The sequence below is a fragment of the Erpetoichthys calabaricus genome, chromosome 12, assembly GCF_900747795.2.
Source record: "Erpetoichthys calabaricus chromosome 12, fErpCal1.3, whole genome shotgun sequence".
NCBI classification, from domain to species: Eukaryota; Metazoa; Chordata; class Cladistia; order Polypteriformes; family Polypteridae; genus Erpetoichthys; species Erpetoichthys calabaricus.
In genome coordinates this window covers 145,373,141-145,659,270 of record NC_041405.2, presented here as the reverse complement: position 1 = coordinate 145,659,270, position 286,130 = coordinate 145,373,141, and the positions used below count along the sequence as shown (strand labels likewise).

At 42.3% G+C, this 286,130-nt stretch overlaps 5 protein-coding genes and 1 long non-coding RNA gene across 10 annotated transcripts; 1 reads left to right on the top strand and 5 right to left on the bottom strand.

Moving 5' to 3' along the window:
• Positions 1–232: 232 nt before the first annotated feature.
• Positions 233–25,728, bottom strand: mpnd (MPN domain containing). Its single transcript, XM_028816494.2, has 13 exons — positions 25,302–25,728; positions 20,954–21,159; positions 20,637–20,858; positions 20,427–20,553; positions 18,775–18,859; positions 17,903–17,999; positions 13,913–13,985; positions 13,751–13,827; positions 13,453–13,621; positions 8,968–9,038; positions 8,693–8,782; positions 518–610; positions 233–438 (listed from the first exon to the last, which is right to left on the bottom strand). The coding sequence occupies exons 1-13, from the start codon at positions 25,303–25,305 to the stop codon at positions 340–342; spliced, it is 1,413 nt and encodes a 470-aa protein (XP_028672327.1). The 5' UTR covers positions 25,306–25,728; the 3' UTR covers positions 233–339.
• Positions 25,729–51,938: 26,210 nt separating this feature from the next.
• Positions 51,939–90,872, top strand: LOC114662812 (signal-transducing adaptor protein 2-like). Of its 3 annotated transcripts, XM_051935305.1 has the most exons (14): positions 51,939–52,064; positions 75,482–75,553; positions 75,677–75,796; positions 75,884–75,940; positions 82,180–82,343; positions 83,140–83,271; positions 83,436–83,505; positions 83,597–83,699; positions 83,841–83,912; positions 84,006–84,077; positions 89,548–89,604; positions 89,897–90,006; positions 90,104–90,702; positions 90,781–90,872. In XM_051935305.1, the coding sequence occupies exons 1-13, from the start codon at positions 52,005–52,007 to the stop codon at positions 90,137–90,139; spliced, it is 1,125 nt and encodes a 374-aa protein (XP_051791265.1). In that variant the 5' UTR covers positions 51,939–52,004; the 3' UTR covers positions 90,140–90,702; positions 90,781–90,872. The 3 variants fall into 3 exon arrangements, with proteins under 3 accessions (XP_051791265.1, XP_051791267.1, XP_051791266.1); XM_051935307.1 differs by lacking the exon at positions 84,006–84,077 and having other exon boundaries at positions 89,897–89,995; XM_051935306.1 differs by lacking the exon at positions 83,841–83,912 and having other exon boundaries at positions 51,942–52,064; positions 89,897–89,995.
• Positions 90,873–91,145: 273 nt separating this feature from the next.
• fsd1 (fibronectin type III and SPRY domain containing 1) lies at positions 91,146–157,994 on the bottom strand. Its single transcript, XM_028816487.2, has 13 exons — positions 157,863–157,994; positions 157,480–157,575; positions 128,394–128,525; positions 128,204–128,305; positions 128,034–128,056; positions 127,704–127,825; positions 98,132–98,341; positions 97,933–98,031; positions 97,706–97,856; positions 97,509–97,591; positions 97,139–97,390; positions 96,403–96,491; positions 91,146–91,649 (listed from the first exon to the last, which is right to left on the bottom strand). The coding sequence occupies exons 1-13, from the start codon at positions 157,875–157,877 to the stop codon at positions 91,539–91,541; spliced, it is 1,485 nt and encodes a 494-aa protein (XP_028672320.1). The 5' UTR covers positions 157,878–157,994; the 3' UTR covers positions 91,146–91,538.
• Positions 157,995–176,749: 18,755 nt separating this feature from the next.
• Positions 176,750–186,416, bottom strand: LOC114662810 (uncharacterized). Its single transcript, XR_003718030.2, has 3 exons — positions 186,267–186,416; positions 182,462–182,630; positions 176,750–180,913 (listed from the first exon to the last, which is right to left on the bottom strand). It is a non-coding gene; the product is annotated as an uncharacterized LOC114662810 (long non-coding RNA).
• Positions 186,417–200,402: 13,986 nt separating this feature from the next.
• Positions 200,403–235,491, bottom strand: LOC114662809 (SH2 domain-containing adapter protein F-like). Of its 3 annotated transcripts, none has more exons than XM_051935301.1 (7): positions 234,616–235,483; positions 220,065–220,674; positions 212,805–212,967; positions 207,631–207,858; positions 206,672–206,843; positions 203,937–204,056; positions 200,403–200,919 (listed from the first exon to the last, which is right to left on the bottom strand). In XM_051935301.1, the coding sequence occupies exons 2-7, from the start codon at positions 220,398–220,400 to the stop codon at positions 200,733–200,735; spliced, it is 1,206 nt and encodes a 401-aa protein (XP_051791261.1). In that variant the 5' UTR covers positions 220,401–220,674; positions 234,616–235,483; the 3' UTR covers positions 200,403–200,732. The 3 variants fall into 3 exon arrangements, with proteins under 3 accessions (XP_051791261.1, XP_051791262.1, XP_051791263.1); XM_051935302.1 differs by having other exon boundaries at positions 220,065–220,669; XM_051935303.1 differs by lacking the exon at positions 203,937–204,056 and having other exon boundaries at positions 234,616–235,491.
• A 7,733-nt stretch (positions 235,492–243,224) lies between these two features.
• yju2 (YJU2 splicing factor homolog) lies at positions 243,225–284,948 on the bottom strand. Its single transcript, XM_028816485.2, has 8 exons — positions 284,823–284,948; positions 284,603–284,703; positions 270,077–270,221; positions 264,665–264,799; positions 264,377–264,558; positions 264,074–264,194; positions 263,858–263,990; positions 243,225–244,081 (listed from the first exon to the last, which is right to left on the bottom strand). Exons 1-8 carry the CDS (start codon positions 284,844–284,846, stop codon positions 243,945–243,947), a joined length of 978 nt encoding a protein of 325 aa, XP_028672318.1. The 5' UTR covers positions 284,847–284,948; the 3' UTR covers positions 243,225–243,944.
• Between the last annotated feature and the right edge of the window lie 1,182 nt (positions 284,949–286,130).

Genomic DNA, 286,130 nt, shown 5'->3' with positions numbered 1-286,130 from the left:
TCCCTGTGGGTTGCCCCCCCGCCGTCCAAAGACATGCAGGTTAGGTGAATTGCTGACGCTAACTTGGCACTGGTGCATGTTTGGGGTGTTAGTGTTTGCCATCTGATGGACCTGCACCCTGTCCACGGTTTATTGCGCCCTGTGCCATCTGGGTTAGGCTCCAGCAGATCCCGCAACCCTGGTCTGAATTAAGCGGGCTAGAAAATGACATGAAAAATCTGGAATTTGACAGTTTTTATTTTTTTGTGATGTGCCCTGAAACCAACATGTGCCAGGGGTTGTCAGTGTCATTTAACGTTATGGGAAAAGTTCCAGAGTCCATTCTAAAATCAGTAGTCCTCACTGGCTGCCCGCATCTTGACCAAGCAGCTGATTGAAGATGTGCTGCAGGATCTGGCTGTAGGCCTGGTCCTTTGGGGCATGACTGGACAGAGAGGTCTAAAGAAGAAAAAAACAGGCCTCCCATCAGACAAGGAAGAGAGATAAAGAACAGCCGGCAATGCCACAACCAGCCTACCTTCAGCTTGTCCAGGTACGTCTTCTCTGCCTTCCAGACATCTACAAATTTGATGAGATCAGGGGCTGTTTTGTAATAATCCAGCAGCAGCTTCTAAAACATAAGCGGCAAAGTGAAGCTTTAGCCTGAAGCCATACACGTCATTTATACAGACAGGTCTGTAAGAGCCAATCGTAGGAAGTTAATGTTAAAATTCACACAAGTGTGTGCTTACTTAGAATAGAACATTAGAAACGGGCCATTCAGTCCAACAAAGCTCACCCGTCCTATCCTCTTAATTTGAGTTTTGAAAGTCCCTAAAGTCCTCCTGTCCACCACACTACTTGGTCACTTACTCCATGTGTTGGTGGTCCTCTGCGTAAAGAAAAACTTCACAATGTTTGTGCTAAGTGTACCCTTAAACCAGTTTCCAACTGTGTCCCCGTGTTCTTCTTGAACTCATTTTAAAGTCACTGTCTCGATCCACTGCACTAATTCCCTTCATGATTTAAAACACGTCAGTCAGGTCTCCACTTATAAACTGTAAAGGTTCAGCTCTTTTAATCTTTCCTCATAACTCACCCCCTGTAGCCCTCGACTCAGCCGAGTTGCTCTCCTCTGGACTTCTTCTAGCACTGCTGTGTCTTTATGGAGACCAAAACTGCACACAGAACTCCAGATGAGGCCTCACCAGAGTGTTATAAAGCTTGAGCAGAACAGAAGTGTCACACTGTTATTTAGATAATGGGGTAATCTTGGTATAATCATTTACCCCCGTAAGCTAACGTGTAAGAGACACGGCGCAGCTATTTCAATAATAAATGAAGGTTAAATGGCCAGTTAGGAAAAGAGTCTGCGTGCTACAAACATGGATTGTTAAATCAGCCTACAAGTACAACAATGGAATACAACAACAGTCAAGAAACTGTAAGAGCGTATGAAGGTAAGCCCTGACCTACTGTCTGTCCTTTAAATGTGGGATAGGAGCTTAAAGAAATGTGGCAAGAAAACTAAGCCTTTAAACAGACCTTTCTTTAGACAGGACCTTTACCTTTTTGTGTAATCCCAACTGTTCTCTTTACTTTTGTGTGAACTGTTTTTGCTTTGAGTTTTACTGAAACTTTTAAAATGGAGATACTTGGACTGCGGAATCATCTGAAGACTCATCACACTCCTCGCCTGAATTGTTCTATGAAGAAAGCAGAAGTTGGACCAACGCAGCTATACAGGTACTTCACTGACGGCCCGCCTTTATAATCGTAATGTACAAGTTTGATACAGAACTGAAAGCAACACCCCTGACAAAACCCACCCCACCAATACGTTCTGTATGCCCTGCAAACTTTGAAAGTTACTGTGTAGTTCCTGCAGAAAGTTATGCAAGTTAACAGGATCGATATTACACTGGACAGTTTATAGAATATAAACGCTGGTGTTCAAAAGTGACTGAACTGGAACACTAATACTGTATGGTGATTAAAATATCTCCCCCTCTCTCTATATATATTTATATCTCTATATCTCTCTTTGTCTACCTATATATCTATCTCTATCTCTGTCTCTATTATCTCTCTATATCTATCTATATTGTCTGTCTATCTATACAGTATAAATATTTATTATCTATTTACCTTTATCATCTCTATATCTCTCTTTGTCTACCTATATATCTATCTCTGTCTCTGTCTCTATTATCTCTCTATATCTATCTATATTGTCTATCTATACAGTATATATATTTATTATCTATCTATCTTTATCATCTCTACCTCTAAATCTCTATTATCTCTCTCTCTCTATTATATATATATATATACAGTGGTGTGAAAAACTATTTGCCCCCTTCCTGATTTCTTATTCTTTTGCATGTTTGTCACACAAAATGTTTCTGATCATCAAACACATTTAACCATTAGTCAAATATAACACAAGTAAACACAAAATGCAGTTTGTAAATGGTGGTTTTTATTATTTAGGGAGAAAAAAAAATCCAAACCTACATGGCCCTGTGTGAAAAAGTAATTGCCCCCTGAACCTAATAACTGGTTGGGCCACCCTTAGCAGCAATAACTGCAATCAAGCGTTTGCGATAACTTGCAATGAGTCTTTTACAGCGCTCTGGAGGAATTTTGGCCCACTCATCTTTGCAAAATTGTTGTAATTCAGCTTTATTTGAGGGTTTTCTAGCATGAACCGCCTTTTTAAGGTCATGCCATAGCATCTCAATTGGATTCAGGTCAGGACTTTGACTAGGCCACTCCAAAGTCTTCATTTTGTTTTTCTTCAGCCATTCAGAGGTGGATTTGCTGGTGTGTTTTGGGTCATTGTCCTGTTGCAGCACCCAAGATCGCTTCAGCTTGAGTTGACGAACAGATGGCCGGACATTCTCCTTCAGGATTTTTTGGTAGACAGTAGAATTCATGGTTCCATCTATCACAGCAAGCCTTCCAGGTCCTGAAGCAGCAAAACAACCCCAGACCATCACACTACCACCACCATATTTTACTGTTGGTATGATGTTCTTTTTCTGAAATGCTGTGTTCCTTTTACGCCAGATGTAACGGGACATTTGCCTTCCAAAAAGTTCAACTTTTGACTCATCAGTCCACAAGGTATTTTCCCAAAAGTCTTGGCAATCATTGAGGTGTTTCTTAGCAAAACTGAGACGAGCCCTAATGTTCTTTTTGCTTAACAGTGGTTTGCGTCTTGGAAATCTGCCATGCAGGCCGTTTTTGCCCAGTCTCTTTCTTATGGTGGAGTCGTGAACACTGACCTTAATTGAGGTAAGTAAGGCCTGCAGTTCTTTAGACGTTGTCCAGGGGTCTTTTGTGACCTCTCGGATGAGTCGTCTCTGCGCTCTTGGGGTAATTTTGGTCGGCCGGCCACTCCTGGGAAGGTTCACCACTGTTCCATGTTTTTGCCATTTGTGGAAAATGGCTCTCACTGTGGTTCGCTGGAGTCCCAAAGCTTTAGAAATGGCTTTATAACCTTTACCAGACTGATAGATCTCAATTACTTCTGTTCTCATTTGTTCCTGAATTTCTTTGGATCTTGGCATGATGTCTAGCTTTTGAGGTGCTTTTGGTCTACTTCTCTGTGTCAGGCAGCTCCTATTTAAGTGATTTCTTGATTGAAACAGGTGTGGCAGTAATCAGGCCTAGGGGTGGCTACGGAAATTGAACTCAGGTGTGATACACCACAGTTAGGTTATTTTTTAACAAAGGGGCAATTACTTTTTCACACAGGGCCATGTAGGTTTGGATTTTTTTTCTCCCTAAATAATAAACACCATCATTTAAAAACTGCATTTTGTGTTTACTTGTGTTATATTTGACTAATGGTTAAATGTGTTTGATGATCAGAAACATTTTGTGTGACAAACATGCAAAAGAATAAGAAATCAGGAAGGGGGCAAATAGTTTTTCACACCACTGTATATATATATATATATATATATAATAATCTCCATCTCTCTATATACAGTGCATCCGGAAAGTATTCACACATTTTGTTATGTTACAGCCTTATTTCAAAATGGATTAAATTCATTTTTTTCCTCAGAATTCTACACACAACACCCCATAATGACAACGTGAAAAAAAGTTTACTTGAGGTTTTTGCAAATTTATCAAAAATAAAAAAACTGAGAAATCCCATGTACATAAGTATTCACAGCCTTTGCTCAATACTTTGTCGATGCACCTTTGGCAGCAATTCCAGCCTCAAGTCTTTTTGAATATGATGCCACAAGCTTGGCACACCTATCCTTGGCCAGTTTCTCCCATTCCTCTTTACAGCACCTCTCAAGCTCCATCAGGTTGGATGGGAAGCGTCGGTGCACAGCCATTTTAAGATCTCTCCAGAGATGTTCAATCGGATTCAAGTCTGGGCTCTGGCTGGGCCACTCAAGGACATTCACAGAGTTGTCCTGAAGCCACTCCTTTGATATCTTGGCTGTGTGCTTAGGGTCGTTGTCCTGCTGAAAGATGAACCGTCGCCCCAGTCTGAGGTCAAGAGCGCTCTGGAGCAGGTTTTCATCCAGGATGTCTCTGTACATTGCTGCAGTCATCTTTCCCTTTATCCTGACTAGTCTCCCAGTCCCTGCCGCTGAAAAACATCCCCACTGCATGATGCTGCCACCACCATGCTTCACTGTAGGGATGGTATTGGCCTGGTGGTGATAAGCGGTGCCTGGCTTCCTCCAAATGTGACGCCTGGCATTCACACCAAAGAGTTCAATCTTTGTCTCATCAGACCAGAGAATTTTCTTTCTCATGGTCTGAGAGTCCTTCAGGTGCCTTTGGGAAACTCCGGGTGGGCTACAATGTGCCTTTTACTAAGGAGTGGCTTCCGTCTGGCCACTCTACCATACAGGCCTGATTGGTGGATTGCTGCAGAGATGGTTGTCCTTCTGGAAGGTTCTTCTCTCTACACAGAGGACCTCTGGAGCTCTGACAGAGTGACCATCGGGTTCTTGGTCACCTCCCTGACTAAGGCCCTTCTCCCCCGATCACTCAGTTTAGATGGCCAGCCAGCTCTAGGAAGAGTCCTGGTGGTTTCAAACTTCTTCCACTTATGGATGATGAAGGCCACTGTGCTCATTGGGACCTTCAAAGCAGCACAATTTTTTCTGTAACCTTCCCCAGATTTGTGCCTTGAGACAATCCTGTCTCAGAGGTCTACAGACAATTCCTTTGACTTCATGCTTGGTTTGTGCTCTGACATGAACTGTCAACTGTGGGACCTTATATAGACAGGTGTGTGCCTTTCCAAATCATGTCCAGTCAACTGAATTTACCACAGGTGGACTCCAATTAAGCCGCAGAAACATCTCAAGGATGATCAGGGGAAACAGGAGGCACCTGAGCTCAATTTTGAGCTTCATGGCAAAGGCTGTGAATACTTATGTACATGTGCTTTCTCAATTTTTTTATTTTTAATAAATTTGCAAAAATCTCAAGTAAACTTTTTTCACGTTGTCATTATGGTGTGTTGTGTGTAGAATTCTGAGGAAAAAAATGAATTTAATCCATTTTGGAATAAGGCTGTAACATAACAAAATGTGGAAAAAGTGATGTGCTGTGAATACTTTCCAGATGTACTGTATATACACACCAGTAATGATAACGTGCAGTGAATACACTTGACTTCTAGTTCTCCTCCTCTTTCTCTGTACGTTTATCATTCATTTGCTCAGAGGTTGATGCGCTTGCTGCTTCCTGAGCAGCTCTACTTTTCTCCACCCTAGCAGCCCACTTCTTCTCGTTTCATTGGCATCTTTTCGCATTAAAACTGATTAAGTCCGTTTTTGTGTTGCAATTACTTAGTACATTTTTCTTAATTTTTCACTTAAGCTGGCACTTAAATGTTTAATCTGCCTCAAGAATGATTTAAAATATGAAGTAGAGGAAGTGATGGCGAAGGAGGTAGGGATGAGAATGGCACCCGTATGCATACACTGAACTGCAGAGAGTTGATTCTACAATAAAATAAAAAGAGGAATAACCTTGGAGGTCAATCTCCACCCTGAAAGCAGACAGTAGACGTCACGTAGTATATGTGTACCAAATTTCAGGTCAATAGTTCAAATGGTTTGTGAGCTAAAGGTGATTTAAAATCCTGGACAGACAAACGGACAGCCACGGTAGAGTATAAGATATTATCTGTCTCTATCTGTATGGCTATATCCCTGTATCTGTCTATCTATATTCATGTATGTCTCTATTTAATCTATCACTATCTGTATGTCTATCTATCTCTATATATATATATATATATATATATATATCTTATCTATCTCTATTATCTCTGTAACTATATCACTATACAGTGTCTATATCTCTATCGCTCTTATCTCTATATCTGTTATCTCTCTCTCTAATATATACAGTCGTGTGAAAAAGTTTGGGAACCCCTCTCAGCCTGCATAATAATTTACTGTACTTTCAACAAAAAAGATAACAGTGGTCTGTCTTTCATTTCCTAGGAACATCTGAGTACTGCGGTGTTTTCCGAACAAAGATTTTTAGTGACGCAGTATTTAGTTGTGTGAAATTAAATCAAATGTGAAAAACTGGCTGTGCACAAATGTGGGTCCCCTTGTCATTGTGCTGATTTGAATGCCTGTCACTGCTCAATGCTGATTACTTGCAACACCAATTTGGTTGGATGAGCTCATTAAGCCTTGAACTTCATAGACAGGTGTGTCCCATCATGAGATATAAAGGTATTTAAGGAGGTCAATTACAAGTTATGCTTCCCTTTGACTCTCCTCTGAAGAGTGACAGCATGGGATCCTCAAAGCAACTCTCAAAAGATCTGAAAACAAAGATTGTTGAGTCTCATGGTTTAGGTGAAGGCTACAAAAAGCCATCTCAGAGGTTTAAACTGTCAGTTTCAACTGTACGGAATGGAATCAAGAAATGTGTATATATATATACACACAGTGGGTACAGAAAAGAATCACGCCCTTTGAAAATACTCATTTTAGGCTGTAAAGCAACAAGACATGAAAATGCACACAACAATATTTTTTTGGCTTCATTTACTCGATGCAACCTCTACCATCCATATCAAAGATATATAAGTAACAGTAATGATTTTCCCTGCCTGTTTCAGGACTCTGGCATAGTACAGGTCCTGTTAGTTGGGCAGACTGGCACCAATGATATTTTCGTCAGGCCTGATTCTCCGCTGTAGCCCCCGTTTTTGTCATGTGTAGTCACTGATGCGAGCCCGATGGTTATGGCTGAGCTGAGGACACACTCAATGACTGCTCTGTAAAACTGAATCAGCAGCTCCTGTGGAAGGTTGAGTTTCCTCAGCTGTCGCAGGAAGTCCACTCGCTGCTGTGCCCTTTTTTATGATGGATCCATCCTACATTGGTGTCCCATTTCAAGTCCCAGGAGATTATACATCCCAGAAAAGTGAAGGTTACCCCAACTTTCACAGCAGTATTAAATATGGAGAGAGGGGGCTAATATTGTGAGACGTCTTCTAAAATCCACAGTCATCTCAATAGTTTTGAGAGACTCCAGGCTGGCATGGCTGCCAAAGGAGCTTCATCTAAGTACTCCGTAAAGGGTCTGACTACTGCTGTTAAATGGGATATTTCAGGGCTTTTTTTTAATTATTATTTTTAACGCATTTGAAAAAAACACCTAAAATGCAATTTTCACTTTGGCATTCTGGGTCATTGATGATGAAAGAGAAAATGAATTTAAATAATTTTAGCACCAGGCTGCAACAGAGCAAAATGTGAACCATGACTACAGTCAGCAAGCTCTGCATACATCACACGACAGTCCCTGTAACGGTTAGAGGACTTAGGGACACGTTGGTCAGATTGGTGTCCCCAAGTTGCTCTACACTTTGTTGGGTGGTTTGTCACTCCACCCACTGCTGGCTGCCATTTTGCTTACAGATTCCAGTTCCCTGCATTGTATAAGTAAGGAAGACGGGTGATGGGAAGGAACAACAAAACCTGAAAGCAGCTCAAGGTCGTGAGGAGCCCTGGAGAGAGAGTGTGAGTGAGTGAGTGAGTGTGTGTGTGTGTGTGTGTGTGTGTGTGTGTATGTCAGCAGCATCAAGCACAAGGCCCAGAATCCAATGGTAGTCCATCACAGTTGCCAATTTAGGATTAGCAGCTACTCTAATATGGAGCTTCACAGACAGACAGAACTTTCTCTGTCCCCATGGAGAAATTTGGCTTCTAATGGCAGCTCTTTAAATTAATAAATACAAAAATAAAATAATATACAGACAAACACACTTTGATTTGAACACCCACCAGGAGGACTATAAAGCAAGAAAATTAAAAAAGAAAGAAAATGTCTGACTTTGCTGTAAAGGCGTATTGCCGTTGGTATGAAGGGACCCCAAGTCGTGTTTTGTGACAGACTTCTGCTGAATGATTTGTTGGCTGAAAGTCCTCAGTGTTTTTGTCTCAGGACCGAGGATGTGCAGCGTTATTCATAATGGCACTCAGTTTTGTTTTAATTCTCTCACATGGAGAGAAAACAACATGGGCATGGGGGGAAAATGTGAGTGTGGGGTCACTGAGGCAGCAGAACTAACACAATGGAGATATGACACAAACAACTGCCGCATGCACACAACTTCATAAACTGGGTCAGTCCCCCGGCCCACCGCAACGCTGATGGTTTAAATAGCAAAATGGAGTCGACTCTGCCTCACCATCTCGTGCAGGACATCGCTGGTGAGGAAGGCGTCCTGAACGTAGGTCATCTCCACCTCCATGGGGATTCCGTAGTCATTGGGCCGTTGCTTAAAAGAGAAGAAGATTTATTAAGTCAGTGGATCAATTAGGGCCACACAGGCGGTGCCTCACACCTCCATCACACTTTTGGGCATGGTGGTGGGCACTGCCACATGCCCTACAATGCTAATTACTGTGTGAAGTAAGCCTTCATTTGCACACGCCCTTTACTGGATATAAAAGTAGCACTTACTTCTGGAGGGGGCATCACCCAGAATGGGGAAATCCGGGACTCCACACTGGGGTTCCCGTGGAAATAAGGACCTGCATTGAGAAAAAGTAGAGCTGATGTAAGAGAGTCGGACGGCAACCTCCAAAGCCCAAGGCATAGCACACATGAAACTGAACTCCAAATGTGAACAGGTGGACAGCTACTGTGCTTGATGGCCTCAGTAAAGACCCACCAAACAAAACCGTAGCGTGAAAGTCAAAGCAGCTCTGTAGCAGTGTCTCGTTACCAAAGTGGCGTTGTATTAAAAAGAAAAAAAGTATTACCTGTTATAGATCATTAGACTGGCAGTCTAACAGTTTTACAAGTTTCTTAATGCATTTACTATTAAACTTGTGAACTCCTTAATCTGCATGTGGGTGTGCGCCGCTTAACGTCCATGATGCGCTCTGTGAAGTGGGGCGTTGTGCGAACCCCATATTATATACAGAGCTTAGCAAAGCTCTATGGGATACTGCAGCGTAGCTGTTCTGATTAAATTCTGAGAGATTCTGCTGCAACACTCCAGACGTGTGATAAGTGAGAGAAGTCGAGGCATATGCTGCTATACGGTAAACCCGTTCTTTGAAAGTGAGGAAATTTCACATTAAAATAATAGAAAGTAGCATGCAGTGCTGGCAGCACAATCGCTTTGTACACAAGAGGCATGAAATGCACGTGTGGTGTGCGGAAATCTGTGGAGCAGAGTGGCGGCTCTGGGGCTTGAGGATCTGCACGGGTATCTGGAAGGTTGCCGGTTTGAATCCCCAATACTGCTGAAAGAGATCCCAACTCTGCTGGGCCCTTGAGCCTGTAACCTGTACTCTGACCCCAAGGGGTATGCATAACCTAACAAATTCCTAACACAAGAAACTGTATAAAGAGAAATTAAGAACAAACGAACAATCAAACCATTCCGTCTCATTCTCAGATTGTGATTTCTGAATTCTATTACAAGGGACCACAAGAGTACAGCACATGCAGTCAGTCGTTACTCGACTGGATGTTATGAAGCACATAGCTGTGTATCAAATGCTAAAATCTGTCCCGTCTGTCACAAGATTACTCTGAAACTACTGGGGCTAGAACAGGGATCTCAAACTCTGGTCCTGGAGGGCCACAGTGAGTGCAGGTTTCCTTTCTAACCCTTTTTTTAATTAGAGACCTGCTTGGCTGCATCATGAACACTGAAATACTTGAGACATCCAACCACATGCAAGCATTGCTTTTACATCCATCCATTGATATGTCTTCAAAGAACAGAACTTCGGAAATGTTTTAACATCAAATGTTTGAAGCTTCCTAAGTTCTGAGCATATGCAGGCATTGCCTTACATCGTTAGATGAAGAGCACAATAGTTACATCACCGATGTCATCACCACGAAGCTCGATTTTTTGGGGTTTTTTAACCTTCTTAGCGTTTGTCTCGAACGTCACGCAGACAAAGATGTGTCTCGTGTAAGCGTTAGGGTTCGTTTATACTTCACCCTCAGAACGCGTAGTGGTAGTGCTGCTGCTTTGCAGTAAAGGACATTGTGGGTTCACTTCCCGGGTCCTCCCTGTGTGGAGAGCGCTTTGAGTAGTGAGAATAGCGCTATATAAATGTCCATCCATCCATTTTTCCAACCCGCTGAATCCGAACACAGGGTCACGGGGGTCTGCTGGAGCCAATCCCAGCCAACACAGGGCACAAGGCAGGAACCAATCCTGGGCAGGGTGCCAACCCACCGCAGGCTATATAAATGTAAAGAATTATTATTAACACATACGCTCCTGCATCATGGCTGCCGTGCGTTCCCAGTGTTCATTTGACATGTCCTCCGAGCAGGTCCTCAGAAATTAACGCGACGCGTGCGCGAGTTGCAGTACCAGCAAAAAGTTGGTGGGCGCAGTGTGCTAGAAGTCGGAATGTGACGTCAGAGTCTCTGGTTACTATCTACATGTGACAGAAAGCCGCTTTGCGGGTCCTATGAGATCGGTGTGTGTGCTTCGATGTTTGATGAATGGTTCAATGTGGTGAAGCAAAATGCAGACATACAGATGTATTCGTGGTGCTTTTATATTCAAGTGTCGCATATTCCCGATGGTAATGACACGATATGTTTTAAAATTCTCACATACCGTCTTCTGTGCCATCTTTTTTTCTAGGGCTTCCTCCGGACCTGACAGCAGCGAATCGCCACACTGAGCACATTAAATGTATGATATTCCAACCTCTCTGCACATTTAGAATCCTTAGATTTATACTTGATATCACTTTCATGATGAAATGCATTAAAGTATGTATGTTACATTTTACAGATAAATATGTAATTTCATTTAAATAATGAATACTGTTAATAATTACACACATGGGGTGACACGGTGGCAGAGTGGTAGCACTGCTGTCTCACAGGGAGTCACGTTGCTGGTATTCCCTGCCTGGAGTTTATGTTTTCCTGCTGAGTTTCCACCGTGGGCTCCAGTTTCCTTCCAAAGATATGCAGAGCTGGTGACACTAAAATGATGCCAGTGTATGTGTGTGCTTGTATTCACCTTGCAGTGAGCTGATGCCCGTCCAGGGATTGTTTCAGCCTCGTACCCAATGCTAGCTGGAATGGACACATCCTTGGATTGATGGATTTAATCATTAAACATCCTTTTCAGAGATATTGTGGTAAGGTGTCATTGGAGTTTAATGGCTGTTCCAGGCAATTCACAACACAGTGAAGCCGAACCTGTTCTCACCGTGATGATATCTCACACTGCCACCTGGTGGATTCTTCCAAATTTCACGCGGAAGTATAAACACTAAAACACTTGAGTAGCAGGAGTGTCCGCTGCAGCATGTGGTGCGTCGCGTGAAGTATAAACCCGGCCTTAGCCCCAAGGTTTACTCGAACTGTAAATGTGCAGACAGCGCTAGTGCTGAGCGTTCCTTGGGAAACGACGTGAGCGTAAGCGACAGGCCCAAGTGTTGTCCGGGCAGCGGTGTCTTCTCTTAGCCTCATAGCAGTGTCTCATAAGAAATGTTTTTCAGCCGTCATGACGAAGTGAATGTGTCTTGAGGCAGTGGAACTGAAACGGACAGCGAAATCAAAAGTGATTTTGGTGAATCGAAACATGAGGCTCGTGTCAATCGCACTCGTGCAGTGTGCTGTTCAAAAGCTGATCAGTCGGGAAAGAAAATCTGCAAGGAATTAGGCTGCTGTTGTCCTGTTGGATTGCGTATTTCACCAAGCTTCAAGATACGCCACACAAACGGCACCATCTGTTGGAATGACAAATGCAATGCATTACAACAAATGCTGTACAGGGTGGCCTATATTTATGTATGTGACGTTTCACAGGCTGCAGCATTTAAACTCCTGCGTGAAAGTATCGAAAATGGCATCACTGTGTAGCCTGAGGATGGGAGTAGCGAACTGCTGGACCAGGCCACCCCTGCTGTGTTCAAATACAGAATGGCGGCGAATCGATTGTCGCTAGAGCAGCATGTATGTTGTGTGCGTCTATACTCGGCAACAAACAGCTATGCGCTGGTGAAACAGAGGATGGCAGTCGAGTTTCGAGGCAGTGGTCCGAGTGTGCTAACCTGTGCAAGAATACAACACAAAATTCGACATCAGCGGTACTGTATTGCAAGCAAAGGCAGAAGGCAGGCCCAGGAGTGTGTGTACCGATGCCAGCACAGCTCATGTGGCGAATGCCTTTCAAAGTTGGGCGTATCGATCTGGATGGCGCATTGGTGGACCACAGTGGATGAAAAAAACATTTAAGGTTCTTAATGTTCACGTTCCATTATGTTACTTGATAATAACATTGGTAGTTTCTCTTTCAGTCATATACATAAATATGGGCCACCCTGTATATACAGTATTAGCATGGTTTTAATTATTATTATCATTATTATACTTTCCACACCTTTGACTTTTTACTTTTAATGTTTTGCACGTTTTGCTGTAGAAAGATGAGATTTATTAAATATGTAATTTTTCAAGCTAAAAAATTTAACACTAAGGAGGCTACTGGTGAAAACAAAAGAATGTGTCGCTAACGTGGAAAAGCTCAGCTCGCTCGACATGAACCACCTTCAGTTTTAGGGCTGGGGGGTCCACGTGTTTCACTAGTTTAATGCAGAAAGTTCTTTTTCTATTAAATCTTAATCAGCGTTAAACTAAGATTATTTTGCAGATTTCATCTGACCACAGAACCAATAAGGAGGACAGCAGAGCAAAAAGGGCGTTAACATTTGACGTCAGAGCCCCACCCACCCATTCATTCAATTGACCAATCGCCATCCATCGCCGGTCTAATCTGACTTTGCTAATCTGAAATGTACACAGAGTGCCGGAGCGGACGTCTCGGTTTGTAGTTTTCTTATCGCGTCACCTCGAGTGAGGTCATTTCATTTCGTTTTGGTCACCTGCATGCCGAGTATGCCCAGGCCTTAAGGTGGCACCCATTGGTCAATGCCCGCTTTCACTCACTGCAGACCAGTCCCAAACAGGGCTGAAATCCGTTGCTGCTCCCCTGCAACTTCAGCTGGTAGTCCATCTGAGAGTCGATGTCTTGAAGGGACGGGTGTGCAGAGCCATAAGGGTGGCTGTGGTACCAGCCCACCAAGGCGAGGCCACGCATGAGCAGGTTCTGGCAGATCTGGGTTGAAGGAAGGCAAAGGGGAAGAGATTAGGAAAATGTGAAAAAGTGTGTCCAGTAGTGCAGATCTCACACACACACACACACACACACACACACACACACACACACACACACACTCGGCTTTACCTCCTCCTCCACAGCAGGGGCAGCGTCTCGGTCAGCCAGCCGCGTCCTACAAGGAAATGCCCGCAGCACTGTGAGCACTGCCAAAAAAAAAAGAGAGGGACCAACTGAATTGGAGGCTAACCAGCAACCCACCACACACTCCTGACTGTGCAAATTACTCACGTTGGGTGTTGGTGTCCCAACGGCCACCCAGGTAGCCCACAACCTCACTGCGTGTCAGGTGGCAGTGGAAATCCTGTAAAGGAAGCAACAATAAAACTTCACCGACATGAAACTCCTCCTGCTAGTGACGACCCCGTTTTATTACTGTGCCCCTTCGGCCGATGCCTGCCTATCTAGACCTGCAATGGCTCACCATCATAACCTGTAGTCCCCAAGACTGCTGTGTACTCGATTACGTTGACCTTTTTTGTAAGTCGCTTTGGATAAAATCATCTGCTAAGCCAATACACGTCAATGTCCCCATCACGGCCCACCTTGACTGTTCTGCTGCAATCAGACAGAATTTCTCTCTTGTACTTCTTTAACTTCTGTCTCTTCCACTTTAGCTGTGTCTCCCGGTCATTCTGTCCGATTCCTTCTCGTCCTAAACCCACCTTTACTGCTGTGCCCCTCAGAACATGCCACTCCTGCTCACTTAGCCAGTTACTTGGACTCAAACTCTTTCTGCCCCTCCACAGCTGGTCTGACACCCCTTCGACCCTACTGCTCTATGTTGGCTCCAGCACCTCAGACCCTCACCTATCCGTCGATCGTAGATAAATAAGGGGAGACACGGGCAAGATAGAGCTTGGCCCCCTGGCTGCCCCTTTTCCATTTTTGTTTCTCCCCCCTTTAGTTTTCTCTTCGTGGTTTCCCTGCCTTCATGTCAAGAACTGAAACTAAAGGTATGGACAGGTAGAGAGAGTGTGTGTGTTAATTTACTTACTAATCCACCTATTTATGTAATTATTTTTATGTATATTTATTTATTTATTTAATGAGCTTCTGTAAGAAGCCAACTTTTCAAATGGGGGACAAATAAAGTTCTTTCTATCAATCTGTCAATAAAATATCAAAGGTGCTATACAAGATAGACAGGTTGTTCAAGCAATCATTGTTTATTTGTTTCCTGTGGGGGGGGGGGGGGGTCTTGGATTACCTTTTTTTACAGAAGATTGATAAATGCTAGGGCGGCACGGTGGCGCAGTGGGTAGCGCTGCTGCCTCGCAGTTGGGAGATCTGGGGACCTGGGTTCGATTCCCGGGTCCTCCCTGCGTGGAGTTTGCATGTTCTCCCCGTGTCTATGTGGGTTTCCTCCAGGCGCTCCGGTTTCCTCCCACAGTCCAAAGACATGCTGGTTAGGTGGACTGGCGATTCTAAATTGGCCCTAGTGTGTGCTTGGTGTGTGGGTGTGTTTGTGTGTGTCCTGTGGTGGGTTGGCACCCTGCCCGGGATTGGTTCCTGCCTTGTGCCCTGTGTTGGCTGGGATTGGCTCCAGCAGACCCCTGTGACCCTGTGTTCGGATTCAGCGGGTTGGAAAATGGATGGATGGATGGATGGATGATAAATGCTATAAAAAAAGAAAGAAAGAAAGAAGAAAAAACAAGAAGCCCCCTCACACGGGGATCACACTTTGGAATTGAAGACAGGACTCTGAATGAGGGGGAGAGGAGGGTCTGCACTTTAAAAGTGCAATTCTGAGTGAAGGGGCTTCATGTTTGAGGATTACTTTATTTTTCCAAACTTCTTTAACAGGATTATTTGCATGTTGTCAGCATACAACTGGACACCTTGACGTGTGGATTATGTCACGCAAGTGAGATTTTTTTCCTGCGTGTTTTTGCTGTTGTTCAGCGTTGGTTCCCCACATTGAGTCCCATTCTATCATGAACTTTAAATCTGTTCTCTACACAAAACGAGACTAAAAATGTTTCATGGCCATCACTACGGACCACACAGGGCAAATAATATTTAAAAAAAAAAAATATTTGGGTGGAGTATTCCTTTATTATAATCTGTACATGTGACAATAAATGACATTACCAGTCCATATACTGTAAAATGACAAAAAACATTCAGTGTTCGTGTCGTCTGGCGTCCACAAGTGGGCCACAAAGTCCGATGAACAAAAAGAGGCACAAAGACAGAGGAGAAACAAACATTCAATGTGATCGAAACAAAGTGTGTGTGCCCTCCGGATTTAGTCCTCCACCGCTTCTACTCATCCAGCTGAGCTGAGTGAGGAGGAAACCTGCAGGAGAAGCCACTCAAGAAACTGAGCCACTGTGACGGCCTTACCATCGTGCCCGAGCGTTTCACCATGCTAGTGAAGCTATAAAATAATAAATATTCCCGGCCACCACCCTTCAAGTAATCAAATGAATACGACGGACCATCCCGCCCCCCCCCCCCCCGCCAACAGCAACCATATGCACTGTTCACTGGGGACCACATGTTCCCCAAATTTTTTCCTAGAAATTCTCTGTATGCCCCATTCTTCTTTACAAGACCACTAGTACTTTCACCTCTGTGTACTGTAAGGCTGCGACCCCATCTGCTTATGCATGCATCACAAACTAATCCCAGTCAGATCTGCACACGGCATGTATATTTATAAAAAAAAAAAAATTAAAAAAAAACCCTTGATCAATCATCACCGTACCCCCCATAACCCCCCCAAAGCTCTGACATACACACTCAATTCAGCACACAAATCACACTTACATGGGAAATGGTGGGTCACGACACCAATGACAATACTGAGAATGAGTACTGCCTCTGGATGGCGCATCGCCACATGGGTATTTGCATGCATAATTAGCCCTGTGCCATGCTGTGAGTCAGAAGTCCTGTATGTGATGCAAGTCATGGAATTCCCATTGATAGCACTTGTAGAATGCTGTTTATAACAGGAACACACAGTACCCTAATATAATGACGAGGCTTTAACCTTCAATACAATTAAATTCATAATCCACCTTAAAAAAACTACAAGCATCTTTTACAACTCCCATTCCAAATGAAATGAGACATATATGTTGCATTTTTCATTCCAACAGATGGCACATCACAAGCATTTGTTGTAATGCAATGCATTGCATTTGTCATTCCAACAGATGGTGCATCACAAACATTAACATTTCTTTTACAACTCTCATTCCAAATGACATATCAAGAGATATAGCCATCCATCCATCCATTATCCAACCTGCTACATTCTAACTACAGGGTCATGGGGGTCTGCTGGAGCCAATCCCAGCCAACACAGGGCACAAGGCAGGAAACAAACCCCGGGCAGGGTGCCAGCCCACTGCAGGGCACATACACACTCACACACTAGGGACAATTTAGGATTGCCAATGCACCTAACCTGCATGTCTTTGGACTGTGGGAGGAAACCGGAGCGCCCGGAGGAAACCCACGCAGACACGGGGAGAACATGCAAACTCCACGCAGGGAGGACCCGGGAAGCAAACCCGGGTCTCCTAACTGCGAGGCAGCAGCGTTACCCACTGTGCCGCCCTCAAGAGATATATGCTTTGCATTTTTCATTCCAACAGATGGTGCATCACAAACATTAACACTGCTTTTACAACTCCAATTCCAAGAGACGTGTGTGTTGCATTTTTCATTCCAACAAATGGTGCATCACAAACATTTGTTGTAATGTGCCATCTGTTGGAATGACTAATGCAATGCATGTTATTGCTACATGTGTTACAACATACATCCCAATAGATGATGCACTGCTAATGTTAACACGGAGGTCTCCATTGATTACTGAGATTTCACCCCATTGTAGACGGGTAGCTGATAGAAAGAACATTCTCGACTTGTAAATAAATCTAGAGGACAAGTACATAATTAACCTTAATAATGGAATGATCTCAGAAATATAATAGAATCAGTACAGTGTGGTATCGATTCCATTTTTTAATCACTTTTCTGCTTGACATAATGGCCAGGTATTTCTGTCTGCAGTTATTGTACGCTTACAAAACAGTCAGTGACTGCACACCCCTCAGCCTGGCCTTCCGCACTTCTCCTCCTCCTCGTTTTGTCTCAGCGCCCCTCATATTCCTTCCCTGCCACCCCCCACCCCCCATGTCCACCTTCTGGCCTTTCCAGTTCCACACCTTTAATGAGCGCCCGACCACCCCGACTCCTTACCACGAGCAGCAGCACGTTGCTGGACACGGCCACATTGAATGGCTGGAACTTGTTCATTGCAGAAAAGGCTGTCAGCTCTACCAGGGTGTGAGGGTCCCTGCAGGACAGAAGAGGACAAAAAAATCAACCAGCTGGACGTAAACATTAAGCAAACAAACACTTTATGATACGGTGGGCGACTGACACGTGGCTGGTAATGGTGTCACAGTGGCTCAGTTTCTTGAGTGGCTTCTCCTGCAGGTTTCCTCCTCACTCAGCTCAGCTGGATGAGTAGAAGCGGTGGAGGACCAAATCCGGAGGGCACACACACTTTGTGTTGTCCAAACGGAGCGCCATCTTTGTAAGGTATGCCAAGGCCAATAAGCAGCAGCACAGTCGATGTATGCCATGTTCAAATGCTATAAGGGGGCAAGAATGCAACTAGGGGGCGGACAGACAGATGCAGCTTGTCCAGTTGTGTATTGTGCCATCGTGGCTGGAAAACCATTTTAAAAAGAGGGTCAGGATGTCGACGTACGGTAAACTCCTTCCTGAACTGATACAATTTCAAGTTGCCTTTTTTACGCCCCCTGGGTTTTAAAAACTATACAGAAGTGGAGGGCTCACTTTTGCGGTCTAAAGCACGTGACCCGTGTGTCACTTTACCGCATCTCAGTCACTCATGTAAGAAGTGACCCAGTGTGTTGCCTAGCAGCAGAATCTACGCGCCCCCTGCTGGAGGTGAAGTGGAACGCCTTCTCGGCCCCCTGAAGACCGTCTTCTCTTTTGCTTAACTAGCTGTGCGTTTCCTGCATCCCCCCCCCTTGGACAAAACGGACCGAAGTGGACAAGGACCAAGGACCTGCCACCGTCACATCCCAGAAAGCACTCACCTGCCTGCATCTCGACTGCCCAGGGCCGAGTAGTGGAGCAGGACGCACTCCTTGGGGTCGGTCCTCCGGTCCAGCTGGCCTCCCTCTGAAAGGAATGCAGGCAGAAAGAACAAAAGCGTCACCCGACATTACGAGACCACCAGTCTGGACAGCCCAAACTACAATAATACTTTAATACAGGAGGCCATCCGACGCTCAAAGCACTTCACCAATCTTTAAAAGGGGTCCGATGCACAGAATAAATAACACTGGATACAAACCGGCAAGAGCATCAAATAAAACATAAATACATGGAGTGCAAACTTCAAAATGAGGATAAGAACTGGAATATAAATACAAAATGCCGTAAACACATAACTGTGCATCACTGGAGAGGAAACATGAACTGACGGACTGTGCAAGCGGCCCACCATCCCAAAGAGACGAGATGTCAGTTCCCTTTTAACAGGATGAATGAAGTCAGCCGATCAAATTACTTTGGGAAGTAAACTGCAACAACTGCTACGTCTGCTTGAAAGTAAGTGTGTGGTGCAAACTGGGTGGGGGGGGGGGGGACAGGGACCATCTACACAGGAGTGTCACGTACGGAGTGGTCTATTGGGGGGCGGCAGACGTGTCTCTCAAGCGAGACTACGTGTCTGAGGATGAAGCGTTAAAAAGTGTGGTGTGAATGGCGGAGGAATCTGGTCTTCCTGTAAAACACTTCCTCCAGTCCGTGCACCAAAGTAAATCATCGGGGTTCAGGGGGACCGAAAGCAAAAAAAGACTCGACACGGAGAGAAAAATCAAAAGCTAAAACTGCGGTCATCCATTTGGAAGCTCAAGTGTAGTGAAGTGTAGTCGTTCATTTGTGTATTTTAACGAAAGAGGAGACGGACGGACAGACAGGCAGTCAGACACGTAGACCACCGCAGCTGCTGGGCTCCAACACTATCTGAGAAGTCCCTCGGTCTGTCATTTTAATTATTGCATCACTATGTGACCGAACAGCAGCAAGCAGAGTTGAGATAAGCATGGTGGTCCCTGGATGTACGACATGTTTACACTCGGCGGCTATTCTGTCACGCCACGTTTACTTTTCCAATTTGATAAAATTGACTTTAGGAATCCCGTGCGTGTGATGAGAAGTCGAACAAAATGACACCTCTCATTGGCTGGCTGAACAGATCACAAAATATGCAGGCTTTCCAGGCCCCTTCTTCAGACAGGACTTCTCATTATTACACCAATAATAGCCAACACCCTATTACATTAAAAAAAAATTAGACAGGCATGTTCAATCTCTTGACATCTCTTTATCGCTTACATTTGCACCATTTTAGGTCATTCATTGCATTTCAACGGATTCCATTTGAAGAAAGCCCGAGGTGTTCTCATCCTCACATACTTGTGTGTCTTTTTGTCTCCGTTCTGATTTGACCTGCGAGTAAAGAGTTCACCACTCGAACCCGAGCCACGAGATCTCCGCTAAACATCCACTATTTACCACCCACACATCCAACTGCCATCTGCATAAAAATGATACCCCAGTCCAAAGGAAGAATAATTTGACCCTGGGTGAAGCCTGGAGATAGAGAAGGGCAGACCACCAAGGGCCCTGTGCACACACGAGCTACCGGTGGTCCTCAGCACGCCAGCAGCCCGTTTGTTACCTTGCTGAGTTGGGTCCAGGCCATTTTTGTTCATCCCTTTTCTGTTCTTCTCCTCAGCTGGCATCATCTTCCCTTCTTCCTCATCTTCTTCGCCCAGATCCTCGTCCTCTCCCTCACTTGCCAGGGTCTGGAGACAACAAAAGCGCATAAAGTGAAAGCCACGCTGGTTTCAAAGTGCCCGATGCCCACCCAGCACCCCTGCCGAGTTACCATTTCTGCAGCCGGCTGGTACTTGTGCAGCCAGGTCGTCTTGTACTGGACCAGCTTCTGACCGCGGTACTTGACGGACGCCCAGCCGCAGCCCGATTTCTTGGCGGGGTTCACCAACTTCTTGCAGTACGTAGCCCAGGCACTGGGGGAGTTGAAGAGTTGGCCCGTTTCCACCCAGCGGATCTTCCCGTCCGCCAGCAAGTCGCCGATGAACTTTTTTCCCTGAGGATAAAAAGTTGACCGAGTGAGAAGGCAGCTTGGAAATGAGAAATGCAAAAACAAATCAACGTATGAGGACAGGAAACCAAGCGGGCTACCAAGTAATGAATGGACAGGACGCCATCTCCCGGCTCAATCAGACCGTCCTTCAGCAAGACTCGCAAGGTGATCCCACGTCTGGTCATCAGGGAGCTGCGACTGCTCTGCGTCCGGCCGCCTTCCGGATCCTCCACCGGGCTCAGCTCCTCCTCGTCCAGCTCACCTCCCTCTTCCAAGAGATTCGGGGGGGATGGAGACTCGGAACCTGTGCCCCCCCCCACAAACACCCCCAAAAATAAAAGCAAAAATGAGGGTGGAAAGAAAAACAATAGAGGAGAATTGGAGGGGCATCTGAAGATGGGATGGAGCCCATAGGAAAAAAAAAGAGAGATGCTGTACAAAAGTGCGGGGGGGGGGGGGAGGAGGAAAAAAGGTGGGCACAGGGGGTCCGGCAGAGAGAGAGAGAGAGAGAGAAATGAAGAAATCCAGGGAGTGAAGCAGAGTGTGTGTGGTGCAATGGGGTGATGTCAAAGAGTGAAGAACGCTGGGGGGGGGGGTGCGGAAATGGAACAGGGGGCTTCACCCGCTTGAAAGTGGCAGCTCTTCACTGAGACCAAAAGACAAATGTATAAATGATGACTGGGGGGGGGGGGGAGAGAACATGGGGGGGGGTACCAAAATGAACCGAGGAGGGGGGGCAACAGAAATGGGGTAAAGCTGATTGCAGTTTGGAGCATATTATTGAAACAGAGGGGGCTTCTGCTAAAGGTACTGAGAAAGGGGGGGGGTAAAAAGAATGTAAGGGGGGGCAGATAAAAGTGGAGAGAAATGAGTGGGTGGGCAGTGGTGGTAGTCAGCTGGTAGAAAATCAAAGGGAAGGTTTGGGGTCTGACCTACAAGTTAATGAAGAAGTAAGAAAATAAGGGGGGCACACAGCTGTCGTGTGGCACTTTACACCCACGTCACGTTACACGACGACAACTTCAAGTCGTTGGGTATGTCAGACTTGCCGACTGTGTTGCCGATGTCGTTTGCTGGACCATTTCAGTTTACACGAGTGGAATCGGTGGGCAAGTCAACCTTCCAGCAGAGTCGGCCAGTCGCTCGCTCGCTCGCCGCTTTTCTGACAGCCGATGACATCCTGCGTCATGTGACGTGGCTTTTACTTGTAAGAATGAGAATTTAGGGGCAGAGTGGTGGCTCTGAGGCTAAGGATCTGCGCTGGTATCCCGAAGGTCCCCGTCACTGCCAAAAGATCCTACTCCGCTGGGCCCTTGAGCAAGACCCTTAACCTGTAATTGCTCCAGGGGTGCTGTACAATGGCTGACCCTGCGCTCTGACCCCAAGGGGTGTGCGAAAACTAACAAACTCCTAATACAAGAAATTGTATAAGGCGAAACAAAGAACAAACAAAAAGGGTGCTGCAGAAAATAAAAGGCGGTCTGTTTGGGACCCTAGTGCAGTAGGGGGATACAAAGGGACCCAACAGCTAGCAGGGTGGCGATAGATTAAAGTACAGTGCTCTGCCTAAATAGGGGGACCACCTCGCCTCCCCTCGAGTGCACTGAATTTAAGTAGTTTTTCAGTGAGGGATAATCAGAAGTACTAAATATTACTGTCCTGTACATATGTATATATATATATATATAAAATATATTCATAATGCATACCATCATTTAAAAAAAGCTTCCTATTCCCCTGTCCTGGTAGATAGGGTAAAGCTGAAATAACAGGATGGATGGATGGATGGATGGATAGATAGGGTACGGAAAGTATTCAGACCCCCTTCAATTTTTCACTCTTTGTCATATTGCAGCCATTTGCTAAAATCATTTAAATTAATTTTTTCCCTCATTAATGTACACACAGCACCCCATATTGACAGACAAAAAATAGAATTTTTGAAATTGTTAAAGATTTATTAAAAAAGAAAAACTGAAATATCACATACATGGTCCTAAGTATTCAGACCCTTTGCTCAGTATTTAGTAGAAGCTCCCTTTTGAGCTAATACAGCCAGGAGTCTTCTTGGGAAAGATGCAACAAGTTTTTCACACCTGGATTTGGGGATCCTCTGCCATTCCTCCTTGCAGATCCTCTCCAGTTCTGTCAGGTTGGATGGTAAACGTTGGTGGACAGCCATTTTTAGGTCTCTCCAGACAACCAGGCACTGCTCATCACTTGTCCAATACAGTCCCCACAGTGAAGCATGGCGGTGGCAGCATCATGCTGTGGGGGTGTTTTTCAGCTGCAGGGACAGGAGGACTGGTTGCAATCGAGGGAAAGATGAATGCGGCCAAGTACAGGGATATCCTGGACAAAAACCTTCTCCAGAGTGCTAAGGACCTCAGACTGGGTCGAAGGTTTACCTTCCAACAAGACAATGACCCTAAGCACACAGCTAAATTAACGAAGGAGTGGCTTCACAACAACTCTGTGACTGTTCTTGAATGGCCCAGCCAGAGCCCTGACTTAAACCCAATTGAGCATCTCTGGAGAGACCTAAAAATGGCTGTGCACCAACGTTTACCATCCAACCTGACAGAACTGGAGAGGATCTGCAAGGAGGAATGGCAGAGGATCCCCAAATCCAGGTGTGAAAAACTTGTTGCATCTTTCCCAAGAAGACTCATGGCTGTATTAGCTCAAAAGGGGGCTTCTAGTAAATACTGAGCAAAGGGTCTGAATACTTAGGACCATGGGATATTTCAGTTTTTCTTTTTTAATAAATCTGCAACAATTTCAAAAATTCTTTTTTTGTCTGTCAGTATGGGGTGCTGTGTGTACATTAATGAGGGAAAAAATTAATTTAAATGATTTTAGCAAATGGCAAAGAGTGAAAAATTGAAGGGGGTCTGAATACTTTCCGTACCCACCGTGTATATATAATATATTCATAATGCATACCATCATTTAAAAAAAGCTTGCTATTCCCCTGTCTTGGTAGATAGGGTAAAGCTGAAATAAGAGGATGGATAGATAGATAGATAGATAGATAGATAGATAGATAGATAGATAGATAGATAGATAGATAGATAGATAGATAGATAGATAGATACTTTATTAATCCCAAGGGGAAAATTCACATACTCCAACCAAAAGAATAAACTCCAACCCGGGCCTATGTGAGTGGCGTTGGAAACTGGGGGTCTTCAGAGGCTTGAGCCCTGCTATTCTGTGTCCCTCATCTTTTTGTCCATTTTTATAATTATATATTTTTATTTACTAACAACTCCCCTAGCTTTGTACAACTAAATATTACATATCTCAGTGGACTCCAAACCCCTAGCGGCAATCAGAGGAATCCCCCCACTGTTGCTCTACATAACAATGACACAAACCCCTAGAGGGACCCCTTCCTTCTTCCCTCACTCTTTGCAACATTATATGTACATCAGGAAATTTGAACTACTGTACTCCTGATCTGTGTTAGTGTGCGAGAGTGATATGAACCCCCCCAGACCCGCTAACTCAACCGGGGGTCTGTGTCCTGCCTTGCACCCCACTCCTCACAACCCTGAACTGGATTAAAACATGTCCGAGTATGTTATGGTTATCTAGTTTCAGGGCACAGGGTACTGAAAGAAAGACACTTAACAATATATTGTACATCTCTGCAAACTCAAATCCCTTAAGGAGACCCCCCCCCCCTCCCCTCCAGCTAGAAGAGTGGCAAAACCTCAAGCTGGACCCCCTCCGTCACTCTTTGTAACATTATATATATATTAGAAAAATTTGAAACCCCAGAACTCCTTGAAACACCCCTGCCCTGGGTGAGAATGAACTGCTCCCCCCAAAAGCCCTCCCTTCCACCCAGGTCTGTTTCCTGCCTTGCAGCCTGTGCTGCTGAGATGGGCTCCAGCTCCTCAAAACCTGAATTAGATTAAACGCGTCTGTGCATGTTATGGTCTAGTTTTGGGCATAGGGTCCTGAAACACAGATGTATACATCCCATAAGCGAACTCACCACACATCCATCCACCCTACCATCTAAACCCACAGGGTTTTGGAGAACCTGCGCCACGGGCGAAATAATCCATCAATCGATCGATCGGTTCCGGACTGGACGTCTGCCAATCAACCTGCGCAGTTTTGAGGAAACTCGTTAAGAAATAAAAGAAAACGAGCCGCGCCGATCGGCACCCACAAATGGCGGAGATCAGTCAGACAGGACGAGCTGCAAGTAACGGTGCCGGTCGAGGATCGCTACCGCCGGCTCATCCTCAACCTGATCGTCCGCGGCGCGCAGGTACCTGCGAGGGACAAGTAGAGTCGCGACGAGGCGGTGTGTACTCCGCTGTGGTGCGGCGGGCTGGCGGCCGCAGGCCTGCGGTTAACTTTTATTGGCCAGCCCCCTCCGGAAGAAGAAGAAGAAGAAAAAGAAGAAGAGATACGCAAATTTCTCACCCATTTCTGCGGCGTCCGGCAGGCAGCTCCCGCGGTGCCCTCGCTTTTAACCCGCCACCGGCCCCTCCACAGAGAGCGCCGCTCCGGTCGGCTCTCCTCCGCTCTTCGGCTCTCCCGTCCTGCGCCGTCCTCCTTTCGATTTCGCCGATCAAGTCGGGCCGCCTCAAAAACTTGGACCGAAAGGATGGAGTGGAAGTGGGGGGGCAGTGACGGGGGGGCGGGGATTGCAGCTTCACACCTGAGCGTGCACACCTGCGGGGGGTCAGAGCACTCCGGGCGCCCCTGACACTCGCGCACGCACACTCGTCCTGTCCTCTCTTCTCTTCCACACGTCACGCATCCTCCCGGCACCACGTGCTCGCGCATCCAGACTCCTCATTATCATGACAATACGCCGCCCGCCCGCAGCTGTTCTCGGACACGGCCGTCCAAAAGGAGCGGAGGGAGAAAGAGAAATTGCAACACGGGGGGGTTAAAATAAACTCACTGCAATCAATGAAGTCTTTACAAATACAAAAAAGAACATTAAAAATGAACAAACGATGACGTTTCTCGACCGGAAAACAAAAGCGCCCTGATGTCCCAGCGCCGCGCCACCCCCTAGCAGCACGTATTGATTTCAGGGTCTCTTGGGCCCCTCGCACAAGCTGGCGGCTTCAGCGACAAATCGCAAGAAACAATCATTCAGACACAGACGGATCCGAGACTTTCATAGTCCAATTCTCTGTAAGCCGGGCCACTTTATAGCGCCTTGCACTTCGATACGCCCTCGTACATTTACACGTAGTTATTTAACTGATGCCTTTACCCAAGGTGACTTACAACATTTAAGATTCGCATACAGCTGATTACATTCTTTTGGGTTTTTTTTCAATTGGTGTACAGACAGGTGAAGTGACTTACTCAGGGTCACACCATGTCAGTCCACCACCTTAACCACTATGCCACACTGCCATCTTATCTATCCTATAATTTAGTGACTTTCGTGTCTGTCTGGTTTTCATTGAAGTCTACCTATCTGTCAATCATTACTGATGCCTTTATCCAAAGTGACTTACAAAACCTGAGGTACAGTTCCTTTCCCCTTTCCAGGTGGAGCACAGGCAGGTGAAGTGACTTTATTGTGGTCACACAGTGTCAGTGGTGGGATCTGAACCCATAGCCTCAGGGTTTGAGACCCAAAGCCTTAACCACTACGCCACACTATCTGTCTGTCTTTGACATGACCTGACTTTCATATCTGTATCTTTTTTATTTTAGTCTCTCAATCAAATGCAATAACTTTCATATCAATGTCTCTCTTTGGTTTTAGTCTATCGCTATTACTTATTATTGGGCTGACTCCTTTATCCAAGGTGACATACAACAAGGTGGGGTACAATTGATTACAGCTCTTTTGTTTCTCCAATTGGCACACAGGTAGATGAAATGACTTACTCAGGGTCACACAGTGTCACTCCAAAGCCTTGATCACTATGTCACACTGTCCATTCCTTATCTATCTATTTATCAAATGTTGTGACTTTCATATCTCTCTTTTCCATTTTACTCTATGTGTCATTACCGACGTCTTTATTCAAGGTGACTTACAAAATCTGAGGTTCAGTTGGTTCCTTTTCACAAGTGGAGCCCAGGCAGGTGAAGTGACTTGCTCAGGGTTACAGTGTCAGTGATGGGATTTTATCCCACAACCTCAGGTTGTGTAGTCCAAATCCTTAACTACTACACCACATTGCCAGATATCTATCTATCTATCTGTTAATTATATAGTGCCTTTCACATCTATCTATTAATTATATAGTGCCTTTCATATCTATCTATCTATTAATTATATAGTACCTTTCACATCTATCTATTAATTATATAGTGCCTTTCATATCTATCTATCTATTAATTATATAGTGCCTTTCATATCTATCTATTATTTATATAGTGCCTTTCATATCTAATTATATAGTGCCTTTCATATCTATCTATTATTTATATAGTGCCTTTCATATCTAATTATATAGTGCCTTTCATATCGATCTATTATTTATATAGTGCCTTTCATATCTAATTATATAGTGCCTTTCATATCTATCTATTATTTATATAGTGCCTTTCATATCTAATTATATAGTGCCTTTCACATCTATCTATTAATTATATAGTGCCTTTCATATCGATCTATTATTTATATAGTGACTTTCATATCTAATTATATAGTGCCTTTCATATCTATCTATTATTTATATAGTGCCTTTCATATCTAATTATATAGTGCCTTTCACATCTATCTATTAATTATATAGTGCCTTTCATATCGATCTATTATTTATATAATGCCTTTCATATCTAATTATATAGTGCCTTTCATATCTATCTATCTATTATTTATATAGTGCCTTTCATATCTAATTATATAGTGCCTTTCACATCTATCTATTAATTATATAGTGCCTTTTATATTGATCTATTATTTATATAGTGCCTTTCATATCTAATTATATAGTGCCTTTCATATCTATCTATCTATTATTTATATAGTGTCTTTCATATCTAATTATATAGTGCCTTTCACATCTATCTATTAATTATATAGTGCCTTTCATATCGATCTATTATTTATATAGTGCCTTTCATATCTAATTATATAGTGCCTTTCATATCTATCTATTATTTATATAGTGCCTTTCATATCTAATTATATAGTGCCTTTCACATCTATCTATTAATTATATAGTGCCTTTCATATCGATCTATTATTTATATAGTGCCTTTCATATCTAATTATATAGTGCCTTTCATATCTATCTATCTATTATTTATATAGTGCCTTTCATATCTAATTATATAGTGCCTTTCACATCTATCTATTAATTATATAGTGCCTTTCATATCGATCTATTATTTATATAGTGCCTTTCATATCTAATTATATAGTGCCTTTCATATCTATCTATTATTTATATAGTGCCTTTCATATTTAATTATATAGTGCCTTTCACATGTATCTATTAATTATATAGTGCCTTTCATATCGATCTATTATTTATATAGTGCCTTTCATATCTAATTATATAGTGCCTTTCATATCTATCTATCTGTTATTTATATAGTGCCTTTCATATCTAATTATATAGTGCCTTTCATATCTATCTATCTATTATTTATATAGTGCCTTTCATATCTAATTATATAGTGCCTTTCACATCTATCTATTAATTATATAGTGCCTTTCACATCTATCTATTAATTATATAGTGCCTTTCATATCAATCTCTTTTTCATTTTTGTCTATCTGTATCCAAGGTGACTTATGAAATCTGAGGTACAATTGGCTCCTCCTCACAAGTGGCGCCCAGGCAGGTGAAGTGACTTCCTTGTAGTCACTTGGTGTCAGTAGTGGGATTTGAAATTCAACGCCTTGACCACCACACCACCCTGTAATCTGTTTTTCTGTCTGAGTGATGTCTGTGTGTCTGTCACCTCTCACTTTGGCAGCAGTGAGTGAGCCTCTCCACGTGCAACGCCCCCAAGTGGTCACAGGTGGTAATTGGGTGGCGAAAGGCTACAGGCTGAATCTGCAACAGCTGGGAGGGGGGAGGTTTGGACCCCCGCAGTGTTGATATGTCCTGGTGCCCACAATCCCAAACCCTCAGCTCTGAGTCAAACAGCCTGGGCAGATGAAGCTCTCAGTGTTGGTCAGATTGAGGTCCTGGGGGGGGCCGCCGTGGCTCTCCCAGCCACTTCCTGCACTGGTCACACTGCTGCTGCTGTTTGGACTGACTGGCTTTGGTTCTTCTGTTAAGACTCGGACCTCTCCGGTGTTTCTCTTTTTGGTTTTTTAATCAGCTGGCAGCTAAACGGGCTCATGTAGTTGTGGAGGATGATCTGATTTACTCGCTCCACAGAACCTTCTCCCACCTGGACAGAGCTGTCTCCACGGTCAGGGTCACGTGTTCTGATTTCTCCAAGGCCTGTAATGGCTGCACTCGGATCCCTGTCCACTGTGTGGTGGGTACAGCAATGCGCTATATCAGTGCAGGTCCCCAACCTCTCCTCCTCTTTAACGCCATCCTGCCCTACAAATTAGGGAACAAGCCAAGGGCTGTGAATCTTGAAGCCCCCAGAATCTCCCAGATCATGGACCACCTGACCAACAGACATGGGTTTGTGAGGCTCAAGGTCCGGGTGTCAGAGGTTGTAACACTGGAGCACCTCAGGGGACTGTCCCGTCTCCCACCTCGCTTACCCCCCAGTACAACAGCACCTCCTGTCATCTATTGAAGTTCTCAGATGACTCCTCCATCACAGGCTATGCTGATGATGCACAGCGGGCTTGGAGTGCAGAGAGAACCACCGGCAGCTCAACGTCGACAGGACAGAAGATTTGGGCCTGGAACTCCAGCGCGTTAAGGAGCCGAACTAAATCCAGCCGCCATACAGGGGGACGAAGTGGAGAAGGCAAACTAGACAGGCCTGACGAGATGACGGCACAGTGTAAGGGGGGGTCCGAGCAGACGCGGGTCATGTGAAGTGGGCAGCAAGCTGTGTTGTCAGTACGAGGGGCCTTTTCTACCTCAGTAGTGCTAGGGTGTAACGAGAAGTCGAGCAAAATGTCACCTTTCATTGGCTAACTAAAAAGATTACAATACGTCAGCTTTCGAGGGGACTCAGGCCCCTTCTTCAGGCAAGAGGTAATAGTAAGTAATAGTAATAAAATGTTTTGCATTTGTCACTCCAACAGATGGCGCGGCGCATCACTAATATTTCTAGTAATTACTAAGGTGTTGTAGCATGTTAGCCATTATGGATGCAGTGAGAAGTCAAGCAAAATGTCACCTTTCATTGGCTAAGTGAACAGATTACAATATTGTCAGCTTTCGAGGGGACTCAGGACCCTTCTGTCTACCTCAGTAGGAAAGAAAAAAACCTTAAATTATTATCACTGCGCTTCTTTTAACGTCTCATGTTTGTTGTCTGGTACAAATCCTGTAATCGATATTTAACCCACTTCCTATTGTCCAAATGACTTGAAATGTTGCACACTTACTCACTTCTGATGACAATGCAGGAATCAATAATCAGTCTCACTAATTAATCAATTAATCCACGTTAATAAAGAAATGAAATGTTCATATGAAGAACAGCTCAAGATTTCACCAATAGATGGCGCTAGTAATGGATAGCAATATTAAAGGAAGTGTTCAAATATGGATTACAAAATTACACTAAAACAAAGCCAAGACTAAAAACTTGAAAATAATATACAGTATATATATAAATACTTTTTAGTACACTTTTTAACTTACTTTTTAAAAACCACACTTATATTAAGTCTCTCATACATCACTCGTAAAATAAAAGTGTGGCGTTCTTCATCAGTCAACATTTAAAAAACACTTCTTAAAATCTCAGCAAAAGTATTTTCTGAGTGATGTAGGAGAGACTTATATTAAGTTAAAAAGTGTGGTATATAAGTGTGGTTTTTAAAAAGTATTTTTTTATACATACAGTACTGTGCAAAAGTTTTAGGCAGGTGTGAAAAAATGCTGTAAACAAAGAATGCTTTCAAAAATTGAAGTGTTAATCATTTATTTTCATCAATCAACAAAATGCAGTGAATGAACAAAAGAGAAATCTAAATCAAATCAATATTTGGTGTGACCACCCTTTGCCTTCAAAACAGCATCAGTTCTTCTAGGTACACCTGCACACAGTTTTTGAAGGAACTCGGCTGGTAGGTTGTTCCAAACATCTTGGAGAACTAACCCCAGATCTTCTGTGGATGTCGGCTTCCTCACATCCTTCTGTCTCTTCATGTAATCCCAGACACACTTGATGATGTTGAGATCAGGGCTCTGAGGGGGCCATACCATCACTTCCAGGACTTCTTGTTCTTCTTTACGCTGAAGATAGTTCTTAATGACTTTGGCTGTATGTTTGGGGTCGTTGTCCTGCTGCAGAATAAATTTGGGGCCAATCATACACCTCCCTGATGGTATTGCATGATGGATAAGTATCTGCCTGTATTTGTTAGCACTGAGAACACCATTAATCCTGACCAAATCTCCAACTCCATTTGCAGAAATGCAGCCCCAAACGTTGAAGGAACCTCCACCATGCTTCACTGTTGCCTGCAGACACTAATTATTGTGCCGCTCTCCAGCCCTTCAACGTACAAACTGCCTTCTGCTACAGCCAAATTTTGACTCATCAGTCCAGAGCACCTGCTGCCATTTTTCTGCACCCCAGTTCCTATGTTTTCGTGACTCATACTTGAGTCGCTTGGCCTTGTTTCCACGTCGGAGGTATGGCTTTTTGGCTGCAACTCTTCCATGAAGACCACTTCTGGCCAGACTTCTCCGGACAGTAGATGGGTGTACCTGGGTCCCACTGGTTTCTGCCAGTTCTGAGCTGATGGCACTGCTGGACATCTTCTGATTTCGAAGGGGATATAAGCTTGATGTGTCTTTTATCTGCTGCACTAAGTTTCCTTGGCCGACCACTGCGTCTACGATCCTCAATGTTGCCCGTTTCTTTGTGCTTCTTCAAAAGAGCTTGAACAGCACATCTTGAAACCCCAGACTGCTTTGAAATCTTTGTCTGGGAGAGACCTTGCTGACGCAGTAGAACTACCTTGTGTCTTGTTGCTGTGCTCAATCTCGCCATGACATGAAACTGTCTTCCACGACCTCACCTTGGTAGCAGAGTTTGGCAGTTCCTCACCCAGTTTGAAGCCTCCTACACAGCTGTTTCTGTTTCAGTTCATGACTGTGTTTCAACCTACGTGTGACATTGATGATCATTAGCACCTGTTTGGTACAATTGGTTGATCAGACACCTGACTAGAATCCTACAAAATCCATGACTTTGTGCAAGTGGACAGATAAGAATTGATGCTGGTTTGAAGGCAAAAGGTAGGAACACCAAATATTGATTGGATTTAGATTTCTCTTTTGTTCGCTCACTTTGCATTTTGTAAATTGATAACAATAAACAATCATTATTTATATTTCTGAAAGCATTCTTTGTTGACAGCATTTTTTCACACCTGCCTAAAACTTTTGCACAGTACTGTATATTATTCTTATTTCTCAATCAAGTCCCCTGATCGCTCCACACACTTCATCACCTCTACCTGTGGTGACTTTAAAACACAGGGGTCTTCAACTCCAGTCCTGGAGAGCTACTGTGGCTGCAGGTTTTCATTCGAACTCTTAGTGACCAGTTTTTGCTGCTAATTAACTCTTTGCCTTTAATTGATGCACAACTTAAGACTCCGGTCCCTTAATTTTGTTTTACTTAATTAGCAACCAAACATTATTAAGACACAAAATGTACCAACACATAAACAGCAGCCTGTGTCCATCACACAATAACTGAAAATAAAGAAAGTTGAAGGCCTCCTCAGTAATGTTGATCTGCTCAGGTCACAAAAAATTTTGACAGCCAGCGCTCTTAAAAAAGAAAATCAACAGATTTGGAAATGTCTGCCATGGCAGAATGAGAGCCATGGAATTAAATAATGGGTTTAATTAGCAACGTGAACAGGCTTCAAATTAAGAAACTGAATGAAGTGAAGTTGGTTGGAGTTTAAAGGCCCCAACTTAGTTGCTCATCTGTTGGCTCACTTCACATCAAATTTATGTTTAGGTGCCGTTTAAGGAAAAAAGAATCAATTCAGCGGTCAGAGTCTCAAGAAAAAAGACAATTAAAATAAAGGCAAAAAAGTTCATTGTTCGCTAATTAAGAAAAGAGTTCGAATGAAAACTTGTAGCCACTGCGGCCCACCAGGGGCCTCATGTATAACGCCATGCGTAGAACTCACACTATAACATGGCGTAAGCACAAAAGCGGGATTGTGCGTACGCACAGAAAAATCCAGATGCAGGAATCTGTGCGCACGCATACTTTCACGTTCTTCTACTACATAAATCCCGATTTGCATGAAAAGTAACGCACGTGAACGCGCCTTCTGTCCCGCCCCAACTCCTCCCAGAATTACGCCTCTTTGAATATGCAAATCAATATAAATAGCCTTCTGTGAAAAGACAATGGGAAAAGCACAGGGGAAAATATAAGAATTTCAGCGAATACCAAGTGGAGGCAAAGGAAAAACGTACTATTTGTTGGTTTAAACAGTGGTATACTCAACAAAAGAAAGATGATCGAGTGACAGAGTGTCGGAGATACTCGAAGGCTCAACTTCACAAAGTTGCACAGTGCCCGAAATAAAAAAGAAATCACATATCAAAGTCGCCGTGAAAAGGCGAGTCGTAGCCCACCGTCTGAGTGTCATATGGAAGCTTATTAGGGTACAGACAAAAAACATAGGCACACAGTGTGAAAAAAAACACGAAATGTCAACTTTAATCTCGAAATTTCCACTTTAATCACGTAGTTTATTTTGCCATTAAAGTAGAACATCATAAACTTCATCTTAAAATCGTTTAATTTACTAGTTTCTCAAATCCCATTGTAACTAAAGTAGAACGTTAAATGCTTTGTTCTGTATTTGATCTTCTTTGTGCTCTGTGTGTATGAATCACTACCTGCTTCTTAAACGGGCTTTCTCTTTCTCTGACAGGACACAGAATCCATTACATTCGTGATATTACAGCTCTCTGAATAATTAAAATACTGAGATGTATACGTGATATCTTTTTCATGATGATAGGAGTTAAAGCATGTTATTAAACATGGGAACACGGTGGCGCAGTGCTTGTTCATGTCTCACGCAAGAGGCTTGCTGCGCCATGCGTAATGACGTATTTTATCACAGCAGTACTGTCTCTTTCAAACGTACTAACCTCCAATTCCTGTCCTTACTTTTCTTTCTCCAAATACCCAATCACCACACAATCAGCTCTGTAATAGACGTTAAGCCATCTGTAAGCTTAGAACGCCGATTCTTCAAAACTTTTAAGGAACATTGAAATATCTCCGTAGTACGTGTTTAATTATTCTATCCGTCTATCCTTCCAGTGTCGCGACAGCACAAGAATACAACGCAATGCAGGAACAATCCCTGAACTAGCTAGCGCTGTGGCACCGTGTCCTCACATGTTTAATTATTAACAATACAGATTATTTAAATGAAGTTTAAAGTTTTATCTGTATAATAAACATATTTTGCTGCATTTCATCTTAAAAATGATATCGTCATCACATGTAAATACGCGCTTTATAAAGTAGCGCAGGTTGTGCAATATTATAACTGTAGTGCAAGTTTACAGTGAGGTGATTGTACTTATAAGTCCAAACATTTCTACAAGGAGCACTTGATGGACTGATTTAGTGTGTTTAGAGTTCTTGGGATGAAACTGTTTCTAAACCGCGAAGTCCGTACAGGGACTAAAGCGTTTGCTGTGGCTCAGGCAGCGTCTGCTTCATGCTGTGTACTGATAATTCTCTTTCCGATCAGCTGCTGCTGTGATTCCCCACTCAGATACAGTGATATAAATACTCCGAGTGGTGCAGTGAGAGTAATATGGAAAAAGATGATCTGCTGTGGCAACCCTTAACAGGAGCAGCTGAAAGAAGAAGAAGATGCAGCGAGAGTAACAACGCTAAAGCAGTTATGGTATTTGGAATACTATGGCTATTCCCTGGACCATTATATTGCTACAGGTTAATTACAATCAGATGCATTACACTAATAAACAATATGCAGTTAGTTTCAGTGTATTTATAAAGCAGCGCCAGGAATGTGGAGCTAAGAAAAAAAGGGTGACCACACAGGAACAGTAGCACTGCTTTGACGCTGGGTGCCGCCAGTCTGCAAAACCGAGCGGAGAAATTGCGTACGCCAAGGTATGAGTTACCGTGGAAATGTGTGTGGCTTTACGCCAAGTTTAGGTTTTATACATCGCGATTCGAGCGTGGAAACATTCATACGCAACATTTCTGTGCGTACGCACCGGTTATACATGAGGCCCCAGGATGGAGTTGGAGACTCTACAGTTTGGCCTTCAGATCAGGACGTCACAACTGCCTTGACGTCTTCATCACTTGGAAACTCGGAACAGGGAATCATCTGAGGGCGCCAGGGCGGGACTGTAAAGTGGAGGCTTCACCTTCTCGGACAGCAGCTCGGATTGACTGTGATGCTGCGGGTTCTGCTTCATGCTGCCATGCAGCTTCAGGGAGCTCTGAACCCGACACCGGCGGTAATGTCACCGATGAGCTCGGCAGTGAGGCACAACAAATGGAGCAAGGGGATGGTGTAAAAGTGATGGCTCTGAGGCTGGGGATCTGCACTGGTAATCGGAAGGTTGCCAGTTCAAATCCCGTAAAATGCCAATAGGGACTCTGCTCTGCTGTGCCCTTGAGCAAGGCCCTTAACCTGCAATTGCTGAGCGTTATATAAATGCAAAGAATTATTATTATTATTAAGTGCAATGTGCTTTTATTATAAACAACAAAACAAGAACAAAGTGTCCATCCAAATAAATCAATAGTGCAGCGTATCACAGTCCTTCAATAAATAAAGAATCCCATAAAAACAAGTGCTGAGTGGAGGTGAAAACACAACAGAAAAACCAACGACCGGGAGCAGTCCTTTAAAACAACACACAGCCCGGTGTCTTCATTTACCTGGCGGCTCTCCTGCTTCTCCCATCCGGGCCCCGTGACAGGACCGTGCAGCTGACCGTCTTCCTCGTACGACTGATCCCTGCCAGATCCCTGCCTTCGGTTGCGCTCTCCAAACCGAGACTTAGGTTCCCCAAAGGCCAGCATGCTCACAATGGGGAATCCCTCACCCAAGCCTCCCGACTCCCGCTGCCTTGTCGGCCTTCATCACCGGTCACTCCAGCTCCTTGTTCGCTCATCTGGAGCGGCCGCTTCCTTCTGCCCTACCAAGTGTTGGCCAAACACCCCTGCTAGGGCTCACTGTCCAGCTGCCTGCCTTCGCTCGCTCGTTCGCTTGCACCGGCTCTCCTTCTCCACGCTGCTTTCACAACCTCCAGCTCTTTTTCCTTCCTCTAGCCGCCTCGCGCTTCTATTTATGAAGAGGACGTGACAGCTGTGGCAATCAGCAGCCCCCGGGAACAATTACAGATGTGGACGGTTTCTCACCTGTGCACTTAGGTGAGAGACACCCACACCACGAATTCCCCTGGAACTGCTTCAGCCACACAACCACCACACCGCCTCGCTAAGCTGCAAGTGTGGCAGTTATTTATTTAAAACCGGCCCTATTGACAGGAGCTGTGGACCCGCTACACCATGTTGACGTGACACGTGAAGTGGCGCCTTGTCGTGAGAAAGTTTTCCTCAATTGACTTCCACAAAGCGATCATCATGTTGGCGTAACTCTGTCCAGGTTGTGGTCATCGGCTGTTGTTATTCTGAGGGCAACAGTAAAGCGGATGGACACTTCTCAGGCGGGTGCAAACCGAGTCAGGCTCGCTTGCTTTACACATCCTTATTGTTTGACTGGTTGTGTTACTCAACTTTGCTCAGGGAATTTCACACAATGACGGGCGTCCATTATAGTGCCGCCGGTTAATCAGAAGTGCTGTATGCCCGACTAAGAGCTTGTCTGTACGCAATGCTTACAAATGGGCGAATACTGGTGACGGGCAGTGTGGCATAGTGGTCAAGGCTCGGAGGCTGTGGGTTTAAATCCCACTACTGACACCACGTCACCCTGAGCAGGTCACTTCACCTGTCTGTGCACCGATTGGAAAAACAAAAGAAATGGAACCGATTGTGTCTCAAATATTGTAAGTCATCGTGGACAAAAGTGTCCACCTTGCCTGCTCCCGTTAGCGGTTGCCACAGTGGATCATCTTCTTCCATATCTTTCTGCCCTCTGCATCTTGTTCTGTCACCCCCATCACCTGCATGTCCTCTCTCACCACATCCATAAACCTTCTCTTCAGCCTTCCTCTCTTCCCCTTACCTGGCAGCTCTATCCTTAGCATCCTTCTCCCAGTATACCCAGCATCTCTCCTCTGCACATGTCCAAACCAACGCAATCTCGCCTCTCTGACTTTGTCTCCCAACCGTCCCACCTGAGCTGACCCTCTAATGTCCTCATTTCTAATCCTGTCCATCCTCGTCACACCCAATGCAAATCTTAGCATCTTTAACTCTGCCACCTCCAGCTCTGTCTCCTGCTTTCTGGTCAGTGTCACCGTCTCCAGCCCATCTAACATAGCTGGTCTCAATACCATCCTGTAGACCTTCCCTTTCACTCTTGCTAATACCCATCTGTCACAAATCACTCCTGACACTCTTCTCCACCCACTCCACCCTGCCTGCACTCTCTTTTTCACTTCTCTTCCACAATCCCCATTACTCTACTGCTGATCCCAAGTATTTAAACTCATCCACCTTCACCAACTCTACTCTCTTCATCCTCACCATTCCACTGACCTCCCTCTCATTCACACACATGTATTCTGTCTTGTTCCTACTGACCTTCATTCCTCTCCTCTCTAGAGCAGATATCCACCTCTCCAGGGTCTCCTCAACCTGCTCCCTACTATCGCTACAGATCACAATGTCATCAGCAAACATCATAGTCCACGTGGACTCCTGTCTAATCTCGTCTGTCAACCTGTCCATCACCATTGCAAATAAGAAAGGGCTCAGAGCCGATCCCTGATGTAATCCCACCTCCACCTTGAATGCATCCGTCACTCCTACCGTAGACCTCACCACAGTCACACTTCCCTCATACATATCCTGTACAACTCTTACATACTTCTCTGCCATTCCCGACTTCCTCATACAATACCACAGCTCCTCTCTGGTCACCCTGTCATATGCTTTCTGCAGGTCCACAAAGATGCAATGCAACTCCTTCTGGCCTTCTCTAAACTTCTCCATCAACATCCTCAGAGCAAACATCACATCTGTGGTGCTCTTTCTTGGCATGAAACCATCCTGCTGCTCATTAATCATCATCTCCCTTCTTAACCGAGCTTCCACTACTCTTTCCTATAAGTAATAATGATAGATTAACTAAAATAAAAAAGTGATAGACATGAAAGTCACTATATTTGATTGATAAACTAAAATGAAAATGAACTACAACATGTCGTCTTCTTGTGCACATGTGGGGTTTCCTTCTCACGTGTTACGTTAATTAGCCTTCAGATAGACTGCCATTAAAACTCCACTGCCACACACCACCTTCCCTTATGCACTTAAATAAAATAAAACCAGACAATCAAAAGGAACTGATGACAACGTGCCATCCACAAAAAACAAAAGTGTTGCCAGGATGGCACAGCACCCACCCCATGCCTATCAGCAGACATGGCAACTGCAATTCAGGTCAGGTCATTCACCTGCAGCTAAGACTGTAGCCAGAACTTGGATGAGAGACCATCAAAGAAAAGCTTGGGTTGCTGCTGGAAGAGGAGTTGGTGAGGACAGCAGGGGGCACTCAGCCTGTGGTCTGTGTGAGGATCCCAATGCTCCAGTGCAGTGATGGGGACACAGTGCTGTAAATATGGTGCCATCCTTGGGTAAGATATAAAACTGAGGTCCTGACTCTCTGTGCTCATTAAAGATCACTGGACAACTTTTCAAAAAGTGGACCCCAATGTCCTATTTGCAGTTCACCCCTCATCATCCTCGGTCTCTAACTGGCTAACATACATGACAGTGAAGTTGAACTTGAATTTGGTTTTATTGTCGGGCCCTGCCTGACGCCTGCCGAGTTAGGCTTCAGCTTTCCTGGGACCCTGACCTGGATAAGTGGGTAAAGAAAACGGACAGACGGATAGTTTGGCATGGCCATTCTGCCCACAGACTGTCTATGATGAGCAGACCAGATAGACAGATAAATATGAAAGGCACTATATAATAGATAGATAAGAAAGGCACTATATAATAGATAGACAGATAGATATGAAAGGCACTATATAATAGATAGGTAGATATGAAAGGCACTATACTGTATAATAGAGATAGATAAGAAAGGCACTATATAATAGATAGATAAAGAAAGGCACTATATAATAGATAGAGATAGATAAGAAAGGCACTATATAATAGATAGATAGACAGATAGCTATGAAAGGCACTATATAATAGATAGATAGATATGAAAGGCACTATATAATAGATAGAGATACATAAGAAAGGCACTATATAATAGATAAAGAAAGGCACTATATAATAGATACAGATAGATAAGAAAGGCACTATATAATAGATAAAGGCACTATATAATAGATACAGATAGATAAGAAAGGCACTATATAATAGATAGATAAATAGATAAGAGAGGCACTATATAATAGATAGATAGACAGATAGCTATGAAAGGCACTATATAATAGATAGATAGATAAAGAAAGGCACTATATAATAGATAGACAGATATGAAAGGCACTATATAATAGAGATAGATAATAAAGGCACTATATAATAGATAAAGAAAGGCACTATATAATAGATAGACAGATAGATATGAAAGGCACTATATAATAGATAGATATGAAAGGCACTATATAATAGAGATAGATAATAAAGGCACTATATAATAGATAGATAAAGAAAGGCACTATATAATAGATAGAGATAGATAAGAAAGGCACTATATAATAGATAGATATAGATAAGAAAGGCACTATATAATAGATAAAGAAAGGCACTATACAATAGATAGATAGATAAGAGAGGCACTATATAATAGATAGATAGATAGATAGATAGATAAGAGAGGCACTATATAATAGATAGATAGATAAAGAAAGGCACTATACAATAGATAGATAAATAGATAAGAAAGGCACTATACAATAGATAGATAAATAGATAAGAGAGGCACTATATAATAGATAGATAGATAGATGTGAAAGGCACTATATAATAGATAAGAGAGGCACTATATAATAGAAAGGCACTATACAATAGATAGATAAATAGATAAGAAAGGCACTATACAATAGATAGATAAATAGATAAGAGAGGCACTATATAATAGATAGATAGATAGATAGATAGATAGATAGATAGATAGATAGATAGATAGATAAGAAAGCCACCATATAATATATAGAATGGCAGTGGGACATGGAGGTAAAGGCTTTGGACTTTGTGACCCTGAGCAAGTCACTTCACCTGCCTGTGGTCCAATTGGAAAAACAACAAAAAATGTAACTAATTGTATTTCTTAAATGTTGGCAAATCACCTTAGATAAGGGCGTCCACTAAATAATAATGACAGACTAAAATGAAAAAGAGATATTAAGGCCACTATATTCAATAGATATACTAATATTAAAAGATACACAGATATGAAAGTCACTCCGTTATGCAGAAAGATATGAAAGGCGCTATATTAGACAGAGAGAAACATTTGCAAGAAGATTTAAGTTTGAAAGAAAGGAACAAAATCCTCCCCAGACAGTGAATTCAGAACACTGTGGGGGACCAACTCGACATTAGGCTGGAGGACCATATTAGGTCATCTCTGAAGTAGACGTTGAGAATTAAAGGGTGTTATTTAAAATAAATGTGTGATAGATAGATAGATGGACTATAGTGAAAACAACATATAAATGTCACTTTTTTGATAGACAGACAGACAGCGGGCAGCTAGTGACACTGTGTGACCCTGAGCAGGTCACGTCACCTGCCTGTGCTCTCTCAGATGTTGTATGTCACCTCCAGTAAAGGCTCTTGACCGGGTGTTGTGGTTCCTTGAAGACCCTTTGCTTGACAAGCAGCCATTTTATTCCATGAAGGGTCATTTGAGCTTTGAAAAGGTTCCTCTCGATGAAACAGAACCTTTAATGTCTAGCAGACTACCAAGTGGGATACAGAAGATGAAAACGACGCGAGTGTGTGTTACTGCTGTATGCAGCAAGAGTCCTTTTAAAATCAGGAACCCACTGGTTATCATTATCATCTATTTATGGTTATTTATGGGACCTTTGATCTAAACAAGTAAAGGCTCTTTCTGGAACTTTCCTGTGAAAGGTTCTTTTGGGACCCTAAAACAGGTCCCCTTTGGCATCTTTATTTTTAAGCAGCAGGAAAACGGAAACGCCATGAGGGAGACAGCCACCTCGTTAAGGCGCCACATACAACCACACGTTTGTTTCGTCCACTGCCACCTGCGCACAAGCGGACCTGCGGGTCATCCGTGGATGGACGGAAGGAGCGCCGGATGGAGGTGTTCTGTTTGGCTCGTGGCTTCAAAGGAGTTCGGTTGAAAATTCACAGAAAATGCCAGCATGGCAGTGCTTCGTGGCCCTTGTCCCTTTTTGGCAGCAGACCTCATCACTCATGTGACGTATAGCGAATTTTATGATGCGACAACGTGACTGCTTTAGATGATACTCCATACAACTAATGTTATATAAAAGTTGTTTTTTATACAACGAGTAATAGAATCGTAAATATCCGACAGCTTGTTTATCTGAATTCACTCGGTGACATTTCAACTTCCTTAGGAGAAAAATTGTTTCAAAACAGTGAAGCAAACGAACTGGTTATGTCAGAAATATATAAATATTTTTATTTTGGCTTAGTTTGACAAAAAAAACCCTTGCAGGTAAATTGCAACCTATAATCTGAAATGAGAAAATGCCGATATTTCATGTGACCTAAATGAACAATGGGGAAATTCCGAGAGACCTTCCCAGCAGTGACAAAGGCCGACCTACCATTTGCAAATTTTCCCCGGGAGAGAACACCCAGGGAGGAGGTACACGTGGGAGGAATTCCAGCGAGAGAGAGCGAGAGAGAGAGAGGGAGGGAGGCCGCCCGACTAGCTTGGCGATGCGCAGACAGCGCCACTCCAGGCGCGCAGGCGGGCAGCAGAACTACAAATAAGTCAAACTACAGTACAGTATACCTAAAGCCCAGCACAGTGAGCACGTACACTGTCTAACGTAAAGGAAATCGGAAATGGATACACTGAACATAATTTAAAAGAAGAAATTATACATTACCCGCATAATTAGTCAAGTCAAATTTTTATAAGTTGCATACTATTAAACGAACAGCACAATATGTAGTGAAATGCTTACTTGCAGAACTCCAAGACTGTGCATTTATGAAGAATATAAAGGACAATAACAATAACATATGACTTTATAAATATTGATAAAACCATTACGTTAATTGAATGTAATAGTATGCATTATAATAACATTATAGAACATGTGATGATGAATAATAAATAAATACTAATAATTTAATTACCAATGTAAAGATTTAAAGCAAGGGCATCATGTAGCCACAGGTAAAATATTGGCAAATACAGGCCATAGAGGCAAACAAGGCAGCTGCTTTTTAGGGGACGGCATTTAGTAAACTGTAGTCAGCAGTACATCTTCCATCTGTGTGACAAAGAGACCCAGTTGATGATATCACCAAGGAGGACCCACAAACACACACACACAACGAAACTAAGACAACCAACTTACACGAAACCACAAAGTGCATTACCACACTCCCTCGCCCTGTGATTTGCAATTATGTGTCGAACAATTGCTTTCAAGACTCCATAGTTTGGGCGCGACATTTTCATTGTTGCCTAAGGGCAGCAAAAAAGAGCTACAGCCAGGCTAGCATGTAACTCTATGCACCGTCGTGATTTAGGACGTGGATGGACTGTGGACATGAGTTCCTCCTCTAAAGTGGACTCCTGGCAGCGGTAGCATTTCCCTAAACACAGCATGGAGAAGAGGCCATTGTTGGGATGGCTGGTATCTCTGATAGTTTTCCATGTTCTGGTCTAACATATGTTGGTGTAGATGTCCTGGAAGTGGGAAAGTACGTACCCAGTGAGGACCACCCACTCTCAGTAATTAAGGTGATGGATCTACTGGAGCAATATGTGAACTGTAATGGGTCTAGTTCTTAGAGGCAGTGAAGAACATGTGGAATTTTTGTAATTATACATTACACCAAATTTATCTATTTGTCTATCGTATCCTGCCTACTATACTAAAATCTATTTATCTATCTATTAGACAGTGCCTTTCATATCTATCTGTGTGTCTGTCTTATCCTACCTACTATACTAAAATCTGTTTATCTATTATATAGTGACTTTAACATCTATCTGTCTATTTGGGTGTCTATCTGTCTTATTCTTCCTACTATACTGATATCTACCTATTGTCGCAGATTGAGGCCCTTGTCGTCCTCTTGAACCCTCTGACTCGACTCCAGACACCAGGTAAAAGTCCAAATATTACTTTTATTTGAACAATACAGTGCACAAAGCACCCTCCACTCCACAATACTCATAAATCAATAAACAAACCACAATCATCAATAATCAATCCTCCACACTCCCAGACACTTCGCCACCCTTCCTCCCAAATCAGCTCCGTGTACTGGTTTCCCAGAGTCCTTTATATAGTTCATGACCCGGAAGTGTTTCTCCCTTCTGACCATGTGATCATGAACACTTCCGGGTCGGATAAAAAGCTCCTTTCTTCAACCCGGAAGCACGTTGTTTCCTCTTGTCATGTGATTATGACGCACCTCCGGGTTATAGGGCAAGTAAGAGTCCGGCAGCCTCCCCACAGCAACTCCTGGTGGTCCCCATGGTATCCAGCAGGGCTGTGCATATAAACTACAAAGTCCATGAGGCCCTGCTGGAATTCGGGGAACGTCCACACTGTTGAGAGAGCTCCACCTGGCGGCCTGGGGGTGAGGGCCGGAATATTTAGCCGGCCACTCACCACACTATTTATTTATTTATCTATCTATCTTATCCTGCCTACTATACTAAAATCTATCTATTATATAGTGCCTTTCACATCTATCTGTCTTATACTTCCTACTATACTGCTATCTATCTAGCTATCTTATCCTGCCTACTATACTAAAATCTATTTATCTATCTATTATACAGTGCCTTTCACATCTATCTGTCTATCTGTATGTCTGTCTAATCCTTTCTATTATACTGATATCTATCTATTTATTTGTTTATCTATCTATCTTATTCTGCCTACTATACTAAAATCTATCTATCTATTATATAGTGCCTTTCACATCTATCTGTCTATCTGTGTGTCTGTCTTATCCTTCCTATTATACTGATATCTATCTATCTGTCTTATCCTACCTACTATACTAAAATCTGTTTATCTATTATATAGTGCCTTTCATATCTATCTGTCTATGTGTGTCTGTCTTATCCTTCCTACTATACTGCTATCTATCTATCTATCTTATCCTGCCTACTATACTAAAATCTATCTATTATATAGTGCCTTTCACATCTATCTGTCTTATACTTCCTACTATACTGCTATCTATCTAGCTATCTTATCCTGCCTACTATACTAAAATCTATTTATCTATCTATTATACAGTGCCTTTCACATCTATCTGTCTATCTGTATGTCTGTCTTATCCTTTCTATTATACTGATATCTATCTATTTATTTGTTTATCTATCTATCTTATTCTGCCTACTATACTAAAATCTATCTATCTATTATATAGTGCCTTTCACATCTATCTGTCTATCTGTGTGTCTGTCTTATCCTTCCTATTATACTGATATCTATGTATCTGTCTTATCCTACCTACTATGCTAAAATCTGTTTATCTATTATATAGTGACTTTAACATCTATCTGTCTATCTGTGTGTCTGTCTTATCCTTCCTACTATACTGCTATCTATCTATCTATCGTATCCTGCCTACTATACTAAAATCTATGTATTATATAGTGCCTTTCACATCTATCTATCTAGTGCAGATTTCTAAACTTGGCGCAGTCCCATTTACTGTACATGCTAACACCAGCAGCTTTTATTTCCTGCCGTTTCCGCGTACCTGAACGTGGAATGTTCTTCAGTCATTTCCCGTATGTGTTTGCTAAGATGTCGCCTGAAGCTAATTGTGTGTTGTTGCCAAAGCCAGATGCAGATAATGAGATCAGGACTTGACTATCCAAAGTGGTTTGCAGCTGCAAAGTCTGCGATGCCCTGGGCGACCACAGCCTTGGATGTCGATAGTCAAGTACCGAGACGGACGAGGACAATGAGGTCACAAACAGCCATTTTGGTGCTCAAAGTTCTCAGTGCATTTATTCACAAACAATCTAAAAGTCCACCAGGGTTCAAAAAGTCCAGTGCACTGCAATAAATAATCCTTACAAAAATAACAGGGTCTCTGTGGAGGTTAAAAAACCCATCAATAAATATGAAGTTTAAAGTCAAGAATAAAGACAAAGTCAGAATTGGCTTCCTCTTCCTCCGTTGCCTTTTGAGCTCCAGTAATGTCTGTTCAGCAGAGCCGAGACGCCAGCGCACACAGTCAGCCTCCTTCGGCTGCGGTCCCCACCACTGAGACAGCAATCGGCTGCTCCTGCTCCTCGGATGCTCAGTGGTCCCGTTGGGGTCATCTCACTCCTCATGGGGCCTCCTGACCACCTCGCCTCTTCTTCCTCCACACCGGCTCAAGCCCCCAATCCTGACCTTTTCTCTGCGTCTGACTTTGTTGCCTTGTTGGTTTCTTTCAGTTTCTCCCTTTCTCACTCTCGGACCCCTTTTACACCCAGTGAGTGCAGGTGGGATGAGGGATTTCTGTGCCCACCGCCTCTGAGCACGTCCTGCCCAATTAGCCAAGTGCCTCATCAAGTTGTCCGCGGCCACGTGACTTTCCTCCCACACAGTGAAACTCGTGGGGTCACTTTTTAAAAATCTGCACCACCACGGACCCCTGGCGCACTTCACCACACTGTCTGAAGACATGCAGGTCAGGCGGAATGGTGAGGGTGAAGAGACCCCGGGGTGTGTGTTTTTACTGATGGATTGGCTCCTAATGGCTGCCAGCTCCAGCTACCCACCAACTGTGCTCTGCTGCTGCCAAGCTGACCTTAGAAATAAAACACATTTTTATGAACGCTTCCTGATAACGGCTGAGAAGAAAGCAGTTGATAAGTAAAGCTCAACCGTGAAGATAAACTCATTAGACCTTTACAACCTGAACAACAAATCAGCCAACGCAAGAAGGGGAGGAAAGATAATTGCAAAGCTTCTGAAAGCAAAACTGCCATTCGATGATAAGAAGAGCCGGTCAGGGGGTCTGTGACGTAAAACACAGGACCACCGAGCTCTCCTGTGACGCACAGCGGCAGCAATGACTGACGATACCACAGAGAGAGAGAGGCCATGAAGCCCCCTGGCGAAGACTGCAACGATCTCCGCATCACAATCAGCACGACACGCACAGAAAGTCTTCGGACCCCTTCACTTTCTGCCCACTACTTCACTGTGTGATAGGTTTCATTTTAAACAGATACGCTTAACATTTTTGCCCATCAATCTACACTCAACTTTTTACCTGCATTGTTATTACTCTTTAATTTAATATTTTTATCAGTATGCTGCTGCTGGAGTATGTGAATTTCCCCTTGGGATTAATAAATAATAAAGTATCTATCTATCTATTATATAGTGCCTTACATATCTATCTATCTATTATATAGTGCCTTACATATCTATCTATCTATCTATCTATCTACAGTGGGTACGGAAAGTATTCAGACCCCCTTCAATTTTTCACTCTTTGTCATATTGCAGCCATTTGCTAAAATCATTTAAATTAATTTTTCCCCTCATTAATGTACACACAGCACCCCATATTGACAGGCAAAAAAAGAATTTTTGAAATTGTTGCAGATTTATTAAAAAAGAAAAACTGAAAAATCACATGGTCCTAAGTATTCAGACCCTTTGCTCAGTATTTACTAGAAGCCCCCTTTTGAGCTAATACAGCCATGAGTCTTCTTGGGAAAGATGCAACAAGTTTTTCACACCTGGATTTGGGGATCCTCTGCCATTCCTCCTTGCAGATCCTCTCCAGTTCTGTCAGGTTGGATGGTAAACGTTGGTGGACAGCCATTTTTAGGTCTCTCCAGAGATGCTCAATTGGGTTTAAGTCAGGGCTCTGGCTGGGCCAAAACATGAAGCGGAGTCGCAACACTTTAGTGACACCATCTTTATTCAGCTTGAAACAGCAACAGCGCGGTTATTTATTGTAGTGGGATCTACCGCTCTCCTATACACAGACACAGCAGTCAGGCAGGGTCCTGCGCATTTATAATGTTTCTTGTATCACCCATCAACAGCAGGCGCTTATAGCATGACCGCGATCTTTTTGGATTCGCTTTTACGGCGAACTGCTACAGCGCTGGGAGACTGCGATTGCTTTGGGACGCTCTTCACCGTGTCGTCCCGTTGGGTGCAATCTCACAAGAGTTTAGAAACTCACTCACACCAGCCATGATTCTTTTCAAAGGTAAAGTGAAGGTTAATTTGTTTTATGTATTTTTACTTTATATTTTGTATTAATTAATCATTTTTATATGAATAGTTTTGGGTTGTGGAACGAATCATCTGAGTTTCCATTATTTCTTATGGGGAAATTCACTTTGATATACGAGTGCTTTGGACTGCGAGCACGTTTACGGAACGAATTCTGCTCGCAAACCGAGGTTCCACTTGTGTTCTCTCTTTCCCTGTCCACTGCTTGTGAGGAGTTTGTGCCACTATGCCGCCATAGTTTGTGTGTGGTCATGTGACTGCATGGCTATGTCTGATTTGTGAAACGGAGTCATGTGATTATTGTTGCTATGTCTGATTGGTGAAACAGTCATGCAGTAGATCCACTGGTGGCTTCTCTCTGGCAAAAATATAGCGTATCTAATGGGAAAAAAAGTAACCATTCGAGTGTTGCCCAATATAGCGGAGTAAGAGTAGCATTTCTTCTTCACAAATGTACTCAAGTAAAAGTAAAAGGTATGGTGCAGTAAAACTACTCTTAGAAGTAAAATTTTTTTAAAAAGTTACTCAAGTAAATGAATTAAATTCATTTTTTTCCTCAGAATTCTGCACACAACACTCCATAATGACAACGCGAAAAAAGTTTACTTGAGGTTTTTGCAAATTTATTAAAAATAAAAAAATTGAGAAAGCACATGTACATAAGTATTCACAGCCTTTGCCATGAAGCTCGAAATTGAGCTCAGGTGAAGTGTTTGCTGGTTTTTGTTTTTTTTTTTGCTCCGCAGAGGCAGGCCAGTGGTCTGCAATGGAAGGTAATGCCACTGATCTGTGAAAACCTAACAGTACAGTACACGCCACGCTCTACCCAGTGTGCCACGGCATACTGGTGCGCCATGACAGCTATGGATATAATAGTGTAGCCCACCTGGGTCTGAACCTGAGGGGGTCAAACTCTGCAGGGGGTCGAGATGTGCCATGAGGAGGGCAGGAAAGCAGCTCTGTCATCGCTACTGTATGTTGCACACACAGCACTTCAGATGTGGTCTCCAGGCTGCCAGGGTCCATCTGCCTGGGTATGCAGTCGCCAGCGAGTCTCTCAGGACCAATGGGTAGGAGGCAGAGAGGGGTGGGTAAAGGGGTGAAGCAGCTTGGAGATGCCACCAAAGTGCTGACTAAGTCTGCGAAACGCTCATCTAAGAGCTCCTTTTCACTTTCTCATGTATGAAGTATAGGGAAAGTACTGGAATCGGCCGAAGATTCGACATCGAGATTTTGATGAGTCTCAACGTTTTAGACCTCCCTGACTTTTTCGTATGCGAAGTATAGGGTGTCACACACGTGCGCTTAGGAGGCAGTCAACAATCCATGAGGCGAGTGAAACCTCGCGAGATGAAGGGTTGATTTATGGTGCTAACGTCTCTCTCTCTCTCATCAGAACCAAAGAAGCGAAATAACGATCCCGTTTACTCACCTGCACCACTTCCGGGTTCACAAAATGGCCGCCCAACGTCACTTCTGCTTCCAGCTCCTGATGATGAGGTCACTTCTGCCCTCCCAAGAATGACGTCACTTCCGTCTCCCTCTGATGACATCACTTCCGGTCCCTACTCGATGACGTCATCCAACAGTCTGTGGTGTCATTTCCTGCCACATCACATCAAATCACCATTTTTCTGTATAAATAAAGCCATCTTTCAACTGCATATTGTCAGATGCTCTGGTTTTTGATCGTTTTTTCATTGCTGTTTCATAACATCCGCTGGACATTTTTGCTTTTTTTATTCTTGTTACAAGGGAAAGTATTGGACCCCTCCAAAAATTCAATTTTGAGATTTTGATGAATCTCAACGTTTTAGGCCTCCTTGAGTCTGAAAATACCATTATTGGAATTATGTCTGTCTGTGTGTGTAAACACGATAACTTGAGTTCGCTTGCACTTGGGTCAGCCACATTTTGCATACAAGTATTACTGTAGGTCCACAACAGATTTCTGTCAACTTTTGGGCCATTTCTGCTAACCGGCAGTGAAGTACTTTACCTTTTATTCATGCAGCTGCAGAGTCCAGTTTATTCAACTTTAATTTTATAATGATTGTTCAATATATCATTAATTTGATTTGTTGTTGATGGTTCTTTAATGTACATAATATAACAATATAATCATTGTCTTGTGGTTTACTCCTCAAATATCCATCCCCATATCTGAGTACACAAGAAAGTTGAGGGGAGACCACTCCCGATTTTTTTTTTTTTGTACAGGTTTGGAGGACTTTGCACATGTTTTCATTAGTGATGATCGCCCCCCCCCCCCTTCCAGTTAGCGGAAATAGCCCAAAAGTTGATAGAAATCTACGTTTTGTACCTAATACTTGTATGCAAAATGTGGCTGACCCAAGTACAAGCGAACTCAAGTTATCGTGTTCACACACAGACATTATTCCAGAAATGGCATTTTCGGACTCAGCAAGGTCTAAAACCTTGAGATTCATCAAAATTTCAAGGTCTAATTATTGGACAATTACAATACAGTACTTTCCCTACACATTGTATACGAGAAAGCAATAAAAAAAATCTGTCATTGGTTAAATTTCCAAATTAAATGGATTTTTCAGACTATGATTAGAAAAAAAAAAATCCAAGAGCCCAGCGGCCATATGGATCCAGCTTTATTAACTTTAAAGCGCCTTGCGTTTATGTGAGTGACTGTCCAGAACATGTCTGCCCGCTGCCATCCTTACTGCATTACCACAGTATAGACACATTGGCATGGGGTGTATAGGGAGGGGCTGCCTATACCTACAGTCTTGTTAATCAGTCCGCCGAGTGGCACCGTGCTAAGCTGTTCAAGTGTGCATTTCTGACTTTTATTCTATGACTGTGCGCCTGACTTTGGTGTTTTTTGTTTTTTTTTCTCCACACGTAGCAGGTCATATTGAACGTCACGGACCAAATGAGCGTGTCCTTTCGTTTAGGAAGGTGTCATTTATATGGTGGAGGGATCGGTGTTAATTATATCTCAGTACTGCAATGGCACTTAAACGGAACTTAACAACATACCCCTGGGATTTTCAGCCCTTAAAATGTAATAAAAAAAAAACATAATACTGGAAGGCAGTGAATGGAAGACTACTTAACCTCCATTGAATAAGCAAGACAGCAAGCGCCATGGAAAACAACTCCTCTGTGTCGCCAATGTTGGAATATGCTTATCTTCCAGGAAGGGTGACCAATCAGAAGTGAGACATTGTAGCGAGCAGGATCCAATCCGGGAAGAGTCACGTGATAAGCACAAACCAATCAGACTGCGAGTAGAGTCTGCACTGTCAAATCTCACCATTTTCACTCACCCACACTGCAACACGGAGCCAGCGCTTTAAGAAGAGTACACGGTTCTGGAGTCTGCGTCTTCTTCGGGTGTTAAAAACGTTGCCCCAGGGGTAGTGTGGACAAAAGGCGAACACATAGATGAAAATCTACCATTTTAAAACGAACCCACCCGTAGTTGGGTGAACGCAGCCTTAGCTTTTCATCTCCTTAATGGGGTCGATGCTGAGCTCGGCTCTCGCTTGCATCCCTCATCTCATGGGCTCCTCTGCTGTCTTCATTGCTGTTTTCAATTTAGAACATGGCACAGTTGGGTCGGGGTTATCTTAATGCTTGTTAAAACGCGTCATTTTTGTCTTTAAGATGTTGCCTCATGTATTTCAATGAAAAATCTTATCACATGCAAAAAAAAAAAATCAAAGATAATAGATTTATAGGATCAAACCTTTCAAAAAAGCCCTTCTTCAAAATGAAGCTCATGCCTGGTGACAAGAGATCATTTGCTTTAATCCAACATCTTGTGTTTAGGCAAATCTCAGTTTAGCAATGCCAGCATCTCAGGTCAAAGCTAAAGAACAGTCCACGAAAAAACATAACCGGCGAGGGGGGCATTACAAAATAAAGGGAGTTGGGACACTTAAAAATAAATTACTCGTCTGTTGGGCTTCTGGGATACCCTCAATAATGCCAGCAACGTCTAATAATTTAGGCATAAACAAAATAATCCTTCATAATGCAGGTTTACCCCGCATTTGTTGAAATATGCAACACAATGAAGTGGGCAACAAACTTCCCCAGAGCCCACAGTTAACACTCACGAAAAAGGATATCGGTCGGTATGAAGTCAGTGGGCCAGCAGTGAACCTCTCATAAAAGTCCTCTTGGATGGCTTAATCACGTCCATTCACTCTTTGTCCATTTATTAAACATAAATTTCTTCACGAAGTCAAGCCGCAGCGGCAAGATGCCTCCAGTTAAGTTACGCCCGCTCGCTCCGTTGATCGTCTGACAGGTGCCCCGGGGGCGTGTCCATCAGGGGGCGTGTCTAAAAAGTCACACCCCTTAGCGCTTTACTAACGCGCCTGACGTTTTCGGCTCAGAACCACCGGAATCAACGAATCGCGGCGTTACCGGACTGTGCAGAGAAACCGAAGCGATGTCACCCGCCAAGAAGTCGTCCTTGCCTCCCAGCTACTTTGAAGGCTTCATCGAAAAGGTTAGTCAAAGTGAAAACAAAATGAGTGACAGTCTGGCGACCTCGCGAACAAAGGCTGAACCGACCAAAATCAAACAAAAAAAAAGAGTGCCAGATATTTTAGAAGGGGACAGCGAATGTCGTATGGTAAACCGAAACAAGAAAAAGCAGTTGGGGGGTGGAGGGGACGATCCGGCTACTAAATTAAATCAATAAAAGGAAACATCAAGTGTATGACAAATACAAATAATAAGAATACACACCAGAGAGGTTAGATATGCTGACGTCAAACTTTAGAATGAGATCCTTATTAACATAGCAGTAGAGTGTTGTACCGTGTTAGCCATAGATTGATACAGGAAAAAGTAAGGTGAAATGACACCTTTTATTGGCTAACTAAATAGATTACAAATGCAAGTTTTCGAGGCAGCTAAGGCCCTTTCATCATGCATGAAAGCTTGCATTTGTAATCTATTTAGTTAGCCAATAAAAGGTGTCATGTTACCCTACTTTTTCCTGTATCCTTATTAACAGTGAAATCATAATCTGTACTACATAATAGGTGACAATAGGAGAACAACCTCGTCAAAGCTAAGCGGAGCTCAAATGTCAAAGATAAAGAAAACAATACACAGGAAATTTACTTTAGGTGGACTTTTGTTTAGTCTGGGGGAATTTTCAAAACTAGAAAATAAAAATGTACTACTGTAATATAATGCGATATGGTTACATTATATGTAGATGTAAACATGTGAATATACTGTGCATTGTATATATTCACTTAAGTCATGCTTTTATTATTAGGTAGACACCTTTATCCAAGGTGACTTACAACTTTTGGTTTAATTTCTTTTCTTTTTCCAAATGGCGCACTAGCATGTGAAGTGACTTGCTCAGGGTCACAGAGTGTCAGTTGCAGGATTTGAACCCACAACCTCAGGGTTTGAGCCTTTAGTCTTTAACCACTATGCCGCATTACCTGGCAATAATAATAACTAATAATAATAAGGGCTGCACGGTGGCGCAGTGGTAGCGCTGCTGCCTCACAGTAAGGAGGCCTGGGTTTGCTTCCCAGGTCCTCCCTGTGAGGAGTTTGCATGTTCTCCCCGTGTCTGCATGGGTTTCCTCCCACAGTCCAAAGACATGCAGGTTAGGTGCATTGGTGATCCTAAATTGTCTCTAGTGTGTGCTTGGTGTGTGTGTGTGTGTTTGTGTGTGTCCTGCGGTGGGCTGGCGCCCTGCCCGGGGTTTGTTCCTGCCTTGCACCCTGTGTTGGCTGGGATTGGCTCCAGCAGACCCCCCGTGACCCTGTGTTAGGATATAGCGGGTTGTAAAATGACTGACTAATAATAATAATAATAATAAAAATGCTTTTGTCCAAAGCCACTTACTAAATGTTTTCAGTTTGCTTCTACAGTGTGAGCTCTGAAGATTCAGGGATTGAACTGGCAAACTTGATGGATATATAGCGCCTTTCTCCTGATAATTTGTTCAGTGCACCACTACTTGATGGCAGCACAGTGGTAGCACTGCTGTCTCACACTAAGGAGACCCAGGTTTGTGTCCCGGGTCCTCCAGGAGCTTGCGAGTTCTCCCCGTGTCTGTGTGGGTTTCCTTCTACTACTCAAAGATATGCGGGTTAGGTGAAGTGGTGACGCTAAATTAGCCCTAATGGGTGTTTGGCATGTGTGTTTGTGTTTGCCCTGCGATTGACTGGCGCCTTGTCCAGGGTTTGTTCCTGCCTTGTACCCTATACTAGATGGGATAGGCTCCAGTACCCCCTGTGAGACTAGTCTGGATCAAGAGGGTTAGGAAGTGACATGACCACGATGTGACCAGGCAGGCCGCGTGATTTCTTGAGGGTGTTACAGGGTGTCAGTGATGGGAGACTGAACCCACATGCTTTTGTTTTACATTCCCAACACCCAAGCCATCAGGCCACACTGCCTCTGTCATCTTTATTTTAAATTACATTTTACTGGTTGATTCTTATACAATTATCTATCTATCTATTATATAGTGCCTTTTCTATCTATCTATCTATGTATTGTGTCTTTCATATCTATCCGTTATATTGATTTTTATAGTCAAATCAAATTTTATGTGTCATAAGTTATTCATACAGTACAGTATGTAGTGGAATGCTTAGTTTCTAAACTCCAAGGACAATATCAATATACATATACTTTATAAATAGCAATAAAAATCATTATGTTAAATGACTGCAATAGTATGTATTATGATAAAATGACTAAATATGTAATAAGTAATAAATACATAAATAACTTAAGAGAAACAACAACAGGGCTTCATGATTATTCTGTTTATTTGATCCTCTCGTAAACCTCTTTCATCTTTATTTTACATCTCATGTTAATGGCTTGTCCCAATATATCAGCCTATCTGCCGGTGGTGTTGATTTTACAGTAATGATCACTCTGCTTATTTGAGAGTTTCGTAAAGCACCTTGGGTCGGCCCGTGCTGTTAATAGTTCAATCTTGCTTGACTCAGGCGCCGCCGAGAGTGGCAGCCTTTTCAGCAGCTCCGTGTACGACTTTATTTTTCTACTTTTATTTTTCTCTTTTTTATTGTGAATTTCCCCTTGGGATTAATAAAAGTATCTATCTATCTATCTATCTAAAGATGGAGCTCCACAGCCGGAGTACTAACAGGTTAAGGGGCTTCCTCAGGGTCGACTGAGCCTTTTGTGTGTGTGTGTGTTATACCGTGGGGCAAAAAAGTATTTAGTCAGCCACCAATTGTGCAAGTTCTCCCACTTAAAAAGATGAGAGAGGCCTGTAATCTTCATCATAGATATACCTCAACTATGAGAGACAAAATGAGAAAAAAATCACATTGTCTGATTTTAAAGAATTTATTTGCAAATTATGGTGGAAAATAAGCATTTGGTCACCTACAAACAAGCAAGATTTCTGGCTCTCACAGACCTGTAACTTCTTCTGTAAGAGGCTCCTCTGTCCTCCACTCGTTACCTGTATTAATGGCACCTGTTTGAACTCGTTATCAATATAAAAGACACCTGTCCACAACCTCAAACAGTCACACTCCAAACTCCACTATGGCCAAGGCCAAAGAGCTGTCAAAGGACACCAGAAACAAAACTGTAGACCTGCACCAGGCTGGGAAGACTGAATCTGCAATAGGTAAGCAGCTTGGTGTGAAGAAATCAACTGTGGGAGCAATTATTAGAAAATGGAAGACATACAAGACCACTGATAATCTCCCTCGATCTGGGGCTCCACGCAAGATCTCACCCCGTGGGGTCAAAATGATCAGAAGAACGGTGAGCAAAAATCCCAGAACCACACGGGGGGACCTAGTGAATGACCTGCAGAGAGCTGGGACCAAAGTAACAAAGGCTACCATCAGTAACACACTACGCCGCCAGGTACTCAAATCCTGGAATGCCAGACGTGTCCCCCTGCTTAAGCCAGTACATGTGCAGGCCCGTCTGAAGTTTGCTAGAGAGCATTTGGATGATCCAGAAGAGGAATGAAACCAAAATTGAACTTTTTGGTAAAAACTCTACTTGTCGTGTTTGGAGGAGAAAGAATGCTGAGTTGCATCCAAAGAACACCATACCTACTGTAAAGCATGGGGGTGGAAACATCATGCTTTGGGGCTGTTTTTCTGCAAAGGGACCAGGACGACTGATCCGTGTAAAGGAAAGAATGAATGGGGCCATGTATCGTCAGATTTTGAGTGAAAACCTCCTTCCATCAGCAAGGGCATTGAAGATGAAACGTGGCTGGGTCTTTCAGCATGACAATGATCCCAAACACACCACCCGGGTAATGAAGGAGTGGCTTCGTAAGAAGCATTTCAAGGTCCTGGAGTGGCCTAGCCAGTCTCCAGATCTCAACCCCATAGAAAATCTTTGGAGGGAGTTGAAAGTCTGTGTTGCCCAGCGACAGCCCCAAAACATCACTGCTCTAGAGGAGATCTGCATGGAGGAATGGGCCAAAATACCAGCAACGGTGTGTGAAAACCTTGTGAAGACTTACAGAAAACGTTTGACCTCTGTCATTGCCAACAAAGGGTATATAACAAAGTATTGAGATGAACTTTTGTTATTGACCAAATACTTTTTTTCCACCATAATTTGCAAATAAATTCTTCAAAAATCAGACAATGTGATTTTCTGGATTTTTTTTTTCTCATTTTGTCTCTCATAGTTGAGGTATACCTATGATGAAAATTACAGGCCTCTCTCATCTTTTTAAGTGAGAGAACTTGCACAATTGGTGGCTGACTAAATACTTTTTGTCCCAAGGTATATTGCCTTTCATAGTGAAGACCAGCCCCCCTCTATGTGCTTTACAGATAGAATACAAAGCATGTCAGGTTAATACAACGTGGCGGAGCAAACCCGTGCAGCTGCTAACAGTCCAAAGCCTTAACCACTAAGCACTAAAATGGATCCTTTTTAAAAGTAGCATAATGTCGTGTTTGGAGGTCTTCTAGCATGTCAGGTTCTTTGTGGTCAGCTAAGACCAAATGGCCGTGGAGAAGAATAGATAGATAGATAGATGTGAAAGGCACTATATGATAGATAGATAGATAGATATGAAAGGCACTATATGATAGATAGATAGATAGATAGATATGAAAGGCACTATATGATAGATAGATAGATAGATAATTTATAATGAACTAAACGATAAGCCACTAGGAAACATGACATGCTTGTAATCAGTGTATTACGGTACACACATGACATTTGTTTTTTCATGCCTAACACTCGTGTATGCCGTATTCTCTAGTCCTGTGTGTAGATGCATGAAGTCACGTTTGGAGTTCTTACAGCGTTTCAGGTCCTTAAGGGCTTGGCTAAGATCATGTGGCTGTGGAAGTCTAAAGAGATGAAACCCAACAATAGTCAAGACAAAAGAAAAGAAAGAACAGAGCTCAAATAGGAGGACAGTGCCAAATTCCGAAGACTGAACGCCAAGAGCAAACAGGCGTCGCTCCTATTTACAGCAAGAAGGCCCCAGAGGTGAAGGCTCAACCTCCTCCAGGGACTGTGCTGTATGGTGTGACGTGAAGCATTAATATGTCCTCCAAGGTGAAAGCAGAGACTAAATCACAGAGCATTCTAACTACCTAAAGCGGGGTTGTAAAATCAGCTTTAACTTGAGTTGGTAGCCATTAAGCCTGGAGTTACACACTCTCACTTCGGACTTATGATTGCGACCTTTACTGCAGGTTTCTGAATTAAAGCACTGAGGTAGCTCCTCTTGGCATGAACATCTGAACCATCATTGTTATATTAAATGCAGCGAGAAGCCCCCTCATTTATAATGGAATCCATAAAGGAAGAATGCACGTAGTAAGGAGTGCAAAGGTAATGGAGTGTCACAGATAAAGTCTGAATTATATGTTGGTCCAAGCTCAGAAAAGATCAAGACAGATGAGCCAGCTTTCTAATTGAGAGCTCCGCATCAAAACGAGGGATAGAGCAAATAAACTAGGAATTAGGATGGAAATAAAAAGATAAAATAGGTATGTGTGGCAATATAGGACAGCTAGATAGATATGAAAGGCACTATATAATAGATAGATTGGAAGGCCATATTACAGAAGATAAATAACTAGATATATAAGGCACAATAGAAATATAGATAGACAAGTAAGTATGAAAGGCACTATATTAGAGAGAAAAAGATTGACTGATGGGAAAGCTGCAATATAACTGACAAATAATTAGACATGTAAGGCACAACAGACAGACAGACAGACAGACAGACAGACAGACAGACAGACAGACAGACAGACAGACAGACAGACAGACAGATAGATAGATAGATAGATAGATAGATAGATAGATAGATAGATAGATAAGCTTTAAAATAGAGACAGGAAAACCATTATAGAGTGGACATATGGAAAAGGTGCTACATAAAACAGATCAGAAAGGTACTATAGTTGAGAATGCTATCATATAGATAGATAGATAGATAGATCTTTATTGTCATTGTCATATAATAGATGGATAGGAAAACCACTATAAATTAGATAACTAAATAGACGCTACATTAGACAAATGAAATAGATACATAAGTAGTGTGAGCTCTAGGGGCGTCCCAAACACAGTCTCAAGTTAAAAGTTATTTTCTTTTATCACAATACCTTGACAGGCTTCTTCAGTTTGTCCACACTGTACAATTCTGTGACTTCCCATCTCCTTCCACTCCTCAGTCCTCTTCCTCCCGACTCAGGGAGACTCCCAGATGCAGTTGAGGTGGCCTCTGGATCCAGGAGTACTTCAGGGGCAGGTGGAAGACCCCCCAAAGTAGGGATTAACATTTGTCTGCAGTGTCACCCTTGCTGCCCACCCATGTACCCCAACAGGGCTGTCCATCAGGACTGCAGCTCCCAATATGCCCTGTGGGTGTAGAAATGGGAGTTCTGCCAGAGGGGTCCTGTCACCCTGTATATAGGGGGCATACAGGGCCTCAGGAAGCAGGCGCTCTCTGTCCTTTCGTTATGGCCTTCCGACTGGGAAAGGTGCCAGAAAACAACCCAACCTGTCCTTCCACCTCCTTCCATTTCAGCCGGCTTGACTCCATCCCAGTCGGGCTGCCAGGCCATCTATTATATCTACACTAGATATGAAAGGCACTATATTAAATAGAACAATACAATAAAGGCACTATATAATAGGAGTATATAAAAAGCACCGTTGTCATTTTTGGTACAAGAATTCAGGTGGGGCCAAGAAGAATGGTCTGGTCTGGTGATTGGCATCAGACCTGTGATATCCTCTGACAGGCCATCATCTGACAAAACAGAGCCCTGGAGATTTAAAAGCTATGTGAAGTGAGAGCATTGCAGCCACACACGCACTGTTCAGGAACATCTACTGGCTATGAGTTGCCAAAGTTGAAAAAGCAACAGTTTAGGTTTAGAATTGAATGGCTTTGAGGTGTAGAAGGCCAAGCCACAATAACACGGACAGAACACGCAGACGGTACACAGGGCACAATTCAGACTGCCCATCCGGGGGCAGGGCCAAGGGGTTTGCTGACAGACAACTTAAAAAAAAAAAAAAAATCCTTTGTCTACACCCAGATGTGTCCCGTCTGCAGCAGGACTCTGCAACCCTCTTTGAAACTGGGACACCAGACTGCTGGCTTCTTCCCCCAAGGTTTAAAAGGAGTGGTCTTCCTTGGTGGCTTTGTCATATTTAGCGCTGACGTGCGCCACTCACACCGGGTGCAAAAAATCCAAATGCCGTTCAGCGCTGTTCTGGTCAGCCTAATGACTGGTGCTCCATGCATTCCTGATATAGATATATAGATATAGACTACAAGCAGTTAGCGGTGTCTGCAATTCCTCAAATTGTTTGAAAACACAAGCGAGCACAGCCAATTAAACGAGTTTTGTTGCTGGCTGCCATTGTCCCTTAGGGTCACAAGTGCCGCTGCCAATGACAATGTGAAACAGCAAAAAAAAGAAGACATGCCCACTTGCCATGCCAACTGTCTACTCAGCGGGTATCTATAAGATATACAGTAATAGGTTTGTGCCCACTGAATGCACCCACAGAAATTAGCTGTAAGTGCAATGAATTAATACAGCTGTGCCCAGCCTCACAGGCTGGTAGTTGTTGACTGCCATGCAGAGGTCCCAATGGATGTATGCCCCATTTGCTTGGAGGGGGGGGGTGCCATTTTAATAGTCTGAAGGCAAGGAAGAGCTAATAAAGCTGTGCCAGTATGCCAGGTGATGCCACCAATTCATTCCTGTCATTCTCAGCCTACCAGCCAGTACTGGGCACGTGGAGGTGCAGACCGAGCAGTCAAGGAGGTGCCAAGCATCTTCTTAACAGGCATTCCTGTGGTGTGGTACTACAAGCTCCAGCCACTGGAAGAGCCATGCAATGGAGGTGCCAGGCGCAGAATAAGGACCTGGCATTTTGGACGACTGCAGCTTGTCTGACACAACCAGAGGGGCCACAAGGCTACCTGCTGTAGACGAGAAACAATAGGGGACAGCTGTTGGGTGTAATGGAGCAGTGGGGGTGGCTGCTGTCTGTGGGCGTGGTGGGGGGGGATTATGAAAGGATTGTATGCCCTCCCCACCATCTGTTTGTTCGTCTCAGGGACAAATCAGTGAAACAAAGGGCACAGTGACCTGGGTAATTCCCCCGTTTTTCTATTTATTTTCTTTCCTTCCCACTCAGCAGTTCTGTTTTGCCCCTACGCTGGCAGCGGCAGTGGCTGGCACAGACTGACACCTGCTGCGCTTTCTCGCAAGGAAGTTGTGATGAGTAGAAACCAAAGTGCACACAGTCAGGTCAGACTGGTTTTTCTTTTTCTTCCTTTCTTTCTGATAACAAAGCGGAGCTCAGCCTGCCAGCTCTCTTGACGTCACACATGGAGTCTTAACTGGTTGCTCCACATGCCGGAGAGGACAGCAGTCCTCCATCCTGGGCTCTGATGCCTCATGTGACCCCTTTGTTGATCCTAATCCCCAACTTTAATGGTGTTCTTAACCCCATTTTCTCCTGCAAATTAACCCAACTCTGATACTGTTAACCATCTGCTGTTCAGGCTCCATTTATTTTACTAGAGAGGAGAGACTGGGAGCATGGGCTAATTTTTTTTTTTAGGGTGTTGTCGCACCCACCACATGGACCCCCTTTCTTATTATTCTGTAGACCCTCATCCTCTCACATCGCCGATTCTGCCGGCTTTAATCTTTCCATATGCTGTGGTCTTTTGTCAGATCTCATCTATCCTATCTTGTTGGCTCCCCCTGCTCTTGATGTTTAGTTAGTGCAATGGCTACTCCGACCCCTTCTGTCACGAATCTCCTCCGCCTTTTGTCACGTTGTAGTCAAGTGACTCTGTTAACCCGTGACTCCCTGGCCTGTGTTGAATCGGATTCCAAAACCTCTTTGGACTTTCTTAACGTGTGACTACAGAGTAGTGTTTTGTGCTACCAAACCAGTTTTTGAAAATGGAACTATACCAGCTACATCTGAGGCTACTGACGCGGAGCTCCTTCACACCGCTTCTGGTTGAGAGTACGGTGTGTGCGTTTCGGCTGCCGCTTCTCACCGATGTCGTCGTTTTTGATTTGTTTTATTTTTTCCCTTTGGACTTTTTCACCTTCACCTTCTTCTGATTTGACTACTCTTTCCGAATTTAACTTTCTATATGAATGCCATTGGCGATTGCTTAGATCACCCCTGCTTCAGTCCTGCGGAAGCCCTCTTCCTTCTCTCCTGTTACTGCGTTCACGGTGGGTATGAATCTACGCTTTGCTTCGTTTGCAGTCGCCGGTCTGAACTGCGAATGTGCAGCCTGCCCGCTGTGCTTTTCCTTTTCTAGCTAGTTTTACATTGAGATTTGAGTTGGCTAACATGTGTAGCTGGAGTTAGTATGGCGTTGTGTGGCATTCTGCTCACTCTCGGCGATGTCTACCGGTGTCTGGATAATCATAGCCCGTTCTGTCTCTGGCTTGGAGTTGCTTCATGAGACAATTTTTTTATAGTAGCAAGCTAAAAAGAACTCCAAGCCTCCATGCTTGGCATCATAATATGCGTATTCCTGTGTTCTCGAACTTCGAGGGGGGCGCTCCTCCCTATAAGTCAAAGTCAAAGCGAACTCTATTGTCATCTCAACCATATAAAAGTATACAGACAGACAAAACTGCGAAGCTCAGGATCCACAGTGTAACAACATGAAGTGCAAATAATAAATTAAAATAAAAATGAATTAATTATTAATTAAAATAATAAGTGTATATCCGTCTTGTCAAAACTTAGAATGGGGTTCTCCTTATATTATGCGTATTTCCATGTTCCCTAAACTCTGGCGGGGGGACTTGAGGATGCAACTCCTTATAATATGCTGTCACACATGTGCGAATAGGAAGAAGCTGTGTGGACCAAGTCAAGGTAACTACCCGCCTGGCCAGGGGGTGGCAGGATGCACTAATCCCGCTTCTGTTATCTCTGCAGGCCAGATACGGGAAAACCTACCCGACACCCCACCAATGACGTCACTTCCGGTTCTGGCACCCAGACATAACGTCACGTCCGTCTTATAAAGCCGCCATCTTTTCCAATCAGGTCAGTTCGACTCAGTACTCAAAACGATGCACATGACTGCGTCATACAAAGCCACTGGCAGCCACAGACAATGTATGGGTGGCTGCCCCAAACCCTTTTCTGTGTGTCGAGGCTGTTCTTTTCACATATGCGTATATCAACGTTCTCAAAACAACAAGGGGGGATGCACCTCCTTATAATATCAATACATCCGCATTCTGAAAACTCCAAGGTGGTGGGGGGGACACTTCTCCTTATAACGTGTGTATGTTACCCTATACACTCTGACCCCCAAAGGTCATGTAAAAAGACAACTTCCACTTGGGAATTAACAAAGTATATCAAATCAAATTAAAAAAAATATCTGTGTTCTTGAAACTGTCAGGGGAGACGCTCCTCCTTGTAGTATGTGTATATCTGTGTCATCAAAACTCAGAGGGGGGACGCACCTCCTTCAAATATGCATATATCTGCTTTGCCGAAACTCCGATGGGGAGCGCACCTCATTATAATATGCTTATATCCACTTTCTCGAAACTGTGAAGGGGGACGCACCTCCTTACAATATACGTATATCCACATTGTTGAAACTCCGAGGGGGGACGCACCTCCTTACAATATACGTATATCCACATTGTTGAAACTCCGAGGGGGGACGCACCTCCTTACAATATACGTATATCCACATTGTTGAAACTCCGAGGGGGGACGCACCTCCTTACAATATACGTATATCCACATTGTTGAAACTCCGAGGGGGGACGCACCTCCTTACAATATACGTATATCCACATTGTTGAAACTCCGAGGGGGGACGCACCTCCTTACAATATACGTATATTTGCATTGTCGAAACTCCAAGGGGGGACGCACCTCCTTACAATATACGTATATCCACATTGTTGAAACTCCGAGGGGGGACGCACCTCCTTACAATATACGTATATTCGCATTGTCGAAACTCAGAGGGGGGACGCTCCTCCTTATATGTGTATATCAGCGCACTTGAAACTAGATTAAGAAATTATACACCTTTCACAGCCCCTGGTGGATCTGGTGGTTAGTGTGGCGGTCGGGTTGTCTCTGACCCCAGTCGAGTAAAGTGTGGCAGAGCGTGTGTATGCGTGCTGGGGTGACAAAGCAGCTAGTAACCAGGGGAGGGACGGGGGCTTGGGGTTATCTGTAATTAGTTTCGGTATCATTTTGGTACCGGCACTAAGGTGTGAAAGCTTTTCTCTGTACCAAAGTCACAAGTTTAGTATTGGTCCCATGATACTCTTGAGTCTCTACTGACTTTATTAGCTTAAGACTGCCCAGATTTTGTGACCTCTAACTCCAGAATTTCATTTGACTCCCCCTCCCCCCACCCCCAAATCCATTACTTTCCAAGTTCTTTCAACCCACAGCTGCCCTGCCTCGTTTGACTTTAAGCCTGGACTCTCCAATATGATGTCATTGTTGGCCTATAAATCCCCGGTCAGAGTTTGACTTTGTTAATGAATGGCTCCCAACATCCTATCTACCACATTAGCCGAGGGCTCTCCAAGTTCTTTCAAGTCATCTAAACCCGGTGGCACATTCCACGACTTCAAGTCAGACGGGATGTCAAACTTGACAACTGGAATTGCTGATCTCATCATCTGATTACACCACTGCAAAATTGCAGGGCAAGGCAATATTGTGCTGCCAACAGAGCTGGTGGCCAAGCAAAGGTTTTGCAGATCCATCTCTTCCTTCTTTTTTCATTCTGTTTAAGTACATGAAACACGCACAGTCCAAAACATCAGTGTTCATCACTCCTCATAATTGCATTTCTTGTATTGGACTTCTGGCTGATTGCTCACTGGTTCTCAACTGTGCCACATAGAGAGGAACCCCCCCGCACCACCAAATTATGACTTAAAACAAAGTTTGATCTTGTCAGGGCGGGTCACGCACCGGTTGGACTGAGTGGCTGAAGGTGTAAGACTACACTAATGGTGGACACCTCTAATTCGGTAAGACTATCAGAATGAAGTACGTGGCTTGATGTGACGGGGCCCTAACCCATGACTTTCTATACGCTTTCGTCTTTCTTACAATTCCTCAGCCTCAAATGACTCTGATTTCCACACCTACAAAAAAGACCATGTCACGTCCGAGGACTTTTCCTACGATTTTCAGTCCGAGTTTTCATTTATCTTTGTGAATAAGAGGTGTACTCCTGTGAATCGGTCATGTAATGTGAGATACCCAGCAACTCAGTCCCACTAGTCCATGACTCCATGACAAAATCAAACAGGTTGTGGTGGCCACAAGCAATGAGTGCTCATCCAGTAGTACAATGCAGATGAAGTAGTGATGAGGAATAAGAAATGCAGGACCTTTGGTCTTTACAAAGAGCAGCTCGTCTGTTTGAATGTGCTGTGTTTTATGTATCACAACAGAATGGAATAAAGGAAAAAACAAAGCGCAGAGATTGTAATATGCCTGTCAACCCTTTGTACAGAACCGGTTCTGTCAGGCAGTATGCTATTGGCTGTCGGAAAAAGGGGTGAGCTCCACTGTGTGCTGGAAAGTCGTCACGCGGTCTCGGAATTTAACATGCTCAGTGATTTCCCGTCGTGTAAAAATGAACGTGGTGTGAAAACAAGATCAGCAACCGCAGTCTGCAAGTCCGACTAGAAATCACATAATGCAACATTGGCTTTAGCTGACTGCATGATCAAAATTTTACATTTTGAAAGTATGCCAAGCTTGCCCCTTTTTCTGACAGCCAATAGCATGCTGCCCGACAGGGCCAGCACTGGGTAAAGTCTTTACGGATATGGTGAGTTTAGCCGCAAACTCTGCCCCTTTTTTTTTTAACCCCCCTTTTTGTTGTTGTATGTGAAACACGAATATGATATCAATACGATACATGAGCCTCTCTTCTGTTTGCAGTCCAGACCCCCCGCGTTCCACATTCCTCCTAGCTGCATTCTGTGCATTATATTTCGGGCCGAGTGCTGGTTGGTTTTTAACTCGCGCACACACACAAGCCTGCCCCTACGACTTAAGACAAGGTTTGATTTCGGTGGGATGAGATGGACCGAGTTGCTGGGGATGCCAGACTACATGAATGGTAGTCAGAGAAGTGCGCTGCTACTGCATCCAACTCACTAGGACTACTTATAATGTGAGGTTTTATAGCGCCTTGACGTGTGGAGTACAAGTCACAGGAGGTTGTGCTCAAGTCTTTATAACACATTGGTGAGGCCTCATCTGGAGTCCTGTGTGCAGTTTGGGTCTCCAGGCTACAAAAAGGACACAACAGCACAAGAAAAGGTCCAGAGAAAAGCAACAGGGCTGAGTCCAGGGCTACAGGGGATGAGTTATGAGGAAAGATTAAAAGAGCTGAGCCTTTACAGTTTAAGCAAAAGGAGATTAAGAGATGACATGAATGAAGTGTTTTAAAATTATGAAAGGAATTAGTCCAGTGGATTGAGACGGTGACTAAAATGAGTTCAAGAACACGGTGACACAGTTGGAAATTTGTTAAGGGTAAATTAGGAAGTTTTTCTTCACACAGAGAGCCACAGACACATGGAATAAGTGACCACGTAGTGTGGTAGACAATAGGACTTTAGGGGCCTTCAAAACTTGACTTGATGTTTTTTTTAGGAGAATTCAGTGGATAGGACTGGCAGGCTTTGTTGGGCTGAATGGCCTGTTCGCGTCCAGATTGTTCTAATGTTCTAATTGAAGTCTACGACTGAAAATCGCTGGAAAAAGTCATGTAATGTGCCCGCGTCTTAACCCATGACTTCCTAACCGCTTTTGACTGTCTTGTGGCTCCTGAGCCTCAAGTGACTTTGATTCCTATCTCCATTAATTTATGACTAATGGTTAAATGATGACTTCTCAACCTCTTTTGACTTTCTTTGGACCTTCAGACTCAGCTTGACTTTTCACTTCCAGTCTTCCACAAGCTTGACTAACTTAGGACTCAGCAGATTGTGTTGACCGTGCCTGCCATTTGTCCGTTTGTGGCCCTGATCTTCTCTAGCCTCTATAAACCTTGATGACTCCTGCCTCTTGAATGTCGTTATTGATTCAGAACTCTCTCGTGTCTTTCCATAGCCTATATGGACTTGGCCGCCTTTTGGTTTTGTACTCCTTTCTCTGGTGGCTTTGTCTTTTGTTCCATCTGAGCTGTCATAATTTGGGTAGCCCTTGACACCCCACTAATGCTATTTAGTTATTTTGTCGACACTCACTTTTGTGATTGACTCTTTTTTTTTTTTGTTTGGCCCTTGAGCTCTCTAGGCTTTGTTCACTTTGTCGTCCCAGATGTCAGAGCTCTGGTCCAACGCGTCTTGTACTTTTACAGTCTCCAAAGCACATGTCGGCTCAAGGCTCCGCAGACTGCTCCTTGCACACTTACATTTCTGACTTCATGTCTTATGTGTTTACACCTCAAAGTCCCCACCAGTTTTGGCTTTAATCTTGACAGACCCATCACTGAGCTGACTTGGTTGATTTGTGGCTCCTTAACAGATGAATGGCCTCCTTGTCAAGTCCACAGCTCAGTAAGTGCTTGGGTGCGGCTCAGGCTTTGACAGTCTCAACGTGATTGTCTGTGTTTTATGATTATCACTACTTCCCCATACCAAAGTCAAATTAATCAGGTTCCAGGCAGTAAATGCTGTTCTTTACTAAGATACTTATTTGTAATTTTTTTCCTTATAGCTTGATGGTATACCAATGTGACAGGTTATTGTTTCAGGTAAGGAATGCCATCTAAGCAGATTCTTGCCTTCTGGCTCTCCATCCAGGAGTCAACAACTTTTAAAAACTTTTATGGTTTGCTTTTGAATGTTCTTATCCTGTGAAGAACTTCCTTATGGCCCATAATCTCTTCTGTATCCACTTGTATCCATTATCTGTGTTATTATACAGCCAAGGTTAACTTCTACCATAGTCCTGGAATTCCCTGCCCTACTCTTTACGTGACCTAATATCCACTCTGAGAGATTTCCAATAATTACCTCAAAGACGTCCAGTGGAAGTCTCTCCCATTTTTTTGAGATTCTGCCTGTTAGTCACAAACCTGAACATCGCTGCCCTGCTCTAATATTCATTCTGGGTAGACAACTAATCGTTATCCCCTACAGGATTTAAAGGAGCATCTCTAAAAGCATTTTCACACTGAGTTTGTTTGGTGTGGTTTTCTTCGAACTCTGGTGCGATCTCCCTGAAAGTCCGGTTCGTTTAGGTAGATGTGCACATGCCAGTCACACTTTGGTGTGGACCAAAACAACTGGAAAGGAAGGTCGCAAATGACGCAAATGGGTACTACTGAGTAGAATTAGAACAAACTAAGGAAGGTGAGCTTATCTGAAGCATAGATGGGGCATCATGCGACTGTGGAGCTGAGAGACGGGACAATTCAGCACATATTACTGTAGACGCATGTCCAAATAGGAGATTTGACGACGGAGCAAATGTCCTACATCAACTTCCATCTACTGCAAAAGAATACCTGCCAAGTCTAAATAAAATATGTATTAGCCATGTTTAATACCTTATGGGTAGAATTGTGCTTGCTGTGGTAATCACGCTAAGCATCTGCTCTCAGTAAGTAGGGAATTTCATTCACAGCATAATGAGTCGAGGGTTAACATGGAGCATTAAAGAAAATTTAAAAATAAATACACACACAGGTACACATCTTCTTCTATAATACGCTACCGTGGCTGTTTGTTTGTCTGTCCAAGATTTTAAATCACTTGTAGCTCACAAACCGTTTCACCTATTGACTTGAAATTTGGTACACATATACTACGTGACGTCTACTATCCGCTTTCGGGGTGATGATTTTATTACTCTTTTTATTTTTGTTTTATTTTATTGTAGAATCAACTCTTGGCAGCGTGCAGCAGGGCGGCCGTGCGGCGAATGCGTATGGGCGCCGTTCTCATTCCCTATCACCTTCGCTAATTATTCTTGAGGCAGATTGAAGACTTAAGTACCAGATTAAGTGAAAAATTAAAGAAAATGTACTAATTGCAACACAAAAACTAACGTGAAAATATGCCGACGAAAGGAGAAGGAGCGGGCCGCTAGGGTGGAGAAAAGAAGAGCTGCTCAGGAAGCAGCAAGAGCATCAACCTCTGAGCAAACAAATGCTAAACGTACAGAGAAATAGGAGGAAAACTAGGAATGCTCAAGTCAAGTGTATTCACTGCATGTTATCGTGCAGTGCGCCGTTACTGGTCTTTATATATAATAGGCTACCGTAGCTGTTCGTTTGTCTGTCCAGGATTTTAAATCACCGGTAGCTTACAAACCGTTTGATGTATTGACCTGAAATTTGGTACACATCTACTACGTGACGTCTACTATCTGCTTTTGGAATGACTGACCTCCAAGGTTATTCCTCTTTTTATTTTATTTTATTGTAGAATCAATTCTTGGCAGCGGCCATGCGGCACATGTGTACGGGTGTCGTTCTCATTCCTATCACCTTCGCCGTCACTTCCCCTACTTCTTCATATCTTAAATCATTTTTGAGGCAGATTGAAGACTTAAGTGCCAGCTTAAGTGAAAAATTAAGGAAAACGTACTAAGTAATTGCAACACAAACACCGACTTAATCAGTTTTAATGCGAAAAGATGCCAACAGAAGAAGAGAAGAAGCGGGCCGCTAGGGTGGAGAATAGAAGAGCTGCTCAGGAAGCAGCAAGCGCATCAACCTCTGAGCAAACGAATGGTAAACGTACAGAGAAAGAGGAGGAAAAGTAGGAATACTCAAGTCAAGTGGATTCAGTGCACGTTATTGTGCAGTGTAGCGTTACTGGTGTGACATAATTTGCATTAAACAATTCGCACGACTACCAATCAATCTTAGCAACCTCAACACCTAATTTAAGCCACGCACGGCCGTTGAAAAGATATTGACTCCTGATGGGGTCGATCAAAACACATACAGAGGTGGCAAGAAATAAATAGCAGAGCCCCATAAGATGATCAATCCCCCTAATATTACACCACGAAAGTGATGTGCGCAGGGCGGATGTCCTCTCGATGTGATCGCTCTTTGAGTGCAATGTGGATATAAAGGCACACTACCCTTGACATATGTAATAAACGTTAATTAGACATTTCAAACAAATAATTATTAACAAATATTTATAAAGATTATGACAGTAGACATGTGATTTGAGATAATTTTAACTGAGGTTACATTCATATGGCACCTATGAAGAGAGTAAATTCACAGTATCATACAGCGACATGAAACTCACCTGACGCCTATCTTCATAAAACTCAAGCACATCATTGTGTGTCCTCATCTTCTGTTCTACAGTCCCCCGTCTCAAACGCATCCTTTTCATACCAGGCCAAGTAACGCAGAATTTTCAAGTAGTCTTCCAGTGGTTCAATAATAGGTGTTTTGCTCACACAGCTCTGTGTTGGGTAAATAAACCAAATAATTACAGAAAAATGCAGTGGTGTGCAAACCACCATTTTATTTTTTTTTTCCAACCAATGAAAGAAGGCCGTGACATGTCCAAGGGAAGTTTAGCTGACTTGAAAACACAGACAAACTATCTGGAAATTGAAGCAAAGTAACGAATCATCCCCTGATTTGGAACAAAACGAATGGACTAGGAATGTGAAAACGTCTTAAAACGAGACCCTGCTCTGGTCCAACAGACAAACCTCTTTTCCAAACACACAATGAATGACCAGCACTAGAGCAGGATGTCAGTATCCTCATTTTAATTTTTCGTAAATTTCCAATCATTGCCTGCAGAGCCATCTTCTACTTCGGCGCGCTCTCTCTCTCTCATTCGTTATTTATGTAAACGACCGATCCGGACTACTTGAATGTCATTTTCTGGTAGACAGCTAATCTTCATTCTCAACATCGTTTGGATTAAAACTCTTAAATGGAAGGTAACATGACCTACCTCCTGCTTGGGTCCAACACAGCATATACCTCATTTCCAGTCACAGCAGAATTCTCTGTTGCACATTTCCAATTGTCGTCCTCTGACGGAGCTGCAGTTCTGTTTCGTTTTTTGTTATTTTTGTAATTCATCCCCATTCCCTTGCTCGCTCAAGGTTTGTGTTCTATCCTGTGTCGTCTCTTTATCGTCTCTCCCTTATCCATACCTTGGTCATTCTGGGCCTTCAGGTGTTGCCTTCATTCAATCAGTAATAAACCTCACCTGCTAGTCTTGTTGAAGGCTACATCCACACTACCACATTTTAGTTTAAAAATGCAGACATTAGTCTCCATTTTAGCCTTTCACCCCCTCTACCAAGGCATTTGTAAGTACTAAAAATGGAGATTTCTGAAAATGGTCTCCAGAGCCATATATTTCTGAAAACACTGGCAAATCGGCACTGCAGTGTGGACGGGTGAAAACAAAGAGTTTTGACAACGCAGGCCGTTATCGCGCTCTGTCTGCTTTTTAAAAAGTCTCTGTACTAGCGCCGACATGACTCCTATTCTGTATACTCGTGCATTACTCTCAATAACAATTCCACTTCATCGTCACTGTTTTTGGATTCACCATCGCTGTTGTTTTGTGTGTAAACACAAGCTTCAAACGAATCTCCAGTGTGGAGGACACTTCCTCTTAAGGTTTGTGCTGATGCATGTGTGCCCAGTGTAGGCGAACAGCTACGTTATGTACGTTTTCAAGTTCTTTACTGTTAGCGGAGATACTTTAGTAATCAATGCGAAACACAGACACCATTTGTAAATGAAAACATAGAGGTGTGAACGTCATCTACAGTATGTCACCTGCTGCCACAGCTTCTTTAATGTGCTGTTAGCCCTTGTAGTGGTCCTCTTTTGTTACCTCTCCCTTTTTTTGTAATCGTTTGGTCATTTTGAATTTTGGTTTATTAAGGTACCGACTTGTACTTTTGGGATTTTGGATACTAAGTGTTTGGCTTTTTACTTAGCCTTAGTTGAGTGTGTTTTTGTTTGTCTTTGTTCAGTTCTTTAATTTATGAAGTTAAAGAGTCAAATACTAAAAGTCGTGTGTTGTAAGGTAAGCCATTTTTGGCAGTTGAGGCCCTCACTGTTTTCTCTCACCCATTCTTTATTCTGGTTGACTTCTGGCACGGCCTGAGCGTCTCCATTCCACCCCAATATTTCTGGTAGCCAGTTCATTTTAATTCCCATCATATTTTAAAAAGTCATATATTTTAAAATGGGAGGTGTTCCTTTACATTTTCTCTTCTGATCCAACAGTCCATGTCAATCTAATTCCCAGGCAGAGTCAGGAAGGCCATCTCCTTCTCAGGAGGACACTGGCCGGCTCTCCACCCTCCCCCGTTACTATCTGAGTCGTCTCTTATTAATGACTTCTTTTGGCAGGCATGTTAGTTTAACCTTTTTCTAAACTCTGAAGAATCTCCTTCTACTTGAAGTTTTTACATCCAGACAGACATCTGCTTTTTTCTTCTCATTTCCTTATTGAAATAAAGAGGCACTTCCCTTTTGATTTCTCTCATTTTCAGGTTCTCATATCCTTTAACCACATTATTTTTGGAGAAACCGTCTTGTAATAATGACTTTAATCCACAATATGTCCTGGTAGACAGCTCACCACAACCCCTACTATGGCTTAAAGGGCCCACCCACCATCAGACTTCTTAAATTATACTGAACAACTACCACAATATAAAATACTATTCCATACTCAAAGCACTCCTGACCATTTTATTAAGCTTGTCATAATTTAAATTTTTCCTATAAATTTTATGTGCCTTTTCAGAGAGGTTTCATGAAAGAAAAGACAAATAGCTAAGGATCTTTTGATTCAAGGATTTCCAATATGAATTTAGGTTGCTTCCATAAAATTTTACTTAAATGATAAATGACTATTTTTCTGTCTTTCCCGTGATGTCATTTTTTTTTTGTGGGCGCCGACATTTTCTTGTTGCTGCGTTACTAGGGTAAGGACCTGCTAGCAAGTGGCTGTGATATCACAGGGTTGAGGGGCTATAAAAGCCACAATGAACACTTCCTATTCATCTGAGCTTGTGCATAAAAACAAAAGATTAGCAAGTGTTTATTTTGTTGGTGTTCTATGACTGGTAAACTATTCCTGCTTAATGTATTTTCAACAATGGCCTTGGGTTTTGACTTTGACTTAACAACGGTGTTTAGTTGCTTGTCTTTTGGTTCGCATCCCTTCTTGTGGTCCTTTGTTTAAAAATTCTCTGTCACCTTCATGGTATCAGAATAAAGGGCAGAAAGCTCACCTTATCGGTCTTACTTTCATTTATGTGTGTTAAGATTTGTACTATTTCTCTGCCCTCTTTTCACGTTTCTGTTTTCCCCACACTACTGTGTTGTTGCCTCGTTTCTTCTTGTGTTTATATTTTTTCCCAAGTTGCATACTCTTGCTTTTGTGGCTTGGTAGTGGCAATTAAAACAAATCAGCAAATCTAACTCTCGGGTCCTCTTGTCAATTGGGAGTCCATATTCCTTATATATGCGCTGCCTTAGGCCTGTTGCAGTGGCATTAACCTTGTTGTGTCTTTCTACTCCCTGTCACTCATTATGGGTTATTTTTGCCATCTTTGATGATTACATTTTTTTTTTTGTCTTCTCTTTTACGACTTTGAATTTGGATTTTGGCTTTGCCTGTTTGATTAGATTTAGGATTCCTTGCTTCCTTTTTGACTTTGTATTTCATTCCTTTAGTAAAAACTGTCATACGTTATTTGACACCCCTACTGTCCCGATTGGATTCACCTTTAGCTTGTAACCTTATTCTATTTGTTTTTTAATGATATGTTCTTAGATTTTTTAGGTAAGGAAGTTTTTTTACATCAGGTAGTTCTTTCTGATAAGGAAGGCCGACCTTTTGAGATATTTAGAGTCACTAATTTTAGCGCTACAAAGTGGCGACGTGTTACATGTTTAATTGGCACATGTAAGTAAGGCTTTCACTGTACTCTGTGCACCTGACAACAAGGACACCATTAACCTGTTAGTTATGCTTTTTGGGGATTTGGACCTTTTTGTCTTTGACTTCTAATCACTTTACTTCTGTTTTGTGCTTTTCTTTAAGTTCTTTGTTGTTTTTCTTGATTTTTTATGTAATTTTGTTTATGGATTCCTGCTTTCTTCCATTTTACAATTTAATATTTTTGAAATCCATTTTATTTGTTCAAACCTATAGATAGATAGATAATGAAAGGCACTATATAATACATAGATAGATAGATAGATAGATAGATAGATAGATAGATATGAAATGCACTATATTATAGATCGATAGAGAGAGATATATAGATAAGGCACTATATAATAGGTAGATAGATAGGAAAGGAACTATATAATAATTAGATAGATAGATATGGCACTATATAATAGATAGGTAGATAGATAGGAAAGGAACTATATAATAGATAGATAGATAGATAGATAGATAGATAGATAGATACTTTATTAATCCCAATGGGAAATTCACATTCTTCAGCAGCAGCATACTGATACAATAAATAATAATAAATTAAAGAATGATAATAATGCAGGTGAAAAAATACTAGCCAGGTTTGATGTTTTTTTTCCCTCTGGGGTGCATTTTTGGATGTGCTTCTTTGGGACTTGCATGCTTTGGGACTCCTAAGTCAAGACAAGTCCATTGCAGGGCCAGTTTAGTGTTGCCAGTTACATGACAAAATCTGTCACAGTGTCAGATTTTCTTATAAAAAGAAACACCTTTTGAAACATCCCATTAGAAAGCATTGCTGAATTTGTAAACTTGTCCATCTTAAAACGAAGAAAAAACGTTCTGTAAGACGTCAAATTGGAATTGGTTTACCTTTTCAATTTCACCCTGAGAGCGGTTGCTAGAACTTGAATATTTTGTATTTTATCCTCTTTTACTCGCCTGACGACCATTCTGATGCCCAATGAAGTGAGTCGGACTCTGGGCAGAACGAGCGGGCAAACCGCTCACACAGAAGCACCCCCTGCTGCTGCTTTAGGTAAGTTAACTAAGTCAGTCAAGTTAGATAGATAGATAGATAGATAGATAGATAGATAGATAGATAGATAGATAGATAGATAGATAGATAGATAGATAGATAGATAGATAGATAGATAGATAGATAGATAGATAGATAGATAGATAGATAGATAGATAGATAGATAGATATGAAAGGCATTATATGGGGTATGGTGAAGAAGCATGTGTATAGCAGGCCAGTTTGTGATATCAATGACCTGAAGAACAGAATCCGGACTGTGGTATCATTTATTCCCTATGAAATGTGTGTCAGGGCTTTCAATGGTACTGTTGCTCGTTGGTTTTTGTGGGTCAAACATTCTTGTAAATCATCTTGCACATATGAAGTATGTTTTGTGAATAAATTGTTTCCACCATTCAAATGTTAACATCATTTTGACTCAACCTGTATTTAGACTTTAAACTTGTGTCAACTGTCTTGTGTACAGAACACAATGTGACTGCAACACATTCTTTTTTGACAGACAGGAAAGGCATGATAGATAGATAAACAAATAAAATAAATAAATACAAGGTGATGAACAAAAAAGTAGCCAGGTCTTAGTGTTAAGAGTTTCCGTTAGTAATAAGAGAATATAAAATGTTACACTACACTTGAAATGTTATGCTGTAAGCCATGTCAATGGGTGTACCGTAATATGTTCACACTGATATGACCTTACTGATTCCAAGCCCCCCCACCCACCTGTTATGATAATCATCGGGTTGACTTCTAAGGAATTCTTTCCATACGATCCACAATGTCTCAGTGATAACCTCAGGGGTACAGACAGCATGGTCTCTCACTTGTGCTTCACAGCTCAAAGAACCAGTAGTACACCACTTTTTCACCAACTACTGAACTGTGCATTTCACAGGAGCACTCACAATGGGACATTATTTTACAAATCCCTCGTGTGTCAGTAATAAGGAGCTTTTATGAACTTACAGAGCTATAATTGAAATGTGTGGTTTCTAATAATTACAGCCTGTCTTCTCTCCAGCACACACACACAGTGATAAGAACTAACAACTCCAAGAAAAACAAGAACTGGGACCTCCTGCCAGCTTCACATGACTGTTTGTTTTTGCTAAACTAGGGTGGGGCTCCTTAAACACATTGTATTGAAAGCTGTACATAACAGACTAACATACCGAAGCCCCCTAAATGACACTTTTGTGGACCACTCTTTGAAAGCCACTGAACTCTCTGACACACTGTCAGCCTTTCCTTTTGCTTTTGGCCCATTCCATTCACTTCTGAACTCCCAGGTTTCTTTTCACTCTTATCCTTTCTGTGCTATCCTGGCTTGTCACCACTCCTGAGTATCTGTCCTTCTCTCTGCAGGATGGCACGAAGTTGTGGACTTGTCTAAGAGGAAATACCCTGTACTTTTACAAGGACAGCAAGAACCCCACAGTAAGTTGAGTATTCAGCTGAATTTAGTGGCCAGTTAATGAGGATGGGACACTTCTGTATGAATCTTTTTGCAAATGGCACCCTTGTCTGATCACAGATATCTACGTATGTTTGCCTTCACAGTACACTGAGAAACTGGAACTTGGAAACTTTGTGTCGCTCACCGACAATCAAACCAATGGCAAGAACTATAGGGTGCCAACTATGATACTAAAACTGACGGACTGCAATGTGAAACTGAAGGTGACTTCCCAAATGGCCAGAGTTAATCACAACAGAGCCTGCTACGAACATTGGCTAAACTTCCATCATTCTTTCCTTCTCTTGTAGGCAACAAGTTTGGAGACCCATGAGCAGTGGAAGGGATTCATCCTCTCTGTGACGCAGGTAAACTTTATTGCTTATTCCCGACCCGACACCCCCAAATTGAGCAAACTTGGACTGACTGCTTTTTTAGGTTGTGGAAGCACCTATGGATGCCAACATGTCTGTCCGTGTGTGTATCATTCATGAAACAAATTGTCACTTGGTGGATTCATGTTGTAGAAATTTGGTACACTTTATTCCTCCAGGAAATTTTCATTGAGATATTAGAACATTAGAAAGATTTAGATGAAAACAGGCCGTTCAGCCCAACAGAGGCTGCCAGTCCAATCCACTTAATTACTCCAAAATAACATCAAGTCAAGTTCTGAAGATCCCTAAGGTCCTACTGTCTGCCACACTACTTGGTCACTCATTCCATGTGTCTGTGGTTTTCTGTGTGAAGAACAACTTCCTAATGTTTCTGCAAAATTTCCCCTTAACAAGTTTCCAACTGTGCCTCCGTGTTCTTGAACTCATTTTAAAGTCACCGTCTCGATCCACTGGACTAAGTCCTTTCATAACTTTAAACACTTCATTCATGTCTTCTCTTAATCTCCATTAGCTTCAACTGAAAATTGCTCAGCTCTTTTAATCTTTTCTCATAACTCATCCCCTGAATCAGCCCCGTTGCTCTTTTCCGGACCTTCTCTAGTGCTGTTATGTCCTTTTTGTAGCCTGGAGACCCAAACTGCACACAGGACTCCAGATGAGGCCTCACCAGTGTGTTATAAAGCTTGAGCAGAACCTCCTGTGACTTAAACACCACACATCAAGGCGCTATATAACCTGACAGTTTGTTAGCCTTCTTAAAGGCTTCTGAACACTGTGTGGCAGTTGACAGTGTGGAGTCCACCACAACTCCTAAATCGTTCTCATAAGGAGTACTCTCGATTTTCAGACCTCCCATTGTGTATTCACACCTCATATTTTTATTTCCTATGTATAATACTGTACATTTACTGACATTAAATGTCATCAATCACAAATCTGCCCAAGCCTGATGATTCAATGGATTCTCGATTATCTGTCAATCCACCTCTCTTGGTATCATCTGAAAACTTAACCAGCTTGTTATTTATTTTCCTATCCAAGTCGCTTATATTTATTTAAAACTAGTTGATTACCCAGTGGCTTCGCTCACTGAGTGCAAGGGAAAAAATAAAATGTAGTCTATAAGTTATTAAACAGTAAAACATTAACATTTAAGAAGTAAAGACATATTGAGCACAACTGGAGTGGTTTGGGGGTAAACTACATTTTAAAGGCGCTATAACACAACAGGTAAGTAGTACTAACAGCAGCTAAAATGTATTTGGATTATCTCTCGGTAGTAGATCCCTTGTGAAAGGCGCTACACGACCGCTGTGGTACAGAAATTACATTTTCTATGTGATCGTCTAAATTTCTGCCTGACAACATTGTACTACGTGCCTGTGATTTACTTCTTAGAATAATTCATCACAAAAGGAACCTTGAATGTTGCGCGGTTTTAGTGACCCGAACTCACCTTAAGGGACAGTAAGTAGCAGCGCAGGGCAATTTACAAACAGAGTCCTGCTTCGATGGTGCCGATTACACTCATTCGCAAAGATTTCCACTCTCCCAGGAGCCAACAGGGCACTTGAAGTGTCACAAACAGTGCGAGAAGAGAGGACACTGCCCGAAACTGCGAGGCTCTCGACCTGGCGGAGCAGCAAGACATTCCGCGCCTCCCAGCGTCCACTTTGTTCTGACGCACATTGTTTACAGCTCGCCGCAGTTAAAAAGTAGAAAGACGCAAAGCTGTTTTCCTCATCTCTTCCGCGTGGTCATACGTAATTTCCGTTTCAAACGCGGAAAAACATTTATATATATAGATAGCAATGGCCTCTATTGGTCACCACTCTTAACATCGGCCAGTTCTGATTTGGTTCCTCACACCATCACCCTCTGCTTCCTGCGTCTGAGCCAGTTCTGCACCCGTCTACAAACACCACCCTGAGCTCCCGCCTCTCTTTTAGTATGATGCCCAACTATCATATAGGACCTTATCAAATGCTTTCTAAAAGTCAAGATAAAAATATCATATGCTCTACTTTGATGGCACATCTCTAATAAAGTGTGCTGCACAAAATTGAGTAGCCTCAAACACTACCATTTGAAAAACATTTGCAATTTTCCAAGCCATCTATCTTCATACAGAAACACCTTCTATGCACCTTCAATTACAGATGAATTTATCCTTTTACCTTGAGAGAGTTGAATTCAACATGTAATTTCCTTTATAGGTCTGGGAGGTGTCGTTATACCAGCATGGACACTAACTGCTTGCTTTTTTACCAACCTCTTCAAATAGTCTGTTGACAAAATAAAGAGAAGCAAAAGCTAAGATGTAATTAGTAACAGACCAGGATATGCACACGTCTTTGGACAAAGAAACTAAAAACAAAACAGGTTTCTCAAGAGCCTGTGATTTGCTATGAAAACGAGAGGGATACACTGTTTTTGTAGCTGGACACAAATACACTGAACACTAAAGCACTCTTATTCAATCTAAACCAACACCTTAAAACAGAGAACAAATCTAAGATGAGAAAGCTATGAACCATCTTTATATATAATCTTCATTTGGATCTTGATCTTTGTTTGTCCGCGAATTCCACGCATGCGTAGACCACCTTCCAGTTTAGTACGTTGTTGTTACTCATGGATGTCAACAATGTGCCGGAATAATGAAAGGGGTGGTGGACAGTGTTACGCTGGTTAGCTCCTTAAGTCTGGTTAGAAAATGAGATTGCCGAAGGTAAAAGGTACGTGCCTACGTAACATATGAATGAAAGAAAGGCAGTGGGTAAAATGAATGACAACGTAACAGCATGTTCCGGAAATTATTATTGTTATGTTGTAGCAGGCGAGTGCTGCGCGTCTCACAGTTGTACCGTGGCTTGCTCACATGTCAGTGAAGTGATCCCTATTTATGCTTTAAAGAGCCTGGATACCTATGTGTCCCCCTTTTATAACCATTGCTCCGTGTATATTGCCTTACTCTTTGGATTGCCACAAAGCAACCTGCGAGATTGGAGAAAGGTTGAGAAGAGATCATGAGAGGAAACGACAGCGTCGTGAAAACGAGACGAACTGTGAACGGAGAGAAGCAGAAATGCTCCTACACCACCACATAATTACTATTCGGACAATGATTCCGAGTAGGCCGTTCCTATCGAATCAATGTCCAAGGGTTTTCTTTTGTAATTTTGTTTCCCTTATAAAAAATCATAATGCTGTGCGACGAAGGGCCCAGTTTACGACTGGCAGCCACGTTTAAACAGGGAGCCCTTCACAGACAACATTAACACGCGCAACGTAGTTGGGCGCACATGGCTAGTAATCTATCATGCCAGACCCAAAATGATAAAACTGCACTTGTTCACAGGTTAAATTCATAATCTCAGAACAAAGGGTTACTGGTGCGGCTCTGAAATTTATAAGCGAGGCTTCATGGTGTGAATTGTGATGTCCCTTGGGAGGTGGACCGCGGCAATCAGGCCAGATTTCTGAGCAACCTGCTCTGTGGGTCAGTCGTCTATTCCGACATACCCAGCGTCTCACTTCAGCTAGTGATGTGTAGTTGTCTTTAGTTGTAGGGGTGGGCTTCTGTGTAGATGACAGCTGACAACCAATGAATGCTCATCTGGAAGTGCAATGCATAAATGTAGCTCGTCTGTCTGATATCTCATGTTTTACGTACCATGACGGAATGGAAAAAAGGAAAGAAAAAACAAAACGAACCTGTTGACCCTTTATACAGCACCGGCTCTATCATGCAGGCACAAAATGTCCAAAGGATGAGAGTGGCAACTGCAGTTGGCAAGTTAGACATATTCTATGGGTAGAAATCGTGTAATGTAACATCAGCTTAAGACACTGAAATCACCTGAATGTTATGTCATGCATACATTTTCTAACTTGTCTTTTCTGATACTCACTCCCTTGTTGTTTACAGTAATGGTGAGAAAAAAAAATTATCTTACATTTTTATAGAGATAGCAAAGTTCCTGACACAGTGGGCTTCTATGGGGACAACTGTTGAACAAACAATAGCAGCACATCATATATAATTTGTTTTAGAATGTACTGTTTTACAAATCTGTTATTGAGGCAATAAACATGATATGTTGATTGAAACTGAGTTGTTCCTGCCGATTATTTCTGTTACAAGGATAAAAATAAACTATTCAACTAACGTCATGTTGCAGCCCAGTGCCTATTAATGTATCAATTACCCATTTACATACTTTTATAATGCATGAACAGTTGCAACTTTAGATTAGGTACTGCAAAAACCTCCACAACTAAAGAATAAATGGTTTATAAAGATGTGCCAACCTGTCTAATGCATGAAGTGTTTCAACTTTAGATTGGCCACTTCAAAAACATTTACAACTAATAAACAAAAATGATTTATAAAAATGCACAAATGATTACAATGGAGAAATTGTTTAAAACATCTACAATTCATGAATAACTGATTTGAAAACATGCAAAGTGTACAAGCAAGCCAGAACATTAAATAACCAGATTTACAGACTGTACAAGTCATGAGTCACACACTTGCATATGATAAATAAAGCAAGTGTAACTAATATTTATAGATCTTTGTCCCTAATCAGCTAGACATTAGTGAATGCAGTGTCAACATGAGTAATGTGCTAACAAACGGTAAAAAATGCCTTACTAACCATTTTGTTAAATCATTTTTAAATGTTTAAAAGTACATTACATAATTTAATAGCATTTATAACTATTTGAATGAACATGAACTCATGATCTGTTAAACATTACATAGTGCTTCTTAATGCTTTATTAATGAAAGTTATTATAAAATGCTACCAGGAATTCAGACCTTAATTTTCTCCTTTAAATTAAAACGGACACTGCTTGAGTTTGGACGGCGTGCTTGTTTGAGATGTAGCAGCTTACAACCTTTAACTGGAAAAATAAAAAATAAAAATTAATTTGAAACTGTTGCTTAGTAAACAATAGGCTTTTTTTTTTTTAAAGATTTTTACTGTGTTTATTATTATTTGTTGCTGTGTGTCATTTAGCAGAAGCTTTGGTAAGAAACAAGTACTACATAATTAAAATGGCAATCCATATTTCATAATTGCACCTCAAGAATTATATGACTGTTTAGTTGATACACAGCAGAAAAAAAACACACCTCTATAAATACAGTAAATGTATATTTTAACAGCAAAAAGCCACAGTGCAATTCATGATTTAAAATTATTAAAAACTACAAGTGCATGTATATTTATATTTAAGCTGTAATTAATTGCCAATATCAATTAATTTATTGTGTGAGAACATATATATTTTTTTTGTTAGACAAATGATGAAGACTACATCTTTTAATGAAGCCTTGTTTCAGATTGGTACATTACAGAAAAAACTAAACACTATGACAACTTGTAATTATGAGAAACATTTTATTGTATTATGGATAAATATTTTTGTACATATTTTATTAGTTAAAGTATATATTTTAAGGAATTTTTGTTTATTTTAGTATTTTATCGTCACTGAACAATATCCATCCATCCATCCATTATCCAACACAGGGTCACGGGGGTCTGCTGGAGCCAATCCCAGCCAACACAGGGCGCAAGGCAGGAACAAACCTCGGGCAGGGCGCCAGCCCACCGCAGGGCACACACACACACCAAGCACAATTTAGAATCGCCAATCCACCTAACCTGCATGTCTTTGGACTGTGGGAGGAAACGGAGTACTCGGAGGAAACCCACGCAGACACGGGGAGAACATGCAAACTCCACGCAGGGAGGACCCGGGAAGCGAACCCAGGTCTCTTTACTGCGAGGCAGCAGCGCTACCACTGTGCCACCGTGCCGCCCACCACTGAACAATAATGTTGTTGTTAAAAAAATGAACAGTTAACACCTGCGGTCTATAGTTTACTTATAAAAACACACTGTAACTTGGTTTCTATGCGTCTGGTTATGCAGAAGATTAGTGTAAGTTTTTTAAAGGGATAAAGAAAAAAATCGGTATTTGAATCGGCCGATCATGTAACATGAATAAACAATGAAAAATCTGATCGGTGCATCCCTACCAAAATGTGAAAATTTCTGCCTATGGTGAAATAAACAGACAAAAATTAAAAATGCTCCAACTTTCAAAACAGTTAAGTAAAACCTAATATGTTCCCAAGTGTTAAGTCATGCATACATTTTCCTTTTTTTTATTATTTTGTTTTTTAGCTGGAAGTACCCCGTTGCCTCACTCTTCTCCCAGGACAAATCCATGCCCTTCAAGATGTGGTGTTACAAGAGACAATGCGTCAGAACATGCTAAGACAGACACTCAAACCATCCGATAAAGAAACGGAGAACGACTATGAGGATGTGCTCAACGTTATGCCAAAGTGAGCTGACAACAGTGACAATTTAAAATAAGCATATTCAAAACCAACTTACATTTGATTAATATGCAAGCTTGTATAAAAGGATCAGCAGGTCAGGTCAGGGAGCATGCACCAGTACAGCGCGTTACTGTACCCACCACACAACAAAACAGCTCGGGATCCTGGCTGACAACCCCCCAGGCAGACACACGGTCCAGCCCCACCCTCCAGAAATGACCATCTGTCTGCTGCAGCCAGGTGTTACATGGGCATCCCCTTGGCCTAGTCAAGCCACTTGGGCCCTCAACAATCGCGCCACATGGCCGTAGTGCCGTAACTGACGCTCCCTCACAATGCAGGTAATGTATCGTATTCGGGACTCCATGAGCAACCACTCATTTGACACAAAGTCAAACCAGAGGTACCCAAGGTTTCTCCGAAGAGACACACAGTACCAAAGGAGTCCAGTCTTTGTCTCAGGCCACTGGATAGCATCCATGTCTCACAACCATATAGTAAGACAGAAAACACCAGGATTCTAAAGACTTGGACCTTCGTCCTTTTGCATAGATGTCGGGAGTGCCACACACCCCTGTCCAGCGACCTCATGAACCCCCATGCTCTCCCAATACATCTACTGACTTCACAGGAAGAGTCACCAGAGACATGAATGTAACTAATTAAGAAAGAAAGAAAGAAGCTGCCATAATCACATGACTACAGCAGGCACGTGATCACCCACAGGGACCCTCTAGACTATTAGTATACAGAGAGTTTTGGAAACACAACTCTATTAAAGTCACCTCTAATTTGACAGGTGCTTCTACCAAGTGTCCCGTACAGAGGCGGAGAATCTGCTGCGTAGACATCCTCAATGTGGTAATCTGCTCCTTCGACCAAGCAGAGATGGAATTTCTAATGCCATTACCACATGCCTAGAGCACCAAGGGTAAGGAATCATTTTAAAAAAACAACAACAAAAAACAGCCACTAGGGGGTGCTGTGAGCTAATGTGAAATTTCAATATGACTCTTACCAGACCTGTTCTGCTAGTAGACAAGTTCTTACCTTAGATATGCTGCAATGTGAACTTTTCTGTTCTCCCCATTTTAGGACCACAAAAATGATGCACTATCGGGTCAAACCATCAGACGATGGCTTCATCCTTGATGTGGTCCCACCGGTAAGATCACGTTCTTGCCATGTAAATCATCCACCTTTTCCAAGAATGCTTGTGACTCATTTGTAGTTTTGTATCCACCTGTTCCACACAGATTTTCCGCAAGTCCCTACAGGACATCATTGACGCCTTTGTTGAGAAGACAGACAAGACAACGTCACCACTGATCTTGGACCAAAGCTATGAGGACACAATCAGTATGTTGAATCTTTCACTATTCTCAAACGTAACATTTACAGAGAAGTTTACCCTCCCATCTGTAGCTGTCCCCTTGGAGAGGGACCTCAGCCCTAGCAGGACCCTTAATGCTTACAGTACTGTATATTCCTTCTTGACAGGTTTTGTCAAGGCAGAAAAAGAAAGCGGTGAGCAAGTTTTGCAGAAAGCTACAGGGAGTTCTGTGCCCTTGGGTAATTACTGCATTTCTTTTTACCCCTCTGGAATTGAGCTTCCAACTATTCTGACCCTTAATGCTTACTGTACCGTATATTCCTTCTTGACAGGTTTTGTCAAGGCAGAAAAAGAAAGTGGTGAACATGTTTTGCAGAAAGCTACAGGGAGTTCTGTGCCCTTGGGTAATTACTGCATTTCTTCTTTTTACTCTTCTGGAATTGAGCTTACAACTATTCTACAGAGATGTTGATTCCTATAGTTCGTATTTTATCCCAACACTGCTCGTCAGTCCTACATCAACTTAATTATTACAACTTTAAGCTGTTTTTTGAGGTGATAAGGAGGTACAACTTGATGTAACTAATTGGACGAAAGAAACTCCTCGATGTAGAGAGACAGAATGAGAGGTGGGTATGATAGAGAAAGAGGCCCCCATAAAAAACAGAGAAATGAAACACCCCATTCTGTTTGGTCCACATATCCCATACCAAGTAGGTTCTCCATTTTCCTTCTAAACAGCCTGAATTCTTTCAGTGTGTAGATTCAGAATGTTACTGGAAACATACAGTACCTTTGTAATTATAGTCCATGCGGACTCAAAAGCATCACACAGTTTCTGTAGATTTTTACGTACATATTTGAGCCGTGAGTTTCTCATTCCACCTCACCCCACAAGTGTTCTGCTGGGTTGAGATCAGGGGATTGTGTGGGCCTGTGGACTAAACTATGAGATGATGCCTGTTTTATGATATGGCACATTACTGATCTGAAAGGGGCAAGACTGTAGCCATAAAAGGATACAAATGGTCAACAACAATGCTTAGGCACACATTGGGATTCAGATGACGCTCAGGTGGTACTTAAGAGGCCTAATGTGTTCCAAGAAAACATTCTCCATAACGTTACACCACAAGCACAAGCCAGTATCAGTTATAAAAGTCATTAAGAGTTTCCATGAATTCATGTGGTTTAATAGTAGAAGTGGTACTAGTTAATGCCAAATCCTGGGCTACCATCTACATTGTTGACTCATCAGATGAGATTTCGGTTATGTGGTTTTGGTATCACGTACAAGCCTGACGTAGTGTGATTGACAGAGTACCACCTTGCATGGTTTTTATTAAAGGTCCAAAACATTGTGTGTTCAGAAATGTCCTTGTGAACATGCTTGTTATAAAATACTGTTACTGGAGTATGTGTGGTGGCTCGGAGGCTAAGGATCTGTGCTAGTATCCGTAAGGCTGCCGGTTCAAATCCTTTTACTGCCAGAAGGGACTCAAGGCCCTTAACCGGTAATTGCTCCAGGGGCAATGTACAATAGCTGACCCTGCGCACTGACCTCAAGGGGAATGAGATGACTACGTTTTGTTGTACCTGTATAATGACAATAAAGTTGAATCATTTCTACTAATTTGAATAAGTATGGTCATTCCTGTTTGACCTACAAAATTCACTCATTGAAGTGACGCAAATTGAATGTTTTATTTACTGATTGCACCATTTTATGTAAACTTGAGTGCAATGCAAAAAAAATCCAGGAGATCAGCTTAGCGCACCAGTCTTAGCCTTTCTGATGTTTGTCCAAATAACATTTAAACCTCCTGACCAGGTTCTAATGTTAAATACAGTGAGTGCAGCCACATGATTGGCTGTTTGTGTTGATCAATCCATATGTTGACTTAATAAAATGGCCTTTCAGTGTGTATAACTCCTGAGCCTATCTGTTCACGTATTGGGGTGGCCATGGCAATGAATGGTCACCATTAATGTCCTCCAGCTGTACTCTGACTAAGATTTGGTTCCCATCCTGTTTTTTGTATCCAGTATCTGTGCAATGTTAGGATATATTAGGATAACTGGTGGCTGTAATTTGTGTGCGAGCATGTCCTGCTTAGAGAGGGGTGCCAAATCCAAGGCTGGTTCCTACCTTGTACCCAAATACTACTAGGACAGACTTTGACTGTCCCCTTTAATGGAAATTTGGATTAGATAGATAGATAGATAGATAGATAGATAGATAGATAGATAGATAGATAGATAGATAGATAGATAGATAGATAGATAGATAGATAGATAGATAGATAGATAGATAGATAGATAGATACTTTATTAATTCCAAGGGGAAATTCATATACTCCAGCACCAGCATACTGATAAAAAACAATATTAAAGAGTGATAAAAATGCAGGTATAACAGACAATAACTTTGTATAATGTTAACGTTTTACCACCCCCCGTGTAGAATTGAAGAGTCGCATAGTGTGGAGGAGGAACGATCTCCTCAGTCTGTCAGTTGAGCAGGACGGTGACAGCAGTCTGTCGCTGAAGCTGCTCCTCTATCTGGAGATGATCCTGTTCAGTGGATTCTCCATGATTGACAGGAGCCTGCTCAGTGCCCGTCGCTTTGCTACGGATGTTTAGGTTTTTAGGTTATTTATTTATTTTTAGGTATATTTAGGTTCGCAAAACAAACCACTACTTTCTACCTAAAATGTAATGTATCTCTGGTTGGTACAGCCTGCTTTTAACGCACCTCACATTGATATAGGTAGGGAAATAGGGTTTACTATTCAAGAGCTTGTGAAGAAAGCTGCCTGAGCAGATGAGCAGAGCTGAGTATCAGTGACCCCAAACTTATTTCTTTGTTGTTAACCACTGCCCCTAATTCAGATTCCCGCTAACTATACTGGAGCTTCTCCTCAGGATTTTCTCCCACAAAGTTTCGTAAAGTGGGAGCATGAAAGAACTTTGGATGAGCTTATTTGTGTTTTCTGTTTGACAAAATGATGTTTATCACAACTTTGGAGATGGTAAATTCTGCCTGTTGGTTGAACATTCAAGTACACTCTGTACATACTACAGTATTCTAATACCACTTAACAGATACCAACCATGATTATATTATTTCCTTTATTAAGATACTTTCCCTAAAAATTGTGTGTAAAAAGGCAAACTATCTAAATCATTTTGATTTTTTATCAGCTATATTTTAGTATAATTGACAGGAAGCTTACTGTGCATAAGCAAACTATGTTGTAGATAATGCTGTTATTTCACTGCTAACCATCAGAGGGCATATACGTTCATATGTGGTTGAGGTTAGTGAGCTCAAGTAGAATGGATCAAACTGTCCTGTAGCTCCTATAAGTGTGAAATCACTCAAGTATTTGACAGCAGGCGTTACCACAAATGTCACAGTAAAAACAGCAGCTGCCAGTCACAGAACTGTGGCAAATGTGGACTGCTGATTATCTGTTGGACTTGCATCCTGACAGTGCAAACAGAACTGGGGGCAAAGTACGATATGTTCTGTGGAGAAAAGTTGACTGATTAGAATAGCTAATGGAATACACTTGAAGGTACCACACTGCTCACTGGCAGATGTTCTGCAGAAAGAGTACACAGTAAGCAGCACACACATTTTACCACATTACAGCATTCAGTCCGTGTACCGAGTCATGGTGGAGCCCAATGGACGGTCTACTGTACTGACCATGTCTTTCATGGAGCTGAAGTTTGCTAGACTGTAGAGCTTTAAAAGTGCAGCTCCACAATAGCTATGGAAGCAGTGAGGTGGATCACCATCAACCTCACATCCATCTCCAGTAAACCTCTCTAACTATGGCAAGGAGGTTAAGAGAATCTTCTTAAAGATACTTTCATGGACAAAAAAAATCCATGGCGCATGAAAGCCGTCATTAAATCAAATTATTCAAATATGTTGTATGATCGACTATAAACTGGTCCTGTTATATATCTATGCCAGTTTTTATTTTACTGTTTTATTTACTACTTTCAAGCACATTCACATTAAAAACATGTCTGTCTCAACAAACTGCTTACACTATGAATTGACTGAACACTTGACATTTTTTTGCCAATTGGATTCTCTCACTGATTTCTTGTTAATAATTAGTCAGAATATCACCATAACATTTCTTTTTAATGTATAAATCTTTTTTTAACGTAGAGCACTAATTCCACTGAAACAGATAGTATCGTATTATGAGAAATGCAAACTCTATTTGCAAGTTTCTGCAAAAAAAAAAAAAAAGATGGTCAGTATGCTTTGGGTGAAGTTGGCATGCCAACTTCATCAATCCATTTTCTAAAGCCAGTTTAGACATATGGTAGGGACATAAGGTAGCAACCCATTCTGTAGGGGGCACTAGTCTAATGCAGGATGGGCTCTCTTTTAGGTTTATAGGGTTTTACTATCACATGTACAGAGCACAGTGAAGCTCTAGCTCTCATGTGCTAATCAACAGGCAATACATCGCTGCCTTCTGGCACCATGATCAATGAATATAACAGTCTTACCTTGATACTTCTGTCTTCCTTCCTTACATAACTATCATACTTAAAAAAAAAAAAAAAAAAAAAAAAAAATCTTGTCTTCTTCTTGTCAAAACAATATCAGGATTAAAGGCTACAATTTGAAAGCGGTTTTAAGAATTAGAAGAATGAGAAGGGGAGACAAAATAGTTTTAGTGAAATCTAAGAATTCCATGTGCTGAATGAAATATGCGACAATATCATAGTAGCTTTAAAATTATATTTAAATGAGGCGCCAATAAAGTCAGGTCGTTTTTGTTTGTAATCAAACAAGGCCAAGAACAACCAGAAAACTCGTACTAGGTCAAGTACCCTGAAGAGTACTTCACTGGAGTGTAAGAGAAGACAAAGTTATGCAGTTGTATGCAAATGAATGGTGGGTAACAGTGCAGGCTGAGCTCATGTGGTGGATGGTGCAGGTGCTGTTGGATTTGGGAGTCAGAAGATTTTGCTCAACAGCGAGCGCAAGCAAACTCCACAAAAACAAGTCACATTAAATGAAATTGACTGTGCTGCAAGAGATTCAGGCTACGTTCACAATACATTTTAATTTAAAAATGGCATTTTTAAAGAAAAACTAACTCCGTTCACATTCAATGTTTATGAAAGTATCTCCAACCACACTAACACAAACAAAATGCATATAGTGCAATTTCGACAATCGCCTACAACTGGGCATGTGTCCATCAATTGAAATATCCTTGAAGGGATGGTAATACTGCCAGCCGTGAGATTTACTGTAATCTGAATATTGTACCAACTGATACATTTTTTGTCTTCTGCACATATATATAGCACTCAAACTACACAAAACACAATATATATGCATACAGGTTTAGCAAAACAACAAGCAACATGGAAAGCTCCTCCTCCGTGTGCTAGGTTGGAATATGGTTTTCTATCGTGAAGGGTAACCAATCAGAGAATGAGAGGTTGTAGTGAGCAGGATCCAATCAGTGAAGTTCTATGTAATAAGCACAAACATAGCAGAGCAGGATTACAGTCTCCATTTTTAATAGTTTTCATTCTCACCTGTCCACATTACAACACCAAGCCGACATTTCCAGAAGTATACAGCTCTGGAGAACCTTTTCAGAAATCTGATTTTTTCAGGGGTTAAATATTCTGGGGTATTGTGGACAAAAGGTAAAATTGCGGACTAATGCCTGCATTTTTAAATGAAAACACAGTACTGTGAACCTAGCCTCAGTCATACACTCTTCCATCCTATCCTTTTAACAAGTCTACTCGTAAACTTCAACTGAAACATATTTCCTTTGAGGTCTGCTCATCATCATTTTTGTCTTCCTTTTTCAGAAAATAAAGAACCTCTGAAAAACAAGAACAAGACTCCAGACAAGCCACCTCGCACAAGTAAGCAAATACCCAGGCCCCCTCAAACCTCATTTCCCCTCACATCTGCCTCCCTTCTTCCCTTTTGACGAGTGTAACAGCATGTCTCAGGAAGGGTGTCATGTTGCCAATGATTTTCCAAACTTCAGCCTACAGTTTGAGTGACTGACAATATTTACTATAGCCAAGACCTATTCCTGCTGACATGCAGACCCTATGTTGTTAATATTTGGTATTAGAAATAAAATGTCAAAACATGCTTCAACCATATTTGCATGTAAAAACTTTTTACTCATTTATGTTCCTTTTCTAGATCCCAAGGTTAAGCCACTTCCTGATCTACCTAAGAAAAACAATCAAAAGGCACAAACATTACCCCAAATACACCCAAAGTCAAATTTTGCTCAACATGGTGGGTTTCAGGTGTGTGTGTGTATGTGTGTGTGCGCGTGTGTTGTGCATGCTCACAGTGGGTGCATCCAGGGAGAAACTAAAATGTGTTCTCTGGAAATTTTTTCAGACATTACCGAAGAACTTCACCTCAAACTACAACTAAGACGGAAGCAACTTGACTAAGCAGAGAACCAAACACGTACGTCTTCCCTGGAATTAAACACAATGGTGATCTTGCCAGGAAATTAAATGCCTCAAGACTGACTAAATGAGGCTGGATGTGCAAGTATGGTGAGGATACAGGTGGCAGGACTACTACTGTGACGTTAAATTATATTAACACATCACACTTGATCCTGCATGCGAAGCATACGTTTCAGTATGACGGAAGCACCTTCTTTATGATGGCACCATTACACAAATGGGTCCCCCTTCTACACCCACAGGAAATATGGGACAACAGAAGCACACTGAAAAACAAGAAGGTTCAATTCATGTCTCAGACACAGGGTCAACGCTCCTCTGTCAGGATGGTTTAAATATAGGGGCTATGTTACCTTGCAAGGCATCAAAAGGTGGGAGAGGAAACCTGTGCTGTTAACTCTAAGATTTATATGAAGTGCAGTGTATGATCATCGCATATAAACATACTTAGTAATTGTCATGGCTGTGCTGGTCAAAGGATTCTGTTATCCAAAATGGTATTTAAAGATCGGTATATCATATGTCATGGCTGTGCTGGTCAAAGGGTTCTGTTATCCAAAATGGTAATTAAATATCTATCTAAATATCGGTATATCATAGAATCTCAGCCTCCTTTCTTTACTTCTGTTTAAACACACTCAGGCATCGGGACAATGTCAAAACATTTCTAAGTTGAACCAAATAAAGAAAAAGACTAAAAAGTTTGTGTAACATTCAGCATGTTTAGTATCAAAGTGACAACATTTTAAAAGAGGAGGAGCTCTCGGCACCCCCACAGCAAACACCCCTTTGAGCTCCTCATGACAGGCCACTTAGTGATCATATAAAAACAGGACAATCAGAGCAACTGTGTTTGGAACTGTGCTTATCTAAATCTATCTGGAATGGCAGCAGTGAAGTAAGGAGATGCAATGGGACACACCGGCTTGGGTGTCTGGAGGTTAACAATCTGCTCTGTTCTGATATTGTTTTTTTGTGAAATTAGAGCACTAGCCACATTTGAACAAAAGCTGGAGGAGCACTAGGCAAGTGCTGCCACTGTGTCAGATGCAGGTTACATAGAGGATTAAAAACAGCTACTGTTCTTTACAATTTACCAATTGTACATTAAGGTGGCACAATCCACCTAATAGAACCCATTATACAGAAACATACCCTCTCCCCACTTTACAGTTCTAACAGTGGAAGTATGCGGGTGGAGGCACTGCAGAGAGAGGGAATCTGTCGCCCAAATACAAGTCCCACCAAGTCAGTCCAAACTGAGTGCCCTCAACCCCTCTGCAATCCACTATCATGGAGTAAGCAGCGATGTTAGTTATGGGTATTGTGCCCATCAGGTTAGTACTTTGGTCAAGGGCCTAGGTGAGGCTGGTGGTGGAGCTACTTGTGCCACTATTACGTTTCTGAAGACACTTGACTGCGCTGGGCACTTGCAAGCCTGTCTGGACAGAGAAGCTGCCATTCCACACCTACAGGGAAGGAGAAAAATTGCAATAATGTAAATCAATTTTAAAACCATTTATTCAAGTTTTGTCTGTTCTTTTAATCTGCTTATCCAGTACATGGCTGCAGGGACGTGAATCATAACAGAGGAATCAAGCCCAGTCCACTGCAGAGCCTACTTAGTGACTCACATCTGGCAAGTCTAGACTTAACCGCTCAACACAGCTGAGGTCTTTGGATAGCAGAGGGGAGTCCCCCCTGTAAAACTGGAATGGACTTGGAGAGAACATACAGACACACAGAGACGGTTACTCAGATGGGAAATAAACTGAGAACCAAGGCGCTGCACCACCATATCACGTTTCATTTTTAAAAGAGTTCTAAAGTAATAAAAGATGAATTACAAAGTATTCAGACCCCTTACTGTCCAGACACTTTATTGAGTTGTAGATTTAATTTTAAATGGATACATTTGCCATTTTTGCCCATCAATTTACACTCAATAACCCATAATGACAAACAGAAAACATGTTTTCAAAAAAGTTTGCGGATTTATTAAAAACCACAAAGGCAGAAATCTCTTGTTCCTAGAAGTATTTAGACCTTTTGCTGTGGCACTACAATTTGTGGTCAGATCCATCTTGTTTGCTTTAATTCTCCTTCAGATATGTCGAGAACTTAACTGTAGTTCTCAGTGAAAACTGAACTGATAGGACATCGTTTAGACAGGATAACAGCTATATTTATGAAGTCCACAATTTACATTGCACGTTAGGACAAAAAATAAGCCATGAAGTCCAAGGAACTCTCTGTAAGATCTCTGTGATCAAACTGTGGTGAGGCATAAATCAGGTCAAGGGCATAAAACCATTTCCAAAGCTGTGAATGTTCATAGGAGCACAGTGGCCTCAGTAATTATGAAATGAAAGAATTTTTGGACCACTAGGACACTTCCTAGAGTTAAGCTGGCTGTGTAGACAGACTAAGTAACCGGGCAAAAATTGCCCTGGTCAGAGAGAATGAAGACAAAGAATCCAACAATCACTCAAAAAAAGTTTCAGAAGTCCTGAGCTGACATGGGAGAACCTTTTGAAAGGAAGAGCATCTCAGTAGCACCCCATCAATCAAGCGTTTATGGTAGAGTGTACAACTCCCACTTGGGGTTGGTCAAATGTCATTTAAAGGAGTCTTGAGAGTACGGAGAAAAGAAAATTCTCTTGTCTAATTAGACAAACATTTAACTCTTTGGGAAGAACTTCAAGCACTGTGTCTGGTAATAGCCAGGCACTTCTCATCACCTCCCTAATACCATCCCAATGGTGAAGGATGGTGATGGAGCATCGTGTTGTGGGGGTGCTTCTCAGGGAATTGAGGGAGGGATGAATGCAGCCAAATATATAGAGGTCCTTGAAGAAAACCTGCTCAAGAAAATACACAACCTCAGACGGGGGAAATGGTTCACCCTTCAGCATGACAATGACCTGAAGTGTACAGCCAAGACAAGGGTGGAGTGGCTTCAGGACAAATCTGACTGTCCTTGAGTAGCTCAGCCAAAGCCCAGACTTAAACCCCACAGAACATCTGTGGAGAGACCTCAAGATGGCAGTTTACAGAGGCTTCCCATCCAATCTAAAGGTGCGTGAGAGGATCTACCAGGAAGAATAGGATATACTGCTCAAATCCAGGTGTGCAAAGCTTGAAACCAAAGGGGCTTCTAGAAAGTACTGTATTAAGGGTATGAATGAGAGATTACAGTTTTTGATTTTTAATAAATTTATCAACCTTTCTGAAAACATGCTTTTACTTTGTCATTATGGTTTATGGAGTGTAGATAGTGCAAGGGTTGTGCAAGATAATAAAGTGTGCACAAATGAAGGGGTTTCAATACTTTTCCAATCCCATGAATATTTAAAGTACAACAAAATTTATACCAGAGAACCAAAATGGTTAAAAAATTTTTATTTTAGGAAATTTCCTAAATTAAACTTTGTGTATAACACATTCTAAAGTGATAATCATTTCACAAATTAAACTCAAAAAATATACTAGGTAATATTTTTGAAGAACGAAGGCCACATATTTGAGGACATGAAGATGGGACATAGAGGAAGCACAATGATGGAGTGATTAGCACTGCTGCCTCACAGATCCAGTGTCCTGATTTTGAATCCTGCACCCAGTAGTTGTGTGCGTGAGTGCAGTTTTCATATTCTCTCCTGTTTACTTGAGTTTTTCTCCCACATCCCTCCAAACACAACTGTTATGCTAGGGACAAACTGCTAGCAAAATTAATGTAAATGGACCAAAAGAAGAGACGTATGAGAACCAAGCCAGAGTAAAAAAAAAACAGATTGTCAAAGCCAAAACGTTAAAATAAAAATCAAGGCCAACATTCAGAGCGAAAAGATCAACATAACAAAACAAACAAAAAAAAAATCCGAAAGAATTTGATAGCAAAACATCACTTTATCAGCAATCTTGGGTAAGGAAAGGTGGTCACTACCAACCTTTTAACCCATTATGCCAATGATGCCCGATACCACAACCTTAGACTGGGAGCAGCATCCTAACAATGGAGCTCAAGAAATGAACACATCCAATATCAAAACAAAAAAGCAATGAAAATGTTATGGAAAATATTTTGCAACTTTAAATAAGCATTGAATCTCAAGGCTGACTTTAAATATGGATCCCTCTGGCTTGACAACACTAGATAGGTACTGAATTACCATAAAAAAAAAATCCTATAAATATTTAATAACAAGTACAGTACACTCCTTATAGCAAGTGTGTTAACTAATGATTCTAATTTGTCTCCAGTGTAAGTGAGTTAGTGAGCCCAGCAATAGATTAGGTGCTCTGATGGGGCTTATTACCTTCCTTGCGCCAAGTGCTTCCAAAGCAGGCCCTCGACTCCCATTGCCCAGAACTGGATTTAAAAGAATACTCCAGCCAAAAATGCTACTTTTGTGCCTGTTACTCAGCTTAACTAATCTTATTTGAGCATGTCTCACTGTTTTGCACCAGCGGATTTTCTGGAAATATTTTAACAACATTTTAGTAAAAAACACACGTTTGGCATATTATGAGCATATGACTGGACACCTAAAATTTGGATTATTCAACATGACTAATCTGAGAATTTGTAATGGGTTTTTTGATATGGTTTACTTTTGATCAGATTGATGAAACCCATTGTAACATGAATTTTGTTATCTCCAGTTTCAATGAATACACGAGCTTTAAAATCTTTCGTCACCATCATTGTAAGACAGAGTGAGTACTAGATGCAAAAATGATCATTTTTGTTGGAGTATTCCTTTAAGGGGATTTGAAAATTCAATTCAGTTCTATTATTGTATTGTGCTCTTCCCTGTGTGCAGAGTAGGTACAGTATGTATGTATGTATGTATGTATGAGCATGCAGCATAGAGTGCATTAAAAATAATGCACACTCACTGAGCAAATTATTAGAAACATTATACCAAAACTGGTTAGCTCTGCCTTTTGCTCTCAAAACAGCTTCAGTTATTCATGGCATGGATTCCACAACATGTAAGAAACATTCCTTTGACAGTCTGGTCCATGTTGACAAGATTGCATTGCACTATTTCTGCAGATTTGTCAGCTGCACATTAATGTTGTGAATCTCCCATTCTGTCACATTTCAAAGGTGTTCTGTTGGAGTCAAACCTGAGAAGTCACTGAAGAACAATGAATTCACTGTTATGTTCATGAAACCAGTTTGAGATGACTGTGAAATGGTGCGTTATCATGCTGGAAGTAGCCCTTAGAAGAAAGATGGTTATGAAGGGATGCACATGGCCAGTAACAACACTCCATGCTTCAGGGTTTAACTAGTTTACATTACCTCTCTCTCTCTCTCAACACTTCTCCCTTCTTATCACTTTGGTAAAGTTAATCTTGATCTCATCTTCCATAGTACTCTTCTGAGTCATAACCCTTTTGGCTTATATTTGTACTTTGTTATGAATTCCACGCTGGTCTTTTTGTTTTTGGTTTGGATGAGAAGTTTGCATCATGTACTGTAGCTTCTGTAATTCATCTGTAAATGGTGAATACCAACACTTTCACCCCTGCACACTGTACAATGTCTTTTATTTCTTAGGATGTTATTTTCAGGTTTCTCTTCGTAGCTTTACCAGTATTCATGTCATCAGCTGCTGTAGACTTTCTAGGAAGGCAGACTACTTGCATAGTCCAGTGGCTTCTTTCGTTTTCCAAATGTTGCATACTGTTGATTTTGGAATGCCCAGCTGTTGAATATGGTTCTGATGGGTATTTGCTTTAATTTTATTTTTCAAATAGCTTGCTTTTCCTATCACAATCAATTCACTAGCTTTTGTCTTTTTTTGTACCTTTAATGTCAACAGTAGACCTCAAATGCAAACTCCAATGACTACAACCAACCCTACAGAGTCAGAGCTCTTTTATGTGTTGATAATTAAGGGAACACCCCAGCCATCAGGATCAGCTGTCAGTCATTAGTCCCAGTACCTCTGGGGGACTTAAACATAACAAATGTCATTTTTGTCAACATTGTTTATGCTATATGTGAAACATTATACAGATATAAAATCTGTCACTTGTTTCTTTAGTCTCATATTCATCTTTTCACCTAGAATACACATTTTACAAATATATAACAGAACATGTATTACCTTTGTGCCCCAATATTTTTGATTCTCACTGTATTCTTAAAGAAGGGCATATTGCACTTTGAATGCATCAGTAAAGGCTACTGATCACTACACTTACCATGAAAGCTGGCAGTACAGGCTGAGAGAACTTGGTCTTGAAGGAGTGAATTAGTTGCTTGGTTCTCGCATTGTAGAATGAAAGGTACCCTGAAATCAATGGAGCAGAGTGAGTGATTAATAGAAAAATGGTAAAACCCCTAAATTCTGTATGTGTAATGACAGGAACAGAAATATCAAACGTAACAGAGGAATACCATAACTTTAATCAAGCCATCATGATATAGATAGATAGATAGATAGATAGATAGATAGATAGATAGATAGATAGATAGATAGATAGATAGATAGATAGATAGATAGATAGATAGATAGATAGATAGATAGATACTTTCTATCTATCTATCTATCTATCTATCTATCTATCTATCTATATCATGATGGCTTGATTAAAGTTATGGTATTCCTCTGTTACTTTTGATATTTCTGTTCCTGTCATTACACATACAGATATAGGACAATGAAAACGATGGATACAGTGCCTTGTGAAGTTCTATACCCCTTCCTACATTTTTGCTGCCTGTTATGGTTGGTTTAAAGTTATTTATATTTTTTGTATGTTTTGTTGTTGTTTTTGTTAATTTTGAGCTATTATATTTTTCATGTCTTTATGTTATTTCTATTGGATTCTTCTGTGATTGTATACTTATTATCTCTTTAAATGTTCTGCTGCTCCTCTTCGTTTGATAGTGGGGCCCCCTGATAACTGAAGGGGAAGATGAAAGCTGTCAGCTTACCCTCTTCAAAGTTGCAGTAGACCCCTATGCGATCTGGCAATGGCACCTCCAGAGTTTTTGCCTTATTGTTGTGCTTTGCAGTGAAACTGACTTGGAGCCAGTTGTTAAGGTGCAGACACCAAGAGGCATTGGTTTTGCCCAACTGGTCAAATTTCCCCAGATTGCGAAAAGCAACTCCCACAGCAAATGCCTTGCTTTCTTTGTCGAACCGAACTTCCCAGTAGTGCTGGCCACTGTCAATCAGTGCATCACCTGTCCTTAGGAAAGGGGTAAATTAGTAGTGAAAATAAGCTGTCATAACAATTCAAGAACAGTAAATCTGTTGTGCTTCATCACATTATACCAAGCTGAAGAGATTGCCTGGACGTACCCAGAACTGTGTATGACTCTGCAGTAAACCTGTCCCGTCCCCCTCGTGGTGTGGGCATTCTCTTTGGTGACATCACTACAGACCTATGAAAACAATGATTCTATCACACCACAGAAATGATCAAGAGTATCCGCTCTTTAAAGGAGACACCTGTGTCATAAAGTTAATGGAGTGCCAAATCCATCACCAAGTCCTACCTAGCAGGTGAATTCAGTGGTGAGGCAGTCCGGTTCTTTCCATCTTTGCGAATCTCCTGTACTTTTCCCCCTGTGGCATCCCATTCCACACTCATGTCATCCACCCGCAGATTCTGGTGGGAAGAGCTGGCATCCAGCTTGAATACAAAGGCTGAAAAAAAAAAAAAAATGCAGTTAATATCCTAGATCAGTGCACTCCACTGATCCAGCCCAACCAATATACCTACCACTGGTCTCGAGTGTGATAGGTTCACTGAACTCCCCAGCCACTGCTTTGTTGCATGCCTTAACACGAAAGATCATGTAGCGCGTGTCAAACCTTAGACCTGTATCACACAAGCAAAATGTGCAACCACATCAGTGGGAGTCTTCAGGAATTAAATATAACCCAGCAACTCTAGTGACATCAACAAACCTTTCACAGACCTGACAGCGTGTACTCGGTTTCACGTACCCCCTCCACCACCATCCAAGGGTAATCTTCCTTGGCCCGCAGAGGGCCCTCATGATTGGTACGCCGGTACTCCAGGTCGTAGTGGTCAATCTTAGAGTCCCCTTCTGAGATTCTCCATACCAATGTAATGCAGTTGTCTGCGACAAGGCACTCAGAAACATCAATCTCAGGGGTTCCTGGAACTGTGAAAAACCACAAAAGTATTAGGCTGTTTGACAAAAGACACATAACCAGTGAGTGCACCAAAGATAACAAAAAGCTTGCCTTACTCTCAGATGTTCTAAAGGGCATTTGCAGTATTGGAGACTAGTGTGCCAGTGCTATACATGTAACCACAAGAAGAGAAACATCAAAAGTAATGGCAGAGGAACACTATACCTTCTAACAAGCCATCGTGATACAGGACAATGAAAATGATGGAGACAGTTGCCATTTTAGCTGTCTGTGTTTATTGGTTCAAAGTTATTTGTATTTTATGTTTCATTGTTGTTTTTGTTAATAATGAGTTACTATTTTTTTATGTCTTTATGTTACTTCTACTTGTTTCTTTTGTGATTCTACAGTTATGCTTGTCTCTTTAAATGTTCTGCTGCTCCTTTTTCTTTGAGGGTGGAGCCCCATGAGGCGGAGCCCCCCAATGTCACTGTTTCTTAGTCCTTACTCTGGCTATATAAGTGAGTTGAGAAGGCTTGGGAGAAGATTGTCATTTGTTTGGTTCAATTTACTGTTTAATTTCTTGTTGCACAAACCAGAGGGTTATGGTTATCCTTCTCTTTGTTGAGGCTTTTTTTTTTTATAGATTTTGATTCATTCTGTGCTATTTATTTAGGGCCTGCTCCAGCTGAAGCCAGGAGGTAGCATTCGTGGTTTGGCTGAGTTCTGATGATCCTGTCCTGCTTTGACAAATTCTTCTCAAGGCCACACAACCATTTTGCCATTGTGAAAACTCCATATCATAACACTCTATAAAAATCCATCTGAAAATTCACTCAAGCAGGAGGAGTTTGCTTTACTTTTCTATACCACACACTGACTCAGCACTTGCAAATGTGAAAACAGATGCACAATAAAGTGTGGGTGAGAGAGAGAGAGAACTGCAGTTCAGCATCTGACATCCCACCGGACGCCTGTCAAGCACACCACTGTCACTGAAAATAATCCAACACCTCCGTGATATGCCTCACTCAGTTCTCTCTAAAGTCAGTAGCCATGGGTTACGAAATCTGCTAAGGGACTAACTACGACCCAAAAAAAACACTCTAGAAATATTACAGTGAAATACACAGAAATGCAGACTGTCCAGAAATGTCAATAACTTCATACATTTGATATATAAAGAAGGATGACATGAAGAAATCTATTATTATCTATGTGTTGCTAAGGACACATTTGTTTGGAAAACATTTAGGAGGCGCAGCATGTATAATAGAAGGTTCTACTATTTCATTAGCCCAAAGTGGAACGTTTGGTCTTGGTGAAGAGTGATATGTGGCATGAACCAAGCACAACACATCCCTAACACCCACAACCCCACAGCAAAATATTATACTAAACAGTGCAGCACTAAAAATACAATGCAAATCCTCCCTTGACTCTACACTGAACATAAAACAGACATAATGCACAAGAAACAAATATCACATGTAAAGTCCAGGAAATTGTCCAGAGAATGATTAATGGAAATGGTCTTGAACTGGTTAGAAACTGTCCAGCAGTAACTGCAATATGGAAGCACTCAATTGTTAGCTTCTTTCCCAAAATAAAAAGAAACGGTCTCACCATATGGTCCTCGGCATGTCGTGATAATACAGTACCCCGAGGTTTTTGTGAGAATGGCGAGATCGTTACAGGTCTGGCATTGAGAGCAGCAAGCTGTGGATAGGTATGTGACGACCCGGATCAGCGTTTCTCTGTCTCTTGTGATGCGTTTTAAGGTTGTGTTCTGGTTTGTTTCCTTCTCCTTCTCACCTCCTTTTTTCCCTATTTCCCTCCTCTCATTTAAATAGGAAAGAACCCGGATGGACTTAATGGGTGAACAGGAAACTACCTTGAGGGGTCACAGTCCTGCAGTGATGTCCTTTCCCCTTTGTTTCCAGGGGACAACATTTACACAGACACACCATAGATTACATAAATGGGACAACGCTACGAAAGACACAACTCAACACAAAACACATTAAGACTCCCCATTCATGTAACACTGCTACAAAGTCATGTTGTTGTGAAAGAGTTAAGGGCGTGATAGCTAGGGGGAAAAACTCTGTAGTGCCCTTTCCTTAGTACCCTCATTGCATGCTTATTTTGATTAATGATTAATCCAGGGCTGGCCTGGTTATAAGCCAGACCTGAATCAGGCACAAGTGGCTGTAACACTCAAAGACTGCAGTCCACAGTGGAGCTCCAGATAACCTGAAAGGGCTTCAGCTGTTCTGTCCAAATGGTACCATCCTAGTTGTCAAAATCACTTATCCTAAACTACTTCTGGATGTTGGTGTAAAACTTACTTACAGAATGGACTAACATATTAAGCATATTCTTTGGTGTTGTATAAATTAGTTTCTGAGTAATGTAATATTTTAATGAAAAGTTTCTAGGATGTATGGCTTATGGTGTTCGTTTCTTGTAAATGAACTAAGTTAACATGGGTAGCAAAAACTATAAAATTAAGTATTGTGGTGTCACTGAAATTCTAAATTTAGAGAACACTAAATGCACCTTCAGAGATGTCTTGTTATCTAGAAAATGTATACCAAGACCAGGTCCTTTCATATGCCACAGTTAAGAGAGAGGCAAGACACCTCTTGTCAATGACCCAAGGTCTGGCTATCCTATGACACAGATGACAAAAGAAATTGTTTCCCCTGTGAAGCATTAATGATGCAAAATTGGAGTGAGACAGTGTTTTAGATAGCAGACACTCTAAATATATTTATGGGTCAATAAAATCCATTCTTTATGAATGATTAAATAAAGATATCCTTGTAGGCCAGAGCATTAACTTACTATATCCAATGATCCAAGAAAAAATCTCCAGGTATTTAATTCAGAGTCTGTTTCATAACTGGGGATGAAGCCTTGGATAAACCACTATGACCCAGGGACCAAACAACAATGGAATAATGAGAATTATCCAAAATCAAAGAAATTATGGGTCCAAGCAGATTCCAACATCATGTGTATGATTTTCTATAATGTTAAAAGTGTAGACCATTTTGATGACACGCCACAATTACTGGCCAATGTTACACTGATTTGCTTGGCTACTACAAACAATAGCCTATAGAAAAGTTCAAAGTTTCATAGATTCTTTAAATGTAAAGTGTAATGTCATATTTAGACAAACATTTCACTGTAGGGAGTGGCGCGGTGGCACAGAGGTAGCGCTGCTGCCTTGCAGTTAGGAGACCTGGGTTCGCTTCCCAGGTCCTCCCTGCGTGGAGTTTGCATGTTTTCCCCATGTCTGCGTGGGTTTCCTCCGGGTGATCCGGTTTCCTCCCACAGTCCAAAGGTGCATTGGCGATCCTAAATTGTCCCTAGTGTGTGCTTGGGGTGTGGGTATGTGTGTGCCCTGCAGTGGGCTGGCGCCCTGCCTGGGGTTTGTTTCCTGCCTTGCGCCCTATGTTGGCTGGAATTGGCTCCAGCAGACCCCCGTGACCCTGTAGTTAGGATGGATGGATGGATGGATTTCACTGCAAATGGTACCCTATAAATAACGCATCTATATACTCCAATTAGCCACAGCACTAAAACCACAGACAGCTGAAGTGAACATTGATTATCTCATTAAAATTGTGACTTTGACGAGGGCCAAATTGGGCTAGATGACTGAGTGAGTGGTCAGGACCTACCAAAAGTGATACAAGGAAGCACAATCAGTGAACCAGTAACATGGTCATGGACATCCAAGGTTTATTGATGCATGTGGGGAGTGAAGGTTAGCCTGTCTGGTCTGATCCCACAGAAGAGCTGCAGTAGCACAAATTACTGAGAAACAATGCTGACCATGAGAGAAAGATGTCAGAACACACAGTGCATTGCTGTATATGGTGCGGCGTAGCTGCAGACCAGTCAGAGTGCCAATGATGACATATGTCACCACCAAAAGCATGTACAGTGGGCATGTGAACGTCAGAATTGGACCTTGGAGCAATTGAAGAAGGTGGCCTGGTCTGTGAATCATGTTTTCTTTTAGATCATGTGGACAGGTGGGTGGGTGTGTGTGTATGTGCCATTTACCTAAGAAAGACATGTCAGCAGAATGCATTATGGGAAGAAGGCAAGCCGGCAGAGGCAGCGTGATGCTCTGGGAAATGTTCTGCTGGGAAACCTTGGGTCCTGGAATTCCGGTGGATGTTACTTTGATACATACCAACTACTAAACAATGCTGCAGACCACATACAATCCTTCATGGCAGTGGCTTTCTCAGCAAGATAATATGCCTTACCAAACTGCAAAAATTATTCAGGAATTTGAGGAACATGACAAAGTATTCAAGGTGTTAACTTGGCCTCTAAATTCCGCAGATCTCAATCCGATTAAGCATTTGTTGGATGTGCTTGAAAAACAAGTCCGTTCATTGGATGCAACATACAGAAATTCAAAGATCTACTGCTAATGTGTTGGTGGCAGATACCAGATGACAACCACAGAGGTCTTGTAGAGTTCATGCCTCAATGGGTCAGAGCTGTTTTTGTGGCATGAGGCAGATCTAAACAATATTAGGTAGGGGGTTTTAATATTGTAGCTGATTGCTGTATATAAAATGCTAAGATCTGTCTGTCTGTCTGTCACATGGTTACTCACAAACTAACAGGGTTAGAAACCTTGACTTTAAGTAAAAGCTTTTGACACGATTTATTCTGGAAATTCAAAAAGTTGTAGGCAGTAGGAACCTGGTTGGCAAAGCTGTGCACATGTTTACATCAAAGTATTAAAAAACCATGCAATAGCCACCATAATGGCTGAAAGAAAAAGAAGAGCACCAACACCTTTTAAGCATCAAGTGAACGGATGTAGACAATTAAGTGACTAAGAATGAGAAAGGATAAGAAGACAAGACACTGAAACATATACACTACCAAGAAGTAATCTTAAATATAACCTGATATATCTTGGAAATTCAAAAGATTTTAGGTAGCGGCAATATGGTGGCCTGAAAATGTTATTGTAAATCAACAATATTTTCTTCAAGCCTATCTACTGATAATCACCCTGGAACTGATACATGTGTTCAGAATTCTTAATCAAGTGCAAGTATTGTGTTTACTGATCACTAAATATCAAAGTTTATTAAATGTAAATAAAGGATGGCAAAGTGACCTGTAGTCATGTTTTATAGCAAAGTGATCTAAAAGTCAAGTGATAACCACCATTATGGCAGAAAGAAAAAAAGACGAGCAGTGACATCTACTGAGCATCACCAATCAAATCACAGAAGGCAAATAAGTGATGATGAATTTGAAAGAATAAGAAATGATGCTGAAGCATATCGACAAGCAAGAAGTGATACTGAATACAGAGCAATTGAGTAGCAAGGAAACATGATCGGTCACAGCCATGAAAGACAAAGTCCAGTATACAGAATGCAAGAATGAGAAAGAGATGGAAGAGCATGCCGACAATCGAGATCATCGTTTCTTTGACGATCACCACTTGACAAGGCTTCATGACAAATGTGACCGATATCTTATTTTTTGATGATGAAAACAAAACGAATGTGTTGCCAAAATACAAAAGTTCTCCTTGTTCTACACGCCCCAGGAAAAGAAGAAAAAGGCATTACAACTTCTAGAGGAACTGAAATAAATATCTGCTTAGGAAACATAATACGTATCAACAGCTCTTTATCTTTAACTTGGTTTTTTATTTGCAAATTTACTTTAGGACTGTAAGTGCGCATGTTTCACAAGTAAGAAATAAAAGGATCCCAGCTGTAAAAAGTAAACCATAAGCATTGTGGCTTTGATTGTGAAGATGACAGAGAAGAGGAGGGCATCAACTAAGCAAAAGCACTGAGTGGGTTGTGTTTTAAGTCTATCCACACACTGCTCCTATTTGAAAATTTAATGACTACCTTTTTGAACCAATGCCGACAAATGGCCTCTTTCAACTTCTCTGGCTCTCCTTTATAGGTTGGATTCAAACTAAAATGAGTTCAAACTGAAGAAGTTACATTTCGCTTTGAAATAATATCCATCTTCAATGTCATTCCTTTTTATTGTTGTTACCTAAGGTCACTAACAGGGCAGCACCTTGTTCAAAGGCAGCTGTACTTGTAATTGTAACTAATGGCAGAAACTGTAGTCTTTACTTGCAAGAAATGTTACCCAATGAAATAAATTGTTTAAACTTTGGAAAGCTTGCAAATCATAAGTGCAACTTTGTTGGCCCCGATTGATTCATTCAGATAACTTTGGTGACACCTAGGGGTTGTTTAGTGATGCGGTTATCACTAAATATTATTTATACAGTATTCCTGATTATTTTTCAAATTACGTTTAACTGTATTTTTATATTTTTAAAATTTCCCCAAAATGTACTGGAAACTTATATTTTACACAAATAAATAGCCTGTCCCTGAAGGAAGCCAGTTTAACTGTCTATTGACACAGGCCTGCCTCGATGAAATGATTTACAGTAGCTGTCAAATCAGCTACAGAACAGTGCTTACTCAAGTAAGTCAAAATATTTTATGTGAGAGGCATGGAAAAGCTCTGTGAACATTTTACAAAGTGTATTAGTGTTCATGGGGATTAAACTAAAAAATAAAATTCATCTGGCATTGCCGCTGTTTCTCTTAACAGGTCAGGTCAAGTCAGTCTTAAAACATTTTGATCACCCCTTGTAAAGAAGAGATTTAGGCTGTCTAATCACACACTTACTAAACTCACTTAAATCACATTTTTGGGTCAGAGCAATGATTTGTGCCATTAAGTATTTTTTCTCTTACTATTTACTTTTGAAGATTTTAACACTTGATTTTTCAAAGCTATGTTAATTTAAGCACCAGATTCTGAAAAACTGTCTCTGGGGTAAGGACTTTCACAAATCCCTATACAAACTAGAGGAAAAAAAATATCTGAATACTGAGCTGATTACGAATAAAACACGTTCGCCCTGAATTTAAAAATACACAATAATTTTGTTTAAAACTATCTCTGGGAATAACAAATCACTCGTATTGTTATTATTATTTATTTATTTTTTTGCATTAGTCACAAAGTCACTGTAATTAAATTTAATGCTCCAAAGTTGGACAATGGTTATAGGACAGCAACAGCATCATTCAGCATTTTCAAATTCAATATTAAGCAATGGGCGGCATGGTGGCACAGTGGGTAGTGCAGCTGCCTCACAGGAGACCCGAGTTTGCTTCCCGGGTTCTCCCTGCATGGCATTTGCATGTTCTCCCTGTGTCTGCGTGGGTTTCATCCGGGGACTCGGTTTCCTCCAAAGACATGCAGGTTAGGTGCATTGGTGATTCTAAATTGTCCCCAGTGCGTGCTTGGTGTGTGTGGGTGTGTGTGCGGTCTGCGGTGGGCTGGCACCCTGCCCGGGGTTTGTTTCCTGCCTTGCGCCCTGTGTTGGCTGAGATTGTCTCCAGCGGACCTCCGTGACCCTGTAGTTAGGATATAGCGGGTTGGAATATTAATGGATGTATGTGTAATGGGCTATAAACCAGTGTTTTAAAGAAAAGGCAGAATTTCTGGAAAATTCTGCTACAGGTTATTGCTGATGGCTATCTACAGGACACAAATATTTACCTGTCTTGCTAAAGAGTCACCTGCTTTGAATAGTCAGACTGCTTTGATGTAGTATCTTATCTACACACAATGTGTAGATACAGAACTGTCTGCTTCTTTGGAAAATTAACAAGTTCTGGGGACATTGGTTTCTAATCAAGTACTCAAAGTAAATGTGTTTACACTATTTGTTATACAGAGTAAATTGGTTTGCACCATTGTTTTCACTGATTACCATGTTCATCTATGCAGAAATTGAAGCATATATATATTTCTGGGAAAAGGAGAATAAAGGTAGAAGAGAACAGAGAAGTATGGTCTGAGACTTGGGACTGCTGTCTGTTTCTTTTATGTTTTACACCATATTGCTGTGGCTACACCCTGTAGCAACAGTGGCTTGTACCTGGCCCAGGTTCCCCTAGGCCTGAGGTCGGTAACATATGCAATGCAAATACTGTAAAATACACGCAACCAAAATGGCAATGCATTGTTAAATTTCCATAGTCTTTTGAGTCTATTTATGATGCAATAACAAACTTGGGATGGCCTAAACACAACCAGTCTCTTAATTTTTTGCCCAGAATACAGGAAGCATACATTTCCTGTGCTCAAATGTAAACAAACTAGTAACTGATTATAAGAAGGTTGAGATTGCTTATTTTTTGTCATTGTGAATGCAAATTCAACAGCAACTTCATATCAACTCATAACTCAATAAACATATGCTCGAAAGTTGCTATATGCAGCTTAAGACAATGTTACATTAGACAACTTCTCCAGCAGTTTTCAGTCAAAGCATCAATTACATACTCTGAGCGAGTCAGAGGCATCCGGGAGCATGCTCCAGTAAAGTCAGTTGCGTAATGTGACATCCTCAGCAACTCAGTCCAACTAGTCCAAACAAACTGGTTTGATTTGGTCTTTAGCCACACGAGTGCCTCTGTGTGCATGAGAGATGACAAACAACAAATGCGCAGCCGGAAGTACGATGCGGAACAACGATGAGGAATGAGGAACGCAGGTGTTTTGGACCGGAAAAACAGAAGAGAGGCTCATCTGCTTAATGTTTTGAGATTGTGAGCGAGCTCATCGTACCTGTTAACCCTTTGAACAGCACCTGCACCATCAGGCAGCATGCCACTGGGTGAGAATGACTGTGCTGCAAAGTTATCAGGCAGTTAATTAATCTGACATTCCCAACCAATTCTCAATTATAATCTGACATACCCAGCAATGTACATTGACATGGTCCAGCGATGAGATTAACAGTTGCAGTCAGCAAGTCTAACAGACCCTACGGCAAGAAGTGACTTTAAAGCCCTGTCATTGCTATTATTTTCCTTAAGACAGACAATGAGGCACTATTTAATAAACTACAGAGATGTGACTTCTATAGCTGCACAAATGTTAAACATGGGTGTGGTAATGAGCTAAAATGTTCTTAATTCAAAAATTGAGCATTCATAAAAATCTGCATCTGTAATCAAAAATGGTTTATGAAATGCTATTCGTGAAGTAGCAAATAAAATAAAAGCACAGTCTCCGTCAGTCTTTACTAGCTCGTAATCAACATCCATGTACTGAGTGTCAGTTTACAGTCCCAGGCAACAACAGCATTAATCTTATCTTCTCATATGATCTGTTAATGCCTGACTAATGCACTAAGTTAACAGGGATGTTTCAGGGTTTTTATAAATGATGCTTGTGTCTACAGTTTCATGATTCACATCCATCTGATTGATTTTCTTTAAAGCAACTAAAACTATACTGTAATTTTAAATGCTGACATTTGCATAGCTTAGGCAACAACAGAAAACACTGAAGCAATTATAAAAGTTTAAAACATCAAATATGGGTGTATCAGCAAATAACACTGGTCTGCACCAAAATCCTCCCATGGCAAATAAGTTGTACTGTAATTGCGTACCGAATCCATTTCTGAAATTGGAGTTTCTCTACCACAAACCGTTTCCATGAGATACTTGATTCAGTAAGAAATGCACTTTTGAAAGAAATTGATTTTTTTTTAAACAAGCTTGCTTTATGGAATATCTATTTTTCATGGTCAGGATAGTATCTGAAATATATGCCGAACTGAAAAATGGAAGTTAATATTAGTTGAGATGGGAACAACCCAAAATCAAGAATTTGCTACACTTTTTTACTCTCAATTACTGATTTTTTCTCTCTCTTATTTCTGCAAAATAGCCAGAAATGCATATTTAGAAGGTTAGAAAGATGCATTTTTATTATTAAGAGAGAAAGTTGTTGCTTGAAAAGTTTTTACAAACATTTGCAAGAAGCACACAGTAGAAGAATACAGTGTTCTTTTATTAAAAAAAAAAAAAAAGTGTGTGCCACAGCTTTCTTGGTCACTCATAGTGGAAAGTTACAAGGAATTCGTTGAGGTGCTTCTCTCTGCCTGCCTAGCACTTGGGTGCCACATGTCTTTAACAATCCATCTCCCACACTCTCATTTGGATTTTTCCCCCCCAAGACCATGAGAGTGGTGTTTGAAGAACAGGGGGAGAGTGAGTTTATGTTAGCAGACATCCACCGTGAGGATAATAAGAGGGAAAAAAAAAGTGATTACTTTTTATACATAATAACTACATTTAAAACAATTACGTGTAATTTATATTTTTCATGTCTAAGTAATTACAGTACAGCCCCAAAATTCGCGGGGGTTACGTTCTTAGAGCACCCGCGAATTGTGAAAAACCGCAAATTATGGATGTGGTTAAAAAAATGCTTATTTTTATAGTTTAAACCCTAAATATGCCCCCAAAACACTTTAATTTCATTTCAACCTCAGCTTAATACATTATCTAAACCCGTATACTGTAAAGTACTGTACTGATGTCACCTGCAGTGCTAGAATGTAAAATACCGATGTTACCGCTATATGTACTGTAATTCATGCATGCGCATGTTCATTGCCAGAAGCCTTAGAAGGTGCAGGGCATTTCAACGGCATCTTGGGGCTTTAACCCTTAAACTGCCACATACTTGGGGGTTAATGCATCCCTGGATGCCAAATACTTTTTTGCTGCACTTTTTAAGTAAATGTCACAATTCACAAAGAAAAGGTGAAATTTTAATGGAACACATTTTTTTTCATGCAAATATAATCACAATTACTGCAACACTGATCATTTTATACACTGCTAATGAACTGTAAAAACTATTTGAAAAACTACTGGAACAATATGTACAAGGTGCAACAGACACCATTGATGAAATTCAGTAAATCACCGAGCCAACTGCACTTGAACTGGCTGCACGCAAGCACACAGAGGTAAGCGCTGAGGCTGGCAGGCTAGTCTAATGCAGCAGCTCAATCCCAGAGACAGTGAGGCTGCAGAGGCCGGCAGTGGTCATGAGCTGGCTGCTCAACAAATGTACGGCACTGACTGATCAGCTCTGGCGCGCTGGTAAATTGCACTGGGAACCGACGATAGCCGGTTGCATGTTCAATGCATGTATGTCGCCAAATATACGTGGCTCCTACATGCTGGCAAATGGCACTCGGAAACAACTATAGCCAGTTGTGGCGGTTTAAGGATTAAGAAGAACAACGGAAAACACGAGAACACTCAGCTGGAGATGCATCACAGGGCAGCAGTCAATCAGCAGCAAGGATAAATGAATAATGCTGTAGCAGTCCGGTATTGCTAAGATTCACACTTTCGAGAAGACTGTGATTTATTTATTTTTATGGTGGAAATTCCAGGGATGCACCCAGCCTTGACCCGACCCACACGCAATCACAAACAGAGACAAAAACAAAACAAATCAGTAATCAAACAGCAAATAAACAATGTAATTAAAACAACAATACCACCCCTGCTCCCCTTACAGCGATTATACATTAAATACAACAAAGCATCAACAAAAACACACACAGTCAAGTCCATGAAAAACAGCAACGGATGAAATGTAATGATGAAAACAGATAGTCCAGAGATCCACATGTTGAATGGGAATGTAAAGATAGTCCTATTGGTAGTTCCTGAAATGGTAAAGATGAGTGGACGGGTTCAGGAGTGATCCTTCCTTCACAGGACGGCAATGAATCCACTTACCATTCTCATGTACACAGGCAGAAGGCAGACAATCCAGACCCCAACCACGAAACGATCCAGGACAAAACGAATAAGTACAGGTAACCCAACAGAAGGCAGCCAGAGAGACAGGAACTTGAAACACAAATTACAAAAACTTTTTTTTTTTCTTTTGGTCACTGGCCCCCTTTTTAAAAGCCGCACTGACATCCTTTACCCCAACAGCCCCTGCACCCTCAGCAGAAGACCAATCACAGCCACTGCAGGGAATGCTGGGAGTTGCAGCTTCAAATTCTAGTAGAGTACAACGCTCTCGGATTGGCTACTTTCACCATCCCAAGCTGCGTTTTCCTCTATGGCTGCTTCCTGTTTTCTCTACAGTGCAGTATTGCCATGAAAAAAAGCCATACAAAATTGCGGAGGATATTTGCGGTTTCCGCTAACAATTATTAGTTAGGTTCTAAGGAAAAATCAGTGAACGACTGAGGCCGTGAACCCTGAACCACGTCCTCGCGGGGGTCTACTGTAATTTTAAAAGTACTAGTCTTTTCGCTCGCCAACCCCCCAGCCTGTGCTACACGGCAGCCACTGCGCGTCTTTGCCGCTCGCGTATGTGGATTTCACTTTCACCAAACAAAAAATCTTTTAATTCTCACGGATATGCCTCTTCATTTGGAAGAAACATTACTTTTCCCTGATGGCAGCATGAATTAGACAATCTACAAGTCTCCAAACAATATATTCAACCTCTTTTCGCTGTTCCGTTATTTCACCAAGTAATAATTTCCATTTGTTTGCGCTAATGTGATCTTTACTATCATGTTTTTGAGACTTTCGAATTTTAGTATTTCCATTTTCTCCAACCTGCTCTGCATGTGTATCACGCAAATGTTTTTGAATTCTTTATGAAGTTCTACTTTGTCATCTACTCTTTGTCTTTTATTTCTGAGCCCGGGCGTGGTTAAATCTCTTGGCACAAAGTCTCGTCTCGCGGGACATGAAAGTATCTCTCTGAAAAAGTCTCGTCTCGTCCCAGGATTTTTTTATATAATAGAGAGATATTAGGTTCTTTTCTGAGTGGCAAGAAATTAAGAAAAATGTTACCTTTTATTGGCTAACTAGAAAGATTACAATATGCAAACTTTCCAAACTGCGTGATGTTAAAAGTGAGGTGTCACAAGTGTCAGTACTGGGATCATTCATGCAAATCATCAAGATAGGAATGTAACAAACACACTGGCAGAGTCTACTGATGAGTTAAATTAAGTGAAATGGCAGATATCCTAGAATTAGCAGAATCATTACAGTTAGACCTGGACAGGATCCAGTTGTTGGCAGATATAAAATTTTACACATATGAAGTAAAAAAAAAAAAAAAAAAAAAAAAAAAAAAAAAAAAAAAAAAAAAAAGATATGTTTACACGGGGTTTGGTTGTGTCTAAAATACGCCATATTATAAAGACTTGAGAGTCCTGATGAACTCATCACTGCTCACACTCAGGTACTTTTCAGAAGCGATTTGAAAGGCTAAACAGATATTGGATTACATAACACACTGTGCCAAATACAAATCAAGGCCGGTTAAACTTAAGACATACACCACACTTGTGAGGCCTCATTGGAATTATTGGGTACAATATTCATCTCCATATTATAAGAAAAGAGCAACTAGACTTACAGCAAGACTGAGAAACGTGATCTACTGTATTAGTAATGAATGTTAAAGAAAAAGATTATTAAGAGATACATGTGTTAAGAATTATAAGGGAAATTAGTATAGTATATGCCAACTACAAGTACAAAAATGACTTTCAACTTCCTTCCACCATTTGTACCTCCATGTTGGTGTTTAAGTATAATTTTTATAACAATGTTAGAAATAAAAAAAAAGTGCCCATAGATTTTGAAAGGCTACTTTAAATTGAACACCCTTTTGTCACTGATAGATTTGTCATCTTTCTAACCGTGTCATACACGTGCGATTGGAAGACACCTTAAAGGCCTTAAGAAGAGTACTACAACGCCAGACCAGGGGTTGGTGAACTGAACTAACTCTCTTTCTCAATCTTCTGCAGACCATCCATGGATGATGTCACTTTCCGTTTCCAGTGCCAGCGGTGTCATCACTTCCGGTCCAGGTGCCAAGGATGATGTCACTTCCGGCACAAAAACACATCACGTCTGGTTTCTGGGCCCAATGATAATGTCACTTTTGGTCCCAGGCTTTAAAGCAACCATCATTTCCTATTATATTCAGTTCTGTTTTGGACTCGAACCTGTGATCATCTCAATCAATTTAAACCCATTTGCAGTCAAGGCACAATATACGGGTGGCTGCCCCAAACCTTTATAAGTCTGTGGTCTGCTTTTGTGACAACTGATATATTCTAATGTTATAGCACTGTAGCTACAATGTGCATTAACAATCATACAAAATCTCAAAACACGTAGTGTGGTAAAACAATTTCCCCCATTTCACTAATTTTAAAGGAACATTCCACCCATAAAATTGTTTATATGTTACTTATCCCATGTAATTTGTAGTGAATGTTTCGTCTCATGTTATCATGCAGAGTGAGAGAAAGACAGGAGTCTTGACCAGTGAATGAGGGGGAGGGGCAGATCTTCAATTCAAAAGTAGAGTATTATGGGAATGTCTTTCCTGTTTATGTTGTATACAGATTTTTTCAGGGAGTAATAAATAATATACTTACTAATAATATTTTAGCAAACAATGCATGCATTTTGCCTGTTTTGATTATACAACAGGAAAAAAGAAATGTGAATTCCATCAAATTTTTTCACATCATTTTTAGTTTAGCACTGGTTGCCATTAGGGTCTTTATCAAACATTTTTTCTCTCGGTCTGCATGAAAACAAAGGATTTTTTTTGTTCATCACTACAAACTATATTGGGTAACATACAGAAAAATGTACTTTTTAGGTGGAGTATTTCTTTAAGAAATCAAGTAAAATTACACCTTTTATTGACTAACTAAAAAGATTACAATATGCAAGCTTTCAAGGCAAGATGAAGAAGGTGCCTGAGTTGCCTTGAAAGCTTGCATTTTGTAATCATTTAGTTAGCCAATAAAAGGTGATATTTTGCTTGACTTCTCACTACATCCATAATGCCTAACATAGTACAAGAAATCAATAAACTTTCAACATATTTAAGATCTTTGTTTTTGTCTATTTTCTTAACCCATTTTATCCAGTACAATACCAGATTAAGAGATCTTTAAAAGATAAAAGTGGAGCTTCCTATTTGAAAAAGTAACCAGTCTTGCAAATCACATTTACATATCAGGAACAATTTCTCTTATCTTTAACAGGAATGATTTATTGGCTGATAAAAAACAAGGCAGTGTAAGCATACAGATGCCAGATGCGATATCTAATCTACAGTAACTGAACAACGTGCAAGTTTTTGCACTTACTATCTCATAAAATGCAGACAGAACATTTTCTGGACTTGCTATTAAGAGGATAAGGTCACATGAAGCCTTAGCCTACCTATTCTAGCTTTATAAATTTGAAAAAATTACCCAATTACAGACAGAATGTCTGGCCATTACAGAGAATGCATTGTCTAGATCCATTCACACATACACAGGGCCAGTTTAGGGTAGCCAAATGAATGGATTATGTGAGAACAGTAGAACACCTTGCAGAAACCTGGGAAGTAAATAGAAATTAAAAATATATAAATAAAAAACATTTGCAGAACTGCTTCAATGCCAATTAGATTACAGATTCAAAACTTAGTGCGAGCAGGAAATCTTCTTCTTCTTTCAGCTGCTCCCGTTAGGGGTCACCACAGCAGATCATCTTCTTCCATATCTTTCTGTCCTCTACATCTTGTTCTGTTACACCCATCACCTGCATGTCCTCTCTCACCACATCCATAAACCTTCTCTTAGGCCTTCCTCTTTTCCTTTTTCCTGGCAGCTCTATCTTTAACATCCTTTCCCCAATATACCCAGCATCTCTCCTCTGTACATGTCCAAACCAATGCAATCTTGCCTCTCTGGCTTTGTCTCCAAACTGTCCAACCTGATCTGACCCTCTAATGTACTCATTTCTAATCCTGTCCATCCTAGTCACACCCAATGAAAATCTTAGTAAATAACAATGTATATTTATACGGCTTAAACTGCATCAGTGGACGTGCTTAGGGTGGGGATGTTCAAACGTAAGCTGGCGTTAAAGGTGAAATGTGGAGATTTTGTCATTCTATCCTTCAAGTCAAATTATGGACGACTGACTTTAGCTCAATATGTGTCAAGCATTCAATAATCCAACTTAAAATTGTTTCTTATATCACATTTATCTTGCTTACAATTGTCCAAAATATATCCAGGGCAAGATCCAACCAGTGAAATTGCAATGCAGTTCCAGCCTCACCAAACCACATGTTTAAGGAGTGCACCAAATTAACATTGTTTTGGACACAAAAATCTTTGAATACTTGGTGTCGCAATCACTTGTAAGCCATTAACAACAGTGTTTGGTGGACTCCCAGAAGGGATTAAAGTGGATAAAGACAAACTGATTGTGACAGCCAATACCACACTACTAGCATGTAGACTTGTCTTGCTTAACTGGAAGAATCACAACCCACCTTTTATAAATATGTGGGTAATTGGCGTTCTGTATTATTTGAAATTGTCTTGTTAGGGTTTTGTATTTTTTTGGTTCCTGCTTTCTTTTTTTAACATTCCGGTGTTTTTTTTTCTAGCTTGACTATAGCCAGGTTTCCATCCAAGGAGTTTTTGCGAAAAAATATTTAGCGCTTCAAATTTTTTTACCGATATAGCTGATGGAAATGCTAATTATCGATAAAATTTTGTACATGTCGACATAATATTTTTCCGTTTAACTTTAGCACATAAATTCCATATCGATACTTCAGATGTCGCAAAAACTACATTGGAAACACTTTTTGTCGGAAAAAAGGGCTTTAACGCAAATAAATGTGTCACATTTTCATCACGTGCAATCAAAACGAGAATGGCGGAGCAGTTCGCATGGTCTGATGAAGAGAGTTTTTTTTTTGATTAAACGTCGTTATTTTGTATTAATTCAAATTTCAGTTTTAATTAAAAACCTTAAGGGAAGCAGGTTACAGTACTAATTCAGTTGTTATCGCACTGAGAAGGGATGTTGAAAGGTAGGCTCACCTGTACAGATTCGATGCTGCAAACACAGCTGCATCATGGGCACTTCCAGGAGTGCCAACGCAAATGTCTCGTATCATGCACCTGTCATCAACAAGGGCCTGGAGAACAATAGATGGCCACCCTTTGCGATTAATGTAATCGCGGTAGCCTTCCGTCGGGGGAAGAATAGGCACATGCGTGCCATCCAGCGCACCGTAAATCTGTAGCACAAGATGCACCAAGGAATTGCGGTATGCAATTTCATTGGCCTCCGCTACAGTCGGAAGTCTGATATAACGGCGCATTAATTTTTCTTTAATAGCGGTGCACACAGCATATACACAACGATGGACGGTAGTTTTCCAAGTTTCTCCAACTACTCTATACTCGGCGCAGGTTGCCAGCTTGTAAAGGGCGATGGCAATCCGCTTTTGGGTTGGAACCGGTGGTCGGTGGCAACCTGTGATGGGCGCAACATCAGGACTGATGAATCCACACATCTCCTCAAACGTCGGCCGTGTCATTATAAAATGTTGCAGCCAGAGATTTTCTGTGAAGTGTCTCTCCACCACCTCCTCTCAGAAGGTCTTATTCCGTCGTCTCTCCCATACCCGTGGGTTTCGTCGCACTGGGGTACTTTCTTCGAGCTCTAGGGCTATCAGACAAGCAACTGCTTCATTCTGCTGTCGTCTTCGGATATTATGTACAATTCCAATTATTTGTGAAACTGAAATAACAGTAAGCTGGCAAATTTCAAAAAACTGTCTGAATAATCTCTCCATTTCTTTGTTTCTTTGTTTAGTGGAGGGGGTGTAACGTGGAAAACAAAAGGTAGATAATTTGCGACATACACAAAATTATGTATGGAAACGGCTCAAGGGCAGATTTTTTTCGCGATACAACAAAACTTATGCGACAGTTCGTTTTGGGGGGGATGACGTCATCACGCACACCATTTTATCCATAAAAAGCCAGTTTGATGGAAACAGGCTGGAGACAGCAAATTTCGCACATTTTTTTTACGTATATTCTGTTTGTCGATAACAAAACGTCGCAAAAAACTGGATGGAAACTTAGCTTATGAAGTCATTTGTTGTATAAGTTTAACCTGATTATATGGAATGTTATTTTCTTTAACACTAGAATTACCAGAGCCTACGAAAAAACTTGTAAATCCAGCCCACCTTAAATCCCTTCGCACCTCTCCGTCAGCGTCTTTTGTCCTGTAAATGTGCAGATAAAGACAAGCAGCCTGCTATTCCATCCCCCCACCTCCGCAGAACGTGCACAAAGTTCTCCCAGCTCATGCCTTGATTATCTGGGAGTGAAGTGCTGGAGTTTTAGAGTAGAAATAATAGATCGTTATTTGGAACACCTGCATTTCATGTGTGTTACGTTTCTACAATAATCTGTGTAAACACATTGTTAAAACAGAAACATTTTTCATATTTTAGTAATAAATGACAAAATGTAGGCATGAACTACATAATGTGTGAAGCCTGAAGTCCAAAGATCAAATAAACACTTTCACATAAGGGTCAAGGACAATACAACAGCTTCCGTGGCCTTACGGTAAGATTTGCTGACTTGTAATCAAGAGTCCCCGGTTCGATCCTGACTGCCTCCTATATTTACCGTTTTCAGTAGTAAGCTGCTCTTATTGTTAATATTATACAGTAAACACATACACTGAGTACAAGTCAGCAAATCTTACTGCTTAAATAAAATTAACTAAAAAAAATACATGAACCACTGGTTTCCATTCTAAAGACCTTGAGAATCATGTATAAAATAATGAAAACGGAACTGGCCCAGGAATTGTGCATTCCTCTTTGTTCAAAGACATTTTTCAAGATAAAAAAGTAAAACCCCTTTAATGATCAAATATTACCTTCATAAGTGTTACTTTATTCTAATCAAATATTATATTTATTATTTCTGCAATTGTGACTTTACTTTGTTTAACAAAACAAACTCCTTTCATTATATTTACGCCTCTTTATTGTCTCCTTTATTATCTCAGACTCCATTACTATCTGCTTGAGGTGGGAAATACCAAATCATTTACAATAATACCAATATAAGTTCAGAGTTAACAAGATTTTGTAATACTAAGATACTGTGAAATGAGCACAATGAACATCAGATATATGTGTGTGTGTGTGTGTGTGTGTGTCTGTGTATGTACAGTTATATGAAAAAGTTTGGGAACCCCTCTCAGACTGCATAATTTACTCTACTTTCAACAAAAAAGATAACTATGGTATGTCTTTCATTTCCTGGGAACATCTGAGTACTGGGATATTTCCCGAACAAAGATTTTTAGTGAAGCAGGATTTAGTTGTATGAAATTAAATCAAATGTGAAAAACTGGTTGTGCAAAAATTTGGGTACCCTTGTAATTTTGCTGCTTTTGACCTGCTACCTACTGTCAAATTTGGTGGAGGTTCCATCATACTGAGGGACTGTGTGGCTGGTTCAGGGACTGGGGCCCTTGTTAAAGTCGAGGGTCAGATTAGTTCAACCCAGTATCAACAAATTCTTCAGGATAATGTTCAAGCAACAGTCACAAAGTTGAAGTCATGCAGGGGTTGGATATTCCAACAAGTCAATGACCCAAAACACAGTTTGAAATCTACAAAGGCATTCATGCAGAAGGAGAAGTACAATGTTCTGAAATGGCCGTCACAGTCCCGACTTGAATATCATCGAAAATCTATGGGATGATTTGAAGCAGGCTGTCCATGCTCGGCAACCATCAAATTGAACTGAACTGGAGAGATTTTGTATGAAGAATGGTCAGAAATACCTCCATCCAGAATCCAGACACTCATCAAAGGCTATAGGAGGACAGCGTCTAGAGGCTGTTATATAAGCAAAAGGAGGCTCAACTAAGTATTGATGTCATATCTCTGTTGGGGTGCCCAAATTTATGCACCTGTCAAATTTTGTTATGATGCATATTACATATTTTCTGTTAATCCAATAAACTTAATGTCACTGCTGAAATACTACTGTTTCCATATGGCATGTCATATATTAAAAGGAAGTCGCTACTTTGAAAGCTCAGCCAATGATAAACAAAAATCCAAAGAATTAAGAGGGGCTCTCAAACTTTTTCATATGACTATATGTGTGTGTGTGTATATATATATATATATATATATATATATATATATATATACTGTATATATATATATGTGTGTGTGTGTGTGTGTGTGTGTGTGTTTGTGTGCGTATATCTCACTATTATAATAAAAAAATTTTGGGAAGAGAGACGAGATGCGACTTTCTCAGAGAGACACTTTCACGTCCCACAAGACGAGACTTTGTGCCGAGAGATTTAACCACACCCAGGGCTAGAAATAAAAGACAAAGAGTAGATGACAAAGTAGAACTTCATCAAGAATTCAAAAATGTTAGTGCGATACACATGCAAAGCAGGTTAGAGATAATGGAAAGAAAATTCAAAAGTCTCAAAAAAATGATACTAAAGATCGCATTAGCGCAAACAAACGGGAAATTATTACTCGGTGAAATAACAGAACAGCGAAAAGAGATTACATATATTGTTCAGATTTGAAACTAAGTTGAAGACTTGTGCATCATCTAATTTGTGTTGCCATCTGGGAAAAGTAGTGTTTCTTCCCAATGAAGAGGCGTATCCATGAGAATTAAAAGATTTGTTGTTTGGTGAAAGTGAAATCCCACGAGAGAAAATTTCAAGCCCCACAAGACAAGATTTTAAGCAAAGAGATTTGGAAAAGTCCTGCCCACATCTAAAACATTTACAACCACGCATACGGTTCAATCATTTCTCATTCGTGTGAATGCTATTGTCAGACACAGTTTATGTAGAGAGAAAGAAATGATATTCACTCACGGGCAGTTATACGTTGCGTTGTCATGATTTAATTCCAAACATGGAATCAAAATTCAATGTAATATTGATGAACAGGTAAAAGCGAAAAGAGATCAAACATATGGACATAGGTGATATGACAGAAGTATATAGATATTGTTTGGCATTAAACTTTAAGTTGGAGACTTGTAGATCGTCTAATTCGTGTTGCCATCAGGGAAAAGTAGTGTTTCTTCCCAATGAACAAGCCTATCCGTTAAAATTAATATATTTATATTATTTATAATTTATATACTGTATATGTTTGTAATATATAAATATATTTGGCTGGAAGGAAAAGAAAAATGGATAGAGAAAGAGCAGTGCTCCTCTGGTTTGGAACCAGCCTAGACACCTCTAGAGTTGCCAGAAACTTGTATTTTTGAAGGGCATCCCTGTTGGGGTCCATGGATGCCACCAGGGTATGCTGTTGGAAATACCCCTCAATAGTTTGGGAGGTTTCCGCATAACCCGGAAGTGCTTCTGTTACGCAAGGACATGACATCAGAAGTACTAACAGGTCTATCACAAAAGGAAGCCATCTCACTTCAAGGTGGGGAGTCAGAGTCAGTAGGCAGTGGGTGACACTCATCAGATGGGCAGAATGAGCAGAAGAATATTGTGATTGTGTATTTATGGGCTGTGTTCACTTGGGAGGGTTGGTGAAAAATAAAAATCTTTCATTTCAACCCGGGACTGTGTTTGGTGCTATTGTGTCTGTGTACATATACAGTGCATCCGGAAAGTATTCATAGCGCATCACTTTTTCCACATTTTGTTATGTTACAGCCTTATTCCAAAATGGATTAAATTCATTGTTAATGAATGAATTAAATTGTGTGTAGAATTTCCTCCGAATTCTACACAGAACACCCCATAATGACAACATGAAAAAAGTTTACTTGAGGTTTTTGTAAATTTATTAAAAAATAAAAAAACTGAGAAAATCACAAGTATTCACAGCCTTTGCTCAATACTTTGTCGATGCACCTTTGGCAGCAATTACAGCCTCAAGTCTTTTTGAATATGATGCCACAAGCTTGGCACACCAATCCTTGGCCAGTTTCACCCATTCCTCTTTGCAGCACCTCTCAAGCTCCATCAGGTTGGATGGGAAGCGTCGGTGCACAGCCATTTTAAGATCTCTGCAGAGATGTTCAATCGGATTCAAGTCTGCTCTTGAAAATTATAGACCCATCTCTAACCTGCCTTTCTTAAGTAAAATTCTAGAGAAGGCAGTCATTATGCAGTTAAATGAGCACCTCAATAAACATGCTATTCTTGATAAATTTCAGTCAGGTTTTAGAACAAATCACAGCACAGAAACTGCACTCGTTAAAGTAGTAAATGACTTGCGGGTAAATGCAGACAGAGGCCATTTATCTGTTCTCATCCTCTTAGATTTGAGTGCCGCATTTGACACTATTGATCATAATATTCTTAAGAATCGCCTTAGTCAATGGGTGGGCCTCTCTGGCAGTGTCTTAAACTGGTTTGAATCCTACCTGGCAGGGAGAAAATTCTTTGTTAGTTGTGGTAATTATAACTCAAAGACACATGATATTCTATATGGTGTTCCACAAGGCTCTATCCTGGGTCCGCTGCTCTTCTCAATCTACATGCTTCCATTAGGTCAGATTATCTCGGGACATAACGTGAGCTACCACAGCTATGCTGATGACACACAGCTGTATTTATCAATAGCACCTGATGACCCCAAATCTCTTGATTCGCTAACACAATGTCTAACCTGTATCTCAGAATGGATGAATAGTAACTTTCTCAAATTAAATAAAGAAAAAACCGAAATCTTAGTGATTGGCAATAATGGATACAATGAGGCTATTAGAAATAAACTAGATGCATTAGGATTAAAAGTCAAATCGGAGGTAAAAAGCTTAGGGGTAACCGTTGATTGTAATCTGAATTTTAAATCGCATATTAATAAAATCACTAGGACAGCATTTTTTCACCTAAGGAACATAGCAAAAGTTAGACCTCTTATATCATCGAAAGATGCAGAGAAATTAGTTCATGCGTTTGTCTTTAGTCGGCTAGATTACTGTAATGCACTCCTCTCAGGACTACCCAAAAAAGACATCAATCGTTTGCAGTTAGTGCAGAATGCAGCTGCTAGAATCCTTACCAGGAAAAGAAAATCCGAACACATTTCTCCAGTTTTGATGTCACTACACTGGTTACCTGTGTCATTCAGAATTGACTTTAAAATTCTGCTTATGGTTTATAAAGCTTTAAATAATCTCGCTCCGTCTTATATATCGGAATGTCTGACACCTTATATTCCAAATCGCAACCTCAGATCCTCAACTGAGTGTCTCCTTAGAATTCCAAGAGCAAAACTTAAAAGAAGTGGTGAGGCGGCCTTCTGCTGTTATGCACCTAAAATCTGGAATAGCCTGCCAGTAGGAATTCGCCAGGCTAATACAGTGGAGCACTTTAAAAAACTACTGAAAACACATTACTTTAACATGGCCTTCTCATAACTTCACTGTAATTTAATCCTGACACTCTGTATATCCAATTCATTATAATAACTATTCATTCAAAATTTGTACTAACCCCTACTCTCTCTTCTGTTTCCTTTTCCGGTGTCCTATTGGTGGTGGCTTGTGCCACCACCATCTACCCAAAGCACCATGATGTTCCAACAATGATGGATGGATTAAAAGCCAGAAGTCTGTATAACCATCAGCATCAAGTGACTCCGTGAGAACCCTAACTACAAAGAGGACTATTTCATTTATGTTAGGTAGAATGCCCAAAGGGGACTGGGCGGTCTCGTGGCCTGGAACCCCTACAGATTTTATTTTTTTCTCCAGCCTTCTGGAGTTTTTTTTTGTTTTTTCTGTCCACCCTGGCCATCGGACCTTACTCCTTTTTATGTTAACTAAGGTTGTCTTATTTTAATTTCTTATTTGTCTTTTATTCTTCTTTTCTTCATTATGTAAAGCACTTTGAGCTACTTTTTGTATGAAAATGTGCTATATAAATAAATGTTGTTGTTGTTGTTGTTGTTGTTGTTGGCTGGGCCACTCAAGGACATTCACAGAGTTGTCCTGAAGCCACTCCTTTGATATCTTGGCTGTGTGCTTAGGGTCGTTGTCCTGCTGAAAGATGAACCGTCGCCCCAGTCTGAGGTCAAGAGCGCTCTGGAGCAGGTTTTCATCCAGGATGTCTCTGTACATTGCTGCAGTCATCTTTCCCTTTATCCTGACTAGTCTCTCAGTTCCTGCCACTGAAAAACATCCCCACACCATGATGCTGCCACCACCATGCTTCACTGTAGGGATGGTATTGGCCTGGGGATGAGCGGTGCCTGGTTTCCTCCAAACGTGACGCCTGGCATTCACACCAAAGAGTTCAATCTTGGTCTCATCAGACCACAGAATTTTGTTTCTCATGGTCTGAGAGTCCTTCAGGTGCCTTTTAGCAAACTCCAGGCGGGCTGCCATGCGCCTTTTACTAAGGAGTGGCTTCCGTCTGGCCACTCTACCATACAGGCCTGATTGGTGGATTGTTGCAGAGATGGTTGTCCTTCTGGAAGGTTCTCCTCTCTCCACAGAGGACCTCTGGAGCTCTGACAGAGTGACCATCGGGTTCATGGTTACCTCCCTGACTAAGGCCCTTCTCCCTCGATCGCTCAGTTTAGATGGCCGGCCAACTCTAGGAAGAGTCCTGGTGGTTTCGAACATCTTCCACTTACGGATGATGGAGGCCGCTGTGCTCATTGGGACCTTCAAAGCAGCAGAAATTTTTCTGTAACTTTCCCCAGATTTGTGCCTCGAGACAATCATGTCTTGGAGGTCTACAGACAATTCCTTTGACTTCATGCTTGGTTTGTGCTCTGACATGAACTGTCAACTGTGGGACCTTATATAGACAGGTGTGTGCCTTTCCAAATCAGGTCCTGTCAACTGAATTTACCACAGGTGGACTTCAATGAAGCTGCAGAAACATCTCAAGGATGATCAGGGGAAACAGGATGCACCTGAGCTCAATTTTGAGCTTCATGGCAAAGGCTGTGAATACTTATGTACATGTGCTTTCTCAATTTTTTTATTTTTAATAAATTTGCAAAAACCTCAAGTAAACATTTTTCATGTTGTCATTATGGGGTGTTGTGTGTAGAATTCTGAGGAAAAAAATGAATTTAATCCATTTTGGAATAAGGCTGTAACATAAGAAAATGTGGAAAAAGTGATGTGCTGTGAATACTTTCCGGATGCACTGTATACTGTATATTTATATATAGGTATAAATGCTTCCTTGTGAAAAGAATAAAAACATTAAAATAAAATATCTCACATACAGTATTCTTTATATGCTACACTGAAAAAGTATTCTGAAGAATAAATAAAGTTAGTACTTGAGTTAAGCAAGGCACTATATTATATTTTAAACACACAGGATAAATATGACTTTCTCCAGACCTGACCTAACCTCTAGTCTTGTAAGTAAAGGAGGACAGTAAACACACTGGGTATTTGTTCATCCTTTCTTATTTTAATGCAGTAGACTGCAGGCTTAGTCATCAGTACAGGCATGATGATGTGTCCGTGTGTGTTGAGGGGAGGGCTGTGGTTTTGTAGTTATACTATACTGAGCGATGCATCAGATATTTGTGAAAAAGAAACATAGGCATGTTCGGATTGTTCTGTCTGCTTGATCAAATACAAGTATACAATTCACACATACAATTAAATCCAGCATCCACATTTTTAGTTTATACTTGCTGTTGACCTAGATTGTCCTTAAATGAAAAGCTGACAATAAGGAATAATAGAAATCATCATGCTGATTTCAGCTAATGATAAACAAATATTGTTTCAAGGAAAGAATAAGTGATGACCATAACATGCATATTATCAAAAACGAAATGCAAATACACAGTTAAGAGTTCAGTGTAAAAACAATTTCTCTCAAAAGTTTAAAAAAATATCAGGAGTATGCAAGTTCAGTTGATGAACTGGTGCAATGAGTTAAAGTATAGATAATCAAAAGTGGATTTGTTTTTTGAGTATGTTCATTTTATTCTAGTGATCCAGTTTTTTCAGCATTAATTTGCCTACCATGATGTCATGTTGTAAAACCCACTCTGTATATTATAAAGATCACCTCCATGACAGTACCATGTTTGAAAGTACCACAAGAAATAAGTTCACGCTTTTGTTTTCATTCAGCTAGATTACTGTAACGCACTTTTCTCAGGACCACCCAAAAAAACCCAGAATGCAGCTGCTAGAATCCTAACTAGGTAAAGAAAACCCAAACACATCTCTCCAGTTTTGATGTCACAACATTGGTAACCTGTGCCATTTAGAATTGACTTTAAAATACTGTTTATGGTTTACAAAGCCTTAAACAATCTCGCTCCATCCTATATTTAGGAATGTCTTTCACCTTACACTCCAAATTGTAACCTTAGATCTTCAAATGAGGGTCTGCTTAGAATTTCAAGAGCTAAACTTAAAAGAAGTGGTGAGGTGGCCTCCTGCTGTTATGAACCTAAAATCTGGAATAGCTGACCGATAGAAATTCGGCAGGCTAATACGGTGGATCATTTTAAAAAAGTGCTAAAACTGATTGTTTCAACATGGCTTTCTCACAGCTTCATTTTAGTGTAACCCTGATATTCAGTATATATATTTAATTATCATTTTTTTTGTGGCTCCGAAATCCATACTAACCCCTACTTTCTCTGCTGTTCTTTTTCCGGTTTTCTGTGGTGGCGACCTGTGCCACCACCTCCTGATCAAAGCACTATGCAGTCCACACATTGATGGATTGAAGGCCAGAGGACCACATGGACCATCAGCATCTAATTCTTCGATGTGAAGCCTGAAAACCATGAGGACTGATTGAGGTCATTTATGTTAGGCAGAATGCCTAGAGGGGGCTGGGTGGTCTCATGGCCTCGGAACCCCTGCAGATTTTGTTTTTTGATTTTTTTTTATTTTTCTATCCTCCCTGGCCATCAGACCTTACTTTTATTCTATGTTAATTAGTATTGCCTAATTTTATTTTTATATTTGTCTTTTTGTTCTTTCTTTATCCTGTAAAGCACTTTGAGCTACATCATTTGTATGAAAATGTGGTATATAAATAAATATTATTGTTGTTGTTGTTTGAAGTCACTGAGCTCTTCATTATGACTCATTCTACTGCCAATGCTTGTCAATGGAGATTGCATGGCTATGTGTTTGGGTTTATGCACTTGTTAACAACTGGTGGGTCTTAATCTGGATTTTTGGAATAAACTCTTAAACTCATCAAGTGTTTAATTAACAATATCTAAAAGTGTTTTTAGATTAGACAAATCAGTAAGTGAAATACTGAATTTCTAGTTTACTTTTATATAATCCACTACCTAGTTAGCAACCTCAGAAAGCAGTACATATTTATGAATTTAATGTAATCAAAACATAAAATGACATTTAATAAAACAAAAACTCAATGCATGCAAACAATTATGTTAATCTATTGAAATTTTTAAAACATTTTAATGTAATAGTTACAGTGCATCCGTAAAGTATTCACAGCGCATCACTTTTTCCACATTTTGTTATGTTACAGCCTTATTCCAAAATGGATTAAATTCATTTTTTTTCCTCAGAATTCCACACACAACACCCCATAATGACATTAAAAAAGTTTACTTGAGATTTTTGCAAATTTATTAAAAATAAAAAAATTGAGAAAGCACATGCACATACGTATTCACAGCCTTTGCCATGAAGCTCAAAATTGAGCTTTGGTGCATCCTGTTTCCCCTGATCATCCTTGAGATGTTTCTGCAGCTTAATTGGAGTCCACCTGTGGTAAATTCAGTTGATTGGACATGATTGGAAATGCACACACCTGTCTATATAAGGTCCCACAGTTGACAGTTCATGTCAGAGCACAAACCAAGCATGAAGTCAAAGGAATTGTCTGTAGACCTCCGAGACAGGATTGTCTCGAGGCACAAATCTGGGGAAGGTTACAGAAAAATTTCTGCTGCTTTGAAGGTCCCAATGAGCACAGTGGCCTCCATCATCCGTAAGTGGAAGAAGTTCGAAACCACCAGGACTCTTCCTAGAACTGGCCGGCCATCTAAACTGAGCGATCGGGGGAGAAGGGCCTTAGTCAGGGAGGTGATCAAGAACCCGATGGTCACTCTGTCAGAGCTCCAGAGGTCCTCTGTGGAGAGAGGAGAACCTTCTAGAAGGACAACCATCTCTGCAGCAATCCACCAATCAGGCCTGTATGGTAGAGTGGCCAGACGGAAGCCATTCCTTAGTAAAAGGCACATGGCAGCCCGCCTGGAGTTTGCCAAAAGGCACCTGAAGGACTCTCAGACCATGAGAAAGAAAATTCTCTGATCTGATGAGACAAAGATTGAACTCTTTGATGTGAATGCCAGGTGTCACGTTTGGAGGAAACCAGGCACCGATCATCACCAGGCCAATACCATCCCTACAGTGAAGCATGGTGGTGGCAGCATCATGCTGTGGGGATGTTTTTCAGCAGCAGGAACTGGGAGACTAGTTAGGATAAAGGGAAAGATGATTGCAGCAATGTACAGAGACATCCTGGATGAAAACCTGCTCCAGAGCGCTCTTGACCTCAGACTGGGGCGACGGTTCATCATTCAGCAGGACAACGACCCTAAGCACACAGCCAAGATATCAAAGAAGTGGCTTCAGGACAACTCTGTGAATGTCCTTGAGTGGCCCAGCCAGAGCCCAGACTTGAATCCGATTGAACATCTCTGGAGAGATCTTAAAATGGCTGTGCACCGACACTTCCCATCCAACCTGATGGCGCTTGAGTGGTGCTGCAAAGAGGAATGGGTGAAACTGGCCAAGGATAGGTGTGCCAAGCTTGTGGCATCATATTCAAAAAGACTTGAGGCTGCAATTGCTGCCAAAGGTGCATCGACAAAGTATTGAGCAAAGGCTGTGAATACTTATGTACATGGGATTTCTCAGTTTTTTTATTTTTAATAAATTTGCAAAAACCTCAAGTAAACTTTTTTCACGTTGTCATTATAGGGTGTTGTGTGTAGAATTCTGAGGAAAAAAATGAATTTAATCCATTTTGGAATAAGGCTGTAACATAACAAAATGTGGAAAAAGTGATGCGCTGTGAATACTTTCCGGATGCACTGTATAATAGCTACAGATGCATGTACAATAAACAAAGAAAGAGATTTGTGAACCATCATGGAGTTTTTCTAGGGTTTATTTCCCTACAAGGTTTCAGGTAATGGAAGCACAGAAACAGGAGTAAGGAGTACATCAGATTAGATGGTTTGTGTTTTCTACTAATTAAAATTAATTAAATTATGCAGATTACCATGGCACTAGAGAGTACCTATGTACCACATGTTGCTCAGATATGGCAATAAGAATTTCACTATAATCTGCATAACACTACCGCAATTAACATAGACTTGACAATGCCCATGTCCCCTTACTCCATCCTGGACATATTGTACACATCATATTTACACTGTCCTATCAACTGGCAGAATCACAACCCACCTGAAGCTCTTAACTAACCCATATATAGCATGGTAACAACGTAAGATAACACATGCACGTCACAAACAGACAAACACGTGCATACATATAGCCCATCTCCCTGTTTAAACAACCTAAAACTGTCATACCTGGAAGGAAGGTGAGTGCTTGTAGCATCTGCTTCTCCTGAGTAAAGTCAACCATTAAGTGACTCATGTTGTCGCTCACCTTGGCCTTCAGGGACAGACGGAAAGCTGGTGCCATTGTCACACTGAGATAAAGGAGTGGGTGGAGAACAAGAATAAACAAACAGCAGTCACTCTATAATAAGCAAACTGAATGGTGGTCAGCAAGATACATTTGGCATTATGGAAAAAGAGGAATGGCACAAAAGGCAACTAATTATGAGCTAAGCTAAAACACACACCAAAAACAAAAGTGATGGGGAGGGTGAGGGGATGAGGAAGAGGATACGGTACCTATCTTTAATCTGTTTGGCAGCCTTGTAGAAGCAGACAAAGAAAAGAAGAGAAAATAGGTCAGTATCCATTGAAGCAGGCCAAGTGTCAAGAGATTAAGCCAACTACCTTTCAGGCTCTTACAGAGAACCACATGCACATTCTGGAACCAGCAAGAGGAAGGAGCCTACCTCTCGGAAGCCTTCACTTTCGGCTGAACACAGAGTCTGATTGGCTTGTTCTAGCAGCTCCTCCGAGCTCTCCAGAGCTTTGGTGCAGGCACTGAGTTGACTCTAAGATAGCAAGACAGTATAAGTACAGCAGCCAAAGAAAACACTTATTATCTCCCAATCTTAAGATTGCCCCGAAACATGGGATTACCTGGAGGTCGTAGGTCTTGCTTGCCCGCTCTTGTTTAATACGAGTCAGCATGGCATCTTTAAGTTCATCCAGAATAGTGTAGAGTGAGGTGAACTCCTGTTCCAGATCTTGGTGGACTCTTGCAGAGTTCTCCTGCAGAGAAATATGGACAGATGAACCCATTTTTAGGCACAAAGAATGACACAGTGGACAAAGACAATGGCTGAAAAATTAAAATACCATCACTGGCACAGTGAGTGACTTTTGACCTGCCTGTGTTTAAATTTATTACATAGAGCAGACAGAGTGATTTATCCTTTTTTCAAAAGTAGAAAGCTGTCTTTAGGGAGCCCTTCCAAACTACTGATAAGAATGACAAACACCTGATTGTAGTTCTACTTTGTAGGAAATATTTAAAATGTTATGGCTGTTATTAAAACTGGCTTTTAAAATTCCATATAAATTTGATAACTTTGGGTAATTTTGGGAGCATATATTAATGTTACCAGTTGGTGTTGTTGTACTAAATTTTCAGTGTCCCGGTTTTGAAACCTGGTTTAGTCAATGCCTATGTGGATTTCTCAATATGGCAGACAGACAGACACAGAGAGAGAGAGAGAGAGAGAGAGAGAGATGTGAAAGGCACTATATAATTGATAGACAGATAGAACTTTATTTGCCCCCTGGGAGAAATATGGCTTTTTATAGCTCTTTAAATTTAAACACACACTATAGTCTCAACACACATACAATGATTAAAAAGCAAGAAAGCAAGAAAATAAAAGTGTGGCACTATGCAGGCATATTGCTTCTGGTAAAAAGCAGCCCCGATCATATTTCTTGACACACTTCTGCTGCATAATTCGTTGGCTGAAAGTCGTCATTGTGAGTATTTCAGAGAGGGGATGTGCAGTATTGTTCATAATGGCACTCATTTTTGTTTTTAATTTTCTCCTTTGCTACTACCTCCAGGGGGTAGACAGTGCATCATATAACTGAGCCTACCTTTTTAATTAGTTTGCTGATTCAGTTGGCCTCTCCTGAAGTGATATTACCAGCCCAACACACCACAGTGTAGGAAACTGAACTGGCCATCAAGGAACATAATCTCATAAGGAAAAAGAGGGTAGAGCAGGCTTTCTTGTATAGTTTCTATGTGTTCTGAGATCAGTCCAACCTGTCATTAACATGGACCCCCAAGTACTTCTAGTAGTGAACCACCTCTACATCCATTCCCTAAATAGACCAGACACAGAGGCTCTTTGGTATGGTGCATGTCAATGACCAGTTTGTGGGTTTTGCTGATATTGAGATGCAATAAGAACAGCAGGCCCAGCTCAGCACCAGACACACAAGGAGTCCCTCAGAGCTCTGTCTTTGGTCCTATGCTCTTCTCTATCTACAGTTAGTTCCATAAATATTTGGACAGAGACAACTTTTTTCTAATTTTGGTTCTGTACATTACCACAATGAATTTTAAATGAAACAACTCAGATGCAGTTGAAGTGCAGACTTTCAGCTTTAATTCAGTGGGGTGAACAAAACGATTGCATAAAAATGTGAGGCAACTAAAGCATTTTTTGAACACAATCCCTTCATTTCAGGGGCTCAAAAGTAATTGGACAAATTAATAACTGGAAATAAAATGTTCATTTCTAATACTTGGTTGAAAACCCTTTGCTGGCAATGACAGCCTGAAGTCTTGAACTCATGGACATCACCAGATGCTGGGTTTCCTCCTTTTTAATGCTCTGCCAGGCCTTTACTGCTGCGGCTTTCAGTTACTGTTTGTTTGTGGGCCTTTCTGTCCAAAGTTTAGTCTTCAACAAGTGAAATGCCTGCTCAATTGGGTTAAGATTAGGTGACTGACTTGGCCATTCAAGAATTTTCCACTTCTTTGCTTTAATAAACTCCTGGATTGCTTTGGCTGAATGTTTTGGGTCATTGTCCATCTGTATCATGAATCGCCACCCAATCAATTTGACTGCATTTAGCTGGATTTGAGCAGATAGCATGTCTCTGAACACCTCAGAATTCATTCATTCAGCTGCTTCTGTCCTGTGTCACATCATCAATAAACACTAGTGTCCCAGTGCCACTGGCAGCCATGCACGCCCAAGCCATCACACTGCCTCCACCGTGCTTTACAGATGATGTGGTATGCTTTGGATAATGAGCTGTTCCATGCCTTCTCCATACTTTTTTCTTGCCATTATTCTGGTAGAGGTTGACCTTCGTTTCATCTGTCCAAAGAATGTTTTTCCAGAACTGTGCTGGCTTTTTTAGATGTTCTTTAACAAAGTCCAATCTAGCCTTTCTATTATTGTGGCTTATGAGTGGCTTGTGGCTTGCACCTTGCAGTGCACCCTCTGCATTTACTTTCATGCAGTCTTCTCTTTATGGTAGACTTGGATATCGATACGCCTACCCCCTGGAGAGTGTTCACTTGGTTGGCTGTTGTGAAGGGGTTTCTCTTCACCATGGAAATGATTCTGCTATCATCCACCACTGTTGTCTTCCGAAGACGTCCAGGTCTTTTTGCATGGCTGAGTTCACCAGTGTTTGCTTTCTTTCTCAGGATGTACGAAACTGTACATTTTGCCACTCGTAATATTGTAGCAATTTCTCGGATGGGTTTTTTCTGTTTTTGCAGCATAAGGATGGCTTCTTTCACCTGCATGGAGAGCTCCTTTGACTGCATGTTGTCTGTTCACAGCAAAATCTTCCACATGCAATCACCACACCTCAAATCAACTCCAGGCCTTTTATCTGCTTAATTGATAATGGCATAACGACGGACTTGCCCACACCTGCCCACTTTGTCCAATTACTTTTGAGCCCCTGAAATGAAGGGATTGTGTTAAAAAATGCTTTAGTTGCCTCACATTTTTATGCAATCGTTTTGTTCACCCCACTGAATTAAAGCTGAAAGTCTGCACTTCAACTGCATCTGAGTTGTTTCATTTAAAATTCATTGTGGTAATGTACAGAACCAAAATTAGAAAAAAGTTGTCTCTGTCCAAATATTTATGGACCTAACTGTATATGCTTCCCCTTGACCATATTATTCCTAACTTTGGGCTGGGTTATCATTTTTATGCAGATGATACTCAACTCTATTTCAATGTTAAAAGTGGAACTTCATCAGAGCTTTCTCAGCTAACAACTTACCTCAGTGAAATTAAAACCTGGATGAAGCAGAAGTCCTTAAAATTAAATTGAAACAAAAATAAACTCCTGCTATTGGGCACTAAGGCGCAACTTAAGAACAAGAGCTCCTTCTCAGTAAGTCTTGATGGTGATCTCATTAGACCTTCTTGTAAAGCAAGGAATCTTTGTGTCACTTTTGATTTCTCTCTTTCTTACTCCACCTCCACTTTCTTACTTCCACCTCTGTCACATATCCCATGTTTGCTCATTCCTGTCCTTTTCTAATACTGAGAAACCTATCCATGCTTTTTTCACATCCTGCATCAAATGTAACTCCCTGCTGGCAGGTGCAGCTTCTAATCTTATATCACATCTCCAGTTAATTCAAAATCTTGTGTCTTACAGGATTGAGTATAGAATTCTATTAATAACCTGTAAAGCTTTAAATAGCCTTGCACCAGACTACATCAGTGACCTTCTCCATCGTTATGGTCCTGTGCACCCACCAAGGCCCTCTGATTCTGGCCGTTTTGTTGTGCCCTACACTAAGCTGCACTCTAATGGTGACAGGGTCTTCAGCTGTATAGCACCCAGACTTTGGCATGACCTTCCTAAATGAATTAAGACTCCATTCATTCTTTTAAAAAACAACTTCAAACTCATCTGCCCAGGAAGGCTTTTACCTTAACCTAACTCTCTGCCCCTTCTTTCAGTTTACATTTCTGTGCAGACACTCAGGATAATTTGTGTGGGTGTGTCATACCAGAAATTATCTGATTTGTTCAGGCATTTCTTTTAGTACTGAAATTAGAATTATACTCTGGTTTATTGTCTTTTATTCCATTTAATGCTTTTGTGTATTCTGTGTTCATTTGTTTATTGTTCTATGCAGAAACTATTTGTATAATTTTGTTTTAAGCACCTTGAGCATGGGAAAGGCGCTATATAAATAAAATGCATTATTATTAAGACACAGACAATTCTCTTTGCACCAAGAAACAAAGTTATCCATCTGACTCCTACCTTTTGTCTTATCCCCTTTAAAAACAGACCCTATGTGCGTGTGTGGTCTTCTGTCACTCCAGCTTTCCACCCAGATCAAACAGACATTAGCCTAACTGGACACTCTAATGTGGCCTGAAATGAGGGAGTACGGCTGAGCATGTAAGTGTGGCCTGTGATGGTCTTGAGCTCTAGTCAAGGTTATCCCCCATCTTGTGTTCAGTACTGTGGCTCCTATCACACTGAACTGGACAAGAGGAATAGAAAATGGAAAGAAGGATAGATGGAGAGATTATTATTAGTATCAGAGCTTAAAAAGATAGTTACATAGCAATGAGATGACAAGCTTTACAATTAGTAAATAAATAAATCTGTTCTTATAAATTAGTGCTCACTACAATTAGTAAATAAAAAAAGTGTCCGATGGTGTAATGGGGAATTAATTTTTTTTTTTTTTTTTTAATTTATTAAAAAACACTCATAATATTTAACTTTTGTGTTTTTATTTTAGGATAATGTTGATAGGATGTAGCTTTTAAGTGAATAAACCGTGTGACCAAGACTATAATTAAACTATTGAGCGCATAAGACAAACAACTAGCATTACTTTTAATTGTGCGTATTTAAATGGGAGTTTAACAGAAGGTTACGAGAAGCAACACACAAGCACATGAGACGGTCACTGACAGGCAAGCAATTACTAATGACATCATGCTGTCAAAGGGCGAGGGGAGAAGCTGCCCAGGCCTAACTGTGAATGAAGGTAAGTATTTCAAGGACTGGACAGATAGAGAGGCTGACAGATAGATAAATGGATAGAACCATCAGCTAAACAAGTTCTACATGCTGTTCAAAGCAAGCTCTACATATACAGTCATATGAAAAAGTTTGGGAACCCCTCTCAGCCTGAATAATAATTTACTTTCAACAAAAAAGATAACAGTGGTATGTCTTTAATGTCCTAGGAACATCTGAGTACTGGGGTGTTTTACGAACAAAGATTTTTAGTGAAGCAGTATTTAGTTGTATGAAATTAAATCAAATGTGAAAAACTGGCTGTGCACAAATGTGTGTCCCCTTGTAATTTTGCTGATTTGAATGCCTGTCACTCCTCAATGCTGATTACTTGAAACACCAAATTGGTTGGATGATCTCGTTAAGCCTTGACCTTCATAGACAGGTGTGTCCAATCATGAGATATAAAGGTATTTAAGGTGGTCAATTGCAAGTTATGCTTCCCTTTGACTCTGCTCTGAAGAGTGACAGCATGGGAAACTCAAAGCAACTCTCAAAAGATCTGAAAACAAAGATTGTTCAGTCTCCTGGTTTAGGGGAAGGCTACAAAAAGCTATCTCAGAGGGTTCAACTGTCAGTTTCTGTAACTGGAAGGAATGGAATCAGGAAATGGAAGGCCACAGGCACAGTTGCTGTTAAAGCCAGTAGGTCTGGCAGGCCAAGAAAAATACAGGAGCACCATACGCGCAGGATTGTGAGAATGGTTACAGACAACCCACAGATCACCTCCAAAGACCTGTAAGAACATCTTGCTGCAGATGGTGTATCTTTACATCATTCTACAATTCAGCGCAATTTGCACAAAGAACATCTGTATGGCTGGGTGATGAGAAAGAAGCCCTTTCTGCACTCACGCCACAAACAGAGTCGCTTGTTGTATGCAAATGCTCATTTAGACAAGCCAGATTCATTTTGGAACAAAGTGCTTTGGACTGATGGCACAAAAATGGAGTTATTTGGTCATAACAAAAAGCACTTTGCATGGCGGAAGAAGAACACTGCATTCCAAGAAAAGCACCTGCTACCTACTGTCAGAATTGGTGCAGGTTCCATCATGCTGTGGAGCTGTGTAGCTAGTTCAGGGACTGGGGCCCTTGTTAAAGTCGAGGGTCGGATGAATTCAACCCAATATCAATAAATTCTTCAGGATAATGTTCAAGCATCAGTCACAGTTGAAGTTACGCAGGGGTTGGATATTCCAACAAGACAATGACCCAAAACACAGTTCGAAATCTACAAAGACATTCATGCAAAGGGAGAAGTATAATGTTCTGGAATGGCCGTCACAGTCACCTGACTTGAATATCATCGAAAATCTATGGGATGATTTGAAGCAGGCTGTCCTTGCTCGGCAGCCATCAAATTTAACTGAACTGGAGACACTTTGTATGGAAGAAGGTCAAAAATACCTCCATCCTGAATCCAGACACTCATCAAAGGCTATAGGAGAACAGCGTCTAGAGGCTGTTATATTGGCAAAAGGAGGCTCACCTAAGTTTTGATGTAATATCTCTGTTTGGGTGCCCAAATTTATGCACCTGTCTAATTTTGTTATGATGCATATTGCATATTTTCTGTTAATCCAATAAACTTAATGTCACTGCTGAAATACTACTGTCTCCATAAGGCATGTCATATATTAAAAGGAAGTTGCTACTTTGAAAGCTCAGCCAATGATAAACAACAATCTAAAGAATTAAGAGGGGATCCCAAACTTTTTCATATCACTGTATCTAGAATAACAAAAAAAAAAATCTTTTGACATCTGCTTGAAGAGTCCCTATGTGCGCTGGTGACTATTTCAAAACAGATCACACAAAGTAGATAGATAGATGAGATAGATAGATACTTTATTAATCCCAGGGGGAAATTCACAATATAAAGTGGTAGGAGTGATCAATAAATAAATAGAAAAATAAAAGTAGAAAAATACACATACACATATAGTCCTACACGGAGCTGCTGAAAAGGCTGCCACTCTCGGCAGCACCGGATGTAACCAAGTACGTAACCTTTATCTGCATTAGCACAGAAGTGGACACTAGACATTCCTTTCCTACTGTGAGTATGCTGGTGTTTTGGAATTTACATGTTTCTTTTGCATTGTAATTGTATTTTTTGTTGAAAAAAAATGTAATGCTTTTGCCTTGTTTTTCTGGGGGTAAAGATAACACTAAGGAGACTACAATACCTTCAGACTGACAAAAGAGCATGACCAAGGGTAAATTCTTAGTCGTCCAGTTTTGACTGATATAACTGTAACTAAAAATAGCCAAAAAGCGACAGTATAAAAGAAAACACCCTTATTGGCATGATGCAGATGTTGTGCAGCTTTTGAGAGAGAAACAGATAATCTATGGCTTTTAAAATGGAGGAATGACATGCAACTTTTAATATGAGAAATGAGAATGCAGCATTGGCATGAGAGAGAGAGGAGGGTGGTGTAGGCAGTTCTGAAACCACACCAAAACATCATGCTATCCAAGGGCGAAACTGCAGCTCAATCTAAAATAAACCCTGATGAAGAGGAGGAGGAGGAGAAAGGCTGGGCAGTGGTGCATCATTTTAAAGAAAGCCTTGGTTGGATTAAGAAGAATGGACTCTATCTCTCTCAGTTATACTGAAGTACTAGGGTGTTGTAGCGTGTTAGTCATTATGAATGTAGTGAGAAGTCAAGTAAAATGACACCTTTTATTGGCTAACTAAAAAGACTACAATATGCAAGCTTTCGAGGCAAGATGAAGAAGGGGCCTGAGTTGCCTTCGAAAGCTTGCATATTGTAATCCTTCTAGTTAGCCAATAAAAAGTGTCATTTTACTTGACTTCTCACTGCAGTTATACTGAAGTAAAGCTTACTTTTATAGATACAGATTTTAAGTGTTCTTCTGTTAACTTCTAGTATTTAAAGACTGGTTTATCTACAAAGAAATATAAGTAATGATTAAAGTTTAATTTTACCTCCATGCAGCTTGCCTTGTTTATTGACATCATCTGCCCCTGTGTGCTTGTTCAAGTGATTCATTAGTTGTTTAGCCCTTTCAAAAGTAGCACCCAGGAAAACTGAAGGATAACCTGGCAGGAGAGCCTCCTGGCCTTACTGGAGTATGTCTTAGGGCTCATTTATACTTCACACTCAGAACGTGTACACGCGCGCATCATGGCTGCCACGCGTTCCCAGCATTCAATGGACGCATCCACTGAGCAGGTCCTCAGAAATAAACGCGACGCATGCGCGAGTTGCAGTACCAGCAAAAAATTCGGGGGGCGCAGTGTGCTAAAAGTTGGACTGCGATGTCAAGAGTCTCTGGTTACTATCTACATGTGACAGAAAGCCGCTTTGAGGATACTACGGGACCGATGTGTGCGCTTCGATGTTTGATGAATGGTTCAATGTGGTGAAGCAAAATGCCAACATACACATGCATTCGTGGTGCTTTTATATTCAAGCGTTACATATTCCCGATCATAATGACACGATACATTTTAAAAGTCTCACATACCGTCTTATGTGCCGTCTTTTTTTTCTAGGGCTTCCTCTGGACCAGACAGCAGTGGCAAACAGCAATAGATCGCCACACAGAACACATTAAATGTATGATATTCCAACTCTCTGCACATTTAGAATCCTAAGATTTATACTTGATACAACTTTCATGATGAAATGCATTAAAGTATGTATGTTACATTTTACAGATAAATCATTAATTTCGTTTAAATAATGAATACTGTTAAGAATTACACACATGGGGGTGACACGGTGGCAGAGTGGTAGCACTGCTGTCTCGCAGGGAGTCACGTTGCTGGTATTCCCTGCCTGGAGTTTGCATGTTTTCCTGCTGGGTTTCCACCGTGTGCTCCAGTTTCCTTCCAAAGATATGCAGAGTTGCTGACACTAAAATGATGCCAGTGTGTCTGAGTGCTTGCATTCACCTTGCGATGAGCTGATGCCTCGTGCAGGGATTGTTTCAGCCTCGTGCCCAATGCTTGCTGGAATGGACAAATCCCTGGATTGATGGATTCAATCATTACACATGCTTTTCAGAGATATTGCGGTAAAGTGTCATCGGAATTTAATGGGTGTTCCAGGCAATTCACAACACAGCAAAGCCAAACCTGTTCTCCCCGTGATGATATCTCGCACTGCCACCTGGTGGATTCCTCCAGATTTCTGTAAAGTACGCGCACAAGTATAAACAGTAAAACGCTTGCATAGCAGTCCGCTGCAGCATGCATTACGTGAAGTATAAACCTGGCCTTACATGCTTGTTCAGGTGCGAGATGTGCTTGTTCTGTTAGAATTGTGCAGCCCTTTCAAGGGTAACAATGAGGTAGCTAGCCTCTGGCCCTTAGAAGATATTGAAGCTGAGGTCGCCAGTCTTGGCCAAATTGCTAATGTTAGGCTCGGTTAGGTCAAAATAGGTGGTCTTTATTACAGATTTAATTTTAAGATTGTCATTATGGTTTTGTCCACAATAAAACAGCTGAGTTCTGTAAGAAAGAAATCTGTGTCTGCCCCTTCTGACAAATATGTTCTGTGTCAAGAGCAAAGTTGAATTTGTTATCAATGATTATCCTCAGATATTTGTAGTGCTCAGCCATCCCTCCTTTAATTAAAGTTGAGGTAGAGGAAGGAGGAGGATATCCAAGATCTGCAACCAAATATTTTGTCTCAGAAATATTTAGCTCTAAAAAGGAAAGATCACACCATTGAACAAACACATCGACAACAGGTTCATGGCTGTCTTCTTTATCTTCAAAAAGAGTTACAATGACAGAGTCATCTGCAAATTTCAGGATATGTCTATCCTTGTGGGAACTCCTGCAGTTATTTGTAAACAAAATGAACAAAAGAGGAGACAAAACAGCAACCTTGGGGGTGGCACCAATATACTAGATACCGTATTTTTCGCTCAATAAGACGCACTTTTATTTCCCCAAAAGAAGGGTGGAAATGTCTGTGCGTCTTATGTAGCGAATATTGCGTCACAGACCGTGATGTGTATTACCTGACAGAAGTCGACATCCAGGGGTAGAGGGCGACAATTCAGCTGTTAATGGCAACAAAACGGTAAGTTACGTTACAGGCATTCCCTCTCTGCTTGGAGGAATGTTAAACCCATTGACTCGCCATCTAATCCTTGCGTGTGCATGAGTTACAAAATGTAAACAAATGTAAACAAAGGCAAGATAGCATCGACATCTCACAAGGGAGCGAAGCGAGTGCAGAAAACAAAATACTCAGCAGACGATGTTTTGCGCATTATTGTTGAGTCGGAGTGATTTTTCAGAATCTGGTTTTGTTGAGAGTGATCAGGAGATCGAGCAAGCGAGTGAGGAACTGGAATCAGCTGATCGGACACCAGCCTATGCCGCTCCAGCTGTGCGCATTCGTGCAGCCGATGCACCTACGGCAAGGTTCGTGTGGGAGGAATACCAAGACATTGATCCTTGGGAGCCAAACTGGTTACCGGACTTCACAAGACAGCATGGCTTGCTGTTGGACACGACAGATTACCAGCCGCTGGACTACTTCAGGCTGTTCTTTCCTGAGGCTGCCTTTCAGCTACTGTCAGACGAGACAAACAGGTATGCAGAGCAATTTTTTTGAATTGCGGTCTGCACTTGCATCGCATTCTCATTTTGTCAAAGTGGGAACCCACAACAAAAGTCGACATGAAGAGCTTTGTGGCATTACAAATATAGATGGGACTAGACTGGCGATATAACTTCAGGGAGCATTGGTCCAAACGAGTTTTGTCCCCTGGTGGCTTTGGACAGGTAATGCCGTGTGATGATAGATACGTGCTCCTGCAAAGTGATTGTGAGCAGCTGAGCTTCATAAATTCTGACACTAGTGATGAGGAGTTCTTGGGGTTTCCAGAAAACTAGAAGAGTGCTTGAAGTCTCTCCTCATTTATTAATGGCAGTGACGATGGTTCTTAATACCACTGTTGACTTTACATGGTTGAAATATTCTGCTATATTTTATTAAATATATTAGTACACCATTTGTTTCAGAATATTTTTTTCTTGTTTTCCTCCTCTAAATCTAGATGTGTCTAATGGTCAGGTGCGTCTTAAGCAGCGAAAAATACGGTATATAGTCCGAATGTATATTGCATGTATTTAGAATATCAGAAAAACAGCCATTGCTTAAAAGTCCAAAATCCACAACCACCATGTTAGTATCCAAAAAGAATTGATCGATCAAGAAGTTTATCAATTAAAATTTGAAGCTAGATTGTATTAAACATGTTTGATCTGAACTGATTTTTCAAAAGTAGCTTATTTGGGAGGTCACGGAAGAGGAACAGCTCTTGGCCAATGCTAAGGTACTATGGAAAATGTAGATTTTTCAGGAGTAGTGATTTGTGTGTTCCAACAAGTATGCAGCTCTTGAGTGGAGCAGCTCCTGGCCCTTGCAAAGGTGTTGATGCTGAGGTAGTCAGCCTCAGCTGTCACGGAGACATTGAAGCTGAGGTAGCCAGCCTCGGCCCTTCCGCCTGTGTTGAGAATGAGTGAATGCTACACATGTAAGCATCACAGGGTGTACATATAAACAAAACCGAATGAAGACATTTCCAGTATTAACTTGTCTACCAATTTAAAAAGATGTTTTAGAGGTTAAAATACTTTTTGGGAATGTTTTCAAATGATAAGACAGTATGGAAGACACTAGAGTACTTAGACTGAGGTGCACAAACGCACAGGCATGGAAATATATGAAACTAGACAGAAAAGGACCGTCCATTCATGAGATATTGGGTTGAGGCCGGCTCTACTTCTACACACAAGTATTCATTTTCCAGTTCTTTTGGTGTGTGTTCCATCACTGCAATTTGAATTCTGGTCATATCTGAGGCTTTCATAATCTACTGCTCTGACACTCTGGACAAATATAGATACTGATAATCATGTGTGTATCCTTTAAAAACTATCAGGCTATATAGAGCTGCTTGCCTTCATCAGTTATGATCTATAACAGCTATCCATCCATCCATCCATTTTCCAACCCGCTGAATCCGAACACAGGGTCGCGGGGGTCTGCTGGAGCCAATCCCAGCCAACACAGGGCACAAGGCAGGGAACCAATCCCAGGCAGGGTGCCAACCCACCGCAGGACACACACACACACACACACTCACCAAGCACACATTAGGGCCTATTTTTTTCATTTTCCAACCCGCTGAATCCCCAATCGCCAATCGACCTAACCAGCATGTCTTTGGACTGTGGGAGGAAACCGGAGCACCCGGGGGAAACCCACGCAGACACGGGGAGAACATGCAAACTCCACGCAGGGAGGACCCGGGAAGCGAACCCGGGTCTCCTTACTGCGAGGCAGCAGCGCTACCACTGCGCCACCGTGCTGCCTCTATAACAGCTATTGGGCACATTTTTCTTCACAATCAGGAAGACATCACACAGGTCAGTGCACAGAACATGATACAAATTTGGTAAAGAAAAAACTAAGCACAAAGACAAAAGAATCAAAAACAAGATTTGCTGATAAGGAATAAGGATCATGGTTGGTTATACATGTAGGACTGTGCAAAGAGACTCCGATGATTATCCAGACAAACACTGCATGCCACCTGTCTGACTTAAGACGTCACTTGTACGTTAACTGTATATTGCAGATAAGCAGATAGCAGCCTGGCTAAGGGAGCTCTAAAAAGCCCGCATGATGGCAATATGAGAGATCTACAAATGACATCAAGCCTAGATATTTAAAAAATGGTGCCACGTTTCATTCACCAGCACAGTAAACCCTGAAGCCAGAAATACTGCTGATATGGTAATCAGAGACTATAAAAGCAAGGCTGATCTTAACCAGGCTTATTTAAAAAATAATAATAAATCATATACATTTTTGACAATCACAATGCTCTGCTGGCAAATATAATATTCTGCTCTCAAAGGAGGATGATCACATTGCAGCCTGGGTTTACTCAGATTAAATTGTTTGCTTTGACAGGCTTCTGCATATAAAAATCTGTAGTCCTTGACAGGACAAAAAATATCAATATTTCACCAAGGAGAAACACATACCAAATGTAATCTGTCCGCTAAACCATTCAAATGTCCTAGCCACTTTTAAGGCTACAATAAAGCTGCAATAGTTAAATCATGCAGTCATTTCTAAACTTACTGGCACCCTGGGAAAAAGAGCAAAAATCCATTAACAGCCAGACACATAAATATATTCAGGGTGACTAATTGTTGTGTATATTGAAGGACAATCCCAATAAAATGATTTAAGTAATCCAAAAAAACATTTGTCCCATATTTTTCACACAACTAATTTCTCAATGCTGTAACTAAGGTTTCAAATAAAAATGCCTTGTTGGGTGTACCATCAATGCACTACATTTAATCTCAAATCGCGTCAGTTCTACTCAACATAGATAAAACTCTGACCACTAGGACATTAGAACATGTTAGACGAGAACAGGCCATTCAGCCCAATGAAGCTCGCCAGTCCTATCCACTTATTTCTTCCAAAAAACATCAAGTCGAGTTTTGAAAGTCCCTAAAGTTTTACTGTCTACCACACTACTTGGGCGCTTATTCCAAGTGTCTATCGTTCTTTGTGTAAAGAAAAACTTCCTCATTTTGTGCGAAATTTACCCTTAACAAGTTTCCAACTGTGTCCACGTGTTCTTGATGAACTCATTTTAAAATAACAGTCTCGATCCACTGTACTAATTCCCTTCATAATTCTAAACACTTCAATCATTGTCATCTCTTAATCTTCTTTTGCTTAAACTGTAAAGGCTCAGCTCTTTTAATCTTTCCTCATAACTCATCCCCTGTAGCCCTGGACTCAGTCCTGTTGCACTTCTCTGGACCTTTTCTAGTGCTGCTATGCCCTTTTTGTAGCCTGGAGACCAAAACTGCACACAGGACTCCAGATGAGGCCTCACCAGTGTGTTATTAAGGTTGAGGAGAACCTCCTGTGACTTGTACTCCACACGTCAAGGCGCTATATTACCTGACATTCTGTTAGCCTTCTTAATGGCTTCTGAACACTGTCTGTAAGTAGATACCTTAGAGTCCACTATGACTCCTAAATCCTTCTAAGGTGTGCTCTCGATTTTCAGACCCCCCCATTGCGTATTCAAACCTAACATTTTTACTTCCTATCTGTAATACTTTACATTGACTGACATTAAATTTCATCTGCCTCAAATCTGCCCAAGCCTGTATGCTATCCAAGTCCTTCTGTAATGATATAACGGATTCCAAATTATCTGCTAATCCACCTATCTTGGTATCATCTGCAAACTTAACCAGCTTGTTACTTATATTCCTATCTAAATAATTTCTATTTATTAAAAATAGCAGCGGCCCCAGCACTGACCCCTGCTGGTCACCACTCTTAACACTGGCCAATTCTGATGAGGTTCCTTATACCGTCACCCTCTGCTTCCTGTGTCTGAGCCAATTTGGCATCCATCTAAAAATATCACCCTGAACTCCCACTTCTTTTAGTCTAACCAATCAGATGTTTAAATCCCCAGACAGACAAGACAGTCAACCTGGTTCAAGTCACTCATGTACCCTGTGTAATACCACTTTAACTCTTTTAGGGCTGATGTCGACTTTTGTCGACAGCAGGGGTTAAGGTTGGATGTTGACTATAGTTGATATCCAGGGGCAGAGGGTAATAATCAGCTGTAGACGTCGACAAAACTCACCATCACGTTACAGGTAGACCCTCTTTGCTAGGAGGACTGTTAGACTCATTGACTTGACATTGAATCCCTGTGTGTGTGAGGAACGTAGAGTAAACAACATCTACAATGACATTGACATCGGGCGAAATAGCAAAGCAAATGTGCAAAGCAAAATCCTCTGTGGGCATTATTAATTTTTTTTGCTTTTTGCATATTATTGCTGACTCATCAAACTCCAATTTTGATGCAAGTGATCTGGAAATCAAAAACCAAAGGCAGGTAGCTGTTTCTTTTCCAGAAAGTTCCCTTCAGAATATGAATGGTTAGACAAACAGGTATGTAGTAAGTATGTAAGCAGTGTGACAGCCGATCTTAGAAAGCTAATGTTTAATGTTAAAGGCATATAGTGTTTGCTTTGTATGCTTTTTAGAAAACTGAGTTTTTGGGAAAAATATTCAGACCTGGGAGAAAATGAAAAAAATAACTAGCCCTGAAAGAGTTAAAGGAAAAATGCAACTTATAGATCAGGGCTTCAAATTCAGTGTGGGATTGTCTCACAAATGTATTAATTCCCAAAAATTCTGACTTTTAATGTGTGAATTTCTCACATATATTTATTTAATAAGCAATCTCTTTACTGTAGTTGGTTGCAAGGATATTCAATGTCTTTTTCAAATTACTAACATAATTTTTTCTTAGTAATTTCTTAAGAATTAATATTTTTGTATTGTTTATGTTTGTTAAGCTCACATGCACTGGATGTTACTTGCCTGTTACAATTGCTCTTGACTAGAGTGTGTAGCTGGAGAAGTGTCCAGCTGCAGTCAGGACAGTTTTAGGCCTCGGACGGACGGACAGACAGACACTTTATTAATCTCAATGGGAAATTCACATTATCCAGCAGCAGCATACTGATATAATAAATAATATTAAATTAAAGATTGATAATAATGCAGATCTGGGCACTTCAGACATTACGAGGTCCATAAATTGATGCCCCCCTCCCCTGTTTCGCTGGTGAACTGACGGCTGTGTTACATGCCCCTCATGATGATTTCAATTCCCTTTAGTTCCTGCAACTCAAATGTGGATTCAGTATTTACTAAACTTCTAAACTATTGAGGTCTCTCAGTTCTGCATCCGAAGCAGTTGTTTTGGTGTCATATATTAGAAACAAATTGAACAAAAAATCTTAACATTTTGTATTTTATAGTACACGTTTTATATCTGCGTTTGCCCTGTCTAATTCATGAGACTGCACTTTTTAATAAGTTAGTTATATGCTGCACTCAACGGAGTAGTGGCTCTGTGGCTAAGGATCTGCACTGGTAATCAGAAGGCTGACCCCATACAAAAATGGGAAATGCTAAGGAAGAAGATGAAGAAGAATAAATGATATGCTGCACTCAGCTGTGATTAACACTACATATTCTTACAGACTCGAATAAATCATATAATTTGTGTAAGTCAGCGCCGGATGTTTAGGAGTTCTTTACAGTAGGGTCTTTGTGGTCCTCTCTGTGTTATATCATTAGTACTGTATTATTACAGGTGTACAAAATTTTAATATCTATATTAATGTTGAATTAATTGTGGCAGAGTTTATACTCCAGAGGAATAATGCACTCGCCCTCAGAAGCACGAAGAGGCATAAAGTAGTCACTTGAGTCCCCCCAACTCTGTTAGCCGAGTGGCTTAGTGTACCCATTGCGGATGATGGCTCGCGACCTTGCAGCAAGTACGAAGAGACGTTTATTACATTAGCATGACAGTTTATCCTGGTGAAGCTTTTTATTTATAATAAATTTTTTTTGCACACACGTTCAGTTTGCCACCATTACTATAACTGAACATTTAGCACAAAAGTGTACCGCTAACACGGGGGTGGGGGCTTCGAAAGTGGGTGGAGTCCAAAGAGACGCCGCTAAACAGCGGCATCACCTTATGGGCCTCAGAATGTCTCAGGTCGCTGCATCTGTCCGACGCCTAATACGGTCCTGACTGGAGTTCCTCAACCTGATCGGCCGATCAGTGGAGCGCAGGAGATAAAGACATGAGGAGTGTGTGATGCCCTGTGTTTAAACTCTACTTTAGAAGAAACTTGACTAAACTTTGTTAAATTGAAGGCTAAAAACAGGCCGCAGTATATTCTTGTGTATAAATTGATACCAAAATTCAGTAAATTTACCTGGATTGTTTAATGAATTTGTTTCGGGTTCACCCCTTTTTTTTTGGCAAATTGACCGCTGCCTATTCATGGCTGCTTCATAACTAAACTTCAAGAGAGCTGTAATCTTTAAAGTGTCTGTGGTGGACTGACTGCTTGCCTGTAAAACCTGATCTGAAAAGTAAGGTACCATTAGTAACACACAAAATGATAAACAATGCTCAAGGATAACTTTCAAGAGGTTCAGCTGTAGATACTGTATACCTGTGGCTAAGGTTGCACTTCTCAGACTTCTCAGACAAGAAGGGCATTTCAACAAAAAAATGAGGACTTCATAAGATGTGTTTCCCTATGACAGGGCCGCTCTTAGGCATGGGCGAGCAGGGCAGTCGCCTGGGGCCCCGAGACAAAAGGGGCCCCATCATTCGAGGTTTTTTTTTGTTTTTTTTTTAAGATTGACGCAAGCTACGTATCTGTACTAAGAAGTTTAATGCTAAGCTTACTGCCCTTTCCCGGGGCAGGGCCGCTGCAACAGGGAACTGGGGCTTGGGGCATTCGCTATGGCCAAGAAGAAGAGTGTGCAGACAATTTGAGTCAAATTTTAAATACGAAGCGCAAGATCAACCAATACTTGATCCAAAGGATAAACATCGCATTGAATTTTTCAATGTATTGCTTGGCCAAGCGATATCGTCAATGACTGAGCGCTTTGACCAAATGAAAAGGCATTATGATTGCTTTGGTTTTCTTTATAATTAATTATGAGAGCATAAAATGTCTAAGTGATGCGGATCTGATTAAATCCTGTCAGAATCTCAATGCGATATTAACAGATGAAACGACTGGTTCCGATATTGATGCTCAGGACTTGTTCTCTGAATTGCGTATTTTGGCAAATCTGGTGCCTCCTAATGCTTCTGCTCTTGAAACATTGCAGTTTATATACCAGAACAGCTTGCAAGATTCTGTTCCAAACGTCGCAATAGCGCTATGTATCGCCTTGACCACAGCAGTTACTGTCGCTGCTGGGGAACGCAGCTTTTCTAAGCTAAAGATAATCAAGAATTACCTCAGGACAACCATGTTACAAGAACGATTGAATCCTTTAGCATTAATGTCCTTTGAGCAAGACGTTGTCCAATCGCTTGATTACTCTGAATTAATTAAAGATTTCGCAAGTGTTACAGCGTGAAAAGTTGATTTCATTTCTTGAGCTTTATTCTGGAATGATCTTTAGCCCAAGTTTTACTTTGGTAGAAAAAAATGGAACACGGTTCAAAAAACACACTTTTAATTGTGACGAAAACATAAATAAAATGCTCTAAAATTTATAAAAATATGCACCACTGCACTGCACATTTTGTACACGCTGGGCTTAGCTACATATCTCCACACAGTGCCCAGTGGAAACAGGTCAAATCTGGCTGAACTGTAGCTAATACTACACGCATTAGGGCTCCCACAGTCTAATTATGCCCAGGGCCCCAAATGTCCTAAGAACGGCCCTGCCTAGGATACCACAATTCACCTTTATATTTTCTTGCGGTATTTAGTAATGTTCTCTGGTTTTGGCAACATTTCATGGTAAAAATCTCAAAGAAAATATGTTCATGGGCAAACAGATAATAGTCATAGTCCTTCTCAAGCCTGCTTACTCCCATTCAGAAGAGCCTAAACTGATACAACAGGGCACAGTGCAGGCAAAAGGCCTGGCTGGGGTACCAATCTATCGTAGGGTCCACTCACACAGACGTACTCGCACTGGGACCATTTACCACGTGAAAAGAAACTGGAACACCTAGAAAAAAAAAACAACACAAGACACAGGGAGAACAGACAAGCTCATTGCAGGCAATCAGGTACTGGATTTGAATAAGTGGCAGTGCTAATCAGTCTCCACTACTCTGCCACCTCAGCTAAGTCTATATTAAATATATGTTAAACAAATATACTCAAAATTCTTAAATCGTATGCATTCACGCAACCTTATGTTAACATGGAATACAGTACGGTATGGATGAAAAAATTAAAAAGAAAAATATTAATTTTTCTCAGCATATTTTATTTTACATCCTATAGATTTTTATGAGTCAACTGAAGCAATTGTTCTTTGGAAAGTCTGGAGTTTTGGCTAAATGTGAATGGAAATCTCTACACAAAAAATTTAAGAATTCCATGGAGAAACTGGCTGATAATTATCTACTCAAAATTTTATAAAACTACTGTAAACATTAGCAAGAATAAGTTGTGAAATAAAAAATACCTGAAATGTTAATATCAAAGTGCTTTATAAATTGTGGGCTTTTGACACCTGCTCTCTGCACATACACACATACACTTTCCCACCCGATTTTAAAACGGAATTTCAAGCCCTGTAAAAATGAAGAATAACCAACCAGGCAAACCAACGACGGTGTCCCACCGGACAGATATAGTTAATGGATCTCAATGCCCTAAAAATGTCAGATTACATGACTAAGAATCACAGGTAATGACTGGGTACATGATTCCCACGTGATTTCTTATCACAGTTTACAATTTCCAACATATCACGAGCTCACTGCAATTTGACAGCCAATTAATGTGCTGCCAGACGGTGCAGGTGGCTGTACTATTGTTTTCCAGGTATGGGGAGTTCAGCCGCAGTCTCAACCTGTCTTTTTCTTTTTTTCATTCTGTCATGGTATGACAAATACAAAAAACAGACAGACAAGCCTCCCTTTTGTTCACATGGTCCTAAGCACCTGCTTAGTCTTAGGCGTGGCCCACACTAACACGGGTATATGTGGAAACACTCTTAAAGTTTTCAAAATTTGTCATCCAAGCTAGTGTTTTCAGATCATTTATTTACTTTTTCATTCACTCTGAAATGCATGAAACTTTCTTATTGGGCCTGCACGATTTACCAAGATTAAGATGTAAGATTCCTTTATTGTTATTGAGAACACATATCACAAACAATGCTCAAAAACTATACTTTTGAAAACCACACATCTGATATATTCTCACATATACAGTTCACACATTACACAATTGTCAGCATATGCAATTTTTTTTTAAATATTGCACAAGTTGAGAAAATAAATAAATAACAATGATGAATAAGATATTTCACAATGATGTCTATAAGGTATGTGATTTCAGTACAGAATTTAGTATAGTAATCACTTTGGGATAGAAACTGTTCATCAGTCTTGTGGTCTGCACTCTAATGGCCGTATATACAGTACAGGTCTGTTACGATGCTTGATTTATCAGCCAAAAGTAAAAAGGTAAAAAGCATTAGGAAAAAACAAAAACTTCTTTGTGTGGACAGACTCTTTTTTTAAACCATAAGTTGTATCTAACGTGTAAGTTACTTTTCTCCTGCTTTTGATTTGGATTCAATTGTGACTGTACTGTATACATTTTGTAAATGTAAAGAATCGAAAGGCCTTTATAATCCCTTATCAAATCATACTACTGTTTTTACATTAAAAATAATTACTGTATATACTCGCGAATAAGTTGGGACTTGATTTCATTGTATAATTTCTGGTCTTTATATATAATATGCTACCGTGGCTGTCCGTATGTCTGTCCAGGATTTTAAGTCACCTGTAGCTCGCAAACCGTTTGAACTATTGACCTGAAATTTGGTACACATAAACTACGTGACATCTACTATCTGCTTTCGGGATGATGATTGACCTCCAAGGTTATTCCTCTTTTTATTTTACTTTATTGTAGAATCAACTCTTGGCAGCGGCCAGCAGGGCGGCCATGCAGTGCATGCTTATGGGCACCGTTCTTATCCCTACCACCTTCACCGTCACTTCCTCTACCTCTTCATATCTTAAGTCATTCTTGAGGCAGATTGAAGACTTAAGTGCCAGCTTAAGTGAAAAATTAAGGAAAACATACTAAGTAATTGGAACACAAACACTAACTTAATCAGTTTTAACGTGAAAATATGCCAACGAAAGAAGAGAAGAAGCGGGCCTCTAGGGTGGAGAAAAGAAGAGCTGCTCAGGAATCAGCAAGTGCATCAACCTCTGAGCAAACGAATAGTAAACGTACAGAGATAGAGAATGACAACTACGAATGTTCAAGTCAAGTGTATTCACTGCAGTGCTCCGTTACTGGTGTTTTATAAGGTCACTCGTAAAAGTCGAATGCCCACGTGACCACACAGTGATACCCGAACAATTCCGAAGTGACGTTTGCACTGATCTGTGTTTTTTGTGTCTCACACCCTCATACACCTTTATCGTAAGAGCATCCCTTATCTACGATGGAGCGATCGATCAGAAGAAAATATGAAGCTGGTTTTAAATTAAATGTCGCTGAAGTACTGAAAGAAGTTGGTAACTGCGATGCTGCAACAAAATTCCATGTGTTTGAGAAACTGATGCGAGATTGGAGGAGGCAAGAAAATGTAAAAAAAAAAAAAAAAAAAAATTTAAATGTTGCATTTTTGAACGGGCGTATAAGTTGGGGTCTGATTTTATAATCGAATTTTTGGGTTTCAAGACCCAACTTATACACAAGTATATACAGTAATCAAAAAGCATTTGGCGTCTACATGGAAAATTACAAAATACAAACCCACACAAAAAATTAAATATAATCCCTTGTTAAAATCAATGTGGAGGTGGGTTGAAGAAATATCATTGCTTAACAATATAAGATAAAAAAAATGGTGGAGATGGTAAACCACAAAAAAAAGTTTGAGAACCCCAGGCTAAAGATACCATGAGATATTTGATACCATATTCCTTAATAGCTTGCTATAGTTATGCATTTGCTTTTAATAATAGCTCTGCTATTGTCCAAAATCGTGCTGTGGGACTGCAGAAATCAAAATCCAGGATCATGCCCAGCTTTGCAGCATTGGGTTTTTATTACAGGGGGGTTCTGACCAGATAGTAGAATATTTTGAAGGGCCTTATCTTTAAAAAAAAAGATTGAACACACTAAAACAAATATTTTTTTGATAATAAGCAATTAAACTTTCCAACATTAAATAAGGTCAATGTAGCTCAGGCCAGATTTACACTTGACCTGAATGTTAACTGTAGTTACTCAAAGTATGGGCAACAAAGGCACCTTCTGAATTTGTGTGAGCACTATAGCTCTCGGAAGATTATCATCAATTTGTTGGGTTTATTTTATGTAAAATACTCGGAGCTACTTCCTGGTGCAAAATGAGAGCTTCTCTACTGTCTGCTTGATTATATCAATTTAAACCAGTGGAGAATCTGAAACTCACCTATGCATTAATTATAAACCATCTTGAGATGGCTCTTGTCAGCTACAAGAAATAAAGTCACACCACCCAGGTCCTTCATTATAAAAACAGAAAACAGAATCAAATCATTATGGTTTTTTCCCTGCAGTTTGAAAATAAAAAGGCTGTTCTTGCTCATCAGACTGATGGTTGTTTATTTTTAATGAATGGCAACAAAAGTTATCCAATCAAAAACTGAATTACCTGTACTTAGAAGTGAGAAGTAATGTGGAGTGAAAATTTCCATAATATGGCTTGCTGGGTTGGGAGTAACATGACACTACCTATAAAAACATTTAATACTGCCAGTTCCATTTTGCATATTCAAACTGCAAAACACATTTACATATGCAAAAAATTCAAATATGAACGCAACCGCTCTATTTTTTTCTTTGTGTGGGAACACTTTATTTTCACATGACAATGCCTGCTAATTGCACTTTGCAAGTCGAGCACTTACGTCTGCGTAAAACTGTGCAAACAAAAATTAACCCAAATGCTCAAAGAGTATTTTATATCAGAAGCTCTGCAGTCACACTAACTTAACAGGTTGCCATCGCTTATCTTACACAAATACAGAAAATGATTCAAGAGCTGTTTTCTTCTCACAGGCAAGAACAACTTGTTTAATGTATAAGAAGGGCGCAAAATACAAATAGAAGTCCTCCTGTAAAATATGGTGGTGAATCTTTGATGTTATGTTGTTTTGCTTCTGCAGACCCTGGGGCCTTTGTTAAGGTCAAATGCATCATGAAGTACTAAGATATTTTAAACAGTAAACTGATGACAACTGCCAGGAGGCTGAAACTTCCCCCCATAACTGGATATTCCAGAAAGACAGTAAAATGAAACATGTATCCAATTCCATTTTGCAACTTCTATCTCAGTCTCCAGATAGGAACCCAATAAGAACACATGATTGGCACTGAACAGTGTTGGCAGGCACAAAAAACACATAAAAAGGTTCCCTTGGTACATTACTTCATAAATCAATTTAAAATTTCATATGTGTAGTATTCATTCCACTTAATAGTAAATAAATGTAAAATATTTAACATGTTAGAAAGCCAAATAAAGTGCTAGAATAGTAATGTGTGTACTGTACAAAGTAACACGGATTTAAAAATGACTAAATATCTTCTTATATAATACGCTACCGTGGCTGTTCGTTTGTCTGTCCAGGATTTTAAATCACCTGTTTCACCTATTGACTTAAAATTTGGTACACATATACTACATGACGTCTACTATCCGCTTTTTATTTTTATTTTATTTTATTATAGAATCAACTCTCGGCAGCGTGCAGCAGGGCGGCTGTGCAGTGCATGCGTATGGGCGCCGTTCTCATTCCCTACCACCTTCACTAATCACTCTTGAGGCAGATTGAAGACTTAAGTGCCATCTTAAGTGAAAAATTAAAGAAAATGTACTAAGTAATTGCAACACAAAAACTAACAATCAGTTTTAACGAGAAAAGATGCAGACGAAAGAAGAGAAGCAGCGGGCTGCTAGGGTGGAGAAAAGAAGAGCTGCTCAGAAAGTAGCAAGCGCATCAACCTCTGAGCAGACGAATGATAAACGTACAGAGAAAGAGCTCAAGTCAAGTGTATTCACTGCACGTTATCGTGCAGTACGCCGTTACTGGTAACTCATAATATTTCATTTGTGTGTTTTATTTTAGTGTTTTTATTTAGGATTATTTGTCCAGACGCAGGATGTAAGTGAATAAAGTGTGTGCCCAGAGCCCGTACAGGAAAGCTGTCATTAGCTTATAGATAGGGATCTAAAGAACTAAGGACTCGTAGGATGTTTTTCAGAAGTTAGGATAAGAGTTTGAAATACATGCAAACAGATTCAAGAATTCTGGGATGATAAATGTAAAAGTAAATATTAAGAGTGTTATTATTGTATCCATTTATACATTTAAGCTCAGAAAAACTAACCAGTTATGTACATGCTTGTAAGAAGATATGAAATAGTGGCTTGGGACTTTGTAAATCAACATGTTACTCAAAGTTAGCTAAAAGTAACCTCACTCACAACTAACCAGATCTATGGAATTTATCAATTGTTTGTTTCTGCTGATGTAAGATCTTATATAAAATAGCAATCAAAGTCACTCTATAGAGGAAAGGATTTAGACATCACAGTTCCCAGGGAGAGAGAAGACAAAGCAGTCAGATTTGCCATCTACCATCCCTCTACTCCCAAGCGTCCCATCTGGCTTAAAGGAATACTCCACCTAAAAATGATATTTTATTTATATGCTACTTACCCCAAGTGCTATGTGGTGTAAATGTAATCTATTTTTACAAGGAATGGAGGGAAGTAACTATCACATAACAGAACTCAACAGCCACCAGTTCTGTACAACGGCAAACAATGTGAAGAACTTCAACTGGGTTTGGGAACTCGGGTTACTTGTGACACATAATCCATGTGTCTTTTATCCAGTCATTAGCTCAAAACATGCAAAACAAATGCTTTTTTGCTAAAATATTGCTAATTAGTTACTTGCTGTATTATCAGCAGGTCTGTAAGCAGGAATCCCAAAGACTCCTGAGAGAGAATTTTTGAATTGAAGACAGGACTTTTGACCAACAAACTATGAAAGAGGTGGATCTTCAAGTCAAAAACAGCAAAACTTCAAATTGTGCAATAAGCATATTACTAAGACTGCATTTTTCCACTTAAATATTGCATGATCGCTGCAGGAAGCTGAGAAATTAATACATGCTTTTGTCTTTAGCCATCTAGACTATTGTAATGCTCCCATAAAAGGAATACCAAAAAAAAAAAAAAAGATAAAAGTCGGCTGCAGCTAGTCCAAAAGGCAGCACAGGAGATTTTTAACTAAAAACAGAAAACCTGAGCCTATCTCACCAGGCTTAGCATCATTACACTGGCTGCCTGTTTCATTTAGGATTGAATTGAAAATATTATTAATTACTGTATACACGGTGGCCCATAATTATGTATATGATTGAAAAGGCGTTATTGTCAGGAAACTACCAATGTTATTATCAAGTAACATAATGGAAAATGAACATTAAGAACCTTAAATGTTTTTTCATCCCCCTGTTCTCCATGACATGGTTCACCAGTGCGCCATCCAGCTCGATACACGCCTCAAGATGACGAGCAACGTTGTCACAGGCGGCTTGGCACATCTGTACTTGTATCCTCTGAAATTCTTCTATGATAGCTGCACATTTCTCAGCTACATTGAGGCTGTGACGTTGATACACCTTTGTCTTCTAGGTAACCCCACAGGAAAACGTCTGCTGGGGTCAAATCGGGAGACCGAGCTGGCCATTCTACAGATTTGTGTCGGCTGATCCAGTGTTGCGGATCAATTTGCCGCCATTCTGTATTTGAACCCAGCAGGGGCTGCCTGGTCCAGCACATCACTACTCCCATTCTCAGGCAACACAGTGATGCCATTTTCAATACTTTTTTCACGTAGTAGTTTAAATGCTGCAGCCTGTGAAACGTCATATATATAATTATGGGCCACCCTGTAAATAAATCTCTAAATAGTCTATCACCATCTTACATTTTGGACTGCTTGTCCCCCTACATCCCTAATTGTAGTCATAGATCCTCTAGCATCAGTTTGCTCAGTATTCTGAGAGTGTGGTGAGGCAGCATTATGTTTTTATTAGGCCTGGGAAATTTAACACATTAATATTTGAAATTAATGTGGCCTGTGTAACGCGTAAAAATAAAAAATTGTTGCAACCAAGGCAGACAACGAGACAATAGTGTCAGGCAGTGTTTTGGCCAGGGTGGTATTTTCATGTATTTTTTTTTACATTACGAAACAATAATACAAAAAAGTTAAGTGTGAACCTGAAGAACTGCTTACACATCCAGTACCGTATTTATATACTACCTTTAAAAATTTTGAGAATTAAAATTTTATATATAAGTTTCAAATTACATGTTTCACAACACCTTGCCACATGTCAGTACGTGGTACTGGTATTCATTTCCTTGATTTATACATATTGACATAGCAGCCACGGTGTGGGAGGAAGGGGGGTTTATGGTAGTCCGGCAACAATACTAAATAAAAGTAGCGAAGGTAAAGATTACGCTCTCTCTCTTTCCTTTTTCCATGTCATGTTTCTGTAAGAAGATCGAATCAATGTCATATTACATATGTGCAAAATAAGTTTTCTTAGAGGGGCACTAAAACCAAAATGAGTCTCTAGTATCTCTGTATTTAACTTGCCAGTCTGACAGGTAGCTCACACTGCTTACTGCCCTAATATAATGACAAAATTCTATCAAATGGAAATGTAATGATTATCCCTACCTATTATTCCAGTTTGCAGTACCTTTGCTAATTTATGCAATGAACTCAACATAACCACCAAGTAAAACACGGTGTCCGTTTTAAAGATAGATAGCGGATACAGGGAATTTTTTTAGCATGCCAGGAGCAAAGGTGTAGGTAGAGCCGTGTTTTCTGTGGTGGCACACTTTTTACAAACCAATAAACCCCAAGGCACACCACGATACTATCAACCACAAAATCATTACATCTATATTCTTGTTGAACTGTCCAAAGTCACTGGACTATCAGAGATGCTGGTCAAAAAAAGGAGCAGCTAGGAAGTTGGCAGTCAAAAACACTTTGTGGGCACTTTAGACACATTTTTCCTGCTTCTTTGTCCCTTTGTCCACTAATACAGGTGGTCCTATATGGCACACCTGGGTACTTCTCATTGCGCACCAGGTGAAAAACACTTGTTTAGAATACAAGTATAGAGTCATTGATGGTGATGAACAGTTGATGATGGAATTTGTGGAGCTTTACACAAGCTTTCAATGTACAGTATGTCCATTTAAGAGATGCTTATTTCAATTAAGTCAGTTTTCAGCAGTGCATTCAAACTCTACCGTCGTTTCAATCGTTTAATTTTACTTTGACACGTCTGTGTCTCATATGCCATACCAATTTGAGAATTAATACACTGCTGTCGTTTTCTTACTGCCTGCTTTTCAGCTTGCCTTTTAGGAAGGCATTGAAATTCTGGTTATACTTACCTCAAGTAGTACATTGTAAAAGGTCAGGTTTCAGGATATTGTTTAAGTTTAAACTATGCCATTTAACTTTTAAAAATTCCTTTGTGTTGATTCTACATTAATTTTGTGATTCAGTGCTGGTTTACTTCATGATTTATGTATTTATTTTACGATTGCATGTGTTAATGTTAGATGTGATTGTGATTAATCCCATACAATTATGCAATTAATCAGTTAATTTTCTTTAAATCGATTCCTAGCCCTAGTTTTTATGCACCAAAAATCTGTAATATTTTACCATTAGAGATCAACTGTGCTAAATTTCCACCTCTTTACTCTGGCTTTCATGAGCACTTAAAAAATTACTAATATTACTAGCATTCCTTTCATACTGATGGGAGTAAAACATTCATTCTTTTTGTCAAATGCAATTCTTACTGCTGTTTTATAGGCTGGTCACTAATCACTACCAATGTGTGTGCATTTTTTTTTTCTTCCAGTACTCTGTGGTGGTGCATTGGTTTGGACATGTGCAGAGGAGAGATGCTGGGTATATTGGGAAAAGGATGCTAAGGATAGAGCTTCCGGGCAAGAAGAAAGAGGAAGGCCTAAGAGAAGGTTTATGGATGTGGTGAGAGAGGACATGCAGGTGATGGGGGTGACCGAGCAAGACGGAGGGGACAGGAAGATATGGAACAAGAAGTAGATGTGGTGACCCCTAATGGGAGCAGCTGAAAGAAGACGACGACTCTGTGGTGGCATTATGTGCTGCTGCTTCCCACTGGCCCAAGTGTGCTGTAGGCACCTAAGAGGCTGGGAAGACAAAGAGGGCTCCATTACAGTATCCTGTTAATAGCGATACACTCATGGAATGTAAAATGTCCAGGGAGGTCTTGATGGTATTCTGGCCTTGGAACACCACAGGTTTATTTTCTCCAACATCCCACCAACTGAAGTTTTTATTTTCCACCTGGCCACTGTTTGTAATTAAGCTGAACATTAACATTCTGCTATATGGTTATAAATAACTATTATTTAGCTTCTACTTTCATTTTGCAATGGTTTTTAGTGCTATTAATATTGTGAAGCACTTTGAGCTACTTTCAAGTATGAAAATGTTCTATATACGGTGAATAAATGTTCTTGTTGATGACACTTAACTTTAACACTTTTAGCATGCATAAAAATTTTCAACATGCTGTAATCTATTGAGCACTTTGCCTGAAGCACCAAATAGTAGAATGTCACAATAATCAAGCCGAGAGGTGACAAAAGCATGAATAAGTCTTTGAGCAGGATGATCAGTGAGAGAAGGTGTTCTTTAGCTCAAATGACAGACTGGAATGCAAAAATGACCCCTAAGTTCCCCACTTACGAGGAAGGAAAGATGGTACAATCAATATCAATGCTGAAGTTGCCTACCGATTTAAGAAGAGTTTTAGTACCTATCAGCATAACCTCTGTCTTGTCTCCATTAAGTTTTAAACAGTTAAGGCACAACCAAGAATCAATGTGACCAATGCACTCAACCTGCAAGTGTGTTGGGAAATCAGATAAGCTTAATGTGCACATAAATCTTGAGTGTCAAATGCACAAAAATGAAATTCCAGACCACATTATTTGATCATCTCAACCAAACAGAGAAGATAAATAATAAAAAAGCAATGTAGCGAGGTACACCTTGTGTAAATGGGACAATGGACTACTGACAATGTTTCTAGTTCTTTACTGTCATGTCCAAATTAGACACTGGCAATTTTGCAAAAAATTAAAGAAAAAGACACATACACGGGGCACAGTCAAGGTGGCACTTACAGCTCTGGGTAGATGTGGACACTTAAGCACCCACTGAGATGAAGGAAACTGCCGTATGAAGGTGAGGCTAACAAATTTGGGGGGCATAAAGGAAAATTCATATACACCTGGGCAAAAATAGGTACCCACTGGACACCAAAGCAAATCTGACTGTGACATATAACCACATGAATACTGGCATTTTTTTACTCTCACCTCAACGTTAATCAACATTTGTTTGAGTGCGCTGATGAAGTTCTGGATCTCGTCATTCTTCAAGGCCAGAGTTGTTATAATTTTCTTGAGCTCCTCCTGTAGATTAAATATGACACTAATAAACAAGGCTGACTCAAATGAGCCTACGTACCCACTGAACCAACAGTATGCTGCTTTCAAATGCCCACCAAACCTTTCAGCAGCATACGTTCGCCAAGGACGTTCCTGCCCAGCCTTTACCAGCCCAGTTCGAATAAAGGATGCTACAATCTTTCCGGTTGGGAATCAGGACGCGCCCTTGCCTTTCGCCTCATGTGCTAACACATAAGTACGTCTCTCTTTCTCCCACAGCACCAAATAATCGCTAAGGTAAAGGAGCTCACCTTTTGGTCCCCCATGGTCACAAATAAAAAGTCGGTTTAGATGCGAAGCCCACTAAAGAAACAAAGCTGCAGCAGTAACACATCGAGAAGCGCCTCAACATCCGGGCGCATGCGCAAACGAAGAGGATTCTGGGATACCGAGTCCAGCAGGCAGAAACGGGCCGCAAGGTGTGCGTGTGGAGAATTATGGGAAGCAGAGTTTTTTTTTTTTTTTTTTAAAGTGGAAGTTTTGATAAAGATGTAAAAATACAGTCCTCGTAATGAACTAAAGGAGTCACGTTTACATGGAATAATAATCATCGAAACAAATGCCCTTCAGACGTTGCATAGCTGCTGGAGAGTTATTTTTGATTGGTAAAGCTGGCTAGTAAGTTAGTTATTCTATCAACATGCATAATTAAAAATTCTGAAATCCGTTGAATCCAGTTTTGGTGCAAGAGCACATCCCGACAGCAGTGGTGTAACGGCGAAATAGCCCCCAACATGGTGCCAGTCCATCATAGGGCACAATTTAGATTCATCAGTTAACTTGGCTTGCACATTAGGGACATGAGGAGAATAGTGGAGTACTCAGAGGTAAGATCATAGTCTTCTTCTACTTTCGGCTACTTCTGTTACGGGTCACCACAGCAGATCATCTTGTTCCATATCATCCTGTCCTCATCATCTTGCTCTGTCACACCCATCACCTGCATGTCTTCTTCTCTGACCACATCCATAAACCTTCTCTTAGGCCTTAGCATCCTTCTCCCAATATACCCAGCATCTCTCCTCTACACATGTCCAAACCAATGCAATCTCATCTCTCTAACTTTGTCTCCCAACCGTCCAACCTGAGCTGACCCTCTAATGTCCTCATTTCTAATCCTGTCCATCCTCGTCACACCCAATGCAAATCTTAGCATCTTTAACTCTGCCACCTCCAGCTCTGTCTCCTGCTTTCTGGTCAGTGCCACCGTCTCCAACCCATATAACATAGCTGGTCTCACTACCGTCCTGTAGACCTTCCCTTTCACTCTTGCTGATATCTGTCGGTCACAAATCACTCCTGACACTCTTCTCCACCCACTCCACCCTGCCTGCACTCTCTTTTCCACCTCTCTTCTATAATCCCTGTTAGATAGATAGATAGATAGATAGATAGATAGATAGATAGATAGATAGATAGATAGATAGATAGATAGATAGATAGATAGATAGATAGATAGATAGATATTTTATTAATCCCAAATGGAAATTCACATACTCCAGCAGCAGCATACTGATACAAAAAACAATATTGAATTAAAGATTGATAACAATGCAGGAAAAAAAAAACAGACAATAACTTATATAATGTTAACGTTTACCCCCCCGGGTGGAATTGAAAAGTCGTATAGTGTGGGGGAGGAATGATCTTCTCAGTCTGTCAGTGGAGCAGGACAGTGACAGCAGTCTGTCGCTGAAACTGCTCCTCTGTCTGGAGATGACACTGTTTAGTGGATGCAGTGGATTCTCAATAATTGATAGGAGCCTTTTGAGCGCCCGTCGCTCTGCCACGGATGTCAGACTGTCCAGCTCCATGCCAACAATAGAGCCTGCTTTCCTCACCAGTTTGTCAAGGCGTGAGGCATCCTTCTTCTTAATGCTGCCTCCCCAGCACACCACCGCGTAGAAGAGGGTGCTCGCCACAACCGTCTGATAGAACATCTGCAGCATCTTATTGCAGATGTTGAAGGACGCCAGCCTTCTAAGGAAGTATAGCCGGCTCTGTCCTTTCTTAAACAGAGCATCAGTATTGGCAGTCCAGTCTAATTTATCATCCAGTTGTTAGCTGTTACTCTGTACTCTTAATCCGAAGTATTTAAACTTGTCCACCTTCGCCAACTCCACTAAGATCACAGTGATTCAGAGAAAATTACAAACTCCGTGCAGAGAACAATTGTGGCTGGTGAAACCAGAAGCCGAGACCCAAGAGTGCTCCACACACGGTAAAGTACTATCCATCCATCCATTATCCAACCCGCTATATCCTAACTACAGGGTCACATGGGTCTGCTGGAGCCAATCCCAGCCAACACAGGGCGCAAGGCAGGAAACAAACCCTGGGCAGGACGCCAGCCCACCGCAGGGCACACACACACACACCAAGCACACACTAGGGCCAATTTAGAATCGCCAATGCACCTAACCTGCATGTCTTTGAACTGTGGGAGGAAACCGGAGTACCCGAAGGAAACCCACGGAGACACAGGGAGAACATGCAAACTCCACACAGGGAGGACCCGGGAGGTGAACCCGGGTCTCTCAACTGCGAGGAAGCAGCGCTACCCTACTACTTGGGGAAAAATGGTGAGGAGCCCAATGTATTAGCTGCATTGTTTTTATTTCCCATTATTACAAAGTGTTAGGCTTCCATTGAATCTAGTCCTTTTTCTTTGTAAATAATTTCTGTTCTCACTAATATTGTAGCAGATGGCAAACCAAAGCACTTGGAGAATGGGGGCGTTAGGCTACCTGCAGTAGTGTATGTAGAGAGCTGGCAGACTGAGCTGTTAAAGGCGGAGCTGGCTAGCTACCTACTGCAGTGTGTAAAAACGATTTCCATCATTCCTGAAATCCTCTGCTATTGCAAATGTTTAACACTGGACATTACCATGTTTTCAGCCACAATCTATTATTAGGTAAAGGACACTTAAGGTAAAAAAAATAAAGTAACAATTGTTAGATAGATAGATGGGGGACAGTTACACCAGGAAGGGCATCTAGTGTAAAACTGAATATGCAGACAACAATACAGATTTCCATACCAGATTGAATGAGGCCCGGGTTAACAACTGCCTACACCAGAACTATTAGCCAAAGCATGCTGGGGTAAATTGGACCACTGTTGGCCGAAGGAGAAGAAGAGGGGGAAGGCATGTCCGGAGGCAGGAGGACAGGAAGAAGGTTAAGAGAGTGGAAGTGAGGGTAGGAACTTTGAATGTTGGCAGAAGCGATTGGCTATAGGGACCAGGCTGGGAAAGATGAGCAGTGGGCTAGGGTGATTAAAGATAAAGAAGGAAACGTACTCACAAGTGAGGAGAGTGTGTTGAGCAGATGGAAAGAGTACTTTAAGAGCTTGATAAATGAAGAGAATGAGAGAGAGAGAAGGTTAGATGATGTAGAGATAGTGAATCAGGAAGTGCAACGGATTAGCAAGGAGAAAGTAAGGACAGCTATGAAGAGGATGAAGAATGGAAAGGCTGTTGGTCCAGATGACAGCATGGGGGTGTTTAGGAGAGATGGCAGTGGAGTTTTTAACCAGATTGTTTAATGGAATCTTGGAAAGTGAGAGGATGCCTGAGGAGTGGAGAAGAAGTGTACTGGTGTCCGATATTTAAGAATAAGGGGGATGTGCAGGACTGCAGTAACTACAGGGGGATAAAATTGATGAGCCACAGCATGAAGTTATGGGAAAGAGTAGTGGAAGCTCAGTTGAGAAGGGAGGTGATGATTAGTGAGCAGCAGTTTGGTTTCAGGCCAGCAAAGAGCACCACAGATGTGATGTTTGCTCTGAGGATGTTGATGGAGAAGTTCAGAGAATGAGTTGCATTGCGTCTTTGTGGACCTGGAGAAAGCATATGACAGGGTAACCAGAGGGGAGTTGTGGTATTGTATGAGGAAGTCGGGAGTGGCAGAGAAGTACGTAAGAGTTGTACAGGATATGTACGAGGGAAGTGTGACAGTGGTGAGGTCTGCCCGGTCACTTGTTACTGTATATGTGTGTATTGCATTGTACGCAAAACATTTTGTCTGATGTGGTTCGTATCATCATGCATGGGCAAGCTCTGGGCATCCTGCAGCGGCTAGTAAGGGATAGTTGGGCATAGCGTGCAGTCAATTGACAAGGACTGATGTTAGTTATACATTTAATCCTCCATGTGCTGAGGTGTATCCCAGTTTAGGGTTACAGGGAGCCAATGATCATCACAGTACAGCTGATTGTTAAGGCAAATACTTTTGAAACATAATGTAATAAATATTGCAAAATAACACTTTTCGTCTGCAAAATAACTCTATTTTTTTTTTATTTTTTATTTTTTTGAATGGGAGGAATAAGTTTCCATAGTCCAGAAGTCTTCAGAGCTGAGAGAGCAAGGGTCCCACAGAAAGGCTCATGAAAGTCTTCAGCCATACGCTCGAGTCCGGACGTGACATCACAGGGGCCGGAGCCGGCAAGGTCTTCCTCCATAGGCTCAGTCCCGGAAGTGACGTCAAGAGGACCAGGTCTGACTCCCTTTAACTGCCTCCCATGCGCATGTGTGTGACAACAGTAACAAATACCAAAACCCACACAACATCCAAATATAATTCAAAGTATATTCTAAACTTTTAAACAATCTTCATATATAACTTTAATCACAAAAGCACCAGACATACGCACCTCTCATCATTGTGCTCCTGTTTAACTGTCAGAGCGCGAGACAAACACAAAGTCAAAACTTGACTTCAACAAAAAAAAAGAAACCTGCCAACGTTACACCGAAAGGTTTTGTGCCCACTACAGAGCAATAATGCCTGCTTCTTTTCCAATCTACTCTATATAAATAAAATCCTAAGCCTAAAAGTGCAACGGTTTTATGTGACGTTTTTGTGACGCTGTAAATTGGGCCTGTTTTAAAACCTACATATATATGTTTGGTATCATTCTTCATTTATCACACTTTAATGTGATGTTGCTACGGTGGGTTGGCACCCTGCCCAGGATTGGTTCCCTGCCTTGTGCCCTGTGTTGGCTGGGATTGGCTCCAGCAGACCCCTGTGACCCTGGAAAATGGATGGATGGCTGGATGGATGAATGTGATGTTGTTAGGTTTTCAGATTCTTATTCCCTTTTTAAATTATAAACTAAAAATTATCAAGAACTCACCTCCCGCGAGACGAGACTTTGTGCCATGAGATTTAACCACACCCGGGGCCGGAAATAAAAGAGAAAAAGTAGATGACAAAGACAGCCGCTGTACAGGCTTTTAAATGTCCGAAGCACTGTGTGAGATGCAGATCACACGGCACCTGCAGCAGCAGCTGATTGAGCAAAGAGGAGGTAAAAAAAATAAAACTATCTGTTTCCCATTGTATCACTGTTTAAGAGGGGGTTTTGGAGGAGCGACCGCGTCTCCTTGGGGTGCGTTTAGCCCCCCTCTATTGTTGGCATGGAGCTAGATAGCTTGACATCTGTGGCAGAGCAACGGGTGCTCAGCAGGCTCCTATCAATTATGGAGAATCCACTGCATCCACTAAACAGTGTCATCTCCAGACAGAGGAGCAGCTTCAGTGACAGACTGCTGTCACCGTCCTGCTCCACTGACAGACTGAGGAGATCGTTCCTCCCCCAAACTATGCGACTCTTGAATTCCACCCGGGGGGGTAAACGTTAACATTATTCAAAGTTATTGTCTGTTTTTATCTGCATTTTTATTACTCTTTAATTTAATATTGTCCTTTATCAGTAAGGTGCTGCTGGAGTATGTGAATTTCCCCTTGGGATTAATAAAGTATCTATCTATCTATCTATCTATCTATCTATCTATCTATCTATCTATCTATCTATCTATCTATCTATCTATCTATCTATCTATCTATCTATCTCTCCACAATGCGAGTGGCAGACTGGCCGCAACTGGGGGTTGGGTGCCAAAGGCGCCAGGTGGGTAACATTATATACTTTCACCATTAGTTTATTAGAATGCCAGGTCACCGCGAACGCTCCCACTGATTGTAAACGTCAGTCCGGCTCTGAGTTGAACTATTTGTAAACGGTTAGAAAACTGTATGCCTACCCCATTTCTATGCTGTCAATGGCTCTTTTAGTCCCTGCTGGCACTGGGACCTACCTGTTCTAAAGAACAACTGACTCAATTAACACCCTGTATCTTAGTTAGAACAAGAAAGTGCTATCTCTTATTAACTTACAGGGGGTAAAAGGCTATACCATATTCTAATAGCTATTATATTATATTCTACTTAAGCAAACACTAATATGAGTTTAACTGAAAGCTTCAGCTTTCTAAGATTGGCTCTTACATAAAGTAAAACCATCCATCCATCCATTATCCAACCCGCTATATCCTAACTACAGGGTCACGGGGGTCTGCTGGAGCCAATCCCAGCCAACACAGGGCGCAAGGCAGGAACCAATCCCGGGCAGGGCGCCAACCCACCGCAGGACACACACACACACACACACCAAGCACACACTTGGGCCAATTTAGGATCACCAATGCACCTAACCTGCATGTCTTTGGACTGTGGGAGGAAACCCACGCAGACACGGGGAGAACATGCAAACTCCACGCAGGGAGGACCCGGGAAGCGGACCTGGGTCTCCAAACTGTGAGGCAGCAGCGCTACCCACTGCGCCACCGTACCGCCCAAGTAAAACCAGAAAAAGATAAAAAAAAAAAAAAAAGGAAAACTGGAGAGAAATAAATCACTGGGATAGAATAAGAGGAGTACTACATTCAAATTAAATAAATTAGCCTAAGAACTGAGACAGAAATACAGTCTGAAATTTAAAAGTCAACGTCTATTTTTGCCAGGGTTCCTCCCCTGGCTGGGATTCAAATGGTGTTTTTTTATGTCCGTCTTGTTTATTTTATTTTCACTGTTGACATTGTCAGTCAGTCAGTCATTATCCAACCCGCTAGATCCTAACACAGAGTCATGGGGGTCTGCTGGAGCCAATCCCAGCCAACACAGGGTGCAAGGCAGGAACAAATCCTGGGCAGGGTGCCAACCCACCGCAGGGCACACACACACACCAAGGGACAATTTAGAATCACCAATGCACCTAACCTGCATGTCTTTGGACCGTGGGAGGAAACCCACAGAGACACGGGGAGAACATGCAAACTTCACGCAGGGAGGACCCGGGAAGCGAACCCTGGTCTCCTAACTGCGAGGCAGCAGCGCTACCCACTGCGCCACCATGCCACCCCTGTTGACATTGTTAATTCATGAATTTAGTTCTGTTTAAGCACCTTGCCTTACTGTATGTTACTTGTTCTTTGTGGGTGGTTTCCCCAAGAGGCGGGGCCACCTGCCCATCACCACAAAGGACTTCCCTCAGCCCTCTAAGGTTGGCTCAAATCCTCAGTCCTCTGCGGTTCATTCAGATGTACTTGTGGAGTGTTTGTTGTGATTTTGCTGTACTTTTGAGATTTACTGCATTTCTGGCCTCCTGTGCTCTTTGGATTTCTGATTGGGACTTGTTTGTCTTCTTTTTCAGGGAACTTCTTTATACCTTTTGTGCTCCATGGAGCTGAACTTTTTGGTCAGAGAATAAATCGTGTGTTTTATTAAGATCCTGTATTTTGTGCTCTTGTTACTAGTCGGGTTTTGACAATTTCCCCCTGTAAGTGGGCGCTTTGAGTAATTTCAGGACTTGGGGAACTCTCATGTACATAACAGACAAATTCAGAACGAACCAGAAGAAAACAAAAACATTCAGAAACGTACATCCAGGAGTTGTCTGTAATCCAAAACTCTAACCTGCGTAGCAAAGTGAAAAGTCAAGACGAGAAAGCCAGGCAGCACAACGTGAAATAATTAAAGAGGTTTATGGGACACAAGGGAGTGCCAGTCAGCAGTGTTTGTGCATTGAAGGCTGGCGGGGCTGATGCAAAATAAAGGATAAGCTTCCCTCAGTAATTTAAGCTACTTTTAAAATGTAACAACCCTGAGATTTGTTTTTAGGCATTTTTAACCAAATTTCTATCATAATTCCTTAACTAGAAAAATCTTGCTTCTTGTAGTTTGTAAAACTAAATTATTGCTATAGGTAGAAACCCTTCCTTGAATTAGGCTCAATACATGACTGGAAGACACAAAAAATAACAAAGAAAAAAATGTAAAGGAAAGAATTGAAAAAGGGAAAAGACAGACCCCAGCTGCAGAGCGCCAGCGGAGCCACGACACAAACTGAATACGCTCACTGAGCAAATGATTCGGAGCACCTGAACACCTGCTTATGCGTGCAATAATCAAATCGGCCAATCATGTGACAGCAGCACAATGCGTCAACTCGTGCAGATACAGGTCAGGAGCTTCAGTTGATGGGCACATCACAGGTCAGGAGCTTCAGTTGATGGGCACATCACAGGTCAGAAGCTTCAGTTAATGGGCACATCACAGGTCAGGAGCTTTAATTAATGGACACATCACAGGTCAGGAGCTTCAGTTGATGGGCACATCACAGGTCAGGAGCTTTAATTAATGGACACATCACAGGTCAGGAGCTTCAGTTAATTGACACATCACAGGTCAGGAGCTTCAGTTAATGGGCACATCACAAGTTAGAAGCTTCAGTTAATGGGAACATCACAGGTCAGGAGCTTCAGTTAATGGGCACATCACAGGTCAGGAGCTTCAGTTAATAGACACATCACAGATCAGAAGCTTCAGTTAATGGGCACATCACAGGTCAGGAGCTTCAGTTGATGGGCACATCACAGGTCAGAAGCTTCAGTTAATGGGCACATCACAGGTCAGGAGCTTCAGTTAATGGATACATCACAGGTCAGGAGCTTCAGTTGATGGGCACATCACAGGTCAGGAGCTTCAGTTAATGGGAACATCACAGGTCAGGAGCTTCAGTTAATGGGCACATCACAGGTCAGGAGCTTCAGTTAATTGACACATCACAGGTCAGGAGCTTCAGTTAATGGGAACATCACAGGTCAGGAGCTTCAGTTAATGGGCACATCACAGGTCAGGAGCTTCAGTTAATGGGCACATCACAGGTCAGGAGCTTCAGTTAATAGACACATCACAGATCAGGAGCTTCAGTTAATGGGCACATCACAGGTCAGGAGCTTCAGTTAATGGGCACATCACAGGTCAGGAGCTTCAGTTAATTGGCACATCACAGGTCAGGAGCTTCAATTAATAGACACACCACAGATCAGGAGCTTCAGTTAATGGGCACATCACAGGTCAGGAGCTTCAGTTGATGGGCACATCACAGGTCAGAAGCTTCAGTTAATGGGCACATCACAGGTCAGGAGCTTCAGTTAATGGATACATCACAGGTCAGGAGCTTCAGTTGATGGGCACATCACAGGTCAGGAGCTTCAGTTGATGGGCACATCACAGGTCAGGAGCTTCAGTTAATGGGCACATCACAGGTCAGGACCTTCAATTAATAGACACATCACAGGTTAGGAACTTGAGTTAATGGGCACATCAACCACCAGAACTGAGAAACAATGTGATCTGGACTGTGGCAGGATTGTTGGTGCCTGGTATGGGCTGGTTGGAGTATTTCTGTAACTGCTGATCTCCTGAGAGTCTCTAGAGTTTACTCAGAATGATGTGAGAAAAAAAAAAAAACATCTAGTCAGCGGGATGGAAACGCCTTGCTGACGAGTGAGGTCAGAGGAGAATGGCCAGGCTAATTTGAGCTGACAGAAAGGCTACTCACATATCCACTCTGTCCAACTGTGGGGAGCAGAAAAGCCTCTCAGGGTTCTACTCCTGTCTGCCAACAACTGAAAACTAAAGCTCCAGTGGAAAGCTGAAGATGAGGAAAGTGTAGCCTGGAGTGATAAGCTTCAATTTCAGTTAAGGCACACCAATAGTAGACTCAGAATTTGGTGCCAACAGCATGACTCCAAGCACCCAAAACGCCTTGTGTTAACAGTCCAGAGTGCTGCTGGTGGTGGTGTAATGATATAGAGAATGTTTTCATGGCTTCAGCTCCATTAATTGCAATCAATCATCACTTGAATGCGACGTCCTATTTGAGTATTGTTGCTGACCATGGGCATCCCTTCAGGGCCACAGTTTACCCATCTTCTAATGGCAACTTCCAGCTTAATAATGCATCATGTCACAGAGCAAAAGTCATCTCCAACTGGTTTGACGAACATGCCAGTGGCCTTCTAAGCCACTGGATCTCAATCCAATGGAGCACCTTTGAGATACGGATGAACGTGAGATTCACAGCACAAATGTGCAGCTGACAAATCTCTGGAAATTGAGTGATGACAGCATGGACCTGGCTCTTAAAGGAATGTTTCCAACATCCTGTGGAATCCATGCCACAAAGAACTGAGGTTGTTTTGAGAGCAAAATTATTAGTGGAGTGTTCCTAAGAATGTGCTCAGTGAGTGTGCGTTTCTAGTGCCTTTCAGATACCAGTTGTTTAGAATGCTTTTTTATGCCCATACATCTAGTGCCTTTCTATTCTATTTCTATATGATATCTAGCTATTAGTTTATATAGCGCCTTTAATGTCTATCACAGAGTGCCTTTATTATCTTTACTAGGGGGGCAAGCCTCCCTGGTGCCTTCAGCGCCTCAACCTTCAGCTAACTAAATCACCTAAAAACAAACATTGGGGTTATGAATAGATCATTTTTTTTAATAGTTTGTTCCTGTGAAAGAAAGTTTACTCAATCAAAAATAAAAAGCAAGACTTTCTTGATATTAAAAAGTACGACTTTCTTGATATTAAAAACCATGACTTTCTTGATATTTTTAAGCTTATAATTTAAAAACAGAATAAAAATCTGAAAATCTAACAACATCACATTAAAGTTCGATAAATTCTGAAAAGAATGATACCAAACATATATATGTAGGTTTTAAAATAAGCCTGATTTAATGCGTGATAAAAAAGTGACATAAAAAATCACATAAAATCGTTGCACTTTTACAACAACAACATTTATTTCTATAGCACATTTTCATACAAATAATGTAGCTCAAAGTGCTTTACATGATGAAGAAAGAGAAAAACGACAAAATAAATAAGAATTAAAATAAGGGAACACTCTGCGGTGGGTTGGCACCCTGCCCAGGATTGGTTCCTGCCTTGTGCCCTGTGATGGCTGGAATTGGCACCAGCAGACCCCCGTGAACCCTGTGTTTGGATTCAGCGGTTGGAAAATGGATGGATGGATAAGGGAACACTAATTAACAATAGAATAAAAGTAAGGTCTGATGGCCTGGGAGGACAGAAAAAAACAAACAACTCCAAATGGCTGGAGAAAAAAAAATAAAATCTGCAGGGGTTCCGAGGCCACGAGACCACCCAGCCCCTTTTGGGCATTCTACCTCACATAAATGATCAGCCCTCATTGTATTCAGGGTTCACATGGAAGAACTTGATGATGACGGTCACGTGACTTCTGGTCTTTAATCCATCAATGGAGGGACATCACTGTGCTTTGATCAAGTGGTGGGGGGTGCAGGTCGCCACCACAGAAAACCGGAAACAGAACAGAAGAGAAAGTAGGGGTTAGTATGGATTTTGGAGCCCCCATGAATAATAATGATAATTAATTGAATATACAGAGCATCAGGATTAAACTAAAATGAAGCTATGAGAAAGCCATGTTAAGGTAATGTGTTTTCAGCAGTTTTTTAAAGTGCTCCGCCATATCCGAATTCCTACTGGCAGGCTATTCCAGATTTGAGGTGCATAACAGCAGAAGGCCGCCTCAGCACTTCTTTTAAGTTTAGCTCTTGGAATTCTAATCAGACACTCATTTGAAGATCTAAGGTTACGATTTGGAGTGTGAGGTGTCAGACATTCTGAAATATAAGATGGAGCAGATTATTGAAGGCTTTGTAAATCATAAGCAGGATTTTAAAGTCAATTCTAAATGGCACCGGTAACCAGTGTAGTGACATCAGAACTGGGGTGATGTGTTCGGATTTTCTTTTCCTGGTTAAGATTCTACCAGCTGCATTCTGCACTTGTTGCAATTGATTGATGTCTTTTTTGGGTGGTCCTGAGAGAAGTGCGTTACAGTAATCTAGTCAACTGAAAACAAAAGCGTGGATTAATTTCTCAGCATCTTGCAATGTTATAAGGGATCTAACTTTTGTTATATTTCTTAAGTGGAAAAATGCTGTCCTTGTAATCTGATTAATATGTGATTTAAAATTCAGGTCACAGTCAACAGTTACCCCTAAATTCTTTACCTCCGTCTTGACTTTTAATCCTAATGCATCAAGTGTACAGTATTTCTAATAATCTCCTTATATCCATTATTGAAAATCACTAAAATTTCTGTTTTCTCTTTATTTAGTTTGAGAAAATTACTACTCATTCATTCAGAAACACAAGTAAGACATTGTGTCAGTTAATCAAGAGAGTCGGGGTCATCAGGTGCTATTGATAAGTACAGTTGTGTGTCATCAGCATAGCTGTGGTAGCTCACGTTATGCCCCGAGATAATCTGACCTAACAGAAGCATGGAGATCGAAAAGAGCAGCGGACCCAGGATAGAACCTTGTGGAACACCATGTAGAATATCACGTGTGTGTGTGAAGTATAATTACCACAACTAACAAAGAATTTTGTACCTGCCAGGTAGGATTCAAACCAATTTAAGACCCTGCCAGAGAGGCCCACCCATTGACTAAGGTGATTTCTAAAAATATAGTCGTCAATGGTATCGAATGTTGCACTCAGATCTAAGAGGATGAGAACAGATAAATGGCCTCTGTCTGCATTTACCCGCAAATCATTTACTACTTTAACAAGTGCAGTTTCTGTACTGTGATTTGTTCTGAAACTTATCAAGAATAGCATGTTTATTGAGGTGATCGATAAGCTGCATAATGATTGCCTTCTCTAGAATTTTACTTAAGAAAGGCAGGGTAGAGATGTGTCTAAAATTTTCAAAAGCAGAGGGGTCGAGATTATTTTTCTTGAGCAGGGGTTTAACTACAGCAGTCTTAAGACAGTCTGGGAAGACCCCCGTATCTGATGAGGAGTTTACTATGTCAGGAATACTATCCATTAATACTCCCGATACTTCTTTGAAAAAACTTGTTGGTATTGGGTCGAGGATGCAGGTGGATGGTCTCAGTTGAGAAATTATTTTATATAAATCAGGTAAATCTATCCTGGTGAAAGAATTTAATTTGTTTAGGCTTAGGCTTAGGCTTAGGGTTTTAGATATATAGAGTAGATTTTAATGAGTGCCTTTGATATCTGCTGCAGCTCCTCCAGCTCCCAACACAAAGGCTCATCAATAAACAAATTGGCAAGTTTGCCTATGAAGAAAGGGTTTTATTGTGTGAAACTCTTTCCAGTAAGCGTTTCCCACCCCACAGCCATAACTCTTAATTCTCTGCTCATCCAGCAAGCTTTGTCTTCCTCCTCCCAACTCTGGCCCCCAGGGTTGAGGTTGGCAGCCCCTTTTATGTAATACCTGGGAGCACTTCCAGTGTCCCAAAACTGTGGCTCGAAGGCCCGACAAAGTAAGGCTCGCTAGTCCTCTCAGTACCCCCTGGCAGCACCCATGGAACCCAGCAGGGCTGAGCCGATGAATTACAGTTCCCAACGTGCCCTGTGGGAATTTTTAGTGGTGCTGTAACCCAGGGGGGCTGCCATTTACTGTGTTGGGGAAGACAACACCCTGAATGAATTGTCTTCCCCCGTCCTTCCAAGCCACTGGTAAGGGTCCCAGTACAGCTCCGACTGGGATGCCAGTCCCCGCGTGGCATCTTTCACGCTATCTTTTAAATTATATAGTGCCTTTCATATCTATGAATTTAACATGCCAGCTTTTCTCTAATTTACTCTAAGGTTGTCCACATACTTTGCCCTTTGTCTCCTTGGAGGCTTCAGATAGGCTGCTGGGGGTCCCAGCTCACCCTAATGAAAGCCCCTCAGCACTTTGCTCCCAGTATTTTGCCCCCAATCCCCCCCCCCCAAAGTGCTCAGTTCTTAAACTTTGCCTGTTGTTCTTGTCTCAGACTCCCTGGTGTTGTTGCCCTCAGCCCACTTCTGTAGGACTGGCATTTTCCAAGCCAGCTTTCTACCATTTTCCTTCCTCTTGCTGCTCACTGCCTTTTTGTTTTTGCTCTGTCCTCAGTCAGAAGTCGGGATTTGAACGGATTCAATCCCCAGAAGACGATGTATGCGTGTACATGATGGCATACCTCATTGGATAAAGTAATAAAATGTTATTTAAAGCCTCACAGATTAAAAGAGCTGGTAGAAGCAGGAGGAGAAAATGGGCTAATGGATGAGTGGCTTCAGAAGGGGGGCGATGTGCGGGACAGACATAGAGGTGTAGATAACAGCAGTTAATAAAATAAGCAACTGGACACGGTGGTCTGAAACACGAGAGGAGGACGCTCCGCCAGGCTCCAGTCACGCCATTTTCTGCAGCTAATTATCGCTCCCTGCTTCTCTCTTAAGGGCTCTGCCATCACTACGAGTTCCAGTGAGTCCAGCATGCCCTGCCATCTAATGATGGATGGCTTTGTGGCAGAGAGGGCTGATCTGAGGTTTGCTCTCTTTTGTTTCCTTACTGTATTTCATTTTGTTCAGGTAAATTTTGTTTAACGCTCATTCATTCATTTTCAGAGCCACCATTTTTATGGGGGGTTGACAGAGCATATCCTGCATTAACAGGAGCAAAGAAAGAGCCAACCTTGATGCCAGTATATCGAACAACTCACATTCACTCACAACACATGCACACACACACATCTTTGGGATGACGTGAGAGAACAATCGTCATACTGACACAGGGAGAATGTTCAAGGTCCACAAGATATTCAGTCCAAGCCTTGAACCCCAGGAGCTGTGAGGCAGCAGTGCTTTGCCGTCATGTCACTCCTTCATTCAGTTTCCAGGCCTGCCTGTTCTAATATCGCTTTCCAGCAGTGCAGGGTATGACACAAGAATCAGCTGAGCTGGATGGCAGCTCTTAGTTTTAGCCCATCATGGCTGCACGTGGGTACATGAGGGAGTCTGACCTGCAGTGGACTGGCACCCTCCACAGTTGGCTCTGCTCTTGCATCCATTGCTGTGAGGTCAAACTGTCACCCTCAAGTAGAAAAGGGACGAGTCAGCTCAGGTCAGGTTCAGGGTGGGGAGCATACAGTGGTACAGCACATTGGTGCAACCACCACATGACAAAACAGCTCAGGATCCTGGTTGGCAGCCCCCCAGGCAGACACGTAGTCTAGTCCCACCTTCCGGAAATAACCCACTATCTGCTGCGGCCAGGTGGTATGTGGGAGTCCCCTTGGCCTGGTCCAGCCACTCGAGTTCTCATCAATAAGGGTCCTGTGAACTGGACCACCCTCGGGGAATCGCGCCACATGGCCGTAGTGCCGTAACTGATGCTCCCTCACAATGCGCCTCATTCAGGACTCCATGAGCAACACAAAGTAACACCAGCGGTGCCCATGGACTTTTCCAAGAGACACAGTGCTGAAGGAGTCCAGTCTTCGTCTCAGGTCACTGGATAGCGTCCATGTCTCACAACCATGTAGCAAGACAGGAAGCACCAGACTTGGACCTTTGTCCTTTTGCAGAGATATCGGGAGCGCCACACAACCCTTTCCAGCGACCTCATGACCCCCCATGCTCTCTCAATCCATCTACTGACTTCATAGGAAGAGTCACCAGACACATGAATGTCACTGCTGAGGTAAGTAAACCTCTCGAGGAGATCGACACTCTCCACAGACAGACACACTGCTGAATGCCGTGCCCAGGAGGTCATTAAAGGCCTGGATGTTGGTTTTTATCAGGACACTCGCAAGCCCAGACCCTCAGACTCCTCACTCAGTCTCTTGAGACCCCCGATCAGAGCCTCCATTGACTCTATGAAGATCATAGCATCATCAGGAAAGTCAAGATCCATGAATCTTTCTTCACCAACAGATGTCCCACAGCCACTGGACCCCACAACCCTGCCCAACACTCAGTCCATACAAGCAGTTAACAGAGTAGAAGCAAAAACACACCGCTGATGAACCCCAGAATCAACTGGGAAAAACATAGAGGTTCAGCCTCCACTCAGCACAGCACTCAGAGTACCAGTGGACAGGCTGGCCATGACATCCAGCAACCTCAAGGGGATCCTGCGAACCCTTAGGATGTCCCACAGGGCAGCTCGATCAACAGAGTCAAACACTTTGCGAAAATCGACAAAGGCTGCAAAGAAACTCTGCTGATATTCACATTTGCACTCCATGAGAACTCTCAGTGCCAGGATGTGGTCGACGGTAGGCTTCTTAGGTGTAAAACCAGACTGCTCTGGTTGCTGGTTGGTGAGCAAGTGATCACGGATCCTATTGAGGATGACCCTAGCATGGACTTTACCCGGCAGTATTGCCCCCTGTAGTTGCCGCAGGTGATCACCCTTCCCTTTCCAGATTGAGGTGACAAGTCCCGTTCTCCAGTCAGTTGAGATGATGCCCGTCTCCCATATGGAAGCAAAGATGGCTTGCAATGCCAGGAGGACAGCCTTACCACCAGCCTGGAGAAGTTCAGCTCGGATACCACAGATCCCTGCTGCCTTCTCACCCCCCTCAGCTGTTTCAACACCTCAATGAGACTGGGTGGCTCACAGCTAGTTGGAGGATCAGCCTCAAGAACCGGTGACCCAGGGACGAGGAGGGCAAATCAAAACGTAAACGCAATTTGAAAATGATGCGCTAACTTCAATGGATGGAAGCTGACGCAGTTCAAATTCAGACTGTGGGACCGTCTTGAGTAACTGCATAATGTTTTTACTCAGGCCTCCAGTTCATACCACAATTAAGAAGATGTGCACTTCAAGCCTCGATACAGTGATGACACAGGAAGAGAAATAGTCGGTGGGACAATAAAACACTGTGACTTGTTCTTAAAGCTGTCAGACCTCAGCATGATGGACAGGATTGAATGCCTCAATGCTCCTTGCAGCTCCGTAGGGGTCTGACCAGGAGTGGACTGGGTCTCAAAACTGGCCTGGCCATCCTTCAATGAGTGAGGTGACGAGGTCGACCCCCTCAGCTCCATTATTCATTGTAAGTGAGTATGCAGCTCACTACTTGCTATGAGCCTATGATATCTGAACTGTGGCCAAACTTAATCTGTTTAATCACAAGTAAAAATTTGATGACAAACTTAGAAATATACCGTAATGAAAAATAAAAATTGAGTAACACGGCTTACACGTTATTAGAGCACATGTCAACTGTCAATGTCAGGTCCAAGTGCCAGTACCCTAGTAGCTGCTCATTTACAATGGAATACATGATAACCGAGGTTATAAAGAAAACCTCACATGATTGAAATGTTCCATTAACTTAACGATAAACTAGAAATGTCTCGTCCTAATATGAAAAAGTCCTATCCTGTGCTTTATAACTTTATTTCATCATACTAATAATCTCAGCTGAAAGCCACTAATTATCGCTCAAGCCACGCCAACGACCAGAGAACAATAAAATGCATAATACATAATAGTACCGAAGAATTTAAATACTAGATATGAGATAAAATTAAAAAGTAAATTACATTTTAAGATATCTGAAATTCATTTTGAGATATCTTTAAATATTAATTTGGCTTGCCATAGGTATCAAAACAGAAATTGGCAAAAGTCAGTTTTGACCAAATTTTTCGCTGCAACGCTGTGTATTGTCAACTAAAACAACTTGATGACGTAATACGGTATATTATATAGGACTATATAAATGGCAGTACCGGACAGATAATGTTTAGTAGCTTAGAAAATTAATTTTAATGTCAAACAGTAACCAGTACATAAAATTTCAGACCAGAGTCTGTGGCCCACTGGGCATTGCCCAAATGCCCTAATGGCCAGTCTGCCCCCGGGTCTCACTGAAACACAATCCAAAATTATGATGCTCATTAAGTTTCTAAGACATCCACACCCAATGCAAAAACATTCAGAGAATGTGTAGTACAAGTGACCCACGTAGGCTGGTGGGACCTCTCCCAGAAGAGCTAAGCGGAGCTGCAATGTGGTCTCACCAAGCAAAAGATGAAGGGTCTGCACCCCATCTGGCTCTTCCTCTTGAAGGATGTTGTTTTTTCAAAGAAGACTAAAGACTGAAGCTAAATCATTTGAGTCCTCACTGGCATTCTGGTTTAAAGTACAAAAATCCATTGGAGAAAAAGCTACAGATTGCTTGTTCCCCAGCACTGACCTCCTTGTTTCTCCTAAACTTCCTTCCTTCAGGTGTATTTTCTTTGTGTTATTCCACTTGTCAAATCCTGCAGGTCACTTGCTACTTTAGTATTAGTGGTCTCTGCATTTGCTGAAGAAAGCAACTCAGTCTGTTCCTTTTTTTTCCAACCCTATCTTCCGAGGGGTCTTCATTTCTCTCTCTCTATCCTGTAACAGGATATTAAAACATCCATCCATCCATTTTCCAACCCGCTGAATCTGAACACAGGGTCACGGGGGTCTGCTGGAGCCAATTACATTTACATTTACATCATTTAGCAGATGCTCTTATCCAGAGCGACTTACAACAGTGTTTGTTAGTTTTTTCGCATACCCCTTGGGGTCAGAGCGTGGGGTCAGCCATTGTACAGCGCCCCCTGGAGCAATTACAGGTTAAGGGCCTTGCTCAAGGGCCCAGCAGAGTAGGATCTTTTTTGGCAGTGACAGGGATTCGAACCTTCGGGATACCAGCGCAGATCCTTAGCCTCAGAGCCACCACTCCGCCAACACAGGGCACAAGGCAGGAACCAATCCCGGGCAGGGTGCCAACCCACCGCAGGACAGACACACAAACACACCCACACACCAAGCACACACTAGGGCCAATTTAGAATCGCCAATCCACCTAACCTGCATGTCTTTGGACTGTGGGAGGAAACCGGAGCATCCGGAGGAAACCCACGCAGACACGGGGAGAACATGCAAACTCCACGCAGGGAGGACCCGGGAAGCAAACCCGGGTCTCCTAACTGCGAGGCAGCAGCGCTACCCACTGCGCCACCGTGCCGCCCATTAAAACATTACATTTAAAAGAAAAAAAAAAAAAAGCTGACACAATAGACACATTCTCAAGGGCTTATGGGTAATTCAAACACTCACAATGCAGCTCTGCCATTAGTTTAGTTCAGGGGTGTCCAACTCCGGTCCTGGAGGGCTGCAGGGCTGCAGGTTTTCATTCTAACCGTCTTCTTAATTAGTGATCAGTGTTTGCTGCTAATTAACTTCTTTTGCCTTTGTTTTAATTGACGTGACTCAGACCCCTTAGTTGTTTCTTTTTCCTTAATTAGCAGCCACACAATAAGTAAACACAAAACGAGCCTCCACATGACCAGCTAACCACAATATCTGAAAATGAAGAAAGGTGAAGGTCTCAGTAAGGCTGATCTGCTCAGGTCACCAAAACATTTTGACAATGTTCTTAGAAAAATGGAAAATCAACAGTTTTGGAGATGTCTGTTGTAGCCGAATGAGATCAGAATTGGATGGAATTAAATAACGGGTTTAATTAATTAACAGCATTAAGAAACCGGTTAGAGTTTGAAGCCCCGATTTAGCTGGTCATCTGTCAGCTCGTTTCAGGCCTCATTTCTGTTTGGCTGCCATTTAATGAGGCAAAGAATCAACTCGGAGGTCAGAATGCCTAAAAAACGGGGCTATTAAAATGAAAGGAAAAGAAGTTAATTAGCAGTGAAAACGGATCACTGATTAGGAAAAGGGTGAGAATGAAATCCTGCAGCCTACCAGGACGGGAGTTCGACTTCCGTAGACGATCAAGCGAACGTGGGCATTGCACCGTCATTGAATGGCACACTATAGTGAGATCACTTTGGGCAGACGGAGTGAAGCCTGCTGAAATTGATCGAAGGATGTTGGTTCAGTGCTGCTCGGTAAGCTGGCTGGGTGCCCATCGTGCACTACATGTCTGGTACGTGCGGATCCACAGCTGATATCCAAAGGAGCAGCAACAGCGGACAACGGAATCCGTCGGTCTGCACTGATGAAGGCTATCGCCGTGTCGATGTGGGTTCGTGTGCACCATGCTGACGGTCGACCAGATCGAGCCTCGTCGGTTCTTCCCTTTCTATCCGTTCATAGACCTTTCGTTGCGTCCTGCTGTTTTCACTTCCAGTACTGAGTTGACAGTGAATGTTAGCGGGTTTCACTCCCACCGCTCAATGAAATCTCACTAAGGTGTGTTGTTCAATACCGGTGCAATCCCACAGCGGAGCGTCCACGTTGATTTCACCTTGGCTTCAACCAGACTAACGGCAGAGTGCTGCACTGTGCATGTCTGAACTTACCCACAAGCCACTGCAAGCGTGTTGTATCGTGTCAACTTGTATCCGTTGCGGTTACCTCGTACTTTTCAAATTGCCTTTCGTTTTTGATTTACCTTCATCCTTTCAGAAAATGAAAGGCTATTCCAAAACAAGACAGAAGAGGGCGCCGTGTATGCTGTCCAGTTCTGATTTGATGGGCATCACCCGGATGACAAAGGGGAGGTGTAAGCGGCCTTTTAAAATTACTTTAATTTATTTTTTCCTTGGCCTTGTGTGATGTTTGCGTGCTCTCCCTGTGAGCCCTGAGATGGATTGGTAGGGTTGGTAGTGGCTTAGGTAGGGCTCAGAATGGCACAGTAGGCTCTGCTTCTTTTCACCCCATCCAGCCTGTCTGTGTACATTCAATGCCCACATGCCCAGCAGCCATCCCACCAACGCTTCAGAAGAGGCCATCCACCTGAAGCTAAGCATGTTTAGCTCCGGCCAGTACTTGGATGGGAGAAAAGCTTGGGTTGCTGCTGGAAGAGGTGTTGGTGAGGCCAGCAGGGGGCGCTAACCCTATGGTCTGCATGTTAATCTCAGTGTGTCCCAGTGCAGTGATGGGGATAAAAATGGTGACATCATTCAGATGAGGTGAAACACTGAGGTCTTGACTCTCTGTGATCGTTAAAGATCTCTGGGTATCCTCTGAAAAAAGTGGAGTGTGACCTGATGTCCTGGCAAAAACTGCCCACCTTGTCCCTTCTGAGTCCCTAATCATCCCCCGTTTCTAAAGGGCTCTCTCTCACCACTTCACCCCCTAAATGTGTGGTGAACCTGCTGAGGCAATAATGGCTGCCGTTGCGTCATCCGGGTGGATGCTGCACATTGGTGGCCCCCCACTCTCTATGCCAAGTGTTTTCAGTGGGTTAGAAAAGCGGTATATAAATATAATTGGGTAATCACTTTATGGCTCTCTACAGGCTCATACTGAAGACGCATTTAACTGTTTGTGCTAAGATAAGATGTAATCAAGAGAATTTTTATTGTATATAGCGCCTTTCGTAGACACACATTTCAGAGTTCATCAGTGCTAACATCTCCCCTGAGCCTACTCGCTGGTCTTTGTCCCATGCCTGGTCTGCCTCCCTGCCCAGCTGTCATCTGCACTGACGTTTGTCATGTTGGCCTCCTAAGCTGGCCACTCCTTGAGTGGCTCAGTGATCGATAGAAAGAAAGACAGGTGGGTGAGGAGCAACATAAACCATCTTGGATTAAAAAAGCAGTTCTTCATTATGACCAGCAGAGGGCATTAGAGTGCCAGCCAGGCTGCCAGAGAAGCTGTCACTCGTGAAAGGAAGGGTCAGTGGAGAGTGGAGTTGAGCCGAGACATTGCAGCGGTCAGCTGATGGGTCACCAAGCGATTGTTTAAAGGACATTCGTCCAGCTGGCTCTGTTTACAGTGCAGAGGGACCGCAGCCCAGGAGAGGAGCAGTGGAGTGGCAGGTCATTCAGCAATCACAAGCTGCGCCTCTCTGTGCATGTGGCTGAGCTGTCACCTAATCAGTGACCCTTTGTCTTGGACCTGGGGGCCTCACCCTCCTGTTGTGGCCCCTAGAGTGACCTGCTCCCTGAAGCTCCTGGGAAGAATGCTGACGCTCTTCCTCAGTGAGACCTGTGGCCTGATTAGTTCCTGAAGAAATCTGTCATTCCCCCATATGACAGAGTTCTAGAAGGATACTGCAGCAGGCCCAGACGACAAGGCTTGGTGGATTCTAGAACACTGTGACGTACTGGTGTCCTGTCCAGTGGCTGTTCCTGCTTTGTGCCCTTTACTTGCTGGGATAGGCTCCAGCACCCCTGTGGCCCTGCTCAGAATATAATGGAGGGGTAGATTCTAGAACACCAGCACTGCTTTAGCACACTCTACATTACTGCTCAATATTCTGATACATTCTGGAACACCATGACAATCTTGTGCCAAATCAGTTGGCAGTACTTTAAAAGAATATCACATTTCCTTAGTCAGATTTCCAGCCTGAATCATTCCAGAAGGGAAATACCACTATTCCACTACTGAGGTTTAGCGACCTAGAACCCTCACAGTCTGATATGTTTGAGAACAGTGTCACACTCCATTAATTTACAGCTTTGTATGTTCTAGAGCACTACCACTATTCATTTATAAGGCCTGATGCCTAGCAGTCTAGAACATTCCCACAAGCTTTTGCTGGGCCCATTACCTCAGATCTTTGTGTTCTACTACATCCTTCTTTAATGGGAATTGTAGCCTAGAAAAACTTGTTTATGACTTAAATATTCCAGAACACAGCCAACATTTGTTATTGGGACCCACTGCCTTTTGGTTACTGCCATGTGCCTTTGTTGGGTCCTGTAGCCTAATGTGTTCTAGAACAGTCCAACAGTCCGTTAGTGAATCCTGTAGCCTGACATAGTGTACTGAACAAACACACTTGTTAGGAGTGATCTGCAACCTTGTGTGTTCTAGAACAGTCCTCTAATGGGACTAACAGTTCAGTGCATTCTAGAACATTGTCATGCTTTTTATGGACACCTGCAAATTGTCACATAGTTGACCCACAAGGTGGAGTTTGTGCTGTTATATATTCTGGAATGCTCTAACACTTGCCATGTAAATCGTATGGTTAAGTGTGTTCTAGAAAATTGTCACTCTTGTCTAATAAGAACTAGATGATAATGAATGTTTTAGAACACAACCAGCTTTTCTTGGGTGGGGGTTTGGTTGTGTGTATTCTAAAACATTGTTACACTTACCGATGAAATATATAACTACTTGTGTTGTAGAACACTGTCAATGAGACCTAGAACTGCTCTGTGTTCTTGAATACAGTCAGTTTTCTTTAGCTGACCCTTCACGATTACATGTTCTAGAACCACGCCAACCTTTCTGTTCGGTGGGATGACTGGAAACGTTCTAGAACACCGTCATCTTCCTCTGAAGCTTACAGCTGTCCGTGTTCTAGAACACTGGAAGTGTCCTTTAATGAGCCATGAAGTCTGATGTGCTCTAAAACAACAATGGAACAATAATGGATTTGTAGCCATATATATTCTAAAGCCTTGCACTCTATATTTCTTCTGACAAAACCTACAGCTGCCAGTGTTCTAGTCTCATTTCATGAAGCCTTTAGCCCAGTGTGTTCTAGAACACCATCAAATTTTGTAGTTTTATAGTTGTAGGTATTCTATAACACTGTCACACTCATCCTTTGAATTCTCTAAATACTGTAGGGTGTTCTAGAACACATTCTTTTCCTCTGATGAGACTGACATCTGGCTGTGCTCCAGAACAAAGGTAGTCACCATTCGTGAGCCCCCCGCAGTTGGGAATGTTCTAGAACATCACCATGTGCTCTAAAGTCCTGCTACATTAACCTTGTAAGTTCTGTAGTTGGCTGTGTTCTAGGGCGCTGCCACTTTGAACTGGCCGAGTTCTTTAACATTGTCAGTCTCCAGTGTGGTATGTTCTAGAATGCTGCCAACACGCTGGGCTGAGCTTTGCGGCATTGTGTACACTCGCTTGTTTTGGTGGGTTTGGCAGGCTGATCTGTTCTAGAACACTGTGCCATTTCTTATTGGAGTTCTCTAGCTTACTGTGCAGTAGAACATATGGGGCACCTCCATCCTGTACTTGACTAAGTGAGCCCCCTTTGTTTATTTGCTCTTTTTTGTGGTGGGCATCAAAGTCCATGCAGTATGCATTAGGACACTTTCTTTTGATGATGATGATGATGATGATGAATTTCTTTCCCGCTCCCATATTCAAGCCATCCTATAGAGGTGCACCAGCACCACACTCGCCGAGCAAAGTCCCCGCCCACAGCCATTGTGCCACCCTCCCTTACTGAGATCCGTACCCTAATGCTTTTATGCCACACTCCCCGAGACCTGTGCCCCCATTACACCCCTGCTGGGGGGCTGCAGGCTCTCACGTGCTGTTGCCATGGCACCCAGCGTCTTTGTAATCAGAACTGATTGAGGGTGATTAGCACAAACACCAGCCTTCTAACTTTGTGAGGAGGAAAAGCTGTTAATTAGCGCCCAATTATTTTTTTAGCAGCTCTTGTTTTGCCCCTGAGCTGTGAACAAAGGTGGCAGCTCTGTGCCCAGTGTTAACCCCTTCCTTACCTTATGCGACCGAGTCTGAGTAGACACAAACAGTGCTCCTAAGTGCAGAGCTGCGTCCAGGGTGTTCCCTGTGAGTGGGCGCTGATGCCCACGGGTGGCAATCATGCAACGGGTTGGGCGGGTGGCTTGACTAACTGAGTGCACTCTGGTCTCACGTCGTTTCTCAGTCTGTTTGTGCTTTTTATGTTTTTTTTTATGGCGCCTTGCATTGTGCTACAACCACTCCGGGCACATAAAGTGGATGGCGCAGACGCCTTCATCTGCAGCACACTTTGTCTTTGCCCTTGCAAGTGCAGCTGTTTCACCCTGAAAGAACGCAGTCTTTAAAATGATCTGAGCGGGCGAGTGGGGGGGCTGAATGGCAGGGGGAGGAGCGGCGTCTGCTGTAACAGTTACCATAGCGCTGAACACTCCTAGCATGACTCACCCGCTGGAGACCTCCTGACACCTTTAATTACGCCAATCACAGACGCCCAGACAGACTGCAGGCAAGGACGACGACATGTGGAATGCAGACGGACCGACAGAAGGGGGCGTGGTCAACGAGACAGGAAGACGCAGTGAGAGTCCGAATGGAAACGTCAGGAGCGAGAGAGCTGCGAACACAGCAAAAAAAAATAAAAAGAAATCGGGAGAATGAGACGGGCGGGTGGGCACTAGGGACAGAAAACGACTTGGGACCCCCCACCCCCCCATCCTCTATAGGCAGACAGGACACAGAGACAAGAAAGACTCCCATCACTAGACAGACAGACAGACACACTGAGCAGCACGGGAGCTACAGAGACAGGCGGACAGACAAACGGACAGGCTGAGGTCCGCACACAGACACCTGTGGACAGCACAGGAAGGGCCACAAGCTGGACAGACATGTGGACATGGAGCATTAGGTGAGTTACACAGACAGACAGACATGAAGCACTGATGTATCTCTAGACAGACAGACAGACGTGCGCTGAGTACTGTTGGAGTTGTTCAGATGGTCAGGCAAACTGGCAAAGCTGGGTGGACAGACAGACGGCTGATTATCTAAGCAGACACAGCAACAGACACGAACCGCGGATTTATCTGGACAGACAGACAGACAGATGTAGAGTATTAAATGGCTTTCTCAGACACACAGACGATAAGGACTGGCTCAGCTGTTTGGACAGAGAATGGACTGACAGACAAACACACACTGGCTTACCATTGGAGAGAGACAGACAGACAGACACTGAGCACAGAATGACAGCACTTGAATAACACAGACAGACAGACACTGAGTATTAAGTAAGTTACGCAGAATAATAGACAGACAGACAGACAGACATGATATGCTTAGACAGTCAAGGCTGAGTGATGGGCAAGAAGGACTGACCACCCTACCTAGACAGACAGACAGACAGACAGACACAAAGTGCTGATGTATCCCTAGACAGACATACAGACACCGAGCACTATGTGGATTGTACAATCAGACATATCAATAAGGATTGGCTGAGCCGTACAGACAGACGGACTGACACAAGCAGACATTAAGCCACACGGGAGCTACATACACAGGCAGAAAGGCAAAGGGACAGTACAGGACAGACAGTCATACACTGAGTATTACGTGAGTTACGCAGAATAATAGACAGACAGAGAGACAGACATGATATGCTTAGACAGTCAAGGCTGAGTGACAGGCAAGAAGGACTGACCACCCTACCTAGACAGACAGACATTAACTGTGAGTTATCTGTGTGGATAGACAGACATACAGACACCGAGCACTATGCGGGTTGTACAATCAGACATATCTATTAGGATTGGCTGAGCCGTACAGACAGACAGACGCACTGACACAATGTGCTGAGATAGTCAAGGCCGACTGAAAGACAAGAAGGACTCACCTCCCTACACAGACAGACAAACGGATATAAAGCACCGATGTGCCTCTAGACAGAATGACAAATGATAAAGACACAGGCAGACATCAAGAAGCGAAGGAGCAAAAGGCAGACAGACAAACAGACTGGATGAAGTTACCACAATACAGGAAAGAGACATACGGACATGAAACACAGACAGACAGACAGACAGTGAGCACTGGGTGAGTTACACAGAAAAACGGACATTAAGTACTGAATGAGCTATACAGACAGACAGACAGACAGACATGATATGCTGAGACAGTCAAGGCTGAGTGATGGGAAAGAAGGACTGACCACCCTACCTAGACAGACAGACAGATAGACACAAAGCGCTGATGTATCCCTAGACAGACAGACAGACGTTTGCTGAGTCTTGTTTGAGTTATTCTGATGGTCAGACAAAATGGCAAAGCTGTGTGGACAGACAGACGGCTGATTACCTAAGCAGACAAACCAACAGACACGAGTCAGTGATTCATATGTGGACACAAAGAGAAAGAGAGACAGACAGAGGGTACTAAATGGCTTCCTCAGACACACGGACAATAAGGACTGGCTCAGCTGAGTGAAAGACAAGAATAACTGACGTTCCCTACTCAGACAGATAAACAGACATGAAGCACTGATGTATCCTCTGACAGACAGACAGACAGACAAAGAGCACAGAGCTAACTGTGTAGTAAGATAGACAGACAGACATACAAACATAAAGGACTGTGTTAATAATGTGGCAAAGTAGACCAACAAAAAGAACCGAGGGCATTGTGTGCTCATTCAGACAGACATCAAGTACTGAGAATTAAAGGGACAAGTCAAGCAGTACAAAGACAGACAGACGGACGGACGGACCGACAAAAAGGAATAAGCTAACCTTATCGTACGGCAGACAGAAAGGGATAAGACAGACAGACATCAAGTACTGAGAATTAAAGGGATAAATAAAGCATGCACACAGACAGACAGACAAACGGACAAAAAGAAATAAAGAGCTAAGACAGACAATAAGGGAAATTTATTAAACGATTTATTAAACAGACAGACAGACAAAGAGAAAGGATTGGGTTAACTAAGTTTTAACACAGAGTGTAAGAAAAGGTCGAGTACGTGTGATCAGACAGAGGGACAGATGGACACACAGGAAGAGCTGAGGTATTTATATTGTAAAATAGACAAACATAAAGGACCCACCTGGGTGATTATGTAAGTAAGACAGACAGACATGACTCAGTTTAATGGGCTACACAGAAAGGCAGACAGCTAAACAGAAAGCTCGATTTATAAGACAGACAGACAAAGAGAAAGGATTTGGGTTAACTAAGAGGTAAAAGAGACAGAAAAGTTTATGTGTTCAGACAGATAGACAGATGGACACACAGAAAGAACTGAGGAGTTTCTGTTGCAAATTAAACGGACATAAAGGACTGAGTTAATTATGTAACAAGACAGACAGACAGACAGGACTTGGTTTCTTGCCCTAAAACTCTCACAAGCTTTACAGGCAGACAGACACTGAGCGTTGAGTGAACTGTACAGACAGACAGATGGACAGACATTACATCAACATACAGAGACAGAAGAGAGTTAATGGGCTAAACTGAAAGACAGACAGACAGACAGACAGACAGACAGACAGGACTGATTTTTTGCCCTGATACTCACACAGACAGTAAGCTCTCACAAGCTTTACAGGCAGACAAACTGACACTGAGTGAGCGGTACAGACAGACAGACAGACAGACACACATCACACCTTATCTACTTTAACTGACAAAGTACAGAGGGCTTAATGGAATACACAGAAAGGCAGACAGACAAACAGAAAAGCCTGAATTAATGATAAGACAGACAGACAGACGGACGGATAAAAAGCGCAGACTTAACTATGTGGTCAGACAGACAAACACAAAGGGCTGAGATAGTTATTTAGTAAAACAGACAAACAAAAAGAACTCGGTTCATTGTGCATTCAGACAGACAGATGGAAGGAGCTGCCTTAACATACAGTGAGACACACAGAAAGGATAAGGGCGGCGATCTATCAGACGGACAGACAGACAGACAGACAGACAGTAATGACTTAATAATATAGTAAGACAGACAGGAGGAGCGTTTATTAGGTACACAGACAGACACGTGACAAGACAGACAGATGGACTACCAGGAAGGACTGAGGTATTAAAGTTGTAAAACAGGCAGACATAAAAGGCTGAGTTAATTATGTAGCCAGATGGACAGACGGACAGTAAGGCCAGACAGACAAACAGGCAGCAGGTGCTGAAGGAGCTGAACAGACAGACGGACAGACAGGCTCAGTATTTATTGTTCATTACTTACATTGACAAAGCACTGAGACAGAATGGAGTCAATGGGCTAAACAGCAAGTCCTGAGTTTCGTACCCCAGCACCGGCTGATGTGCCGCCTTTAGCCAATGAACTGCGTGGGCAGAGAGACTGACTGACTACCCTGAGCACACACACACACACACACACACACACACACACACACACACGCACACACGTGCGCCAGCCACTGCAGACCCCACTCCCTCTCCCCTTACACAATAAACACATTTCATTTCGTTTCATTTCCTCGGCTAATAAAAGCTCAGCCTGCCGTCCCTAGAGGAGCAGCCCCCCCCCCCCGACCCCCCACCCCTCTCCACTTCAAGATAATAGCAGCAGCAAGTGGTTCTCTGTTGGGGGGCAGAATCCCATTACTAGGAGTGAAGCTGGGGGGGGGGTCTGACTGTCAGCAGCGGCGTGCGTCGCCGGCCGGTGTCTGTCAGAGTGTCACATATCAGGCGGCTCTTGCCATCTGCTGAGGCGAAGCAGGAATGAATGTCTGGCAAGTGCTGCCATGTCTAAAAGCACTTTCTCCTCCTGCAGCTGTCCAGAACGTGCAGCTCGACACCAACAGTCTGTCTCGAGTGCAGGCCTTTGCTTGAGGCAGCAGAGACCGCCCAGCCCCCTATATGTGAACCAGTAGCATTCAAGAAGATGGGACGAGTCTTTGGCCGAAGAAACGCATCTACTCAGTCGACAGTGTCAAACAGCTGGCATGCTCGAAGCAGAAAGCAATGCCGGGGAAAAAAACATTTCATGAAGTGTCTGGAGAGCTGGCAGGATCCATTAATAGGGTGAAGCACCGCAGGCCTCTCAGGCCTGGCAGGATCAGTCTGCTCAATTAAACATGAAGTGTGCCCGAGTCCAAACAGGGTGCAGCTGTAATGCCCATAGTGAGATTCATCCTGCAGGATCAGGCTATCGAAAGAAGCGACTCATGAACTTGATTAAGTCAAACAGGAGCTTCGCCTCCCACCTGTCACGAAGATGAAACTGCATGGATTCCACAGACCTTCTCGATCAGGCTGCGTGGGAGTGACAAGAATGCTCAAAGATTGCACAAGTGGTAGGCAGCACGAAGAACCAAAGGCCTTGGAGACCATGTCAAATCACCCCGCGTGATAAAATTCCAGGAATTTCCTGAGGCCGACTAGTCCTGGCACTACTGTGAATCACAATGTCACTCCAAATGAAGGGTGTCCACCCTGTAACAGGAGCCTCAGGTTGATCTCGAAGTGGACAGGCTAAGGCTACAGAAGGAGGTGCCATGTAAGCCAACGTGTTTCGGCTCCAGACTGAACCATACTGGCAGCTGAAGATGGTGACTAGCTGTTCATAGTGGTGTCGTGTTTTGAAACACTGTGGATGCCAGGCAGGGTGGAATGCTTCAGGCCACTGGGGTCTTAACAGTATCAGGCTGTGGCACTTACTTTACGGTCGACTGAAAGGAAACTGGTCGGAGCTGCTGAAGGAGCCTGGCGTTTTCATGGCATTGGCATGCATGCACAGTAAAAAAAAACAAAAAAAAAAAAACAAGTGAGAAATACTGAGCTGGAATAACTGGGCGATGTGGTGACTACCATTTGTCTGAAGCAAATGGCATCAGGCTGTGGCACGGTGGCTGACTCAAACACCAAGAAGAGATCATAAAATGTCAGGCTTCAAGGGGGGCCATTCCACCGAGACGGCTCTACTTACTGTTGTCGACATATTACACCTGACCAGAGCTACCAACGTGTCATCTGTCCTCGTCCTGCTAGATCTCTCTGTCAACCATCGGATCCTTCTTACCACCCTCTGTGGCCTTGGCATCACTGGGACTGCCCTCCCTACCTCTTGTGTCCTGTTATGGAGAGACATCAGCGGTGCACCAAGCAAGCATGGCGGTGTCCCAAGGATTGGTGCTGGATCATCTCCTCTTGTCTCTACCCAATTCCTCACTGGATCTTCTCGGTACTCAAATGTGGCACTTGGTGCCACTGCCCACCTACCAAGTTGTTTTGTCTGCCTGAGGTAAAGTCATCTCTGATGGAGGATCACAGGAATCATCAGGTAGTGGGGTCCTTTCATCGGATTGGCTGGCCCAGCGCTATCGCAGCTGTGGAATGGCCAATACGGGGAGGCAGCTTGATGGCCGAGGTCTCCAGGACTCTCTGAACAAATCCAAATCGTATTCTGTGATATCATCCACTGTTGAGTTCTGCTCTGTACTTGTAATATTTCTATTTCACTATTCTATTGTATTGAGGATGACTTGTGTTCTGTTTTGTGTATTGTATTGTTTTTACCCCCCTTTTTTGACACCCACTGCACACCCAGCTTACCAGGAAAGGTTTCCTCCATTTTTTTTTTTCCCCTACAAGGGTTTTTTTTGAGTTTTCCCTCATCTTCTTAGAGAGTCAAGGCTGGTGGGCTGTCAAAAGGCAGGGCCTGTTAAAACCCATCGCAGCACTCCTTGTGTGATTTTGGGCTATACAAAAAATAAATGGTATTGTATTGTATCCTATTATCCTGTCACATGGTTTCTTCAATCAGTGCTGTGCCAATGATACACAGCAGTGCCAGCTACCATCTCTACATGTCTTACTGATATTGCAAACTGGATGAAAGAAGACCATCTCCAGCGCCACCTGGCAAAGACCCACCTTCTTGTTATCCCAGTCTGTTCATCTATTCAGCCCCCCATTTCTGTTCATCACCAACGCCTGCCAAGTCAGTCCACAACCTTGGGGAGGTGATTAATGACCAGCTGTCCTTCACTGGGCATTTTACAGTGGTCTCTTGGTCTTACAGATTCACTCAACACAACACCTACAGGATCAGATTGTATCCAATGGAGTATACAGCACAACTCCTGGTCCAGGCTTTAGTCTTGTCACGTCTGGACTACCGCAACTCTCTCCTGGCAGTGTTACTGTCATGTGTCATCGAGCCCCTGTAGAGGATTCAAAATTTTGTTCAACCAGTCAGAGTGGGCACATGCCGCTCCTTTTTTCAGATCACCACATTGGCTGCCTGTAGCAGCACATACTAAGTTCAGATCCATGATACTTGCCTACAGAGCAGGGTCACCACCTATGTATACTGTGACCACTGCTGTAGGAGGACGTGACCGCCTTTCAGAAACCCCCTCTTAAACAGTTTTTCGATGGGAAACAAACTCACTCTTCAGCTCCTCTTTGCAGGATCAGCTGCAGGCATGCTGGCTGGCACATCGCACAGGGTTTCGGACATTTAAAAGACCGAGCCACGGCCGTCCTGTATCTCACTCTCTTGTCTCTCTTTCCTCAGACTCCCTCTGCTCCGGCCGCTGCTTCCGAGCCGCTGCACCCCCCCTTGATGAACATTAGAACTTTAAAACAATCTGGACGAGAACAGGCCATTCAGCCCAACAAAGCTCACCAGTCCTCTCCACTTATTTCTTCCAAAAAAACATCAAGTCGAGTTTTGAAAGTCCCCATCGTCTTACTGTCTACCACACTACTTGGTAGCTTATTCCAAGTGTCTATCATTCTTTGTGTAAAGAAAAACTTCCTAATGTTTGTGTGAAATTTACCCTTCACAAGTTTCAACTGTGTCCCCGTGTTCTTGATGAACTCATTTTAAAATAACAGTCTCGATCTACTGGACTAATTCACTTCATAATTTTAAACACTTCAGTCAGGTCTCCTCTTAATCTTCTTTTATTTAAACTGTAAAGGCTCAGCTCTTTTAATCTTTCCTCCTAACTCATCCCCTGTAGCCCTGGACTCAGCCCTGTCGCTCTTCTCTGGACCTTTTCTTGTGCTGCTGTGTCCTTTTTGTAGCCTGGAGACCCAAACTGCACACAGGACTCCAGACGAGGCCTCACCAGTGTGTTATAAAGGTTGAGCAGAACCTCCTGTGACTTGTACTCCACACATCAAGGCGCTATATAACCTGACATTCTGTTAGTCTTCTTAGTGACTTCTGAACACTGTCTGGCAGTCGATAGCTTAGAGTCCACCATGACTCCTAAATTCTTCTCATAAGGTGGACTCTCGATTTTTCAACCGCCCATTGTGTATTCAAAACTAACATTTTTACTTCCTATGTAGAGAAAAGCCAAGCAAAATGACACCTTTTATTGGCTAACTAGAAAGATTACAATATGCAAGCTTTCGAGGCAACTCAGGCCCCTTCTTCAGGCAAGATGTAATCAAGAAGAAGGGGCCTGAGTTGCCTCGAAAGCTTGCATATTGTAATCTTTTTAGTTAGCCAATAAAAGGTGTCATTTTGCTTGGCTTTTCTCTACATTCATAATGGCTAACACGGTACAACACCCTAGTACTACTTCCTATGTGTAATTCTTTACATTTACTGACATTAAATTTCATCTTCCACAAATCTGCCCAAGCCTGTCTGCTATCCAAGTCCTTCTGTGATGATATAACAGATTCCAAATTATCTGCTAATCCATGTATCTTGGTATCATCTGCAAACTTAACCATCGTGTTACTTCTATTCCTATCTAAATCATTTCTATTTATTAAAAACAGCAGTGGCCACTGCACTGCCCCCCACTGGTCACCACTCCTAACATCAGCCAATTCTGATGAGGTTCCTCACATCATCACCTTCTGTTTCCTGTGTCTCAGCCAATTCTACACACCACACCCTGACCTCCCACTTTTTTTAGTTTGATGCCCACCCTCTCATGTGGCACCTCATCAAATGCTTTCTGAAAGTCCAGATCAATAATCTCATCTGCTCCACTTTGATCGTATCCTTTAGTTGCCCCCTCATAGAATTCCAGCATGTTAGTAAAACACGACCTCCCTCTTCTGACCCCATGCTGACTGTTCAGAATAACTCAGATACTTGCCAGGTGTCGCTCAATCTTATCCTTAATAATTCCTTCCATTAATTTCCTGTGATGTTTGCATTCTTTTGAGCAGGCATTGGGGCCGAGGCGTCAAGTCTGACAGCTGTTCCTTACGAGGCCGGATCACCTGAGAAGGAGATTTGTGCTTGTATCTACCTGAACACCAATAAAGGTTCTACTCCTTGGAAAAACCTTCCGTACTTTGCTGTGCAACTTTGTCACCCAAGCTTGACAGTATGGAGACACCTGTGAGGTCCAAACCTCCTTCTTGACCCCTTGGGTCTGCTGATGAATGGTCTCTGTATGGTTACAAATCACGCTCAGACTCTCCTTCATGTGTAGCTCTTACTTGGCGGAACAAGCTGCCTGCCTCCATTCTGACTCCCTCAATATGTTTAAGAGACGTTTGAAGACCCCCTTATTTGGGGCATTTCTGTCTACCACACAATGGCTTTGTTAGGCTCTGTAACACCAGGAAGCGTAACTCACTTGTGTTTCATTCCAAATTCTTCACTTGTGGTGTGGTGGTCAATCTTGTACCCCTTGGCCTTGTCACACTTGATCCCAAATGGACCCCAGAATGATTTTAAAGATCTGAGTCATGCAAGCCACAGATTTCCATGTGACCCTGTATGGAAACGAACGTTGGACAATAAACAAGCAGGATTGGAAAAAGCATTGACGCTTTTCAACCTTGGTGCTGGAGAAAATTCTGGAGAATACCATAGACAGCTGATAAAATAAACCAATGGATCATCAAAAACAAAATCAGTCCAGGGGACAAATGACCAGATTCAAAACTCGCCCTCCTACTTCAGACACGTAATGTGAAGACCCAGGACAATGAAAAAGGTTCTGATGGCGGGAAGGAAAGAGGAGGAAGATGACGACCAGCGACAAAGTGGACAGTGTAAGTGATATGGAGGACCCTTGCCTGGCCAGGAAGCCATAACGGAGGGGCAAAATGAGAAGAAAGGATAACCCTTAGCTGGGATGGGCCTGGATTATTATCCCAGTCAAGGGGAAAGATTAGTGGATGCAGTGGTGGAGGTTGTGCATCAAGAACAGTTCCTCTCCCAGTACGATAGATGGTGGTGCTCCACTGGTATGGACCCAGTATGGACACTCGCAAGGATCCACCGGATTCGTAGTTCTGATGGACAACCCTGTTGGGGTTCTTGGGTACCACCAGAGGGTGCTGTAGGGACATGGACTCCCTGTTTTGGGGGGACTTCCATTTAACCCAGCAGTGCTTCCAATGGGTAATGCCCTGGCATTTGAAGTATTCCCAGGTCCAACATGAAAGGAAGCCGTCCAGCCTCCTCCAGTTCAGTCAGAGTCGGGAGGCAGAGGATGGAGCTCAGCTGCAGGAGGAAAAGGAGTACTGGGGTGTGATCTGTAAAAAAGGTATTTACGGAATTAAAAAAAAAAAAACATCTATTGGCACCCGGGACTGTCCTGGTGGGGTCGTGTCTGGGGTTTTGGGGCTCAGTGGTGCCCCCTGTCTTTCACAACAGGTACAGTTATGGAGGTAATGAGTGCACCATTAATAATAATAATAATTCATTACATTTATATAGCATTTTTCTCAGTACTCAAAGCACTATCCACACAGGGAGGAACTGGGAAGCGAACCCACAATCTTCTAAAGTCTCCTTACTGCAAAGCAGCAGCACTACCACTGCGCCACCTGTGAGGATTGGGAGACGTAAAAAGGAAAGGTTCATTATGGGTCATCTGGGAGAAAAAAATCTATTGATGTGCTCGCTGGGAGTCGAAAACGACTGGATGACCCATAATCAAAAAAAAAAAAAAATGTAAATGTTAAAGGAAAATGTTTGTAGCTGCAGGAGGAGCCTGACATTTTCATGACATCATGTAGTAAAACAAGTCAGAATTACTAAACTTGGAGTAACCGGGCTATGGGGAGAATACCTGATGCAAACAGAATCAGGCTGTGGCAGGATCTACTGAGTGTGAGTCAGCCATTAGTGGAAGGCACCGGTGGGTCATCCTGCTGAAGGGAAAACTGAAACAAGAATTAAAACGACAGCATGGAGTGTCTGAGCAACACTCAATAGCATGAAATGGAGAACCTCTGACATTCAAGAGGTTCAATTCAAGGTAGAGTGTGAAAAAGCAGGGGTGCTTGAAGACGGGAGATCTTTCATGAAGCTCTACAGGCTTGTGGGGTCTGCCAGGATCAGGCGAGCGTGAGGAGCGTAGCATATGTGTACTGGCAAGAGCTGGAATCTTAACGTTTGTCCGGAGCTGGCAAGGATGTGTACGGCGCTGAAAGGTCTGTGAGATTTCCTGACGAGTAGCATAATGCGTGTGAGATAGAATTAGCAGCAAAACCGCGGGATAACTGGTGCTTTGCAACCAGCAAAATTCACACCGTTGCCACATATAGTTCTGTCTCTACGTGTGCAAAAAAAAAAAAAAAAAAAAAAAAAAAAAGGCATGGTACATTTTCTTCTGGTATGGAAGATGGAAAAAAGATGGATGGCAACAACCCCAAGCATAAAGCCAAAGCTACCAAGGAGTGGCTTCAAAACAACAATGTGAAAGTCCTGGAGCATCTGGAGAGTAGATAGATAGATAGATAGATAGATAGATAGATAGATAGATAGATAGATAGATAGATAGATAGATAGATGTGAGAGGAGGTATATGATAGATAGATAGATAGATAGATAGATAGATAGATAGATAGATAGATAGATAGATAGATAGATAGATGTGAGAGGCACTATATAATAGATAGATAGATAGATAGATAGATAGATAGATAGATAGATAGATAGATAGATAGATAGATAGATGTGAGAGGAGGTATATGATAGATAGATAGATAGATAGATAGATAGATAGATAGATAGATAGATAGATAGATATATAGATATGAAAGGCACTATATAATAGATAGATAGATAGATAGATGTAAGAGGAGGTATATGATAGATAGATAGATAGATAGATAGATAGATAGATAGATAGATAGATATGAAAGGCACTAGATAGATAGATAGATAGATATAGATATGAAAGGCACTATATAATAGATAGATAGATAGATAGATAGATGTGAGAGGAGGTATATAATAGATAGATAGATAGATAGATAGATAGATAGATAGATAGATAGATAGATAGATAGATAGATAGATGTGAGAGGAGGTATATAATAGATAGATAGATAGATAGATAGATAGATAGATAGATAGATAGATAGATAGATAGATAGATGTGAGAGGAGGTATATGATAGATAGATAGATAGATAGATAGATAGATAGATAGATATGAAAGGCACTATATAATAGATAGATAGATAGATAGATAGATAGATAGATAGATGTGAGAGGAGGTATATGATAGATAGATAGATAGATAGATAGATAGATAGATAGATAGATAGATAGATAGATAGATAGATAGATATGAAAGGCACTATATAATAGATAGATAGATAGATAGATAGATAGATAGATAGATAGATAGATAGATAGATAGATAGATAGATGTGAGAGGAGGTATATGATAGATAGATATATAGATAGATAGATAGATAGATAGATAGATAGATACTTTATTAATCCCAAGGGGAAATTCACAAAGTTAAATGAGAACTGACGGTCAGTGTAAGGTGTACACCATCCTGAGCAGATGAGATGTAAGCTGCCTTTTAAAAGGGAGAATGGAGTCAGCCAATCAGATTACTCTGGGAAGTAAACTGCAATGACATCTACATCTGCTTGAAACTAAGTGTGCATGTGCAACACAAGCTGGGCAGGGACAGGGACCTTCTACACAGGAGTGCAATAATATCCAACTGCAGAGCCAGAGCACCATACATCACGGCAGTTATAGGACAAAAGTTAAGGTTAGGGGTTAGTAGGCTTAGCGTGTATGATAAATGGTTAAGGTTAGGGGGTTATCATGATTTACAAACCTGAGTGCACATTAAGATCTCAAGATGTTGGTCTGCTTATGATTCCAAGGATTAGTAAAATAACAGTGGGAGGTCGAGCTTTTAGTTACAGGACCCCTAAACTGTGGAATGGTCTGCTTGCTACTATAAGAGATGCCCCTTCGGTCTCAGCTTTCAAATCCCGGCTGAAGACTCACAACTTCAGTTTAGCACACCCTGACTAGAGCTGCTGATTAACGGTGCAGACTGCATCTTTGTTGTTAGTCATTAGCACTAAAACATAAGTAACATCCATCCATCCAACCAACTATAACCTAACTACAGGGTCACGGGGGTCTGCTGGAGCAAATCCCAGCCAACACAGGGAGCAAGGCAGGAAACAAACCCCGGGCAGGGCGCCAGCCCACCACAGCATAAGTAACATGATAGTTATAATTTGTTACTGGCCCTCACTTATTCTGTTTCTCTTCTTGGTACTCAAAGGTGACACTTGGTGCCACGGCCCACCTGTCAAGTTGTTTTGCCTGCCTAAGATAAAGTCATCTCTGATGGAGGATCACAGGAATCATCAGGTAGAGGGATCCTTTCATCGGATTGGCTGGCCCAGCGCTGTTTCAGCCGTGGAATGGCCAATAGGGGGAGGCAGCTTGAAGGCTGAGGTCTCCAGGACTCTGAACAAATCCAAATCTTATTATGTGATATCATCTACTGTTAAATTCTGCTCCGTATTTGTACATTTTTTATTTTTATACTGTATTGATGATTTGTTCTGTTCTACATATTGTATTGTATTGACCCCCTTCTTTTGACACCCACTGCACGCCCAACCTACCTGGAGAGGGGTCTCTCTTTGAACTGCCTTTCCCGAGGTTTCTTTCATTTTTCCCTACTAGGCTTTTTTGGGAGTTTTTTCTTGTCTTTTTAGAGAGTCAAAGCTGGGGGGCTGTCAAGAGGCAGGGCCTGTTAAAGCCCATTGCGGCACTTCCTGTGTGATTTTGGGCTATACAAAAAAAAAAAAAATGGTATTGTATAGTAGGGTTAGCGTGTACAATAAATGGTTAAGGTTAGGGCTTAGTTTTGTTAAGGTTAGAGTTTGGTGTGGTTAGCATGTCAATCAGTTTAATTTGTGACGACCTATAAATGTTTATTACCAAACTGCTGGTCTAGACTTGCGGTGATGTCACTTCCGCCCTGAAACTGCTGACGTAGACCTGTGGTGACGTATGGTGCTCTGGCTCTGCAGGTTGATATGCCTCCATGAGTGTTATACGTACAGATAGTCTCGCCGGGCCAGACGTGATTCTCAAATGAGACTACACGTCTGGGGACAACGCATTAAAAAGTGTGTAGGCAAGAGTGGAGACATTCAGTGCTGACCTGACTGCCCACAGAGCTTCTTCCTAAAATACCTGACTGCAGTTCCTCCAGTCTGTGCATTTTAAATTATCACTGGGGGTTTCAGGAATAGAGCAAAAGAAACTGAGCAATAGACTTGACACTGAGAGAACCTAAAAAGCGAAAACAGTTTCTAATCCATTCAAGAGCTCAGTAGCACAAAGGAACTGGAGCTTAATTGTTAATTGTGGGATTAATAAAGTATCTATCTATCTATCTGTGTATTGTAATGAAAGAGGAAACAGATGGACAGACTCAAAGGTGGCAGTGCAGGTTTCATTCCAACCAGTTTCCTAATTAAAGCTCAGTCCCTGCTGATGATGAAACTTGCCATTTAACTGTATGCCTTGTTAACACCTTCATTGCTCAAAGACAAATTTTACATTTACAGTACTTATTTGGCTGACGCCTTACAATATTCATGATACAACTGAGTCTGGAGTGTAGACAGGGCAAGGGACTTCCTCAGGGTCACACAGTGTCAGTGGTGGGATTGGAACTGACAACCTCAGGGTTGGAAGTCCAGAGCCTTCACCACTACACCACACTAACTATCTATCTATCTATCTATCAATTATATAGTGCATTTCACATCTATCTATCTATCTTAAAGTGCCTTTCACATCTATCTATCATATAGTGCCATTCACATCTATCTATCTATCATATAGTGCCTTTCCTATCTATCTATCTTAAAGTGCCTTTCACATCTATCTATCTATCTATCAATCATATAGTGCCTTTCACATCTATCTATCTATCATATAGTGTATTTCACATCTATCTATCATATAGTGCCTTTCACATCTATCTATCTATCTTAAAGTGCCTTTCACATCTATCTATCATATAGTGCCTTTCACATCTATCTATCTATCATATAGTGTATTTCACATCTATCTATCTATCATATAGTGCCTTTCACATCTATCTATCTTAAAGTGCCTTTCACATCTATCTATCTATCTATCAATCATATAGTGCCTTTCACATCTATCTATCATATAGTGCCTTTCACATCTATCTATCTATCATATAGTGCCTTTCACATCTATCTATCTATCTTAAAGTGCCTTTCACATCTATCTATCTATCTATCAATCATATAGTGCCTTTCACATCTATCTATCTATCATATAGTGCCTTTCAAATCTATCTATCTATCTTAAAGTGCCTTTCACATCTATCTATCTATCATATAGTGTATTTCACATCTATCTATCATATAGTGCCTTTCACATCTATCTATCTATCTATCTATCTATCTATCTTAAAGTGCCTTTCACATCTATCTATCTATCTATCTATCTATCATATAGTGCCTTTCAAATCTATCTATCATATATTGCCTTTCACATCTATCTATCATATAGTGCCTTTCAAATCTATCTATCTTAAAGTGTAACACAGGCGTCAGTTCACCAGCGAAACCGGGGGGGGGGTGGGGGTCAATTTATGGACCTCCTAGTGTCTGAAGTGCTCAGATCTGTCTGAGGCCTAAGCTGGACACTTCTCTCGCTTTCTGCACACTTTGTCATGTTGTAGATTGAATTTGAAGTGGATACATTTGCCATTTTTGACCATCAATCTACACTCAGTTACCCATAATGCACCTTCTCAGAAAGGTTTGCAGGTTTACGAACACTACAACAAAACTGAAATCTCTCAGTTGTCACCTCCTCCTCTTTGTTTTACTTCTCTTTGTCTAGAAGTTGACTGGAGTCCACCTGTGGCCAACTGAGTTAAGTGGACGTGGTTAAGAAAGACACACGCGGGTATCTGTGTATAGAAGGTCCGACCGTCACTGCAGGTCAGGACAAAAACCATGAAGTCCAAGAAACTCTCTATAGACCTCCTTGATCAAAATGTAATGAGGCATCGATGAGGTCAAGGGGCTAAAGCTCTTTGTAAAGCTCTGAATGTTCCCAGGAGCTCAGTGACCTCAATGGTTGTGAAACGGGAGAAGTTTGGAACCATCAGGACTCTTCTTGGAGTTAACCATCCAGCGAAACTCAGTTACTGGGCCAGAAGAGCCTCAGTCAGAGAGATGATCAAGAACTCAACGGTCACTCTAGTGGAGCTTCAGAAGTCTGCTGCTGAGATGGGAGAAACCATTGGAAGAACAACCATCACAGCAGAATTTCATCAATCAGGCCAGATGGAAACCACTCTCGACTCAGGCAGTTAATGGGTCTCCGAGAGGTCTGATGAGACAGAAATTGAACTCTTTAAGCAGAACTGCAAGCACTATGACTGGTGAAGGCCTGGCACTGCTAATCACCCACCTAATGCCAACCCTGGGACTGGGAGAATGGTCAGAATTGAGGGCAGGATGGGTGCAGCCAAATGCAGAGGGGTCCTTGAAGAACACCTGCCCCAGAGTGCAGCCCACCTCAGCCTGGGACGACGGTTCAGAATGCAGCCCACCTCAGAATCGGACGATGGTTCAGAATGCAGCCCACCTCAGCCTGGGACAATGGTTTAGAGTGAAACCCACCACAGACTGGAATGACAGTTCAGAGCGCAGCCCACCACAGAATGGGACGATGGTTCAGAATGTGGCCCACCTCAGCCTGGGACAACGGTTCAGAGCGGTAGACCACCACAGACTGGGATGACGGTTCAGAATGCTGCCCACCACAGAATGGGACGATGGTTCAGAATGCAGCCCACGTCAGCCTGGGACGATGGTTCACCTTTCAGTGTAACAATGACCTGCATGCACCCATGATGACACTGGAGTGGCCCAGCCTTAAACCCTCATAGAACATCCGTGGAGACACCTGAAGACGGCACTTCCCAGATGCGTCCCATCCAAGCTAACGGAACCTGAGAAGATGAGAATGAGATTAAAACGGCCAAAATCCAGGTGTGCAAAGCTTGTAGAGACTTAGACAAGAAGACTCAAAGCTGTAATTACTATCAAAAGGTTGAGTTTGTCCAACAAATTTCCGAATTAGGCGTCTGAACACATCTCGGAAGGAAAGATTTCCATTTTGATTTTTTTAATAAATGTGCAAACCTTTTGGAAAACATTTTAGTCATTATGGGTTACTGAGTGTAGACTGATGGGCACAAACGGCAAATGCGCCATCTACAAGACAATAATAAAGTGCAGGGCTCTGAAACCTTTCTGTGAAGGAAGTAGGGGAATCAGTTTTTATAAAAATGTACTCGATTTGGTGCAGACAGTTTGTGTCACTGCGTAATGGCAGGTGTTACTGAGGACCAAATGTGAAGGCAAATTCCAAAGGCGGAGGCCACAAGGCTTTGCTTTAAAAAATAAGCTCATGGTGAGCAGCGAAGTGTTTTTCAGAACACACTAAAGGCCTGGCAGTTATTTAAGAAAGAAATGTACTGATTTTTCAGTGGTTGGATAAACCAGTAGTGTGAATTTTTGAAGTTCTTTGAGTCACGTAGGAGTTCTTAAACACACTATGGATGGGTGGTGGTGGTGGTGGGGTCCAACAGGATCAGCATTCACAAGCAAGGCTATAGCAGGAATGGCGCTGTATCTCAGAGAGGCTGGCGGGTTCTTCACTGTACAGGACTACAGACCTCCAGTGGTGTAGAGACCCAGCTGTGAACGTTCTTGAAGCGGACACAGTGAATCCCAATGCAAACAGGCGACCGCAGAACCCGACAGGGTTGGTCCGTAGCGCAGAACTGCGTGAATTTCTGGATCAGTGCGGACATCTTGGATTCCTGAAGGCAGAATGATTAGGTGGTGGCCATTGGAGGTCTAACAGAATCGGACAGTGGGGTGGCGCACAAGGTCAGCTCAAAAGAAGGGGGGTCAAATGGAGGTCTGAAGTGGACGGGACAGTGCCGCAGTCTTCCAGGTCATGAAGTTCACTAATGCACTGTGAAGCTGGTGATCCTGCGTTGAAGGGATCCATCTTTCAATTGCAGAACACTCATATCTGGCCACACAACTTTTTTTTTTTTTTACATTTATTTATTGATTTTTATTCCCCATAACTTATAAACACTCTATTATAAAAGCTAGAAAGTTTCACAAAGCGAGCAGGTAAAACCCAGGATGTGCTGCAAGCAGCAGCCTGCCTTTCTACTAAGTGAACATTAGTAACACCACGGCTAAAGACGACAGCGTTTTTGAACAGATGTCTTCTCTACACATGATGGGTGGGGGGGGTGGAGGGGGGGGGTGGTGGGGTTTTGGGTAGTCAGAACAAAAGGATGCTAACAGGGCCCCCCCCTTTCCCCTTACAGCTGCTTAGGGTACCACTGTCCAATCACAGGCCACAGCAGCTCTCGCTGTCCAATCAAAGAGTCTGTACCAGCACAGGAAACAGCAAGGAAAGATGCTCCGCCCCCTTGATGGGAAGCTTGTGTGTGGTGTAGTAATGGATGACCTCGGGGACGTTGTCAAACGGTGGGCTGTTTTGACCCAGGATGTACTTGCCTTCCTTGGACCTCGAGAATTTCATGTGCATGAAGCCTTGACTGCTCCTGTCAGGACACAAGAAGGGCACAAACAAAGCATCAGAGCGGGCACACAACGCACTGGCGGAGACGGCACCAGAAGCTTGCAGTCATTAAGATGCCTCACCTGCTACTGGCAAACTGAGCAGAATGATCAAAGAATGTGGTGGGACTGGGCACACCCACAAGTTTAGTCTGATAATGAGCATAAAGACTATACAGTGGTCCGAGGCGATGGTTCTCTCTCATAGAAGAGTGGATTGTTCTCTCCAGGTGAATGTGTAACAGCTAAGTCAAGCATGAGTTTGCCACGTCTGTGTCCTCTGATGACTGTGTGACCTTCAACATGCCAGTTGCACCTGCTTGTCACCCACTAGCACCCTGTTCTCATGCTTTCGTTCCTACATGGCACTGTACAAAAGCTAGGCGATTTACCCTAAATGGCCAACCCTAGAGGTCTGGCACCATACGTGAACCAGTCCACCAGCTGCCACACTTGTGATGCACCTATCCATTCATCTTCCCATTTTCTAACCTGCTTTATACAGTTTAGGGTCAAGCAGGGGACAGCACCTCACCCAATATTACTGGGCAAAGCATGGATGGGGTGCCAGTCCACTGCAGGGTGTACTCGCTCATCTTTTTGGCCCTTAGGTCTAATCATCTCCACCTTAATGTCTGAGCATTGGGGATACCTGCTTTCACTTCTTGCTACCCATATGCCCTTTAATCAGTCTCCTGCCACTTAGGCCTAATCATTGCCCATTAAATGTTCAAGTATGGGCATACTCAGTTCTTATGCCCTTAAACCAGTCTTCTGCCCCTTAAGTCTAATCATTGCCCACTACATGTTTCGAGTGTGGGCATACCCACTTCTCTTCTTGCTCCCCATATGCCCTTTAATCAGTCTGCTGCCCCTTAGGTCATTGCCCACTTAATGTTTGAGTATGGGCATATTCAGTTCTTTTTTTGCTCCCCATACGCCTCTTAACCAGTCTTCTGCCCCTTAGGTCTAATCATTGCCCACTAAGTGTTCAAGTGTGGGCATACCCACTTCTCTTCTTGCTCCTTATATGCTCTTTAACTAGTTTGTTGCACCTTAGGTGTAATCATTGCCCACTAAATGTTCCAGAGTGGGCATACTCAGTTCTTATGCCCTTAAACCAGTCTTCTGCCCCTTAAGTCTAATCATTGCCCACTACATGTTTCGAGTGTGGGCATACCCACTTCTCTTCTTGCTCCCCATATGCCCTTTAATCAGTCTGCTGCCCCTTAGGTCATTGCCCACTTAATGTTTGAGTATGGGCATATTCAGTTCTTTTTTTGCTCCCCATACGCCTCTTAACCAGTCTTCTGCCCCTTAAGTCTAATCATTGCCCACTAAGTGTTTGAGTGTGGGCATACTCACTTCTCTTCTTGCTCTTTATATGCTCTTTAACTAGTTTGTTGCACCTTAGGTGTAATCATTGTCCACTAAATGTTCCAGTGTGGGCATACTCAGTTCTTATGCTCTTTAACCAGTCTTTTGAACACTTAGTGGGCAATGATTAGACCTAAGGGGCAAAAAACTGGTTAAAGAGCATAAGAACTGAGTATGCCCACTCTGGAACACTTAGTGGGCAATGATTACACCTAAGGTGCAACAAACTAGTTAAAGAGCATATAGGGAGCAAGAAGAGAAGTGGGTATGCCCACACTTGAACACTTAGTGGGCAATGATTAGACCTAAGGGGCAGGTGTGGGCATACCCACTTCTCTTCTTGCTCCCTATATGCTCTTTAACTAGATTGTTGCACCTTAGGTGTAATCATTGCCCACTAAGTGTTCCAGAGTGGGCATACTCAGTTCTTATGCTCTTTAACCAGTTTTTTGCCCCTTAAGTCTACTCATTGCCCACTAAATGTTCGAGCGAGGGTATACTCACTGCCAATTTCAAATTTTCATTTTACCTAAAGGAATCTCATTGGGATGTGGGAGGAATAGCCAGAGGAGAATCCCCCCCCCCCCCACCCCAAAGTCAAGACCGGGTTGAGCTAGACAGGACCACTGTGCCACTCCTTCCCCATAATGCATTTTAATTCTATCTTCAAGACCCTTCTACCTTCGACACAGCTCCGCCCACCACATTTACACCACACCCACCTAAGACGAAAACTTCACTTTTCAGACTGGCAAGTGCACAGGTTAGCTATTAAATCAGCAATGCCTGCCTGGCTTAACCATTTACCCAGAGTTATGCCCATCCCACGCTGCCCATGGTCATGCTCTTCATCTTTCAGTAATATACCCATCATCATCATTTCTTCCACAAACACTTTTATTTGGTTGGTCCATATCTCAAAGCCAAACATGCCCAGAGCTCCCTGTCTGTGCCACCCTGCTTGCCCAAACCTCTGCCCTGCATTTCCTGACGGCTGCCTGGGCTGACTGCGTGATCAGAGCTGGCAGCCATCAATGTTATTTATTCATGAGCCGAGTCCCGCAGCAGAGGAACAAACTGTCGGCTCTTTGATACAGAGAGCACGTGCAAATTGGGGTCGCACTGCTACATGCGGTGCCAGCGCGCGGGAGCTGCCCAAAGCATGAATATCAGTGAAGCAACAGGAGATCTGTGATCCGTAGCCCACCGGCAGCAGCAGCAGCGGCAGCAGCAACAACAGCAAGAACCCCATTGCAGCCGCAGCGCACAAAGGAGCAGGATTAGCGACTCTACACAGTGGGTAGTTCAATCTGCACTAAGCTGGAGGTGGCGGTGGTGGTGAGGGGGGGGGTTAATGGGAGTCATTAATTGGGGGATCTCATTATTGGAATGAGGGGCTTACATGCAGCTGGCATGGCAGTACGAAAGTGAAATTGCTGGGATAATTATAGAGGACAGCACAGCCGGGAGCGGCAATTAGGAAGATTCGCTCGCCCCTGCATCTGGGACTACAAGGCAACAACGGGGGGGGGGGGGGGGGGGGGGGGGGGTTGGGGGGTGGGGGGGGGAATCGGGGGGCAAGGCACACATTTTGCACACTCCCACCCACGCCAAGATGCGTTACCTGAGCGACAGTGAGAAGTCACTACGGCTCGTCTCGCTGTTCCTCACCAGATAGCTGCACTCTTTGCACAACGTCAGGAGAGACTCGGCCTCGGAGCGACTGATTGCGCCATGGTACCAGCTGTAGGAAGGAGGAGAACAAAGACAAGTCAGGACCCGCTTCCCTCCATTCTGGATCCTGCAATCCCATCCCAGATTTACTGCACAGAGGTCTGTGTGCCAATATTGCCTTTAACTCTCTTCTTATCTGCTCCTGCCCACCTTATACAGTAAATGTGCCAATCTGGTCTCCCCCTCAAGTTTGCACTGTGCCCTCTTGATGCCCTTTCTTTCTACTCTTGCTCCTTTATTTGTCTACCACTTTTTCTTTGTGCAGCACTAATTATTTCCTGCTTGCCCACTAGGTACCCCCTTTACCAATTACCGTCTCCAGAACACCACCTGCCTCCTCCTAGCCCACTATGACACTCACCCCTTCAGGTTGCAAGACAGTATTAACCCTGGGGAGATAACAGGTGGCGCCATGAGGAAGTCGTGCTACTCCTCACAGACATTCTGGAGAGGGAAAGAAGGAAGGAATGCCAACCCAATGCCAAAACAATAGACACAACCACCTTCATCAAAGGAGGTGCCAGTCTACCAGCCCCCAGTCCAGTCAAGCAGAACCTTCTGCAGTCATTAAAGGTATGGGAACCAACAGCAGACTTAAGGGGGGACGGTACACTTGACTAGGCTTGGACCAGATGTAGTCATAGGGGCTGATGAGGAAAAGAGGAGGAGGATGATGGTGGACTGGACTATACCATGGGAGGAAGGCTGTGAGGAGGCAGCAGAGAGAAAATGCAGCAAGTAACAAGAATTGGTGCCAGTCTGTAAAGCTAAACGCTGGCAAACATGGCTATTCACGGTGGAAGTGGGGTGCACAAGACTCCCTGCCCAGTCAGTACGGACTCTTCTGTCAGCAATAGGACTGGGTGGTTTGGGGGCAGAATGAAGAACAGCAGCCTGGACGTTGGCAGAGGCAGCAGAAAGGGCCACCACTTCCAGACCACCAACTAGTGGGTGTAGCGGTTGAGGATCCAAACACCCGTAGGAAAGCTGCGTACCACCTGATGACATCATGCGTCTGGCCAAGGCAGAGGTCAACAAGAGGTGGCTGTGATTGACTGGAAAGCAGAAGAAGATGACCCCTTACCCATAATACTCTCCTGTTTGCCTTTGTGATTCACTGTCACCCCTTTTGTGCCCACTAAGCCCCTACCCATGTTTGCTTGCTCTCCAGATGTCTACTGCACCCATTACTCTAGTCTCCTCTACCTCACTACTTTCATCACTTGTTTGCCCAAAAGGTGCCCCTTAGCTATTCAACCCCATTTGCCTTCTCTGCAGATGCTTCCATACCCCTCACCCTCACCCTCACTCATTTGTCCTCTAAAATCCCTCTTAGTGTTTTGGTTTTTTTTTTCTTGCTCTTTAAGCCCAAATCCTGTTCTGAGGACCCTTCAGATGCCCCCCTCACCTCCAAACTGTCTCCTGGCTGACCTCTATTGCCCTTCCTAACTTCCAACTGCCTTCAGCTTTTCTCTATCACTAACTCACTTCAACTGGCCCAATAAATGCCCCCTTCCCTTTACAGGTCTCCAGGTTGCCCATTGCATACTACTTTCCCTTTAGCAGCCCCCTTCTTGTCCCATGGACACCCCCTTAACTCTTATCACCTCCTGCTTGAGCTCTAAAAATTCACACTCACATTCTTCCTACCATTTCTCCCCTGGTTGCTCTTTACATGCCCCCTCAACAAACTCCTGCCCACCTCAACTGCCATCTTAACCCCAACTGCTCCCTTAGATCTGGTCACCTCCTGGTTGTCCTCTATTTGCCCTCTTGACTTCTGTGATGCCCCCCCTTAAGCCTAACATTCTCCTTCTTGTTCTCCAGATGCCCACTTAATTCTAATTGTCCCCTGGTTGCCCTCTTCAGTCCTCACCCATTTCATGGCACCAAAGACTGGCATTTTGCATAAGCAAGTAAGATGTCCCTGTACTCTGTGTATATGAACTTCTGCAGTCTTTCTCGAGGGCTTTTGCCAAATTAACCCTATACTCTTCACCTTGTTCTTTAGATGCCCGCCTCACCAATCAAATGCCTGTCTCGTGTTGCCCTCCAAATTGTATGCTCCACTAATGACACCTACTTTCTGGTTTTTGTCTACATGCCACACTGCATTGCCTCTTTAATGTCCCCTCACTCCAGTCACCTCCTGATGGCTCCCCACAATCATCGTTGGCACCCTAATTTATTTCTTCTTGCTCCCCATATGCCCTTTAGGACCCATCATGTCCTGCTATCACACTAAATGTTTCCCATACCCCTTAACTGACTCCTGGTTGCTCAGCAGATGCCCCCCTAACCCTTCGCTCTCCAGGTGCCACCTTGTTTATGCCCATCTCTTGACTTCCCACTCCATTTACCTTGAATGTCTTTCTGCCCTGTCGACCTTCCTCTCCTGGTGCCCATTGCCCCATTCAACCCAATTGTCTCTGCCTCCCTCTTCAGATGCCCACACACCATCTTGCGCCTCTTACCCTTATCATCCCCTACTTATTCTTTAGATGCCCCATCTCAATTTTAACTTCACCTCTTGCCCCCCTCCCATCATCATCATCATCATCAACCCCACTGTGACCTCTCCCTGTGACCCTTCTTGTTCCTAAGCTCCCCAAATACAAGACTTACACCTGTTGCTCGAGTGGCAGCGTGGGGTCCACTCGCTCTCCTAACATCGTGGGGGCTTCCAGTCCTGAGGCTTTGCGGAACTTGGAGCTGCCCTTCTGCGGGCTCTGCTTTGTGTGGCGCAGCCGTTCCTTGGGGGGCGAAGAGCGGTCCCAGTCGGCTCCGTCAAACTGGACTGAAAGAGGAGAGCATTGAGGAATGAGCCACTATGCCGGGGACCCCCCATCCCATCCCAGTCCCGTTCCACCCGGTTTATTCGCCACCAACTGCAGCGGAAGCCCCAGAGAGCCTTAAGTAGATGAAAGGGTATGCGACGCTGAGAGGCGATGTGATTAAAGCAATCTGAGGGAGCCGCTCACTTGGTAATAAATTGCCAGACGACTTGAGGATGTGCTAGCAGGGCTATTAATATTACAGACAGAGACCTCCAAGCATGGCAGAGAAAGCCTGAAGGGCTCTTCAGCAAGAGGGACAGTGGGGGGGTGGGGGGGTCTGTCCTCTTAGCCTGCAGGGGAGCCGCAGCATCTGTCCACACCCAGGCCTGTGGGCAGTGCCACTGTGGCCAGGCTACTCCATTCCATGGAGGTCTTCCATATCCAGGGGTCTTCCCAGGCAGAGCAAACACTGCCAAAGCACCTCCCAGACGTCCCATGTGGATTAATGCCTTCCAACCTGAGCAAACAGACTCCACAGCAACTAGCCTCTAGCAGCCCACCATGGTGCTTGGGTTTCTGCTTCTGAAGACATTACCAATGCTGCCATCCACTTGATTTTGTCATATCCAAGCTTCTGCTCAGGAAGACCCCACTCCCAAATCTGGGTTAGACATTTATGGCCACACACACCACAACAAGGCCATACCATGGTGTCACATGACCCAAACTTGAGTCAACGGCCACTTAGCAAAACTTGGTGGCCAAATCAGGTGAACCCTCCAATTGTGTAGTGACGCAGTACCTTACCAGCAAAGGCCTTAGAGATGTGGTCTTTCTTCCACTCCCAGGGCTGATCGTACTCGTCCGCGGGCCGCTCATCATCCTGGGGCAGGCGGCTCTCCCGGACGTGCTGCGGACCTCCGCCATCCGAATCCGAGCCCCCTTTGTTCTCCTCATATGGCACATCATAGAGCTGAACTCCACGCTTGCTTCGACTGCCCTTTTGACGGTCAGAGCCGCTCTTCTTCTGCAACTCTGAAAGCCATAGGGAAACAGAAGGGCACAGTTATACCTTCCAGGGCCAAATTCCATCCCTGGTTGCTCACCCAACCCACCACCTCCCTCCCCAACCACCCTGTCCGTCCGTCCCCACTGGCGAATGGCCTGCCTCATTGACAGTCAGCCTGGGTTTCTCCTCCTGTCAGCATCAATCTGAGCGACAGCTGAGTGAATCACCTTCACCTTGAAATAACACTCGGCGGGATTGGACAAAGCAGGATCTCCAAGGCAACCGAGCCCCCAGGAGACGGCAGTGGGTTGCGGTGCACTGCGAGTGTGTGTGTGAGCTAATGGAAACTGACAGGCAGGTCAGTACCTGAGCACAGGGATGGCAGACGTCCAGCACTGCGGCCGTTCAGCACCACCCCTTCTAGAGTTGACCACCCTCCATCTAGTAAGTCATCATTTCATGTGCAACTGACTTATGGTCCAAAATTGCACCTCCAGCAGTCCAACATGCTAACCTCCAGTAACGCATCCAGCTTGTTGGACCCGGGGGGGGCACCGTACCTGTCCTAACACCATCCTACTTCATTCACGAGCAGGTCCTCACATGTCTTACAGTCCAGAATTAAAACAGCATAGTGGGCTGACAGCCTCCCTCCCCAATCGCAGTCTGGCGGACGACCATCGCCAACAGCACTCCTCCACCATGTTGGACCTGCAGCCTGGCACCTGATCTTAGTTAAGAAGAAGACCCTTCAACCCCCACCCCCCCAACCCACCACCAAGCACACCACAGTGTTAAAGAACAAAGGCCTGCCATCACATGACAATGCAACAGAGAACCAGGGCCAGCTTCACACTCCATGATACCCTGTCCGGCACGGCAGTGGGCAAATGACCTGGACTTGATGAACTGACTCTGTTCTCCTTACCAGGAAATCCCCCCCAAAGTCTAGCAGGAGGTCCTACCAGCCATCTGAATCCATCAGCTGATCAGCTGGTGTGTGAGTGATATCTGGAGGTCAATACCCAACCAGCAAGCCCCCACATATCAGCATAAAATGGCGTAGTCGACAAGATCCTCCTACCACCCTCAAAGACTCGCATATGACCAACTCCCACATTCCACACCCCAAACACCACAATCAGCATGTTGTTATGCCGGGTACCTGCAGTGTAGCCCCTAATTCTGGTCATCTTAACAAGGAAACTCACCATCCCTCCATAACAAACCCAACATGCCACTATGGGATGGACAAAAGCCAGTCTGGCAGACGACCAATGCCAACAACACTCTTCCACCCAAAATCTCACCCTGCATGTTGGACCTACAGCCTGGCACCTGATCTTAGTGAAGAAGCCCCCCAAAACCCAAACTCACCACCAAACACCTCGCATTCCACAGTATTAAAGAACAAGGGCCTGCTACCACATCACAGTCCAACAGACAGCCAGGGCCAGCTTCACACTCCATGATACCCTGTCCGGCACGGCAGTGGGCAAATGAGCTGGACTTGATTAACTGACTCTGTTCTCCTTACTAGGAAATCCCCCCCAAAGTCCAGCAGGAGGTCCTACCAGCCCTCTGAATCCAGCAGCTGATCAGCTGGTGTGCAAGTAATCTGGAGTCCAGTACCACAACCAGCAAGCCCCCACATATCTCACAGATCAGCATAAAACAGCGTAGTCGGCAAGATCCTCCTACCACCCTCATAGACTCGCATATGACCAACTCCTACATTCCACACCCCAAACACCACTATCAGCATGTTGTTATGACAGTTACCTGCAGTGTAGCCCCTAATTCTGGTCAACTTAAAAAGGAAATTCCTCATCCCTCCATAACAAACCTGACATGCCACTATGGGATGGACAAAAGCCTCCTACCACACTCACAGCTGAGCAGACAACCAACGCTTGAACTCCACAACACTCTGCCCAGCATAGAAGTGGGCAAGAGACCTGGACTTCAGTGTCTGACACTTGTCCACCCACCACGTAGTCCTTCCATGTACCAACAGTCCAGCATGTGGTGGGAAGTAGCCTCCCACCACCGTCACAGTCCAGCAGTTGACCAACTCCAATGCTCACCTGGCCCCCATCTGATCTAGCTGGTCACAGTGTAACGTCCGAATGATTTTCAGTCCAACACTCAACTCCATTTAAATTACCAGAAGGATCCCATACCCCCAGCATTTCACCACACCATAGTACAGATGGCAAAATCCCACCCACTGCCCTCACACGCAAGCATTTGACCAACGACTACAAGACCCCCTCACCATGTCCAGCACCTGAGAGAGCAGGTGGCCGCCTAGAGTATAGCGCCTTACTCCAGTTAACAGACAGTACATGTCGGAAGTGTCATCTTCAGTACCACCACGCTGAGCACTGGTGCCCCCAAGGCTGTGTACTCAGCCCACTGCTGACTCACAACTGGATGGCTGCATACAGCTCTAACGCCCTCATTACATTTGAGGATGATACCACAGTGGGGAGTCTCACCAGCAGTGGAGTCAGCTAACAGAATGGAGATACGACGATTGGCGCTCTCGTGCAAGTGCAACAATTTCTCTCTCTTATTGTGGATAAGACAAAAAAAACAAAAAGAAAGTGGACTGTTGGCATCGGGAAGGCCAGTGCTGCCCACACATTGAGGGCTCTACAGTGGACCTAGTCAAGAGCACCTGGCAGCCAACCTGACTTGGCTAACAAACACCACCTCAATAGCCAGGAGGGCACAGCAGTACCACAACTTCCTTCGATGGCTCAAGAAGACACCCCCTCATTCTCACCACATTCTCCAGGGGACACCATTTAGGGTAGGAGCAGAGGATAGTGCACAGAGCAGAGGAGATCATTGGGACCTCTCTGCCCCCCATGAAGTGTTGCGACTACAAACACTACAGTATTGCTGGGCTCGGAATTGAACGCAGGGGTCTAAAAAACACTCGCATACCCACTCAGACACATACTGGGCCAACGAATACCACACGTCCCCAAGTCCAGACTATCATAATGGTGTGGCCACATCTAGCACGTCATGGTGTGGGGTTACAAGACCCATCCCACCATAACACAAACCCAAAACTCATCACCTGGTGACCCCAAAGACTGGTCAAGAGAAACCAATCCCAGTCACAGCCCCCAACCATGCCACTACCATGGGGTGTTATGCAAATGACTTGAAGGCCAACCTCCTAAAAACTGCCACACTTTCCAGCAAATTCTTCTATCCATCCATCCATCCATTCTCAAGACCACTTTGTCCAACTGAGGAGTGTAGTGAGCTACAGAATATTCCAAAAGCACTGGGTGCAAAGCAGCAGCAAATCCAGGATGGGCCAACAGCACATCCTCTGCCGCCCTGAGTGCACTCTGTTCCAGTGACGGTGCAAACTGTTGGACTGCCCACATCGCCATCTTGTAGACCAGTGTAGTTCCTAAAATGACATCTGATATGTCATATGGTGGGGGACAACCATCACCGCTGCCTCCAACACATACACACCCGTTGGGACGAGGAGGCTGGGCGCCAACACTGATATAGCGCGGTGCCACACCAACCACATGATGAACCACCTCAGGATCCCAAATTAGTGAAGTCATGCAATGGGCAACACCTCAGCACCACACTAGTGGAACAGTGGGAGGTCTTTTCACTGTGGCTGTGGTGCCAATCCTGCCACCAACCAAACTGGAGGACCTGCTCTACAGGTTAACGTCATACCCAGGACGGAGCAGTTACAGGTTGAGGGTCTTGCTTGAGGGCCCAAAGGTGTGGAATCACTTCTGGTGTTTACAGGATTTGAATGGGCAACCTTCTGATTGGCAGCACAGACCCCCTAGCCTCAGAGCCATGCCTTTCCTTGGGGGTCAGCGGCCTACTTTACTAATAAGATTGATCTACACCACCCTGCCCACCTCTGGATAAGAGTTCAAGTGCCCTCCAGCTCCCCATCATGCTCCACCAGACCTTAACCTCCATAAGGGTCTTGCCATGATGAGGCGGGCAACTGACTTGCATGAGCCCTAAAAGAAAAGCGACGGATCAAACCTTCTTAGTGGGCATTCATTTTTCAAACAAATTTAAACAAAATTTTATGGTGCAGACAAAGCCCATGCAGAGAGCAGTCCATCATTGGGCACAGGGTCTCAAGTGGTGTGTACCAACAGTTTGCCCATTTCTCCCCACAGCATACTGGCACCACCCACTCTGACCTTTATAGTAGCTCCCCCTCTCCCCAGAATCATATGTTATGTTTGAATATCAACTCTCAGATCTAATGTATGAATATCATACCAGCTGAAAATCCATGGGGGAGGGGTACCCCCTCCACCCCCTCACTCTCCAGTCAGATGCATGTTCTCATCAGCTCCGAAGGGGGACCACCCCTCCATGCTCCAATCAAGTGTATGAATATCATCATCCCACTCGAAACTCCCAAGGGTTACTGGGATAGGAGACCCCCCAGTCTCCCCACTGCCCTCAATGTGCTCGAAACTGTGATGAGGGGGACCTACCCGAGAGAAGCAGGGGACCCACAGGGACCCCCCCTACCCTCTGATTGACTGAGAAATCAGGAAAATTTTGCAAGGCATCGGGTGGAGACCCAAGAAGTTGACAATACCAAAGTATCAGCTCTTTAGTTACCACTTCAGGCACTAGCTGGGCACCCACAATCCCTCACACACACACACATGCCAGTACCACACCATTGTCACTGGCAATTCCGAGGCATGGGGTGGGCATACAGACTCCCCACAGATAGTGCCCACTCCGAGGATCCGAAAACCAGGATGATGGAGCTGTGAGGCAGACCACTATCCAGCCACTCCTGAAATCACAGATTGACCTTCAGTCTGCATGACCAGAAAGCAACCCCCAAGGGTACATGACGGTGACAAAGCAAAGGATTCTGGGAGAATGACAATTATCTCTTTGCCCTTCTCCCCGTGACACAAGGGATTTGTACCTGTGATGACCCTCTGGGCCTCATACGGCTCCATATATCCGTTGTTCTCAGTCTGAGATTCAGGGTCCTCCTCTGGAGGCCGGGGCCGCACTTCAGGGCAGGCGTCAAAGGGGTCCGAGTAGTCCAAGTCCCCCGAGGCTGGCGGCACAGACGTCACTGCTGTCTGGGATGGACAGAGAGAGGAGACAGAAGCAAAAGTAAATACATTAAATGAGTGAGGATGTATCGATGGAGGATGGCGCCCACCAACACCCCTCAATGCAAGCCCCCCCCCCCCCCCGGTATGCTCGCTCTCTCACTTTCTCTCCTGCCTGGTCCAGATGGGTCAATTCTTTGTTAACGAGACTCACAGATCAATAAGAGAGATAAAGGAGAAACAGACTTCAGGCTGGAGCAGTGCATTGTGGGAGTTGCGGCCACTCATTGACTTGCAGGCCTGCAGGTCTTCATCACATAGAAGAGGGGGGGGGGATTAGGAACGAGTAGCAGCTGTGTAAACACAGCTAGGCCATGACTGGCAGAGAAAGGGGCTATATAGAAACAGACACCCGTCAACCAACTTGAAAAAACATACAAGACAAATGTCAGACAAAGGCAAACAAAACGGAAAATTAATAAACACTCCTGAAAATATGAGGTCATTTAACCACCTGGCCTGCTTCACGTCACACTAGTGAGCGTTAGTGGTAGTGACCAGGGAGAGGGCAACGACCGGAAAAACACTGAGCGCCAGATCTGCCAGGGAGAGGAGCACAAAGGCATCCGGTGCCAGGGCTGTCTGTCGGAGGGCAATGACCAAGAAGGCGTCCAACACCATGTTGACTTGGAAAGAAGACCACAGAGGCGTCCAAGCATTCGTTATGTCAGGAGCAATGACCACAAGAGGCATCAAGTGCCAGATCAGATCCAGATGAACACAAAGTCACCCAGTGCCAGGCCTGTCAGTGTTAATGACCAAGAAGGCGTCCAGCACCACGTCAAAAGAGAACAAGAACCACAAATGTGTCCCTCACTAATCCTGTCAGGAGCAATGACCTCAAAGTCAGCGTCAAGTGTCAGATCAGATCCAGACGGTGGAGCAGATAACCACAAAGTCATCCTGTGCCAGGTTTGTCAGGGGCAACAACCAAAAAGGTCACAAGTACCCGATCAGATCCAGATGACAGAGCAGAAGACCACAAAGTCATCCAATACCAGGGCTTTTAGAGTGAAATAACCAAGAAGGCGTCTAACATCATGTTGACTTGGAAAGAGGACCACAAATGTGTCCATCGTTAATTCTGTCAGGAGCAATGACCACAAAGGCATCAAGCACCAGATCAGATCCAGATGGTGGAGCAGATGACCGCAAAGTCATCCAGTGCCCCGGCGGTCAGAGGGCAATGACCAAGAAGGCGTCCAACACCATGTTGACATGTAAAGAGGACCACAAAGGCGTCTAGTTTTAATTCTGTCAGGAGTAATGACTACAAGAGGCATCAAGTGTCAGATCAGATCCAGATGGTGAACTGGATGACCAGAAAAATCACCCAGTGCCAGGCCTGTCCGAGGCAATGACCAAAAAGGCGCCCAGCATTTGATCAGATCCAAATGACAGAGAAGAAGTCCACAAAGGCAGGAGCAATGACCACAACAGGGATCAAGCGCCAGATCAGATCCAAATGGTGCCTCGGCTGTCAGAGGGCAATGACCAAGAATGCATCTAACACCATGATGACTTGTAAAGAGGCATCTAGCATTAATTCTGTCAGGAACAATGACCATAAGAGGCATCAAGTGCCAGATCAGATCCAGATGGTGGAGTAGATGACCTCAGTCACCCAGTGCCTGGCCTGTCAGTGTTAATGACCAAGAAGGCGTCCAGCACCACGTCAAACGAGAACGAGAACCACAAACGTGTCTATCATTAATTCTGTCAGGAGCAATGACCACAAAGAGGCCGCCATTAATTTAGTCAGAAGCAATGACCAAAAAGGCATCAAGCACCAGCTCAGATCCAGATGGCAGACTAGAAGACCACAAAATCATCCAGTAGCAGGACTTTCAGAGTGCAATGACCAAAAAGGCATCCAACAGCATGGTGGCTTGGAAAGAGGACCACAAATATGTCCATTATTAATTCTGTCAGGAGCAAAGACCACAACAGGGTCAGGCACCAGATCAGATCCAGATGGTACCCCAGCTGTCAGAGGGCAACAACCAAGAAGGTGTCTAACATCATGTTGACTTGTAAAAAGGGCCACAAATGTGTCTAAGCATTCATTCTCTCAGGAGCAAAGACCACAAAGGGATCAACACCAGACCTGGCAGAGGAGATGACCACAAAAGCATACAGTACATGGTCTACCAGAGCATTGCCCTCTATGCACTCCATTATTGTCAGCTTAGATTTTGCTTTTCCAAGCTGGCAAGAGGCCATGACCACAAAAGGTGTCCCCTCCAAGTAATAACCAGAAATGAATTCACCATCTTCTGGTAGGCCAATGACCAAGAACACACCCAGTACCTTGTCTGCAGAGGAAGACGGCTAGAAAGTCATTCAGAGTCAGGTCTGCCAGTGGAGATCAAGAAGTGCCAGGTCTGTCTGGAGGAAGAGCCCATCCAGCACCACAACGCCTAGGTTATGGATGACCACAAAATCATCCAGTGTTAAATCCGTCAGGAGCATCCAGGATTATTTCTATCAAAAGCAATGACCACAAAGACATCAAGCACCAAGTCTACTGGAAGTGAAGACCACAAACATTTTAAGGAGAGATGGACATGAAGGCAATCTGCACCATCTCTGCTGGCTACAATGACCACAAAGCTGTCCAGGGTAAAGTCTCTGTGGTTATCACTATTTAAAGGGATCCCATGTCAGACCATAACGTCTTCCAGCATCAGGGCAAAGATAATGCCAGGACCACAAAGGCGTCCAGTATCAGGCCCCACTGATTACCAACCACAAAAGAATGAATTCAGCCAAACATTTAAAGAAACATCCACAGCCAGGTCTGTCTGGGGGGAGAGGACCACAAAAATCAAGAAGCATCAGGTCTGTTGGGCACGATGACCAAGAAAGTGTCCAGCACCAGGATTGTCATGGAAGTCATTCAGCACCAGGTCTGCTGTGAGCAATGACCACAAAGGCGTCTGGCATTACGTCTGACTGGAGCAGTGACCACGAATGCATCCAGCATCAGCTGTGCCAGGAGCCAAGCAGACTAGTGGCACCTGTGCCAGTGGAGTCTAGCAAAAGAGAGGCGAGATCAGCACTTCTGCCTCAGCGCTGAAAGAAGGGACACTAATTAAGGGCATCAGGTGGCTGCCCCCCCCCCCCCAGAAAGTGGGCGGAGCTTCCAAACCATTCAATCTGCAATTAACTCCACGCTTTCCTGAACATTTTAATCAAGAGACAGAACAATAGGCGGCGATGAAAAGCGGGCAGGCAGAGTGACGGGGGCCACGGTTTGCTACTGCGGGACGGCCAGCACTACAGGGAGGGAGCGGAGGAACCCGCCGAGAAGCATCTGCTGCCTCGAGCGCCATCACCGCCGCGTTCATTCACTTCAGACTGACAGCTTCTGACCACAGCTTGGCTGGAGGCTTCCGAGAGGTGACAGGTGACAGATGGTGGGCAATCAGGGGTCAGAGTGGCGCGTTTACGCCTCGCCGACTAAAAGATGATATCATTTCACAGAAGACGTATGTGGAGAGGCTCTGAATTATTCACGGCCAGAGGAGCGCGCAGGGAATGGCGGAGAACACCACGCGGGGGAGCTGTCATATCGCAGGAGGACTCGGGTTTCAGGACACGTGACTGAACACCAATGTTTAAAGAGATGGGACTTGTGACTGGTGGCCTTTCAGGCTCCCACCCCCTTGTCAGAGGTGACCTAAAAAAAGGGAGCAGCTGCAGTATGATGCCTAACAGAACAGAACCTTGAGATGCCAGTGGATCATCATCACTGCCCAGGGACTGTCCGAGACTGAAAGAGATAAACGCTCCAGCCTCCTACATCGAGCATGGATGGACAGGAAAAGAAGTCCACAGATATGAGGCAGGACATGAGCATGGTGCCATGTATCACCATGTTCAGGATGGGACAACTTCTTCAAGAAGGGGGTTTGCCCAGCAGGTCCTCCAGCCACAAATCCAAAGCATGGCAGGACCAAAGAAGGTAACCCTCCAGAAAACCATATGAGGCAGGATAGAAGATCAGTGCCCTCAAGCCTTAGGACAGCCCAGACCCCCTAAAATAGATTATCCAGAAGGTGACTGAGATGCCCTCCTAGGACAGGGTGAAAGTGTAGGGCCATGAAAGACATGTCCCCTCTGTGCCTGCTCTAAGACAGGCCTTCAAAGAAATGTCCTCCAGCCATCCATTTCATTAGACACAGCTCACTGAGCACTGGCCTGCTACACCACCTTTAGGGGCAAGCAGGTATCTGAGAGGAACACTCAACAAATTAGGTCCTTCAGCCTCCACCCCACAGACAGAAAGAATAAAAAAATAATCAAATCAAAGTGTCATCCAAGGTGGGACACATGACTGGAAACCATTTGCCCCACTAACTACCCCCAAAAAACAGGGCCCTGTCCTGTCCAGCACAGGATACAAGGAGCCTCAGGTCCAGTCCAAGAAGTGGCAAAACTGTAACAAAAAGAGGGACCATATTAATGAGCCCCTCCAGAATCACGCTTAGGACAGAATACACCAGAGAAGAAGTGTCATCCAGTGTCCTCCCAGACTGTAGTGGGACACGAGAGATGTGTCCTTTAGTGCCCCGCTCTGTGATGGTTCCTCAAAGAATTGGCATTAGAAAGAAAATAAGTGTGGCACCCACTAGTACCGTCCTCAGGAAGGAGCAGCCCCAGTGCCCATCTCCAAATAGGCATCCACTACCATAACAGAGCAAGGCACAGTTTGACCAGCATAGGGCTGAAGGAGTCTCAAGATATATGTTGGAGGCCAGAGGGTTCCTCTCTTTCGTTGGTCAAGGTGGACACCACTCTCTGTCCTGCAGATGATCCTAGGAGTGTCCGATCCAGATATGGCATAATAACAAAAAAATGGTGCTCTCCAATGTCTATCCAATCTCAGGTTGCCCTTCAACCACCCCATAAAAAATGTATCCGCATACACAAAAGAGCACCTGATAAGAAAACATATCAGAGTGGCACCCTCCTCAGGAGATGAACAACCCTCCACCGAGGTTATCTCTAATTAGGCCTTTCTCTCGACTTTCTCCAAGGTCTTCTCCCAAATTGGATTTCTTTACCTCCTGCACCAGCTTCAGACCAAAACGGTAGAGGGGTCATCTGAAATATGTGATAAAGCCCTTTTCTGATCATCGCTCCTGACAGAATTAATAATGGCCACTTTTGTGGTCCTGAACCCCCCCTGTCCCCCCCTGTTTGACATGGTGCTGGATGCATTCTTGGTCATTGAAGCCTATAGAGCTGGCAATGGGTGACTCTGTGGTGTTGCAGTTGACCTACAATCGCCAGTCTGTGATATGGCAGGTCCAGAAAACAGGAGTCGTCTGATGTCCATCTAGTCGGAGACAGGATATCCGAGTGTACTCTTTAGCGCCATCTTCAGGATGCCTGTTATTTTTTTTTTGGGTTGGGGCAGGGAGGTATAACGTCCTTGTAAAGAAAAATGGAACCAACACCCAAAGAATCCCAGACACATGCCATAAATGACCAAGTTACCTCGTATACAGCAGGACTTTAAAAGACGTTCAAAATGTGACGATGTTACTTTTGGAGAACCTGGAGAATAGGACTGGCAAGCATGTTGGACTGAATGGCCTGATCTCATCAAAACGGTTCTAATGTTCAAATAATAATAAGAAAAGCTATGGGAGTGGACCCCTCTAAGCACTGTCCTCAGAAAAAGGGCAACCCCCATATCCCCCAGAGGGGTCACCTCCACAAACAAGTGCAAGGCCGGATTTAACCAGGATGGGGACAAAGAAGCCTAAAGAGATCTGTCCTCTAACCTCTGACTGATGAGGTCCACAAAAAAGGGGAGCTTATCACATCTGAGACAGGAGATATGAGTGGGGCACTTCAGCCATCAGGGACCCCCACAAAGGGAAGAAAAGGTGACGTCCAAAAAGAAAATCATAAGAGTGACGCCATCCAGCACCATCTACTACACAGAACGACCGCCCTTCTCAAGCAGCTCATGTCTAACACCGTTTAGCGACATGAGCATGGGAAAGGTGCTATACTGTATAAATAAAATGTATTATTATTATGTCTAAGGCTGGATTTGTCCAGGATGGTCCAAGGAGCCTTCAGCCTTAAATTCCAGATAAGACAAAACCAAAAAAAAAAAAAACAGGATGTCTATCCAATCTGGAGACTGAAGTTCCAAACCAAAACCAAAAAATGTGCTACCTTGCATGGAAAAGGCGCTATATAAATAACATTTATTATTATTACTAATTATTGCTATTATTATTATTATTACTACTATTATTATATCTTAGGCTGGATATCTCCAGGGTGGGGACAAGTAATTCACATCATTCAACTCCAGATACGGCAGGACCAAAATAACAAATGTTCCTAAAATGTCCATATAACCTGGAGTCATGGACTCCAATCCAGGACCAAATTTGAGTCACCTTGAGCATAGAGAAGGTTCCATATAAATAAAATATAATAATAAATAATAATAATAATAATTATAATGGCTTCAGGACAGAGCAACCTAAACGAAAAAACTGAGCAGACCCTGTTCAAAAAGGCGGACAGAATACAAAAAGCCCCAGCTTTCCAATTCTAGAAATGACAAAACTGAAAATGGCACCCTTAGAACTTTCATCTGATTGTAGTTGTGCCCTCTTTAATCTTTGGGATGGGATGTGCATTCTAAGAGGGATGTCCTACAGTACCGAGGCTGTGATGAAACAAGAGGTCAAAAAGATTGGGCACAAGGGTGGCACCCTTGAGGAATATCTCCAAGAGAGAATAAACCCTCCATCCTAAATAGGAACACAAGGGAAGCACAAGAACCTGTTCAGGACTCATGTAAAGTGCAGGCCACTTGGCCAGAGGCCTTAAAGGAAAATTCGACTTGTCTACCTCTGAGGAGGTGCAGCAGCTGGACCCTCCAGAATCTAACTGAAGAAGTGATGCCCTCAGACCGTTCAAGCAGAGCTGTCAAGACACCCCCCCACCCCCCCACACACACACCGGTCAAGGCAGGGTACCCCTTGCCCAAAAGTTTCGAGTTCTCCCAACCCCAAACATGGACTTACCAGTTCAACTTTGGGCTGGTCTGCTGGCGGCACCGTGGCCAAGATCTTGCAGCGGTTCAGCTCCTGGGAGTCCACCTTGATGAGACGATGCTTTGGGGAGAAGAACTTTGTGTCCAAGGAGCCGGCCTTGACCGGAGAGCCAAGTGGTGGGATGTCTGACTGTCCACCATCCAATCGGGGCTTGTTCTCAGCATCCTCATATGGATCTTCAAAGTCCAGGTTCTTCTGGGCTCGGTAAGCCTTGAGGATTTCACTCTCTGTGTAATCCGGCTTGGGTGGTTGGGGGGGCACCCGGCGGCTACCGAAGTTCAGGTAGTCTCTGAGCCACTTGGCCATGGCCCCCCAGGCGTTAGATACAAACTGTATGATTTAGACTCGGTGGGACTACGGCATAGGAGTAGGAAGAGCTGGAATGTCAAACTTCGGAGTTGTGGGGCCACCTGGATCAGCTCTGGAAATCCCACCAAGAAAGGGGGGGGGGGGTGTGTGGGGGCCGGGGACGGAGTGGGATAAAGCGGTGGAAAATTTAAACTCCAGGAGAAAGCTGATCCCAGTTGAGGATGGGGTGGCAGGCGCTGGGTGCTGTGCAGGTCTGGAATCGCCAGCTGGGCTTGAGGAGAAGAAGAAGAAGGGGGAGGGAAGGGAAAAAAATGACAAAAAAAAAAAATGAAATCACACAAAAGCAACATGTGAACCCGCAGACGCTGGAGCTGCTGATGTGATGCAAACTGACACCAAAGCTCCAGAATCATTCATGTAGGCCTAATCCCTCCTTCCAGGGTGTCAGTAAGTGCGATTAATACATTATTCCAGTGTGCGGCTCTCCTACAATAAAAGGCACATTCCAGCAGCCTCCATCCATCCATCCATCCAGCCTCCTTTATACATTAGGACATTAGGAGACCCCCTCACACACACGATAAAGTACCATTTTTATTATATGGCCACCTTCCTCTTTCTAAAAGTCTGCCCATTAGGTCATATAGGGCCTGATACTGTATATATTTTTAATAAATAATCAGACACAATATGACCAAAAGGGCAGATTGTTTAAAAAGGGGAACTGGATGCATAATAAAATTGATAGAGATAGAGATATAGATAGATAGATTTTGGTGTAGTAGGCAGGATAAGATAGATACTGTAGATAGGGGAACTGGATGCATAATAAAAATGATAGAGTATGGTATAGTAGGCAGGATAAGATAGATGTGAAAGGCACTATATGATAGATAGATAGATAGATATGAAAGGCACTATATGATAGATAGATAGATAGATAGATAGATAGATAGATAGGAAAGGCACTATATAATAGATAGATAGATAGATAGACAGATAGATATGAAAGGCACTATATGATAGATAGATAGATAGATAGATAGATAGATAGATAGATAGATAGATAGATAGATAGATAGATAGATAGATAGATAGATGTGAAAGGCACTATATAATACAACGATAGATGAAGGGAAATGAAGGGGATGATTAAGCATCCCAGTCTAACACCAAGTCAATGAAGCATCAGGGATATCAGTCTGTCCAGTTAGGAAGCTTAACTGATTGTGAATCATCTTCAGCTGCTTTGGTGCAAATGAAAAGTGACAACAGGTGACCTGGAGGGTCAACAGCAAGACAGCCCTCAAACAGGGAAAGGTTTTGCAGGTGGTGGGCACAGATAATTGCTCTCTCCTTATCCTTCTGACTGATTCTTCTCTAGTTTTGTGTTTTGCTAGTGTCCTTGTCACTACTGGTAGCATACCTGCAGCGGATTCAGGTGGCACTGGTAATCCAGCTCCTCCCGGATGGCACATCCATACATGCCAGTACAAGAAGGTTTGCTGTGTCTCCCAGCAGCATCTCATGGAGGAGATACCAGGAGACATGTGGGCCAGTTAATGGCATCAATGTCTTTGTCATTCAGGAAGTGCTTACACACTCTGGGCCACAAGAGGCTGGGCATTGTCCTGTGCCAGGAGGAGCCCCAGGGCCCACTGCACAAGCGTTAAGTCTGACAATGGATCTGAGAATTTCATCCCAGTACCTAACAGCAGTCAGGTTACAGCTGCCTGTGCAACCCTCCATGGAAATGCCTCTCTAGACCTCCCTAGCTCAGCGTTTCTCAACCTTTAAGTATTTGCGACCCGAATTTTCATAACAGTTTTAATCACACCCCCCTAATGTTTTTTTGAAACCCTAATAAAATGTATTCCTATATTTTTTGCTGCTGATACACCACTACAAGTTTAAAATTTTCCTATGAATAGTGAAATTACGCCACATACGGCAACATTCGCGCCCCCTTTTTTGTTACTTCAGGGGGCACGCCCCACAGTTTGAGAACCGCTGCCCTAGATACAGTTAGGTCCATAAATATTTGGACAGAGACAACTTTTTTCTAATTTTGGTTCTGTACATTACCACAATGAATTTTAAATGAAACAACTCAGATGCAGTTGAAGTGCAGACTTTCAGCTTTAATTCAGTGGGGTGAACAAAACGATTGCATAAAAATGTGAGGCAACTAAAGCATTTTTTTAACACAATCCCTTCATTTCAGGGGCTCAAAAGTAATTGGACAATTGACTCAAAGGCTATTTCATGAGCAGGTGTGGTCAAGTCCGTCATTATGTCATTATCAATTAAACAGATAAAAGGCCTGGAGTTGATTTGAGGTGTGGTGCTTGCATGTGGAAGATTTTGCTGTGAACAGACAACATGTGGTCAGAGGAGCTCTCCATGCAGGTGAAAGAAGCCATCCTTAAGCTGCGAAAACAGAAAAAACCCATCCGAGAAATTGCTACAATATTACGAGTGGCAAAATCTACAGTTTGGTACATCCTGAGAAAGAAAGCAAGCACTGGTGAACTCAGCAACGCAAAAAGACCTGGACGTCCACGGAAGACAACAGTGGTGGATGATCACAGAATCATTTCCATGGTGAAGAGAAACCCCTTCACAACAGCCAACCAAGTGAACAACACTCTCCAGGGGGCAGGCGTATCGATATCCAAGTCTACCATAAAGAGAAGACTGCATGAAAGTAAATACAGAGGGTGGACTGCAAGGTGCAAGCCACTCATAAGCCTCAAGAATAGAAAGGCTAGATTGGACTTTGCTAAAGAACATCTAAAAAAGCCAGCACAGTTCTGGAAAAACATTCTTTGGACAGATGAAACCAAGATCAACCTCTACCAGAATGATGGCAAGAAAAAAGTATGGAGAAGGCGTGGAGCAGCTCATTATCCAAAGCATAGCACATCATCTGTAAAACACGGTGGAGGCAGTGTGATGGCTTGGGCGTGCATGGCTGCTGGTGGCACTGGGACACTAGTGTTTATTGATTATGTGACACAGGACAGAAGCAGCTGAATGAATTCCGAGGTGTTCAGAGACATACTGTCTGCTCAAATCCAGCTAAATGCAGTCAAATTGATTGGGCGGAGTTTCATGATACAGATGGACAATGACCCAAAACATACAGCCAAAGCAACCCAGGAGTTTATTAAAGCAAAGAAGTGGAAAATTCTTGAATGGCCAAGTCAGTCACCTGATCTTAACCCAATTGAGCAGGCACTTCTCTTGTTGAAGACTAAACTGCAGACAGAAAGGCCCACAAACAAACAGCAACTGAAAGCCGCTGCAGTAAAGGCCTGGCAGAGCATTAAAAAGGAGGAAACCCAGCATCTGGTGGTGTCCAGGAGTTCAAGACTTCAGGCTGTCATTGCCAGCAAAGGGTTTTCAACCAAGTATTAGAAATGAACATTTTATTTCCAGTTATTTAATTTGTCCAATTACTTTTGAGCCCCTGAAATGAAGGGATTGTGTTAATAAAATGCTTTAGTTGCCTCACATTTTTATGCAATCGTTTTGTTCACCCCACTGAATTAAAGCTGAAAGTCTGCACTTCAACTGCATCTGAGTTGTTTCATTTAAAATTCATTGTGGTGATGTACAGAACCAAAAATAGAAAAAAGTTGTCTCTGTCCAAATATTTATGGACCTAACTGTAGATAGATTACATAGGATGGCAGTGTAACACAGGGTTTCAAGTCCAAAGTCTTAACCACTAAGGTTTTGGGTTCAAATCCCACTACTGACACCATGTGACCCTGAGCAAGTCATTTCACCTGCCTGGACTCCAATTAGACAAACGAAGGAAACAGAACCGACTGTATATTGCCACGCATGGACGTCGGAGGATCACCTTTTGGGCTCTGTCGAGGTGTGCAATAACCTGCTGGGTCGAGAGGCGGCGCCATCACTAACATTGTCTTCTCCTTCTCTCCCTGCAGCACCGAGAAACCGCCCAGTTGTGGCACCTGACTCCGCCCCTTCCGGTTCCCCGGCCTTCCAGAAGGAGGCGTCACTTTGGCAGGAGCGACCCGCCAGGTGAAGCTCCCGAGCAGACTGACCCTAATCCACGGCTACAGCCAGAATCTTTGCTTTGTTATTTGAAACCCAACAGGCAGGAGCTCGAATGCCTCAGGAGTGTTTTCTTTTGTTTTGGAACTTAATGTGAATTAAGTGGGATGACCCAGTTGGCGCTCCACATTTTCGGTGGTAACCTGTCATTCCTGCGCTCGGGCACAATGTCTTAAAAGCGAACTCACTGATGTGGACTCTGCATGTTCTCCCTGTGCCTCTGCAGGATTTTCTTCTGCTATTACGGCTTTCTTTTCTGTAGTCCCCAACACTGCGAGTGGCAGGTGGATTGTCACATCTAAATTGTCCCCAGCATGTGCACTGTAATGGGCTGGCGCTTGGTCTGCAGTTGGATCCTGCCTTGCACCCATTCGGTGACCCTAAGCATATGCACATGCGTCTGTATGGCTACCACATGATGGGGTTTTCAGTCCAGTTTGGATTTCCGCCACATCTGAAAGACATGCATGGACGCCTGCTGAGAGTCTGCACTGAATGATGGGCTGGGTGCCAGTCTTGTGCCCGATGCTCCTGGGATGAACAGCGGATCTTTACTGCGCTTTACCAGATGAGCCAGTTAAGAATGGATAGATAAACAAATTCAAGGAAGCCCTTGATGTCAACCATTGCAGTACAAGTAATGATACTTCACCTTCAGCACACTTGACAATTTTAAATGGATAAATTTGCCATCTTTGCCCATCAAAAGGTCAAAGATCTGCAAATTTCTTAAAAATCCAAACCTGAAATCTCTCCTTCCTAGAAGTGTGCATAGTGCCAGACTTGTAGGTTTAGGGGGGACAACTTCAGGGCTTGGATGATTGCAATTGCACTCCAAACCACAGGGTGGCACTGTCACTTAATGCCTCATCTCTTCCTCCTGCTGCAGATACGATGATTGACAGATCCATCACCAATGAGGGCGCTTCTGGTTTCTGGCCACCTGAACCCGCCTCTTCCACTTCCCGTCCAACTTTGACTTGCATGTGAATCGGACTACTTATGTTTATTTTCTATTTTTTGATTTGCTTTAAGATCTTGCAATTATACTTCTGTGCCCCAACCATTCGTGAACCCTGTTGCTTTGCTCTTACAATCTATATACTGTATATACCAGTTGGTTGTTATTTTTACAGGGTGGCACGGTGGTGCAGGACTTGAGCTCCATTCGACGTGTACTCCCCGTCCCAAGACCTGCGACTGCTGAGCCACCCGAGGTCACACATCTCGCTTCAGCAACGATGACAACCGTCTCTAAAAGAGTGTGCAGTCTAACTGGGTTTTTGCCCCGTGGCAGCCTGGCATCCTGTCTAGAACTGGATGTGCCCATTGCCTATTGAATTGGTTTCAGTTGTATGTGACCCTCCACTGGACAAGTGGGTTTTAAAAATGAATTGACAGATGGCTGGCTGGACAGATGGATGGATGGCAGTGAAGTTGCTCAAGCCAGTGCTGAAAGGCGCTATAAAACTCGGGTGTCTCGTTTTCCTCTTTCTCCATTGCAACTCAAGCTGATGTGACATTCTGTGTCTTCTAGCCGTCGGGTACGTCACACTTGCCGCTGGACCCTGTCAGGTGACACAACTGAACCCTGCTAGACATCTTCATTCTCTTTGTATCTTGGTGGTTTCTTTCTTTCTTTTTTCTTTTTTGCAAGTGCCAATTTTTGGATGGTGGCACACCGGTTGCTGCTGCTGCTCACGACCAATGTTCAAGTACCAGCTGTGCCACACTCTGTGTGGAGTTTAATGCCCATCTCCAGGCGTGTTAAGAGTAATGATGGGAGTTTGCGCCCTCAGACGGGCTGGCACTGCCTTCCAGGACTTGTGCAGACCCCCACTATGCTATAATGGAAGGAGGATGGACAGGGGGGTGCATAGTCTTTGTGCCTGGTGGTCTGTTCAGAGCTCAGCAGTGGAATGAAGAGCGTTTACAGTCACTTCATGCCGTCACCCTGTGCCCTCTCAAGTCAGGGTGGTGGGGAGGGTGAAGCCCATCCTGGCAGCACCAGGTACAAAGCAGGACCCAACGTTGGATCCCTGTCAATTATATTTTAGTAAACATTATCGGCTGAAACCAGCTTATTGGAAATCAGGCATGGGATTTGCAGAGCTTATTCAGCAGCAATGGGCACAGAATGCCAGTCGAGCGCCAGGCTGACTGATGCACACACCCATTTAGTGTCATTTTAGAATTGGCAATGGATATAGTTAGTGATACTGGGTAGAAAGGCAGACCACCAATAGATACTGGGGTCCTCACCCGCCCCGCATTTCCTGAAGGCAAAGAAGGTGTGAGCAAATGAAGGGTCGCCACTCTTTAAATGGGTACAACTGTGGGATGCCAACCAATTTGTCTAGCACTCGTTAAACGTCGAGTGCTACGTCTCATTTTCACTTTCACCCTCCTCTCACTTAATTGACATTTTAGACGACAACGGGTATTAAAGTTCACTTCTGGGCACAACAGCGTCTGCTCTTTAGAACCCACAAGCAGACTCCTCAGATCAGAACTGGACCCAAACCTGTCCATCCATCTTCTAGCCCTGCCTTTCAGCATCTGAGGCTGACTGTCCTCCGTCCGTCCATCCATTTTCTAATCTGCTTGTCCAGGTCAGGGTCGCAGGTAGTCAGGCCTCTCCAAGCCCTCTTTGTAAGGAACCCCAAAAATTGGCACACTGGTCTGCTAACACACATGCCCACTCACAGGGGGGCCGACCTAACCTGCGAGTACCCATGTGGGCACATTGGGTGGGTTAGGGGCGGTCATGTAATCTCTACACACTTGGCGACCAGGCTATTTGATCCCAGGACTGTGGATCTGTAAGCAATTGGGGTCCTCACTTTGCAACCCTCAGGTGGGAAGGCACAACCCACAATGGAGACAGAAAGGGCCCATTTAGTCAAATTAAAATGAGACTTTAGCGTCGGGCGCTTCAGAAGTGAGGCCACTTGAAGAGGATTTGAACCTGCTGTCCGCGTGTCACCTTCTTATTTAATCATCCATAACTTCCCTTACTTTGTTAATACACACCACTGTCATAGAGCATCATTAAGCCTACTTAAGATGAATCGGGGTGGGGGGGCAGAGGAGGCTGCAGCCCATCCTAGGAGGCATGGGCCAGGGTGCCAGTCCAACACAGACAGTCACCTATAGTGGGCCAATTTGGACCAAAAAAAAAAAAAACAACTGAGGCGGACACAAAAACATCAACTGAACACCACGTTTGGACCGGGGATGCAACGGCACTAACTGCTGAGCCACCGCAGCCCTTAACATACAAAAAGGGAACTTCTGATACAAAGAACGACTAATCACTCACGGGCACGCAGGCAACTGTGCACCCCAGTTTTACAACACCAAACGCCAATCTCAGATGGCAAAAGCCCTTCTTTATATTAGGTTTGACTTTCATAATGCAACATAACGTAGTATAATATAACGTAACGCAATAGGTCATACCAGTAATGGCGCACTGCACGATAACTTGCAGTGAATACACGCTCTTTCTTTCTCTGTACGTTTAGCATTCGTTTGCTCAGAGGTTGATGCCCTTGAGCAGCTCTTCTTGTCTCCACCCTAGCGGCTCGCTTCTTCTTCTCTTTCGTCGGCATCTTTTCGCGTTAAAACTGATTGTGTTGCAATGACTTCGTATGTTTTCTTTAATGTTTCACTTAAGTTGGCACTTAAGTCAATTCAATTCCACCCGGGGGAGGTAAACGTTAACATTATTCAAAGTTATTGTCTGTTTTTACCTGCATTGTTATTACTCTTTAATTTAATATTTGTTTTTTGTATCAGTATGCTGCTGCTGGAGTATGTGAATTTCCCCTTGGGATTAATAAAGTATCTATCTATTATATAGCACCTTTTATGTCCATTTATCTATTATATAGTGCCTTTCATATCTATCTATCTATCTATCATGTAGCACCTTTTATGTCCATTTATCTATTATATAGTGCCTTTCATATCTATCTATCTATCTATCATGTAGCACCATTTATGTCAATTTATCTATTATATAGTGCCTTTCATATCTATCTATCTATCTATCTATCTATCTATCTATCTATCATGTAGCACCATTTATGTCAATTTATCTATTATATAGTGCCTTTCATATCTATCTATCTATTATATAGCACCTTTTATGTCAATTTATCTATTATATGGTGCCTTTCAGATCTATCTATCTATCATGTAGCACCTTTTATGTCCATTTATCTATTATATAGTGCCTTTCATATCTATCTATCTATCATGTAGCACCATTTATGTCAATTTATCTATTATATAGTGCCTTTCATATCTATCTATCTATCTATCTATCATGTAGCACCATTTATGTCAATTTATCTATTATATAGTGCCTTTCATATCTATCTATCTATTATATAGCACCTTTTATGTCAATTTATCTATTATATAGTGCCTTTCATATCTATCTATCTATCATGTAGCACCATTTATGTCAATTTATCTATTATATAGTGCCTTTCATATCTATCTATCTATTATATAGCACCTTTTATGTCCATTTATCTATTATATAGTGCCTTTCATATCTATCTATCTATTATATAGCACCTTTTATGTCCATTTATCTATTATATAGTGCCTTTCATATCTATCTAAGTCTTCAATCTGCCTCAAGAATGATTTAAAATATGAAGAGGTAGCTGAAGTGACGGCGAAGGTGGTAGGGATGAGAACGGCGCCTGTAAGCATGTGCCGCATGGCCGCCCTGCTGCACGCTGCTGAGAGATGATTCTACAATAAAAATTAAAATAAAAAGAGGAACAACCATGGAGGTCAATCATCACCCCAAAGCGGACAGTAGACGTCACGTTGTATATGTGTACCAAATTTCAGGTCAATACGTCAAACGGTTTGCGAGCTAAAGGTGATTTAAAATCCTGGACAGACAAACGGACAACCACGGTAGCGTATTATATAGAAAGATAACATAATATAACACAACATAATGTAATACATTGCAATGCAACCCAACATGACGTAATATAACATAATAACATACCATAATCTAACATAAATGTAATGAATTATTATTATTATGACATAACACAATATAACGTAACATAATCTAACATAAATGTAATGAGTTTGATTTGTCTTTAATTTGTTTGGTTATAAATTGATCTATTTGTATGGAATGATTACAATAAAAATTAATAAAATATATTAAAATAAATAAATAAATGTAATGAGTTATTATTATATTACACAATATAATGTAACACAACATTCCAATTCCGAGTCATGAGACCTCACTTATGGACCCGAATTCACCTTTAGACAGGAATCCCCACTCACTGCCCCCACTTTGGGATGCACCCTGCGCCCCCGCTGCCCACCTTTTAGTTCACCCTGTCATTGTGGCCGTCCTCCTATCAAACCAGAAACTTCCCGCTCCCCCACCGGTCCTAATATAGAACTCAATGCATTACATAATACATTTACTTTTTAAGACCCCCATTTGTAGGGCAGCACGGTGGCGCAGTGGGTAGCGCTGCTACCTCGCAGTTAGGAGACCTCTGTTCGCTTCCCGGGTCCTCCCTGCGTGGAGTTTGCATGTTCTCCCCGTGTCTGCGTGGGTTTCCTCCCACAGAACAAAGACACGCAGGTTAGGTGGATTGGCGATTCTAAATTGGCCCTAGTTTGTGCTTGGTGTGTGTCCTGCGGTGGGTTGGCACCCTGCCCAGGATTGGTTCCTGCCTTGTGCCCTGTGTTGGCTGGGATTGGATTAAGCAGACCCCCGTGACCCTGTGTTCGGATTCAACGGGTTGGAATATGGATGGATGGACCCCCCATTTGTTGACATAGCAACTTTCCCTTCAGATAACATTCTTAAGCTCACCCAAATCAATTCGGGCTCAGTCTCGGGTGCAGGTGCGAGTCCATTGTGGGGACCCCCCTCACAGACACTGGGACAGTCTAAAAGGGGCCATTTCACTATGCCACGTGTCCTTGGCGTACAGCAGGAAAAAGCCCACCTTGTAACACTGAGCCCCTCTTGCTTTATAATCTAGTAGTTAAAGTTTACGTTTGTGGGGATGCCACCCTTTACAATTAACACTGCCCTCGTTGTTGTTTTGTTTTTTTTTTTTTCAATAAAGCGTGTACCCCTGTGTGCCAAGCCAAGACTGACTTTTTATGAGGTGATGGCCCTTTGCTTTACATTTGAAATTAAATTCCACTTTACATTACAAGATGGGCTGCGGTGGGTTGGCACCCTGCCCGGGATTGGTTCCTGCCTTGTGCCCTGTGTTGGCTGGGATTGGCTCCGGCAGACCCCCGTGACCCTGTGTTCGGATTCAGCGGGTTGGAGAATGGATGGATGGATGGATGGATTACAAGATGGGTGGCATGGTGGCGTAGTGGGTAGCGCAGCTGCCTCGCAGTTAGGAGACCTGCGGGTTCGCTTCCCGGGTCCTCCCTGTGTGGAGTTTCCATGTTCTCCCCGTGTCTGCGTGGGTTTCCTCCCACAGTCCAAAGACATGCAGGTTAGGTGCATTGGTGATCCGAAATTGTCCCGTGTGTGTGCCTTGCGGTGGGCTGGCATCCTGCCCGGGATTTGTTTCCTGCCTTGCGCCGTGTGTTGACTGGGATCCAGCAGACCCCCGTGACCCTGTAGTTAGGATATAGCAGGATGGATAATGGATGGACATTACAAGATATTCCTTTTAAATTGTTTTTCTGGCTACAATCACCAAGGGTTCAAATCCCTTTGTATTGAAATAAGAGTCGCCTTTTATCACGTATTGTAAGTCCAGCTTTCTACATTCTTAAAACTAAAGGTGCCAGGGCAGTTCTTTAGAGTGGCACCATTTCTGGCTCCTAAAAGAACCACCCAGGTGACGTTTCCAGAGTTCACCTCCACATCTTTAGATCTGTAGCAGACTTCATTGACGGCCCTGCCTGGCAGATGACAGATCTGTGAAATGTCGCCCACTTCCTGATTTTCGGGCTCTTTCTCTATTTATTTATTCATTCATTCATGCAAACCGAGTTCAGGTTTTCCTGATCCGTTTGTCTCCTGCTGGGTAGCCCACTCTACATTAAAGATTTTTTGCTTAATCCACATAATGAGAAGCTTTTTCAAAAATCGATTTCATATGCAAAAATAAAATCCTTTGGCTTAGTCGAGCAAGGGGTCTGCGAGGGGCCACACGACCCAATAAAGAACCAGAGGTGATCAAAGCCATATGTCTGTGGGGTGGGCACGAGGAGAACATGCAAACCCCACATGGACGGAGATTCCCGTAAAGACCACCTTTCTAATATTATTGCCATTTTCATAGGACAACAACCCTTCATAAGTATAGCCCCCTATTTAGGTCACCTCTTTATTTTAATAAATGCAAGACGCCCTTATGTGTTAACCCAACATGGACTCATTCACTCCTCCATTCATTCTTCACTGTTCATCCAAGACCAGGACATGGGGAGGGGGGTGGTGGCAACATTCTTAGTGGTGAGGCCCACGTGTCCTAACCCCCCCAGTCACACTTGCCAACTCATAATATGGGACCCCCAATGTGTTCCCAGGTCATTTGGGAGATATAATCCTCCCAGCGAGCCCTGGGGTCTCCTCCCAGCTGCTTGTGCCCATAAAACCTCCACAGGGTGGCAAATCCAAATCAGACATCTCGATGTTGGAGGGTCAGCAGCTCCAATTCCAGATTCTTCCCGGATGTCCGCACGTCTCACCCGATCTCTAAGGGACGGCCCTGCCACCCTGCCCAGGGAGCTCGTTTCGGCCGCTTGTACCCGCACTCTCGTTCTGCCAGTCATGCAGTAACATTTGAGAATAAATTCCACTTTAGATTACGAGATAACATTTTCTCTTTCTTTCTTTCTCAATTGTTTTGCTGACTGGGATCGTCTCCCCACGCACCCTTGGGTTCAGATCCCTTTATACTGAAATAAGAGTCGCCTTTTGATCACGTATTCTAAGCCCGTAAATAAAGGTGCCAAGGTGGGATGCCATAAGGGGAAGCATTTCTGGCTTCCAAAAGAGCCATCCAGGTGAAGGTTCCCGAGATCGCTTCTCCATTTCTTCATCTCCATACAGCCGATGACAGGTTGGCGAGACTCCAGTGGGCGCCTCGTTTTTAAAAGGCTGCTGCCGCATACAACAACGCAGCAAACTTCAGGTTTTCTTGATCCGTTCGTATCCTGCTAGACATTAACTCTTTGAGGGCTGAATATTTTTTCCCCCAAAAGCAATGGTTTCACTCAGAAATCAACATAAAACGTCTGTTGCTGCATGCTGTGGCTGTCAGATTGCCAAGAATGAGCGGCTTGCTTGCTGCCAGGTTGTCTTTGCATGGCTGGGACATGGTCGCAGTGCATTACAATCTGGTTTCTACCTCTTATCATTGTTAAGTGATAAGTTCTCCCTGGCGGACATTCTCAGTACCACGACTAGCTGGGAACCGATCAGCTGAAGCTGGAACCTCACAATCATCTTCGATCGCTTGAATCAAAAACTTGAGTCCAGCAAGTCATAGTCCAGTTCAGAGATAATAGGCAACAATGTCGTCCACAGAGTATTATGCTTTACACATTCGCTTTAATCTCTCACCAAATGTCAGTGCCATTTTTGCTGTTGTGTGCACCTTGCTACTCACGAGAGTGCAGGGAATCTCAGTCAAACCAATGAATCTAACTTTCTTTCTAGCAACGAGAGTCCAACTAAAACGTAACGGTGGGTTTGGTCACAGTTTACAGGTGATCACCATCATCAACTCCTCCTTTGGACAAAAGTCAACATCAGGCCTGAAAGAGTTAAAAATGGCTGTTTTGTCCACGCATTAGGAGTCACGGCAAAGACCAAAGCCCCCCCCCCAACTTCAAATGCAGAACTAAACTGCACTTTATCAAGCAATGAGGACCGCAAACAACCCAGTAAAGTGCCATCATTAAAACGTGCCACCTGCCACGGTGGAGACCAGGTACATTTGCCCCCCCCCCGACCCCATTGTCAAAATCAGGGGGATATTGTAACACACTAATTCAGTGGGTTTTGTTGTTGAGCAAAACTCACAATAAAATTGGATTTTCTCCAGAATTCGAGTTAACTCGTAGTTGGCAGTCACCATGTTCAAAAAAAAAATAGTGCCAGTTACACCTAAGCTGTGGGGCTTTGGAGTGCAGGAGGCAAACCCACACTGGCATCGAGTCCCCTTGAAGCCCACCTATTCCATTATTAAGTAAGCTTCATTTGCTGATTGCTTTATACCGTAAATGAAGTTCACCAGCGATGGCCTGGCGCCCCGTCCAGTGTTTGTTCCTGCGCTAGCTGGGATAGACCCCAGCAGACCCCCGGACTCCCTGTTCAGGACTAAGCAGGTCAGACATTGACTGACTGACAATTAAAGTTTGGTTTCACACCTTTTATCATTCTAGCCACCCCCTTTAAAATAAAAGGGGGTATGTTTGCGGTGACAATCCCTTGCAATACTTTTGTAAATTAAATGCCACTTTACACTACTAGATATCCCTTTCCCCCTCCACATCTTTGCCACCAGACTCGCCTCCCAAACAGCTCAGGTTTAGATCCGTTTATATTCAAATGAGAGTCACCTTTTGATCACATAATGCAGGCGCCCTCCGTCAAGGTCCACGCTAAGGTGGTCGGCTCTCTTTTGCTATATTCCAACAGCCCTGATCCTTTATAGGAAGCCACGTCCAACTGACAGCTTCGAACAATGTCGGGTTTTATTAAAAGGCTTTTCCGACTGCACCACCTCCGCTACCATATTTTTTTAAAACTGCAAACCCCACTCTCCCGAATCTCCCATTGGAGTCTGATCAGTCCTCCTTTTTGTTGATCGCGAAACTCACCGAAGCCCCCTTTATTTTACGGACTTTCAGAAATCACGCGCCCCCATGTCAGCCCCCCCGATTCCCTACTTTAATGCGAGGTCGCACCGTCAGGTATCAACAGTCTCGCCTGCTAATGCCGAAGATCACTCTGGCAGCGCACCCCCGCCCCTAACTCACTCACTCGCTCGCTCTCTTTCTCTCAATTTCCCATCCTCTCTACCTCTTTAATTCATAAACAACTAAATAAATAAATGATTAGGTTAAATACCTCAAACGAGTCCCCGTAGATTCCCCTGTGCGGCAGATCGCTGGCCCCAGCCGCGGCAGATCCGAGCGGGTAGTTCAGGCGGACAGGGAAAGCCAAGCCGTGTGAAAAGCGAAAGCGGCTGCTCCAGGGAAACAGGAAGCACAGCGACGAGGCGCAGGGATCAATCAGTGCAGCTCCACCTTCGCCAAGTTTGCACCAAAGTTAAGTGCTGAGGAGGAGGAGGAGGAAGACCACACCTGAAAACAGCCTGTTCAGGGAGAGCGCGGATCTCCACGTCGGTTAGCTTGCCAGACCTGTCAAGCGGCACTCTCCGCAAAAACGCAGACGGCGGCGCAAGTTGGTTTTCGAGGATTTGGCGGAGGAGATGTGTGTGTTCTCCCGGCTCTCTCTCGCTCTCTTTCTCTCCGTCCCTTAAACAGATCGGTGTGGAGAAGTCGCTTCAAGGCTGGTTGGTGCCTACACCGCCTCCCATTACCCCTGAGTCAGAGGCGCAGTGGGACGGGGTGCAAGGCTCTCCTGCGAATGATCTTCTTCCTCTTCACTGTTGATTCGGGACTAGTAGAAGAAGAGGAGGGGGCGGTGATTTTTTTTAGCGAAGCACGTATTTTACTGTAGGCTCCTCCAGACACAAGCGGCGCTCCTTACAAACATGAGGATCCGTGCGTTTAGCTGTAGGGGGCGGACGTCGCGTCTCCTGTCCCGGTGTTTTCTGCCCGCGGCTTCTCGTTCGCAGTCGGCCCAGCTTTTGTCCTCTTCGCTCACGGCTCTCCTGTACAGCAGCCGTAACCCATATAATAAAAGCTCCTCCCCATGACAGATTGCTGGTTAAACGCAAGAGAGCGAGCAGTCTGCTGCGCTCGATTTCTTCTGCTACGATCGCCGTCTGCGCAGCTTTTAAAAACTCTTGTCATTTACAACTTACGTAGTACAATGAAAGCGCGAAAATACACCGCAGATCTGCGCAGCTGTTGTAGACAATTGGCTAACGTCTTGTGACTCGGCCAACCAGCGTCAAGGTCTACTAAAGTACCGCCCCAAAATAAAAGATGAAAGAGCACTGTAGAGCATCGCCCTCTCTGTTGCGCCTTGCAATTCAGGCTGCGTGGCACGGTAGCGTGCCCTGTCCACTTTTAGAGGGACTGTCGTCACAGCTCGCTGTGAAAGTGAACAAAGCTTATTGTGGAGCAATCGGGCAAGACGATCTGATTGGTCAGATACGAAGAACGCGAGATGTGAACAGGCATGGATGGATCGATGAGTATACAGCGCCTCGACACAGACCGCAAAGACAAGGGGCGGACGAAAGGACGACGTGATCTGTTAATCTATTGTATAGTGACTTTCACGTCCATCCATCCATCCATCCATTTTCCAACCCGCTGAATCCGAACACAGGGTCACGGGGGTCTGCTGGAGCTGTATTGTATAGTCAGTCAGTCATTGTCAAACCCACTATTTGAGTAGTGAGAAAAGCGCTATATAAATGTAAAGAATTATTATTATTATTACTAGATCTTAACACTGCGTCACGGGGGTCTGCCGGAGCCAATCCCAGTCAACACAGGGCGCAAGGCAGGAACAAATCCCGGGCACACACACACCAAGCACACACTAGGGACAATTTCGGATCGCCAATGCACCTAACCTGCATGTCTTTGGACTGTGGGAGGAAACCGGAGCACCCGGAAGAAATCCACGCAGACACGGGGAGAACATGCAAACTCCATGCAGGGATGACCCGGGAGACGAGGTCTCCTTACTGCAAGGCAGCGGCGCTACCACTGCGCCACCCTGCTGCCCGTATTGTATATAGTGCAATTTATATTTATTACTTGGAATTTTTCTTTGGCTATCTATCTATCTATCTATCTATCTATCTATCTATCTATCTATCTATCTATCTATCTATCTGTTATATAGTGCCTTTGATATCTGTCTCTCTGTGTCGCATTGTTCTCTGGCCTTTATACAGCACATGACGATCATTACATTTTCATGTATTCATTTAGCAGACGCTTGTGTCCAAAGCGACTTACAGATGAGGTCCACCGATTTAAACGCCAGTCAAGGCTTTGCTTTGAGCCATGTGTTCCAAGACTACATGTTACAAAAATACGCTAAAGCAACTGAATGGGGGCTCTTATCCTTATTAATTCGATTAGATATAACTTTATTAATCCAATGAGATGCATACAGTAGCAGAAGCAAAGACCAAGGATACAGACTCACAGGACAAATATTACAGCTGGTTAAGCAACCATTAAAGCAACTCAAACCCAAGACGAGTTAACCTTAACTTAGCTACAGGAGAGCCGAGCACCAGGGCTGTCAGTAATTAGAAAGGTAATCACGGAGGGAGTCAAAAGAAAAGAGCAATAGTAATATAGCAATCGTTGACTAAATTCACGATACAGTTCAGAAACACACGGCCTGATTATGCAGTACCCCAACTAGCGACAACTATATGGCACTATTTCATTTTTTATTTTACCCCCCCCACCCCAAAAAAAAACAAAACTGTCCAAAGCCATAATGTCTGACTATATAGCGCGCACCCCAACGTAACAGGGCAGACACGATTTTTTAAAGCCCGAATGATCTCCGGCTGACAGGTGGGCATTACAACAGAATCTACTGATCGAATTGACTTCATAGCACCAGCGGTAAGGTGGTCAGCACTGTTGACTTGCTGATGAGGTCCTCACACTATTTTTATAGATCGCCTCATATCTGATGTGTCATCTGTCGACTACTATCAGCGCTAAACTAACGGAGCCCCCCCCCCTAATCACAGAGTTGCTCTCTGGTGACTGAACCATTGCCTTCTGAGCGGCGCTTTCGGCTCTCCCCTCCTGAGTTTAGCCGGTCCTGACTATGACTGATGACACCAATCGCCCCCCATAACTCGCCCCACAGTTACCACCTTGGATATTCAGCTCAGGATGAAGTCATCTCCATCGCATCTTCGGGCAGAGATTCATCTCACGGTCTTGCCTGCAACGGTGATCGGCCTGGTGGCAGCCACGGTCCCTCTCTTCCCCCGTGTGTCTCCCCGAACCCGCTCTGGGAAGAAGATTCCAGAAGCCACTTCACCTACAACTCAGGAAAGATGACTTAAGCAGGGCGCTGATCTCCCTCTCCCTTTCTCTTCCTTCATCGCCTCGGCTGCCATGTAGTCATTAATTTTGCTACGGCTGGTCGATCGGTGCCTCAGATTGATGACCTCTCTGCGGGGGCCGCAGGGCTTGGCGAAATGAATGTGAAAAAAGCTATAGAATAAACTGGTCAGTAAGCGGGTGACACGGCGTTTTTTTTTGGGGGGGGGGGGGGGGGGGGGGTTCTGAGAGCTTATAAAATCATCATTACATCAACTAAACAATGCTTCTGTACTTTACCCCTTGGCATTATCGGTGCAGCGAATATCACTTTTATTTGTGCTCAAAATCATGTCAGCGAGAGTGTTTCTGTAATTCACCCTGCATGTTGCATACAGGGGGTACCATGTAGGAATTGGTGTGCCTGCACATGTTGGGACATAATACGGGTTCGATCGCATGTTCTTTGTTGACACTCTTGTGCGCCCCGGCCCTGCACTATTGAGCATGTCGGTTTAAAGACCCCCACGGTACGAACCGTGCAAGATTTTGGGGGTGAAAGCATTTCAGTCTGAGTACACCGGAATGGCTGTAGGGGCTCTGATGCTGATTCATATGAGAGAGTAACGGCGCTGCCACTCTATGTCGCGCGCATCTTTATCTCATCAGTAGGGGGTCTTCAGCTGAACAGACAGCCGCTCGTTCATCACACGTGCAATCTATCCCCCCCGGAGATGTTTGCCGGTGATGAAAAGCTCTGCCACCTCTAGACAGCCACCGATTGCTCGTGCGGATGGGAAGAAACTGCGGCGGCGACACTGTGTGCGAACGCGAGTCTTGCTGTGTGGCATCAGGGCCACCATCCGCCAGATGCTTTTTGATTTATGGGCCTCTGCAGCGCTGCGAAGGGTTCGGTCACCAGCCGCAGCGGCCGGCACAAAGGCTAAGTATACACCGAGGAGCGGGAGTGTAATGTGCGGCTCAGAGGGACCCTTGGGGACGAGGGGGTCACGTAGGGCACTGATGAGCCCGTGCTGTCCTTGCAGTCAGTTTTGCTTGCAGGGCTGTTTAAACGCAGAAAAGAAATGCAGCGCTTTCAATGGCGAGGTAGACTCTTGCGCCCCCTTGTGGATATCTGATGTACTGCACGAGCAGGAACTGGTTTGGTCAGAATAAAAACACTACTGTATTTTATTATTATTTACTGATTTGGCTGACGCCTTTATCCAAAGCGACTAACACCATTTGAGATAAAATTGGTTACATTTCTTTTGTTTTTTCAATTGCAGCCCATGCGAGTAATATGCCTTGCTCATGGTAACACAATTTATATAGCGCCATTCACTGCGCACATTATCACAAGGCACGTTAGACGTTTTAAAAGTAGAAGGCCAACGGCATTACGTCTTCCAAGCCTAAATAATATTATTTGGCATTTAATATTTTGAGATCTAAAATACCCACACAAGTGTTGGTTTTCATTTTTTTTTGTCAGATGTTTCAATGGTATATCCATCCATTCCTCTATATCCTAACTATCACGGGGTCTGCTGGAGCCAATCCCAGCCAACACTGGGCGCAAGGCAGGAAACAAACCCTAAGCAGGGCGCCAGCCCACTGCAGGGCACACACACGGGACAATTTAGAATCGCCAATGCACCTAACCTGCATGTCATTGGACTGTGGGAGGAAACCCACGCAGACACGGGGAGAACATGCAAACTCCACACAGGGAGGACCCGGGAAGTGAACCTGGGTCTCCTAACTGCGAGGCAGCAGCGCTACCCACTGCACCACCATGCCACCCTTTGATGGCATACTGAAGTAGAATTACAAACATTTCATAAATTTCAAAGGCTTTTATTGACAATTACACTAAGTTTATGAGAAGTCAATATTTGCAGTCTTGGCCCTTCTTTCTTTTTCAAGACCTCTGCAATTCGCCCTGGCAGGCTGTCAATCAACTTCTGGGCCAAATCCTGACTGATGGCAGTCCATTCTTGCATCATCAATGCTTGGAGTTTGTCAGAATTGGTGGGTTTTTGTTTGTCCACCCGCCTCTTGAGGATTGACGACAAGTTCTCAATGGGATAAAGGTCTGGGGAGGTCCCTGGCCATGGATCCAAATTTTCGATGTTTTGTTCCCCGAGCCACTTAGTTATCACTTTTGCCTTATGGCCCGGTGCTCCATCATGCTGCTCACCAAACTGTTCTTGGATGGCTGGCAGAAGTTGCTCTTGGAAGAGCAACTGACAAAAAGATCTATAAACACTGAAGCAGCAAACTTTGTGAAAACCAATATTTGTGTCATTCTCAAAACTTTGGGCCACAACTGTACACAGTGGATTCAGAGTTTGAAGACCCTTTAACTTTCTGCTAGATTTAATTTTAAATGGATAAACTTGCCTCCGTTCTCTCCGGAGAACAGTACAATATCAGCTGGAGTTTCTGCATGTCTTACTGATATCCCATATATGCTACAAAGTTTGTGGACACCTGACTAACACACCTCTAAAATCCTGATGAACATCCATCCATCCATTTTCCAACCCGCTGAATCCGAACACAGGGTCACGGGGGTCTGCTGGAGCCAATCCCAGCCAACACAGGGCACAAGGCAGGAGCCAATCCCGGGCAGGGAGCCAACCCACCGCAGGACACACACAAACACACACACACGGGCCAATTCAGAATCGCCAATCCACCTAACCTGCATGTCTTTGGACTGTGGGAGGAAACCCACGCAGACACGGGGAAAACATGCAAACTCCACGCAGGGAGGACCCGGGAAACGAACCCAGGTCTCCTAACTGCGAGGTGGCAGCGCCACCGTGCCGCCCACCTGATGAACATCCAATTCCAAAATTATGTACATTACTATGGAGTTGTTCCCGCTGATTGAGACCCTAAAAGGTTTTCCACAAGATTTCGGAGAATGGTTGTGGGAAGCCAAAAGAGCATTTGTGTGGTCAGGCATGGATGGTGGAAGAGAAGACTCGGCACACAATATCTGCATTTAAATGAATCCCAAGGGTGTTCAACAGAGTTCAGGTAAGACCACTGTACAGGCCACTCGAGTTCCTCCAGTTTTTTACGGACCTGACTTTGTGTACAGGGCCACAGTCATGCTGGAATGGAAAAGGGTCTTATTCAATGTATTGCTCCAAACCTAGAAGATCACAATTGACTAAAATGTCATTGTCTGCATTAACAGTACCCTTCACCTTTTGGCCCAAACCTTGTAAAACAGCCTCAGACCATTATCTCTTCTCCACCAAACTTTACAACAGGTATGCAATCCGGCCGGTGGCATTCTCCTGGCATCCTCCAAAGCCAGATGATTTGACCATCAGACTGCCAGATGGTTCATCACTCCAGAGGACACATTTCCACAGCTCCAGAGTCCAATGGTAGCCATTCCACCACTCCAGCTGACGCTTGGCATTGTGCTTCGTAGGCTTAGGCCTGCGTGCAGCTGCTCGGTCATAGAAACTCAATTCAAGAAGCTCCTGCGGCACAGTTATTGGGCTGATGTTGCATTCTGGAGGCAGTTTGGAACTTTGTTGGCAGTGACGCAACAGATGGAAGGCAATTTTATGTGATATTCAGCTGAGCACTGAGTGGCCCCTTTGAGAGTTTGCGTGGTCTACCACTTTGTTTCTGAGCTCCTCAACACGTCACAATAATGGCATTTACAGTTGACTGGGGCAGATCAGTCAGAGCAGAAATTTCACATACTGACTTGTGGCAAAGATGGCATCCTATGACAATGCCACTAAGTTTAAGTCACTGAGCACTTCAGCTTCACCCATTCTGTTGCCAATGGAGACTGCATATGGCTGTGTGTTTATCAACAATGAAACACCTAAACTCAGTAATCTGGGGGGTCTACATAGTGTATAGAGGAGCTGACCCACTGACTGCTCTGCAGGCATGCATCAAGGATTTGGGCTTAATAAGTGCTGCCACAGGGAGCTACACGAACAGAAAGGAGTGGCATGTGCCCATCTTGGCTGGATGAATACAAGACGTGCCACTGCATTTTCAATCATCTGCAGCAGCTTGGTAGCACATGCAGGTACTTCTGCCAGCAGAGATTTGCATTAGTCCTGAGGTGACAAGACCACGGCCTGAACCACACATTGTGCTGCACACTCCATCAGATACGGTCTGATCGCATGGATGTTCTACAGAATAAATCTGTATGAACGAGAGACATTTGCAATGTGGTTAGGGAAGGATGGCCGAATAGACCCAGGACATTGAATACATGTATGATTTTTGGAAGGTCTGCCCATGAAATGTTTGTATTGTACAATGGCTGACAGGATTACTATGAGGCACAGTTAAATAATAACATTTCCTTCAAACAGTATCAAAGGTGGCTGGCTATTTTATGCAAAGGCACCTCACCCATTGTGCTGGCAGTGTACCATTTATAGTATTAATGTTTTTCAGAAGATAGTGTTTTTCAGATAATCTTTATGTACCAATCATAGGATTGTCCACCTTATGTATGAAGTAGGCCAAGATGTAATCCCTCATAATACCCTGTCAATGACGGATACATTCATGAATGTTGGAAGAGGAGTCTCTTTGAAGGAGTTACTGTGAGAGTTTTGGAATAATGGATCACGCATACAAGCAGAGGGAGGACATAACTGATTCTCTTGCTGGTTGTAGACCTTTTCATAATTTAAAACCCAATGTTGAAATTTAATAGGTGTATAATGTTGTGATGGTGGATGCCAGTAATGATACTACACAAAATAATAATTAATTGATCCAAATGACAGAATGTGACAGCTTAACACTAGAATCCCTACGAAAAAACTAGTAATCCCGGGCCGCCTCTCCAATCTCGCACCTCTCCATTAGCGTCTTTTGTTTTGTAAATGTGTCGATCAGCACAAACAGCAAGCGGCCTGCTATCCCACCCCCACTTCCATCTCTGCCCCACCAATGAAGCTTAACTCGGGCAAAAAGTTTTCCCTACTCAAGTCTGTTTATCTGGGTGTGAGGTGTGTGGAGTTGTAGAGGGAAAGTAATATATCGTTATTTGGAACACATGCACTTCGTGTGTTCCGTGTCTACAATGATCTGTGAAAATGTGGAATGACAGGAAATGTGAGGCAAGAAATGTTGAACACATTCCTAAAACAGAAACATTTTTCATGTTATAGTACTAATGACAAAATTTTGACATGAAGTCTATAATGTGTGAATGTGTGAAGTCCAAATATCAAATAAACAATTTCATAAAAGGTACACATATAATAAAACAAGTGCGCTTTTATTCAAGAATACAACCAAAGAAAAAGAAATTGTGCTAGGGTACGACGCTGATGCGAAAGCTTGTGTGGTGCAGAGGTAGGAACTGCTGACTCGTAATCAAGTGGTTGCCAGTTCGATTCCGGCGCTTCCTAGAATTACCGGTTTGAGTAGTGAGCACCTCTTATTGTTAGTATTATAGAATAAAAACATACATTTGATTCGAGTCTGTAAGTTTCAAAATTTTCATCATAAACAGGAGTTTAATAGAAGTAACAACGCTAAAAAGAAGAAGTTCCGCCCAGCATACGTGCCGTTATCAATGATTCAGTTATTTAACAAGTCATCCAGTCTGTTAACGTGGGGTTAGACATCTGTTCATCAAACACTAAACCAGGAAATACAAAGAAATGAAGTTCATGTTCCAACCCAGGAAGAAGTCACCACAATCATGGAATCCAGTCATACACGACAAGAACAAACTGTCAATACATTTGAGCCGACAAATTTATAGAGAGATGGCATAGATAGCAGGCAGTGCTGGGTTGCCCTGCAAATCCTAAAATAAATCTGTAACCTCTCCTATAGCTCTTGGAACTCTGGTGTTCACAATCGCCTTTGGGTTGCTGCAAAGACCATTACAGGCAAATAAAAGTCAAAGCAATACACAAAAAAAAACACCCCTCGGTCAGATTCATGCATTCAATTGGCATGTCCTTAACTTAAAAATGGGGTATGCGATGTCAGGGCAAATCGGTATGTGGTCGATTCTTTCTAAAATCATTTTTTTTACTTATTTTTTTTATTTTAAATCAAATAATTCCTTAAACATGTTTTCACATACAATATGCTTTCACCCTCACACTTTGGCCAAAACTGGTCCCCTTCAAAAGTCACTGTCCTTTGAGACAGTGAGGCCAGCTCAGTCCAACAGACTACCTTCACTGTTCACCATCCATCTGATCATTCGCTTTCAGTGTCACTGCTTCCCGAGTAGGTTCCCAGAAGGCTTAAGGAAGAAACTGGAGCAGTTGTGTTTGATTTGGTGTTTAGGGGTGACTTGGAGTTTTCAGGAGTTACTGCTATCTTGTCTGTCAAACCTAAGGAAACAAAAAGATGACAAGTTATTGCCACACGTCTTACAAAGAAGGGTTAAACAAAATAGATGTTAATTTTACAGATGCAAATTAAGAAATACCAAATCAAAAAGCTAAACCATTCTGGTAATCTACTGGGGTTCAATCATCCACTAGCAATTTTCACGGTCAAACTCATTCAAATATGAAATGTTCACCCCAGGAAATAAGGTGGAGATCTTAAGCACAGATGACCTGTGACCACCCAATGCCTTTCATCACCTTTCTAACTGTTCTAGAAAGTGACATTTAGCTTAGTTTCCATAAGAAGCTTCCCAGACACTCTGCGCCCCAGAATTTTCTCTAATGTTCACATTTTCTCTAATGTTGCTGAAGCATGTCATTCCTTTTGCTGGTAGAAATGCACCTATAAAAGAGGCAAGGTTTGCATCTGGTGGTGACTAGGCAAATGTTCTCCTTCACATGAACTGAGGCAAGAGAGTTTATTTCTAAAGCCACAACACTGCTAGTAAATCCCTTTTCAAAGAAGCTCATCATAGAAACAGTCACATAAAACAAATACTATTCTAACAAGTCTGCAAAGACTGGTAGACCCATGTGGATGTCAGCTTATAACTTCAGTTTGAGATATGGTCCTTAAAATTCCTTTCTTCACCAAATTACTTGACAATTTATTCTATGTGTCCACTGTTGTTCTACCATTTGAGCAAAATATTTCGTTAAGTTTCCAACTGTGTCCTTGCTGCAGGATTTATTTTACAGTCACAGTTGGGATCCAATCAACTAATTCTTTTTCCAATTTTAAACAAAACACTTTGATTATGACACTGCTAAATCTCCATTTGCTAAAACTGAGAAGGTTTGACTCTCTCAATCTCTCCTCATAGCTCACACATTTCATTTCTAGAATCAGCCTTGTTGCTTTCCTCTGGACCATTTCTAAGGCTGCTAAGGCTTTTTTGTAATATGGAGACCAAAACTGTACACAGCACTCCAGGGGCCTCATGTATAAACGGTGCGTACGCACAGAAATGTTGCGTACGAATGTTTCCACGCTCAAATCGCGATGTATAAAACCTAAACTTGGTGTAAAGCCATGCACATTTCCACGGTAACTCATACCTTGGCGTACGCAATTTCTCCGCTCGGTTTTGCAGACTGGTGGCACCCAGCGTCAAAGCAGTGCTACTGTTCCTGTGTGGTCACCCTTTCTTTCTTAGCTCCACATTCCTGACGCAGCTTTATAAATACACTGAAATTAACTGCATATTGTTTATTAGTGTAATGCATCTGATTGTAATTAACCTATAGCAATATAATGGTCCAGGGAATAGCCATAGTATTCCAAATACCATAACTGCTTTAGCGTTGTTACGCTCACTGCATCTTGTTCTTCTTTTTGCTGCTCCCGTTAAGGGTTGCCACTGCGGATCATCTTTTTCCATATTACTCTCACTGCACCACTCAGAGTATTTATATCACTGTATCTGAGTGTGAATCACAGCAGCAGCTGATCGGAAAGAGAATTATCGGTATACAGTTTCAAGTGCACACTACCTCAACCACGGCAAAAAGCGTCAAAGCCTTTCCTGTACGGACCTCGCGTTTCAGAAACAGTTTCATCCCAAGAACCATAAACGCACTCAATCAAAAGCGTCAAAGCCTTTCCTGTACGGACCTCGCGTTTCAGAAACAGTTTCATCCCAAGAACTATAAACGCACTCAATCAAAAGCGTCAAAGCCTTTCCTGTACGGACCTCGCGTTTCAGAAACAGTTTCATCCCAAGAACTATAAACGCACTCAATCAGTCCATCAAGTGCTCCTTGCAGAACTGTTTGTACTTATAAGTACAATTACCTCACTGTAAACTTATCCTACAGTTATAATATTGCACAACCTGCGCTACTTTATAAAAAGCGTATGATGACAATATCATTTTTAAGATGAAATGCAGCAAAATATGTTGCTTATAGTATACAGATAAAACTTTAACTTCATTTAAATAATCTGCATTGTTAATAATTAAACATGTGAGGACACGGTGCCGCAGCGTATAGCTGGTTCACGGATAGCTCCTGCCTTGTGCTGTATTATTGCTGGTGCTGACGCGACACTGGAAGGATAGATGGATAGAATAATTAAACATGTACTACGAAGACATTTCAATGTTCCTTAAAAGTTTTGAAGAATCGGCGTTCTAAGCTTACAGATGGCTTAACGTCTATTACAGAGCTGATTGTGTGGCAATTGGGTATTTGGAGAAAGAAAGGTACGTTTGAAAGAGACAGTACTTCTGTAATAAATTATTTCATCGAAGGTCGCACATGGCTCAGCAAGCCTCTTGCGTGAGATATGAACAATCACTGCGCCACCGTGTTCCCATGTTTAATAACATGCTTTCATTGCTATCATCATGAAAATGATATCACGTATACATCTCAGTATTTTAATTATTCAGACAGCTGTAATATCTCGAATGTAATGGATTCTGTGTCCTGTCGGAGAAAGAGAAAGAACGGAAGCACGTAGTGATTCACACACATAGAGCACATAGAAGATCAAATACAGAACAAAGCATTTAACGTGCTACTTGAGAAACTAGTAAAATAAACGATTTTAAGATGAAGTTTATGATGTTCTACTTTAATGGCAAAATAAACTACGTGATTAAAGTGGAAATTTCGAGATTAAAGTTGACATTTCGTGCTTTTTTCCCCACTGTGTGCCAATTTGTTTTGTCTGTACCCTAATAAGCTTTCATATGACACTCAGACGGTCCGCTGCGAGTCGCCTTTTCACGGCGACTTTGATATGTGATTTCTTTTTTATTTCAGGTACTGTGCGACTTTGTGAACTCGATCTTTCGAGTTTCTCCGACACTCTGTCACTCGATCAACTTTCTTTTGTTGATTATACCACTGTTTAAACCAACAAATAGTACGTTTTTCCTTTTCCTCCACTTGGTTTTCGCTGAAATTCTTATATTTTCCCCTGTGCTTTTCCCATTGTCTTTTCACAGAAGGCTATTTATATTGATTTGCATATTCAAAGAGGCGTAATTCTGGGAGGAGTTGGGGCGGGACAGAAGGCGCGTGCACGTGCGTTACTTTTCACGCTGATCGGGATTTATATAGTGGAAGGACGTGAAATTTTGCGTGCACACAGATTCCTGCATCTGGATTTTTCTGTGCATACGCACAATCCCGCTTTTGTGCTTACGCCATGTTATAGTGTGAGTTCTACGCACGGCATTATACATGAGGCCCCAGGTGAGGCCTCACCAGTTACATAACAAGCATAATCTCCCTTCACTTGTACTCCACACACTGATAGAGATATATATGTTGCTAAAGTGTCCAGATATTTTCTTGCTGTACTGCCTTTTTGCTTCCCTGATATATATGATAGATACTGTATATTATAAATATATAATGAGATATAGATATAGGAGCAGTAGAGTGTGTACGCCTGATAAGCCCAAATAAGGACGAAGCACGTGTCGCATACTCTTTGCATTATTTGACAGTAAACTATGCAACATTTCATGATCTGCTTCTCGCAACTGAAAAGGGCCCCGTGGCGGATGTTTGCCGAATGGCAGACCAACCACATGCGTTATGGTAACCACCCCATACAATCAGGTCGGGACTACGAATGCAATGAATGTAATTACTCCGATCTACAGGCTGTCAAATAAACTAACTACACGCCATGGTGCAGCATAAAGGGGCTTCGTCTCTGATGCTGACGTCCGAGGTTCGATCCCCACAAGGGGAGCAGTAGAGTGAGTATGCCTGATGAGCCCAAATGAGGGTGAAACACGTATCGTGTACTCTTTGCATTATTTGACAGTAAATCTATCTATATAGATATAGAGAAGATAGAGTTAGGTCCATAAATATTTGGACAGAGACAACTTTTTTCTAATTTTGGTTCTGTACATTATCACAATGAATTTTAAATGAAACAACTCAGATGCAGTTGAAGTGCAGACTTTCAGCTTTAATTCAGTGGGGGTGAACAAAACGATTGCATAAAAATATGAGGCAACTAAAGCATTTTTTTAACACAATCCCTTCATTTCAGGGGCTCAAAAGTAATTGGACAATTGACTCAAAGGCTATTTCATGAGCAGGTGTGGTCAAGTCCGTCATTATGTCATTATCAATTAAACAGATAAAAGGCCTGGAGTTGATTTGAGGTGTGGTGCTTGCATGTGGAAGATTTTTGCTGTGAACAGACAACATGTGGTCAAAGGAGCTCTCCATGCAGGTGAAAGAAGCCATCCTTAAGCTGCGAAAACAGAAAAAAACCCATCCAAGAAATTGCTACAATATTACGAGTGGCAAAATCTACAGTTTCGTACATCCTGAGAAAGAAAGCAAGCACTGGTGAACTCAGCAACGCAAAAAGACCTGGACATCCACGGAAGACAACAGTGGTGGATGATCGCAGAATCATTTCCATGGTGAAGAGAAACCCCTTCACAACAGCCAACCAAGTGAACAACACTCTCCAGGAGGTAGGCGTATCGATATCCAAGTCTACCATAACGAGAAGACTGCATGAAAGTAAATACAGAGGGTGCACTGCAAGGTGCAAGTCACTCATAAGCCTGAAGAATAGAAAGACTAGATTGGACTTTGTTAAAGAAGATCTAAAAAAGCCAGCACAGTTCTGGAAAAACATTCTTTGGATGGATGAAACCAAGATCAACCTCTACCAGAATGATGGCAAGAAAAAAGTATGGAGAAGGCGTGGAACAGCTCATTATCCAAAGCATACCACATCATCTGTAAAACACGGTGGAGGGAGGCAGTGTGATGGCATGGGCGTGCATGGCTGCCAGTGGCACTGGGACACTAGTGTTTATTGATGATGTGACACAGGACAGAAGCAGCCGAATGAATTCTGAGGTGTTTAGAGACATACTGTCTGCTCAAATCCAGCTAAATGCAGTCAAATTGATTGGGCAGCGTTTCATGGTACAGATGGACAATGACCCAAAACATACAGCCAAAACAACCCAGGAGTTTATTAAAGCAAAGAAGTGGAAAATTCTTGAATGGCCAAGTCTGTCACCTGATCTTAACCCAACTGAGCATGCATTTCACTTGTTGAAGACTAAACTTCAGACAGAAAGGCCCACAAACAAACAGCAACTGAAAGCCGCTGCAGTAAAGGCCTGGCAGAGCATTAAAAAGGAGGAAACCCAGCATCTGGTGATGTCCATGAGTTCAAGACTTCAGGCTGTCATTGCCAGCAAAGGGTTTTCAACCAAGTATTAGAAATGAACATTTGATTTCCAGTTATTTAATTTGTCCAATTACTTATGGGCCCCTGAAATGAAGGGATTGTGTTCAAAAAATGCTTTAGTTGCCTCACATTTTTATACAATCGTTTTGTTCACCCCACTGAATTAAAGCTGAAAGTCTGCACATCAACTGCATCTGAGTTGTTTCATTTAAAATTCATTGTGGTAATGTACAGAACCAAAATTAGAAAAAAGTTGTCTCTGTCCAAATATTTATGGACATAGATAGATAGATAGATAGATATCTATCTATCATTCTTTCAGCCTTGATTATAAATGAGGATGCCGTGATGTTCCATGCACTTTGTCCTGCAGTTTTTTTACTTTGGAAATTTATGGGAAATATGATAGACCCAGCCGCAGGAAAAATGCTAGGTCAGCTTGTTGTGGCAGAAACACGCTGCTCAAAGAAGGCACTCAGAGATCTCAGGATGTTCAGGCAGAATCAAGCTTTATTGAGTGATGTGCACACAGTCTCAATTCAAATGAAATGAGTGCCCAGCAATGGGTCTGTCTTACTTTTATTTACAGTTCTTATGAAGAGCAAACACCTATCTTGACTCCCAGCTTCCCATTACCTTGGTCCTGTCTCCAATTAAGAGTGACCATTATTTCCCAGCCTAATGAGCGTAGCACTCTTTCTTATCCATCATGGCTACATGACAGGCTCTCTCCCTATCTTGAACCCAATATTATCTGTAGTCCATAGTTCACATTCACCATGTGGAAAAAAATTGGGGATGGGGGGTTTGGTTGTTGGGATGGGGCTTGCTTGTCAGCTTCTCTCTACGTACCTGACCTAGACTCATGAAATATTGGTGGTTTCCATCTTGCTAAGAAAAATTAAGCTTATAAGGGACACTGCCTCCCCCAGGACGATAGATGGCAACTTCCCTGGACTGCAGTGGTTCCCCGGATGCCCACAATGTCACTATGGGACTTGGAGTTCAGCGCCACAGCCGTGCTGGGTACTGTGGGTGCTGCCAAGAAATGCTGCAGGGAGCTGGGGAGTCCCTACTGTTTACATAGCCCGGAAGTACTCCAAAGTCACAGGGACGGAAGCACAGACGTACTTCCGGGCTGAAGAAAAATACAGTCCTCCATCTGACCAGGAAGTGCTGAAGAGTCACGCGGATGAAAGGACAGAAGCACTTCCAGGTCGAGGACTATATAAAGGATTGGTGGAGACCCAGTAATCGAACCAGAGTTGGGAGAAAGAGGACAGAGCTTGCTGGGAGGTGTGGAGGAGTATTGTGATTTATTAGTGATTATTATTGTAGTTAAAAATCATTAAACAACTTCTTGGTGCTTTTAACTCGTGTTGTCAGTGTCTGTGTGTTGGGTTAAGCGCTGGTATAGCACCATCTAGTGTTACAGAATATATGCAAATTATCAACTTCAAGAATATACTTTTCTATAAACTTTCCTAGGATTTTTAACCTGGTTTAGTTTATGCAAGCCCACACCCAACAATTAAGGACTCCAGATTTTTGTTTCATTCAGTAACATCCTCTGATGTTAACTCCTGTTTTCCTCCGGTTTTAACACGATGTAGCCTCACATTGACATTTGGACTCTTAAGTGTGTTGGCTAGATTCTGGACTTTTAAAACTAAAAAACACGAAGAGTGTATGTGGAAAGCTGCTTCTTTGGTAAGCTCCTATAATCCACTACTGGGGCACTTCAAAGCTGTGGTGTGTCTCTATTTCTGTTTATTCTCTATCCAAATAACTGCTGGAACTCACAAACAGAGGGGTATATCTTAAAATAAGAACTTATTGGTTGTAATTTTATTAAGTGGTATAATTATTCCTTTTTACAGCTAATCTATACACAGTAAATAAAATCATAACAAAATCTGTCTGTCATTTGTGTTTTACTGGCTTCATTTCATGTTACTTGTCCATTGTGCACACTATGGATATCATTTCTACCCACAGATCAAACAAAGTCTGATTGTTTGCCAATCACATTAAAAATGGCTGAACTGATTTAATGAAATTTGTATGTTGCTGTTGGTCCAATATAAAATATAAAGAAGGGTGGTTGTCCAGGGGATGACAAAAAAAAAATGAATTACTCCAAAACAACCTAAGTTCATGAAATATTACATGCACATTATTGTTGATATGTCTTAAAATCTAGACTTAAAGGCCCTTCAAAAGTACTATAGAGAAACAGGGTTATAAAGAAGGGTTTTGGGAAATAGGGATTTAACAGAAGGAACAAAAAAAAAAGCAACAGTTAACACATAAACAGACATAAATATTAGCTTTTTTACCTTAAGCCAATAAATAAATATAAATCAGGCAATGCCAGGCACTACAGCTAGTCATCTATGAAATCAAGGATATGGCTGTCTGTCAATTTCTGAGGTTCCCCTCCTTGCCATCACTCAAGAATAGCAACAACTTAGACATTGTATGCATGTCATAACATTCACCTGCATTCAGCCACTAAGTTAACTGAAATGAAAGTTTTAATTTCAGTGTTTATTTACTTCATCCAAGAGTCAGTTATTACATTTTTATTTATTAAAATTGTTTAGTAACAAGGAGTCATATTCAAAAGTAATAATGACAACAGAATTAAATTAAATGTATCAGAAGACAGCTTAGATATGTGCTTTATAACATCACTTTCCAAAAAGTTAAAAATGGAGCACAAAGACGCTTGTGGTGACTCAATGGCTTTCATACACAGCAGCTTCCAATTCAAGTCATGTGAAACGGCTGAGTGAAGCGGCCCCCCCCACCTCTAGATGCCACTGTCCATTTCTAAACCTGTCCTGTGCTTCTGTCGAGCCTGGCCTCCTACGCTTTTCCGGTGTTATTAATTAGTTCAAACACCATTTATCTGCAGGATGATAACATCAGCACTTTATAATAATAATCTGCAGAAAATACTGTTTAATCAATTCAGTCTTATATGCTTACATAATTGATTTCCCTTTGTATTTATGTCCAGACAAGCGTCTTTTTCATCAAATACTAGTTAACTTTAAAGCAGGAGGGCGGTGCTGCTGTGTGAGTGGTTTGCGCGTGTGGGTTTTGCCTGGTGTCGAGCATCTGAGTGTCTATCAGAAAGATAAAAAGAGGAAAATATACAAAATACATAAGCTCAGGTAAAAATTTTGAAATTTTAAAACTTTGTACAGCATGATCTGTTCGGGTACCTTGAACGAAAACTGAACTGACTCAACATATTTCTTTGAAGAATAAGTGTGCCACATCATCAAAATTGGCCCACAGTGAGTGCAGTTGTTATATATGGCCAGCCAGAGGCTTTCACAATAGCTGCTTCACTCATTATAGGCAAACACACTTAAAAAGGGCAAAGTGATGAGATAATGGAGCACTATAAATACCTGGAGACTGTTGATGACAGGATGACCTTTCATATAAATATACAACAGCTCTATTAGAAGAGACAAAAACGGGATATTTCTGAGGAAACAGAATAATTTTCAAGTAAACAAAACTACACTGAGTTGTCAGTTTCTTAGGTACCCCCACCCAACTTCACAAAAATGTACATCCCAACATGTCATACCTCACAGGATAGTTAGTGTGTGGTATAAATCAGTCAGACCAGCGTTTCTACCAACAGTCAGGGTTCAGTTGAGAGTAGAAATTGGCAAAACAAAGTGACTTTAGTGACTTTGAATGTGGCATCATTGGCGCTGCGGTGTGGAGGGTAGAATTCTGGGAACCGAACCCTTGAAATATATTTTGAGACTGTTCACTAATCACTAATTGTTTTTCTTCTGGAAATTAATGTCAGGCCATTTCCTTACATGACATGTTAGCTGGAACTAGGCACAGTCAACTCTAGCATCTCCCAAATGGGTTTTAACACAAAAATCATCTCAAAAATTTACCAAAAACTACTAGTGAAAACTCCTGAATGAAAACTGCTTGAGGATCAAAGGGGTCAAAGAGAAAATGCAAAAATTGCACATGCAAGTGTATTTATGGTTCCAAATTTTAATGGTTTTCTGTCTTTTTGGGTAACATTTTAATTTTTGGATTTCCTGGCTATTGACTTCTGTCCATTTAGACCAAGTTTCTCTTTCATCTGCTGGTGTACTAAATGAACAGAACACTTTTCTACTGGCTTCTTCATGTGGCAAAATAGCATGGTTCCGGGAACAAGATTGAACACTGCTTCAGTGGCCTGCACAGTCCCTGAATCTCAACCCTATCGAGCATTTTTGGACTGAAGTGGAAATGGCTTTTTACAGCAAGATGGTGCAGCTATCCAATTTGCAGCAATGGTGCAAAGCTGTCATTTCTACATGGCACATCATACCATCTGTATCTTGCATAATCAGAACCGAGACAAATTCATGCTATTTTGAAGATCAAAGGAGGCGCCAAATGCTAGTAGACAGATGTGCTGTACCTATTATTACTGTATGTATATCATACGAGTCTTTTTGAAGTCCTTTAGTGAATATGTTGTTACAGTTTCCTTTATATGTTGGCTTGTGCAACACAGCATTGTAAATAAAAAAAGAATAACAAAATCAGAAGTACAATTATTGTCCTGCCACAGTCTGCAGCCAACTTGATTCAGACACACAACAGCCATTCTTGGTTTGCAAAGATTTAATTGTGGCCATAAAGCAGAAGATTTAAATTCCCAAGAACCATATGTATAGACTATAAAAAAAAAAATTCTGTATTTTCAACCAGTAAATTACGGTATCCATGTATTTACAGCATTTTACTGTAAAACTAAGAATTATGGGATATGTTGTTACTTTCAATGTTTTTTACAATAGTGTTACCAGAAAATGCAATGCATTTTGGGATATGACTTTTGAGAAGCATTTTAGGCTTAACAAATTTCTCCACAGATCAACACTTTTCCAAAAGCCACTGGAAAGCTGCTGAAACTTTGGAAATAAATGAAAAAGTACAAGTGTTTCTATGTCTTTTTTGTTATTAGGGTGTGCTTTTATCAAAGCCAAAATGATTTTGCTCCATTGAGTATATTGTATAGAAACCTGTTGTTCTGAAGCAGTAAATTGCTTCAGGATTAAATTACACACATCTGGTCAGAGATAGATGAAGATGCCCAAAATGTATTAATTAATTCCTTCCAAAGTTACACATATGTGAAGTTGTAGTCTAAAATAAATAATAAACATAAACCACCTATTACAAATACTCTCTGTTGGATGTGTCAAAGTTATTATTTATCCACTAGGTGGCACACTACACTCAGGATATCATCAATATGCAGGGGTTCCGAACTCCAGGCCCGGAGGGCCACACTGACTGCAGGTTTTCATTCTAACCCTTTCCTAATCAGTGACCAGTTTTTTATGCTAATTAAATTCTATCTTCTGTGATATAGGGAAATCACTAGAACGTAAAACAATCAAGTATTTAATCTACTTAAATAAGTAAATGAATATATATATCTGTTCAACTATGCTTTGGGTCCCTCAAAACTTCTACATTTTAGAAACTGTACTAAAACATTATAAACATCCAAATATACAAACTTAATCACAAAAACAATATACTTTTCAAGGACAAACAATTAAATTACATTTATTCTATATGATTACGCAAACTTTCATATTTAATGAACGAAATTCCTGCTCTACTACTAAAACGCCACCAAACTAATATTCAAGGTTTAAAGAGGAGCACTCTGATCGGCCAAGTTCCAACTCAGTACAACAGAGCATAACTGCAGACTGCAGTACCTATGAGGTCAGTCATGTAATGCCCCATCAACGTCAGTCAGGAAACACCCATCACACTAAATTATGGTTAACATTAGGGCCCCCGTCACACTCTGGTTAAGATTAGGGTTGTGGGAGGGTTATCTGACTCAAAGGGCGTTTCGTGACTGACGCTGTGAGCATTACCTGACCTACAGGCTGCAGACAGACAGTACAGGCTAATCACAATGACTAATAAAGTCAAGGCGGACTACAAGTTAATTAAAGAGAAACAACACAAATTATGATATTGACTTTTCAACACGTGTACCAAACAAATTAAACTGTAGGATATACCATTACAGGCATTCTGAATTTAATTTAGGATTCAAATTGTATTTTACGTTGCTTTGTTACTTCAGGCAGAAGTGAAAGAGCCTTTGCGCCAAAACTTCTCTTTGGGAAACTCGTCAGTGTTTGGAAGGTGATGAACGAAAGACTTGATAATTTTTGTTACTACTAATCATTTGTGTTTTATGTGGAGAAGGGACATTTGGTAAGACATTTGGCAAGGCAGTTGTAATAATTAGCTGTAACTCTAAATCTGTTTAAAATTATTGTTCAAAAATAATTAAACAGGTAAAAAAAAAATCAGAGCGCACAAAAAGAATATGGTCAAGCACACAACTTGCAAGTTTGAATTTTAATCACAATATTAATCAGTTAGGCATTTATATACTTACACAAACTTATTTTACTGGTTTACTTGAAGGTGGAAAATCCACAGGCCTGCTTCCCTTTATTGCTGCTGGCTCATGTTATTATTGTTTATGGCTGAGTGTCAAATTAGAACAATTAAAATACGTAGTTTTATGACCAGTAAATTGTAATGGTTAGTGTGCAGTGGTGATTACTGAAAAAAGATGGGCAAATTATCCTTTATCTATAGACTATGCAATGTATTGCTGCCACTTTTGTGATCACGTTGCCAACATCTTAAAAGCTTTTATTATTCATGTTAAAGAGTCCCAGAGATCTTCCCAACTCCTTGTTTAAGTGTGGTTTACTAGAGTGTAGTTACTCATTTGTAAAATTCACAGCATTTAAGCCACACTTATATAGAGACCACAAAGCATACAGATAGTCACATACTGTATACCCTCCAAAACCTTGAATGATGTAACACTATTGTGTCCTGTTGAATACTGAAGTGTCAGATGTGACAGCTTCACTGGTTTATTGTCTTATTTAAAAAGTCCTATTGAAGAGGGTAGGACAGAACTGTGTCCATTCAGACGTTGTGATGAAATGTTTACAGTGGTGTCTTCACCAAGTTCACATTTATCGAGAAAACACAAAAACAGAGCTCAGGAATATCTTATTAGTGGATCAGATAAAATTTGTTCTGCTGGAACAGTGAGCCATGACATTTTCCCCACTTAGTATTTTTGAAAGGTTTAGCTCGTTTGTACCTAAAATTGCAAGCAAAACTGCTTCTACCAACATCAATAATACAGACAATGCTAGAAGAATTTTTTGATAAACACGATCTAAATCAGTCTCATTTACTTTGCAAAGTTAACTACAATTGGAATTCATGTGACTGTTACTGATGAAGTATTTGCTGTGTTGCAAACTGAAGATCTTTTTAAAACTTTCATTAATTGCCCCAGTGGGGGCTGGGTGGTCTCTTGGCCTAGGAACCCCTGCAGATTTTTTTTTTTCTCCAGCCCTCTGGAGTTTTTTTTTCTTTTTTGTTTTTTCTGTCCTCCCTGGCCATCAGACCTTACTTTATTCTTTGTTACTTAGTACTGCCTAATCTTATTTTTATATTTTTCTTTTTTCTTTCTTCATCTGGTAAGAGAACTTTGAGCTACATCATCTGTATGAAACGTGCTATAGAAATAAATGTTGTTATTACACATCCATAACTGACCGGAGAAGAAAGACATTTTTTACAGAAAAACGTTATTAGATATGTTGAGCCACTGCCAATATGTCTTGGTCAAAATGAAATAGGGAAGGAATGCTTTGCATACTATGTTCCTATAAAGGGAACACTAAAATCCTTGTTTCAGTGTCCAGACGTCTGTGAACAATATAACAAATCCCGTAGCCGTACCACATCTAAGGTTGTTTTACAGGATGTATGGGGTGAAAAGTTGAAAGAAAATGCAAGGCTGCAAGCTAATGCTGTATCTTTAGCTTTCATTCCTTACCAAGTTGTAAACCCACTTGAATCTGCAAGGGGAAAAAAAACACAAGGTACTGGCTGTTTATCTCACTCTTGCTGAGGTCCTTCCACATAATCAATCAAGTGTTGATCATATGCAGCTGGTCTTACTTTGTAAAGAAAAGACTATACATACCTTGGTCAGAATTTGGTGTTTGATACACTAATGACAGATCTCAAAGGCCTAGAGGACAATGGCATTAAGTGTGGGGCGCATGTGTTTAAAGCCACTGTGTGCACAACTGCAGGTGACAATCTTGGCTCACACAGTATAGGAGGGTTTTTTGAAAATTTCAGCATGAGCTTACATTTTTGCTGATTTTGAGAAATTGACAGAAACACATTTCTGTGTTCATCACTGTCAAAGGGTCCCTTTAAGAACAAGTGAGTTGCACAAAACTATTTTGCAAGACATACAGCCTGGACAAACAAAATGTGGGATCAAATTGGACTCTGTTTTTTAATAAACTTACACTTTCATGTTTGTTGGTCTGGCTTACCACCACGTCTTGGTCATGATCTGTTTGAAGGAGTAGTGTCTAATGATCTAGCATTATTGTTGGGTCATCTTGTGAGTGAAGGGAAACATTTCACTTATTCAAATCTGAATCAACGGATTAATCAATTTCAGTTTCTTGGAAATGACAAACCTTCAGTGGTATCCAAACTTACTGAAAACCGAGGAAGGAAGGCTGCACAGAACTGGTGCTTTTTGAGGTTACTGCCCTTGCTTATTGGTGAGAAAATTGAATCTCCTGCTGATATTGAGGTCTGGCAGCTTATAATACAGCTCACACAAATTGTTGAAATTGTCCTTGCTCCGGCAATTTCTACTGATCAAACAGCTTTCTTGCAGGTGCTTACCGATGACTATTGTTTTTATCAGAAAAGTTAATTTTGCTGGTTTTCCACTCAAGCCCATACACCATTATTTACAGTTAGGTCCATAAATATTTGGACAGAGACAACTTTTTTCTAATTTTAGTTCTGTACATTACCACAATGAATTTTAAATGAAACAACTCAGATGCAGTTGAAGTGCAGACTTTCAGCTTTAAATCAGTGGGGTGAACAAAACGATTGCATAAAAATGTGAGGCAACTAAAGCATTTTTTCAACACCTGTAGATTTACGATCAGCTGTGGCTAATAAGAAAAGGCCATCACCTGCAGATCGCCAACATCTCATTTGCATTGTAGTTGATGAAATGAGGAAATACAACGTAAATCCTACCAGATCTCTGTGCCCAATTGTTGCAGAGAAGATTCTGAGGAAGACACCCTAAAGGTTTTGCATTGGGGAAACAGAAATAAGCTGGGAAAGAAGTGAGGAATAACCACTACCTAAGACCATCATCAAACACTTAAACAGGAATAACACATTGGCAAGTCAAAGAAAAGGAAGAAAGAGCAGTTATACTGAAGGGAAAAATCTAGTGGCATGAGGACCAAAGGACAGCTATGGCTGCATCAGGTGGCAGCCCACTGATCTTCCATTAGGTGGAAATCAAGAAAGCCTGGAAGAAAAACACCAAGAGATGACAAGTCTTTACTTACGTGAGGGAATATCTGGGGCAAACAGGGGAATGGTGGCTAATCTGATGAAGGTCACCTATGTTATTCAGCGCTCAATGTCACACCTGCTCCCTCCATATCAGAACTTAAGAAAAGGTGGTCACATTTGTTTGTCCAAAATTGACTTTACAGGCACTTTCAATTATTGACAGATGTTCCAATTTTGTCTAGACTGGAACTGTCTTTCCAGGAAAAAGTATTTCAGAGCCAATGCAACAAATGATGTAAAGACCATCCTCTCCAAAAGGTGAAGAAGGTGCATTGGCCCCCTATGTCATAATGCTGATAATGTCATACTTTAAGAAGAGTGGTGCACTTTTCATCCATGCTGATGTAACTAAAGGTTATGGTACGTGTTTCAGTGCCACACAGTACTGTAGGCCTATTTGTTATTTGTCATAATAATGCACCCTAAAGTAGTTTCTGTATAGCAGGTTCCTGCTACTCAGCCTGCCAGAAACTCCAAGACTGATTGTTCTTGGTATGTACCTACCATTCATTGAATAGTGCAGTGGACATTTTATAAAAGAATTACTTAACCAATGATTCAATTCAATATTGTTCAAATTAAAACATACTAACCATACTTTAAATGTGAATAAAACCTAACTGTGATCATGACAAACAGTTTATGCTTTTTTCCATTTTATTGCATTGTATTGACCCCCCTTCTTTTTGACACTCACTGCATGCCCATCCTACCTGGAAAGGGGTCTTTTTTTTAACTGCCTTTCCCAATGTTTCTTCCAGTTTTTTCCCTACAAGGGTTTTTTTTGGGAGTTTTTCCTTGTCTTCTTAGAGAGTCAAGGCTGGGGGGCTGTCAAGAGGTAGGGCCTGTTAAAGCCCATTGCGGCACTTCTTGTGTGATTTTGGTCTTTGTAAAAATAAAATTGTATTGTATTGTATTGTATGGGTCCTGATTAATACGCACAGTGTAAAATACAAAAATAAAGGTGTATGATCTGTTTCAGGTAACACACTAATGACAGCACAGACGTGGAAGGTGAGCCTTGAGAGCCAAGTGGTGTGTGAGGGTCAAAGTTCACCCAATTTCAGCAGCATTAACTGTTGAATTTCTACAAAGTTACCCAAAAAAAAAAAAAAAAAAATCAATATTTTTATTCTTTTAAGGGGTGTCAAAACTATTCAATTTTCTTGCTTTTGTTTGGTTCAGCATATTCTGTGTTATGCTATTCTGATAGAACTTGTTTTTCTTATCCAAAGACTTGTTCGTAATGGCATGGTTGAAGTGCATAAAACAAAATTTGTTTAAGAAATTATAAAGACAGCATTTGTAAGCAAAAACATTTTATCTCTAATTTTACAATTTTTTTGGGGGATTTATTTGATTTCATATTTGTTTGACTTTTGCATATAGGTGTTCCTGAAAAAGGTTCCAAAGCCTGCCATGGGATGGTTTTCAGCAAGCTATCGGGAAGAGTGGTCCAAAAAAAGTCGGCATCCCTTAATCCACCTGTGGGGTCTTCTTTTCAGAAAACTTGCAGTTTACGGTTGTTAAGCATTGTTTCAGTAAAGCAAAGTATAGCAAAAACAAGACCCTCATTGTCAACTCTAAAACTTTAACATGAACAAGTTTCACTTAGAGTGAGTGAATGCCATTTTTTGAAGATTGCTACTGATGTCCAGGTGGAAAATGTAACTGTACTAACTTGTCTGTTTTTAGTGTATTCTTTTCCTTTCATACTTGTTAACTGATGTCGTTTGAGTTCTTACTGTTTTTCCAATTCTCTACAAAAAACAGTGGAAAAAATATAGCATTTTCTAAGCTTGTTTTGTTGAAAATAGTGATGCGTACACAAACATACACACACTTCAAATGCACTAAACCCTGTTTCTCAGGGTCACAGTAATTTAGTAATCTCTGGGATCATAGGGTGCTGTGCAGGGGACAACTTGGAAAACTCATAACAGGACACACAAACACACACAGAGACAGTTTACCATCTGCAATTCACCTGACACCCATATCTTTGGATTGTGGAAAGAAACTCATGCAAGCACAAGAAGAATATTAAAAAACTCCACCCAGACCGGACTTTAGCCATAAACTCTGGCACTGAGAAGCAATACGCTACTGATCCAAGAGAGATTTTCTGAACCAAAAACATTAGAACTGATTTTTGTTCTGCTTCCATTACTTTTACACACAGAAAGTCCTATAAAATGTGTTCTCTAATAACAATCATTGTAGCTATTTGTATTCCTCTGTGTGTCTCATCTTTGTTAAGACATTTAGACTAGTTGCTAAATCAACATTATGGAACACTAAATTTACTTTTCATAGAATGGTTGAAAGCAGTAATAACTTTAAAAAGGACAATGAGGAAAACGTTGGCACACAAACAGCAGTAAAGGGGCATAACTGGGGCCAGTGAATGGGAAAGCGGACCACACCAACAGGCAGTTACAAACCAACAGAGTCACAGAGCAGTCTAAAAAAGGTCACGTTTTTAAATGTTTTTCTTGTGAATGTAATCAAAACCTTGTAATCTACAGGTCTACCGAGTCATTTCTGAAGAAAGACGACCTTTCCTGCATTCTGCGACAATAATGATCTTAATGTTGAGGAAAATGTGGGTTATTTTTCTGCAGACATTGTATATATTTGTTCTTATTTTTAGTCTTGTTCTACCAATTCTAAGTAAATCATTGTAAACTTTTTTAGTAGATTTGCCAGCACATTGTCCCGTGATGTTTTATTTTTTAATTATAATTTTCTAGAAACTGTAACTAACTCTGCTGCCAGTAAGTTACTATAAAATCTACAGTGAAAATGTTGATATAGTGTAATAGATTGAAGAGCTCTTTTATTCCCAGTAGTATATGGAAATATTGAAGATTCTAGTGATAGCAGGAGACTTGATGAACTCCAAGTCTTTATAGCGTTCTGTTATAATTCAATATTCTTATCTGTAAGAGCCCTTAATGTGCATGTTTTGATATTATTAATAGATATCATTTCTTGTATCTGTGGAAAAATGCTTTATGTTTGTACATTTCTGCTGCAAACAAATTAACAAGTCTCCCTCTGAGATGCCCTGCCAGTGAAAACAGGGGAAAAGAGGCATGCATGTGCCATCTGCTGGAAAATGCATCTCACTGCAACATAAACTGCACATATACAGTATCTCCATTTCTATTCAACCAAACAAACCCAATACTTCTAAAAATGAGTTAACTTCATCATAAGACACTTCACAGGTATAGAACAGATGCCAACACATTTCTAAAACTGGCACAGGACTACAACAAAACTTCACCCCTCAAGCTATACAATCCAAAACCGTATTCATTAGGGCAGGAACACTCATTTCTTTTCCAGGCCTTGGATTCATTGAATCTCCTATCCTATATATTCTTGTATACAGTCAATCCTTGTAATACATCGATAATAACATTCTCAAATGGATTTAATGCAATTCAGAGTCATAGGGGATTGAAACTTATGCTCCCAGCATTAGGTGTAAAGACTGGTCAAGGTGCCAATATTAGCCCAAAAAGCATGCATTACATTTTTCTATGGACTCTCTAAAGTGTGTTTGCCAGCTAGAAACCCTTAAATACTGAGAATGAAATACCAGACTGTATTTACACAGTATTCATTTTCATTGCCAAAGTAATATTCTTTTGCTTTCTCCTTTTAGCAGCTGACCAACAAGAGCACTTGTTTGGCACCTGAGTAGACATCCAAATGGTGGAGAAAAATATCTTCAGACATGGTAAATGCTTGTTTGATGCATACTTCACACCACAGGTAAACGGACTGCAGCGATGACACGCAGTGGAGAATGGCCTGCACACTGCCTCAGACACAGCAGTGCATCTGTAAGATATTTAATTGAAACCTGTCAGTAAAATAATTTTCAGGGGCAAGATTCTCGTAAACTGAGACACCATCTCGAATATTCTGCATCACACATGTTGAAAAATATATTGGTGGGGACAGGCTGTAATAGTTTCTGCATTTCAGGGGTACTTAGTGTCATTCTTGGAGGGCCACAGTAGCTAGTGGTTTCTACAAAAAGCTTTTTTTTTTTAAATTGTAACTCATTCTCACTTTGGACTGAAATTTTTGCTGAAACAAACTGCTTGCTGCCTACTGCATGTACTCAGAGTAAGGGCTTAGGCTTAAATTTAGCAGTACGACTTTTTGTCTAACGATTGCATGCCCTTTTAAATACTTTTTACTGTAATACTAAGGTGTTGTACCTTGTTAGCCATTATGGATGTGGTGAGAACTCGAGTAAGATGACACTTTTTATTGGCTAACTAGAAATATTACAATATGCAAGATTTCAAGGCAACTCAGGCCCCTTCTTCAGGCAGAGACTGGAATTCCCTGTGCTTATAGATGCCAGAACAGATACAGCATTGGAAAACCTTTAAGTGAGACCTTTTGGATGTAAAAAATTAATTTATCAATCTATTCTTTTTTTTCTCTATGATTTTTTTTTACATCCAAGAGGTCTCACTTAAAGGTTTTCCAATGCTGTATCTGTCCTGGCGTCTATAAGCACAGGGAATTCCAGTCTCATATTAAATCTTGCCGAAGAAGGGGCCTGAGTTGCCTTGAAAGCTTGCATACTGTAGTCTTTCTAGTTAGCCAACAACAACATTTATTTCTATGGCACATTTTCATATACATGATGTATCTCAAAGTGCTATACAAGATGATTAAAGAAAAAAGAAAATATAAAATTAAGATTAGGCAATACTACGTAACAAAGAATACAGTATGGTCTACAGGGCTGTTAATGAGTTAATGAGCTTCTGTAAAAATCCTGAACTTCCCTTGGAGACAAATAAAGTTCTAAGTATAGAAACTATTAACTGATTAAATTAATTAAACTTGGAGTTCAAGATCCAAAGAAAGGTCTGATTATAAGCTTGGGTGCATTGAAAAGCAGCAGTCACTTTAGCTCTGAATGACATTAGAAAGATGGTACCCTTCATTACCTTTGCATAATTGAGAAGCACCCTCTGCAGTCTTTTTTCTGACCACCATCGTGGCCAGTGACGAGCCACTCAGCTTTCCCACACTGCACTCCCAGCTCTTGCTATTTGTCAAGTTTCTGTTGCAGTTGTTCACCTGTATGAAAAGAGGAAATGTAAGTAACAGCTAGGTGGAGCCTGGGCAGTAGACAAAGAATCAACTGGGAAGCTTTGTCTTACCTCACTCAGGATATCAGTTGGCTTCTCAGACGCAGGGATTGCAGAAGGCCTATGACAATCCTCTTCAGAATCCGAGTCTGAATCCTGTAACCGCTTCACCTTTGATGCACTCAGCATTGCCCTAAACACAGAATATCACATGCATACTTATTAAAAAACAATTAAACTAAAACAGTATCATTACCTCATCCTACATACCCACAACCCTATTCTGTTCCTGTCATATTTTGTCCCCAACTTTATCGTATTTTGCTTCCTCTACTCTTTATCTAATCCTCATTTGCTTGTTCTCAGTATACTCACTTCATCTCTGCATCATCCTCGTCCCGCTCCCTTTTCCTCTCCTCCTCCTCTCTTTCTTGATGTTGCTGCAGCAGCTTTTCAAAGTCAACCACAGCCTGCCTCTGATTAAGCTCCTTCAGCTCTTGAAGGTTTTCCAGTACTTCCATCTCCAGTTTAGAATCCTTTGTCCGATTCTCCAGAACCTGTGGGTTAAAAGTGGTTTTTGGTGAAAGTAGGTAAATACAGGAAATTTACAGACTTTAATAAATATAAGGCACATGAAAAGTGCTCATAAGCAAAGCAGCCTACCTTCATGGGATTGTTAAGCTCCTCCTCCTCCCTCTCACGCTGAATCTTCTTCTCTTCTTCCTCAATAAGCTTCTCTGCCTGAAAGTTGCGTGTGGCTCCATGCTCCATAGCGTAGTCTGTATTCTCTGGGTCCGTCTGTAAGAAAGAAATTACTGTTACACTCCTTGTCGCTGGATCTTCATTTATTCTGCTTCTCAACAACACCAAACCTTTCAAATTTGAAAGATGTATTGAAAGGTGCATTTTGATATTATACAGACTCTTCATAGACCACAGTGTCAGAAGGACTCCGCTTAGAATACAACAAGTATGCAAAAGTTTAAATGTTGCAGAACATGATCTCCCTTCCTTTTAAATAGTGTATGTTGCAGTATTCCAGCAACCCAGGATGCATTAAATGCAGAATACAGTGGGCTGTTATGCTCAGCAATAAAATGATCTTGATTTTTTTTCATGAAAAGTATTTTTTCCGATAATCATGACTATGGAGCGCATAGGCTTGGAGAAATACTAGAAGAGTAGCCAATCGCACTGCACCCATGAAATAGACATGCTATAATTATTAACAATGTGGGTGGGAGTTTATATAGAAATGGCGAGCAAAAATCATATTATGTGATATCATCTTCTGTTAAATTCTGCTCTGTACTTGTAATATTTTTTATTTTACTGTTATACTGTATTGAGAATTACTTGTGTTCTGTTCTGTGTATTTTATTGTCTTGGCCCCCTTCTTTTTGACACCCACTGCACGCCTAGCCTACCTGGATAGGGGTCTCTGTCTGAACTGCCTTTTTTCAAGGTTTCTTCCAGTTCACAGCCCCCTCACAAGGGATTATTTTGGGAGATTTTCCTTGACTTTTTAGAGAGTCAAGGCAGGGGGTCCGTCAAAGCCCATTGTGGCACTTCTTGTGTGATTTTGGGCTATACAGTAGATCCCCGCGAAGTCGTGGTTCAGAGTTCGCAGCCTCAGTCACTCACTGATTTTTCCTTATAACCTATCCAATAATTGTTAGCAGAAACCGCAAATATCCTCTGCAATTTTTATGGCTTTTTTCGTGGCAATACTGTACTGTAGAGAGAACAGGAAGCAACTGTAGAGGAAACGCGGCTTGGGATGGTGATAGTAGCCAATAGAATTTGAAAATGCAACTCCCAGCAGTGGCTCCGATTGGTCTTCTGCTGAGGGTGCTGGGGCTGTTGGGGTCAAAGGATGTCAACGCGGCTTTTAAAAAGGGGGCCAGTGACCAAAAGCAAAAAAAAAAAAGTTTTTGCAATTTGTGTTACAAGTTCCTGTCTCTCTGGCTGCCTTCTGTTGGGTTACCTGTACTTATTCGTTTTGTCCTGGATCGTTTCATGTTTGGCGTCTGGATTGTCTGCCGTCTGCCTGTGTACATGAGGACTGTAAGTGGATTCATGGCCATCCTGCAAAGAAAGAAGCACTCCTGAACCCGTCCACCCATCTTCACCATTTCAGGAACTAGCGGTAGGACTATCTTTACATTCCCATTCAACGTGCAGATCTCTGGACTATCTATTTTCATCATTACATTTCATCTGTTGCCGTTTTTCATGATTTACTGTGTGTGTTTTGTTGGTGTTTTGTTGTATTTAATGTGTAATTGCTGTAAGGGGAACAGGGGTGGTATCGTTGTTTTAATTTATATCATTTGTTTTCATTACATTCTTTATTTGCTGTTTGATTACCGGTTTGCTTTGTTTTTGTCTCTGTGTGTGCATGCAGGTTGGGCCAAGACTGGGTGCATCCCTGGAATCTCCCCCATAAAAATAAATAAATCACCGCCTTCTCGATGGTGTGAATCTTAGCGGCACCGGACCGCTACAGCGTTATTCATTTCTCCTTGCTGCTGATTGACTGTGATGTATCTCCAGCTGAGTGTTCTTGTGTTTTCCGTTTTGTTCCTCTTAACCCTTAAACCGCCACAAGCAGCTATAGTCGTTTCCCAGTGCCATTTGTGAGCACGCAGGAGCTGATCAGGAAGTGCCATACATTCGTTCAGCAGCCAGCTCATGACCACTGTCAGCCTCTTGTGAGCAGGGGGGCTGAACGCACCCCTAGAATTATCATTCTTTAATTTAATATTATTTATTGTATCAGTATGCTGCTGCTGAAGAATGTGAATTTCCCATCGGGATTAATAAAGTATCTATCTATCTAGAAGACACGGAAGCTCCTCAAAAAATCCCTCTTAAAAAATACTGATAGACTACTTTCACATTGCTCCCTTACTTACTGGACTTACTTGTGGCTGCTCTGTTGTGTGATATATGTGTCTTGTGTGACGCTACGCATACTTAAAAGCCTGAACAGCACCTGTCCTTTTTGGCTGATTGCTTTGTTTCTCTCTCCTCCCTTAGACATCCTCTGCTCCTGTTGCAGGTCCCACTCCCGTTGTGCTCCCCTATGATGTTTGCCTTTTCTTTTAAATTGATAACTAACTGCATACTGAGCTTGTTTTACTTCTGAAAGAGACATGTTTGTTTGAAGTGTTTGAATAAAGTTCCTGTCTCTACAATCTCCTGTGTTTCTGTGCAATTCTGTGACCCAAGCGCGACACCCTACAGCCTCACTGTCCCTGGGATTGAGCCACTGCACTAGCCGGCCAGTGCCAGCGTTTACCTCTGTGTGCTTGCGCTCTGCCAGTTCAAGCGCAGTTGGCTCGGTGATTTACTTAATTTCATCCATGGTGTCAGTTACACCTTGTACATGTTGTTCCAGTAGTTTTTTTTAAACAGTTTTTACAGTTCATTAGCAGTGTGTAAAATGATCAGTGTTGCAGTAATTGTGATGCTCTTTACATGAAAAAATGTGTTCTATTAAAATTTCACTTTCTTTGTGAATTGTGATGTTTACTTAAAGTGCAGCAAAAAAGTATTTGTCGTCCAGGGATGCATTGTGTCAGTTTAAGGGTTAAAGATGCCGCCAAAACGCCCTGCACCTTCTAAGGCTTCTGGCAATGAAAACACACTTGCATGAACTACAGTACTGTACATATAGCAGTAACATCTGTATTTTACATTCTAGCACTGCGGGAGACATAGCAGTACAGTATACAGGTTTACCTTTACATTCCTTTTTTTTAGGTAATGTATTAAACTGAGTTTGAAATTAAATTAAAGTGTTTTGGGGGCATATTTAGGGTTTAAACTATAAAAATAGGCATTTTTTTTTAACCACATCCAAAATTCGCAGTTTTTCACAATTCGCGGGTGCCCTAGGAACATAACCCCTGCGAATTTTGGGGGTGTACTGTACAAAAATAATTATATTGTATCATCTAGCAACTGAAGAAAATGTGTTAGCTGCTCACAAAGAGGCAATACTAAAGTAAGGGAGTACATCAATAAATGTTTGGAAATGTCTTGGTTATCGCAAATCAGACAAAACACAGATAAGTATGCAAGAAATGCTACAGCCAAGTACCTACAAAGAATGGTAAAAAAACAAATCTTTTCCACCACTATCTTTTGATACCAGTCAGTCAGTCATTTTCCAGCCCCCTATATTCTAACACATGGTCAAGGGGGTCTACTGGAGCAAATCCCAGCCAACACAGGACGCAAGGCAGGAACAAATCCCAGGCAGGGTGCCAGCCCACCGCAGGGCACGCCCACCCACACTAGGGACAATTTAGGATTACCAATGCACCTAACCTGCATGTCTTTGGACTGTGGGAGGAAACCAGAGCAACCAGAGGAAACCCACGCAGACAGGGGAAGAACATGCAAACTCCACACAGGGAGGACCCAGGAAGCAAACCCAAGGTCTCCTTACTGTGAGGCAGCAGCACTACCACTGCGCCACCCTCTTTTGAATATTAAGATTGACAGAAAGACTGCTCAGGTGATGTTGTTGGCAATCACTCATGCAGTGGTGCTCTACCTAGAAAGCAGTCTATTGTGTTGATGTTTGCAGCCATGACTTCCTACAACTTACGAGTCAAAAAGCCATCAGAACATTATAAATGCAGACACCTACATCATAGTGAAGAACATGACACAAGGAGATTGTAAAAGAAGACTTTAGAAAACTTCTGAAAGTCCTCAACTTGTGGTATCGACTTCCTGGCAGAAAATATTTTTCTACACTGAGCTGCCGCAGCTTTACGAGGAATGTCGGGCAAGCTGGAGGCTGCATTGAAAGAGGCAAGATACTTTCTGTCACTACCACAGATTTACGGTTGAGTTGGACACTGGAGCCATGTATAACTCTTACTATGCACTACATAGACACAGAATGGAAATTACATAGCAAATGATTACAAACTGCGTATTTATTTATTTTCTGGGGGATCAAAAGGCAGAAACCATCCCAATGGTGCATGAGGACACCCTGTCATTCTGGGGGCTTAGGGAAGAGCAGCTAGTCTGTATAACAACTGACAGCAAAACTAATATTGCCAAGGCTGCATTGCTGAAATAATGGCCTTGCCTGCAGCACTTCGGACACAAACTGCACCTTGCAATCAGTAAGTGAATAAATGTATTTTAAAACATGTCTGTTGGTCTGCCTCTCACAGACGTACTACCTACACCCCGTAGTCCACTGCAGTAACCAATCATGCACACATCTACCCTCACACGGTGAATCTGAAATCAGTAGCTAATCTAACCTAAGTAGATGGAAGAAAGGAAGAAAAATCTGATGCAGACTTGGAGAGAACATGCCAACTCCATGAATGTGTGCATATTTGTTGATAATGAATAATATTTTAAAATATAATGTGCAAATTGTTTTTTCTGTTTGCGTAGTATTTAAAAACTGAAACAGTAATATGAAGTTCTAAATTGTGATAAATATTGAGATTGATCAATACAATGAACATTGTTGTGATTTCGTTTTCCATATCACCCAGCACTAGTGGGTTGCCCAATTTTATTTTCACATGTGGTATTCACCCCTGACATTCACCTTGCACAGCAGACCACCCTTTCCTAAAAAAGCAAATTGATCCATTTATTCTTTAACTTGAATATCCAGTTTAAAAGGTACACAGAGCTGCTATCATGCCAGCACTGGGAAGAAATGAGAAACCAAACCTTGACAGGTTGTCAGTGACTTTCAGGGAACATTCACACACCCACTCACACCAATATCAGGTCAATTTTTGCAGTCATTAATTAACCTAAAATGCTCATCTGTGCCGTAGCAGTACCCAGAAAATCCCTGCAGGCAAAGAAGGACCACGCAAAACCCACTCTGCAGTGCACAGGGTAAAATTTAAACCCACATATACAAATAGCAACATCCAATCTTGCTTTACTAAGCATAGTACAGTCATATTTGGACAGTTTCTGCAAGTCAGAATCACAACATAGCAACGCGAGAGCAATAAGCCAACACCTGTGGAGGGGTAAATTAAAAGAAATCCACCATCACAAGGAACGTACCTTGAAGGTGATCTCAGCCAAACACCGTGTGCACTTAATGTAAAAACGGAAAATAGGCAGTCCCATGTAAAGCTCATTCTGCACAGTCTCCTTACGTGCATTGAACTTTTTCCCCTTGTATATGTACTCGCCACAAGTCTTGCACCTGCATGACAAAATGGAATCAGAAAATTATTAAAGCCAGAGGAGTATTCAAACAACAATCCTTAGCAGGCCTGAAAACTTAACAAAAAGCCTGGCACTTATCATGCACCGACAGGTCTGCACCAAATTAACATCATTCTGGACCAAAATTTTTAAATGCCTGTCAGACAGCCTTAGTGTCACAATCCCTCCTAACCCACTAACAGCTATTTTTGGTGGGAGAAGGACAAGCAAACTGTAATGGCCTTTACTACACTATTGGCATGTTGACTTACCTTGCTCAACTGGAAGAATCCTAACTCTCCTCTTTTAAGTCAATGGGTAACTGATGTGAAATACTATTTGAAATTGGAAAAAATCTAATTCTCACTTAGAGGATCTGTGCAGAAAACCTGGCAGGACCTAATTAATAACATTTTAGAATAAGCTTCTAAAGCACTGAGGAAGCAGGTTCTCTTTCCATTTCTTTTTCTTCTCCATTTATCTTTATTCACTTATAAATTCATCTATTTACTTATTTCCACTAGCTTAAAGTTTTACTCTGCTGGCCATGCTCTCTTTCTCAGGGGTGGGGGTTGATTTGTTTTCAATCCTATTTTTGTAAAAATTGACCTATTTGTATGGAATGTTGTGTGATTACAATAAAATCAATAAAAGAAAAAAAAGAAAATTATTAAAGCTAGAGCAGTATTCAAACAACTATCCTTAGCAGGCCTGAAAACTTAACAAACATCCATCCATCCATTTTCCAACCCGCTGAATCCGAACACAGGGTCACGGGGGGTCTGCTGGAGCCAATCCCAGCCAACACAGGGCACAAGGCAGGAAACAATCCTGGGAAGGGTGCCAACCCACCGCAGGACACACACAAACACACCCACAAACCAAGCACACACTAGGGCCAATTTAGAATCGCCAATCCACCTAACCTGCATGTCTTTGGAATGTGGGAGGAAACCCACACAGACACGGGGAGAACATGCAAACTCCACGCAGGGAGGACCCGGGAATCGAACCCAGGTCCCCAGATCTCCCAACTGCGAGGCAGCAGCGCTACCCACTGTGCCACCATGCCGCCCAGCCTGGCACTTATCATGCACCGACAGGTTTATGGCAATTGGCGACATTCCCTTTCATCAGCTGCAGTGATGGCATATAGAGAAAACAGTGCACTCATTAAAAAAAATACTTATCCACTTCTCATAGTTTGATGCTAGTGTTTTTTTTTTGTTGTTCTTTGCTCCGTCTTTTCTGGTTCCCTTGTTGATATTAATTGACTTTGTGTTCCAACAAATTCCTTTTGACTTTTTTACAACTTATTTGTAGTTTAATTCCTCACTTGTTCCAAGTCACCCAAAGCCTCCTTGTCCCAATGTTGCTGTATCTTGTATATCAAACTCCACCTGTCACAAAAATTTCTTTGCTTGACATCAAGATGCATGTCACTTCTGTTTTACGATTCTCCTTAAAACAACACAGTAGGATGATAGCTGCTGGCATGTTGCACAGATTAGGTTAAGGCACACACACAGTAACTGAATATTGAAATAACTTATCTTTGGACTATGAGCAAGTGAGCAAAATAACATGACAATGTAATCTAGGAGCCATTCCAAATGAAGTACTGATTTACTCCTGTGAGGATGCTATGCTTCCCAACACAGCACAGTGGCATTCTAATTCCACTAAATAACACCTTATGTAGTTCTTGTATTGAGAAAATATGCTGCTCCAATCCTTTGCCCAGTCTTTGTCTGTGTGGAGTTGGCATGTTCTACCCAGGTGAACATGGGTTTTCCTCCCACATACCTAAAGACATGCAGGTTATATCAACTGCTGCTTTCAGATTCACCCAGTGTGAGGGTGGAAGTGTGCACAACTAGTGACTGCAATGGACCATCCAAAGTGGTTACTTCTCTTGCACCCGTAGGTGCTGGGTTGGTTTTTGCCTTCCAAAACCATACAATGCATTACAATGATGGATGACAATGTCTTATTTTCACTTAAAAAATATAGCAAAAGTTAGACCTCTTATAACATTGCAAGATGCTGAAAAATTAGTTCACGATTTTGTTTTCAGTTGACTAGATTACTGTAACGCTCTCCTCTCAGGACTACCCAAAAAAAGACATCAATCGATTGCAACGAGTGCAGAATGCAGCTGCTAGAAGCTTAACTTGGAAATTAAAATCCGAGCACATCACCCCAGTTTTGATGTCACTACATTGGTTACCTGTGTCATTTAGAATTGACTTTAAAATACTGCTGATGGTTTACAAAGCCTTAAATAATCTCGTTCCATCTTATATTTCGGAATGTCTTACACTTTACACTCCAAATCGTAACCTTAGATCTTCAAATGAGTGTCTGCTTAGAATTCCAAGAGCTAAACTTAAAAGAAGTGGTGAGGCGACCTTCTGGTGTTATGCACCTAAAATCTGGAAAAGCTTGCCAATAGGAATTTGCGAGGCTAATACGGTAGAGCACTTTAAAACACTGCTGAAAACACATTACTTAACATGGCTTTCTCATAGCTTCATCTTAGTTAATTAATTGAATATACAGAGCATCAGGATTTATCATTATTATTCATGGGGGCTCTAAAATCCGTAGTAACCCCTACTTTCTCTTCTGTTCTTTTTCCGGTTTTCTGTGGTGGCGATCTGCGCCACCACCACCTAATCAAAGCACCGTAATGTCCTTACATTGATGGATTAACACTAGAATTACCAGAGCCTACGAAAAAACCTTAAATCGCGTCTTAGATCCGTTTGCACCTCTCCGCCAGAGTCCTTTGTCATCTGAATGTGCTGATAAACAAAAGCTACTAGCAGCCAGCTATTCCATCCCCCCACCGACTTAGAACGAATTTCTCCTAGCACATGGCTTGCCTTGATTTGATTATGTGGGATTGAAGTGGAGTTTTATAGTGGAAATAATATAGTGTTATTTGGAATACACGCATTTCATTTGTGTTCTGTTCCGTTCAGTAGTCTGTGCAAACACATTTTTAAAACAGAAACGTTTTTCATATTCTAATAGTAAATGACAAAATGTAGGCATAAACTATATAACGTATGAAGCCTGAAGTCCATATATCAAAGAAACACTTTCACAAAAGGTACAAATAAGAGAACACGTGTGCTTTTAAAAAAAGCCGCGTTAGCATGCCACATTCACACTCTTACTACAACCGCCGCGGTGGCGTAATGGTATCAGTTCCTGACTGGGAAACAGAGGGTGGCGAGTTCGATCCCGCACGGCTCCACTTCGAGAAATGAACTGCTCTTTTTCTTACAATTTTAGAATAACAACATAAATTTGATTTCAGTCTGTAACAGCCGGTGTAACTTATGATACTGGTAAAGGTTAGCTTTTTTTTTTTTTTTTTTAATTCACTTTTCATTCTCGCAGTCGCATTCAGAATCAATCCATACAACCCCATCTGACATAAAGACGCGCTATAGGTCTGCAGTGTACCACGATGCATACTACCGCCCCCCCGCCCCCCCCCCCCCCAAAAGGGTTCTGACACACAAACGCTGGCGAAGCTGCCTTCTTCGTATCTCACCGTCACTTGAAATCAGCAGTTCTTAGCATTGCACCACGCAAGCTGTCGTATCAACCACCAACTGTAACTTGCTTTCTTTATTCTTCGGTTATAGTCTTGAATAAAAGTACACTTTTATTTATGTGAAAACAGCTGTGTCAGATGGGGTTGTATGGATTGATAAGCAGCTAAGAACTGCTGATTTCAAGTGACAGTGGGGGGGGGGGCGGTAGTATGCATCGTGGTACACTGCAGACCTATAGCGCGTCTTTATGTCAGATGGGGTTGTATGGATTGATTCTGAATGCGACTGCGAGAATGAAAAGTGAATTAAAAAAAAAAAAAAAGCTAACCTTTACCAGTATCATAAGTTACACCGGCTGTTACAGACTGAAATCAAATTTATGTTGTTATTCTAAAATTGTAAGAAAAAGAGCAGTTCATTTCTCGAAGTGGAGCCGTGCGGGATCGAACTCGCCACCCTCTGTTTCCCAGTCAGGAACTGATACCATTACGCCACCGCGGCGGTTGTAGTAAGAGTGTGAATGTGGCATGGTAACGCGGCTTTTTTTAAAAGCGCATGTGTTCTCTTATTTGTACCTTTTGTGAAAGTGTTTCTTTGATATATGGACTTCAGGCTTCATACGTTATATAGTTTATGCCTACATTTTGTCATTTACTATTAGAATATGAAAAAACGTTTCTGTTTTAAAAATGTGTTTGCACAGACTACTGAACGGAACAGAACACACATGAAATGCGTGTATTCCAAATAACACTATATTATTTCCACTATAAAACTCCACTTCAATCCCACATAATCAAATCAAGGCAAGCCATGTGCTAGGAGAAATTCGTTCTAAGTCGGTGGGGGTATGGAATAGCTGGCTGCTAGTAAGCTTTTGTTTATCAGCACATTCAGATGACAAAGGACTCTGGCGGAGAGGTGCAAACGGATCTAAGACGCGATTTAAGGTGGGATGGATTTACGAGTTTTTTCGTAGGCTCTGGTAATTCTAGTGTTAAAGGCCAGAAGTACACATGACCATCATCATCAAATACTTCTATGAGAACCCTGAATACAATGAGGACTGATTGAGGTCATTTATGTTAGGTAGAATGCCTGGAGGGGACTGGGTGGTCTCGTGGCCTGGAACCCCTGCAGATTTTATTTTTTTCTCCAGCCGTCTGGAGTTTTTTTTTTTGTTTTTTCTGTCCTCCCTGGCCATTGGACCTTACTTTTATTCTATGTTAGTGTTCCCAAATTTTAATTATTTATTTTGTCTTTTTTCTTTTTCTTCACCATGTAAAGCACTTTGAGCTACATTATTTGTATGAAAATGTGCTATAGAAATAAATGTTGTTGTTGTTGTTATTTATACTGTATATAAAAAAAAAAAAGAAAAAAAAAAGATGCCTCTGAAATCCTGAGCTGGATTAGACGGGTTTGAGAACGATGTACAATTTTCTCTCATGAATTTCTGCTATAGTATAAAGATGATTTGGGCCATTGGCATGCACTCCAACTGGGGGACACTTTGGGAGATGAGCCTTTACTTTACTATTATTTGTAAATGAGCTGTCAGTCAATAATTGAGACTATTGTCTGCAGTTTGGTTTCCAAATTAAAACAAGTTGGAAAATGTATGCATGGCATAAATGTATGGTTGTCATTCAGACAAGCCATAATTGCGTTAAAACGCACACGTGGGGTCTGGGGACATGTGACATTGCACACATTTGATTGGCTATCTTGTCCTGATGACGAATGACTCTGATCAAAGTCTTTGATCTTTTAAATACCTATGCACTCCTTCTTTTCTCAAGCTGTAAACTAATTCTGTAAGGCTAAGCCCTATGTTGTCCATCCATTCCCAGGATATAAATTAATTTAAACAGATTCTGTGGCACTTTGGAATGCACTTGACTTATTTTCTTCTACCATTAAGTTGTAAACCAATTAAACGCAAACTAGTAAAATAAAAGAAAAATGTACAAGAAAGATGATTGCAATGCCTGTAATGAAAGTCGTATAAATTCAGCTCATCCTTGTTTTTTTGAGCAAAATAATTCAAATTTAAGAATTTCCACATCAGGGCACCAGTCAGTTAAAAACAAGATGATGGAGAGACAATGGGGCTATATTAATCAAAATACATAACTAAAAATTAAACCAAAACAAAAAATGTTACCTAGTCCAACAAATCTTGACATCTGCTGCAACATGCAGATGGTAGGATCAGAATTTGGTGTGAATAGAATAAATGGATTCATTCTTCCTGAGGCAATCATACACACTAATAGTGATAGTGCAAGGAATGGCTTCTTGACACACAAAGACATTTAATAGTAAGAGAGATTCATCTGAATGCCCCAGTGTACCTAAAAATTGACACTGACCATGTGTAATAATAATAATAATACGTTTTTTTTTTTGTTTTTTTTTTAGGTGCCTTTCTAAACACTTAAGGACACTGAACAACAGAATAAAACACAAATTATAAACACAACTAAAAATACAAAATTTTAAATCAGACAGAGCAATTGTAGTCAAAGAGAAAAAGCAGTCTTAAACAGATGAGTTTTAAGTTTAGATTTGAAATGTGGGATTGAGTCAAAATTTCTAAGCTCAGATGGTAGTGACTATACTTCCTTAGAAGACTGGCATCCTTCAACATCTGCAATAAGATGCCGCAGATGTTCTATCAGATGGTTGTGGCGAGTGCCCTCTTCTACGCCGTTTTGTGCTGGGGAGGCAGTATTAAGAAGGAGGACGCCTGGACAAACTGGTGAGGCAGGCTCTATTGTAGGCACACAGCTGGACAGTTTGACATCTGTGGCAGAGCAACGGGCACTGAGCAGGCTCCTATCAATTATGGAGAATCCACTGAACAGGATCATCTCCAGACAGAGGAGCAGCTTCAGTGACAGACTGCTGTCACCGTCCTGCTCCACTGACAGACTGAGGAGATCATTCTTCCCCCAAACTATGCGACTCTTCAATTCCACCCGGTGGGGGGTAAATGTTAACATCATTCAAAGTTATTGTCTTTTTTTTACCTGCATTTTTATTACTCTTTAATTTAATATTGTTTTTGTATCAGTATGTTGCTGCTGGAGTATGTGAATTTCCCCTTGGGATTAATAAAGTATCTATCTGTCTAGTGAATTTCAGAGCTGGGGAGCAGAACAACTGACCGTCCCGCTCCCCATGGTGGTAAGACGGACAAAGGGGATAGTCAAGTGGATGGAGGAAGAGAATCTAAGGGTACGGGAGGGAATTGCAACATGGAGGAGGTCAGACAGATATGGAGGGGCAAGGTTGTGGATAGCCTTAAAGTTATAAGAAGAATTTTGAATTCAATGTGTTACTTAACCGGAAGCCAATGAAGCTGCTGCAAAACGGGAGTGATATGGTGAATAGAGGGGGTTCTAGTAATTATGCGGGCAGCTGAATTCTGGACCAGTTGAAGCTTATAAAGAGATTTGCGAGAAAGACCAAAGAAAAGGGAATTACAATAATCCAGACGAGAGGTGACATGGCTATGAACAAGGAGAGCAGTGGTGTGGGGAGAATACGATTCATGTTACGCAGGTGGAAATATGCAGACCGGGAGATGTTATTGATGTGAGACTGAAAAGATAGAGAGTACTGTCAAGGATGACACACAGATTCTTAACCAGTGGTGAAGGGGAAACAAAGGAATTATCAATAACAAATGAAAAATGATCAGTTTTGGATAATGCTGATTTTGTACCAATGAGGAAAACCTCAGTTTTGTCACTATTTAAGAAAATTGGAAGAAAACCAGGATTTAATTTCTGCTATATAATTAATAAGCGAGGAAGGTGGAAAGGAAGAAGTAGGTTTGCTAGTGAGGTAGAGCTGGGTGTCATCAGTGTAACAGTGGAAGCTAATGTTATATTTACGAAAGACATTGCCAAGGTGAAGGAGGTAAATAATGAAAAAGGAGGGGTCCAGGACAGAGCCCACCTGAAGTAACAGAGGTGGGTTGGGATGCGAAAGTTTTAAGCTAAACAAACTGAGCATGGCCTGAGAGATAGGATCTGAACCAATCTAGTGGAGTGTGGGCAATGCCAATCGAAAGATAATCTATTGAGAAGAGTAGTGTGACAAATAGTGTCAAAGGCCACACTCAGATCAAGAAGGATGAGAATAGTACTTAAACCAGAATCAGGTGCCATAAGGAGGTTGTTAGTAATTTTGATAAGTGCCGTTTCTGTACTGTGGAAGGTGAGAAAACCAGACTGGAACTGTTCATACAGATTATTTTGAGATAAATGAGAATGAAGTAGAATAGCCAGTATTGTTTCAAGAATTTTGGAAATGAAGGGTAAATTAGAAACAGGATGAAAATTACTGAAATTAGTCAGATTGGCACCAGGATCTCTCAGAATTGGGGTTATTGGAGCGGTTTTAAAAGATGAAGTAATAGTTCCACTGGTGAGAGAGGAGTGAATTATAGCAGAAATAAGAGGGACCATTGAGGGGAGGCAGGCTTTAACCAGAACTGCGGGAAGGGGATCCAGTTGACAGGTGGATGGCTTAGATTTACAGACGAGATCCGAGATTTCTGAGAAAGTAGGAAGCTGAAAAGAGGAAAATAGGTGAGTAGGTGGGTGATATTCAAATGAAGTACGGGGTTGACAGATGTAAACAAACCCCGGGGGAGTAGATTTGTTAAGTTGAGAAAAGTCATGAGGTTGTTGCCATGCCTTGGTTAGACAGAAAAGGTTAAACTTACAATCAGTGAGCAGATTCTGGATGAGATGCCCCTTGCTCGTAAGTGAGTGGATGTTCAACAGACCGAAGTGTGGAGGATGTTGAAAATTGGACCAGATGGAATTTATTATTTTCGAAGTGTCAGCCTGGAGACTCCAGCGGGACCCATGGTGGATGTATGTCCAACGGGGCAGGAATACAATGTCTGGGTGGAGATACAGCCCAGTCAGCGGAGGCGCAGTCGGAGGAGCTCAGCAGCTGAGTACTGAAGCAGGCCCATCACAGGTTGGACAGCAAACAACAGGAGGGACCAAACAAACACAACCAAATAAATATCCTACCGGTCCACATTGTAAGCAAGGGCGCAGACAACTCAGATGCCCGGAGAACAGAGCCAGGTAAGTTTCAAAACAGGGTTAGGCTGAGAATAGTCCATACACAGCAACACTAAAATGTGAAGTAAGTCATCAGTTGAGCAATAACTCATCACTCTAACTATAAATGACTGAAAAATAATACTCAAAGAATACGTCTGCCCAAATCAAAACAGCTGCTTAGTCTATTAGATCGTAAGCCAATTGTAAAAAAGTTAAAAAGTTAACGGCGAGCAGTGGAAACCAGTCCCACCAGCGTTCGCTCAACTGGAAGTTCAGTCAAATATACCTCTTTATGGTCACAGTTTGGCTAATTTCAAATGGATAAGGTCCCATCTCACAAAAGACACACTAATATGAACATGACAGTGACACAAGTGTACTCAAATTCACAACGTCCAGACCACCAGATGGATTCACATACTATTAAACAGATGGCAAATCGGAGTTTGCTAGTTGGAAATTTCAGATGAACAGACTAAAGAACAGAGCTCAGAGTCAGAGAGTTTGGAGAAAACACTGCTACCCAAATTCACTGAGTATTGACGTAACAATGCCCTTTCACATTAGTCAATGATATACAATATTTAAAAAAAAAAAAAAAACGCAACTGGGGGGATGCAATATATACCTTTAACATGCTTGACTTTGCTCTTCATTTTCACGAACAAATGTTTAGAATTACGTGCTTTTTTGCAGACCAAGTAACAAATCAAAAAGAGCATCAGGCTTCTCTCAAAAATCTGACCATAAATTCATCTGAATGCAGTGAAGAAGGAAGATGAAATGTCACAAGTGAAAGCACCAAAAACCATAACACATGAATGAAGAAAGCATCATTCCAAAACAGCATGTTCAGGGGATACATATCAACACATATACATTATACATACACACACATAAATACATAGTGTGTTCAATAAGTATTGGGAAAGTGAAATCAAAACTGTGCTGTTTTTGCTGTATATAGAAGCAATGTTCCGAGATGAAAACATGAACACAAGATTAAAGTTCAAAACATACCCACTGACAGCTACAACGCTGAAATCTTGCATTTCTATGATTATTTTTATTTTTCTCATCAGGGAACAGAATTGGCCCTACAGGAGTGATTATAGTTGTGTGCGTCTTACAAGGTATAAAATTGCAAGATTCTGAGAAATTTCACATTTTTTTTTTTTTTAAATAGTGAACCACCGTGTTTCCCTGAAAATAAGACAGGGTCTTATATTAATTTTTGCTCCAAAAGATGCACTAGGGCTTATTTTCGGGGGGATATCTTATATTTATTCATGTACAACAATATACATTTATCCAAATACAGTCATGTCATCTTCTCCTGGAATATTGTCATAACTCTCCACATTCAAACCCTGAATTCCAGCCTGAATTTCTTGCTACTCCAGCCGCTTTTAGGATCCTCCAGGATCGACGTGCCTGCTTCGATGTTTGAAGAATGGTCGATGTGGTGAAGCAAAATGCGGACATACAAATGCATTCGTGATGCTTTTATATTCAAGCGTCGCATATTCCCCAAAGTAATGACACGATACATTTTAAAAAAGTCTCACATACCATCTTCTGTGCCGTCATCAGAATGTACGGCGGCGTATTTGAGCCACAGAGAAAAAAAAAATAAGGACATAATGAAAATGTTTATTTTGTGATTAAAGTGGAAATTTCAGCTTTAAACTTGAAATGTCCTCTTTAATCCCGTAGTTTACTTGGTCATTAATATAGACTGTCGCAAACGTCATCTTAAAACCGACCCAGTTGTTAAATCGATATGCGCTTCTGGGGCTTCATCCTGACCTGACAGCAGAACAAGCAGCAATAGCTCACCACACAGAACACATTAAATTTATAATATTCCAGTTCTCTGCACATTTAGAATTCTTAGATTTATACTTGATATCACTTTCATAATGAAATGCATTAAAATATGTATGTTACATTTTACAGATAAATCGTTAACTTTGTTTAAGTAATGAATACTGCTAATAGTTACACATATGGGGTGGCATGGTGGCAGAGTGGTAGCGCTACTGTCTCGCAGGGAGTCGTGTCCCTTGTGATCCCTGCCAGGAGTTTGCATGTTTTCCTGGTGGGTTTCCACAGTGGGCTCAGCTTTCCATCCAAAAACATTAAGGTTTGGGGATTTGGTGAAGCTACAATGACGCCAGTGTACGTGTGTGCTTGTGTTCACCTTGCGATGAGCTGATGCCCTGTCCAGAGATTTCTGTCTTGCGCCGATGTTGCTGAAATGGGCGCATCCCTGAATTGATGGATGTAATCATTAAACATCCTTTTCAGAGATATTGTGGCAAGGTGTCCTCGGAATTTAATGGATGTTTCGGGCACACGTGTCACATCGCGTGAAGTATAAACCTGGCCTTAGGCGCCTTACTTTTCAGCTGACGATCTTGACTAGGGCTTACTTTTGGGGTAGGGTTTATATTACAGAGCAGCCTGAAAATCATGCTAGGGCTTATTTTTGGAGTAGGTCTTACTTTCGGGGAAATTACTGGAATGCACTCCTAACAGGACTACCTAATAATTGGTTGCAGTTATTTAGAATGCAGCAGCAAGAATCTTAAAACAGCAACAGAAAACCTGAGCACATCTCTCCGGTTTTAGTGTTATTTCATTGGTTACCTGTCTCCTTTAGAATCGATCTTAAAATATTAATAATGCCATATAAAGCTATAAGTAATCATACTCCCTACTTTCCCCGTCATAACCTTAGATCTTCGAATAGTGGGTTGCTAATTATTCTCATAGCAAAGTATAAAAGTTGTGGTGAGATGGTATTCTGCCGCTATTCACCAAAACTCTGGAATACTTTACCAATAGAGATATGCCAGGCTTATAACATAGAACATTTATCTTAAAAAAAAAACAAACAAAAAAAAAAACTTTTATGATCTCTCTTTTTTGCTGTATTTAGTTCTGCTTTATTAGAATTTACATACATAGATACATATACTCTTGGATTTACAACAGTAATTAATCAATACTCTTCTCTGCTTTCTTTTCCAAAGTGCCACAATCACCTAATCAAAGTACTGCGCAAATAACTCCAACTGTTGATGAGTCTCGCTGTACTGAACCTTCTAGGACGAAGCTTAAAAAAAAAAACATTTATGTTACGCAGAGTGCCCTGCAGATTTTGTTATTTTCTTTCTAAGGCAAAGGACCCTTCTTAAAAAAATTTTTTGTCTCCACCACAGCCACCTGAAAACTACCATTACAGATTTAAGGATTCCATTTTTTTCAATCACTTGTATATTTGCTTTAAGTAAGTGTGTACTGATTAATTCTTATCTACTATCTTCGGTATCTATATATATAATTCACTAAGCCGCCAACGAGCAAGACACCTATGGAGCACGCAGGACGGAGCCACGCCCACCAACTCTAAGACCATTGGATACGACGACAACTCGCAGAGCCACGCCCACCAACTCAGACGCAGCAACTCACAAAACAGGGCATCATTCGCGTTCATCTTTGATACACTCCACATGCACCTCTGAGCCATGTTGACTTTTCATTATTCTTTTCGGTTACGACGCACGACCGCGTCCACCATCGCGGACCGTTTTACACACCATGGTCTTAGAGTTGGTGGGCGGGTCTCTGTGAGTTGCTCTTGCGAGCGGGCACATGACCAGGCAGTGTGTATGCTTCAAGAACGAGGGTGGACGCGGCAGGACCATCTCTGAAGAAGCAGGTTTGTCGCAGATGTGAATCTCGCTGTATGCGGCATGTAAAACAGTTGGTGGGCGGGTCTCCGTGAGTTGCTCTTGCGAGCGGGCACATGACCAGGCAGTGTGTATGCTTCAATGTGTATCGTTGTATGCAGCATGTAAAACAGTTTGCGAGGGGTGTCCCATGGTCTTACAGTTGGTGGGCAGGTCTCTGTGAGTTGCTCTTGCGAGCGGGCAAATGACCAGGCAGTGTGTATGCTTCGAGTGCGAGGGTGGACGCGATAGGACCATCTAAGAAAAATCATGTTTATCGTGGATGTGAATCACTGTATGCAGCGTGTAAAACAGTTTGTTTGTCGCGGATGTGAATCGCTGAATGAGCGTGCGACGGCGGTCCTCCAATTGTCAGTCACGGACAATTGTATGTTGCCCTCTCCAGAGTTCCATCTTTTCATTCATCTTTTCATTTACCTACAGTTGTATCCTCAAACCCACCCCATTTGGACAACTGTGTCTTTCAGGAAGTGTTCACCCATCAGTACATAATTATGCGGCGTATGCTATGCCGCGGGTTGGCTAGTGTCATTATTAATTCTTATCTATTTCTAATTTGTTTTGTTTTTTTCTTTGACATTTATGTAAAGCACTTTGAGCTATGTTCTTTGTATGAAAATGTGCTATAGAAATAAATGTTGCTGTTGTTGTGTGACCTATGATGGACTGGTGTCCTATCCAGTGCTGGTTTACACCGCACATCCTGTGTTCCTTTGAAAAGGCACCAATTTCATGCACCCCTAAAATGGTCAAGTTGATTTAATTTAATTACATCCATGAAATTTACAAAAAAAACCCGATAAAAGCAGGTAGAAATAGTCCTGCCTTCTTTCTCTTCTCTACTGTGTATAACACCTTATATACCCTGGAAAGTACAACGCAGAATAATGTTTACAGCAGAACTGTCAAAGTTAATGTGTTAACATAAATGATTACTTTTTAAAGGTATAATCTCATTAACAGACACACCTTGCGGTCTAAGCCAATAGTTTTCAAACCAGGGGTCATTCCCCTGGTGAGGTTGACATTATTAAAAAAATAAAATCAAAAAAAATTCTAATTTTAAAGATTGACTTTAAATTGCCTAGGTTTTAAATAAACATATACCCTACTGGTCAAAAGTTTTACAACACCTGAATTTTTCCAGTTTGTCTTCAAAAATGCAATGAATGACCTAAAATAGTAAAAAAGTAAGCAATAATCTGCCAGAGGTTTACATTTAAAGTCTGGGTTAGGTGCTGCAGGTTTGACAGGGTGAGTGGCAGTAAGAAAGACATTCCTTAAAGGATAAAATAGGACATTGAAATACCGGCTGTGGACTACTGCAGACTGGGAAAAAGTCTTATGGACTGAATTTGAAATCTTTGTACACAATTGAGTTGGTGAAAGGATAGTCCCTTAGTGTGTGACACCAACTGTCAAACATGGAGGAGGAAGTGTGGTGATCTGGGGGCTTATTGCTGGAGTTGGTGAGTTGCAGAGTGACTGGCATTCTAAATCAAAAGGAATACCACAGTTTGGCTGTTATATCAGCAAAAGGTGACTACTTTGATGACTCAAAACTTTGAATAAAATTTCGTACACTTAATGATTACATGACTTATTATTTATCTTTGCCATTATTACTATGTCCTGAAATCAAGACATGGAACAAAATAAAAACATTAAGCTGAGAACAAACTGAAAAAACTGAGCTGTTCTAAACCTTTTGACCGGTACTGTATATAACTATATGATTTTTTGTAATTAAAAACACAGAAATTTCAGGCAAACCTGTACCTGCAGGGCATCATCACTTGCATGTGAACTAAAGCTGGTTCTTGGTCCATTTCTAGTTAACAAAGCCACCTATGTTGAAGCACCTTTATATTTAAATGAGTCACGTTCAAGGTGCATTATTGAACTGTACTTGCATTACCGTCTCGTTGAGCACAGTGGGGTTACTCTTACCTCATGTTAAAAGGTGCCATCAACCGGACAACATACTGCCGATCTTTAGAAAGACGAAGCTTTGGGATCTTCGAAGGATCGAAGTCCGGCGGATAGTATTTCTGCCGATGAAAAAAAATAAAGATGAGTTACAGGAGAGTCGCCTGTCTTCTCTTCCTTCCACACCATTATACATTTTCTGCAAGGAATTTATGACAGAAAACTTTGTCACGGTACTCACATTTAAAACCTTCCTCTCCGACATGTTGGATGAGCTCTTAGAAAACCCGACTGAAAGCGCCGCTCTGTAATTGGTCCAGCGTCAGTTCGTCACTCTAACAGATAACGCTGATTTGCTCACATTAAAGCCAAAACATAGCGACTCTATAGTTCACTCAGTCTATGATTGGTTGAGCACCTCTGATGACGTTATTCCCCGCCTTGCTTTAACCGTAATGCAGGAAGAAGACGAGCATTAAAAAACTGTCCTAATTTTAATGTAACTTCAATCCAGTTTTCTAAACTTATATAAGGGCGCAGACAACGGATACACGCCCACTCAGTTATGTTAGGCCAACTGATAAAGAATGTGAAAATAAAAGAATGTGCAAAAGAAAATCTACGTGCGGAATATGAAGTCTCCATACGGTCATGAACTGGGGTGGGATTATGATGGAGATGCAACAGAGCTACCGGTAATCACTGAGCCAAATTTGATTTGACAGTTTAAGGTCAGATTCAAATAGGTGCATAAATTTATGGGGTCATTGGGCAAAAGAATGATGGGAATGGAAGTATATGGCAAGAGAAAACCAGGAAGGCCAAAGCTGAGGTAGGTGGATAATTTACAGTAAAAGAAGATGTGAAGGAAAAGGGCCTGACTGGCAAGGAGGTGCAGGACCGAGCTGTACAGTATGGAGAAGGTAAATCAAGCACATCAAACTCCACATAGAAGTGGGAAAAGTTGAAAAGAAACAAGAAGAACAAGTGCAGAGAACAGTGAAATTTGTACGTGAACCAGTCAACATGAACACATGGCAAGTCTCTGGCGCAATGATTACAACAAAAGCATTTATTTATATAGCGCCTTCCAATACAGCAGAATAATTCAAGTTTCTTTACAAATGTTAGTTAAATGAGCTTAACATTACTACCTTACCTCAGAACTTTTGTTCTCCATCCTCCTAATGCAAAGTACCTTTCACTTCTATCTATCTATCTGTAATATACAGTAGTGCCTTTCTATCTATCTATCTATCTATCTATCTATCTATCTATCTATCTATCTATCTATCTATCTATCTATCTATCTATCTATCTATCTATCTATCTATCTATCTATCTATCTATCTATCCCTAGCCTCAGAGCCACCACTCCACCTGATGAAACATAGCCCTGTAGAAATGGGGAAACTGGGCCAAATTTGATGGAGAAAAATAATGGTGTGGATTTACATAATACACAGCGGTGGCAGGTGAAGGAGTGCTGACTAACGTTGTAACGAGATCATGTTTAGGGTCTTCTGCTGTACAAGTGGTGAATCCATGC

Bases quoted from the DNA above. Each gene is read 5' to 3' on its own strand.
- yju2 (XM_028816485.2), bottom strand. From the start codon at position 284,846: ATGTCGGAGAGGAAGGTTTTAAAT. The intron at 270,222-284,602 runs GTAAGAGTAACC...TTTGTCATGCAG, and splicing joins ATGGCACCTTTTAACATGAG to GTGCAAGACTTGTGGCGAGT. The intron at 264,559-264,664 runs GTAGGCTGCTTT...TTTAACCCACAG, and splicing joins AGCTTAACAATCCCATGAAG to GTTCTGGAGAATCGGACAAA.
- LOC114662809 (XM_051935301.1), bottom strand. From the start codon at position 220,400: ATGGCCAAGTGGCTCAGAGACTACCTGAACTTCGGTAGCCGCCGGGTG. The intron at 204,057-206,671 runs GTAAGTCTTGTA...TCCTTCCTACAG, and splicing joins CTGCCACTCGAGCAACAGGT to CTGGTACCATGGCGCAATCA. The intron at 200,920-203,936 runs GTAACGCATCTT...GTGTCCTGACAG, and splicing joins GACTTCTCACTGTCGCTCAG to GAGCAGTCAAGGCTTCATGC.
- LOC114662812 (XM_051935305.1), top strand. From the start codon at position 52,005: ATGTCACCCGCCAAGAAGTCGTCCTTGCCTCCCAGCTACTTTGAAGGC. The intron at 82,344-83,139 runs GTGAGCTGACAA...CTAATTTGACAG, and splicing joins GTGCTCAACGTTATGCCAAA to GTGCTTCTACCAAGTGTCCC. The intron at 83,913-84,005 runs GTAATTACTGCA...CCTTCTTGACAG, and splicing joins AGGGAGTTCTGTGCCCTTGG to GTTTTGTCAAGGCAGAAAAA.
- fsd1 (XM_028816487.2), bottom strand. The intron at 128,306-128,393 runs GTAATCCCATGT...TTGCTATCTTAG, and splicing joins GCAAGACCTACGACCTCCAG to AGTCAACTCAGTGCCTGCAC. The intron at 98,342-127,703 runs GTATGACAGTTT...GGTTTTTCACAG, and splicing joins AGCACTCACCTTCCTTCCAG to TTCCAGGAACCCCTGAGATT.
- mpnd (XM_028816494.2), bottom strand. The intron at 13,828-13,912 runs GTGAGTAATTTG...TTTTTTTGGCAG, and splicing joins TTGGGACACCAACACCCAAC to TGCTCACAGTGCTGCGGGCA. The intron at 13,622-13,750 runs GTAAAGCCGAGT...CCTTCAACCCAG, and splicing joins CCCCTGCTGTGGAGGAGGAG to ATCTGCCAGAACCTGCTCAT.